This window comes from Bufo bufo, chromosome 4, assembly GCF_905171765.1.
Source record: "Bufo bufo chromosome 4, aBufBuf1.1, whole genome shotgun sequence".
NCBI lineage: Eukaryota > Metazoa > Chordata > Amphibia > Anura > Bufonidae > Bufo > Bufo bufo.
Genome location: NC_053392.1, coordinates 461712791 through 461958910, shown reverse-complemented (window position 1 = coordinate 461958910; position 246120 = coordinate 461712791). Strand labels below are relative to the sequence as shown.

At 44.3% G+C, this 246120-nt stretch overlaps 1 protein-coding gene across 2 annotated transcripts; it reads left to right on the top strand.

Moving 5' to 3' along the window:
- The first annotated feature begins 55451 nt into the window (after positions 1 to 55451).
- Positions 55452 to 207854, top strand: MERTK (MER proto-oncogene, tyrosine kinase). 2 transcript variants are annotated; one of them, XM_040429461.1, is made up of 19 exons: positions 55452 to 56027; positions 73648 to 73996; positions 75177 to 75277; positions 76734 to 76907; positions 96981 to 97067; positions 109196 to 109311; positions 123632 to 123812; positions 130915 to 131063; positions 161420 to 161570; positions 167828 to 167975; positions 190032 to 190117; positions 190298 to 190393; positions 192007 to 192087; positions 193544 to 193636; positions 194664 to 194782; positions 199248 to 199357; positions 201398 to 201557; positions 205887 to 206023; positions 206957 to 207854. In XM_040429461.1, exons 1-19 carry the CDS (start codon positions 55967 to 55969, stop codon positions 207441 to 207443), a joined length of 2886 nt encoding a protein of 961 aa, XP_040285395.1. In that variant the 5' UTR covers positions 55452 to 55966; the 3' UTR covers positions 207444 to 207854. The 2 variants fall into 2 exon arrangements, with proteins under 2 accessions (XP_040285395.1, XP_040285394.1); XM_040429460.1 differs by having other exon boundaries at positions 167822 to 167975.
- Positions 207855 to 246120: the final 38266 nt, after the last annotated feature.

Here is a 246120-nt window from a genome sequence, read left to right as displayed (position 1 = left end):
CTTCTGTATTAGGCGCAGTGACTGTTGGACGCGGCGCGAGAATTCAGCCAAGATGGAGAGAAGTAGGCTGTCAATCTAGAGTAGAGGGGCGGGCTGGAGCGCTCTGGGCGGCAGAAATGGTGAATGGACGGAGCCTCTAGGTGCTGAAAAGACGCCCCCATAGCACCTAGAGGCTCATTCGCATACCAATAAAACTAAGTTTTTTAGGGTAACCGCTGCAGAGAAAGGAATTACAATAGCATGGTTAGGTACAGCAGACACTAGCAGATCGCTAGTGTCTGACAGCTAATTAGGTCAAAATGTGGTGGTAGAAACCCTTTAAGAATGTTCCAAACAGTTGTTTTGGCGATGCCTAATGTTTTTGCTATCTCTTTGTTGGGTTTGTTTTGTTTTTTCAGCCTAATGATGGCTTGCTTTACTGATAGTGACAGCTCTTTGGATCGCATCTTGAGAGTTGACAGCAACAGATTCCAAATGCAAATAGCACACTTGAAATGAACGCTGGACCTTTTATCTGCTCATTGTAATTGGGATAATGAGGGAATAACACACTTTTTTTTTATTTAAAATGAATCCTGAGACAATGAATAATAACTGTATGGAAGATTTTTAGTCTGGGAAATTGCTAACAGGATGTTTTTTAGCTTAAAGATTTTAATGTAAGTAAATTGTTTATGATTAGTTCTTTTTATGTCAAATATAATTGTCCCTTTGTCTTTTGTATCATGTTTGACTTTATCTATTCTCAACAATGAGGATACATACATACTGATAGAGATATATATATTTTTTATATATATATATATATATATATATATATATATATATACATATTGACTTTTGGAAAAATCCAAAGTTTATGTAAATTTGGGAGATTGAATCCAGGCCAGATTTTCACTACAACTCCTGACCCCTATAAAGGAGGGGCATTAACAGAGGGGAGGCTAACCACTGATGAAGGGGTCATTTGTTAAACCCCAAAACGCGTTTGGTACTATCCACTAACATTGGAATCAAGATAAAGCACAGATCGATCACCTGAGGAGGAGTGAAATCCATTATTCAAGGAAACATCAAGTCGTGCATGTAACACTTGCCATATAGAGGAAATCCTCATCCATTGTGGGGCCACGTGTACAAGCAGCGTTGGCGCGAGATTTCCTGACGACTGGTAGCCCTTGAGACCAGAACCTACAACTATAGGTATACCGTGTCGAGGGCAAAACGAATCCACGCAAGTCCTCCCGGTAAGACTCTCACAGTTTATCTAAATAAGCGATCGCATTACTTGGGAGATACAGCGGGACGCCGCTGTTGTATACAAGTGAGCGGGACGCCGCTCTGTTCAGTGTCAGCACTTGATTGCGCTTAAGATTGGAGACTGCCTGGTATAGGGATTTGGATTTTAGAGGACAATTGGCGATTATCTATCGAATCTGATACGATTTTTATTGTGAACATTTATATCACTGCAGGTTTGGTTGACCATAATCCCACCTAGTTTTCTTTGGATTCTTTTGATGGACTATGTATGAGATTTACAATGACCAATATATATTATTATTGTTGTCGTCATAACATTGTATAAGCTACCACTTGTTTTATGTATTATTATTAAATTCTACTGGTTGCAGTACTACAGAGAGTGCCCCACTATATTTTATTTTTAGGGAATAACACACACCTGGCTATGGAACAGCTGAGAAGCCAATTGTCCCATTACTTTTGGTCCCTTAACATGTGGGAGGCACATATGCAAACTGTTGTAATTCCTACACCGTTCACCTGATTTGGATGTAAATACCCTCAAATTAAAGCAGACAGTCTGCAGTTAAAGCACATCTTGTTTGTTTCATTTCAAATCCATTGTGGTGGTGTATAGAGCCAAAAATGTTAGAATTGTGTTGATGTCTCAATATTTATAATCCTGACTGTATAAAAAAAATTCTCAAAGTTTTAATTTATTTTGACACAATTTAGACTTAAAAATTATATATATGTGGTATCTTTGTAATTTTACTGCCATAGGGACAAAACCTGTAAAACGGTGGAGGAATTGCGTTTCTTTTTTTCCAATTTCTCCCCATTTTGAATTTTTTCCCACTTCCCACTACGTGGTATGCCATATTAAATGGTGGCATTAGAAAGTACAACTTGTCCCGCAAAAAATAAGCCCTCATACAGCTATATGAACGGAAAAATAAAAAAAGTTATGGCTCAAGGAAGATAGGGAAAAAAAATGAAAACGCAAAAACGAAAACTCCTCCGGTATCCTAAGGGTTAACATTTATTCATTATTCAGGGTGGGTCATTTATATGGATACACCTTAATAAAATGGGAATGGTTGGTGATATTAACTTCCTGTTTGTGGCACATTAGTATATGTGAGGGGGGGAACTTTTCAAGATGGGTGGTGACCATGGCGGCCATTTTGAATCCAACTTTTTTTTCAATAGGAAGAGGGTCATGTGACATATCAAACTTATTGGGAATTTCACAAGAAATGTTTCGTGTGAAATTCCCAATAAGTTTAATGTGTCACATGACCCTCTTCCTATTGAAAAAATAAAAGTTAGATTCAAAATGGCCAACTTCAAAATGGCCGCCATGGTCACCACCCATCTTGAAAAGTTTCCCCCCTCACATATACTAATGTGCCACAAACAGGAAGTTAATATCACCAACCATTCCCATTTTATTAAGGTGTATCCATATAAATGGCCCACCCTGTAGTTATTTGATCAATTATGCGACGTTTATTTAGGCTAGTTTCACACTAGCGCTTGTAAGATCTCTGGATCCGGAAACAACACGATTGCAGTCCGGCCTCATTAACTATAATGGGGACCGGCAGAGATCCGGCCACAACCCTGCAAATATGCAGAGAATTGGCTGGACTAAAACCGCTGCGGCTTCATGCCAGATCTCACTAACGCTAGTGTGAAACTAGCCTATTTCATTATATAATTATTTGATCAATCATACAATTTCTCATATTTGATTGTTTAATAAATGTAGTAAATTATTATATTTTCATTGCTCATTATTCATTTACATTAATTATTCATTTAATTTGGTAGCCATCACTTTCTCAGGTCTTATTTTCTTTGTCATAAAAAAAGAATCGCAAGAAAAGCCTACACGAAGGCTCGTTACTGGCCCAACGGGGATCCGGGAAAATCCTCGGTGGGCCCCTACCCCTCTCCTGAGAAGCCCCACCCCTCACAGACATTTTTCTCACCAGGAGCAGCTCCAGAGAACTGGACTAAACACTACGTTGTGGTTACAGGACCTTTGGTGATGTCACAGTCATGTGATCAGCCGTGTGTGTGAGGAGTTAGGGGAACACAGGCTGTGCTGTGGAGAATGCAGAGGTACTTCATGTACGTGTATGAAAGGTGTGTATAAACCAGGGCTATGTCAGTGTAACCAGTCTATTGTACAGTTTTCTGTGTGTAATGTGCACACAGTGGTTCTATCTGTGTAATGGACATGTAGCAGAGCTGTGTGTGCAATGTATATATAGTAAACTATCTGTGTAATGGGCATGTGGTAGAGCTGTGTAGGTTATATGTATATAGGGGTCATTTGTTAAACCCCAAAACGCGTTTGGTACTATCCACTAACATTGGAATCAAGATAAAGCACAGATCGATCACCTGAGGAGGAGTGAAATCCATTATTCAAGGAAACATCAAGTCGTGCATGTAACACTTGCCATATAGAGGAAATCCTCATCCATTGTGGGGCCACGTGTACAAGCAGCGTTGGCGCGAGATTTCCTGACGACTGGTAGCCCTTGAGACCAGAACCTACAACTATAGGTATACCGTGTCGAGGGCAAAACAAATCCACGCAAGTCCTCCCGGTAAGACTCTCACAGTTTATCTAAATAAGCGATCGCATTACTTGGGAGATACAGCGGGACGCCGCTGTTGTATACAAGTGAGCGGGACGCCGCTCTGTTCAGTGTCAGCACTTGATTGCGCTTAAGATTGGAGACTGCCTGGTATAGGGATTTGGATTTTAGAGGACAATTGGCGATTATCTATCGAATCTGATACGATTTTTATTGTGAACATTTATATCACTGCAGGTTTGGTTGACCATAATCCCACCTAGTTTTCTTTGGATTCTTTTGATGGACTATGTATGAGATTTACAATCACCAATATATATTATTATTGTTGTCGTCATAACATTGTATAAGCTACCACTTATTTTATGTATTATTATTAAATTCTACTGGTTGCAGTACTACAGAGAGTGCCCCACTATATTTTATTTTTAGGGAATAACACACACCTGGCTATGGAACAGCTGAGAAGCCAATTGTCCCATTACTTTTGGTCCCTTAACATGTGGGAGGCACATATGCAAACTGTTGTAATTCCTACACCGTTCACCTGATTTGGATGTAAATACCCTCAAATTAAAGCAGACAGTCTGCAGTTAAAGCACATCTTGTTTGTTTCATTTCAAATCCATTGTGGTGGTGTATAGAGCCAAAAATGTTAGAATTGTGTTGATGTCTCAATATTTATGGACCTGACTGTATAAAAAAAATTCTCAAAGTTTTAATTTATTTTGACACTATTTAGACTTAAAAATTATATATATGTGGTATCTTTGTAATTTTACTGCCATAGGGACAAAACCTGTAAAACGGTGGAGGAATTGCGTTTCTTTTTTTCCAATTTCTCCCCATTTTGAATTTTTTCCCACTTCCCACTACGTGGTATGCCATATTAAATGGTGGCATTAGAAAGTACAACTTGTCCCACAAAAAATAAGCCCTCATACAGCTATATGAACGGAAAAATAAAAAAAGTTATGGCTCAAGGAAGATAGGGAAAAAAAATGAAAACGCAAAAACGAAAACTCCTCCGGTATCCTAAGGGTTAACATTTATTCATTATTCAGGGTGGGTCATTTATATGGATACACCTTAATAAAATGGGAATGGTTGGTGATATTAACTTCCTGTTTGTGGCACATTAGTATATGTGAGGGGGGAAACTTTTCAAGATGGGTGGTGACCATGGCGGCCATTTTGAATCCAACTTTTTTTTCAATAGGAAGAGGGTCATGTGACATATCAAACTTATTGGGAATTTCACAAGAAATGTTTCGTTAAGTTCGATAAGTTTGATGTGTCACATGACCCTCTTCCTATTGAAAAAATAAAAGTTGGATTCAAAATGGCCAACTTCAAAATGGCCGCCATGGTCACCACCCATCTTGAAAAGTTTCCCCCCTCACATATACTAATGTGCCACAAACAGGAAGTTAATATCACCAACCATTCCCATTTTATTAAGGTGTATCCATATAAATGGCCCACCCTGTAGTTATTTGATCAATTATGTGACGTTTATTTAGGCTAGTTTCACACTAGCGCTTGTAAGATCTCTGGATCCGGAAACAACACGATTGCAGTCCGGCCTCATTAACTATAATGGGGACCGGCAGAGATCCGGCCACAACCCTGCAAATATGCAGAGAATTGGCTGGACTAAAACCGCTGCGGCTTCATGCCAGATCTCACTAACGCTAGTGTGAAACTAGCCTATTTCATTATATAATTATTTGATCAATCATACAATTTCTCATATTTGATTGTTTAATAAATGTAGTAAATTATTATATTTTCATTGCTCATTATTCATTTACATTAATTATTCATTTAATTTGGTAGCCATCACTTTCTCAGGTCTTATTTTCTTTGTCATAAAAAAAGAATCGCAAGAAAAGCCTACACGAAGGCTCGTTACTGGCCCAACGGGGATCCGGGGAAATCCTCGGTGGGCCCCTACCCCTCTCCTGAGAAGCCCCACCCCTCACAGACATTTTTCTCACCAGGAGCAGCTCCAGAGAACTGGACTAAACACTACGTTGTGGTTACAGGACCTTTGGTGATGTCACAGTCATGTGATCAGCCATGTGTGTGTGAGGAGTTAGGGGAACACAGGCTGTGCTGTGGAGAATGCAGAGGTACTTCATGTACGTGTATGAAAGGTGTGTATAAACCAGGGCTATGTCAGTGTAACCAGTCTATTGTACAGTTTTCTGTGTGTAATGTGCACACAGTGGTTCTATCTGTGTAATGGACATGTAGCAGAGCTGTGTGTACAATGTATATATAGTAAACTATCTGTGTAATGGGCATGTGGTAGAGCTGTGTAGGTTATATGTATATAGTAGTGTCAGGCGGGCGCAGTGTATGGCAGCATCAGGCGGTAGACAATCACAGTCTGCTTAAACTAATAATGCACAAAGAATTAAATGTTACCATGTTTTTATTGAACACACCATGTAAACATTCACAGTGCAGGTGGAAAAAGTATGTGAACCCTTGGATTTAATAACTGATTGAACCTCCTTTGGCAGCAATAACTTCAACCAAACGTTTCCTGTAGTTGCAGATCAGACGTGCACAACGGTCAGGAGTAATTCTTGACCATTTCTCTTTACAGAACTGTTTCAGTTCAGCAATATTCTTGGGATGTCTGGTGTGAATCGCTTTCTTGAGGTCATGCCACAGCATCTCAATCGGGTTGAGGTCGGGACTCTGACTGGGCCACTCCAGAAGGCGTATTTTCTTCTGTTTAAGCCATTCTGTTATTGATTTACTTATATGCTTTGGGTTGTTGTCCTGTTGCGACACCCATCTTTTGTTGAGCTTCAACTGGTGGACAGATAGCCTTAAGTTCTCCTGCAAAATGTCTTAATAAACTTGGGAATTAGTGACCATGGCCCTGTCAGGTTCATCATACAAAATTCCCAGAACCCCTCTACGGAGCTGAGACAACTAGCATCGGAAGTCAAGGAAAAAGCCCAATCATAGGGGTACCCCTGTAGTCGGGAGATAACTATGCCTACTCGTTGACTCTCAGAGCCGGATGACAAGGGGCGTAACCTAAAGTAAAGCTTACAGTTCTCTTTGAAAGAAAGAAACTTTTTACGATCACCAGAAAATCGTTCAGGAAGCTTAATCTGGGGCTCCATATGATGACTAGGTGAATGCGGAGTGGAGACACTCTGTCCTGATTCATGTAAACTGAGTTTCTCCCCCAATTCCTGAACCACCTGAGTCAAATTAGAAACATGCTCCGTCAGGGTAACCAAAGGATTCATGATAACAGTGGTAATTTGGGCCTGTTATTCTGTCACTCACACAGGGGGTACGGAAGTAACCACTGAGCTCAACCCGCGCCCCTGTCCCTGCCTGCAAGTCCTAGTGACAAGGGACAACTGGTCGACAAACCCTCAACTAGGATAAGTGCAGGGAAGACGGACAAAACACACAACAGAGCAGTCAAACGAGCCGAGTCAAAACCTGGAGAGCAGCAAGGTACCAGAGGAGCAAGCAGAGGATCGTCAGGAGGAAGCCAAAGTCAGAACCAGGAGGGAACGCCAAGACCAAGGGATGAGACGGACGGAAGTCTAACACGAGCAGGAGAACAGCAAACCAGGTAAGTAATCGCAGGAAGGACCTCAATAACAGGCAATCTGTGGCCAGTAGATTGCCTGTTTAAATAGGGCGCTGGTGGAGTCATGTGACGTGGCCAGCGTCACATGACTACTGAGTTCTAATACAGCCGAGCGCCGAGTGAGCAGCTCGGCGCTCAGCCCCATTGCGGTTACCATGGGAACGGGCAACGCCGGGCGTGCTGATGACACAATGTCACGGCTGTATGTGAGCAACAAGAGCATACACAGTAAATGGAGCTAATGACCGGACCCAAACTAGGGAGGATAAAGGGTGACCCCTGTCAGACCCTCAAAGCTCTCCCTATGCTGCTAAAGCACATGCTCGGATCCAAATGGTGGCACGAGGCATGCCCGCATACCTAAGACTGATGACCACTGTAACCCCTACAATAGTGGAAGGGGCACGGCCACCGGTGCCCTGCTCAGTATTTGGAGGGAACTGTGGTCGCCTCAGATCCAGTCAGAAAATAAACAGATACACTACAATGTCTGCACACTTAGCTGAAGGAGTTGCAGCAGCAGAGAAGACGGATCCAAAGACAGCTGGCAATATCCGGAGTACTTGCTGCAGCAGAACACAGGTCCAGTGAAATGATAGCTTACAAGTGAAGATACTCAAGCAAGAGCTACAACTCGAATGAGAAATATAATCCACACCCTACAAAAGGAGGAGGGGTGATTTAAAGGCAGGGAAATAAAACGCAGGAGGAACAGCTGGGAGGAAGGAAACAGAAAGTAAAAACCTCATCACAGGGGCGTAGAAACAGAGCAGTGAGAACTCCTCCAAGCTCTAGTAGTGACATCATCACAGGGGTGGAGAAACAGAGCTGTGAGAACGTCTCAAAGCTCTGGTAGTGACAGTACCCCCCCCCCCCCTCTACGGGTGGACTCCGGACACCCAGGACCCACCTTCTCAGGATGAGCCCTATGAAATGCCCTGATGAGGCGAGTGGCTTTAATGTCCGACACCGGAACCCACATCCTCTCCTCAGGACCATAACCCTTCCAATGAACGAGGTACTGAAGAGAACCGCGGACAATGCGAGAGTCCACAATTCTGGAAACCTCAAACTCCAGATTGCCATCAACCAAAATCGGAGGAGGAGGCAAAGAGGAGGGTACCGTGGGCTGAACATATGGTTTTAAGAGAGATCTGTGAAATACATTATGTATCTTCCAAACCCGTGGAAGATCAAGACGGAAGGCAACAGGATTGATGACTGACAAGATTTTATAAGGCCCAATAAACTTGGGACCCAATTTCCAGGAGGGAACCTTCAGTTTAATATTTCTTGTAGAAAACCACACCAGATCACCCACATTCAGGTCCGGACCAGGCACACGTCTCTTATCAGCCACACGCTTATACTTCTCACTCATCTTTCTAAGATTACTCTGAATCTTTTGCCAAATGGTAGACAAAGACGAGGAAAATCTCTCCTCCTCAGGTAAACTAGAAAGAGCCCCTCCCGAGAATGTCCCAAACTGCGGATGGAACCCATATGCACCAAAGAGTGGTTACTTATCAGAAGATTCCTGACGACGGTTGTTCAGAGCAAACTCAGCAAGAGGGAGAAATGAACACCAATCCTCCTGGTTCTCTGCCACAAAACAGCGCAAATATGTCTCCAGATTCTGATTGAGGCGCTCAGTCTGAGCATTCGACTGCGGGTGAAAAGCAGAAGAGAAGGACAGCCGAACCCCCAGGCGAGAACAGAAAGCCTTCCAGAACTTGGACACAAACTGCGTGCCTCTATCGGAAACAATATCAGAGGGAATGCCATGCAATTTAACAATATGGTCGACAAAAGCTTGCGCCAACATTTTAGCATTGGGTAAACCAGGGAAAGGTACGAAATGAGCCATCTTGCTAAAACGGTCCACCACCACCAGGATCACCGACTTCCCTGAGGAACGAGGAAGATCCGTGATAAAGTCCATGGACAGGTGTGTCCAAGGACCGGAAGGTATGGGTAACGGGAGAAGGGAACCTGAAGGCCGTGAACGAGGGACCTTAGCGCGAGCGCACGTCTCACAAGCAGCCACAAAACCCTCCACCGACTTACAAAGAGCCGGCCACCAAAATCTCCGAGCAATGAGATCTACCGTGGCTCTACTCCCGGGGTGACCAGCAAGAACAGTATCATGATGCTCCTTGAAGAGTTTGTGACGTAGCTCAGAAGGCACAAACAACTTCCCAGAAGGACAACGGGCAGGTGCCTCAGTCTGGGCAGCCTGGACCTCGGCCTCCAAATCAGAATATAGAGCAGAAACAACTACCCCCTCCGCCAAAATGGGACCCGGGTCCTCGGAGTTTCCTCCTCCCGGAAAACAGCGAGAGAGAGCATCAGCCTTCACATTTTTGATCCCAGGGCGGAATGTAACAACAAAATTGAATCTGGAGAAGAACAGAGACCATCTGGCCTGTCTCGGATTCATACCCCCTGGCCGACTCCAAGTATGCCAGATTCTTATGGTCGGTAAAAACGGTGATAGGGTGCCTGGCCCCCTCCAACCAATGGCGCCATTCCTCGAAAGCCAACTTGATGGCCAACAACTCCCTATCTCCCACATCATAGTTTTTCTCTGCCGGGGAGAGTTTTTTAGAGAAAAAGGCACAGGGTCGCCATTTGGCAGGAGAAGGGCCCTGGGACAAAACCGCACCCACACCCACCTCGGAAGCATCCACCTCAACAATAAAAGGTAAGGAAACATCGGGATGCACCAAGACGGGAGCAGACGCAAAACTCTCTTTAATCTTAGAAAAAGCTGCAAGCGCCTCCTCCGACCAAGAGGAAAAATCCGCCCCCTTTTTTGTCATGTCAGTGTGGGGTTTGACAACAGAGGAATAATTCAAAATGAACTTTCTGTAATAGTTCGCAAAACCCAGAAAGCGCATCAATGCCTTCTGATTCTCAGGAAGCTCCCACTCAAGTACAGCACGGACCTTCTCCGGATCCATGCGAAAACCAGAAGCAGAGAGGAGAAAACCCAGAAATTGAATCTCCGATACCATAAAAAGACATTTCTCCAGCTTGGCGTACAATTTATTTTCCCGCAGAATCTGCAGAACCTGAAAAAGATGATCCTGATGGGTCTGAACATCAGGGGAAAAAATCAAAATATCATCAAGATACACCAATACAAATTTCCCCATTAAATGGTAGAAAATACTATTAACAAATTGCTGAAAGACGGCCGGAGCATTCATCAGGCCGAAAGGCATAACGAGATTCTCGAAATGCCCGTTAGGGGTATTAAAGGCCGTTTTCCATTCATCCCCCTCTCTGACCCTGACCAGGTTGTATGCGCCTCTCAAATCCAATTTGGAAAAAACCTTGGCCCCAACAATTTGGTTGAAGAGGTCCGGGATCAGAGGAAGGGGATAGGGATCGCGAATCGTGATACGGTTCAGCTCCCTAAAATCTAGGCAAGGTCTCAGAGAGCCATCTTTTTTTTTAACAAAAAAAACCCCCGCGGCAACAGGTGATTTTGAGGGACGAATATGCCCCTTATCGAGACTCTCAGAGATATAGGTTCGCATTGCGATTCTTTCCGGTTGTGAGAGATTGTAGAGGCGTGCTTTTGGCAGCTTGGCGCCGGGAATGAGGTTAATGGGACAGTCAAACTCCCGGTGAGGAGGTAGCTCCTGAACACCGCTCTCGGAAAACACGTCTGAGAAATCAGAGAGAAATGATGGCACAGTTTTAGTAGACACCTCTGCAAAAGTCGCTGTGAGACAATTCTCTCTACAAAAGTCACTCCACTCATTTATTTGCCTTCCTTGCCAATCAATAGTGGGGTTATGTCTAGTGAGCCAGGGTAACCCCAAAACTAGAGGAGAAGGCAATCCGTTAAGGACAAAACAAGATATATCCTCCACATGAGTGTCACCTACAGCTAGCCGGATATTGTGAACAATGCCCTTCAGAGATCTCTGTGAGAGTGGAGCAGAGTCAATAGCAAAAACAGGTATATCCTTTTCTAATGTGCAAACCTGAAAACCATGCATGGCTACAAATTGAGTGTCAATAAGATTGACGGCCGCTCCACTATCGACAAAGATCTCACAAGAAATGACTTTGCTCTCTAGCACCACCCTGGCAGACAGGAGAAAACGGGAACTGCAGGTCAGAGGAAAAGCATCAATTCCTACATCAACTTTGCCCAAAGTAGCAGATGAAGCAGAACTTGATGATTTACCTTTTGAGGTTTTTCTCTTATTATCGCTCTTAGTACAGTTCAAGAATCTCCTAGACGGACAAACATTTGCCAAATGACCTATGCCCCCACAACAAAAACACACCATACTCTGAGGACTAAATCCTCTTTTATCAGGGGCAAGTCGACCTAGCTGCATGGGCTCCTCCTCAGAGGGGAGCGAGACAGAATGAGGCCCCTGCACACTGAATGAGTCCGCACCACTGCCCCTAGACTGACAATGGCTGGACAGAGAGGTCTCGTTTCTTTCTCTTAGACGCCTGTCAAGGCCTACCGCCAATGACATGGCAGACTCTAAGGACGTTGGTCTCTCATGGAAAGCAAACGCATCTTTCAATCTCTCTGAGAGACCATGACAGAACTGACTCCGGAGTGCAGCATCATTCCAACCTGAATCAGCTGCCCATCTCCGAAATTCAGAACAATAAAGCTCCGCAGACAGTTTGTTCTGGCATAAAAAACGTAAGTTAGATTCGGCCAGAGCAACACGATCCGGGTCATCATATATCTGCCCCAGGGCCACAAAAAATCTTTCCACGGATCGAAGGGAGGGATCCCCTGATGGCAGCGAAAAAGCCCAAGTCTGAGCATTACCCCTGAGCAGGGAGATGACAATCCTCACCCTCTGCTCCTCATTACCAGAGGAGTGGGGACACAAGCAAAAATGGAGTTTGCATGCCTCTCTGAAGCGAACAAAATTCTCACTGCCCCCGGAGAACGTTTCCGGAAGTGAGACCTTTGGCTCGCAACAGACTCCATGGGCCGGAGCAGAGCCCAATGCTTGAAGCTGAGTCATAGATTGACGGAGATCCGCTACCTCCAAAGAAAGACCCTGCATGCGGTCAACCAGGCCAGAAAGCGGATCCATGTCAAAAAGGACGGTTTTGGTGGATTATAATGTCACGGCTGTATGTGAGCAACAAGAGCATACACAGTAAATGGAGCTACTGACCGGACCCAAACTAGGGAGGATAAAGGGTGACCCCTGTCAGACCCTCAAAGCTCTCCCTATGCTGCTAAAGCACATGCCCGGATCCAAATGGTGGAACGAGGCATGCCCGCGTACCTAAGACTGATGACCACTGTAACCCCTACAATAGTGGAAGGGGCACGGCCACCGGTGCCCTGCTCAGTATATGGAGGGAACCGTGGTCGCCTCAGATCCAGTCAGAAAATAAACAGATACACTACAATGTCTGCACACTTAGCTGAAGGAGTTGCAGCAGCAGAGAAGACGGATCCAAAGACAGCTGGCAATATCCGGAGTACTTGCTGCAGCAGAACACAGGTCCAGTGAAATGATAGCTTACAAGTGAAGATACTCAAGCAAGAGCTACAACTCAAATGAGAAATATAATCCACACCCTACAAAAGGAGGAGGGGTGATATAAAGGCAGGGAAATCAAACGCAGGAGGAACAGCTGGGAGGAAGGAAACAGAAAGTAAAAACCTCGTCACAGGGGCGGAGAAACAGAGCAGTGAGAACTCCTCCAAGCTCTAGTAGTGACATCATCACAGGGGTGGAGAAACAGAGCTGTGAGAACGTCTCAAAGCTCTGGTAGTGACACACACAGAGCGCACCGTGACACTGGGAGCCCACATAGGATAGTGCTTTTTTCTATAGTATACAAGCACGACCACCACTGTAGGGATTGCAGGGTGGTCGTAACATGGAAACAAGAAGTGAATAATGTGATGGAAAGATGAATCCAGCCAGCAAAGGAAGCAATATGGACAATCATAATACATTAGTTAGTGCCTTGTATTAATTTTCTCTACACAATAAATGCCACTTGCTGAAGTGAGACAACCCCTTTAATTCTTTTGTAAGATCTAAAGGGTTAACAAAGTTTGTAAAATCAGATTTGAATAACTTGAGGGGTGTAGTTTCTAAAACGGGTCATTTATGGGTGACTTTATAACTGAATTGGTCCTTTAAAAAGTGAATTTTGGAAATTTTCTTAAAAATGTTAAAAATTGCATCAAAAATTCTAAGCCATCTAACATCCTAAAAAAATTAAATGAGATTTACAAAATGATGTCAACATTAAGTATATGAAAAAACCGCAGCACTCACTTGTCTTCAATTATGCAGGATTTATTCACCAACAAAAATGCGACGTTACGACCGTCATGGTCTTCCTCAAGCAACAAAAAATAAATAAAAAATATTATTTTTTGTTGCTTGAGAAAGACCATGACGGTCGAAACGTCGCATTTTTGTTGGTGAATAAATCCTGCATAATTGAAGACAAGAGAGTGCTGCGGTTTTTTCATATATGACGCATCCAAGGGGGATCTTCAGACTGGCTCCCAACACGGCTGGCACCACCACAAGAAAGGTTTCATTTTTTCGTTGTGCTGCTATTAACATTTTTTCTATGTCAACATAAAGTAGACATATTGTGAATTTTAAGTCATAACTATTTTATGAGGTATCACCATCTGTCTTAAAAGCAGAGAAATTCAGATTTTGAAAAGTGCGACTTTTTCAAAATTGTCCGTAGATTTTGGATTTTAAAAAAAATAAAGGTAAAATATATCAACTCAAAGTTACCAATAACATGAAGTGCAATGTGTCACGAGAAAACATTCTCAGAATGGCTTGGGTAAATAAAAGCGTTCTAAAGTTATAATGATCCATGTGAGATTTGCAAAATTTAGCCCACTTTTTAACCCTTAGGCCTCTTTCACATGGGTGTCGCGTGTGAGGGCCGGATAGGATGCAGGTGGGTCGCGGGAAAATCGTGCGAGTAGGTACGCAATTCCAGACCCGAACACGGACTTCTTCACTGAAGTTCGGGTTTTGGATCGGTGTTCTGTATATTCTATTATTTTCCATTTTCATTATAATGGAAAATAATAGCATTCTTTAATTCAGAATGCTAAGTAAAAGGTGCATTGTGGGGTTAAAAAAATAAATAAATGTAACTCACCTCATCCACTTGATCTTGCAGCCGTGCTGGTCTTCTTTCTTTTTCTTCTTGCAGGACCTGGCTGGAAAAGGACCTTCGGTGATGTCATCGCGCTCCCCACATGATGAGCGCTGTGACGTCAGCGCAGGTCCTGCTGAATGAAGATAGAAATCTTCTATCTTCATTCAGCAGGACCTGCGCTGACGTCACCACGCTCACCACGTGGGTAGCGTGATGACGTCACCGAAGGTCCTTTTCCAGCCAGGTCCTGCAAGAAGAAGAAGAAAGAAGACCAGCACGACTGCACGATCAAGTGGATGAGGTGAGTTACATTTTTATTTATTTTTTTAACCCCACAATGGACCTTTTACTTAGCATTCTGAATTAAAGAATGCTATTATTTTCCATTATAACCATGTTATAATGGAAAATAATAAATTAAATGGGATCCCGGGTAACTCATCCCTTGTCTCCTTAGCAACCATGCGTGAAAATCGCATTGCATCCGCACTTGCTTGCGGATGCTTGCGATTTTCACGTGTCCCCATTCATTTCTATGGGGCCTGCGTTGCGTGAAAAACGCAGAATATAGAGCATGCTGCGATTTTCACGCAACGCACAAGTGATGCGTGAAAATCACCACTCATCTGAACAGCCCCATTGAAGTGAATGGGTTCGGATTCAGTGCGGGTGCAATGCGTTCACCTTACGCATTGCACCCACGTGGAATTCTCGCCCATGTGAAAGGGGCCTTAGAGGACCGGGCGATTTTCCATTTTTGTTTTTCACTCCCCACCTTCCCAGAGTCATAACTTTTTTATTTTTCCGTTCACATAGCCTTACAAGTGCATATTTTTTGCGGGACAAGTTGTACTTTCTAATGGCACCCTTTACAGTTGCATACAATGTAGTGGGAAGTGGGGAAAAAAATTCTAAATGAGGTAGAATTGGAAAAACCCCCACAATTCTGCCACGCTTTTTTAGGTTGTTGGTTTTTTTTACGGCGTTCGCTATGTGGTAAAAGTGACCTGTTATCTTCATTCTCCAGGTCAGTACGATTACAACGATATCACACTTGTATAGTTTTTATTGCATTTTAATACTGAAAGAAAATAAAAAACCTTGAAAAAAAAAAAAAATTCATCACCATATTCTGTGTGAGGGCGATCTGTACTTTGAAGTGTGTGTGACTTTTTTATAAATTTTTTTGGGGGGAGTTGAAGTGACAAAAAATTGCAAATTGGCTCTTTTAATTGTTTTTTTTTCCCATTAAGCCATTTACCCCCCCGCCCCCTCCTTTAGAGAAGGATATGTCAAAAGAGAACCAAAAACCAACACCTAGTGAACAAAAATGTCAATAGCAAATATGTGCTTGTATGTCCTGCATTTCATATTTTCTATAGACTTTCAGATAACATCTTGAGCTGAAGTTCTTACCTTAAAATTCTCAGCAAAAAACACCATGCATAAAAATGACATCAAAAACCTATGTGTAAATGCATCCTAAAACAGCAAAAGTGCACAAAAATGCGATTACGAACCCACTAGTATGCCAGCCTTTTTTTGGCAATAATAAAATGCCATAGAAAGTGCATTTTTTTCCTACCATGTGTGATTTTTATGGCATATTTTTTCCCTATACATAAGGAGGGTATTGGTGTTTTTGCACCATTAAAAAAAACTATGGATTTCTATGTGACAAAAATACTACACAGTTAGGGAAAAAAGCACCAGAGCCAGAGCATTCTCCAATGCCTTTGACACATAAAAAATGCACCTCAAGGGACAAAAAAAATCACCCCAAAAAAAAAACGTCTGTGCTGCATTTAATATTTTCCATAAACTTCCATGTTGCATCTGGAACTGGCATTTTTGGACACGTATTATGTGATGTTTTATGCAAACAGTGTGTTTTCCTGCTATTGTTTTCTTCATGGCATTTTTCCCATATAGTGAAGGTGATTTGAAAACGCCTTGAGCTACAGCATGCTGCGTTTTTCAAAAGAAGCCCAAAATACCATAATTAACCACCTCCGGACCGCCTAACGCAGGATCGCGTTCCAGAGGTGGCAGCCCTGCGCACAGTCACGCATATATGCGTCATCTCGCGATGGCCGAGATTTCCTGTGAACGCGCGCACACAGGCGCGCGCGCTCACAGGAACGGAAGGTAAGAGAGTTGATCTCCAGCCTGCCAGCGGCGATCGTTCGCTGGCAGGCTGGAGATGTGTTTTTTTTAACCCCTAACAGGTATATTAGACGCTGTTTTGATAACAGCGTCTAATATACCTGCTACCTGGTCCTCTGGTGGTCCCATTTGTTTGGATCGACCACCAGAGGACACAGGTAGCTCAGTAAAGTCCCACCAAGCACCACTACACTACACTACACCCCCCCCCCCCCGTCACTTATTAACCCCTTATTAGCCCCTGATCACCCCATATAGACTCCCTGATCACCCCCCTGTCATTGATCACCCCCCTGTCATTGATTACCCCCCTGTAAAGCTCCATTCAGACGTCCGCATGATTTTTACGGATCCACTGATAGATGGATCGGATCCGCAAAACGCATCCGGACGTCTGAATGAAGCCTTACAGGGGCGTGATCAATGACTGTGGTTATCACCCCATATAGACTCCCTGATCACCCCCCCTGTCATTGATTACACCCCTGTCATTGATCAACCCCCTGTAAAGCTCCATTCAGACGTCCGCATGATTTTTACGGATCCACTGATAGATGGATCGGATCCGCAAAACGCATCCGGACGTCTGAATGAAGCCTTACAGGGGCGTGATCAATGACTGTGGTGATCACCCCATATAGACTCCCTGATCACCCCCCTGTAAAGCTCCATTCAGATGTCCGCATGATTTTTACGGATGCACTGATAGATGGATCCGATCCGCAAAACGCATCCGGACGTCTGAATGAAGGCCTTACAGGGGCATGATCAATGACTGTGGTGATCACCCCATATAGACTCCCTGATCACCCCCCTGTAAAGCTCCATTCAGATGTCCACATGATTTTTACGGATGCACTGATAGATGGATCCGATCCGCAAAACGCATCCGGACGTCTGAATGAAGCCTTACAGGGGCATGATCAATGACTGTGGTGATCACCCCATATAGACTCCCTGATCACCCCCCTGTAAAGCTCCATTCAGATGTCCGCATGATTTTTACGGATGCACTGATAGATGGATCCGATCCGCAAAACGCATCCGGACGTCTGAATGAAGCCTTACAGGGGCATGATCAATGACTGTGGTGATCACCCCATATAGACTCCCTGATCACCCCCCTGTAAAGCTCCATTCAGATGTCCGCATGATTTTTACGGATGCACTGATAGATGGATCCGATCCGCAAAACGCATCCGGACGTCTGAATGAAGCCTTACAGGGGCATGATCAATGACTGTGGTGATCACCCCATATAGACTCCCTGATCACCCCCCTGTAAAGCTCCATTCAGATGTCCGCATGATTTTTACGGATGCACTGATAGATGGATCCGATCCGCAAAACGCATCCGGACGTCTGAATGAAGCCTTACAGGGGCATGATCAATGACTGTGGTGATCACCCCATATAGACTCCCTGATCACCCCCCTGTCATTGATTACCCCCCTGTAAAGCTCCATTCAGATGTCCGCATGATTTTTACGGATGCACTGATAGATGGATCGGATCCGCAAAACGCATCCGGACGTCTAAATGAAGCCTTACAGGGGCGTGATCAATGACTGTGGTGATCACCCCATATAGACTCCCTGATCACCCCCCTGTCATTGATTACCCCCCTGTCATTGATTACCCCCCTGTAAAGCTCCATTCAGACATCCGCATGATTTTTACGGATCCACTGATAGATGGATCGGATCCGCAAAACGCATCCGGACGTCTGAATGAAGCCTTACAGGGGCATGATCAATGACTGTGGTGATCACCCCATATAGACTCCCTGATCACCCCCCTGTCATTGATCAACCCCCCTGTCATTGATCAACCCCCCTGTCATTGATCACCCCCCTGTCATTGATCACCCCCCTGTCATTGATCACCCCTCTGTAAGGCTCCATTCAGATATTTTTTTGGCCCAAGTTAGCGGAATTTTTTTTTTTTTTTCTTACAGAGTCTCATATTCCACTAACTTGTGTCAAAAAATTAAATCTCACATGAACTCACCATACCCCTCACGGAATCCAAATGCGTAAAATTTTTTAGACATTTATATTCCAGACTTCTTCTCACGCTTTAGGGCCCCTAGAATGCCAGGGCAGTATAAATACCCCACATGTGACCCCATTTCGGAAAGAAGACACCCCCAGGTATTCCGTGAGGGGCATATTGAGTCCATGAAAGATTGAAATTTTTGTCCCAAGTTAGCGGAACGGGAGACTTTGTGAGAAAAAAATTAAAAATATCAATTTCCGCTAACTTGTGCCAAAAAAAAAAAATTTCTATGAACTCGCCATGCCCCTCATTGAATACCTTGGGGTGTCTTCTTTCCAAAATGGGGTCACATGTGGGGTATTTATACTGCCCTGGCATTCTAGGGGCCCCAAAGCGTGAGAAGAAGTCTGGTATCAAAATGTCTAAAAATGCCCTCCTAAAAGGAATTTGGGCACCTTTGCGCATCTAGGCTGCAAAAAAGTGTCACACATCTGGTATCGCCGTACTCAGGAGAAGTTGGGGAATATGTTTTGGGGTGTCATTTTACATATACCCATGCTGGGTGAGAGAAATATCTTGGTCAAATGCCAACTTTGTATAAAAAAATGGGAAAAGTTGTCTTTTGCCAAGATATTTCTCTCACCCAGCATGGGTATATGTAAAATGACACCCCAAAACACATTCCCCAACTTCTCCTGAATACGGCGATACCACATGTGTGACACTTTTTTGCAGCCTAGGTGGGCAAAGGGGCCCATATTCCAAAGAGCACCTTTAGGATTTCACAGGTCATTTACCTACTTACCACACATTAGGGCCCCTGGAAAATGCCAGGGCAGTATAACTACCCCACAAGTGACCCCATTTTGGAAAGAAGACACCCCAAGGTATTCCGTGAGGGGCATGGCGAGTTCCTAGAATTTTTTATTTTTTGTCACAAGTTAGTGGAAAATGCTTATTTTTTTTTTTATTTTTTTTTTCATACAAAGTCTCATATTCCACTAACTTGTGACAAAAAATAAAAAGTTCCATGAACTCACTATGCCCATCAGCGAATACCTTGGGGTCTCTTCTTTCCAAAATGGGGTCACTTGTGGGGTAGTTATACTGCCCTGGCATTCTAGGGGCCCAAATGTGTGGTAAGGAGTTTGAAATCAAATTCTGTAAAAAATGACCTGTGAAATCCGAAAGGTGCTCTTTTGAATATGGGCCCCTTTGCCCACCTAGGCTGCAAAAAAGTGTCACACATCTGGTATCTCCGTAATCGGGAGAAGTTGGGGAATGTGTTTTGGGGTGTCATTTTACATATACCCATGCTGGGTGAGAGAAATATCTTGGCAAAAGACAACTTTTCCCATTTTTTTATACAAAGTTGGCATTTGACCAAGATATTTATCTCACCCAGCATGGGTATATGTAAAAAGACACCCCAAAACACATTCCTCAACTTCTCCTGAATACAGAGATACCAGATGTGTGACACTTTTTTGCAGCCTAGGTGGGCAAAGGGGCCCACATTCCAAAGAGCACCTTTCGGATTTCACAGGTCATTTACCTACTTACCACACATTTGGGCCCCTAGAATGCCAGGGCAGTATAACTACCCCACAAGTGACCCCATTTTGGAAAGAAGAGAACCCAAGGTATTCGCTGATGGGCATAGTGAGTTCATGGAAGTTTTTATTTTTTGTCACAAGTTTGTGGAATATGAGACTTTGTATGAAAAAAAAAAAAAAAAAAAAATCATCATTTTCCACTAACTTGTGACAAAAAATAAAAAATTCTAGGAACTCGCCATGCCCCTCACGGAATACCTTGGGGTGTCTTCTTTCCAAAATGGGGTCACTTGTGGGGTAGTTATACTGCCCTGGTATTCTAGGGGCCCAAATGTGTGGTAAGGAGTTTGAAATCAAATTCAGGAAAAAATGAGGAGTGAAATCCGAAAGGTGCTCTTTGGAATATGGGCCCCTTTGCCCACCTAGGCTGCAAAAAAGTGTCACACATCTGGTATCCCCGTACTCAGGAGAAGTTGAGGAATGTGTTTTGGGGTGTCTTTTTACATATACCCATGCTGGGTGAGATAAATATCTTGGTCAAATGACAACTTTGTATAAAAAAATGGGAAAAGTTGTCTTTTGCCAAGATATTTCTCTCACCCAGCATGGGTATATATAAAATGACACCCCAAAACACATTCCCCACCTTCTCCTGAGTACGGAGATACCAGATGTGTGACACTTTTTTGCAGCCTAGGTGGGCAAAGGGGCCCATATTCCAAAGAGCACCTTTCGGATTTCACAGGTAATTTTTTACAGAATTTGATTTCAAACTCCTTACCACACATTTGGGCCCCTAGAATGCCAGGGCAGTATAACTACCCCACAAGTGACCCCATTTTGGAAAGAAGAGACCCCAAGGTATTCGCTGATGGGCATAGTGAGTTCATAGAACTTTTTATTTTTTGTCACAAGTTAGTGGAATATGAGACTTTGTAAGAAAAAAAATAAAAATAAATAAATCATAATTTTCCGCTAACTTGTGACAAAAAATAAAAAGTTCTATGAACTCACTATGCCCATCAGCGAATACCTTAGGGTGTGTACTTTCAGAAATGGGGTCATTTGTGGGGTGTTTGTACTGTCTGGGCATTGTAGAACCTCAGGAAACATGACAGGTGCTCAGAAAGTCAGAGCTGCTTCAAAAAGCGGAAATTCACATTTTTGTACCATAGTTTGTAAACGCTATAACTTTTACCCAAACCATTTTTTTTTTACCCAAACATTTTTTTTTTATCAAAGACATGTAGAACTATAAATTTAGAGCAAAATTTCTATATGGATGTCGTTTTTTTTTGCAAAATTTTACAACTGAAAGTGAAAAATGTCATTTTTTTGCAAAAAAATCGTTAAATTTCGATTAATAACAAAAAAAGTAAAAATGTCAGCAGCAATGAAATACCACCAAATGAAAGCTCTATTAGTGAGAAGAAAAGGAGGTAAAATTCATTTGGGTGGTAAGTTGCATGACCGAGCAATAAACGGTGAAAGTAGTGTAGGTCAGAAGTGTAAAAAGTGGCCTGGTCTTTCAGGGTGTTTAAGCACTGGGGGCTGAGGTGGTTAAAGGACATCTGTCAGCACATTTGTACCTATGAAACTGGATGACCTGTGCACTTGGCAGCTGAAGGCATCTGTGTTGGTCCCATGTTCATATGTGTCTTGCAGTGATGTTTTAATATAGGCAAATGAGCGTTTAGGAGCAACGGAGGCATTGCTGTTACACCCAGAGGCTCTGTTCTCTCTGCAACTGACATGCCCTCTGCACTTTGGTTGACAAGGCCATGTGTGATGACGTTTTTACTACCTGGCCCTGTCAATCAAAATAGATATGGTGCAGCAGTTTCAGAGAGAACTGAGCCTCTAGGAGTAACGGCAACACTCCCATTGCTCCTAGAGGCTCATTTGCATATATAAAAACAGGCACATATGAACATGAGATCAACACAGATTTTGTGATGCGGTAATTGCCCACACAGTTTTTACAAGTGAAGCACAGCTATTTCATGTTTCTCCTGTAAAAACTGCATTGGAAATTACCAGATCGCAAAACTGCACAGTTGCTGTAGATGCTCACACACCATGGAGTTTATCAAGCAAGGAAAATGGAGTATGGCATATAACTGTACTCTATAAATGTAAAGTGAATGATCTATATATAAACCAATACCACATTTACTATACAAATAAACATGAAATATAGTAATGAAAATAGAATGGGCACTCATATATCCAGTTCACAAGGTTGGCAAAGCGACTCGAGCAATATAGCAATAATATATCAATTCCCAGGTCTTATGTTTTAATACTAAAGAAAGACTGTTTTCTAGGAACATAACCATCAGTGGGATGCAACAACTTACTCATTATTACTGATTCTCCAGAGACATTTTATATATATTCACCAAATATTTGTACACCTTATATATATTTTTATATATTTAATATATTTATCTTACAGGGATTTCACCATATGCACTATATGTTAATGTTTTATATCATGCACTATCACTACCAATATTGATATTCACCTTTTTTTTCATTCATTGTCTGGAGACATATCCGTTGCTAGCCACTGTTTTAGATAACAGAAATCTATTAGTTCCTCTTATCCAATTTGTCCTACCCATAGATGCTGGACCGGACCTCCGGGTTTCTATTAGCTATAACAGTGGATGAATATATGCTATTTTATTATATTTTATGTGAGTTTTAACCATTTCAAATTGGGGACATAGCTCTGGTTAGGTTTCAATATTCATTGCGTATGGTGGTAATATCATTGCTATCCATCCGCTCTTATACTGTCATAATAAATTAATAAATTGATATATTATTGCTATATTGCTCGAGTCGCTTTGCCTACCTTGTAAACTGGATATATGAGTGCCCATTCTATTTTCATTACTATTGTTTTTCGGTGATTGGGTACAACATCTGTTTGGTATGAAGAAAATAAATTGGTTGGTCCAGCTTGTATTCGTGGTAATCCAAAGGCTTTATTCAATATTCAATAAAATCCAGGTACAGGAATGCAGGTCTACATGTTTCGGGCACAATACAATCTTAGCCCTTAGTCATGAGTAAGGGCTAAGATTGTATTGTGCCCGAAACATGTAGACCTGCATTCCTGTACCTGGATTTTATTGAATATTGAATAAAGCCTTTGGATTACCACGAATACAAGCTGGACCAACCAATTTATTTTCTTCATACTTATATTTCTCCTATTTCGGGTGAAGGAGCCGGTCCGTGCTATACCAGTGGAATCCCTGGCAGGTGAGAGCTGCTCAAACCTCTGATTTTTACAACATCTGTTTGGTGCACCTTGCCATCCTAAATCGGAGGTGAGCCGTCCTTCACCCCTTGTTTCACAAACATGAAATATAGTTTGAGCAAAAATATCTGTGCCTATCCACCACGGCAAGGTGACCTCAGTCTGGGTGGGAACCTAGTCTATTTATTACATTTCACTATATTAAGGAGAGCGGGAGATAAGTAATAAATACAGTAGGTTCCCATCCAGCCTGAGGTCACTTGCTGTGGTAGATGGGCACAGATATTTCTGATCAAATTATATCTCATGTTTATTTGTATAGTAAATGTGGTATATATGGTTTTTGAATTTATAAAGCACTTCAGAATTCTGTTCCCAGGAAGTCACAATACAGGGCTTATTTAGTGGGTGAAGGGGGTGGAAAAGTGCGCATGATTAGCATGTCAAGTTAATTTAAGACAGATTTATCAACTGCGACTTTTTAAAAAGTTGGAGATATTGTTGCAATCTTAGTAATGGGGTAGCATCGAAAGTGGAGTAACAGACAAGTTTTATCCTTTATAGGGGTTGCCCAAGGTCTGACAAAAATGAGGAAGAGCAGGATGGTAGAAGAATAAAAGAAAATTCCACTCATCTGGTTTGGCTCATTCTGCAATATTGCAAGGGTTAACCCTTTCTTTGGTTCTGTGTGCAGCTGCTAGGTTGTTTAATGTGTTAGGGTACTTTCACACTAGCGTCAAGAAACTCTGGCAGGCTGTTCCGGTGGATGAACGTGCATGTCGTAGTTTTAATGCGGCCGCCTCTCGGCATGTTTGCCATGCTGCCGACGGAACTCCGGCCCACCCCCATTATAGTCAATGGGGCCGGAGCGGTAGTCCAGGGGCACACGTGCACTAGCGGCAGCACGGATCGGACAGGCTGTTCACCTGCCGGAACAGCCTGCCGGAGTTCCTTGCCGCTAGTGTGAAACTACCCTTAATCAGCTTCTGCTATATATGTAATGCTCTTTGTCTCATTCTCTGTCTGAGTAATAGGTTCACTAGCCTGCTAGTTTCTGCTAAGGTGTGCTGTATCTGATTGTCTGCTCATGTACCGACTATGGTCAGATTCCTGGATTGTGACCTTGTCCCCTGTGCCTGTCACCATATTGACCCTTTGCTGCCTGCCCTGACCTCGGATCTGTTTCTCAAATTTGCACATACTCTGCCTTGACCTAGGCCTGTTGTCTTTCCCTTCAGTGCTTTGCATCGGTGTCTCCTGACCCCCATGGGTCAAGGAGGTAGTGGTCTGGTGTGTTCCCTGTAGAGAAGACCAAATCCCTATATAGGAGGTTAAATGGTGAAAATCAGGGAGCCCCCTGTAGAGACAATGAGCCCTAATTATACCACCCACATAGAATGATTGACAGCTCTTTGTGTATCAGGATGTGTACACAGCAGGTTGTCAATCACTGTGTGTTGGGAGAGGCTATCAAGACTCTCACTGTCTCTCCTAGGAGCCCTGTCAGGATTTATTCTGCTTTTTACTCAGAATTCATGCTCCAAATTATATACAGTAAATTTATGTATCACAGAGTTTAGCTTCTCTTTATTTACTATATCCCGCTTTTAGATTGGGCAGCAAAAAATACTTGATAAGTTCACTTAAAATATGGAAAACTAAATTTAAATTATCTTCTGGAGAATATCAGGAAGACTTGATTAGATGTATCACAAGGAGCATCATCAGCTAGTGCATCCCTACAATCTTCTTCTGCTAAGTGGACACCTGCCAGCAGAGGGAGCTAGACAGTAATGTCTGCTACAAAATATCTCTATGTTGAATATGATCTGTTAGGGGACTCTAGAACATACATAGATGTATGGACCGTTCACAGGAATGTAAATTGTCTAGTGCTTGCATCCCTGGTGTGGATCTGCCCTGGATTTTGTAGGAGAAGCCATGCAACTAATAGCAGTGTGTGGGATTTTTACAGAGGAAATCCCCAAATATTTTACCCTAGTAAGGGTACTTTCACACTAGCGTTTTTCTTTTCCGGCATAGAGTTCGGTCACAGGGGCTCTTTACTGGAAAATAACTGATCAGGCATATCCCCATGCATTCTGAATGGAGAGTAATCCGTTCAGGATGCATCAGGATGTCTTCAGTTCAGTCGTTTTGACTGATCAGACAAAATATAAAACCGCAGCATGCTATGGTTTTATCTCCGGCGAAAAAAACGGAAGACTTGCCTGAATGCCGGATCTAGCATTTATCCCCATAGGAATGTATTAGTGCCGGATCCGGCATTCAAAATACTGGAGTGCCGGATCCGTCCTTCCGGCCTGCGCACGCGCAGACCGTTAAAAATGTGGAAAAAAAATACAAGACGGATCCGTCTGTCCGCATGACAAGCGGAGAGACGGATCCGTTCTTGCAATGCATTTGTGAGACGGATCCGCATCCGGATCCGTCTCACAAATGCTTTCAGTCACATCCAGATCGGCGGATCCGGCGGGCAGTTCTGACGACGGAACTGCCCGCCAGATCACACTGCCGCAAGTGTGAAAGTAGCCTAACTCCCCTAGCTGATCATACAGGTTAAAGGGGTTGTCCCATTCCAACAACATATCCCCTATCCACAATATAGGGTATGTGTCTGATCGGCAGGGGTCCGACTTCTGGCGTTCCATTCAACTTTGTGGGGCTGCCAGAGATAGCCAAATATAGTCCATTTGGAAAGTATTCAGACCCTTTCACGCTTACACATTTTGTTAAGTTGCGGCCTTGTGCTAAATCCACTTCAATAAAAATTTCTTTAGAAATGTTTGCCAATATATTAAAAAGGAAAAACTAAAATTTCACATGGACATAAGTATTCAGACTAGGGCTGCAGCTATCGATTATTTTAGTAATGAAGTATTCTATCGATTAATCCAATGATTAATCGACTATAATAAGAAAAAAACGAATTAAAAGAACGTTTTCCATTATAAAAACTCATCAGCCCCCCCGTGTCATCATCAGACCCCTTTGCCATTAGTCCTCAGCACCATCAACCCCCTCCATGCCATCAGCTCCCCCCAGTGCTATCAGTTATCCTTAGTGCCATCAGCTCCCCCATGCCATCAGTCCTCTGTGCTATCAGCTCCTCCCCAGTGCCATCAGTCCTCTGTGCCATAAGCTCCCCCATGCCATCAGTTCCCCCCAGTGCATCAGTCCCCCCATGCCATCAGCTCCCCCCAGTGCCATCAGTCCTCTGTGCCATCTGCTTCCCCCAGTGTCATCCGTCCTCTGTGCCATCAGTCCTCTGTGCCCTCAGCATCCCCCAGTGCCACCATCTCCCGCTCCTAGCCATCAGTCCCCAGCGGAGGTAAAATACTTACCTTTCCTGTAGGGGCACCACCAACATTCCTCAGCTCTTCCAGCCTCTTCTTCGTGTGCTGCACTGGGACCTGACATCACACAACATCAGGTCATAGTGCACACTTACGTGCACTGTGTCCTGACGATGTGTCAGGATCCAGTGCGGTGCGGGCTGGCGGGAGTCCACGGAATGTGAGTAATAGCAAGCGCTTGACTATAATGGGGAGCAGTGTAGATCCGGCTGCAGCAGGTCAAATATGCCAAGAGGCGGCCAGACAAAAAACGCTGCTTGCAGCTTATTGGAAATTATTTGGAAAGACACGGCCCTGTCTACATAAGGTCTCACAGCTGCATGCATATCAGAGCAAAAATCAAGCCATGAGGAGGAACCTAGCTGATCAGCTAGTGATGGCCTATCCTGAGGATATACCATCACTACAGTCGTGGCCAAAAGTTTTGAGAATTAGATAAATATTGGAAATTGGAAAAGTTGCTGCTTAAGTTTTTATAATAGCAATTTGCATATACTCCAGAATGTTATGAAGAGTGATCAGATGAATTGCATAGTCCTTCTTTGCCATGAAAATTAACTTAATCCCAAAATAACCTTTCCACTGCATTTCATTGCTGTCATTAAAGGACCTGCTGAGATCATTTCAGTAATCGTCTTGTTAACTCAGGTGAGAATGTTGACGAGCACAAGGCTGGAGATCATTATGTCAGGCTGATTGGGTTAAAATGGCAGACTTGACATGTTAAAAGGAGGGTGATGCTTGAAACAATTGTTCTTCCATTGTTAACCATGGTGACCTGCAAAGAAACACATGCAGCCATCATTGCGTTGCATAAAAATGGCTTCACAAGCAAGGATATTGTGGCTACTAAGATTGCACCTCAATCACCAATTTATAGGATCATGAAGAACTTCAAGGAAGGAGGTTCAATTCTTGTTAAGAAGGCTTCAGGGCGTCCAAGAAAGTCCAGCAAGCGCCAGGATCGTCTCCTAAAGAGGATTCAGCTGCGGGATCGGAGTGCCACCAGTGCAGAGCTTGCTCAGGAATGGCAGCAGGCAGGTGTGAGCGCATCTGCACGCACAGTGAGGCGAAGACTTTTGGAAGATGGCCTGGTGTCAAGAAGGCCAGCAAAGAAGCCACTTCTCTCCAAAAAAAACATCAGGGACAGATTGATCTTCTGCAGAAAGTATGGTGAATGGACTGCTGAGGACTGGGGCAAAGTCATATTCTCCGATTAAGCCTCTTTCCGATTGTTTGGGGCATCTGGAAAAAGGCTTGTCCGGAGAAGAAAAGATGAGCGCTACCATCAGTCCTGTGTCATGCCAACAGTAAAGCATCCTGAGACCATTCATGTGTGGGGTTGCTTCTCATCCAAGGGAGTGGGCTCACTCACAATTTTGCCCAAAAACACAGCCATGAATAAAGAATGGTACCAAAACACCCTCCAACAGCAACTTCTTCCAACAATCCAACAACAGTTTGGTGAAGAATAATGCATTTTCCAGCACGATGGAGCACCGTGCCATAAGGCAAAAGTGATAACTAAGTGGCTCGGGGACCAAAACGTTGACATTTTGGGTCCATGGCCTGGAAACTCCCCAGATCTTAATCCCATTGAGAACTTGTGGTCAATCCTCAAGAGGCGGGTGGACAAACAAAAACCCACTAATTCTGACAAACTCCAAGAAGTGATTATGAAAGAATGGGTTGCTATCAGTCAGGAATTGGCCCAGAAGTTGATTGAGAGCATGCCCAGTCGAATTGCAGAGGTCCTGAAAAAGAAGGGCCAACACTGCAAATACTGACTCTTTGCATAAATGTCATGTAATTGTCGATAAAAGCCTTTGAAACGTATGAAGTGCGTGTAATTATATTTCACTACATCACAGAAACAACTGAAACAAAGATCTAAAAGCAGTTTAGCAGCAAACTTTGTGAAAACTAATATTTGTGTCATTCTCAAAACTTTTGGCCACGACTGTAGTGATGAGCGAAGTTATGAAAAATTAGATTCGGCTGCTTTGCCAAATTTCACAAAGAAATTTGATTCATGCAGGTCCCAGTGCAATGCATTCATTTGTATGTAGCAAATGTATTGACGGGGAAAAGCGATCGCACCGCGCCCCCGTCATTGAACCCCTCAGATAAGGCGTTCATCGCTGATCATGGCATTTTGGATTAAAATTAAGACCTTTCAGGGGTTAATACGGTTTTTAAAAAATTACCTTAGCCATTTGCTCACGTGAGGCCAACCATCTTGATTGAAGACATAATGCGAAATCTCGCCCGGTGACCGTTGGCCGGGCACAGTGAAGTCACCCTCAGGCAGTATCTTCAATCAAGATAGCCGCGACGGCCTCTCCACGAGCAAATTGATGAGGTGAGTGTTTTTTTTCATCCTGCCATTTCAGGAAAAATAGATTTGTTACCACGAAGCGTGAGGAAATTTGGCTTCGCAGCAAATCAAATTTTTCCCTTCCCCCACGACAGCACCACAGAGAGAGAGGATCCGCCCCAAGGGACAGCAAACATGCAGAATAAAAAGGTGGAGCCTCTCTCCCTCCTCAATGGTTTCCTGTCCCTGGAGTGGGAGACCTGCAGTTTCTCTTTTAGGTTCTTACCCATAGCAAGAAAGTCCCAGAGATGCTCTGGAGGGCTATGAGGTACATACCTGCTGGGGTCTATCGCCCATATGTTGGGCTGGCAGGACCATAGGATCTGGTGGTGGTCCGGGGCTTCCACATGGCTCTTGCGGCAGGTGTGTGTGCGCTCCTCAATGGGAGTGAGGCCATGCTGAAACATAAAGGAAATGGAAGCAGCTCCATGTGGGGTGTTGTTTTCCTCCGCATGCGGCCGGAAAACAGCAGAGATTCGGGTCTTCTGGAGCAGCGTTTTCCTATGCATGCGGTCCAGAGAAGTGGAAGTCACTTCTAAAAAAGCATATGTTTTACAGTGAATATTTGTGTTATGTGGCTTCAGGGCCTGTTTGGCTGCCTCAAGGTTTCAGGGCCTGGTTGACTGCCTCGTGGCTTAGGGCCTGGTTGGCTGCCTCGTGGCTTAGGGCCTGGCTGTCTGCTTCAGGGCCTGGTTAGCTGCCTCATGGCTTCAGGGTCTGGTTGGATGCCTCGTGGCTTAGGGCCTGGTTAGCTGCCTCATGGCTTCAGGGCCTGGCTGTCTGCCTCAGGGCCTGGTGTCTGCCCAGGGCTTCAGAGCCTGGCTGTCTTCCTCAGGGCTTCAGAGCCTGACTGTCTTCCTCAGGGCTTCAGAGCCTGACTGTCTTCCTCAGGGCTTCAGAGCCTGGCTGTCTTCCTCAGGGCTTCAGAGCCTGGCTGTCTTCCTCAGGGCTTCAGAGCCTGGCTGTCTTCCTCAGGGCTTCAGAGCCTGGCTGTCTTCCTCAGGGCTTCAGAGCCTGGCTGTCTGCCTCAGGGCTTCAGAGCCTGGCTGTCTGCCTCAGGGCTTCAGAGCCTGGCTGTCTGCCTCAGGGCTTCAGAGCCTGGCTGTCTGCCTCAGGGCTTCAGAGCCTGGCTGTCTGCCTCAGGGCTTCAGAGCCTGGCTGTCTGCCTCAGGGCTTCAGAGCCTGGCTGTCTGCCTCAGGGCTTCAGAGCCTGGCTGTCTGCCTCAGGGCTTCAGAGCCTGGCTGTCTGCCTCAGGGCTTCAGAGCCTGGCTGTCTGCCTCAGGGCTTCAGGGCCTGGGTGTCTGCCTCAGGGCTTCAGGGCCTGGTTGTCTGCCTCTTGGCCTCAGGGCCTTCTTGGCTTCAGGGCCTGGTTGTCTACATCTTGGCCTCAGGGCCTGTTTGTCTGCCTCTTGGCTTTGGGCTTCGGGACTTCCTGGTTGTATGCCTTTGGTGTTATGTTGGTTTGGCTAAATTCTGATGCCAGTATGGTTGAACGCCTTTGCATCTATGCCTGCTTGGTTGAATGTCTTGCTTTATACCTACGATGCCTGGTCAGCTGTACGCCTATTGCCTAATGTCTATGCCTGGCTGGCTGAATGCCTGTAACGTCTATGCCTGGTCGGTTGAACGCCTATTGCGTCTATACCTGGTCGGCTGACCGCCTATAATGTCTATGCCTGGTCAGCTGAACGCATATAGCGTCTATGCTTGGTCGGCTGATCGCCTGTAGCATCTATGCCTGGTCAGCGGAACGACTGTAGTGTCTATGCCTGGTTGGCAGAACGCCTGTAGCGTCTATGCCTGGTCGGTGGAACGTCTGTAGCGTCTCTGCCGCCTGTAGCGTCTATGCCTGGTTGGCTTAACGCCTTTAGTGTCTATGCCTGGTCGACTGAACGCCTGTGCGTCTATGCCGGGTTGGCTGAACGCCTGGGAGTCTGGCTGGCTGCCTTTGAGTCTGTGTCTGTCTGGCTGGCTGCCATTGAGTCTGTGCCTGCCTGTCTGGGTGGCTGCCTTTGAGTCTGTGCCTGCCTGTCTGGCTGCCTTTGAGTTTGTGCCTGCCTGTCTGCTTTGAGTCTGTGCCTGGCTGGCTGCCTTTGAGTCTGTGCCTCTTTGGCTAGCTGCCTTTGAGTCTGTGCTTGTCTGGCTGCCTTTGAGTCTGTGCCTTTCCGGATGGCTGCCTTTGAGTCTGTACCTGTCCGGCTGGCTGCCTTTGAGTCTGTGCCTGTCCGTCTGGCTGCCTTTGAGTCTGTGCCTGGTTGTCTGGCTGCCTTTAAGTCTGTGCCTGGCTGCCTTTAAGTCTGTGCCTGGCTGTCTGGCTGCCTTTGAGTCTGCGCCTGGCTGGCTGGCTGACTTTGAGTCTGTGCCTGGCTGGCTGCCTTGAGTCTGTGCCTGGCTGCCTTTTGAGTTTGTTCCTAGGGGGCTGGCTCTCTTGAGTCTGTGCCTGTCTGGTTTGCTGCCTTTGAGTCTGTGCATGGCTGGGTTCCTTCCTTTGAGTCTGTGCCTGGCGGGCTGGCTGCCTTTTAAGTCTATGTCTGGCGGGCTAGCTGCCTTTTGAGTCTGTGCCTGGTGGACTGGCTGCCTATTGAGTCTGTGCCTGGCTAGCTGCCTTTTGAGTCTGTTCCTGGCGGGCTGGCTGCCTATTGAGTCTGTGCCTGGCGGGCTGGCTGCCTATTGAGTCTGTGCCTGGCTGGCTGCCTTTTGAGTCTGTGCCTGGATGGCTGACTGCCTTTCCTGGCTGACTGCCTTTAGTATATGCCTGAATGGCCTCATGTGCCTACCGAGCGATTGCTTCTGTGTTTATGCTTGCTGGGATGACTGCTCCTGTAGCCTCACATTGTAACTGTCTGTTTTCTGCTGCTGGGCTTATCTAGTACACTTGTGTTTGATCGGCTGGCAGCTTCTACTGCAGTGTCTGCATGACTGACGGCTTCTGCTGCTGGGTCTGCGTGGTTTATAGCTTCTGTGGTCGTGTCTGCATGGTTTACGGCTTCTGCGGCCGTGTCTGCATGGCTGACGGCTTCTGCGGCCGTGTCTGCATGGCTGACGGCTTCTGCGGCCGTGTCTGCATGGCTGAGGGCTTCTGCCGCTGTGTATGCAGGGTTGATGGCTTCTGCGGCATTGTCTACGGGTCTGGTGTCTTATGTTGCCATGTCTCCTGACCAGTCATGCAGCAGGGTCTGGATGACTGTTCTTGGCTCTGAGTGGATGTCTATGTGACCAGCTGTGCCTGAGGTGCCGCCATGCCTCGGTGGCGGTCTACCTTGGGGGCAATGCAGGCCGGGTGAACTAGTTCTGTGACTATGTCTGGTTGTCTATTTGTGGTCAAGGGTCTACAATAAGCATAGCACTCCAACAAAGCCTTATAATGCTCTTGGTTAGGAGTGAGAAGATGGGCTGGACCATATTGCTTGGATGGCCAACACGATGTGGGGCGTACCAATAAAGCTCTATATGGCTCCTGGTTGGGAGTAAGAAGATGGACTGGAACATTTAGTCTGGATGGCATACAGGAGGTATGGCGCACCAGCAAAATCCTATAAATACTTGCCACCCATCTAGAATTTCCCAGGGAGGCCCTGGAAGGTCGGCGGGGTCGTTAGTGCGGTAGTTCCGGAGGGGACTCTAGGGGGTCTGAAGGGTCCAGGGGGCTCTTTGGACCTCTTGCGGCAGATCTGTGAGCTCCTCCAGGGGATGGATGCCATGGTACATCTCCATCATGGATGCCAGATTGGATGCCAGGAAATTTGGACGTCTAAAGTTCTTCTGGCGATGTAACAAAGGGCCTCCAGTGGATCTTGAATCAATGCATCTGTCTCGCAATATATTCTGCACCAAAGGAATCAGTGTTCAACAATCACCTTCAGTTTTGATCATTCTTGTCAAGATAAGTACTTTAAAATGTTTTGTTAAATCTATTATGTTTACTTTGTTAAATACTTGATGAGAAACCCATATGAGATTTCTTTTATAAGTTTATGCTGGGTTTTAAGTATAGTGTCTAGTATTAAAATTTCCTAAGTTTGGGAATTCCCTATGTTTCCATCTGGGTATTCTTAACTTAAGATTACCTTTTCAAGCTCTTTTGATAAGCCCGGGGATCAGAAGGAAAGAGTTTTGCCGCTCCCTGGATGGCAGGAGATGCCTTATACGTTACGTAGGGGTAACCTAGGATTGAAGTACCGGTAAGTCCTCGGCGCTTAAATAAAGGTATAAGTTGGTCTCAAAGAGTTCACTCGCCAGATGGATTAGGACAGTTATTTCCCTGGCTTACATCTCTTCTGGAAGTTCTCCTGAGAGCACATGCTACTCGCGCAGTCTCTACCGCTTGGGCTGAAAGGACTAATTTTTCTATTGAACAAATCTGCAAGGTTGCCGTGTGGTCTTCTCCTTCTACCTTCTACCGTCTCTATTGGCTTCAACTGAATCCTGTCTCTGATCTTCTGTTTGGGAAGAAAGTTCTAGAAGTGGTTACCCATCCTTAAGGAAGGGGGTTTCTCTCTAATCTCTCTCTGTGGTGCTGTCGTGGGGGAAGGGAAAAATGATGATTACACTCACCGGTAATTGGATTTTCCAGACCCCACGACAGCACCCTTCCGTATTCTCTCCCTAGTGTTCACGGTTCTTGGTTAAGTTGCACAGGGTATAGCAAAAAACAAAATAAATATACAGTACAGACCAAAAGTTTGGACACACCTTCTCATTCAAAGAGTTTTCTTTATTTTCATGACTATGAAGGCATCAAAACTATGAATTAACACATGTGGAATTATATACATAACAAACAAGTGTGAAACAACTGAAAATATGTCATATTCTAGGTTCTTCAAAGTAGCCACCTTTTGCTTTGATTACTGCTTTGCACACTCTTGGCATTCTCTTGATGAGCTTCAAGAGGTAGTCCCCTGAAATGGTCTTCCAACAGTCTTGAAGGAGTTCCCAGAGGTGCTTAGCACTTGTTGGCCCTTTTGCCTTCACTCTGCGGTCCAGCTCATCCCAAACCATCTCGATTGGGTTCAGGTCCGGTGACTGTGGAGGCCAGGTCATCTGGCGCAGCACCCCATCACTCTCCTTCATGGTCAAATAGCCCTTACTTTCAAAGTTTTCCCAATTTTTCGGCTGACTGACTGACCTTCATTTCTTAAAGTAATGATGGCCACTAGTTTTTCTTTACTTAGCTGCTTTTTTCTTGCCATAATACAAATTCTAACAGTCTATTCAGTAGGACTATCAGCTGTGTATCCACCTGACTTCTCCTCAACGCAACTGATGGTCCCAACCCAATTTATAAGGCAAGAAATCCCACTTATTAAACCTGACAGGGCACACCTGTGAAGTGAAAACCATTTCAGGGGACTACCTCTTGAAGCTCATCAAGAGAATGCCAAAAGTGTGCAAAGCAGTAATCAAAGCAAAAGGTGGCTACTTTGAAGAACCTAGAATATGACATATTTTCTGTTGTTTCACACTTGTTTGTTATGTATATAATTCCACATGTGTTAATTCATAGTTTTGATGCCTTCAGTGTGAATCTACAATTTTCATAGTCATGAAAATAAAGAAAACTCTTTGAATGAGAAGGTGTGTCCAAACTTTTGGTCTGTACTGTATATATTTATATTATTACATAATTGGATAAACTAACCCAGGTTGGAGTCCCTCTCATGCTTTGTAAACCACTGAGGTGGGAGAGAGGCTCCACCTTTTTATTCTGCAGGTTTTCTGTCCCTTCGGGCGGATCCTCTCTCTCTGCGGTGCTGTCGAGAGGTCTGGAAAATCCAATTACCGGTTAGTGTAATCATAATTTTTCCTCAACATTAACCAGCACTTAATAAAAGCTGGACAACCCCTTTAATGTACTCTTTGCTAGTAAAATAGTTTTTTTTTTCTCCAAATAACAAAGGATATAATTTCATTAGAATTGCTCATCTCAAAAGATTGGACGAGAAACCATAAAAAGGGAATAGGAACCACATGTAGGGCAATGGCAGAGTTAATTTGGAAATCACCTAGTTACTTATATTAGATATTGTCCACTTTCATTTTATATAAATACATTACATTTTATGACAATTTGTGAAAATGAAAATAAGTACATGTACAAAAATTTATAAATCATAGCAAAAACCTAAAAGCAGAACTTCAGCCATTTCTGTTGTAATGTGCCAGGTTTAACCAAAGTGACATGTAGGCTACTTTCTTATACAGTCAGGTCCATAAACATTGGGACATCGACACAATTCGAAAATTTTTGGCCCTATACATCACCACAATAGATTTGAAATGAAACGAACAAGATATATTTTAACTGCAAACTGTCAGTTTTAATTTGAGGGTATTTACATCCAAATCAGGTGAACAGTGTAAGAATTACAACAGTTTGCATATGTGCCTCCCACTTGTTAAGGAACCAAAAGTAATGGGACAGAGTAATAATCATAAATCAAACTTTCACTTTTTAATACTTGGTTGCAAATCCTTTGCAGTCAATTACAGCCTGAAGTCTGGAACGCATAGACATCACCAGACGCTGGGTTTCATCCCTGGTGATGCTCTGCCAGGCCTCTACTGCAACTTTCTTCAGTTCCTGCTTGTTCTTGGGGCATTTTCCCTTCAGTTTTGTCTTCAGCAAGTGAAATGCATGCTCATTCGGTTTCAGGCCAGGTGATTAACTTGGCCATTGCATAACATTACACTTCTTTCCCTTAAAAAACTCTTTGGTTGCTTTTGCAGTATGCTTTGGGTCATTGTCCATCTGCACTGTGAAGCGCCGTCCAATGAGTTCTGAAGCATTTGGCTGAATATCAGCAGATAATATTGCCCGAAACACTTCAGAATTCATCCTGATGTTTTTGTCAGCAGTCACATAATCAATAAATACCAGAGAACCAGTTCCATTGGCAGCCATACATGCCCACGCCATGACACTACCACCACCATGCTTTACTGATGAGGTGGTATGTTTAGGATCATGAGCAGTTCCTTTTCTTCTCCATACTCTTCTCTTCCCATCACTCTGGTACAAGTTGATCTTGGTCTCATCTGTCCATAGGATTTTATTCCAGAACTATGAAGGCTTTTTAAGATGTTGTTTGGCCTTCCTGTTTTTGAGGCTCACCAATGGTTTATATCTTGTGGTAAACCCTCTGTATTCACTCTGGTGAAGTCTTCTCTTTATTGTTGACTTTGACACACATACACCTACCTCCTGGAGAGTGTTCTTGATCTGGCAAACTGTTGTGAAGGGTGTTTTCTTCACCAGGGAAAGAATTCTTCGGTCATCCACCACAGTTGTTTTCCGTGGTCTTCCGGGTCTTTTGGTGTTGCTGAGCTCACCAGTGTGTTCCTTCTTTTTAAGAATGTTCCAAACAGTTGTTTTGTCCACGCCTAATGTTTTTGCTATCTCTCTGATGGGTTTGTTTTGTTTTTTCAGGCTAATGATGGCTTGCTTCACTGATAGTGACAGCTCTTTGGATCTCATCTTGAGAGTTGACAGCAACAGATTCCAAATGCACACTTGAAATTAACTCTGGACCTTTTATCTGCTCATTGTAATTGGCATAATCAGGGAATAACACACACCTGGCCAAGGAACAGCTGAGAAGCCAATTGTCCCATTACTTTTGGTTCCGTAACAAGTGGAAGGCACATGTGCAAATTGTTGTAATTCCTACACCGTTCACCTGATTTGGATTTAAAGAGGACCTTTCACTACTGTACAAACTAAAAACTAACTATAATTAAATAAATAAGATATCGCACTAGAAGAAATAGAAACCAAAAGGTGCTCCTGTAAATTGAGACCACTCACTCAATAGAAAGATTATGAGAAATATATAAGGTACAGGGCACTCAAGAGACTGTGACCATGTGGTTAACAAATATATTTTTATTTAGATTACGTCAAATAAAATAAATGCAATAAAATACACAATAGATAAATGCTTCTATAATAATATCATTATATTCATGCTATTCAAAAGTCCGCTAACATATAGATTGTCATCAAAGCGGACCTCAGTAGTATGACCAGCAAAAAAATGGTATCAAAATATCTAAAAGTTCATCCAATATTATGTGCAGTCTTTAAAAATAGATACCTGAGTATAGTTGATATAGACCAAGAAATCAAATGTCCCGTATTTAGTAGCAGCGGCGTCCCGCCGAAAACAGGTGAATTACTTGCAAGTAAAATAAATTGTAATCGACCAAACCTTGACTTTTGACCACTCTCCGAAATGTGCCTCTGATTTGTGCAGCACTTGTAGAATCAGGAGATTGCAGGCGGCTCTGTAAATCGCTATCCAAGCCTATAGACCTCCACTTTTAAATCGAAATTGCGCAATAGTATAATGACGGGAAATTTTGTCGGTAAAGGTCCACTTCTGCTTCTGTATGTTGGTCAGTCTCCGGTACTTCGGTCTTTCAGTACAAAATTTGGGGGGTGTCGCATCAGACGCGTTTCGGGGTCTAGCTATTTGCCCCTTCCTCAGTGGTATGCTTCACCCCTTCCAAAGACCCTCTTTTATACTCAAACTTGTGTGATTTCATTGGTCTCTGTTTCAACATCAGGTCTGGTTCATTAATTGCTCAGGTGTGCATCGTTAGTATTCAGTCTTTCGCAATGCCTTGCTGGATAAACTCAAACTTAAGCAGATATTTTGTAAAACACAAACATTAACTCAAAGTTCTAAGTTTATATGTGTTGATGTGTACATCTCATAGGAAAAGATCCAATATGTATCTATTGATGTATTATAAATCTATAAATCTCATGGAAAATGAAGGAAAAGAAAAAGAAAAAGAACGCACTCAAGCACTGTGCGTTACTGATGCCTCTTTTTTCAAATATTATACAATTCACATAGACCTAAAAACGATTTCCCACCAATCAAACATTACTATTATGATAAAACATTAGTAGTATCAATTGACATGTTATAAGAAATGTTTAAAATATAAAAATATAAATTTAAAAATATAAAAATAGATAAAAAATGAAAACATATGTACGTCTGTTATCACATGTGCGAATATAATATGTATCATTATTTTGAAATAGGGATTAGACATATAAAATATGCAATATAAATGAATAATATTGTGCCAAAAATGTATACATGGTGAATGATAAGTATTGTGCATCACTTCCATATCTTCGCTTGAGTGCGTTCTTTTTCTTTTTCTTTTCCTTCATTTTCCATGAGATTTATAGATTTATAATACATCAATAGATACATATTGGATCTTTTCCTATGAGATGTACACATCAACACATATAAACTTAGAACTTTGAGTTAATGTTTGTGTTTTACAAAATATCTGCTTAAGTTTGAGTTTATCCAGCAAGGCATTGCGAAAGACTGAATACTAACGATGCACACCTGAGCAATTAATGAACCAGACCTGATGTTGAAACAGAGACCAATGAAATCACACAAGTTTGAGTATAAAAGAGGGGCTTTGGAAGGGGTGAAGCATACCACTGAGGAAGGGGCAAATAGCTAGACCCTGAAACGCGTCTGATGCGACACCCCCCAAATTTTGTACTGAAAGACCGAAGTACCGGAGACTGACCAACATACAGAAGCAGAAGTGGACCTTTACCGACAAAATTTCCCGTCATTATACTATTGCGCAATTTCGATTTAAAAGCGGAGGTCTATAGGCTTGGATAGTGTCACGAGGGTGTCGAGGACCACGCCTGACTCCGTTATACCCGGGGTCAGGAAGTCGCAGCGGTTGGCTGCACGCTCTATTTAAGATAGGGCTGTTTTCCTTATGGTAGCTTTCTGGGTTTGCTTAGCAAACCCTTTTGGGTCACTCAGGGATCCGTAGCTCCTTCTCCTCAGCTGTTCCTTGTCCAGCACTCCCAGACCTCCTTATATTTCTCTCTCACACTTCTCTGGTTGCCAGAGATAGAGCTTCCTGCCTGGACATCTATTCTGACCTTCTGGAGCTGTGTTGCTGCGTTCGCTGGTAGTTGGTCCAGTACGCTACCCTCCAGATCCCTGTTGGACCTTTTTGGTTTATTGTGGTCGCCCACCTGGGTGTATGTGTTTGTATGTTTTGTCTGTCCTCTCCCTGGTGTTTCCCTCTTAGTGATAGTGGTGTGGACTAGCGATCCCACCGGCCTGTTCACTATCCAGGGCTCATATTAGGGCAAGCCAGGGTTTAGGCACGCGATCGCCGCACGGGTGAGGAACCCGTCTAGGGACGTCAGGGCAGTCAGGTGCCAGCCGCAAGGTGAGTTAGGGGTCACCACCTTTCCCTCTCCCTTGGGCAGGGCTTTCCCTGTTTTCCTCCCTGTGCGTGTCGTCGGTCATTACAGATAGCGATTTACAGAGCCGCCTGCAATCTCCTGATTCTACAAGTGCTGCACAAATCAGAGGCACATTTCGGAGAGTGGTCAAAAGTCAAGGTTTGGTCGATTACAATTTATTTTACTTGCAAGTAATTCATCTGTTTTCGGCGGGACGCCGCTGCTACTAAATACGGGACATTTGATTTCTTGGTCTATATCAACTATACTCAGGTATCTATTTTTAAAGACTGCACATAATATTGGATGAACTTTTAGATATTTTTAAACCATTTTTTTGCTGGTCATACTACTGAGGTCCGCTTTGATGACAATCTATATGTTAGCGGACTTTTGAATAGCATGAATATAATGATATTATTATAGAAGCATTTATCTATTGTGTATTTTATTGCATTTATTTTATTTGACTTTATCTAAATAAAAATATATTTGTTAACCCACATGGTCACGGTCTCTTGAGTGCCCTGTACCTTATATATTTCTCATAAAAACTAACTATATCAGTGGGCAGAGCCTGGCTATGAGCTGTGCGCTGCGATTGGCCAGCGCTGCAGCAAGGGACACGCCTCATACAAAAAATCACTCCAGTACAACAGAGGGAGCGCAGACACCGGAACCTATACCGGGCGAACGGAGCGGCGCCCAGACATACTAGTAAGTGCAGGGAGACCCCTGGGCGCCGCTCTGCCCACTGATATAGTTAGTTTTTAGTTTGTAGAGTAGTGAAAGGTCCTCTTTAAATACCCTCAAATAAAGCTGACAGTTAAAGCACATCTTGTTCGTTTCATTTCAAATCCATTGTGGTGGTTATAGAGCCAAAAATGTTAGAATTGTGTCGATGTCCCAATATTTATGGACCTGACTGTAGTTTACTAATATACTAGAGATTCCTGTAAATCATTCACATCGCTAGAAAAAGCTTTGCAGTTGGGTGGAGTTGTAGATTTTGCATTCTATCAGGCCGTGACTTACTGTAATTGTTGGTCCAGTGAATGTTATCTTTGGGGAAAGGAAAAACAAACATTTAGTAGTATTACACTGTTTTTAAAAAAAAGTAACCCGACAGTGAAAGTTGAGATTAAAACAGGGTCAGACTTGCCCACCAGACAATCAGAGGGTCCTCAGGTGGGCCCAAGCTCTGACACAATATTGGACCCCTAATTAAACAGCAACTAAGTTCTAGCAGAAGACTATTTCATTTGGAGCTGCCCTCGGAACCAATAACCACCAGATACCAAATTAAACTTTATTGATGATAAGTCTTGTGCTTGTGCAATGATAACAAAAATACACACAGAGGGTGGGCCCTGAGAATCATTTCCTCTCTTGGCCCCCAAGTAGCTTCAGTCCAATGCTGAACTGAAAGGAGTTATCTGATGTTATATATATATATATATATATATATATATATATATATATACACAGTACAGACCAAAAGTTTGGACACACCTTCTCATTCAAAGAGTTTTCTTTATTTTCATGACTATGAAAATTGGAGATTCACACTGAAGGCATCAAAACTATGAATTAACACATGTGGAATTATATACATAACAAACAAGTGTGAAACAACTGAAAATATGTCATATTCTAGGTTCTTCAAAGTAGCCACCTTTTGCTTTGATTACTGCTTTGCACTCTTGGCATTCTCTTGATGAGCTTCAAGAGGTAGTCCCCTGAAATGGTCTTCCAACAGTCTTGAAGGAGTTCCCAGAGATGCTTAGCACATGTTGGCCCTTTTGCCCTCACTCTGCGGTCCAGCTAACCCCAAACCATCTCGATTGGGTTCAGGTCCGGTGACTGTGGAGGCCAGGTCATCTGGCGCAGCACCCCATTCATGGTCAAATAGCCCTTACTTTCAAAGATTTCCCAATTTTTCGGCTGACTGACTGACCTTCATTTCTTAAAGTAATGATGGCCACTAGTTTTTCTTTACTTAGCTGCTTTTTTCTTGCCATAATACAAATTCTAACAGTCTATTCAGTAGGACTATCAGCTGTGTATCCACCTGACTTCTCCTCAACGCAACTGATGGTCCCAACCCCATTTATAAGGCAAGAAATCCCACTTATTAAACCTGACAGGGCACACCTGTGAAGTGAAAACCATTTCAGGGGACTACCTCTTGAAGCTCATCAAGAGAATGCCAAGAGTGAGAAAAGCAGTAATCAAAGCAAAAGGTGGCTACTTTGAAGAACCTAGAATATGACATATTTTCTGTTGTTTCACACTTGTTTGTTATGTATATAATTCCACATGTGTTAATTCATAGTTTTGATGCCTTCAGTGTGAATCTCCAATTTTCATAGTCATGAAAATAAAGAAAACTCTTTGAATGAGAAGGTGTGTCCAAACTTTTGGTCTGTACTGTGTATATATATATATATATATATATATATATATACACACACATATAGATATATATATGTCAATTTTAGTTAGTACTAGTTTAGATTTTTGAACCCACACACGTGCCTTCTGCGTGCGTGGGTCCTGCACCTGCTGAGCGACAGTCAGTACTGTTAATTACTGACTGCGTCTGCTCAGGTTTAGTGCCTTTTTTTTTTTTGGGGAGCCTTTTTTTCAAAATTTTTCTCTTATTCTTTCACTTATCTTTTTCTCTTTTCTTTCTTTCTCTTTTTTTCTTTATCATAAATTTTATTTTAATTAATTCATTACAAGCCCCCTCACGTGTTAAATCACTAAATACACCCCCTGATGACACTTTTCACTTTACATACACCAATAAAAATAAAAATGTCCAATTCATCCCAGAGAATGTACTCTGCTGAAGAGGCATACGCCAGCCTTGCCTCTGAAACTGAGTCTGCAAGTGAGGGAGAAGAGGATGCTACATTCCTCTACTCCTCTACTCCTTCATCATCATCGTCATCCGGTGATGAGGGACCCTCAAGGAGACGCCCCAGGATAGATGAAGTAGCCCCCCCAGTGATCCCCTATGGACCACACCGCCTGAGGATTATGAGCCCCAAATTCCAGAGTTTGTGGGAAACTCTGGAATTCTGATTGACTGCACGGGAATTTTTTCAAAATCTATGTCTCTGACGATCTCATAAATTTAGCATAGACGAGTCCCATGTACATTTTAAAGGAAGGGTTACAGTTCGCCAGTACCTACCCAGCAAGCAGGGACGGTATGGAATAAAAATGTACAAGCTGTGCGAAAGTACCTCCGGGTACACCTACAGGTTCCGGGATTATGAGGGGAAAGATTCCTGGATACAACACCCTGAATGCCCCCCCATCCTAGGAGTTAATGGCAAGATTGTGTGGGACTTACTGCACCCACTGCTGGATAATGGTTATCACCTCTATGTAGATAACTATTACACCAGCATCCCCCTATTTATGTCCCTAAAAGCCCGAGGTACTGTGGCTTGCGGCACAGTGCGAAAAAATCAGAGAGGGCTCCTTAGATCCCTGGTAGGGCAACTACTCCGAAAAGGTGACAGTAAGGCTCTCCTCCATGAGAACATGCTGGCTGTTAAGTACAAGGACAAGAGGGATGTCCTTGTACTAACCACCATTCACACAAACACCAGCTCTCCTGCCCAAGTGCGAGGTTCTCAATGGGGTTCAGATCAGGTGAACAAGGAGGCCATGTCATTAGATTTTCTTCTTTTATACCCTTTCTTGCCAGCCACGCTGTGGAGTACTTGGACGCGTGTGATGGAGCATTGTCCTGCATGAAAATCATGTTTTTCTTGAAGGATGCAGACTTCTTCCTGTACCACTGCTTGAAGAAGGTGTCTTCCAGAAACTGGCAGTAGGACTGGGAGTTGAGCTTGACTCCATCCTCAACCCGAAAAGGCCCCACAAGCTCATCTTTGATGATACCAGCCCAAACCAGTACTCCACCTCCACCTTGCTGGCATCTGAGTCGGACTGGAGCTCTCTGCCCTTTACCAATCCAGCCACGGGCCCATCCATCTGGCCCATCAAGACTCACTCTCATTTCATCAGTCCATAAAACCTTAGAAAAATCAGTCTTGAGATATTTCTTGGCCCAGTCTTGACGTTTCAGCTTGTGTGTCTTGTTCAGTGGTGGTCGTCTTTCAGCCTTTCTTACCTTGGCCATGTCTCTGTGTATTGCACACTTTGTGCTTTTGGGCACTCCAGTGATGTTGCAGCTCTGAAATATGGCCAAACTGGTGGCAAGTGGCATCTTGGCAGCTGCACGCTTGACTTTTCTCAGTTCATGGGCAGTTATTTTGCGCCTTGGTTTTTCCACACGCTTCTTGCGACCCTGTTGACTATTTTGAATGAAACGCTTGATTGTTCGATGATCACGCTTCAGAAGCTTTGCAATTTTAAGAGTGCTGCATCCCTCTGCAAGATATCTCACTATTTTTGACTTTTCTGAGCCTGTCAAGTCCTTCTTTTGACCCATTTTGCCAAAGGAAAGGAAGTTGCCTAATAATTATGCACACCTAATATAGGGTGTTGATGTCATTAGACCACACCCCTTCTCATTACAGAGATGCACATCACCTAATATGCTTAATTGGTAGTAGGCTTTCGAGCCTATACAGCTTGGAGTAAGACAACATGCATAAAGAGGATGATGTGGTCAAAATACTCATTTGCCTAATAATTCTGCACGCAGTGTACAGATGGCAATGTACAATGCGTACATTTTACATCAAACTGTAGGCCACACAGGAACTTTTCTTCAGTTCCAAGAGGCGGTAATAAAAGCCCTAATTTTCGAAAGTCAGGAAGGGGAGGGCCCGAGTACTTCAGGAGGTCATGGTGCCCGTGTTGTACCAGGACATTTCCCTGGTGAAGTGCCACAAACAGCAAAAGACCCAAAAAAGATGTCGGGTTTGTTACAAAAGGGGAATACGAAAGAACACCATTTATCAGTGCAACACCTGACCTGATAAATCAGGCCTCTGCATAAAAGAATGCTTCCGAACCTACCACTCATCCATGGATTTTTTATTTCATCCTTTATGCACCCTGTAATATTTCCATATCTCTGATTTAGTCCACCTCACTTGCATACCCACTTTCCAACAACCACTACATAATCTTTTCTGGGAGACACCTTTCCACCACTTTAAATGTTCGTACGGGGGTGCTCTTTCCGAAATGGGGTCACTTGTTGGGGTTTTTCATTTCTGGGGACCTCAGGAATTTTTTTTAAATGCGACATGGCAGCTAAAATCCATGTCTGCAAATTCAGGCCTGCAAAAAACATATTTTGCACTTTGCCTGTAGAGGCCTGCTGTGCGCCAATACAGCAGGCTACGAGCACATATGGGGTGTTTGCAAAATGAGGAGAAAATGGGGAACATATACAGGGGTGCATTTTCTCCTTTAACCCCTTGTGAAAGTGAAAAATTGGGGTCTGCTAGTAATTTTTCATTTTTACAAATGTGTGCTTTGAAATCCTCTCTCTAGTATTTCTGTGAGACACCTGCTTGGTAAAAAGTACCCTTTCAACCACTTAAAATGTTCGTATGCTCTTTCCGAAATGGGGTCACTTCTTGGGGTTTTTCGTTTCTGGGGACCTCTGGAAATTTTTTAAATGTGACATGGCAGCTAAAATCCATGTCTGCCAATTCACGTCAGCAAAATCCATATTAAGCTGTTTGTATCTAGAGCTCTGCCATGCGCCCATACATCATTTTATGAGCACATATTTGGTGTTGGCGTAATGGGGAACGAAATGTAGGGTGCATTTTGTCCTGTTACCCCTTGTGAAAGTGAAAAATGTGGGTGTAAAGCAACTTTTTCTGGAAAAAAATTTAATTATTTATTTTTACAGCCAAGCGTTTCCTAATTCTGTGAAATGCCCTATGGGTCTAAGTGCTCACTACACACCTTTAAATATTCCTTCAGGGGTGTAGTTTCCGGAATGGGGTCACTTTTTGGGGATTTCCACTCTAGGGATACCTCAGGGTGTCTTTATATGCGACATAGTTCACAAAAGCCAATCCTGCAAAATCTGTCCTCCAAAAGCCCTATAGCGCTACTTCCCTTTTGGACCCTGCCATGCACCCATACATCATTTAATGTGCACATATTGGGTGTTGGCGTATTCGGGGGGAAATGGGGAACAAAATGTGGGGTGCATTTTGTCCTGTTACCCCTTGTGAAAGTGAAAATGTGGGTGTAAAGCAACTTTTTCTGGAAACAATTGTAATTTTTCATTTTCACGGCCAAGCGTTTCCTAATTCTGTGAAACGCTCGATGGGTCAAAGTGCTCACTACACACCTTGAAATATTCCTTGAGGGGTGTTGTTTCCAGAATGGGGTCACTTTTGGGGGGTTTCTACTCTAGGGTTACCTCAGGGTGTGTTCAATTGCAAGATGGCGCCTGTGAATTATTCCGGTGAAATCTGCCTTCCAGAAGCCATTTGGTGCTCCTTTCCTTCTGACCCCTTGTGAAAGTGGCAGTATACAAGCACATATGGGGTATTGCTGTAATCAGGAGAAAATGGGCAATAAATTAGAGGGTACATTTCTCCAGTTCCCCCTTTTCAAAGTGAAAAATTTGGGCCTAAAGTCAATTTTTCTTGAAAAAAATAAAATTTTTCATTTTCACAGCCAATTCCATGTTTTACCTTTTTAGGATAAAGTTCTCACTACACATCTTGAAATATTCCTTGAGAGGTGTAGTTTACAGAATGGGGTAACTTTTGGGGTTTTCCACCCTAGGGGTACCTCAGGGTGTCTTTATATGCGACATAGCTCCCAAAAGACAATCCTGCAAAATATGTCCTCCAAAAGCCCTATGAGGCTACTTCCCTTTTGGACCCTGACATGCACCCATACATAATTTTTTGAGCACATATGGGGTGTTGTCGTATTCGGGCGGACATGGGGAACAAAATGTGTGGTGCATTTTGTCCTGTTACCCATTGTGAAAGTAAAAAATGTGGGTGTAATGCAACTTTTTGTGGAAAATTTTTCATTTTTCATTTTCACAGCCAAGCGTTTCCTAATTCTGTGAAACGCCCGATGGGTAAAAGTGCTCACTACGCACCTTGAAATATTCCTTGAGGGGTGTAGTTTCCAGAATGGGGTGACTTTTTGGGGGTTTCCACTGTAGGGCCACCTTAGGGTGTCTTCACATGCGACATAGCTCCCAATTACAATTACAGCTAAATCCGCTCTCCAAAAGCCATATGGTGCTCCTTCCACTCTGAAGCCTGCTGTGCACCCATACATCAGTTTTTGGGCACACATGGGGTGTTTCTGTAAACCCAAGATTCAGGGTGATAGATTTTGAGTTTTGTTTGGCTGTTAACCCTTAATGTGGTGAAGAAAAAATAGATTAAAATTTAGAATCTGCAAAAAAAAGTGAAATTTTTTAATTTAATTACCATTTTCCTTTAACCGCCTCCGGACCGCCGAACGCAGCGACGAGTCCTGGAGGCGGTCAATTCATTCCTCCTGGATGCATATACGTGTCCTCTCGCGAGACACGAGATTTCGGTCAGAGCCGGCCCGCGCATGCGTATTTCGTCAGCAACCTGCCAGCCAATGATCGTCGCTGGCAGGTTGCTGATTTAAAAAAATTTTAATCAGAAGCCATCTAACACCTTATATTTATAGGAAAAAGAAAAAAGATGAGCAGCACACAACTCACAGGGGTGCAATTCCTTGGGTAGATCACGGACTTGATCCAATAAGATATATATGTAGAAAAATCCAAGGCAGCACACGAATGACGGTGAAATTTATAAATATAAGGTGTTAAATGGCTTCTCTGCTCCTCTGCTGGTCCTTTTGGTCGGTTGGTTCCAGCAGAGGAGCAGACATCACTGTGAGTACCCACCAACACCACACTTAGCCCCCAGATCACCCTCCATCACCCCCATCACCCCAATTAACCCCTTGATCGCCCCCTGTCAATCACCTAGTGAAAGGGAAAAAAGTGATCAGTGTAAACAGTTTTTGTTTTTTTTCACTAGTATTGACTGTTAGGTTTTAGGATAGTTTAGGTCCCTTGGTTAGGTAGTTAGTGTCAGTTAGTGCCCAGCCCACCGCACCGCAGTCACTTATTCGCTGATTAGCGTATCGCTAATCAGCATTTGTACTTTTATAGTATCTGTAAGTGATCAAAACTGATCACAGTCAGATCTATAATTGTATTAGTGTCACCTTAGCTTGCCCTCCACCCAAAACGCAGTGTTTGCCCGATCAGGCCTGATTTTTTTTTTGATCACTGCACAATCACTTTCCAAGCGCTGCGGCCATAAAAAAAAACTGTTTTGATATTTTTTATCAATCGCAGCGGCTACCGGTACTTCACTAGCATCCCATTTGTAAGACAGGCTTGCTTTTTTTCTTGGGTAGTCTCAGGGAATACCCCTAAATTTAGTAGTCCAAATGTCAAACAGGGAGTATTCTTCTGAAGAGGCCTACAGGATTCTGACCCAGTCGGATGAGGAATGGGAACCCTCATCTGACGAATCTAGCGGGTCAGAATATGAACCTGTAGAAAGCAGTGACAGTCTGACCCAAAGTTCGGACGAGGAGGTTGAGGTCCCTGATAGCACCAGGCGTACCCGGCCCCGTGTCGCTAGACCACAGGTTGTGCAGGATCCGTTTCAAGGGCAGCAGAGTGGGGCTGGCGCTGTCAGATTACGTGGTGAGGCATACACCAACAGCGCAGCCCATCCTGGACCTAGTACCAGCACTGCCGTACAACATGGTGAAGTGGCGAGCACCAGAAGGGCAGTTGAAGCTGGTACAGTGGCACGTGCAATAGTTACCCCGTCGCAGCCACCGCAAAGACAGGCCCGTAGAGCCCCTAGAGTCCCTGAGGTGCTGGCAAACCCTGATTGGCAGTCCCCAACTTCAGCCGCACCTGTAGTTCCCCTTTCACCGCCCAGTCTGGAGTTCGGGTTGAGACAGATCGGTTCGGCACTGGGATTTTTTGAGCTGTTCTTGACTGCGGAGCTCTTGGACTTAGTCGTGGCAGAAACAAATCGGTATGCCACTCAATTTATAGCTGCCAACCCGGGAAGCTTTTATGCCCAGCCTTTGTGGTGGAAACCAGTCCAAGTTTCCGAAATAAAAAAATTTCTGGGCCTTCTCCTGAACATGGGTCTAACCAAAAAGCATGAATTGCGGTCATATTGGTCCACGAACCCAATTCACCACATGCCCATGTTCTCTGCTGCTATGTTCAGGACACGTTTTGAGACCATCCTGCGTTTCCTGCACTTTAGCGACAACAGCACCTCCCGTCCCAGAGGCCACCCAGCTTTTGACCGGCTCCACAAAATTCGGCCCCTCATAGACCACTTCAACCAGAAATTTGTATACCCCTGAGCAAAACATCTGCGTAGACGAGTCCCTTATACATTTTACCGGGCGACTTGGCTTCAAACAATACATCCCAAGCAAGCGCGCCCGGTATGGGGTCAAATTGTATAAGCTCTGTGAAAGGGCCACAGAGTATACCCAAATATTTCGGATCTATAAGGGATAAGATCAGACCCTGGAGCCGGTCGGTTGCCCTGACTACCTGGGGAGCAGTGGGAAGACAGTCTGGGACTTGGTGTCACCCTTATTTGGCAAGGGGTACCATCTATATGTGGACAATTTTTACACAAGTGTGCCCCTCTTCAGGCATTTGTTCCTAGAACAGATTGGCTGCTGTGGCACCGTGCGACCTAGTCGCCGGGCTTCCCCCAATGGCTCGTTACCACCCGTCTTGAAAGGGGGGAGAGGGCTGCCTTGTGTAACGAAGAACTGCTCGCGGTGAAATGGAGAGACAAGCGTGACGTTTACATGCTCTCCTCCATTCACGCAGACACGACAATACAAATTGAACGGGCAACCCGTGTCATTGAAAAGTCCCTCTCAGTCCACGACTATAATGCGCTCATGGGAGGGGTGGACTTCAATGACCAGATGTTGGTTCCCTATTTAGTTTCCCGACGCACCAGACGCTGGTATAAGAAGGTGTCTGTATATTTGATTCAATTGGCTGCATATAATAGTTTTGTTCTCTACAGTAAGGCTGGGAGAACAGGATCCTTCCTCAAATTTCAGGAAGAGATCATCGAGAACCTCCTGTATCCAGGAGGTTCCGTGGCCCCAACCACCAGTGTAGTGAGCCGTCTACACGAGCGACATTTCCCCAATGTCGTTGCTGGTACCTCAACCCAACCGTCACCCCGAAAAAAATGTCGTGTCTGTAGCAGGAGTGGAATAAGGTGTGACATCCGCTATTTCTGTCCTGACTGCCCTGACCACCCTGCTCTATGCTTAGGGGAGTGTTTCCGGAAGTACCACACACAGGTACACTTAGCATAGGGATAGCATCTCACAGGACAGGCACACAGGGCTATTAGGGCCCTTTTACTCACAGCTGCTGCAAACCTCACCTTTCACCTGGGATAAAGTGCATAATGTACTTCGCCACATCTTTGGGCGATTTGCGCTTTGCACATTGTCCCATGGGGAAGGAGAGGTTTGTCCTATAAAGGTAAAAAAAAAAAAAAAAAAAAAACACCGGTAAGCAAAAAAAGTTAACGTTCAGTTCAATAAGGTTTATATGTTCTGTTCAAAAGTTATTATAAAGTTAATAAATTTTCTTTTTTGTTTTGTTTCTTTACCTTCCAGGTGGACCAACCGATGAACCAACTGCAGCACTGATGTGCATTCTGACAGAAGCATTGCGCTGCCGTCAGATTACACAAAAGTCAATGTATGCGGCGCTGCAAGACGAGATTTCTCCTCTGCAGTAAAAGATACGTTTGCCGAGGCATATGAGCTGAGGAGGCGGCGGTGTTCATATACTTTGGCAAACACTTTGTATATAAAAAATAAATAAAAAATCCCGGCAATGATTTATTCATTCACATCGATTGATGTGAATGGAGAAATCTGGTTTGCCAGGGCATACGGGCTAAGTGGGTATGGATGTTGGGCGGAGCTCCTATGTCCTGACAGATGCCTTTCCCCTCCTTTTTTTTTGGCAGAGATTTTTTCATCCACATTGATTCATGCGAATGAAGAAATCTGTGCCGTTCATCTTTTCTTTCAGCCCAGAGGCTGAACGAAAAAAAATAAAATCTCATTACCCGTATGCTCAATATAAGGAGAATAGCAGAAACTCCTAATGCTGGCCATACATGTAATGATTGCGGAGACCCTCAAATGCCAGGGCAGTACAAACACCCCACAAATGACCACATTTTGGAAAGAAGACACCCCAAGGTATTCACTGAGGGGCATATTGAGTCCATGAAAGATTGAAATTTTTGTCCCAAGTTAGCGGAAAGGGAGACTTTGTGAGAAAAAACCCCAAAAAATCAATTTCCGCTAACTTGTGGCAAAAAAAAAAAAAATTCTATGAACTCGCCATGCCCCTCATTGAATACCTTGGGGTGTCTTCTTTCCAAAATGGGGTCACATGTGGGGTATTTTTACTGCCCTGGCATTTTAGGGGCCCTAAGGCGTGCAAAGAAGTCTGGGATCCAAATGTCTAAAAATGCCCTCCTAAAAGGAATGTGGGCCCCTTTGCGCATCTAGGGTGCAAAAAAGTGTCACACATGTGGTATTGCTGTACTCAGGAGAAGTTGGGCAATGTGTTTTGGGGTGTCATTTTACATATACCCATGCTGGGTTAGAGAAATATCTCGGTCAAATGACAACTTTGTATAAAAAAATGGGAAAAGTTGTCTTTTGCCAAGATATTTTTTTCTCACCCAGAATGGGTATATGTAAAATGACACCCCAAAACACATTACCCAACTTCTCCTGAGTACGGCAATACCACGTGTGACACTTTTTTGCAGCCTAGGTGGGCAAAGGGGCCCACATTCCAAAGAGCACCTTTCGGATTTCACTGGCCATTTTTTACAGATTTTAATTTCAAACTACTTTGCACGCATTTGGGCCCCTAAAATGCCAGGGCAGTATAACTACCCCACAAGTGACCCCATTTTGGAAAGAAGACACCCCAAGGTATTTCGTGATGGGCATAGTGAGTTCATGGAAGTTTCTATTTTTTGTCACAAGTTAGTGGAATATGAGACTTTGTAAGGAAAAAAAAAAAAAAACATCATTTTCCGCTAACTTGTGACAAAAAATAAAAAGTTCTATGAACTCACTATGCCCATCAGCGAATACCTTAGGGTGTCTACTTTCCGAAATGGGTCATTTGTGGGGTGTTTGCACTGTCTGGCCATTGTAGAACCTCAGGAAACATGACAGGTGCTCAGAAAGTCAGAGCTGCTTCAAAAAGTGGAAATTCACATTTTTGTACCATAGTTGGTAAACGCTATAACTTTTACCCAAACATTTTTTTTTTATCAAAGACATGTAGAACAAAAAATTTTGAGAAAAATTTATATATGGATGTCGTTTTTTTTGCAAAATTTTACAACTGAAAGTGAAAAATGAAATTTTTTTGCAAAAAAATCGTTAAATTTCGATTAATAACAAAAAAAGTAAAAATGTCAGCAGGAATGAAATACCACCAAATGAAAGCTCTATTAGTGAGAAGAAAAGGAGGTAAAATTCATTTGAGTGGTAAGTTGCATGACCAAGCAATAAACGGTGAAAGTAGTGTAGTGCAGAAGTGTAAAAAGTGGCCTGGTCATTAAGGGTGTTTAAGGTAGGGTAGCTGAGGTGGTTAATTCTTGTGGGGCACCTAAAGGGTTAACAACATTTGTAAAATCAGTTTTGAATACCTTGAGTGGTGTAGTTTTTAAATTGGGGAGATTTATGGGTGGTTTCTAATATGTAAGCCCCAGAAAGTGACTTCATAACTGAACTGGTCCTGAAAAATTTGGGTTTTGGAAATATTGTTTAAAATTTTAAGATTTGCTTCTAAACTTCTAAGCCTTCTAACGTCCCAAAAAAATAAAATTTAATATTCAAAATGATCCAAACATGAAGTAGACATATGGGGAATGTAAAGTAATTATTATTTTTGGAGGTATTACTATCTATTATAAAAGTAGAGAATTTTTGGTAAATTTGTTATTTTTTTTATAAATAAAAAAAAATTTTTTACTCATTTTTACCACTGTCATAAAGTACGATATGTGACGAGAAAACAATCTCAGAATGGCCTGTATAAGTAAAAGCGTTTTAAAGTTATTACCACATAAAGTAACACGTCAGATTTTCAAAAAATGGCCTGGGCAGGAAGGTGAAAACAGGCCCGGGGTTGAAGGGGTTAAATCTGTGTTCTTTGTTTTGTTACTACTTTTGTGTATTTTTTGTACAGTGTTATTATGCATTATGCCAGGGGTGGACTGGGTACTTAAAGTGGCGCTGGAAAAAATACTAAAAGTGGCCCCATTTTGTAGTTGGGTCCATATTGATGGAAGGCAGGGCCAGCAATACCATATTGTGGCACATTATCCCACCCCAACAGAGCCAAGTACCACAGCCCATCACAAAATACTGCCCCAGAAGCACAAAATACATCCCTTTACTTCCAATGGCCCGGCCCCATAGGTATCGGCCCACCAGGAAATTTCCCTTTAAGGTCTATGGCCAATCCGCCCCTGCATTATGCATTCTTCTGGTGACTGGCTCATGTAGATTTATATCTATTCCCTTATTTTGTTAAGATGGCCGAACCATTGTACAAATCAAGCACTTGTTACCTTCTGTGTCACCCCTATCTCCTTATAGATTGTAAGCTCTTGTGAGCAGAGCCCTCACTCCTCTTGTATTAAGTGCTAACTTGTTTGTTGCTATGGAATGTATGATTTTGTTTGTACATAAACCATCTGATTGTAAATTGCAGCGGAATATTATATAATCATATAATTATTATTTTTCTTTATGCAGTGTTATTATTTATTATGTATTCCTTATACAGTGCTATTATGTATTCCTTATACAGTGTTATTATGTATTCCTTATACAGTGCTATTATGTATTCCTTATACAGTGTTATTATGTATTCCTTATACAGTGCTATTATGTATTCCTTATACAGTGTTATTATGTATTCCTTATACAGTGTTATTATGTATTCCTTATACAGTGCTATTATGTATTCCTTATACAGTGTTATTATGTATTCCTTATACAGTGTTATTATGTAGTATGTCTTCTTTATACAGTGTTATTATGTATTCCTTATACAGTGCCCTTATGTAGTATGTCTTCCTTATACAGTGCTATTATGTATTCCTTATACAGTGTTATGTATTTCTTATACAGTGCTCTTATGTATTATGTATTCCTTATACAGTGCTATTATGTATTCCTTATACAGTGTTATTATGTCTTCCTTATACAGTGCTATTATGTATTCCTTATACAGTGCTATTATGTCTTCCTTATACAGTGCTATTATGTATTCCTTATACAGTGTTATTATGTATTCCTTATACAGTGTTATTATGTATTCCTTATACAGTGCTATTATGTATTCCTTATACAGTGTTATTATGTATTCCTTATACAGTGCTATTATGTATTCCTTATACAGTGTTATTATGTATTCCTTATACAGTGTTTTTATGTATTCCTTATACAGTGCTATTATGTATTCCTTATACAGTGTTATTATGTATTATGTATTCCTTATAAAGTGCTATTATGTATTATGTACCATATTCCTTATATAGTGCTATTATGTATTATGTATTACTTATACAGTGTTATGTATTATGTATTACTTATACAGTGTTATGTATTATGTATTCCTTATACAGTGTTATGTATTATGTATTCCTTATACAGTGCTATTATGTATTCATTGACTCATCTCAGGTTAATTTGCATATGTATCAAATCGTTTTTTTGACACAATAAAAGCACACAGAGCTATGGGGACTGGGTATTGCGGATGTGCAAGCGACCATCTAGCAACCCATGTCCTCAGCTCTATACACAAAATCCCAGTGACAGGTTCCCTTTAAGTTGCTTTTTTCTTTAATAATAGCGATGCTGGATTCATCTTTGTTTAGTTTCGTGATTGGAGGCCTTACCTGTGGTTTCCGTGCACGTGGGGGTATAGAACAAGGATAGTAATACAAGGTGAGCTGGACATTGTTACCAATGCCTATTGTCTGAAAAACGGACAAGAATAGGACATGCTCTAAATTTTTGCTTTTTTTGCAGACCCATTGAACTAAATGGGTCTTCATCCAATCCGCAAAAAAAACGGAATGGACATTGAAACAAAATACGTTCGTGTGAATGTAGCCTTATTATGTATTATCTATTCCTTATAAAATGTTATTATTTATTCCTTATACAGTGTTATTAATTATGTATTTCTTATACAGTGTTATAATGTATCTCTTACACAATGTTATTATTTATTATGTAATACTTATACAGTTTTATTATATATTACTTATACTGTGATTTGTTACTTTTATTTTGATCCTATTTGGTACAGTTTCCTACACTTTTCGCTCCTGGTTTGTGAACAGAGAAAGTTTTTCTCTTGCATTCCAGGTCAGCTGGTTTAATGTGGGGAGGAGGGTGAAGAAGGCATAATTACTATGTACATATGGCATGAATTTAAGGCAGTTGAAAATGCAATAATCAATGTAGTGCTGGTAAGACTTAAGTAACACTACTACAAGGAACAGGATACCGTGACTCTGCTTATAAGACAATAGTGACTCCAGCAAAGAAAATGAACGCAAGAAAGTGCCCAGTTTCCCAGTCCAGCCCTCCCCCATCTGCAGACTCCACCTCTGGCTGCTGGAGCTGGTATGCAGCCTCCACAGGCAATAATAATGAGAGGAGGCTGCAGTCTGCACGTGACGTCACAGGCTCTGCTCACTCATTCTGCAGCACAGGCATCTGGATTAGGACTGCAGGAGGGGACCTATGTCATAGTCTGGACCCAAAGACAGACGTCAGGCACTGGGCACTGCCACCAGCAAAACCAACTCTGGTGCACCAGCTGGCAGAGGACTGGGCTGCAACCTGTAAGATTACAACTGTTCTGTACTTGCTGTGGTGACTCTAACTTGGAAAGGAAAGCGTTAAAAGAGCACTCTACTCTGACCACTGGCATGGTCCACATTTTTGAACTCTAGCATTTCCAGAGCACACAGCTTGGTGGGAACAGAAGGCTGTGACTTACCTGTAACCTACCTAGGGACTGTTCTGTGTAAGCTCCAGGTCTCCAGAACTTCTTGCTTTATGGCACTGCTCTGTGTGATGTTTTATCCTGTGGTAGCAGTATTCCATTGGCTGGTACAAGAGTGAACCCAGGATTCTCTACTGGTGTCCCTGGATTTTGTGTCTCTGATCCTGAAGCTATGGCAGCACTGTGGAGGCACCTTCTCATCCTGCTCATGTGCCCGCTGTTATTTGGACCAGGTAAGGGTAATAGCTGCCAATCTTTGGATAGCAAATTGTTGATCTGTAATATTTGTGGAAGGCACTACAAAGCACAGCATCACCTGCTGGCCAAAGATATGAATGTCCTCGACTTCAGGAGAACCACATGTTGCTTTAGACTGCCTGATTCTTTTCCAGATGTGCTATCTGCTAGAAGGTAGGAGCTGTGCTGTAGTACTTAATTCACACCACCGTATTTTTCTTCTGTATGCTATCCGTTTTTAAAAAGTCAATGGCCCATACAAGTCAATGAGGCCATCCACACATCCGTTTTTTTTTTATGGATCTCTGTGCCCAATCTGAGAAACTCATTGCGTGCACTAATATGATCTGTTTTTGTGGATCTGAAAAGCCATTTCTGTTGATGGAAAGAAGAGAAAGGCTACATGCACACGTAGTTTTGCAAATTGCAGATCCGCAAAAAAAAAAAAAACGGATGACATCGTGTGCCACCCTTTTTTCTTTTTTTTTGCGGATCCATTGTAACAATGCCTAAAACGGACAAGAATAGGACATGTTATATTTTTTTGGCGGGGCTACGGAACGGGCATACGGATGTGGACAGCACACGGTGCTCTGTCCGCATTTTTTGCGGACCCATTGAAATGAATGGGTCTGCATCCTCTCCGCAAAAAAAACAACAAAACGGAACGGACACGGAAACAAAATACGTTTGTGTGCATGAGGCCAAAAACGGAGTGCACACAGAAGTTAAACTTTTCTCCTAGATCCATTTTTTGCAGATGGGAAATTGGACACGGTCGTGTGAATAAGATCAAAGACACATGGAAATAGTTATGTCACCTGCATTGGAGAAATCCACTTGTGAGGGGCACAATGCATAGTAAAGTAAGATACACTGAGGCTAGGACTCACCCGTGGGTTATGGTAAAATCACACATGAGAAGAAAAACTGAGTGAAAATTCCAAGTGACTTTTCCCTCCAGAGATATACATAAGGTCAGCTATGAATTGAGGCCATGTTCCTGCGGAGCCTTAGCCTCAGAGGAACTCGCATTACTTGGCAGGTGCCTAGTACACTAGAGTCCCAATATATATAAAGTAATTCTGGTTATAGGAGGACATCTTCATTTATTTATACCACTGAAGTAGTCTTGTAAGTTGGATCTTAAGGCCACCTGCACATGTTGCTGAATACATGCGTTTTTCTGCGTGGATTCCCGTGCGAAAAAAACGCAGAGTGTAACAGTACCAGAAAAGTGTATGAGATTACACAAATTTACACTTTCCTGATTTTTTCTGCGCGGAAAGTGACCTGCAGTGTGGATTTCCAAATCCGAATCAAGTCAATTATGTTTGGGGTTTTAGCTGTGGATTTTACCCTTTTCCAGTGAAGAGTGAGATCTGCAGCAAAACCGTGTCAGATCCGCACACAAAGCCGCCGTTAGACATTGTGGATTGGCGCGGATATGCTGCTGGAACGCACATAGATCCACACAGAAATTTGTGCGGATCTGATGTGTGTTCTTCCGTACTCGTGTCAAATGGCCTAAAGGGGTTGTCTTATCTGAGAAATTGGTGGCAAATCGCTAGGATCTGCCACCTATTTCAGATAGCTGTGGGAACTCGCACTAATCTCCAGAATGGAACCCCTCAAGTGCGCAGTGAGACTTGCTCAGCTATTTTCGGAACTCCCATAGACATCAATGAAGTACATGCTTACTTTTGGGTGTCCGTTCTGGAGATAGCTGCGGGTCCATAGCCAATGTGTCAGACGAGACAACCCCTTTAAGATTTTTTTCCTGAGTGCTTTACATAGAGGTTCAAAGGTCTCCACCAGACCAGTGTTTGCTGATCTGATCTCTTTAGTTATGGCTCCTTTAGGTTGGACTACACACAGACTCTTGTTGTGCGACAGCTTCTGATGCACGTCTCAACTTTAATTGGAACTCCGACACCTGGAAACACCTCAGATCAGCTTTTTGAGAAGGCCTGGTGTTCCTGTGAACAATGTCACTTGAATGGAGCTGTGCCCATGATATGTAGCCAATGGTCAGGGCGACACTTGCCTAGGCTATGCAACGAGAAGGCCATGGGGCCTGATCAGCGGGGGTCCCGGGCGGGTGTCGGCCTCCACCAATCAGATGCTGATGACCTTTCTAGAGGATAGGTCATCAGTTACAAATAGCCGGATAACCTCTTTAACTACCCCTCCTTTTGATGTGAAGGAAGAATGGTCTCGGGGCTGCGGTTAAAGAGTTAAAAAGTGAATTTATTATTATCATTGATACATACAAACTGTAATGTGAAAATGATATCAGCACTTATTTGTACATAAAGTAAAACTGAATCGCTTTTGGAAACACTGTCATGGTACTTCATGGTCTGAACTCCCTTTGTAAACAGAAGAATGGAGGGCTCTGTTTGTGTGAAGGTCTCGGCAGAATACCTTGGGAGCTGGTGCTGCTGCGACACATTCTCTGGACTGTCAGCCCTTTTACTGATTATTCTAGAAAACTATCACTGTTCATTATATTTCCTAGTGAAGCATTATTTCTTCTGTATCTGTGTGTATCCTGAGTCTTGTCGCTTTTAAACAGAATGCCAGAACTGCAGTTAACACTGACACATTGACAGAACGGTGGGACAGAATAAATAGGGAGGGCTTATGCCACTTTGCAAAACTGTACTGTGATATTATTTGACATTTAAGATCTATGGAAACCTAGATGACAGAAGAGTGTAACACATACACGAGTATACTATGAGTATCTCAGAAGCCCATATTTTGAGATAACTTTATGGAGTTTATTTCTGGATACCTTGAAATCTAAATTCCTTAGAAACTGCCTGTCCTGTAATATAATTTTTTTAATAACTGTGTGCATTGGTTATTTTTTTTACATCAGCTAAACCACCCTTTTTCTAGCATATTTCCTTGTATCACCTACATGGGAGTATGATACTTCTATGAAGGTGATACCTCATGTCCTCATTAAAGACATAATTGCAAGTAAGTTTTATTTATCTATTTATACAACCTCTTTGCAAATTCGGAAATATTAAAGGGGTTTTCTGAGAGTTTATAACTGATTCCCCATCCTCTGGATAGGTCATCAGTATCTGATCGGTGGAGGTCCCGGGTGTTCTGTGAGCGCTGCTGCCTTCTTGCAGTTTTGCCGAGGCCATGTGATGTCAAGTTCATCAGTCACGTGGCCTAGGCGCAGCTCAGCCTCATAGAAGTGAATGGGGCTGAGCTGCAATACCAAGCACAGCCACTGTACAATGTACGGCGTTGTGCTTGGTGAGGATGGGGAAGGCCATGGTGCTCACAGGAGCGCCGGTGCTTTCTCAAACAGCTGATCGGCAAGGGTCCCAGGTGCTGGACCCCCACCGATCAGGTACTGATGACCTATCCTGAGAATAGATCATCAATCCTGGAAAACCCTTTTAAATAAGATCAGGTCCAGTTAGGCCTATTGTGCAGGTTTGAAGTGTCCAGAACATACACCAGTCAGCCAAAGCATTAAAGGGGCTATTGATGCCATATCATCAGGATAGGCCACCAGTATTTATTCAGCAGGGGTTCGACACCTCAACAATCAATTTTTTTTAGGACATTTCCGCCTCTAGAATTTAGCACTGGAACTACAGTACACAGCTCCATCCATTGTATAGCCGACAGACCTGGTAACTGAAATGCTGCTCCTACTGAAATGCCAATAGGATTATGAATAAAGCTATAACTGGGTGTTACCAGTAGGAGGTCTTTCTCTGCACAGTCTGACACTGTCTGGCAGCACTGTTTTGGGCAGTATCAGACTGTGCAGGGACACACCGCCAACTGGTAACAACCAGTTGTAGCTTTATTCATAAACTTTTAGCAGAAATAATAAAGGAATGACACAACATAAGAATAGATCTCAGGTACTCAACTAAAGGACTGCAGTCTGAATCCAGACCACTGGTGTCAGCTGTCCAGGCCCCTACATGGGGGCATAACTGTGTGTGGGATAAATAAAGGGGGCATAACTGTGAGGGGGCCATCTAAGGGGGCAAAAACCCTGTGGCAAGCCATCTAGGGGGCATAACTGAGTGGGGGCCATCTAAGGGGGCATAGTCTATGAGGAGGCATTCACTCTGTGTGGGGAGCCACTTAAAGGTTCATCATACTGTGTGGGGGCATTTAAGGGGGCATCATATGAGGTGGAAGGGGAACATTTAAAAAAATATCAGACTGTGTAAAGGAAGTCACTTAGAAGACATCTTTGTTCTGGGGCATTTAAGTGGGTCTAATACTGTATGATGGCACCAAGGGATTACCCTACTGTGAGGGGGGCATCATACTCTGTGGGGGACACTAAAGAAATATATTGTCTGAGGGGCACTATGGGGCATCATTATTGTTAGTTGGCACTAAGATGACATTCTTACTGTGTGGGGAGGCACTATTACTGGGTGGTCATTAGAAAGGGGATTAGGTGGGATTAGAGTTGTTGTTTATAGTAAAAACATGGCTGCAGCACTACACGCCACTGGTGTTGCCCATCTTTACTTTTTTTTTTGCAGCTGAGACCTTCAACTGACGGCAGACCTACAGTAGGTATGTAGACTGTTACAAAAAGTAACTGAGTACCCCTAGAATAGATGCTCCAGGACTGTTATTACGTGTTATTACTGCATGAGAGAGACTGATCTTAAAGGGGTTCCTTGGGATTTACATATTAATCCTCAGGATAGGTCATCAATATGAGGTCCGAGGGGATCTGACTCCTGGCACCCCTACCAATCAGTTGTTTGAGGAGATCGCAGAGCTCCATTAGGGCCGTGGCCTCCTCACAGTTTACTAAGCACAGTGCCGTACATTGTATAGCTCCTATGCTTGGTATTGCACGTTTGGTTGTTTTCGGAAGTCCCATAGACGTGAATGGAGGGTGGCCACACTTCAGCCGTTCACTCTCGTTTACTTTGGGGGCCCCGTTCTAGAGATAGATACAGGTGGGACCCGCACTTATCTGACATTGATGGCATATCCTACCACTTTAACTTTAGCAGCCAGTGCCAGGCAACTGCTGCTCAGGCAAATGAAATCATGGGATACATTAAAAGAAGCAAAGATACTCATGACAAGAGCATAGATTTCCCTCTATACAAACACAAGTCAGGCCACAGATGAATATTGTGTAGAATTGTTACCACCAGTTCACAAGAAGAACATAACTAAACTAGAGCGGATGTAGAGGAGGGTGGCCGAGGTAGTTAAGGGAATGGATAGATTGCAGTCCCAAGACAGATGATCACTTGGGGTTGTTTAATCTGAAAAAGACAGTTTAAGGGAGCTCTCATTATAAGGTTTAAATATATGAATGGACAGTAGATATCTTCCCAATAATCTTTTTATTTATACACAGATCTGTAATCATGATATTGGACCATCCCCTGCATCTACAAGAAAAAGGTTTCACCATCACCATAGATGGAGATTCTTCACTGTAAGAGCAGTGAGACTATGAAACTATGAAAAAAAACACAGTTCTACCAAATTCAATCTTTGTTGTAATGTTTGATTCAATGAAGTACGAGAATGAATGCCTTTCTTGAAAATAATTTCCTAGGTCACTAGATGGAGATGGCACGTTGATTTATGGATTTATTCTATAGATCATATTTGGAGTTGGAAAGAATTTTGCCCCTGATATGGGGTAATTGGCATTCCCCTCATGAGAGTTTTCTAAATGGTTACATGGAAAGATATGCTGGCTCAGAGGACACCCTTTTGGCATTTGTTTGGATAATGAAAGCCTATGGGCACATCAAGGTTGGGAACTGCTCCTGAATAACATGCCAAACACAAAGGCATGGTATGAACAGAGTCATGGAGGAGCTTTCCAGGTTATACATAGGGTGCTCCAAAATGTTTCTCTTGGATATTAGTCATCATACTGCAATGTAGTTTATGGAAAGCTTAGAGCTGGAGGATGGTGCAGCACTGGAGTGTAGACTGGAGTTTTTGAGTGATTCTTCAATATTGTTGCTGCTATAGTTAGAAAAAGAATTATGCAATGGATACCCGGTCTGCATTTTTCCCTGTATTTGCTGTTGGGGAATAATTTGTTGCCCACCATACAAAAAACACTTCTTATAAGGACACTTCCATCAAATTGTTTTATCACATGATAAGAGCCTAAATTCTGAATATTCTATGTAGTTTTTTAAGAAAAAAAAAAACACATTTGTTTGGACTTTTAACATGGCAAACAATGTCAGACCATCACTGCAGCCAGAGAAGGGAGGGGGATGAGTCGCCAAATAAGGGTACGGCTACACGACAATCTTGGTTGTGTGACAGCTGTTGCACCCAAGGATCTCAGTGGGATTGCAGTGTAGCCTCAGGGGTCACACCGCGCCTCACACATTTGCTGTGACTACGACCCCAGAATTCTGCGGTCTAGGTTGCGGCACACAAGCATTTCGCTCTGCAATCCGATTCATTTCTATGCTAGCACCAGTACACTGCGATCCTTGAGCGTGAAAGCTGTTATCGACCAAGATCGCCATGTAGCTGAACCCTTAAAGCGGTTGTCTCATTTCCGTAAATGGCATTTATCATGTAGAGAAACTTTACTGGCTTGATTCATTTTCCATCACATTATACATTGCTCATATCCAAGGGTTATGGCCAGAGCTGTAGCACAAATACAAGATGTCTGGGACGGGCGATGCTGCGCATGTGTGCCTATGTGCACTCCCACGGTCCTGGACACCAGAGAGGTAGGCACTTTTTCCTATATTATACAAGTACGACCACCGCTGCTGTATAGCAGGGTGGTTACAACTCCTGGAAACAAGCAATGTATAATGTGATGGAAAAATGAATTAAAACATCAAAGGAGGCAATATTGTCAACCACAGTACATTAGTAAGTGCCTTGTATTAACTTTCTCTACATGATAAATGCCATTTGCTGAAGTGAGAGAACCAGTTTACGCATCACACGTTACACTAATTCAATGGTCTAACCATTTTTATTTAGACCTATCAAGAGAACAATAGAGCTATCATACTGTTATCCCAATTCTTCACCTACTATTATTATTGGGATTATCTTGCAGATATCACCCTCCTCACACAGCAGCAATAAACTGACAATGTGTTATCTATATAGGAGTTTTATCTCTCAGTGCTGACTGCTACAAAAGGAAGATCGTTTATATAAAATTTTCAAAGGTACTGCATGTATAAGTACTGCCAAAATGAAAAAAAAAAAAACAGCTAAAAATTCTTTAAAAAAGTTTTCTATGAATATTCAGTTAAAAATACTCATTTCTGATGGAAGTGTCCCTTTAAATGCTAGGCTTAGAATGGTTTTGCTAACTTTTGCATTTGATGTGTAGGCAGTTAGGACAGAAGATTCTCGGCATTACAGCGATTAAATCCTTATCTACAAATGAATGGATTCTGTTGTTCTCTTTGACAGTTTATTTCCTATTCAGATGTTAGACTACTGCGCATATTTTATCCATTTTGTGAATGACAATAATGCCACTTTCACGCAGCATGGATAATCAGTATTTTGGGTTGGTTTTTAAAAACTATAGCTATCAGTCGATCAAAAACTGAAAAAATATGATAGAAACATGTATAGTATACTTTTGTTTCCTCATTTAGTCCTTATTTGGGAATCTGTCACCAGCGACCATCCTATCAAACTGTTTGCATAGACACATATCCGTAGTTCACCTGATTAAGGGCTCATTCACGCGACCGTATTTCTGGGTTCGCATCCGTTCCGCAATTTTGCGGAATGGGTGTTGACCCATTCATTTCAAGGGGGCTGCAAAAGATGAGAACGGCACGAGGCCCCACAAAAAAGATAGAGCATGTCCTATTCTTGGTGGACAAGAATAGGCATTTCTATCATAGGGCTGGCCACATGCATTCTGTAAAATACAGAACGCACGCGGCCGGATCCCGTGTTTTGCGGATCAACAATTTGCGGACTGCAAAACACTTACGGTCTTGTGAATGTACCCTAAAGCTCTGTATTTGTTTGATCTGAAGATTTTTCTTACTATGCAAATTAGACCTTTGGTGCATTGAGAGCATCACCATTGCCCTTTTTGCACCCAAGCTACACTCATTTCTGTGGTCAACCCCTCCCTCGCTGCTTTGATTGACAAGGCCATGCAGTGGCAAAGCAGTCATGGAGGGGAATGGGACCTAGCTGCACCTAGGCCATGTGACTGATGAATGTGATGTCACACACAGCCTAGGAAGAGTCCTAAGCACTCACAGACTGCTGCTACCTCTTCATACAGCTGATCAGCTGGGGTGCCGGTAGTCGGACAACTGCCGATCTGAATATTGATGACCTATTCCGAGGATAGGCCATCAATGTAAAAATCCAGGAGAACCCCTTTAAGGGTACATTCATAGAGAGTGTATTTTGCTGCTGAAAATAAGCAACAAATCTATGTGGATTTTGCCGCAGATTTTGCTGTGAATTTGGAATGGTTTCCCCTTCTTTATTGCTAAGGGTGCAGTTCGAAGCAGAAATTCTCATACTGCAGATTTAAAAGAATATAAAGGTGTCATTTTCCATGCAGATTTTTTTTATACTGAATGTGTATAAAATTTAATTAAATCTCATCTACTTTGCTCCTACTGTAAAATGTACCATATTGTCTACATACAAAAAGAAAATGTGTAGGCGGCACTCACCAATCGGTGCAATTTTCTTTTATTTCCTCCAGAGCTGGGTACATCATAGCTGAGTACATCATTGCTGAATACACACGGCTAAGTACATGATGGCTGTATCCATAAAAGCTGATTACATAAGATGGCTGGAGGCGGACTTACATACATGCAGTGCTGACACAGGTGATAAGGCGATGGCCGTTTCGCGCCTCTTCAGGTTTTTGGCCTGAAGAAGCACTTAGGCGCGAAACGCCATACTACATTAGCATCACCCTCCCTAATGGGGCTCACAATCTAAGTCCCCCATCAGTATGTCTTGGAGTGTAGGAGGAAACCCACGCAAACACGGGGAGAACAAAACCTAGGACCTCAGTGCTGCAAGGCACCAGTGCTAACCACTGAGCCACCGCGTTGCCCGTATTATTGATTACCTTTCATTAACTATTTCTTAAATAACAGCAATTATGCCTTTGTTTTAGGTGTTATAAATTTTGTGCCATTCCCAGGGGCCATAAATAACGTCCTACAGGGTTCACCATGCAGGTCAAATAACTTGATTACACTTAAACATTTTGGAGGAGATTTACTAACCTATTTACGGCACTTTTGTGGCGTAAATAGGTTGCACATTTAGTCGCATGCCAATTTTGTAGCAAAATGTGCAACATTTCCCTCTTCACGCTAGTTTTCAGAAGTGGCCAGTTTTCTGGTGTGAAGAAAGACTTCAATCTATTGATTTAAGTGTGTCGCACGGCGCAGCTGGAAGATGCGCCAAATATATGTGTGTCCGTTTGCATAAATTTGGCCCATCCTCTGGCAGCACAGGGGGAATCAAGACAGGCATACAGTGTGCCGGTCTTGATAAGTTTCCCCCATTATATATACATTTATATTTACACATAAATATATAAAAAACACAAATACCATATATTCCTATATATATCAAACACACAAGAACGATATGTATGTACGGTACCTGTGTGCATTATACATACCGTAGATATATATACTGTACCTCTATACGGTGGATTTCCAAGATCAACGGGTTTTGACAAATACACATCTAATGTGTTTGGCCAGCTTTAAGGTGGCCTTACAGACTCATTCGATGTGACAACTATGTCTCCTGACTTGCTCATACACAAATAAGCTTGATTTGAGTGTACATGTGTACTAGCACATTTAGCCAATTGAATATAATGGTTCAGTGTTCTCTCCAGGTGCTAACTGTTCTTCACATGGACAGCTCCCAAATGTGAACATCGCTTGTCTGAACGGGTCCTTAACCGTGTTTAATGTACCTATGTATAGTCAAGACACTGAATCACAAGTCACTGCTCTGTGAATCTAGGCTAGACTTGCACTGTGAAAGAAGCAGATACATTACCTTTGGCCTTCAAGAATCTAGAACGTATTTCTCAACAGAGTCACTGATAAGGAATCATAAATTTTTTTACTGTAAATTCAACATCAGTGGCCTCAGGAAGGGAAGGTCATTAAAGCATAAATCTGTTTTCTTCAGTTCATTATCTTTGGTTGACACTTCAGTCATGCAATGACATGTTGTAATGCAGAAAATATTACATTATTGATTTTGATAAAGGCCTGAAAATGAAAGTTGAGAATATCTGCCTTTAATGGTCAACTTTGAAATGCTATCACAGCAATGTCTGATAATGATCCAAGGTGGTTACCTTCTGACCTGGGATTCATATTTACTTGCATTGTGCTGTACTCTCTGGTGGATTATCAGTGCAGATTAACCCCTTAAGTACTCGGCCCTATTTCACCTTCTGGCCATTTTTTGCAAATCTGACCAGTGTCACTTTAAGTGCTGATAACTTTAAAACGCTTTGACTTATCCAGGCCATTCTGAGATTGTTTTTTCATCACATAGTGTACTTCATGACACTGGTAAAATGAAGTAAAAATTCATTTTTATTTACAAAAAAATAGCAAATTTACCAAAAATTTGTAAAAAAAATAGCAAATTTCCAAGTTTCAATTTCTCTTCTTCTATAATACATAGTAATACCTCCAAAAATAGTTATTACTTTACATTCCCCATATGTCTACTTCATGTTTGGATCATTTTGGGAATGATATTTTATTTTTTGGGGATGTTACAAGGCTTAGAAGCTTAGAAGCAAATCTTGAAAACCCAATTTTTAGGGACCAGTTCAGGTCTGAAGTCACTTTGTGAGGCTTACATAATAGAAACCACCCAAAAATGACCCCATTCTATAAACTACACCCCTCAAGGTATTCAAAACTGATTTTACAAACTTTGTTAACCCTTTAGGTGTTCCACAAGAATTAATGGAAAATAGAGATACAATTTCTAAATTTCACTTTTTTGGCAGATTTTCCATTTTAATAATTTTTTTCCAGTTACAAAGCAAGGGTTAACAGCCAAACCAAACTCAATATTTATGGCCCTGATTCTGTAGTTTACAGAAACACCCCATATGTGGTTGTAAACCGCTGTACGGGCACACAGAAGGGTGCAGAAGGAAAGGAATGCCATACGGTTTTTGGAAGGCAGATTTTGCTGGACTGGTTTTTTTGACACCATGTCCCATTTGAAGCCCCCCTGATGCACCCCTAGTGTAGAAACTCCATAAAAGTGACCCCATCTACTAAACTACACCCCTCAAGGTATTCAAAACTGATTTTACAAATGTCATTAACCCTTTAGGTGTTCCACAAGAATTACTGGAAAATGGAGATACAATTTCAAAATGTCACTTTTTTGGCAGATTTTCCATGTTAATATTTTTTTTACTTTTACAAAGCAAGGGTTAACAGCCAAACAAAACTCAATATTTATGGCCCTGATTCTGTAGTTTACAGAAACACCCTATATGTGGTCGTAAACTACTGTACGGGCACACGGCAGGGCGCAGAAGGAAAGGAATGCCATACGGTTTTTGGAAGGCAGATTTTGCTGGACTGATTTTTTTTGACACCATGTCCCATTTGAAGCCCCCCTGATGCACCCCTAGAGTAGAAACTTCTAAAAAGTGGCCCCATTTTAGAAACTATGGGATAGGGTGGCAGTATTGTTGGTTCTAGTTTAGGGTACATATGATTTTTGGTTGCTCTATATTACACTTTTTGTGAGGCAAGATGACAAGAAATAGCTGTTTTGGCACAGTTTTTATTTTTTGTTATTTACAACATTCATCTGACAGGTTAGATCATGTGATATTTTTATAGACCAGGTTGTCACGGATGCGGCGATACCTAATATGTATACTTTTTTTTATTTATGTAAGTTTTACACAATGATTTCATTTTTGAAGCCAAAAAAATGATGTTTTAGTGTTTCCATAGTCTGAGAGCCATAATTTTTTCAGTTTTTGGGCGATTACCTTGGGTAAGGTATGATTTTTGCGGGATGAGATGACGGTTTTATTGGCACTATTTTGGGGTGCGTGTGACTTTTTGATCGCTTGCTATTACACTTTTTGTGATGTAAGGTGACAAAACATTGTTTATTTAGCACAGTTTTTATTTTAAAAAAATTTACGGTGTTCATCTGAGGGGTTAGGTCAGGTGATATTTTTATAGAGCCGGTCGATATGGACGCGGCGATACCTAATATGTATACTTTTTATTTATTTATGTAAGTTTTACACAATGATTTCATTTTTGAAAGCGGAAAATTCTGTCAAGGTAAGCTGAACAATAGTTGGTATAGACTAAAGTGATGGCTAACCTCCGGCACTCCAGCTGTGATGAAACTACACCTCCCTGCATGCTCCATTAATTTCTGTGGAGTTCTGAGAACAGTCAAGCAAGTGTGCATCTTGGAAGTTGTAGTTTTACCACATCTGCAGTGCCGGAGGTTAGCCATCACAGGATAGAGTAAGAGAAAAGTGTCTAGCCCTGCCCCACATTCATCATCCAGCCTGAGTCCCTGTGATAAATCTGGTGTAGGTCTAGACAGATTGTCTTAGTTTACTTCATGTATAGGCTTAGTAAAGCTGCCCCACCATGTGCAAAGTTATAATTTGTACTGTATATCTAAAAGTGGGGATACATACATAATACGAAAAAAACAAGCATAATAAGCATCAATCTATTAACAGACTGGTACAGAGGGGACGAGGACCCTGCCAGCAAGGGCTTACAATCTACAAGGGAAGGTGGAATGGGACAGTAGATGAGGGTAAAAGCTGTTTATCTGGCTGTGTGGAGGCAGTATACTTATTCCAGGTGGTAGGCTTTCCTGAAGAGGTAGGGTTTCAGGTTGCTTTTAAAGTTTGGATCTTGGGGCAGAGTCTGATGTGCAGGGGTAGTGGCTTCGAGACTATGGGAGTGTGCTCGTGAGAAATCTTGTAGGCGATTATGTGAAGAGGAAGTCTTGTGAAGATTGGAGATTACATGTGAGGATGTATCAGGAAATTAAGACAAATGTAAGGAGGGGACAGGTTGACACAAGGCCTTATATATAGTTATTAATACTTAGTATTCCGAACCGAATTCAGTGGAAATGTGCCAGTGAAGGGATTGACAGAGGGAAAAGGCAGAGGACAAACGAGGGGAGAGGTGGATTAACTGGGCGGCATAGTTGAGGATTAGATTTAGTCAGGACCAGCCGTCCAACCAATGTGTATGGGGGTATCCCAACACCCAGTGGTGGACTGGGAACTTAAAGTGGCCCTGGAAAAACCTAGAAGTGGCCCCATGTTGTAGGTGGGTCCAAATTGACACAAGGCAGGGCCAATATAAGTAGGAGTGTCAGAAATACTGTCCCAGCAGAACCAAATACAGTTGAATGCAGGAGGACACTTTCTTCTGCCACCCAGGTGCATAAGTACCAGATGCTCCTAGCTTTATTTAATGCTGAGAGCAGCAGATAGCTATGTACCTTACTGGTGGACATGAGGAGGGCTTGGATGGCCCCCTGAGCATCTGCCCACTGGGTAATTTCCCTATAGTGTCTATGGCCAGTCCACCCTGCCAACACTTTCCAAACCACATATATTTGGGGGAAGAAGGATCGGGCAGTTGGATTTTAACATGTCCGATACCTTTGTTCTCGTGGGAGCTGCCACCCGAGGTGTCTGTCAGTGGCTTATACCCCTCTCCCTGTGGAGAACACACGCAAGCTGAGGAAGGGTATGCTGGAAGGTATAATTGTTAGCCAATTTATATTTAATGTGCATGGCCAGCCCTAGCCTACTTTTCATATGTTTGTGATATGAGCAAGTTTTGGCAGGAGCACCTCTCCTTTTGTCTTATTGGTCAGTTGTTTTAATTACTAGTCATTTTACCTGCAGAATATATTAATGCAATATAATAGGATTACTTTATCAAGTTTTTCAAACATTGAAAGTCCATACAGCATAACTAGTACAAAATGAAAGATATGGGACAGGTATTGTGCTTGAAAAAAAAAGTAAAGTGCAGCATTTTTCCTTTTTATTGTGAACTATGATCCGGGCTAAAGCTACGTGCGCTCGTACCTTTACCCTTGCAGTTTGCATGACATGTATTTTATTACGTATGGCTATTACTCAGTGCTCTGGACAAACATTACATTACTTTTTATACCTTTATAGAAAATAGTCTATATTTACTGTAGTTGAATCATTTAATTTCATGTAATTATCTCAAATGTATCACTTTAAAAAAAAACAAGTGCTGTTTTGATGTGAAAATATGTTTACTGTGTGTTTAACCCCTTAAGGATCCTACCATTTTTCACCTTAAGGACCAGGCCATTTTTTGCTAATCTGACATGTGTCACATTATGTAGTGATAACTTTAAAACGCTTTTACTTATCCAAGCCATTCTGAGATTGTTTTCTCATCACATATTGTACTTCATCACAGTGGTAAATTTGAGTCAAAATATTTCATTTTTATTTATAAAAAAAATAAAAAATTTCTTTGCTTTTAAAGGGAACCTGTCACCGGGATTTTGTGTATAGAGCTGAGGACATGGGTTGCTAGATGGCCGCTAGCACATCCGCAATATCCAGTCCCCATAGCTCTGTGTGCTTTTATTGTGTAAAAAAACCTGATTTGATACATATGCAAATTAACCTGAGATGAGTGCTGTATGTGAGATGAGTCAGGGACAGGACTCATCTCAGTTTAATTTGCATATGTATCAAATCGTTTTTTTTACACAACAAAAGCACACAGAGCTATGGGGATTGGGGATTGCGGATGTGCTAGTGGCCATCTAGCAACCCATGTCCTCAGCTCTATACACAAAATCCTGGTTACAGGTTCCCTTTAAAACAAATGGTGATACCTCCTAAAATAGTTATTACTTTACATTTAGCATATGTCTTCTTCATGTTTGGACCATTTTGTAAATTACATTTTCTTTTTTTGGGACGTTAGAAGGCTTAAAAGTTTAGAAGCAAATCTTGAAATTGTTAAGAAAATTTCCAAAACCCACTTTTTAAGGACCAGTTCAGGTCTGAAGTCACTTTGTGAGGTTTACATAATAGAAACCACCCATAAATGGCCCCTATTTTATAAACTACACCCCTCAAGGTATTCAAAACTGATTTTACAAAATGAGTGAAACGTTTTCAAGAAATCTACAGTAAGTCCAGTTGCCTTGATTTATTCTTTACAGATATGATTTTACAAACTTTGTTACCCTTTAGGTGTTCCACAAGAATTAAAGGAAAATGAAATTCAGAATTTCACTTTTTTGGCAGATTTTCCATTTTAATACATTTTTTCAATAACAAAGCAAGGGTTAATAGCTAAACAAAACTCAATATTTATTGCCCTGATTCTGTAGTTTACAGAAACACTCCATATGTGGTCATAAATGGCTGTACGGGCACATGGCAGGGCGCAGAAGGAAAGGAACGCCATATGGTTTTTGGAAGGCAGTTTTCACTGGGATAATTTTAAGTTGCCATGTCACATTTGAAGACCCCCTGATGCACCCCTAGAGTAGAAACTCTAAAAAAATTACCCCATTTTGGAAACTATGGGATAAGGTGGCAGTTTTGTTGGTACTATTTTATGGTACATATGATTTTTGGTTGCTCTATATTACACTTTTTGTGTGGCAAGGTAGCAAAAATTTGCTGTTTCGGCACCGTTTTTATTTTTTGTTGTTTACAATGTTCATATGACAGGTTAGATCATGTGGTATTTTTATAGAGCAGGTTATTACGGACGCGACAATACCAAATGCTCAGTTTTACATAATAAAGCATTTTTGAAAATAAAACATATTTTTTGTGTCCCCATATTCTGAAAGCCGTATTTTTTTTTTTTGGGCGACTGTCTTATGTAGGGGCAATTTTTTTTTTGTATGAGATGACGGTTTGATTGCTCCTATTTTAGAGTGCATATGACTTTTTGATCGCTTGGTATTACACTTTTTGTGATGTAAAGTGACAAAAAATTGCTTTTTTTACACACTTTTTATTAGATTTTTTTTACAGTGTTCACCTGAGGGGTTAGGTCATGTAATATTGTTATAGAGCAGGTTGTTACGGATGTGGCAATACCTAATATGTATACTTTTTTAAGTTTTACACAATAATATCATTTTTTAAACAAAAAATTAAGTTTTAGTGTCTCCATAGTCTGAGAGCCATAGTTTTTTTTACTTTTTGGGCGATTGTCTTAGGTGGGGGAATCATTTTTGCGGGATGAGATGATGGTTTGATTGGCACTATTTTGAGGTGCATATGACTTTTTGATCGCTTCCTATTACACTTTTTGTGATGTATGGTGATAACAAACGGCTTTTTTGACACAGTTTTTATTGTATTTCTTTTATGGTGTTCAGGTCATGTGGTATTTTTATTGCAGGTTGTTATGGACACGGTGATACCTAATGTGTCTACTTAAAAAAAAAATTAAAAATTTAACACAATAAAAGCATTTTTGAAACAAAAAAATCATGTTTTATTGTCTCCATAGTCTGCGAGCCATTGTTTTTTATTTTTTGGGCGAATGTCTTAGGTAGGGGCTTATTTTTTGCGGGATGAAGTGACCATTAGATTGGTACTATTTTGGGGGGCATAAGCCTTTTAGATCACTTGATGTTGCACTTTTAGTGATGTAAGGTGACAAAAAAATGTTTTTTAGCAGTTTTTATTTTATTTTTTTGACAGTGTTAACCTGAGAGGTTAGGTCATGTGATATTTTTAGAGAGCCAGTCGATATGGCCGCGGCGATACCTAATATGTCTACTTTTATTTTTTCCCCCTATTTTTCTAATTTTTCATTTTGTTTTTTTTGGGGAAAAGTATGTTTTTGTAAAACTTAATTTTTTCACTTTATTTTTTGTCCCACTCTGGGACTTCAACTTTTGGGGCTCTGATCCCCTTTACAATGCATTACAATACTTCTGTATTCTAATGCATTGGCTGTAAGTGTATTACACACTGTAATACACGTACAGCCTTCCTGCCTGTAAGATCCAGGGGGCTGGATCTCACAGGCTGTCACGGAAGGCATCCATGATGCCTAAGGAAGGTATCGGGCTGGCTTCCCTGCCATCGGGTCCCCGTCACAGCAGCGTGGGGACCCGATGGCCACCTAGCACGTACCCCGATGCCGGCGCATACAGCAGGAGTCCGGCTGTCAGTGACTACCGGACCCCTGTCTCTGATTGGACGGGCGCAGCTCATGCACCTGCCCGATCAGCATGACTTACATGTACATCATGGGTCCTTAAGGGGTTAATGTGTTACACTATCTTCAAGAGCAGGAAACCCTTTTGAAAACCAGGCAGGGTGATGGAGTAAAAAAACTCACCTGTCACCAGCACTCAATTTCCATTGACAAGCCCCTACTCTGTTTTCAGTCCCCACTGGACCCAAATTGGCGTACAAATTTAACTTTGTACGCTTTTTATGCAAATTAGATATACAAACTCCAGTATTCCAGTATTGATCATTACTAATTATGAATATATGTATTATTTTTTTTTCTATAGATAACTACATATTGGGAGAAAGTGAGAGACTGCATTCACCTACTTTAGTGGCAGAAGATGAAAAACACAGCCTTAGTTTAGTAGCAGACATGGGAGGAAGTCCAACTCCAAACACTGAATTAACTCAGCCTTCCCAACATATCAAATTTAACCCTACAGTGCAGAATATTGTTCTGTCTGAGCTCAAAGATGTTAGGTTCAATTGTTCCATTGAAGTTCCTCATCTGGATAATGGAGAACAGATAACTTGGTGGAAGAACGGACAGTTGATCTCCCACTCTGAACACATCTCCGTCCAGTCTTTTGAAATCCCAGATGGTGTGATGACCACAATTCTGTCTTTATGCAGGTGAGGCTCAGATATAGGAATCATTTGAATATACTGCTCTATTAAAATGTGACTTTTCTTTCAAGGGACCTTTTAGAATAAGCTGTTGTGTTTCTGCACCTTGGGACGGTCTGGGAACTTAAACTGGCCCAGGAAAAAAAACTAAAAGTGGCCCCAGGTTGTAGGCAAGTCCAAATTGACAGAAGTCAGGCAACACAACTAGGCAGGGCCAAAACAAGCCATAAGTAGGCAGGGACAACAGAAGTAGCTGAGGCCAGCAAATACTGTAGTGCAGCACAAAATACCGCCACTTGAAAACCAAATACCAAATGTAGTGCAGCATAAAATAATGCCCTATTACCATACTGAGGACAATGATACAGTTGAATTCAGGAGAGCACCTGTGGCTGCTGGCCAGGGGCATAACTATCTGATGCTGCTAGCATTAATTAATGCTGAAAGCATCAGATCGGTTTGTACCTGGCCAGCAGCCATGAAGAGGACTCATGGTGGCACCCTGGGCATTTGTCCACTGAGAAATATCCCTGTGGGGTATTTGGCGAGTCCACCCCTGCTATATATAACTGATAACACTATATATGACTAATTTATGACTTGTATCCAGCATTTTCAGCAGCATTATTCCTCTGCATGCTCTGTCTCAAATAACTCAGCTCCAGAAAGCCATAGACTAGTTGCTGGAATGTCTTCCATACACTGCACACAAAGAGATCCCACTCCCCGTCTCTCACATACACTCAGAAGCAGCAGCATGGCCTTTATACTGCAGCCTGGACAGTGTTGCTGTGGATCCAGCAGTGGGGTGGGGTGGGGTAGTAAAACAGTTACTAGTAACAACAACAGTGTCTGTTTCTGTGCTTCTCTTTCACTCTGCAGATGGTCCCTCCTCTTGCTTTCTCTCCTTCTCCATGTACTTCCATAGAAAGCAGCTATAACCTGATACCTTAGAGAGCTGATAATTCATCTTCATCTCCGCATCTTTGAATAGGATTTTACAAATGAATTAAAAATGAGTGATCCAAGTAAGAGGCTAGGAAGGGAAGAGGAGATTGATAAGTGAAGAAAGAGGCATTTTTTTGTAATAAGATATATTACAAAGGTTGTTTTTTTTTATCACAAATTGTACTATTGATTTATGGTTAATTTTTTGGTTAATGCTGTTTTATTCTTTTGGATAAAGCATTACAGGTGTACAGAGGTCTGATAGTGGTACATATACTTGCAACTTTACACTCAAGAATGAAGAAATTATTTCAGATCCTATCTACATCCAGGTTGAAGGTGAGAATCTTATTGTTTTTAAATCAAACTGTTTTTATTAAGGTTTTTTCAAATTACAACAATTCATAGAAAATACAACCCTAAACTCTCCCTCTCCCCCTCCTCCCCTCCCTCTGTGTGCAGTCATATATTAATATGTAATGACAAGCTAAAGAAAAATTACATCTTTACAATGTAAGAACTTATACCTAGTATATACCGATGTGGCAAGTTAAGTCGAGAAACTTTTAAAGGGGTTGTCAGAGATTTTGATATTGATGTCCTATTCTGAGGATAAGTTACCAATATCAGATCAGCAGGGTCGGACTCCCACTGATCAGCTGTTTGAATAGACCGCAACTCTCCTGAGGATAGGTCATCAATATTAAACACCTGGAGAAACCCATTTAATTGACTTTGTCAGTGGCTCTCAATGGCTTTTGTGATGTGATATCACTCAAGTTCAGAACTGCTCCATATGTGCATGAATAAATATATGGGAAGATTTATCAAACTGTTGTAAATTAGAACTGGCTTAGTTGCCCATAGCAACCAACCAGATTCCACCTTTTATTTTCCAAAGTAGCTGTGAAAAATTAAAGATGGAATCTCATTGGTTGCTATGGGCAACCAAGACAGTTAGACTTTAAACCAGTTTGATAAATCTCCCCCATGGTCCACCATAAATAGGCAATTCTCCATAATCTAAATGTTCAATAAAAAATAACACAAAGTATGTAATTTGACTGGTACTGCACATAGTTTATTTGTGTTCTTATTAAAGAAGGCAATGCCAAACCCAGTTTATTAATGGTGGCCCCACTGTTTCCCACACTTAGCTAAACCCTCCTCTTTAAATACAATCCCTGCTCCAGCAAGATTATAGCGTTAGACATCCTGGTCAGTTCATCCAACACTGGTGGAGTGGATTAAAGCTAGTGTTTGGCTATCAACTTTTGTGTTTAATTAAGCACTTTGGCTATAGCCAATTGTGTCATACTGTCTGTATGTTCTGGTACATCACCCACCAACCTCAGAAATCAAACAAGTGAAGAGAAACGTATGTATACATATAGACATGAAAACTGACATATATATCTCAAACCTTCCCATTTGGACATTGCACCCGTTTTTAAAATGGCATATGAGAGCAAGGTACTATACTATAAAAGTAGCAATAAGCACTAAATCAAGACAAGACTAAAGTAATAGAGAGGATAGAGTTGTACTAAAATAATAGAGAGGATAGAGTTGTACTGAAGTAATAGAGAGGATAGAGGTGTACTCAAGTAATCGAGAGGATAGAGTTGTACTCAAGTAATCAAGAGGATAGAGTTGTACTCAAGTAATCGAGAGGGTAGAGTTGTACTCAAATAATAGAGAGGGTAGAGTTGTACTCAAGTAATAGAGAGGGTAGAGTTGTACTCAAGTAATAGAGAGGGTAGAGTTGTACTCAAGTTATTTGCTTTTCCTTTAGGTCTTCCATACTTTATTCGACAGCCAGAAACCTTAAATGTCACTAGGAACACTCCATTTAATCTCACATGTGAGGCTGTTGGACCCCCTGAACCTGTGGGGATTTACTGGTATCAAAACAGCACACGGATCAACAATGTTGCGGAAGTGTCACCAGCTGTACTTCATGTATCTGGTAAGTCCAATAAAAAGGAGAATGCTGAAAAACCTCAGGAAAGGTCTTCCATAATGTACATTAATGCACCTTGTACAGAAAACACGAGTAACCTATGATACTGATATAAAAAAAGGAAATCTACTAGAAAATGGATGGGGGAACATTTTTGCTGCCAAGGGCCATATGGATATTTGTAAAATCGTTTGCGGGCCATACAGAATTCTCAACTTAAAAATGTGATTGCTGTATTTGGCCTAACATATAATTGACTTAGTAAGTTACATAAATTGCAGTTCAATTAGTATTTTTGTAGGACAAAATGGCACCTGCACTATATATTACAAATAGTACAGGCACCATTTTGACCGCACATAGTCTAATTTTTAAGTTCAGAATGTTATGTATTTAGTTCTTTATTTGGCATTACAGGCAGCCAAGCTAAACCCAGGGGGAGTCCAGAGAGGGGTTTACCCAGCTTTTACTCTCCCTGCCACTGTACCTGCCTCTTCCTTCACAACTAGGGGCGGATTGGGAACTTAAAGTGGCCCTGGAAAAAATACTAAAAGTGCCCTGCAGACCCCCCAGCCTCAGATAAGACCCACATCAGACCCCCAGCCTCAGATCAGACCCTTCCCAACCTTAGATCAGACCCCCATCAGACCCTCCCCAACCTCAGATCAGACCCTCCCCAGCCTCCAATCAGACCTCATGTCAGACATTTAAAAAAAATAATTAAATAAACTTACCTCTCCAGCTCTGGACGGTCTTCTTCCCGCCGCGCTGTACTGTGACCTGACAGTGCACAGGGTCAGATCATAGTTAGCGTCTATATGCACTACGTCCTGACACGTACAGAGTGGGGCCGGAAGAAGACAAGGGAAGGTGATGACAGCCAGTGTAATGCTGTTCTCATCTTCTTGTGCCTCCCGCATGCTAATGACCACTTCCATAATCAAAGTGGTCATTAGCATTTTCATTATGTGTTCTGTCAGGGGGCTGGGAGCCACATGAGATGATCCTGCTGGCCACATGTGGCCTGCGAGCCAGAGGTTCCCCACCCCTGCACTAGAATGAAGGGGTGATGATGCAGAAGCCTGTATTCTACTTGCATCTCCTTCAGGACAACTGTACAAGTAGAGCTCTTCTGTTCTAAGTCATTCACTGCCATAATCCTAGAGTTACAACTTTTTCAATTTTCCACCAGTGTAGTGATAGGAGGGCTTTTTTTTGTAGGAAGAGTTGTAGGGGGTCATTTACTAACCAGAAACACACCTATATTAGGAGTATTTCTGGCGCAGATTGCAGCGCAAAGGTCCGCAATCTGCAACTTTCCCCCACTCGCGCCAGGTCTAAAAAAGTGGGGGAAGGGGACTAGCCGGCAGGCCCATCTCATTTACCATTTTCTCCGCCTGGTTTAGGTGAAGAAAACGGACTAAATGTAAAACAGTAAGGAAGATGTCTTACATTTAGAAGCAGCAGTGGATCTGCAGAAGTTATGTAGAGGCCAGCACCTCTATATAACTCGGGTAGATCGACCGCTAGCTATGGGGGATATGAAGACCGGCGTCAAAAATGTCGGACTTAATAAATGACCCCTGTAGTTTTTATTGATATTGTTTCATGGTACATATAATTTTTAAAATAATTTTATATAATTTTTGTTGGGTGGGAAATGGGGAAAAAAGACAAATCTAGCATTTTTTTTCTTACAGTAGGCAAACAAACAAAAAAAACCCACAACAGAAATGTAGAAAAGGCTAGCTTTAAAAAAATGCAGCAAATCAAATTGGTTAAAATCTCATCCACCTTGCTGGTACTATACAATGCTGCAGATTTGCTGCTTGAAAATCTGCAATGGCAAATCTGCAGCATATCCACTACGTGTAAACACATATCCACTACGTGTAAACACATATCCACTACGTGTAAACACATACTCTAAGAGTGACTTCCTAATGCATATTCAAAAATATATGACTTCTCTCCCTATGGCACTCACCGATCTGCGTGCTCCTTCATTTAAACTTTGTGGTAGCGCTCAGGTCAATACACGATCCAATCCCTCTGACTCTTTGTGCAAAATACGGAACACCCATACACTGCACAGATATTGTATCCCTCTGTCACAAACTGACTGTAATTGGAATGCCCTCTTGAATAAATAAGGGCAAGTTGCGGTTTACTCGTGCTTTTTCTGCATAATACAGTACCAGCAAAGTGAATAAGAACTGGGGCAAAATCTGCATCAACTCTGCACTAAAAACTACAAGTAACAAGTGGATTTGGTGTGGAAATGCACAGAAATCTGCACTAAAAACTGCACAGATTTTCTGTTTTGAAACCTGCACTCTTGTGCATATGTACCCTAAGACGGCTAGATAAAAAAGCTCAGAAGACCCGTGTGCCATATTGTCACGGACGTACCGAGACATACAGACGTTCCCGCCACAGGTGGCAGGAGATCTGTGAGACTGGCAACACGTTTGATCTGAAATGTTTTCCTTTTGGATCAAATTACGTCTGTGTTGTTTCTGGTGCATGCCACACCTTCTTTCCCCAGATGTGGCTATTGTGGTCATTTTACCTTCTCTATTTATTGTTGTTTCTCCCACTATGCTTTGCGGTTTATAGCTTCTGTTGGACTTGTGGTTAGCTTGTGTTTGTTTCTTGGCTGAGTTCCTGGTGCTGCCAAAGCTTCATTGAAGATAAGTGTTTCCTTTACCTTTTGTATTTTGTTTATATATGTGTGTGTTGCCTTTCCCTGTTTTTAGGCCTGAGGGAGACTCCTGTTCGTCCTTCCTTTGGAGGAACAGGTAGACTCAGTCCTGACATTAGTTCCAAGGTTCTATAGGGTGAGATAGGATTCTAGGTATCCTGTGTATGAACTTGCCTACCTTTGGGGCCTGTTCATACTGGTAGTATGTCAGGACTAGAGTTGGGGTTTTCTCTAGGAGGTGTCCATCTTCCTTCCCTAGTTTCCAGGCCTTATTCCGGCATCCCCTTTCCCTCCTATGCTCGGTGTGGTGTTTTCCTCCCACACACGAGCGTAACACATATATGCCAGGCTACAGTTTCCAATTTAGCACCCAAACAAGATGTTATCTGTGAATACCACCCAACTAGGGTAGGCCAGAGCTTTTCTGTTCTGTATGTGCTTATGTGAGTTTCCATTCCTGTAGCTCAAAAATATATAATTAATTTAATTAAGTTCCTATGAAATAGTCCCCACGGTGAATAGGTGTGAATGCTGTAGCTATAGGGGGTACAGAGGTTGCAGTCGCTACCGGGCCCAGGAGTCTGAGGGGGCCCAAAAACCCTTGTGCCACATAAGAAGATACCGTTATTATAGAAAGTGCATGCAGGTCAAGTTACACCTCTGGCGTTAGGTCAAGAATTTGGCATGTGGGGGTTACATTTTTGCCTTAGGTAGCAGGAAGGCTATGTATTTCCCTGCCACTGGACACAAAGCACTGAGGGAAGGGGTGCCCAAGCTGAACTCTTGCACTAGGGCCCATGAGCCTTTGGCCTCTTGCACACGACCGTATGGCTTTTTCAGTATTTTGAGGTCCGCGAATAACGGATCCTCAAAAAACACGGATAACGTCCGTGTGCATTCCGTTTTTTCCAGAACAGAACAGCTGGCCCCTGATAGAACAGTACTATCCTTGTCCGTTATGCGGACAATAATAGGACATGTTCTAGCTTTGAACGGAACAGAAAAACGGAAATACGGAAATGGAAGGCATACGGAGTACCTTCAGTTTTTTTGCGGATCCATTAAAATGAATGGTTCGGTATACGGAATGAAAAAACGGAACGTAAACGAAAAAAAATATCGTTCATGTGCAAGAGGCCTTTAGCTACTCCCCTGGGTGTATAGTCACCACAACCTACAAAGAAGTGCCTTTTTTTTGCTTGCTGCGATATGGCAATCTGCTTAGGGGAAAAACATGCCAGTAATCTCATGCTGTAAACGACTTTAAGGTGACAAATATTGTGCTCCTACAATGTAGCACCCTATGATCTTATCATGAGGGCCAAGCACAGGGTCAGCATCAGCACCAGCAAGCTTCAGAAGATGGCAAGGCCAGCTGGGATTGGGGAGCCCATAGCAATCTAAGTAAACAATCTGTAGACTTGTGAAGTCAAAGGTGGCGCACTGTTGCCAAAAGCTCACATACACCTAGAGCTGGCCATTTCTGAAAATCTCAAGTTAGGAGAAGTGTGCACAGACCTGACCTACGCTCAGTGGAGTAATCCTATTTTTGAGCTGCTCAAAATTGCAATTTATGACTTTATTATAAACTAATAACTCAGTAATATAAACACCAGTTCATAGATAGAGCCTGGTATTCCTGTGCAGAACCTGTTAACGCCTTGAGTTGAGGTACCCTTGGGAATGCTGGTTTGGTCCACAAATTGGTGGATTGCTGTGTGTGTGGTTACATAGTTCACTTTAAAAAAAAAGCCAGGCTGCAGTGTGTGGCAGTATTACTTTTCTTCAGATTTTCAGGCTGTCGTTCTCAGAGTGCCCTCTCATCATGTGACTATGTTTTCCATGTTTATAGCTAATCCTACTCTCTCACGATTTGCTAGGATTTCTGATTTAAGCTTCTTAGGAATGCCTCTGCGTTTACTGCGTATAACAAGAAGGCACATTGACGGAAAACTTATTTTTGGAGTCCCATGCAGCATATTAAAGGGATTCTATTGTCTGGAGACTTGTGCTCTGACTGAAATATCTGAGCAATGTCTAGTGATTTGGCCTTATATACCGAATAGGTGACAACAACATATACGGTATATCAGCATTATCTGCATACAGTGATACCCTGTACATTACACAGAGCAGCATGTTCACTATTGATTCAAGTCTAATGTTGGTGTAGGGCGGGGTCGGCAACCTCCGGCGCTTCAGGTGTTATTAAACTATAACTCCCAGCATGTACACTTGCTCAGCTCTTCTTGGAACTTCCACTGAAATGAATGGAGCATGCTGGGAGTTGTAGTTTCAGAACAGCTGAGATGCCAGAGGTTGCTAATCCTTGGTGTAGTGGCATTAGTCAGTATAAGGGTCCATTCACACGTCCGTAAGTGTTTTGCGGATTCCTCAAATTGCCGATCTGCAAAACACGGACACCAGCAATGTGCATTCCGCAATTTGTGGACCGCACATTGCCGGCACTATAATAGAAAATGCCTAATCTTCTCTGCAATTGCGGACAAGAATAGGACATGTTCTATTTTTTTGCAGAAACGGAAGCACGGATGCGGAAGTGCGGATCCGCAAATGTAAATGCGGATGCGGACAGCACATTCCGACCCCATTGAAAATGAATGGGTCTGCACCCGTTCTGCAAAATTGCGGAACAGATGCGGACCCATTTTGCGGACGTGTGAATGGACCCTTATTCTCCTTCTTAGAATATCAGTCAGGAAAACAGATATGATAAAAAAACATAGTCCCCTTTTTTATTTGCATGTGCATTGCCTATATAGGATGGTGTACAGCTGGGATACTTTCACAATATGCAATGGATATATTCAGTCAAAAAGGAGCTATTTGCATGAATGAGCTTGCAGGGGGTTTACATAGATTGCAATGGCCCTTAAGCGATTTTCCGTTTTTGCGTTTTCATTTTTTACTTACTGCCTTCTTGGAGCCATAGCTTTTTTATTTTTCTATTCACATAGCCATATGAGGACTTGTTTTTTGTTGGACACGTTGTACTTTCTATTGGCACCATTTAATATTGCATAGGGTGCAGTGGGAAAATCCAAATGTGGTGGAAATGGAAAAAAATGCAATTTTGACACAGTTTTATGGGTTTTGTTTTTACACTGTTCACTATGCAGTAAAACTGACTTGTGTTCTTCATTCTCTCGTTCAGTACTTTTACGATGATAACACATTTGTGTGGTTTTTCTTGCGTTTTAATCCCCAAAAGAAAATTTCAATTTTTTTTTTATTTTTCATTGCCATATTTTGACTCTTATAACTTTTTTGTAGTTATGTGTACAGAGCTGTGTGAGGGCTCATTTTCATTTGATCTGCACTATATATTGCTACCATGATAGGGTGTGTATGACTTTTTGATCACTTTTTCTTAAAAATTTTTGTGGTAGGTGAAGTGACCAAAAAAGTTGAATCGGCCATTTTGATTTATTTTTCTGTTTCGCCGTTTGCAGTATGGGAGAAATATTTTGATATCTTAATAGTACGGGCGTTATCGCACACAGCGATGCCTATGATATTTTTATTAACTTTTTTGTTTATCTATTTTTATTTTGAGGAAAGGGGGGTGATTTGAATTTTTATATTTTTTAAATATTTTTTAAAACTTTTTAAAAAATGATTTCCACTTACCCATAAGGAACTTGAATAAGCAATCTTTAGATCATATCATTCAGGACTACAGAGTCTGCCGTAAACACCATTCGGCTTCCCCGATCCTCGCCGGGGGGAGCTGGTTCAGAAGTGCGCACTACTGGGTTTTTGCGCTCCCAGATGCCGTGGTCACATTTAACCACAGCATCTGAGGGGTTAAATGTCTGCAATCTGCATTGCTGCGGGTCATTGACATTAAGCCCGGGTGTCTGCTGAGTGAAATAGCAAGCACCCAGTTGCTATGGCGCCATCTATGAGACCCAACATGTGACTAAATAGTACGTCACATGTCGGGAAAGGACTTGGATAGCAGTGATATAGTAGGTTAGTATAGTTTACAGTGATTAGCTGCAAAGTTATAAAACTGCCCTGATTCACAGAAATTGTCTGCTGTATGCAGAGTCTTCGGTGTATTTGTCACGGCTGTATGTGAGCAACAATAGTATACACAGTAAAAGAGCTACTGACCGGACCCAAACTAGGGAGGATAAAGGGTGACCCCTGTCAGACCCTCAAAGCTCTCCCTATTCTGCTAAAGCACATGCCCGGATCCAAATGGCGGAACGAGGCATGCCCACGTACCTAAGACTGATGACCACTGTAACCCCTACAATAGTGGAAGGGGCACGGCCACCGGTGCCCTACTCAGTATATGGAGGGAACCGTGGCCACCTCAGATCCAGTCAGAAAATAATCAGGTACACAACAATGTCTGTACACTTAGCTGAAGGTGTTGCAGCCGCAGAGAAGACAGATCCAAGGACAGCTGGCAATATCCGGAGTGCTTGCTGCAGCAGAACACAGGTCCAGTGAACTGATAGCTACAAGTGAAGATACTAAAGCAAGAGCTACAACTGAAATGAGAACTATAATCCACGCCCTACAATAGGAGGAGGGGTGATATAAAGAGAGGGAAATCAAACGCATGAGGAACAGCTGGGAGGAAGGAAACCAAAAGTAAACAGAGCAGTGAGAACTCCTCCCAGCTCTAGTAGTGACATCATCACAGGGGTGGAGAAACAGAGCTGTGAGAACGTCCCAAAGCTCTGGTAGTGACAGTACCCCCCCTCTACGGGTGGACTCCGGACACCCAGGACCCACCTTCTCAGGATGAGCCCTATGAAATGCCCTGATGAGGCGAGTGGCTTTAATGTCCGACACCGGAACCCACATCCTCTCCTCAGGACCATAACCCTTCCAATGAACGAGGTACTGAAGAGAACCGCGGACAATGCGAGAGTCCACAATTCTGGAAACCTCAAACTCCAGATTGCCATCAACCAAAATCGGAGGAGGGTACCGTGGGCTGGACATATGGTTTTAAGAGAGATCTGTGAAATACATTATGTATCTTCCAAACCCGTGGAAGATCAAGACGGAAGGCAACAGGATTGATGACTGACAAGATTTTATAAGGCCCAATAAACTTGGGACCCAATTTCCAGGAGGGAACCTTCAGTTTAATATTTCTTGTAGACAACCACACCAGATCACCCACATTCAGGTCCGGACCAGGCACACGTCTCTTATCAGCCACACGCCTATACCTCTCACTCATCTTTTTAAGATTACTCTGAATCTTTTGCCAAATGGTAGACAAAGACGAGGAAAATCTCTCCTCCTCAGGTAAACCAGAAAGAGCCCCTCCCGAGAATGTCCCAAATTGCGGATGGAACCCATATGCACCAAAGAATGGTGACTTATCAGAAGATTCCTGACGACGGTTGTTCAGAGCAAACTCAGCAAGAGGTAGAAATGAACACCAATCCTCCTGGTTCTCTGCCACAAAACAGCGCAAATATGTCTCCAGATTCTGATTGAGGCGCTCAGTCTGACCATTCGACTGCGGGTGAAAAGCAGAAGAGAAGGACAGCCGAACCCCCAGGCGAGAACAGAAAGCCTTCCAGAACCTGGACACAAACTGCGTGCCTCTATCGGAAACAATATCAGAGGGAATGCCGTGCAATTTAACAATATGGTCGACAAAAGCTTGCGCCAACGTTTTAGCATTGGGTAAACCAGGGAAAGGTACGAAATGAGCCATCTTGCTAAAACGGTCCACCACCACCAGGATCACGACTTCCCCGAGGAACGAGGAAGATCCGTGATAAAGTCCATGGACAGGTGTGTCCAAGGACGGGAAGGTATGGGTAACGGGAGAAGGGAACCTGAAGGCCGTGAACGAGGGACCTTAGCGCGAGCGCACGTCTCACAAGCAGCCACAAAACCCTCCACCGACTTACGAAGAGCCGGCCACCAAAATCTCAGAGCAATGAGATCTACCGTGGCTCTACTCCCGGGGTGACCAGCAAGAACCGTATCATGATGCTCCTTAAAGAGTTTGTGACGTAGCTCAGGAGGCACGAACAACTTCCCAGAAGGACAACGGGCAGGTGCCTCAGTCTGGGCAGCCTGGACCTCGGCCTCCAAATCGGAATATAGAGCAGAAACAACTACCCCCTCCGCCAAAATGGGACCCGGGTCCTCAGAGTTTCCTCCTCCCGGAAAACAGCGAGAGAGAGCATCAGCCTTCACATTTTTTATCCCAGGTCGGAATGTAACAACAAAATTGAATCTGGAGAAGAACAGAGACCATCTGGCCTGTCTCGGATTCATACGCCTGGCCGACTCCAAGTATGCCAGATTCTTATGGTCGGTAAAAACGGTGATAGGGTGCCTGGCCCCCTCCAACCAATGGCGCCATTCCTCGAAAGCCAACTTGATGGCCAACAACTCCCTATCTCCCACATCATAGTTTTTCTCTGCCGGGGAGAGTTTTTTAGAGAAAAAGGCACAGGGTCGCCATTTGGCAGGAGAAGGGCCCTGGGACAAAACCGCACCCACACCCACCTCGGAAGCATCCACCTCAACAATAAAAGGTAAGGAAACATCGGGATGCACCAAGACGGGAGCAGACGCAAAACTCTCTTTAATCTTAGAAAAGGCTGCAAGCGCCTCCTCCGACCAAGAGGAAAAATCCGCCCCCTTTTTTGTCATGTCAGTAAGGGGTTTGACAACAGAGGAATAATTCTAAATGAACTTTCTGTAATAGTTCGCAAAACCCAGAAAGCGCATCAATGCCTTCTGATTCTCAGGAAGCTCCCACTCAAGTACAGCACGGACCTTCTCCGGATCCATGCGAAAACCAGAAGCAGAGAGGAGAAAACCCAGAAATTGAATCTCCAATACCATAAAAAGACATTTCTCCAGCTTGGCGTACAATTTATTTTCCCGCAGAATCTGCAGAACCTGAAAAAGATGATCCTGATGGGTCTGAACATCAGTGGAAAAAATCAAAATATCATCAAGATACACCAATACAAATTTCCCCATTAAATGGTAGAAAATACTATTAACAAAATGCTGAAAGACGGCCGGAGCATTCATCAGGCCGAAAGGCATAACGAGATTCTCGAAATGCCCGTTAGGGGTATTAAAGGCCGTTTTCCATTCATCCCCCTCTCTGACCCTGACCAGGTTGTACGCGCCTCTCAAATCCAATTTGGAAAACACCTTGGCCCCAACAATTTGGTTGAAGAGGTCCGGGATCAGAGGAAGGGGATAGGGATCGCGAATCGTGATACGGTTCAGCTCCCTAAAATCTAGGCAAGGTCTCAGAGAGCCATCTTTTTTTTTAACAAAAAAAAACCCCGCGGCCACAGGTGACTTTGAGGGACGAATATGCCCCTTCTCGAGACTCTCGGAGATATAAGTTCACATTGCGATTCTTTCCGGTTGTGAGAGATTGTAGAGGCGTGCTTTTGGCAGCTTGGCGCCGGGAATGAGGTTAATGGGACAGTCAAACTCCCGGTGAGGAGGTAGCTCCTGAACACCGCTCTCGGAAAACACGTCCGAGAAATCAGAGAGAAATGATGGCACAGTTTTAGTAGACACCTCTGCAAAAGTCGCTGTGAGACAATTCTCTCTACAAAAGTCACTCCACTCATTTATTTGCCTTCCTTGCCAATCAATAGTGGGGTTATGTCTAGTGAGCCAGGGTAACCCCAAAACTAGAGGAGAAGGCAAGCTGTTAAGGACAAAACAAGATATATCCTCCACATGAGTGTCACCTACAGCTAGCTGGATATTGTGAACAATGCCCTTCAGAGATCTCTGTGAGAGTGGAGCAGAGTCAATAGCAAAAACAGGTATATCCTTTTCTAATGTGCAAACCTGAAAACCATGCATGGCTACAAATTGAGTGTCAATAAGATTGACGGCCGCTCCACTATCGACAAAAATCTCACAAGAAATGACTTTTCTCTCTAGCGCGACCCTGGCAGACAGGAGAAAACGGGAACTGCAGGTCAGAGGAAAAGCATCAATTCCTACATCAACTTTGCCCAAAGTAGCAGATGAAGCAGAATTTGATGATTTACCTTTTGAGGTTTTTCTCTTATTATCGCTCTTAGTACAGTTCAAAATGACCTATGCCCCCACAACAAAAACACACCATACTCTGAGGACTAAATCCTCTTTTATCAGGGGCAAGTCGACCTAGCTGCATGGGCTCCTCCTCAGAGGGGAGCGAGACAGGATGAGGCCCCTGCACACTGAATGAGTCCACACCACTGCCCCTAGACTGACAATGGCTGGACAGAGAGGTCTCGTTTCTTTCTCTTAGACGCCTGTCAAGGCGTACCGCCAATGACATGGCAGACTCTAAGGACGTTGGTCTCTCATGGAAAGCAAACGCATCTTTCAATCTCTCTGAGAGACCATGACAGAACTGACTCCGGAGTGCAGCATCATTCCAACCCGAATCAGCTGCCCATCTCCGAAATTCAGAACAATAAAGCTCCGCAGACAGTTTGTTCTGGCATAAAACACGTAAGTTAGATTCGGCCAGAGCAACACGATCCGGGTCATCATAAATCTGCCCCAGGGCCACAAAAAATCTTTCCACGGATCGAAGGGAGGGATCCCCTGATGGCAGCGAAAAAGCCCAAGTCTGAGCATTACCCCTGAGCAGGGAGATGACAATCCTCACCCTCTGCTCCTCCTTACCAGAGGAGTGGGGACACAAGCAAAAATGGAGTTTGCATGCCTCTCTGAAGCGAACAAAATTCTCACTGCCCCCGGAGAACGTTTCCGGAAGTGAGACCTTTGGCTCGCAACAGACTCCATGAGCCTGAGCCGGAGCAGAGCCCAATGCTTGAAGCTGAGTCATAGATTGACGGAGATCCGCTACTTCCAAAGAAAGACCCTGCATGCGGTCAACCAGGCCAGAAAGCGGATCCATGTCAAAAAAGGACGGTTTTGGTGAATTATAATGTCACGGCTGTATGGGAGCAACAATAGTATACACAGTAAAAGAGCTACTGACCGGACCCAAACTAGGGAGGATAAAGGGTGACCCCTGTCAGACCCTCAAAGCTCTCCCTATTCTGCTAAAGCACATGCCCGGATCCAAATGGCGGAACGAGGCATGCCCACGTACCTAAGACTGATGACCACTGTAACCCCTACAATAGTGGAAGGGGCACGGCCACCGGTGCCCTACTCAGTATATGGAGGGAACCGTGGCCACCTCAGATCCAGTCAGAAAATAATCAGGTACACAACAATGTCTGTACACTTAGCTGAAGGTGTTGCAGCCGCAGAGAAGACGGATCCAAGGACAGCTGGCAATATCCGGAGTGCTTGCTGCAGCAGAACACAGGTCCAGTGAACTGATAGCTACAAGTGAAGATACTAAAGCAAGAGCTACAACTGAAATGAGAACTATAATCCACACCCTACAATAGGAGGAGGGGTGATATAAAGAGAGGGAAATCAAACGCATGAGGAACAGCTGGGAGGAAGGAAACCAAAAGTAAACAGAGCAGTGAGAACTCCTCCCAGCTCTAGTAGTGACATCATCACAGGGGTGGAGAAACAGAGCTGTGAGAACGTCCCAAAGCTCTGGTAGTGACAGTATTTCTATGAAACGCAGCTTCCTCACTGCTCACCCATGCTTCCTGCTTGGGAAGAACCTATCACAAGCAGGAGTCTGAAGCTGCATCATATAGGAATATGTTCATCCTGAATAGAACCATTAAAATATTGATATTTATTGGTATACACAAAAAAAATCACAGTACTGAACCGTAGTATACTAATTGTTATCAGGCTGTAGTAGGGGCGGGGAGTGTGACATGGGTCTTATATGTATCCTTAGACCCATTCCTGTGGTGCAGCCATATTATTCGTTATATCACACCTCACAGCCACTTCCTACACTGAGAGCTATCCAATAAGTAAATAAATAAAAAAATCCCCCAGCTAGCATGTGCTCCTGGCATTCATGGAGGTTAATCATAGTCAGAGGGGTTTAATGGAAAGTATGCCCCCAGCGTGTGCTGGGTAAGAACAGCCGCGCGTCGGCAACTAACATGCACTCTCCCAAACACAACTCATTGTCCCTGTGCTGTAACGTTTCAGGAGATCCCGCACTGCAATTACCCTACGCGTTTCCACACAACAATCACACTTGTGTTTCATCAGGGTTACCCAGGCACAGAGGCATACTGTACTCGCACCCTCGTCAGGGCATTCAGTATCATATTGGCCGTGTTGCTTCACCCATAACACTAAATGCTCTGACAAGGGTGTGAGCACCCGATGGTGCTTTGTTTAGCATGCCTCTGTGCACCCCTGATGAAACACAAGTGTGATGGTGGTGTGGAAGTGGCTGTGAGGCGTGATATAATGAATATCATGGCTGCACCACAGGAATGGGTCTTATGAGACCCACTTCATGCTCACCGAACCTACTACAGCCTTATAACCACTAGTCCAGTGTGGGTTAGTACTGCAATTTTTTAGTGTATACCAATAAATATCCACATTTTTAACCATTCTACAGATTTCTTATTACTGAACGTTGCACTTTCCTACTTAGCTTTTCTTACAGTTCTAATCACATAGGAATACACAGTGACTCTGTTAGGAGACAGCAGTTCAGTGTCACTAATCTTTATCTAACTGCCTTTACATAGGACTCTGAGCAAGTGCAGTGTGATCATACTCTGTCCTCTCCGACTCTGAAGAGCCAGAGGAATGATGGGGAATGTAGGCTGCAATAGGGGAACCATATCAGAGGGGACAAAAAAGACTGCAGACCTCCATAAATAGCACATCATCCGCAACAGTTATATAAAAGGCATACAGACGAGCAGCTACATATTTTGCCACTATATTGGCAAAATAAATCTTTGCTGGAGTGCTTCTTTAATAATCTTCCAGCAACAGCGGTGTAACAAGCAAAAATCAAATATAAATGTCATTCATCTTCAAAGCAATCAAGAATTAAAACTGTGTTCTACCCTTTTCTGGATTTATCTGCTCCAGACCATGGCTATTATCAGTGCATTCCACTCCCCTTCCTACCCCCTATTTGCTCACTCACCTGCTAATTTTTGGCATATATTATGGAACTGGCCATCTATAGGCACTCTCTGGAGTCAGGTAATAGGGTTCATTTCCAATATTCTAGGGATTCCTATACAGCAGACCCCTTCATTTGCTTAGTCGGTTTACTAGGCTGTGGAAATAACAGAATGTAACCAGCACTCTCATAGCACGTAATACAAAGGTTATATATAAAAACGAATACCCCACTTGATATGATAATGAGGTTCTTAGCAAGTGTATCTTGATCAAAATATATTTGCTAAGACCGTCAGAATTATGATATCAAAATGGGCTATTGGTTTTATACAGTATATAAACGGTGCATTTAGCGCTATGAAAGTGCTGTTTTTTCTTTAGCGGTGGCCATGTACATCAACATATTTACCAAACAGGAAGTTTTTATCCTTTTGTGTATTTTGTCTTTACTAGAAAGTGGACAGCAGTAGTACTACTAATATGTTTTTGCAAAAAACTCATCACACTCCACTGGATTAATGCATGACCACCAAACTTGCTGTCGTATGAAAGGATTATCTATAGAAATCACAAAATTCTTGAAAACCGTGACAGTATTTGGGTCAGCTCCACATTAAGGCCTCATGCACACGGCCGTTCCGTGCATTAGGGACCACAACTTGCGGTCCCCAATGCGAGGGCAACATCCGTGCGGCGGCTGGGACGGATCGAGACCCATTCAACTTGAATGGGTCCGTGATCCGTCCTCACCGTAAAAAAATAGAACATGTTCTATTTTTTTACAGTGCGGAGGCATGGACAGAAACACCACGGATTGCAGACCCATTTGTCCACAACCGTGATGCGGGGTGCACATGGCCGGTGCATGTGTATTGCGGACCCGCTGTATGCGGGGTTCACACGGCCATGGCCAGGCAACGGCTTTGTGCATGAGGCCTAAGGGCTTATGCACACGGCCTTAGTTTCGGTCCGCACCCAACTTGTAATTTTTGTGGTTTGGATGTGGACCCATTCATTTCAAAGTCTGTTCAATGTCTGTTCTGCGGCCCCGCAAAAACATAGAACATGTCCTGTACTTGTTCGTTTTGTGGACAAGGATAGGACTTTTCTACAGAAGTAAAAAAATAGAAAGTGGCATGCACTCGGCCAGGTTCTGTGTTTTGCAGATCCGCAGGTTGCAGAACGGCTGTATGCAGGAGGCCTAAGGCTCCACGGCCTTAGTTTTGGTCCGCACCCAATCTGTAATTTTTGTGGTTTGGATGTGGACTCATTCATTTCAATGTCTGTTCTGCGGCCTCTTTCACACGAGCGAGTATTCCGCGCGGGTGCAATGCGTGATGCGAATGCATTGCGCCCGCAGTGAATCCGGACCCATTCATTTCAATGGGTCTGTGTACATGAACGTTGGTTTTCACGCATCCCTTGTGCGTTGCGTGAATATCGCAGCATGTTCTATATTTTGCGTTTTTCACGCAGCGCTGGCCCCATAGAAGTGAATGGGGCTGTGTGAAAATCGCATCGTATCCGCAAGCAAGTGCGGAGGCGATGCATTTTTCACGGATGGTTGCTGAAAGATGTTGTTTGTAAACCTTCAGCTTTTTAGCACGCACGTGAAAAATGCTCATTGCACCCGTGCGATAAAAACTAAACAACTGAACGTGATCGCATACAAAACTGAATGAACTTGCTTGCGAAATCGCACATTTTTCACTGAACGCATACGGACCTAATCCGCTGACTCTCGTTTGCAAGGGTCCTAACTCTTTTTAAGTTGTGTGTGACTCATGATGCTGGCTGACTAGTTGGAGTATATTGGATTACCTGCAGTATGTTGACTTATAACGGTTTTCTCCTGACTGTGTATGGCTCTCATCTTTATTCACTGTGTAAATGCCACAGACATTCACTAAAAGCACAGCATGTACCGGAGCGGACACTGCTTCATGTCATTACGTTTATTGAAAAGACTTTCTTGATGATAAGTGCACCGTCTCTGTACTCCATCCCCTGTGGATTCGCAAGTCATTTACTAATGTTTCTTCCTATAATATTTACAATGTGACTGCTGGGGAAGGAAGAAGGACACAGCAAAGACATTTGAGCCCATTAGTGTCTTAAAGACGGTCATTCACAGTTTACACACCGTTTTTGACAGTTGAGTTTGCATAATAAAACGCTGGGTGGTCACCTGTAAACTGCCTCCTATTGATTTCAATGGGAGGCCACAGTTCTTGGCCGGAACATGCTAAAAAATGACATTGTCGCAGCAATAAACTTCAGCAGCATGAACTGCACTGTGACCTTCCATTGAACACAGTGGGAAGTGGTTTCTGTCTGATCACCCGGCTGTTTTTGGTATGAAATCTGTCAAAACTCTGTTGAAATGGCCCCTAAAGCCTCATTCGCACGTCAGTATCCGTGCTCAAATCCGTGAGCAGGTGGTCAGTAATGCATCCGTGAAGGATCCGTGTTGGGTCAGTTTTTTGCTGTCCATGTTGCATCCGTGTTTCACTGACACTAAACAGCTGAAAAATAATTTTCAAAGCATCTCTTCTTAAAATCCGTGGTTTTCACAGACCCATAGACTATAATGGACGTGATGGAACAAAATAGAGCATGGATCCGTGCTAAAAACACTGACCCATGGACCGTGCTAAAACACTGATGCCTGAATACACACATTAAATTGAATGGGGACGTGAGCTGTCCGTGGAGAACACGGACAGTACACGTCTGTGAAACACGGACGTGTGAATGAGGCTTAAGGGTGGTTTCACATAAAAAGCCAGAGTCTTTCATTTATATTTTCCATTTAATTTGCATTCACTTCTGGCTTTGGCTCAAAAGAAGCTTTTTACTAAATACTGCAGGGGAGATTTACCAAAATTGGTGCAAAACAAAAACTGGCTTAGTTGCCCAAAACAGCCAGTCAGATTGATCCTTTCATTTTCTAAAGGAGCTCTAAAAAAATTAAAGGTGGAATCTGATTGGTTGCTATGGGGAACTCAGCTAATATTCCTTTGCAACAGTTTTCATAAATCTCCTGTGTGTTAAATCACTCTAAAGGAGCACGATGGGCAAAACTAATACAAAGAGCAATGCCTAATGTACAAGGGGTGGGGCGGTAGTTCCCAAGTCCCCTGTGTGAATTTAGCAGGGCTGTGCATGAGTGGTCGCTGCTCTATTCATTTCTATGGAACTGACGGAGGCAGCCAGGCACTCTACTCGGTAGCCCCATAGAAGTAAATGTAGCTGTGGTCCTGCGGGTGCACCACTGCTAAGGTCACACATGGAACTCAGGTCACATGTCATGATTGCTGATTGGGGGTCCCAGTGGTTGGGTCCCAACAATCATACATTTATCACCTTTCCTGTGGATAGGCCCTTTAAGTTACTATACGAACTAAATGGTATGGATTTTGCCACAAAGCAAACGGTTTCTTCCATATGTTATGACCTGTTGTACAACCTTCCTTTTAACAGTTTAGGCTGCTAGTTTTTCTGATGTTGATACCACCAATGATAAAAATGTTCCAAATTTTAAGTCTAATGTGGTTAGTAATGGGCAACACAGGAGGGTGAACGTGCCTCTATTCTGCCTCCTCATTTGCCTATGTACGGATGATCTTGCCTAAAATGTGTTGACACGGTGATCTTCATATCAATAAATTGTTAGAGCAGCTTTTTCTGTTCTAAACTTACATGTCCAAGCTCCATCGACGCAATTCTCAGCCTCGGTACGGCCGCGTCGGGAGAGATGCACTGCTGAGCCAAGCCCCCTGGTGATGCGACAGCATCCTTAGCAGCAGGATGCAATGCTCTTTTTCTCCCCACAGCAGGCGTGTGCTCCAGGAGACTAGCAGTGGGCCGATTGCTCAGCTGCTCTATTACTGTGTGCTAGTGTTCTGACTAATGGAGCGCCTATCAGGTGCTGATCCAGGGACTCTGCGCTCTATTTAAACCCCTTCCTGGCCATACACCAGTGCCAGTGATAGTCTTGTTTGGGCTCACTAGCTATGTTCCTGGTTCTTGCTCCTGTGTTGATTTGGATTGCTTGTGTTTTTGACCTTGGCTCGTCCTTTGACTATTCTGTCTCTCTTTATTTGTACTGTGCATCCTGTCTGGTTCTGACCTCGGCTCATCTTTTAACCACTCTTTGTCTCTTGTTTTTTGTATTGGTATGTCCTCCTGGTTGTGACCCATTTACGTAAGACTCTGTGTTTGCGTCGTTTGTCTCTAGGTGTTTGTCTGTCTCTGCACCTTAGTAGCATAGGGACTGTCAACCAGTTGCGGTCTTGCTACCTAGGGTTTGCACTGCAAGTAGGTAGGGAAAGCGGGCTGGGTTCTAGGTTAGGGCTCACTGTCCTTGTCTCTCCCTACCTACAGGCAATATATTTCTTCAAGTAACTAAAAGTGTCAACTTCTGGGTCAGTGTATATATATATATATATATAGTAAAACTAAAACGGGAGGCAGCATCGATACAATATAAAGTAGACAGAAGTATCCCAGAAGTTCAGTATTTTTAGCATGATGTTGATGACGTAGATGCAATCTGGAGCATGCGCAATAGGAATCTCAACACGCCAAGGACGCTATTGCCGTCTCATAGGACCGCGCTTGCACCATGTCAGTGAGTTTACATATGAATGGCTGGTTACCCACTCCCAGCGAACAATAATCAACAGCACTTGCACTTTTAACCCATTATCTACTGATGCACATAAGCACTTGCACTTTCACATGGGTATTTTATGATTGTTTTATCTAAACACAGTAAGGCTGCATTCACACGTCCGTGGAACACAGTCCGTGTGATACCGGCCTGGATTTCTTCAGAGTGCAGGAGTGCACAGCGTCATTTGTTGCTATGACGCTGTGCGCTTTCTGCTGCTGCCGCAGTACAGTAATACACTGGTATGATCTATACCAGTGTATCACTGTACAGCGCCGGCAGCAGGAAGCGCACGGCGTCATAGCAACCAATGACGCCGTGCGCTCCTGCACTCTGAAGAAATCCAGGCCGGTATCACACGGACCGTGTTCCACGGACGTGTGAATGCAGCCTAATAGATTAATTGTGCATATATACAGTATATGTTTATGGATATATTGTAATTATTGATTTGTACACGTGTATCTTTTTATCTTTTGTAATTATGACACAACAGATGGTAAAAATTGTATGTATTGTAATGATCATGTGACACTTTGTTAATGATGTGGGTGTATATATTTGATTCACTGAGTCCCTTGTATAGCTTGAGAAAGGCTCAATTGTAGAGCCGAAACGTCGCCACACAATGGGTGAATAAAACATTTGGATTTTGTTTTATCCTGCGTTGGAGTGCTGCTCTTTTTTTGCTATATATATATATATATATATATATATATATATATATATATATTACAGCCAGAGAAAGCAAAAATGCAATCACTATGCAGATCAAAGCAGTTCTGAAGTTAATTGTAAAATCACAAGAATATATAGACCGCTCTTATCAAGATACATCCTACTGCACATACAAAGAGGTATAAAAAAGAAATGGATTAATTGTTAGACACCATGATCTACTTCATTAACACACTCAAACTATGAATTGGACTAAACACCATTACATCTGGCTACCTTGTTAGCACATTCCATAGATAATGATATTGAAGTAGGGAGGACAGCTTTGTTGTCTGCCTAAAAAGCAACATTTAATGAACAAGACAGTCATTCCTAGAAGCTTGCACCTTCAACTTGCCTGGGAACTTGACCTTGGCTAAACAGAAACAACATTTATCTTGTATTAAAGGGGTAGTGCAAGAATGGGGTAGGGGGTTTGCCGCTTGGCTGGACCTGTAAAGGAAAGAAGACTTACCTGCTTCCCGGCACCAGCCCTCCGCTCCTTCTCCTGAAGGCCTGTGATGCTCCTCTGGGCTCCCTCGATATCAACATCTGGTTTGACATTGTTGCAGCCAATCACCTGCCACATGGATCACCGGCTCCCCATACGTCATGGCAAATGGTCACATGACGCAAGCCAGTAATTGGCTGCCTCAATGTCAAACCAGATGTTGACATCGAGGGAGCCCAGTGGAGCATCACAGTCCTAGATGAGAAGGAGCAGGGAGCTGGTGCCGGGAAGCAGGTAAGTAATCTTTCCTTTACAGGTCCGGCCAAGAGGGGGGTTTGCCAACCCCTTTAAGCTTCTAAAATAATTGTAATATACTTTTGTCAAGCACATGTGTAATTGTAGTCAGACAAGATGAAGGACAAATATGGCTTTATAATTTTTTAAAGAATTTTAAGGCTGTTTTTTTATTTCTGTATTATTCTGCAACAGGTTTGGATCAAGCAACAATATACAGTTGTGAAGCTCACAACATGAAAGGACTGACTGCATCCAATAATGTGAATATTAACATTAAAGGTATGCCCAAGAGATAAGTAATGATTCATGTTCTGTGCTCCTTCTCTTAATATTTGCTTACTGAAGAGATCAATTGGATGGAGTAAATGTACTTTGAGGATGTGTAGTAGTAAAATGTATATGCCTGGCCTGCCAATCACTGCCGCATCCTGGCAGAAAGGAGAGAGTGGCAGTGCTAGATTGGAGGGAGCTTTGGAAGGGGGAGTTTAACCTCCCTTCAGTTTGACCAAAGACAAATTGAACTTGAGCAATCACTTTAGGGCACCTGAATTTCACAGTTCATCTCCTCCTCACAATAAAATTATATATATATATATATATATATATATATATATACAGGGAGTGCAGAATTATTAGGCAAGTTGTATTTTTGAAGATTAATTTTATTATTGAACAACAACCATGTTCTCAATGAACCCAAAAAACTCATTAATATCAAAGCTGAATATTTTTGGAAGTAGTTTTTAGTTTGTTTTTAGTTTTAGCTATTTTAGGGGGATATCTGTGTGTGCAGGTGACTATTACTGTGCATAATTATTAGGCAACTTAACAAAAAACAAATATATACCCATTTCAATTATTTATTTTTACCAGTGAAACCAATATAACATCTCAACATTCACAAATATACATTTCTGACATTCAAAAACAAAACAAAAACAAATCAGTGACCAATATAGCCACCTTTCCTTGCAAGGACACTCAAAAGCCTGCCATCCATGGATTCTGTCAGTGTTTTGATCTGTTCACCATCAACATTGCGTGCAGCAGCAACCACAGCCTCCCAGACACTGTTCAGAGAGGTGTACTGTCTTCCCTTCTTGTAAATCTCACATTTGATGATGGACCACAGGTTCTCAATGGGGTTCAGATCAGGTGAACAAGGAGGCCATGTCATTAGATTTTCTTCTTTTATACCCTTTCTTGCCAGCCACGCTGTGGAGTACTTGGACGCGTGTGATGGAGCATTGTCCTGCATGAAAATCATGTTTTTCTTGAAGGATGCAGACTTCTTCCTGTACCACTGCTTGAAGAAGGTGTCTTCCAGAAACTGGCAGTAGGACTGGGAGTTGAGCTTGACTCCATCCTCAACCCGAAAAGGCCCCACAAGCTCATCTTTGATGATACCAGCCCTAACCAGTACTCCACCTCCACCTTGCTGGCGTCTGAGTCGGACTGGAGCTCTCTGCCCTTTACAAATCCAGCCACGGGCCCATCCATCTGGCCCATCAAGACTCACTCTCATTTCATCAGTCCATAAAACCTTAGAAAAATCAGTCTTGAGATATTTCTTGGCCCAGTCTTGACGTTTCAGCTTGTGTGTCTTGTTCAGTGGTGGTCGTCTTTCAGCCTTTCTTACCTTGGCCATGTCTCTGAGTATTGCACACCTTGTGCTTTTGGGCACTCCAGTGATGTTGCAGCTCTGAAATATGGCCAAACTGGTGGCAAGTGGCATCTTGGCAGCTGCACGCTTGACTTTTCTCAGTTCATGGGCAGTTATTTTGCGCCTTGGTTTTTCCACACGCTTCTTGCGACCCTGTTGACTATTTTGAATGAAACGCTTGATTGTTCGATGATCACGCTTCAGAAGCTTTGCAATTTTAAGAGTGCTGCATCCCTCTGCAAGATATCTCACTATTTTTGACTTTTCTGAGCCTGTCAAGTCCTTCTTTTGACCCATTTTGCCAAAGGAAAGGAAGTTGCCTAATAATTATGCACACCTAATATAGGGTGTTGATGTCATTAGACCACACCCCTTCTCATTACAGAGATGCACATCACCTAATATGCTTAATTGGCAGTAGGCTTTCGAGCCTATACAGCTTGGAGTAAGACAACATGCATAAAGAGGATGATGTGGTCAAAATACTCATTTGCCTAATAATTCTGCACGCAGTGTATATATATATATACAGTTGAAACCAGAAGAAGTTTACATACACTATATAGAAAGACACATATGCATGTTTTTCTCATTATCTGACATGAAATCAAAATAAACCTTTCCTTTTTTTGGTCAATTACTATATTTGGTCACGATTACTATAATTATTATTATTTGCCAAATGCCAGAATAATGAGAGAGAGAGGCATTTTTGTTACTTCCTGCAATGTCAAAAGTTTACATACACTAAGATTGATGTCATGTGTTTGGAAGCTTCTGTTAGGTTTGTTGGCAACATCTGAGTTAATTAGAGACACACCTGTGGATGTATTTAAATGCACACCGGAAACACACTGCTTCTTTGTGTAGCATCATGGGAAAGTCTAAAGAAATCAGCCAAGATAACGGGAAGAGAATTGTGGACTTGCACAAGTCTGGCTCAACCTTGGGTGCAATTTCAAGATACCTGAAGGTGCCTCGTTCATCTGTACAATCAATTATACGCAAGTACAAACAAGATGAGAATGTCCAGCCATCATACCGCTCAGGAAGGAGACCGGTTCTGTGTCCCAGAGATGAACGTGCTTTGGTCTGACATGTGCATATCAACCTAAGAACAAAAGCAAAAGACCTTGTGAAGATGATGGCGGAAGCTGGTAAGATTGTGTCAATATCCACAGTGAAGCGAGTACTGTATCAACATGGGCTGAAAGGCCACTCTGCCAGGAAGAAGCTATTACTTCAAAAGAAACATAAAAAAGCCAGATTAATGTTTGCAAATGCACACAGGAACAAAGACCTACATTTGGAGACATGTCCTGTGGTCCAACGAAACTAAAATTGAACTTTTTGGCGATAATGACCATCGTTACATTTGGAGGAAAAGGGGGAGAAGCTTGGAAGCCTAAGAACACCATCCCAACTGTGAAACACGGGGGGGGGGGGGGCAGCATCATGTTATGGGGTTGTTTTGTTGCAGGAGGGACTGGTGGACTTCACAAAATAGTGAAATACTGAAGCAACATCTCAAGACATCAAGACATCAGCCAGGAAGTTAAAGCTTCGGCGGAAATGGGTCTTCCAAATCGACAATGACCCGAAGCATACTGCCAAACTGGTTACAAAGTGGCTTAAGGATAACAAAGTCAAGGTTTTGGAGTGGCCATCACAAAGCCCTGAATCCTATGGAAAATGCATGGGCAAAGATGAAAAGGCAGGTGTGAGCAAGGCGATCAACAACCATGGCCTAGTTACACCAGTTTTGTCAGGAGAAATGAGCCCAAATTCAGACCAACTATTGTGAGAAGCTTGTGGAAGGATATCCCAAATGTTTGACCCAAGTCATACAGTTAAAGGTTAATGGTACCAAATATTAATGAAATGTATGTAAACTTTTGACTTTGCAGAAAGTAATACAAATGCCTTAAAACATTCTCTCTCTCTCTCTCTCTCTCTCTCTCTCTCTCATTATTCTGGCATTTGGCAAATAATAATAATTATGGTAATCCTAATTGACCAAAAACAGAAAAGGTTTATTCTGATTTTATGTCAGATATTGAGAAAAACATGCATATGTGTCTTTTCATATATTGTATGTAAACTTCTGGTTTCAACTGTGTGTGTGTATATATACATATATATATATATATATATATATATATATATATATATAAAAATTTATTTAATTTTTTTCGAGGGGGGAGGAATATGAGTCATAGTGTTTCTGTTTTTAGGATGGAATGAATCATGTTTTCCTTCCTATACTGGCTTCCATATTCAGGAGGAAGTGATACTTGCCATTCTTGTTTTTAGGGCACTTGATCTTTGTGCTGGGTAAACTTTTATTTTTAACATTTTTCACCAGTGTTTATGTGTGTTACCGGGCAGACTGAAATGCCTCCCTCAATGATCGCTATTGCCCCTAACCCATATTGCTCAAGCTCCCCTCTCCCATTTTTTTTAAATCTAATCTACTTTGCTGGTACTGTAAAACACTGTGGATTTGCCACACACAAATCTGCAGCGTATCCATCCTGTATGGATGCAGCCTTTAAATGTAAGATTAAGCAGATATCAGTGCATAATGATGGATCCGATGACCCGTCCTGATGTGACTTTCATGACTAATGCTGCAGATGGCATTTTTTACTTGACTGTCTGCTGGAGCCGTATGATCAGATTGCAGCTCATTCACTGTGAAGCAGCGGGACTTTTTGTGCCTAGCAGTTTATGGACAGTGGTGGTATTGATTAATTTCTAGTTGTCTCTCTGATAAACTCATTAATGTAAGACTTGTTTAGACTTGCTTCTTTTCCCTTGGTATTCCCTGCAGCCTTGGAAGAAGGCCATTTTTAAAAGGATGAGTCCCTCTAAACCGTGCAGTGGAAAAATAAGGTTTACTAGTGTTTATTTAATTCAGCCAGCGCTAAAATAAATCAGATTACACAACTTTTATATGTTTTTACTTGGCAGCAAAGGCATACTGGTTATGGGCCAAGTAAAGTGCGTTTGGTTTCACAAATACATTAAAACTATAGAGGACTTCATAATTGAGTGATATGAACAGAGAGATTTATTAAGTGAATCTGAGAGCTGTTTAATATTTATGGAAAATATACATATAGATCACTATATATATATATATATATATATATATATATATACACACACACACATGCTACTCACAAAAAGTGAGAGATATTTGGCTTGTGGGTGAAATTTCAGGATGAACCTAAAATGCACTCTAACCTTTACAGGTGAACTTAATGTGACCTTCTGTAAACTTTTGAATGCACATGTCCAACTGTTCAATGTTTCAGTACTTTTTGCACAACTTGCTGATCTCTAACAAGGAGCTTAATGGCCAAATTCACAACATGTGTTTGATCCATGAATCGCCCAATAAATTGCCTGGTTCAATTAGAATTGGTATTTAAAAAGTCCTCCTCATCATACCGTTCACATTTTGACATCATGAGACCAAAACGACACCTAACAATTGATCACCAGTACTGCGCCATTGCGAGACTTTAAGCAGGATGTTCTCAGACGGAAGTGGCCACTGAGCTTAAAGTGTCGCAGAGTGTCATCAGCAGGTTGCAACAGAGATACAGAGAGAATGGAAGAGTCACAGAAAGCAATAGAAGTGGACGTCCTTTGCCCACATCCCACACTGATGACCGCTTCATTGTAAACAATGTCCTGCGGAACCAGATGATGAATGTCACACAACTCCAGGCACATTTGAGGGAGGTGAGAGGCACCCAAGTGTCACATCAGACCATTCAAAACCATTTACATCAGCGAGGGACCAGTGGGCCTCAGTGCTGTTCACTGATGAAAGTCGATTCACACTGGGCAGAAATGATGGCCGCCAATGATGTTGTAGACGTCCAGGAGAACACTATGCATCAGCCACTGTTGTCACCAGACGAACCTTTGGTGGTGGTGGTATTACAGTGTGGGCAGGTGTGTTTAGTCAATACAGAACTGCCCTACACTTTGTGAATGGTACATTGACAAGCCCATACTACTTGAATAACATCATTAATCCAGTTATTGTTCCTCTGCATGAACAACACAGGCCTAATTTCATCTTTATAGACGACAATACAACAGCTCATCGAGGTCGCATCATGAGAGAATGGCTGCTGGAGACTGGGGTACCTCAAATTGAGTGGCCTGCACTTTCTCCAGACCTGAATCCCATTGAAAACCTATGGGATCATCTGAGTCACCGTGTAGAGGCTCGTAACTCTGTACCCTAGAACCTCAACGACCTGACAATAAGTCGACTGTCACGGAACCATGAACCAGACGTACAACAAGAGATAAGTGAAAATAAGAAGGCTTTATTGAAAATAAAGCTGTAAGGCAAAAGTCCAAACGAATGGTGAAACCGAAGCAGAGTCTTGAGAGGCCAGAGATCAGGAACCAGAAGGGTAGTCAGACGAAGCCAGGATCAGGAACCAGCAGGGTAGTCAGACGAAGCCAGGATCAGGAACCAGCAGGGTAGTCAGACGAAGCCAGGATCAGGAACCAGAAGCAGCAGCAGTCTTAGAAGCATGTGAACACAGGAGGACCAAGCAAGGAACTGAAGCCACAGACCTCCTATATATATGAGCTAGGCATCCAGCTCCTCCCAGTGGGAAGGAGGAGCCGCAGGGTGGAAGGCTACAAGAAACCCAGAAACCAAGATGGCCGCCAGCACATGTCAAACGAAGGAGAACAGCAAGAAGGTAAGACCATGACAGTACCTCCCCCTCAAGGGCCCCTCCTCCGCGGAGCAAAAAACGGTTTCTGAGGGAAGCGTGCGTGGAAGGCTCGGAGCAAGGCAGGAGCATGGACATCTGCGGAGGGAACCCAGGAACGCTCCTCTGGACCATAACCACGCCAATGGACCAAAAACTGCACCCGACCGCGGACCAGGCGTGAGTCCAGGATATTGCTCACCTCATACTCCTCATGATTGCCCACTCGGACCGGACGAGGCCGAGGAACCGAGGAAGTGAAACGATTACACACCAGTGGCTTCAACAGGGAGACATGAAACACGTTAGAGATCCGCATGCCAGGAGGAAGCGCAAGGGCATAGGCTACCGGGTTTACCCTGCGAAGCACTCGGAAGGGACCAACAAAGCGAGGCGCCAGCTTGGGAGTGGGCACTCGAAGGTTGAGGTTGCGGGTGGACAACCATACACGGTCTCCGACCTGGTAGGAAGGAGCAGGCGCTCGTCTGCGATCAGCCTGGAGTCTCTGGCGCTGCGCAGAGGCCACAAGGGACTTCTGGATCTGTACCCAAGAAGCACGTAGGACGGAAAGGTGATCCTCCACAGCCGGAATATCCTGGGGAGAGAATACCTCCGGTAACACGGCAGGTTGGAACCCATAATTGGCCATGAAGGGAGACGTCCCAGAGTAAGAGTTCACCGCCGTGTTCCTGGCAAACTCAGCCCAAGGCAGAAGGTCAACCCAATTGTCTTGGTGATCGGAGACATAGCAACGAAGGAATTGCTCCAAGGCCTGATTGGATCGTTCTGCGGCCCCATTGGACTGAGGGTGGTAGGCCGAGGAGAAGGAGAGATGAATCCCCAACTGGGAGCAAAAGGCACGCCAGAACCTGGACACAAACTGACTCCCCCGATCCGACACAATCTCCTTGGGCAAACCGTGCAACCGGAAGACCTCCCTGGCAAAAATCGTGGCCAACTCTTGTGCAGAGGGTAACTTCTTGAGAGGAACACAGTGGCACATTTTGGAAAACCGATCCACAATCATGAGAATGACCGTATGGCCTCGGGATGCAGGGAGGTCCACAATGAAATCCATCCCCAGGTGTGACCATGGGCGCTCCCCGGTGGCTATGGGTTGCAGAAGGCCCAACAGAAGGTGCCGAGGGGACTTACTCTGGGCACAAACGGAGCATGCCGCTACATATGCGGCGATGTCGGAACGTAGGGAAGGCCACCAGAACAGACGTGAAACAGCCCAGGACAGCTGATTCTTTCCAGGATGCCCCGCGGTCTTGGAGTTATGGTAGGTTCGCAACAACCGAGTGCGCAACTCCTCAGGCACAAAACATCTGCCGTTGGGTCTCCCAGAGGGAGCACCAGATTGAGCCGCCAAAATCTGCTCACCCGGGGGAGAGGTCAGGCTGGTGCGAATGGCGGCCAGGATCTGATTCGGAGGTATGACCGAAGTCGGAATCGACTCCTCCCTGGACAGCTCGGAGTACTGCCGTGATAGGGCATCCGCCCTGATGTTCTTGGAACTGGGTAGGTAGGAGACCACGTAATTAAAACGTGACAAGAACAGAGCCCATCTGGCCTGACGTGGTGTCAATCTCTTGGCCTCAGAAAGGTAGGTCAGATTCTTATGGTCCGTCAGGATGAGAACCGGAACCACCGAACCCTCGAGCAAGTGCCTCCATTCTTTAAGGGCCTGCACGATGGCCAATAACTCCCTGTCACCAATCTGATAGTTGCACTCCGCGGAAGACAGTTTCCGGGAGTAAAACCCACAAGGAAGCAGAGGACCCTCTGGTGTTCTACGCTGAGACAGAAGGGCGCCTACTCCCGTCTCAGACGCGTCCACCTCGAGGACAAAGGGCAACCCAGGGTTGGGATGCGACAGAATCGGAGCCGACACAAAAGCGGACTTTAGGGCCTCAAAAGCTCGGATGGCCTCGAGCGGCCAGACCTGGGAATTACTGCCCTTCCTGGTCAGATCCGTGAGAGGCTTGGCCAGCATGGAAAAGTCCCTGATGAACTTCCGATAATAATTGGCGAAGCCCAAAAAGCGCTGCAGGGAACGAAGACCACTGGGCTGGGGCCACTGTAAGACAGCCGAAACCTTCTCAGGATCCATGGAGAACCCCTCAGCGGAAATGATGTAACCTAAGAAGGTTACCTGGGATCGGTGAAATTCGCATTTCTCAAGCTTACCGAACAGCTTGTTCTCTCGTAACCGTTGCAACACTCGTCTGACATCCAGAATGTGGGCCTCCATGGATTCAGAATATACCAAGATGTCATCCAAATAGACCACCACACACTGCTGCAACAGGTCACGGAAAACATCGTTGATGAATTCCTGAAAGACTGCGGGCGCATTGCACAACCCAAAGGGCATAACCAAGGATTCATAATGACCGGTCCTGGTGTTAAACGCGGTCTTCCACTCATCGCCCGCCTTGATCCTTACCAGGTTATATGCCGCCCTCAGGTCGAGTTTGGTAAAGACCGTGGCCCCTTTAAGGCGATCGAACAGCTCGGAAATCAAGGGTATCGGGTAAGCGTTCTTGATCGTGATGCGATTGAGACCCCTGTAATCGATGCAAGGCCTCAACTCACCGCCCTTCTTTTTCACAAAGAAAAATCCAGCCCCTGCCGGGGACGAGGATTTGCGAATGTGTCCGCGTGAAAGCGCCTCCCTCACGTACTCCTCCATGGCCTCATTCTCCGCTACCGACAGTGGATAGACTTTGCCACGAGGAGGAACGGCACCAGGTTGTAACTCTATGGCACAATCGTATGGGCGGTGCGGAGGTAGGGCAACCGCGCGCACCTTATCGAATACATCCCGGTACTCCTCGTATTCAGGAGGCAACAGAGAGTCCGAGGAAGTACACAGCAACTTGACAGACCCATGGATGCAACTAGCCCCACACTGCGGTGACCACGAAAGGATCTCGGCCGATCTCCAATCGAAAGTCGGATTATGCTTCTGGAGCCAGGGGTACCCCAAGACCACCGAGTAGTGTGGAGACGAAATAACCTGGAGGCAGACCGACTCTCTGTGAACGGCACCAATGGCTATCCCCACTGGAAGGGTCTCATGAGTCACGTGTGACGACTGAAGGGGTCTGCCGTCTATCGCCTCAAGAGCCAGTGGGGAACCTCGAGCCTGCAGAGGAATGGAATTGGCGGCAGCGAACACACTATCAATGAACAAACCACCAGCACCAGAGTCCACCAACGCCTGGGTCGTCACCGAGCCCCCGACCCAGGAGAGGACAACAGTAATCAGTGGTTTGTCAACACGGGAAACCGGGGACGAGGAGACTCCACCCAAGATCTGCCCCCGACAGGATCTCAGGTACGAGCGTTTCCCGGACGGTTCGGACATGCCAACCGAAAATGCCCACCGAGACCACAGTACATGCATCGACCCTCGCGTCTCCGGAGTACCCTCTCCCCCTCGGACAGGCGAGCAAACCCCAGCTGCATGGGTTCACCCCCAGACAAGTCATCCCCAGGAGGCGTGGGAGGAGAGGGAGGCACGGGTGGGACAGCAAACGTAGGCGCCAATCTGTTAGAAGACCTCCGCAGGCTCTCCTTAAAGGAAGGTCTCTCCCTGAGTCTGGTGTCAATCAAAATCAGGAAAGAAATAAGAGACTCGAGCTCCACTGGTAGGTCCTTAGCTGCAACCTCATCCTTCAAGGCATCCGAGAGACCATGAGAGAAAGCAGCGACCAGAGCCTCATTATTCCAGCCCACCTCTGCTGCCAGGGTACGAAACTCAATGGCGTATTCAGCTACGGATCGTGAACCCTGTCTGATGGACATAAGGAGCTTCGCAGCAGAGGCAGCACGAGCCGGCACATCGAATACCTTCCGAAGAGAAGCAACAAAACCGGAAAACTCGGCAACCACCGGATTGTTGTTCTCCCATAAAGGGCTGGCCCAGGCCAAGGCCTTGTCCGAGAGCAGCGAGATCAAGAAGCCCACCTTTTGATCTCTCAATAGGAAAGGCATGTGGCAGCAACTCGAAATAAATGCCCACCTGGTTAAGGAAACCTCGGCACTGAGTTGGCTCTCCCCCAAAGCGCAGTGGAAGAGGGGCAGAACCGGTCATACCCCGAAACACCGCAGGCGCAACAACAGGTGTCGGGGTAGACTCTGGCGCAACAACCGGAGCGGCAGTAGAAGCGACAACCGACCCATCGGCAACGAAATGAGCGAAATGAGCCGTGCGTTCAAGCAGGGTTTGCAACGCCACAGCGAACCGACCCAACAGGTGATCCTGCTGATCAAGTCTGGCAACCAGCATGGGTAGCGAGGATGGCCCTGTACCGTCAGAACTCATGGCTTGGTCCTAATGTCACGGAACCATGAACCAGACGTACAACAAGAGATAAGTGAAAATAAGAAGGCTTTATTGAAAAATAAAGACGAAGCCAGGATCAGGAACCAGCAGGGTAGTCAGACGAAGCCAGGATCAGGAACCAGAAGCAGCAGCAGTCTTAGAAGCATGTGAACACAGGAGGACCAAGCAAGGAACTGAAGCCACAGACCTCCTATATATATGAGCTAGGCATCCAGCTCCTCCCAGTGGGAAGGAGGAGCCGCAGGGTGGAAGGCTACAAGAAACCCAGAAACCAAGATGGCCGCCAGCACATGTCAAACGAAGGAGAACAGCAAGAAGGTAAGACCATGACATCGACTTGTGAACAGCATGAGACGTCTTTGTCAAGCTGTAATTGATGCTCAAGACCACATGACAAGTTATTGATACATTGACATTTTTTTGTGGGGGTATACCAACCACTGTTTCTGGCTTTTGTTTTAATAAATAGTTTGAGATGAGGAAATCACCATTGCATGCTTCTACTTAAATGCCCGACTTTCATGATACAATATCACTGTAGCGTGAACTTTTTAAGTTTTCCATAAATTTCACCCGAAAGCCAAATATCCATAACTTTTTGTGAGTAGTGTGTGTGTGTGTGTGTATATATATATATATATATATATATATATATATATATATAGCAATTATTCAGCAACTGTGAACGGCACAGCACTATATATCTTATGACACAGTGAGAGGTTTTGTCTGGGAAAACAGGTATTTTCCTCCCAGCATGTGCTGCTGGGCTGGTTTCTAGCCAGGTGAGGTCAAATACCGGACCAGAATTTAAGTGCCGATCCGGGTTTTGGTAGCACCTGGCTGTCCTTAAATAGGCAGCTGAACTCAGAAGCCAGGTCAAACAAAAATTCACCTTGTGGTGTTGGTGGTAATTCTCACCATGCGGCAATTCTGCCTCAAAGAGTCCTTGACCATACCAGCACCAACCTGTTTTCATGCCAAACAGGTAGCAAGATTTCATCCAGACACAAGGCTCCCAGATCCCAACACAAAGACCTGGCTTCTGAGTTCAGCTGCCTATTTAAGGACAGCCAGGTGCTACCTCTTGAAGCTCATCAAGAGAATGCCAAGAGTGTGCAAAGCAGTAATCAAAGCAAAAGGTGGCTACTTTGAAGAACCTAGAATATGAGATATTTTCAGTTGTTTCACACTTGTTCGTTATGTATATAATTCCACATGTGTTAATTCATAGTTTTGATGCCTTCAGTGTGAATCTACAATTTTCATAGTCATGAAAATAAAGAAAACTCTTTGAATGAGAAGGTGTGTCCAAACTTTTGGTCTGTACTGTATATACATACAGACAAATACATACAGTGCTTTCAGAAAGTCTTCAGACCCTTTCACTTTTTTCAGATTTTGTTTATATGCCTTGTGCTAAAAAAGTTTCCCCCATCAATCTGCAGTCAAGACCCCATAATGAGGAGAAGAAAACAGAATTTTTGAAATTTTTGCAAATTTATCAAAAAGGAAACACTTCATTCAGACCCTTTGCAATGACACAATCTATTGTTCATTTGGGTACCACAGTACCATAGTAATGTTACTGTAAGCACTGACAAGAATGTAATTTTTCCCATATGATTTCTTCCAGGAATTCCTTCTCCTCCTTTTAATGTGAAGACGTTGAGCATATCATCAAATCGCATCATGCTTTCTTGGGCTTCTGGTTTTGATGGCTATTCTCCCATCAGCCTTTGCAGCATACAGGTAAATGGTCCCTAAGAGTCAGATGCAAAACTGAAGAGCCAATCAGGAGTGCTATTTCAAGTCATGTGGCACATAAGTTTGTACACTACTTCCCTGGCACAATTTTCAGTGTGAATAGGGGTTGAAGTTTGTGTAGACTTTGGTTGCAGGAAAGGGGTCCTAAGTGAGACAACCTTTTACATTTACGTAGTTAAACATATAGCAAGGAATTATCTGACAGCCCCTTTAATTTCCTGCTGCTTGGTTTACATTTTCAAAATTCTAGATTTTGCTATGGGTACCTTTGGGGACGTTTCTTATTATTGTGTTGCACTTATTTTGTGATAAAAGGCAAATTTGCAATTGGTCTTTATTATATATTATTAAAATTTTCAACCATTTGTCCTTTGCAGCCTTGAGGCTTTTTTTGACTTTGCAGACAGTTTTTTCTGCTTCTTACTGAAATCCACCAGAGGAACTTATATCTGCTTTCCTAACAGCTCTTAAGCACTCATTTAACCCCTTAGTTTTTATTTTTTTCTCGATGTAGCCATAATTGGGGTACACATATATTACATTATTCTCTGCGTCAGTACAATTACAGGGATAGCAAACACATGTAGTTTTTTATGTTTTAGTACTTGTCCACACTAAAAAAAAAAGAAAATGTTTTTGTATCACCACATCCCAAGAACCATAACTTTTGTTTTATGTTTTGCTCTCTGAAGCTGTGCGAGGGCTTGATTTTTGCAGGACTATTTGTAGTTTTTATTGGTATAATTTTTGGGTACATAATTGTCTTGTGTGGGTTGTTACAGACTCAGTGATACAAAATATGTGGAGGAGATTTTATTTTTGTAATTTATTTCCTTTGAAAATGTTTATATTTTTTTTTGCAATATAAAAAAGGTGGATTTTTCAAGGGGGAGTTCACCGTTATTTTTCTATTCTGCTGATCCATCAGAAGAACAGGAAAGAAAAAAGAAAAGAAAAACAAGATCCTGTAAATAAATAAATCCTGTTAATCAGTTATGCACATTTGGTATCCATTTGAGCTGTTTTCGTTGGATCAGAAGAATGGAAAAATAACGAAAAATAACTAATAATGTGAACTCCCCCCTAACTTAGAGATTTCGTTTTTTATTTATTAAAACGTTAACTTTTTAAAAAATCATTATGCCACACCTGTGAGGTGGGCTGGATTATCTCGGCAAAGGAGAAGTGCTCGCTAACACAGATTTAGACAGATTTGTGAACAATATTTGAGAGTATTGGGTCTTTTGTGTATGTAGAAAATGTTTCAGATCTTTTAGTTCAGACCATGCAAAATCGAAAGTGTTGTGTTTATATTTTTGGTCAGTGTAAGTGCCTTGTAATAACTTTATCTACATGATCAATGCCATTTGCTTAACTGAGGCAACCGTGCACGTACAAGCACGGCAACCGCTGCTGGATTGCAGGGTGGTCGTAACCATGTAAGCGAGCAGCATATAATGTGATGGAAAAAATGAATCAAGCTATCAAAGGAACACTACAGGAAAAAGTGCCGGCCTCTCTGGTATCTGGGACTATTGGAGAGCACATAGGCATGCATGCACAGCACTTTGTATCTGCTCTGCAGCAGTGGCTGTAACAAGCAGTGTACAATGTGATGGAAAATGTATCAAGCCAGCAAAGAAGGCAATATGGACAGTCAAAATACATTAGTAAGTGTCTTGTATTAACTTTCTCTACCTGATAAATCCCACCTTTTAACAGGTGGTCTTCTGATCGCTTCTATCATAGAATGCATTGCTTATGCAGTACAGTGTTTTATACTGTCAGTTTTATACTGAAAAGAGCCATCAGTCTATATTAGACAAGTACATAGGGCACACAATGCAGGCAGACATGGGAGCCTTCCTTAGGCCCCAGGCTGACTTGCAAAGACATTGGTACCCTGCGGGGTCCTGATGAGAAAAGGCAAAGGTGACCCCCTTTAAACCACCTAGATGCCGTGATCAGTAAGCAGTAAGGGGTTAAACGGCCCAGATCAGTGCTTCTGTTATACGGGCCATTAGAGCAGGAGCCCGGCTCTCATGTGAAAGCTGTTGAGCCCCCGCTCTCCGCTGCATGGGAGACCCATGCTGCACTTAGACTAAGCTGCTGTAAAAAGACAGTTGCCTAACCTAAGGGCCATTAGTGACCGCCAAAGGCGTATTTGCGGTTTCTAGCGGGTTAAGCTAAATTATGAATTGATAAGTAGCCTAAATGACAATTTATGAGCTGCCAAGAGTAAAGATGTCTACAGAGCAATCAGTCAGTACAAACCTGAAAGCTGTAGGGAACAAATTGTTTTATAAGACCATTGGAGAAAACTTTTAACCCAAAATAAGCAATAATATGATAATTAAAAAAATGTCCCCAAAGGTATCTGTCAAGACTTTTTCTGCTTTCTAGATTTCTCTACCAGTTTTAGGTTTACTGAATACTAGTCATGGGGGAATGACCTGAACGTCAGAACAGGTGCTATAAGGAATGCTAATGTTTTCGAAAAACTTCCTATTAGTCAGAAATGAAAAGAACAAGTGTAGAGGAAATTAGTAACTATTCCATAGTAGTTACAAAGAGACTTTAATGAGCTGAAAATAAAGTGAGTCAGCTATGAAGGTCCTAGACGCTGCCCTGTATATGTGGATGTATCACAATTAAAATGAGCTGTGAGTTCTAATGTAAAACTTAAAAGATTGGATTCGAGTTACGTAATCCTTTTAGATACGCTTTAGGTTACTTTCTCTGTTTCATTCCTAAAGTGAAAATGATGTTTTTCCATAGTTTTCATTCTCTTCATTGTAGTTCAGGAAGTAGGATAAAATAAGTAGTTTCCTGCATGCGCTGCTGGTAACAGGATGGGTGTTCTCTGTTTTGTGGGATTGTAGTGTCACATTATGTATTGTTTGAGCTGTGACACATCATTTATTTATCAGTCATGATGTAAGAGTGACGGTATGGCCACACAGCCAGGTTTCTTGATGTTTTGGAAGCCAAAATCAGGACTGGAACATAAAAGGAAAGAATGTATAAAAGAAGGATACGACTTCTTCTCTTTTTTGAATTCACTCCTGGTTTTGGCTTCACAAACTGCATCAGGAAACCTGTCCATGTGGCCGTACCCTCATATTATGCACAGTTTATTGAACTGGTGTATTGGTAATATTTTCCCAATATAACAAAATAATGGCAAAGACAGGTGCCACTGCGGTATTACTAAACCCTCAAACTGATCTTAAAATTGAGAGATTAGCCAACATGTCCTACGGTGTAGGACATGTCTGAGCCCGAGCACCGCGCCAAGGTTTCTCAAGTAGCTTGGGACCTAACACTCACCTACCTGTGCCATATGGGCAATACCAGGGGCCAGTGGGCAAATTACAGGAGCATGAGGCCGACTCACAAACAACTCACCAGTTGCCTCCAGCATGTAACCATGCTAGCAATGGGAGGAGGGAGGAGTCTGCGAGTCCCACTCAAGACTGGCTGATATGGCCCAGGCCTCACAGGTGCACCTAAATGTAGCCTGTAGATAGAAAGCAGGTACATTTAAATTGGAGTTTATACACCTCCAGGCATCTCTATAAATACAAACTGAAAATAATGGCGTGGTATTAAACAAGCAGGAAGTGCTCAAATCCACATGCAGTTGTGCATATATATAGGGGAGCAAATCCTGCACTTGTGGCCCGTTGCTAATGACGATCCCCAGCAAAAATGCATACAGTGGAGGATGCCCGCCGCAGCGAACCACAAGTACCACAATAGACATCCCACACAAGGTAGCAATTATGTGGATGTGATAATCAATATAACAATATAACAAATAATGGCAAAGACAGGTGCACTCTGCGGTCTTACTAAACCCTCAAACTGATTTTAAAATTGAGAGATTAGCCAACATGTCCTACGGTGTAGGACATGTCTGAGCCTGAGCACCGCGCCAAGGTTTCTCAAGTAGCTCGGGACCCAATACTCACCTACCTGTGCTATGTGGGCAATACCAGGGGCCAGTGGGCAAATTACAGGAGCATGAGGCCGACTCACAAACAACTCACAAGTTACCTCCAGCATGTAACCATGCTTGCAATGGGAGGAGGGAGGAGTCTGCGAGTCCCACTCAAGACAGGCTGGTATGGCCCAGGCCTCACAGGTGCACCTAAATGTAACCTGTAGATGGAAAGCAGGCACATTTAAATTGGAGTTTATACACCTCCAGGCATCTCTATATATACAAACTGTGCCTGCTTTCCATCTACAGGTTACATTTAGGTGCACCTGTGAGGCCTGGGCCATACCAGCCAGTCTTGAGTGGGACTCGCAGACTCCTCCCTCCTTCCATTGCTAGCATGGTTACTTGAGAAACCTTGGCGCGGTGCTCGGTCTCAGACATGTCCTACACCGTAGGACATGTTGGCTAATCTCTCAATTTTAACATCAGTTTGAGGGTTTAGGAAGACCGCAGAGTGCACCTGTCTTTGCCATTATTTTGTTATATTGTTATATTGATTATCACATCCACATAATTGCTATCTTGTGTAGGATGTCTATTGTGGTACTTGTGGTTCGCTGCGGGCATCCTCCACTGTATGCATTTTTGCTGGGGATCGTCATTAGCAACGAGCCACAAGTGCAGGATTTGCTCCCCTGTATATATATGCACAACTGCATGTGGGTTTGAGCACTTCCTGCCTATTGAATACCACGCCATTCTTTTCAGTTTGTAACATTTCCCCCAATAATAACAATAATTGTTGTCTGTTAATGGGTAAAGCAATGCTATTCAATGGAGAGAAAAGTGATCATATTGTAAAATATCCCAGGACACAGACTTACTTTGCTTCCATTAAAATGTGTTAATTTCCCAGAAAAACCATTACCATGGCTAAACTCGCTCCAGAATCACATTTAAATGCATGCATCCTTTCCACGGTTCTACCGCTATTTTTGTTTCCCTTAATAATATATAACAACAAAATGGGTGACCTTGTTAAAGCTTAACTTTTCATCAACACTAGATATAAAATAATAGCCCATAAGTACAATAATAGACAAGAATATGTGCTGCACGAATGTGCCTAAATTACCAGTGCTCAGTAAAAGAGGAACAGTCTTACCACAGTCTTTCAAAGTGGTGCCACCACTGGGGTCTCCATGATTCCAGTGCTGGGGCTCTGACCCTTACCTTACCCTACTTGACCTGGGCTAATACCTGTCAGAGGAGCACCACGATCACCCTATTGAGGGTGACCCCAGTGCATAAATAAAACTCACCTATCTAGGTATCCCTACCAATTTCCCTATGCAGCCTAGAGACTGCCCAGCTTCGTCAATAGAGGTGGGGGGAGACCCCAGTGTTGGACTAGTTCATCCCTACACGTTTCACTGGCCGTCTCCAGATCATCAGGGGACCATCAATCCAGGCTGAGTCTAAGTAGTAAGAGCATCTGACATATAGTGCAGGATTTGGAAGCCGGCACCAGACATAGGTTCCCCTGGTGTCGCTAGCAGCAGTTAGAGGTGCGTATGGCATCCTCAATTGCCGAAACTGGGAAGTCACTAGGCTGCATAGGGGAATTGGTAGGGATACCCAGATAGGTGAGTTTCATTTATCCACTGGGGTCACCCTTAATAGGGTGATCGTGGTGCTCCTCTGACAGGTATAAGCCCAGGTCAAGTAGGGTAAGGTAAGGGTCAGAGACCCAGCACTGGAATCATGGAGACCCCAGTGGTGGCACCACTTTGAAAGACTGTGGTAAGACTGTTCTTCTTTTACTGAGCACTGGTAATTTAGGCACATTCGTGCAGCACATATTCTTGTCTATTATTGCACTTATGGGCTATTATTTTATATCCAGTGTTGATGAAAAGTTAAGCTTTAACAAGGTCACCCATTTTGTTGTTATATATTCTGTTATTCTGAGGGTTGCCCAACATTTATTACTTTTGACCCAGTAAGATAGGGTTTGTTTTTATCATTCCCTTAATAATAACCACAATCACATGCAGTCTGATAACCATTGCAAAGGTTTTGCAGGACTTAAAGGGGTTGTCTGAGTTAAATAAAAACTCAAGCATCACCTGTAAAAGGTCTAAAATAACAAAAGAATCAATACTCACCCCTTTTCTCCCTTGCTTCTTGCCCTGTGCTGCAGTCCTCCCCGCTGCTGTTTGTTTTCCTGGCTGCAGCTGTACTTGGCACAGAGCTCTGCATAAGGCTAGGGCTACACGGTGACATGTATTGCGCAACGTTCTTTATATAGTTAATGGTGTCGCAGTACAACATGCGACATCATACACTATCACTACAATAAATGTTGTGCGACATGAATGGCGCAAGACACTTCGCAATGTAGTTGTAACCTTTTTGTCGCCGTTTAGCCCTAGCCTTAGAAACATCACATGTTGGTAGCAGTTGTAGAAATTGCACTAGATTGCTATGCCTACTGTATTTATATGACTGGCACACAATTATAGTGGTCACTCAAGTAACAATGGCCTCAGTTTACAATACGTTTAACATGCGATCATCTTTCTTGGTTCATTATACCTTGAAGCCACACTCGACATACTGTACTGGTGCGTTGCAGTGCACATTATTGGCTAGAAAATCCAGCCATCCAACATGGAAATTTAATTGGCATATCACCTATATTACTGCACTGCATGCACTGGTTGGCTGTTTTGTGTTTGGCATGTCTCTGTACAGTGCAGTAATATATGATCTGTACTGCCAGAACAAACTGCCTCTTTAGACACCAAGTGGGGGGCATTTTATTTTTCTGGTAGACTGTGTACTGTATAGTACCCTGAAGAAGCTCCTGTCATCAGCTTCTAACAGCTATATCTCACTGTCATATGTCAGATCTTACTTTATTTTTCAGAATGTATCTTTTTTTTCTGGTTTAGGGTTGTTATTTTGGTGGCTTTGGAACGAATTTCTAGTTTTCCATAGAGTTTTGTTCTCAGGTTACAATGTTTTCATATTTACAAGGGTAGTCACATAACCTGCTCTACTTCTTTGATAAGAAATATTATTTGGGTTATACAGTACTACAGGTCAGGACATTTTGTTCTATTTTTAACAATGGAAAGTTAAAAATGCCAAGGAAACAATTAGACTATTAAATCTAAGAGGCATGCTTTCAAGTATTGCTTTTAGGAGCAGTTAGAAGCACCATATTAGTACAATGGACGTTTAATAATAATTAAAAATAAATAAATAAATAAATATATATATATATATATATATATATATACACACAGTTGCAAGAAAAAGTATGTGAACCCTTTGGAATGATATGGATTTCTGCACAAATTGGTCATAAAATGTAATCTGATCTTCATCTAAGTCACAACAATAGACAATCGCAGTCTGCTTAAACTAATAACACACAAAGAATTGAATGTTGCCATGTTTTTATTGAACACACCATGTAAACATTCACAGTGCAGGTGGAAAAAGTATGTGAACCCTTGGATTTAATAACTGGTTGAACCTCCTTTGGCAGCAATAACTTCAACCAAGCGTTTCCTGTAGTTGCAGATCAGACGTGCACAACGGTCAGGAGTAATTCTTGACCATTCCTCTTTACAGAACTGTTTCAGTTCAGCAATATTCTTGGGATGTCTGGTGTGAATCGCTTTCTTGAGGTCATGCTACAGCATCTCAATCGGGTTGAGGTCAGGACTCTGACTGGGCCACTCTAGAAGGCATATTTTCTTCTGTTTAAGCCATTCAGTTGTTGATTTACTTCTATGCTTTGGGTCGATGTCCTGTTGCAACACCCATCTTCTGTTGAGCTTCAGCTGGTGGACAGATGGCCTTAAGTTCTCCTGCAAAAATTCATTTTTCCTTCGATGATAGCATTCTGTCCAGGCCCTGACGCAGCAAAGCAGCCCCAAACCATGATGCCCCCACCACCATACTTCACAGTTGGGATGAGATTTTGATGTTGGTGTGCTGTGCCTCTATTTCTCCACACATAGTGTTGTGTTTTTCTTCCAAACAACTCAACTTTGGTTTCACCTGTCCACAGAATATTTTGCCAGTACTGCTGTGGAACATCCAGGTGCTCTTGTGCAAACTGTAAATGTGCAGCAATGTGCAGCAATGTTTTTTTTGGAGAGCAGTGGCTTCCTCTGTGGTATCCTCCCATGAAATCCATTCTTGTTTAGTGTTTTACGTATCGTAGATTCGCTAACAGGGATGTTAGCATATGCCAGAGATTTTTGTAAGTCTTTAGCTGACACTCTAGGATTCTTCTTCACCTCATTGAGCAGCAGTGCTGAACTTTCTCCATTTATAGACAATTTGTCTTACCGTGGACTGATGAACAGCAAGGCTTTTGGAGATACTTTTATAACCCTTTCCAGGTTTATGCAAGTCAACAATTCTTAATCATAGGTCTTCTGAGAGCTCTTTTGTGCGAGGCATCATTCACATCAGGCAATGCTTCTTGTGAAAAGCAAACACAGAACTGGTGTGTGTTTTTTATAGGGCAGGGCAGCTGTAACCAACACCTCCAATCTCATCTTATTGATTGGACTCCAGTTGGCTGACACCTCACTCCAATTAGCTCTTGGAGATGTCATTAGTCTAGGGGTTCACATACTTTTTCCACCTGTACTGTGAATGTTTACATGGTGTGTTCAATAAAAACATGGTAACATTTAATTATTTGTGTGTTATTAGTTTAAGCAGACTGTGATTGTCTATTGTTGTGACTTAGGGCTCTTTCACACTTGCGTTGTTGTGTTCCGGCATAGAGTTCCGTCGCCGGGGCTCTATGCCGGAAGAATCCTGATCAGGATTATCCCCATGCATTCTGAATGGAGAGAAATCCGTTCAGGATACATCAGGATGTCTTCAGTTCCGGAACGGAACGTTTTTTGGCCGGAGAAAATACCGCAGCATGCTGTGCTTTTCGCTCCGGTCAAAAATCCTGAACACTTGCCGCAAGGCTGGATCCGGAATTAATGCCCATTGAAAGGCATTAATCCGGATCCGGCCTTAAGCTAAACGTCGTTTCGGCGCATTACCGGATCCGACGTTTAGCTTTTTCTGAATGGTTACCATGGCTGCCAGGACGCTAAAGTCCTGGTTGCCATGGTAAAGTGTAGTGGGGAGCGGGGGAGCAGTATACTTACCGTCCGTGCGGCTCCCAGGGCTCTTCAGAGTGACGTCAGGGCGCCCCACGCGCATGGATGACGTGTCGCATGGATCACGTCATCCATGCGCATGGGGCGATCTGACGTCATTCTGGAGCGCCCCGGGAGCCGCACGGACGGTAAGTATACTGCTCCCCCGCTCCCCACTACTACTATGGCAGCCAGGACTTTAATAGCGTCCTGGGTGCCATAGTAACACTGAACGCATTTTGCGGACGGATCCGTCTTCGAATGCTTTCAGTTCACTTGCGGTGTTACGGATCCGGCGGGCACTTCCGGCAAATGGAGTGCACGACGGATCCGGACAACGCAAGTGTGAAAGAGGCCTTAGACGAACATCAGATCACATTTTATGACCAATTTGTGCAGAAATCCATAGAATTCCAAAGGGTTCACATACTTTTTCTTGCAACTGTAGATACACATATATATATATATATATATATATATATATATATATATATATATATATATATATATATATATATACACAAACACACACACACACAGTATATATAGCAGGGTGGCTCAGTGGTTAGCTCTGGTGCCTTGCAGCGCTGGGGTCCTGGGTTTGAATCCGACCAAGGACACCATCTACATGGGGTTTGTATGTGCTCCCCGTGTTTGCGTGGGTTTCCTCCGGGTTCTCTGGTTTCCTCCCACACTCCAAAGACATACTGATAGGAACCTTAGATTGTGAGCCCCACTGGGGACAGTTGGATGCTAATGTCTGTAAAGCGCTGCGGAATATAGTAGCGCTATATAAGTGCATACAATAAATAAATACATTTATATATATATTGTGATAAAGTGCACAGTAGAGGTATGGTGGGGGTGTGTCTTTCACCCGGCGGTTCAGTTTAGCTGGGTGAGATAACTGAAATCCAGAAATAGTGCTGCTTCAGCAAGACTTAGCTTGCTGGAGATTGTTTTGTTTAAAGTTGCATGGGCTAGATTTCTTTGGACTGGAAGACAGGTTGGAAGTGGGAGTCTCTCAGTCCACACCCCTAGTCCACTACAGATATTGCCTTTAGCTGAGGAGATCACAGGTAAGGTCAGCTGGGCTATAATCAAGGAGGGATAAGACAACCCTCTGTGTATGACTGGGGGAAGGAAGTTACCCTACAGAGAGGGTAGGAGCCGGAGACCCTGTGTGTAAACTGCGTTTTTTGAGGTGAGTCAGGGGGAAGACCTCTGTATTAGCTAGAGCCCAGACGGGCAGATGTTTATTTTGGTTTATGTTTATGATGGTGCTGAAGTGCCAGAATTAAGCATCATTTGGACTTGAACCCCGTTGTCAGTGATCCCTTACAATATATATACCTCTGAATATACTGTATTTGCCGCAAATATACATATGGTATTTACTAATATAATATTTACTAAAAATTACCCCTGATTTACTAATGTGTCTGCAGCTAGAATCTGTCTAAAAAGTTGTGCAGATTGGCGCAGTTTGGCACAGCCGGGGTTTCTAAACTTTTTTCCGACTCACTTGAAAAGGGACATACTGTAGCTCAGTGGAAAGGGACATGGCTTTGTGGAAACATTGCATCCCAATTATGATGTAAAGTTCTGTCTCAAACTAAGCCAACCAGTATTTGGTATAAAGTTGGACAAAAGTGTCTGTCCCTGCACCACATTTATGATCCAGCCTCAGGCAATGTGATAAATCTGGTGCAGGTCTAGAGTGCCTATAGACATCCTAAGCATGCTTAAAAATCACAATTGCCCCATGAACAAGCTCATTCATTGGGCATTTGGAGGCAGTATTAGTTCATAGGAACTCTTGTTAGCGATCATCTGAAAATCTGTCTAATGCACCCTTAAGACTAGACCTCTATAGGTTTAGTAAATCTTCCCCAGAGTATCCTTCTAACCTATGTGTTTGTACATTTGATGTTAAAATGAACCCTATTTTCTGGAGCCTCTCAATACGCCCCATGAGCTATATACAGCATGGTATCTTTGGCTCTGGTACAGTTCGTCTCCTACAGAAAACACTACACCATGGTCCCTGAATTACAATGGAATCAATTTTGAACATAAACTTGAAAAGCCAATAAGTGCATCACATTGCTGTTAAACAACTGCAAATGCTCCGTGTGTCACGTGCCGGGGGTCCCAAGGGGAACCTCCAGGACGCCATATGAGCTGGACAAGGCAAAACAGGCCAAGGACCCCGGAACACAAAACCATACAAAGGAACCAAGACATGTGACAATAACAATAATAGAAGACCTCAATGTACTGAACCAGATCCGTGGGTGAGAACCCACTGCGCCACTGACTAGCAATACTCTGGAGGTGCGTAACTAAGCAACATCAGGTCTTCAATAGCGCCTCTGGTGGTGAGGATAGACTTGAGCCACAGTAGTTGCCAGGGGCTACTCCAGAGCATAAACCAAATCTGTGGCAGCAGGAGCCAGTGGCAAGGAGATATCAGACAAGGTACCGATGGTACATGAGCAAGGCATGGCATGGTACAGAACAGGGACAAGACAAAGAGACAGCCAAGTACACCATTGCAGAGAATGGGCATTCCCCATCTGAGGAACATAGGAACCCTCTTCCGAATGCGGACATGGACTGACAAGAACAGAAGCAGACATGAACGGAATACCAGAAGCAGTAAGGACTGCCAGACAGACAATAACAGTAACATGGAACAGACATGAACAGGAACAGACGCAGATCAGCTCTGCTAGGCTATCAGATGCAGTTACGCACTGCTAGGCGAACATGGACAAGACGCGATTACTCACTGCTAGGCGAACAAATACAGAACAGAAACAAGGCATGATACAAGGCATGGTACAAAACATTGACAAGGCATAGCAAGGTACAGGAAAGGACAAGGCATAGCATGGTACAGGACAGAAGACAACAATGCAGAACCAGGCGGCACATACCAAGACGTAGATGGCCGGACCGCTTGGGTCATCAGCAAAGGGCAAAACCTGGCAAGGCAAACATAGACAGACCTGACAGAGCATAAGGGTGAAACACCCACAAGACATGACAAAGACAAACTGACTAAGACTGACCTCAACACTCCATGCTCAAAGGCAGAAATAGCAGCCTAACGAGCGCACCTGAGCGGACACACCCAGGAACCGGCCCGGTGGAGGTTAACCCCATCAGAACCAAACATGGAGGTACCAAAACAGGTCAGGGGTAACCAGAAACCACAGCATACCAAGCTGCGATACAGGACGTTGCCCCTAGCAACCAGCATGCATGGAACACCGCAGCTAGTAAGCAAGAGCGCAACCAACCTGACATACCCAGAGGGAGATGATACAGCCAAAGGGGGTACAGACACATACGGGCAGTTTCACACTAGATACCGCAACCAGCACGCAGCCAAAAGCAACCAGCCTACACGGAATTACCCGCAGCCAATACGCAAAAGGCGTGCAGCCAGCCTGCATGGCAAACTATGTCACAGTGAACCGCACCGTGACACCTTGACTGTCTAGTAGTGCCTGTGTGTAGGTGAGGGCATCTCCATTTTACACTGTGTATTGTACAGAACTGTGAAGAAGCTCCTGTCCCTGAAATAGAAATTTATGCTGCTGCTTTCAGCATCTCTTTTATACTTTAGGACTTTTTGGGGGCCTTTGGAACCAATTACTAGTTTTCCATAGAATTATAGTCTCGAGTTACAATATTTTCATGGTACCATGCTTGTTCCATAACAGGTTCATATTGTAAAGGTTACGGAACAATGTATATTGTGAATGCTGTTGTATATACCCATTATATTGTTAATCTCAGTATCTAGGAGAAGATTGATTAAAGAAATGGCACACATATCTGCAGCTCTCTCTGTAAGAAATTATGGGAACAGCTGAGCAAGGTGATCAGGGGACCCAAATAGATGAGAGCCTCAAGGGTGAGACCACCACTTATCAGACATTTATGACATTCTATGGATACTGTAAGTGTTTGTGTTGGGAAAACCTCTTTGGATGTCACCAATACGGCAATAATAATGGTTGGGTAGACAATGATAAAATGTAATGGATCCTATTGAATCTAATAAGTTGGATTGTAGGAGAAGTCACCGGAGGGTGATTTACAAAGACCGTCTTTTTATGCTTTGTTTCCCGCCTGCGCCTAATTTACGAGGATGTGTGCACCTCATCATAAATTAGGTGCACCTCTAGCAGTCCGCGCACCAATAGTAAAAACGACTCCAGCCCCTGACTGGAGTAGTTTTATGCCAAAATTTACACCTGTTTCCATGCAAGTAAATTTGCCCATTGCCGATGTCCCAGCCCTGGTCTGACCACCCTCCATGCTCTTGTGTCACGTGTGAAGTTGCAGATAGCTGGAACTTATAAATAAACGACCGACTGGCTTGATCCCAAACTAAGGAGCATATAGGTGAACCCTTTGAAACCCTAAGAGCTCTCCCTGACTGCTATGCACATGCAAGGGTCTCAATGGTAGACGATTGCATGCCCACGTACCTAAGACTGTGTGACACCTGAAAACCCTATAATAGTGAAGGGACACGACCAACGGCTCCCTGCACTGAATACGGACGGAGTCAGGATCACCTAGAATCAAGCCAGCAAGGAAACACAATAAAGGAAAAGACTTATCTGAGCAAACAGCAGCAGCAGCCTCCAGCAGTAAACACTTCATCCAGGAAGTAGTATAAACCACAAAGTGAGGCAGTATGGGAGGGAATATAAAGGAAGACGATTAGTCTAAATAAGTCACACCTGGCAGAAGGAAAGGAGCTGACAAAGTGAAACCAAAACAAAGAACGTCATACAAGAGGTAGAGAAGAACGTCTGTCAGACCTTCTCACAGAACTGGCGGTGACACCTTGCCAGTCCCAAGTGGCAAGCACAGCATAAAAATTCCCATGTAAAAATATATTGTTACATAGACATTAAAAAATAGTTGCAAGTCTTGCAACTATTTTTACACCAAAAACTGGTGTAAAATTTTCTTAAATGACCCCCACTAAGTGTAAACCATAACATTTTGAGCGCCACTAAGGTGAAATCAAATGCCTATAGTCATATGATGTTTTATGAATTTTAATTAATGCAACTTGTTGGGTGATAATATAAAGCCATACAATGCAGGGAACCTAATGTAAGACATTGTATCATTACAGGTGAAGGAAGTAACAAAAAATAGCAGCTCTCCAGTGCTGTATAATACATCAGTACCTCCTTACACATACTCAGTCAGTCATCTCAATCCATTCACCCAACACAATATTAGTGTTTCCTGCATGAACGAAGTTGGCTGGTCCTTGCCAAGTCCCTGGATTGTGGCTAAAACAGCAGAAGGAGGTAAGTGGCATTACAATCCAGCTGTTATTTTCTTGTAATGGTAATGAGACAAGGAAATAGTTCACCACCAATTCACAAAAATGCTCCACCAATCCTACAGAAACCATGTCTTGCTTTTCCTATTACTATCCTGGTTAATGCAATATATACAAAGTATAAGAGCAGATTACAGAGACTCTACTGACAGCAAAGCATAGGTTGGTGCTCTCTCCAATATGGCAGTACCAATTGCCAAAATTGGGTATAATATATGAATTAAAGAAAATGGAGGGCACTCAGATGAATGGGTCTATATAAAGAAATCAGTTGAGGTAAATATCCGTTATTTATTATAAAAAGTCGCAACAATCAGCAGATCACTGAATATGACAAGCATGCCATGTAGTCACAATTGTATCAATATATATATCCTCCTATGGCTGGAAGAAAATTCATGCATAAAAATGATATTTCAAATGCAAAACTCAATTGTAGGTCACAATTATGTAGTCACAAGTATATCGGTATATATATCCTCCTATGGCTGGAAGAAAATTCATGCATAAAAATGGTAAGAAAAGACCCACTAATGCAGGTGATCAGTCTGCATGTCGGTCCTATATAGAAGTGCACTAAAAATGGATTAAAAGTTTTTCTGATGTAAGTCCTCTTATGTCCCAAGGAGCGGTCACCTTAAGGAAGGGGAAGGATAGATAGTCTTACCCCGTACGGTCGGCTTCCAGGAGGTGATGTCTTTGTTTAAGCGCTCCGATCCTGTGTGCCGTTGGTGCGCACGTGTTCCTCGGCGTCCTCGGCGTCTTCCTCTATTACCGCTTCCTGGGTCTCCGCGATGCTATCCGAAATACAGGAAGTGACAAGTTCTCAGACTGGATGTGACGGTCTATTCCTCCGATCAGCTGACTAATTTCGTCAGCAAGCTATACGATGAATATTCGCTTATAATTCCTTTTTGTATAGGCGATCTTTGTTGAATCAAAGTACTATTCCTTCTTTGTACCAAACGCGTTTCGGTGCACTCTTGCACCTTCATCAGTGGTGAATAGTACTACTGATCACCTTCCTTTTATAGGGGAGGGATCATTGAAATATTTGGGTTAGATTGAAACCCTGGGATGGATGTACTTTAGACCTACTGGACTCGTCATGATTTATTTTCATAGCAGCTATATGGTTATTAACATACAGTTATAAATACATATTAGCAATAATACAGATGATTTCAGAGCTACTAGATACCACAATTAATTGATAAAAATTTATGGAATAAAACGATAATATATTAGTAAGGGTACGTCGCCATCATAAAGACATCATTATCATAGATATTATAGATACCAGTATAAAAAATAGACTATAAAAATATATAAATACCAGTATAAAAATAGAATATAAAAATATAAATAGTATGATATAATAGAACATAAAATTTTACATAAAATTTCACATAATATTTCACATAGAATTTCATAGAATCATCATCTTCTCATTGGTGTCATCTTGGTATTTTATATGTGTCTTTATATTTATATATTTTTATACTGGTATTTATATATTTTTATAGTCTATTTTTTATACTGGTATCTATAATATCTATGATAATGATGTCTTTATGATGGCGACGTACCCTTACTAATATATTATCGTTTTATTCCATAAATTTTTATCAATTAATTGTGGTATCTAGTAGCTCTGAAATCATCTGTATTATTGCTAATATAGAAACACCAAAAAAATAGTGGCAATTTTGGAGGAGCTGCTCAGCCCCTGACACGGTGGCGTGTCTAGATTGGGGGAGCAGCCCAGCCGCATGTGGACCGCAATTATCGACTATCCCCAGCAAAATATGCATACAATGGAGGACGTCGGCGCGGTCCACATGCACCACAAGGACAAGCTACAGGGAATGTAGCAAAGCATCATATGAGACACCAAGAGAAAATGCACCAAACAAATAAGCTACTGACTATACTGGGAAGTCATAAATGCAGGTATTAAAAAGCTGAGACTTTCGCCAATATGTTCCGGTCAGCTTTGCTACATTCCCTGTAGCTTGTCCTTGTGGTGCATGTGGACCGCGCCGACGTCCTCCATTGTATGCATATTTTGCTGGGGATAGTCGATAATTGCGGTCCACATGCGGCTGGGCTGCTCCCCCAATCTAGACACGCCACCGTGTCAGGGGCTGAGCAGCTCCTCCAAAATTGCCACTATTTTTTTGGTGTTTCTGTTTTGTTTGATTTGTAGTGTGTGTGCCTTTACCTGGCATTCTAACACTCTTTTGCACCTGTTATACCTCCTTCACAGGGTCTGATATGGGTGTGGCTCACAGTATGGTCTTGTTCACATTGCACCAGTATCCTTGCTGGGCAGTTGTGTGGAAGCTTTGCTGTGAGCTGGATTCCATCACCCTCAGACCCTGTTCACACCATAGTCAGAGTAGTGGTAGGAACCCTTTGCCATGCTGAGTGACCGTGACGTGGTGCATGAAGGGCTCCGATATTTTCCTGACCGGAACATATTGGCGAAAGTCTCAGCTTTTTAATACCTGCATTTATGACTTCCCAGTATAGTCAGTAGCTTATTTGTTTGGTGCATTTTCTCTTGGTGTCTCATATGATGCTTTGCTACATTCCCTGTAGCTTGTCCTTGTGGTGCATGTGGACCGCGCCGACGTCCTCCATTGTATGCATATTTTGCTGGGGATAGTCGATAATTGCGGTCCACATGCGGCTGGGCTGCTCCCCCAATCTAGACACGCCACCGTGTCAGGGGCTGAGCAGCTCCTCCAAAATTGCCACTATTTTTTTTGGTGTTTCTGTTTTGTTTGATTTGTAGTGTGTGTGCCTTTACCTGGCATTCTAACACTCTTTTGCACCTGTTATACCTCCTTCACAGGGTCTGATATGGGTGTGGCTCACAGTATGGTCTTGTTCACATTGCACCAGTATCCTTGCTGGGCAGTTGTGTGGAAGATTTGCTGTGAGCTGGATTCCATCACCCTCAGACCCTGTTCACACCATAGTCAGAGTAGTGGTAGGAACCCTTTGCCATGCTGAGTGACCGTGACGTGGTGCATGAAGGGCTCCGATATTTTCCTGACCGGAACATATTGGCGAAAGTCTCAGCTTTTTAATACCTGCATTTATGACTTCCCAGTATAGTCAGTAGCTTATTTGTTTGGTGCATTTTCTCTTGGTGTCTCATATGATGCTTTGCTACATTCCCTGTAGCTTGTCCTTGTGGTGCATGTGGACCGCGCCGACGTCCTCCATTGTATGCATATTTTGCTGGGGATAGTCGATAATTGCGGTCCACATGCGGCTGGGCTGCTCCCCCAATCTAGACACGCCACCGTGTCAGGGGCTGAGCAGCTCCTCCAAAATTGCCACTATTTTTTTGGTGTTTCTGTTTTGTTTGATTTGTAGTGTGTGTGCCTTTACCTGGCATTCTAACACTCTTTTGCACCTGTTATACCTCCTTCACAGGGTCTGATATGGGTGTGGCTCACAGTATGGTCTTGTTCACATTGCACCAGTATCCTTGCTGGGCAGTTGTGTGGAAGCTTTGCTGTGAGCTGGATTCCATCACCCTCAGACCCTGTTCACACCATAGTCAGAGTAGTGGTAGGAACCCTTTGCCATGCTGAGTGACCGTGACGTGGTGCATGAAGGGCTCCGATATTTTCCTGACCGGAACATATTGGCGAAAGTCTCAGCTTTTTAATACCTGCATTTATGACTTCCCAGTATAGTCAGTAGCTTATTTGTTTGGTGCATTTTCTCTTGGTGTCTCATATTATTGCTAATATGTATTTATAACTGTATGTTAATAACCATATAGCTGCTATGAAAATAAATCATGACGAGTCCAGTAGGTCTAAAGTACATCCATCCCAGGGTTTTAATTTAACCCAAATACTTCAATGATCCCTCCCCTATAAAAGGAAGGTGATCAGTAGTACTATTCACCACTGATGAAGGTGCAAGAGTGCACCGAAACGCGTTTGGTACAAAGAAGGAATAGTACTTTGATTCAACAAAGACCGCCTATACAAAAAGGAATTATAAGCGAATATTCATCGTATAGCTTGCTGACGAAATTAGTCAGCTGATCGGAGGAATAGACCGTCACATCCGGTCTGAGAACTTGTCACTTCCTGTATTTCGGATAGCATCGCGGAGACCCAGGAAGCGGTAATAGAGGAAGACGCCGAGGACGCCGAGGAACACGTGCGCACCAACGACACACAGGATCGGAGCGCTTAAACAAAGACATCACCTCCTGGAAGCCGACCGTACGGAGTAAGACTATCTATCCTTCCCCTTCCTTAAGGTGACCGCTCCTTGGGACATAAGAGGACTTACATCAGAAAAACTTTTAATCCATTTTTAGTGCACTTCTATATAGGACCGACATGCAGACTGATCACCTGCATTAGTGGGTCTTTTCTTACCATTTTTATGCATGAATTTTCTTCCAGCCATCGGAGGATATATATACCGATATACTTGTGACTACATAATTGTGACCTACAATTGAGTTTTGCATTTGAAATATCATTTTTATGCATGAATTTTCTTCCAGCCATAGGAGGATATATATATTGATACAATTGTGACTACATGGCATGCTTGACATATTCAGTGATCTGCTGATTGTTGCGACTTTTTATAATAAATAACGGATATTTACCTCAACTGATTTCTTTATATAGACCCATTCATCTGAGTGCCCTCCATTTTCTTTAATTAATATATACAAAGTGCATTGACACTAAAGAGAACTAGTAAATATAAATCCTTTTTTTTTTTTTTTTTTGTTAAGTTCGGTTTTTAGAGGATGCAGTAAAACTCAAATTGAGGACTGACCCTTACACACAGAAGTCCTGAGTGGTGTGAAGTGCATATGAAGTGACGTCCTTAGCTTTGGATGGATCTGTCAGTTTATCTAATGCTTGGGTATTCTGATTTATGTTTTACATTTTCTAGTCCGCTTAACCAGTAGTATCATGCGTACACATGGGTATCCTTTAGCCCTTCATTCTTTCTAGTCATCGATGATATACTCATGAAATAAAGTAATTATACATTTCTACCTACATGAATTGTAAATCTTTATATTCAGCCACCAGAGAGAAAATCCTTTAAAACTGTAATTTTCCATTGTATTACTCATTAGTTCTTTAGGTGAACGTCTCACATCTAAGATATACCTGAAGTATGGGAAATAGTACTTTTGGAAGTGTGTACATGTATTAAAAGGGAATTCCAGCATAAAAGAAGGAAGAAGAGAGGAATTTTTTTTTTAGCCAAAGCTAAGACTAAGACAAAAGGTGCATATGTGATTCCAGCCTAAAACTGAGTACAGAATAAGCAGCCATATTTGTTGTAATCCTAGTCTTTTCTGCTGGGGTGTCACAGTCTCTTCAGTGACAGGGGTCAGAAGATCTAAGAGACTGGCTGCACGTGATCTGATCTGACAACCTCAATGGTTTTACCTTGTGCTGTGTTGTTGCTGGTCATGACCACACCTCTTGTCTCAGGTGTAGATTAAGTGGTCATTCCAACTCTTATTTAGTCTGGCCTCACCCATCATGCTATGCGGTTGATAGCTCCTTTTGGCTGTGGAGGCGCTAGTGTTGGTTCTCCTCTGAGTTCCTGCTCGTCCGCATACTTGGGGGTAAAGTGTCTTTCCTTCCTATTGTTTGTCGTTTCCCCCTACATTTTGTTGTTAGGCCTGAGGGGGTCTCCTGTTCCTTCAGCTGGGAAGGAACAGGCTATCTGTTGTCCTGACACTATCTCCAGGACCCTGTTTGGGTGAGATAGGGCTTAGGTTCCGGGGTATAAACATTCCTACCATCAAGGTCTATTCATACTGCTAGTAGTCAGGGCTCGGATTAGGGACTCACTAGGTGGTGACCATCCCCCTATCCCTAGTTTCCAGGCCTAGTACCTTTCCCCTTCCCTCCTGTTGTCGGTGTGGGGTTCCCTCCCCCATCACTACGTGACCCGGGGGCAAACTGGGGATTTAAAGTGGCCCTGAAAAAAAGCTAAAAGTGGCCCTATGTTGTACATGGGCCCAAATTAAAAGTAGCTGAGGGTCAACATGAGTAGGTAGGGTCAACTCAAGTAGGCGAGGCCTTCAAAACCATAGAGATGAGGTATAGTGTGCTACATTTTGGTGTATGATGCTGCACCACACTGCAGCATGATATATTGTCCTAGCAAAACTTCTTAGGACAGCATCAATTTCCCTGTAGAATCTATGGCCAGTCTGCCCCCTACTGCTCAGTAACCGAAGGTAGCCTGCATTTCTGTCACTATGTTCTATCCATGACAACTTGAGAGTTTTACCATCTGTTTATGGGAAACTTATTCAAAATTGACTTAAAGGGGATGTTCCATCTCACTGCTTCAGAGCTGCTGCTAGTCCTCAGTTCTGATCTTGCCTTTGCTGGGGGGTGGATCCCCTTCTTCAGATTGACAGCATAAGCCAGTCGCGCTTTAATGATGTCATTGTGATGCTGGACTGTGCCTGCACTTTCCCAATACTGCTATTGAGGTATTTCCATTAGCAGCATTGGCGCAGCCTGGACAGAAGCATTTTAGTACAGCTCCAGGGCTACTGCATATACCCTGGAGCTGTACTAAAGAAACCTTACAGCCAGATGTGAGGTGTCCAGACAGGAACTCTCATTATCCCGGCCATCACAGATGTAGGAAGTGTTCCCTGCACTGCACAAGCTCAGTCACTGCTCCTTAAATGCAACGATGGCCATATCCCATGATAACATGCAGAGTAATGGGAAGTAGAAGAATGAAGAAAACCCATAGTAGTAGGTAATCCAGCTTATACTTAGCAGTAAGAAAGTGCCTTATATTTCTGTTGCCTGCATGTTGGGACCTATTTAATGGTATGACCCATTGAATTAATATGGCTTCCCTTTCTTGATGTCAATTTTGCAAGAAATATCTGCTGCAGCAAATAACAGTAGCTGTCTGGAATGCAGGACATGGAATAAAGCATTTTAATAGCTTTTTACTGCTAGAATGTAAAATGTTTATTGTCTGTTCTAGTTAATAATGTACATTTTGTTTTTTAGCTCCATCCATTGCTCCTCAAAACATCACCATAATAAGAAATGGCTCACACTCTTTGAAAGTCACATGGATACAACCCCCTCTAAGTGCTGCAAATGGCGCTCTACTGGGTTACAGAGTAAAGCTCATATGGAACGTCAGTGGAAATAAAGTAAGTCAAATTAGTCTCTAATATATTGATTTATTTCTATAGCTTGCAATTTTTATAAATGTATATAAAAAAGATGTGATTTTGGTGATTTATTACAATAGTAAGTGTATAAAAAAAAATAGTAATTTAATGGAGAGTTCCAAAAGCTGTCCAGGGTATGCGGCTAGTTATATTCTATGGAAACTGAAGTAGAAATTATTTCTTTGTTCCTTGCTGATGTGTCCATTAATCTAATTCCTTGAATTCCCACTTTGTATTTTTTGATAAATAAAGCAATGCATAGTAACTTAACATACGTAGGCTCTAAATTAGGGTGATTGCTATGGTCTATTACTTACGAAAGTGTACAAAATAAACACATGAACTCTAACAAACAGAGGTAGGGTGGGTTCACACTAGAGTTAGGGATTCCATTATGGCTTTACGTTATAATAGGGTTATAACAGGACTTTGTTTTCCGTCTTGCATAACGGGAACCAGACAGATCCGTTATGTTTTCCCATAGACTTCTATTAGGACGGAGCAAAACGGAATGCCTCTTAAAGGCTTCCGTTTTGAATTCCGTCATAATGCAAGTCTATGGGCAGCAAAACGAATCCGCCCTTCCGTCTTATTGATTCCGTTATGTTCCGTTATAACCCTGTTATAACGGAAAGCCATAACGGAATCCCTAACGCTAGAGTGAACCCACCCGTACCCTGTCAAAAAGATAAAATCACATAAAAGCAAGGTGGCAGGGGCGGTAGGTCAAACCCTCTACTATGAAATAAAAAATATACACTCATCTAAATGTATACATCAAATAACCAGATATATTGACTCAATGGGGGGAGAATTATCATCTCACTTGTGCCTGAAAAGTGGCAGTACAAAGTCACAAAGTATGTGTTTTAAAAAAAAAAAAACATTGTTGCATCTCTCGGATTTTATGCCACAACTCACCACCAGAAAGCGTAATTCTTGATAAATCTCCCTCAATTTATTGATAATAATCTGGTTAAAAAGTACTAAAATACAATGGGCAAGAAAACATGCCCACATACAAGTTACCAGCCGATATTCAACCTGTTGTAACACCAGGGCAATAAACTCCACTTATAGTTGGCAACAGTCTAAAATTTGCAGGGACTGTCTCTAATTTTCTAATCTTAAGTAAGCCTCACCCAAAAGTGGGCATCCCTGGATGGGTTTGGGTGTTCCCAGGGCTCTGAATTTACAAACTCTACGTCAGACTCCTGTGTTTTACCGAGCTTCTTCAAGGGGTTCATATCAAAGTTCAAACATGTTTCTGCAGGGACCTTCCGACAGTATGTGTGAACCTAAAGCTGGGCAGTGGACATACAAATGGTTGCTGTAGAGAACATTAAGTTCTACAATACGTTTGCTCTAGTGATCCCTGTTCCTAGTAGCTCTTTTATATATTTTTTTACTTATTGCCAGAGCAGAGGCATCGTAATTTTAGTAGCTTGTGACAGCTCTACTCTGCATATTCATTTCCTTGGAAGTCCCAGAGACAGTACAGCACTCAGCTATCTCTGGGATCCCTATAGAAATGACTGGAGCAGTTGCGCGTATGCCCGACCGGCAACTCTGTTCATTTCAGAGGGCTCCAGGATACTGGGCCCCCGGTCTCATGATCGGTGGGGTTCCCAGCAGTAGGCACCAGCCGATCAAATGGTTCTCCCCTATCCGGTGGATAGTGGATAACTGTGCATAACCAGAATATCCCTTTAACAACCCTCTGTCTAAACATATTGGAGGAAAAGATCAGTGCTTATAGCTCCAGTTTTTGCAAGAGTTCATTGTGATGTTGTAAACCTGACTAGATCATTTAAGTACCCAAGAGCTACTTCTTTTCAGTGACATTTTTGTGGTAAATAGTTTGAAGCGGTTTACTTAATAATAGGGTAAGTTATTCCAGGGTGGATATTTTTATAACAAGTTCTGTTACTTGAAAACTGCGTCCTCAGGCATGCGGAGAAAATGAAATACTATACTATAAAAAAAAAAACGGATAAAAAATAACTTTTAAAAAATTATCAAAATCCAAAAGAAAAAGAGGAGTGAGGGCCTAACTTTCTCCTAATAATTCCCTTTTTCAGGAGTCAGCAATAAAAGCAATTTGACATCTTGAGAGTACGACAATATCGTTGTGACGCGGCCATACAAGCCACAGAGCGTGCCAATTAACTAATTAGGATTGCATTGTTTGTTAGGCCTCATGCACACGGCTGTTTGCCGTCCACAATGCACTGGCAACGTCCGTGCGGCGGCCGGGATGGATCGAGACCCATTCAACATGTTCTATTTTTTTGCGGTGCGGAGGCACGGACAGAAACACCGTGCCTCCGTTCCGCACCGCAGCTCAGGATTCCGGACCCATTCAAGTGAATGGGTCCGCATCCGTGATGCGGGGAGCACACCGCCGGTGCCCGCATATAGCGGACCCGCTGTTTCTGGGCAACGGCTGTGTGCATGAGGCCTTAGTCTGCATTGTTAATGGCTGCGGAGCACTTGCAAAACCGTTCAGGTTTTTTCATGTAGTTTTTGAAGTCAAACAGGGCGGTTCTGACGTGGCCGCCATGCAGCCTGAGACCACATCGGCGCAACTTTGCAGTGAATCAGCTGTTTTGTAATGGTGGAGCAGTTTTGGGGGTGATATAGCGGTGTCACTGCAACCTAAGATTTAAGTAAAAAATGTCATCACTCGTGTGCCACTGTGATTTCCGGCCACATCAGAACCTCCCTGTGTAGCCTTACCCTTAAGCCTCATTCACACGTCCGTGCTCAAATCCGTGAGAAGGTGGTCAGTGATGCATCCGTGAAGGATCCATGTTGGGTCCGTGTGTCCTTTTTTTGCTGTCCGTGTGTCATCCGGGTTTCACTGACCCTGCACAGCTGAAAAATTATTTTAAAAGCATCTCTTCCTAATGATCCGTGAAACACGGATGCAACACGGACCCATAGACTATAATGGGCATGATGGATCCGTGAACACAGACAAAATAGAGCATGGATCCGTGCTAAAGACACAGACCGTGTTAAAACACTGATGTGGAGAAAACGTACAGCAGACGTCCATGAAACACTGACGTGTGAATGAGGCTTTATAGGCTGTGGATATGGGGTAAAGTGTCCTTAATGTATATATCATTAACATGGTTTTTATTGCTAGTAGGGCTGCAGCTAACTATTATTTTAGCAATCGAGTATTCTACCGATTATTTTTACGATTAAGCGAGTACTCTAATAAAAAAAAATTAATAGACCCCCTTGTAGTGTACGGGGACTGTAAGTCCCGTCACTACAAAAGGGTCACTTGTTGTGCTGTCGTGTCCCCTTATTTATGGGGAAGTTGGTATAAGTCATCTTTATAAACTGTAATGCTATGTATTTCCCTGTTACTGTGAAACTTGCATGTACAGGCCTGCTAGGGGTGTCATTCCAGCTCTTAGTCACTAGAGGGAGCTAGGGAGCCCTAGTTTATATAAGGCCCAGTCAGGGAAAGGAAGGTCAGTCTAAAGTGGGAGTCTAGAGTGGTAGTTGGAGTCTAAGGAGTCTGAGGTTCATAGTCTAGTCTAACCAGAGATTAGACAATGTCAGAGTCAAGTCCAGGCCGGAAGCCTGCAGACCAGGAGAGGGTATTGCAGTCCCTGTAACCGGGTTCCAGATTCAAGGAGAAGGTTCCCCTCCTGAGTTCCCATATGCAGTAACAGGAATACCGCAGTTAAAGAGCCTGAGGAAGCTGAGAGAGAGACAGAGGCAAGTCCATAAAAGCAAGAGGTACTCAAGACAACAGAGGAGGTACTTGATAAAGATAAAACCAAGGATATACGCCAGAGCTAGGGTATTGGGCCTTAGAGAAGATTTTCTATGTTCCAGGATCAGTCAGGAATAGAGTGCAAGCTGCCTGTACTGCAAGTCCTGTGTTTAACACTCTGAAGTCACCTTGCTATACATATATTGCCTGCATCAACTGTATTGAAAATCAACTGTCTGCAAAGGAACTGCGTTTCCGTCAATGTCCCTATATGATGACTACTAAAGTTTGAGTTCTGCTTTAACATCACGTGGTTCCTCAGTTATTCCTGCTATCAGCAAACGGCGTGCCACCGTTTAATTGGCACTGGCGTCACAAACATTTCCTATCATCCCCTGCCCTTGCAGAGAGTCAGCCGTCTCAGGTTAGTGTCATGATTGCACTACAACACCCAGGAACACTATTAACCCTAACTTGAGTACGCTGCACCTCTCTTTTGGCGTCACGAACAGGATGCGCACGCTTTCTAGTGCAAGAAGCGTGAACTTTGTGCCTTATACAGTTGCCCTGTGACCAAAGTGACAAATTGCCTGTTTTATTAAAGTGGACTTTGTGGACTGAAAATCCTACCCAAAACCTCCAAAAAGCGCTGTGCAGTGTTGCGCTATCAAGAGGAAGAAAATCGCCACATCGGAGTGTGGTTTTGTGGACTTTTCATCATCCTGCTTGCTGTCAGTGAATAGACAGCGCTTCTACCAAAGATGGCCGCTGAGGCTACTGAAATAGCTGCTGCGTCATCTTCATCCCGAAAAGGCGGGAAAAATTGGCGCCTTTTTGAGGAAATAGCGGGAATGAGTTCAAGGTCAGGCGCCACTGCTTATCTGGACATTTGCATGTCGGCTAGCATGGACTCCGCCTTCCATATGCTGGAATACCTGGGGGGCGGCCTCCCGGTGCAATGGGAGGAGCTGGCTGATCTTATTGGCGCCACCCTATCGCTCTCCAGAGAAGGATCGAGCATGTTGGAGAGTGAGCACCGCTTTGCTGCAACGTCCGCGCCTGAAATACCAAAGATGACTGATATTGGTGTAGAGCCAGAGGAGGCTCCACCGGCCTACTCTCCGGGACCGGAGAAACCCGCCTGCCCGCCACGGGAGAAAGAACCAGAGCCCTGCTATGGCTCCTGGAGAGACTTCTTTCAGCCCTCTTTCAAGTGGTCTTCACTAATGGCAGAGATCCGGGAGGCCGCTATAAAGCGGAATACAAAGACTAAAATCTATTATGAGGAATTGACCAAGACTATCCATGAACGACACACCAACACCCAACCCCGCCTGGAAAGGAGAAAGGGGTTGGTGGTGTCTTTTGACAAAACCCGTGGCTACGGGTTCATCCAAGATTATCTAACTGGCAGAGACTTATATGTTAACAGAAGATCTGTCAAGAGAGACTACCTCCCTTCCTATCAGCACAGCCTCCGCGAGGGAGAGGAAGTGGAGTTCACCCCTGCCGAGAGCCTGAGAGGCCCTTATGCAACTGCCGTGACCCGTCCCAAGCGAGAACCTGAGGACTGGGAGGCAGAAGAAGACTACTCTGGCTGCGAGCGGGAACCTGAACGCTCTCCAGAGCCGGCCCATCACGCCTTCCAAGAGCGGGGCTCCTTCATTGGGCCTAATGTCTTCTGGCAGCCAACCGTGTTGGAAAAATGGGTGAGCCCTTATCCTTCCCCCGAGCTGCCTCGTCGGGAGAAGACCGTACAGGACATGGAGAACTTAAAAGGACTTCGGGTTACCTTGGAGAATATCCGGAAGGGTAGGGGACCCGATGCGCCACCGGAGCCTGACGCGGCCGCGTCCGACGCATCGTTGACTGTACCTGCGCCGGCGGCGCCAGCAGAGGACAGCGATTCCGACACAGAGAGCATTGGTGACCAGATCGTCCGGCTGGAGGAAAAGTTGCGGGAGCTGCGCCAGATTGCCACCGCCAGGATCCGGACGCCGCCTAAGAAGGATGAGGTAAGGGTGCCTATCACCACCCGTAGACCACCTTCTGTCACCCCCGCTCCGTTGCGGCCCCGAAGAGGACCCGCTATTGCTGTGAACTGCTGCACAGAGCCCACCGGACCGCTTGCGGCGGCGGTATCCAACACAGCACCACCCCCAATCATTATGCCGGGACCGGTACGGTCCACCCAAGGGTTTACCCCTAGGCCCATGGGGCCAATACCTATTAGGGGCCCCTTTACCTTGCAGCTGCCCCCTGACACCGTTATGTGGGCACATCCTCCTGTAGAGGACTACTACAGGCCGTATTTGCCAGCAGAGTCAAGTGATTATGACATGCCACTGTGAATCAGCCTGCTAGGCCTTTGATTTATTTCACCAAAGAATGATGTTGTTAACCCTTCCAGGACAGGAGTCCTATGTTTTCTGGTCCTTTGTTGCTGCTGCCAGTTCATCCACGGCTCAGTGGTAGGTGTTAACCACTGAAATCACAAGGTCAACAAAGCCAAGTTTGTTTCCAGGATCTCCTGCCTGCTTTTGCTACGCCACGCCAAGTTGTGCCTGTTCCTTAGTTGCACCTTTTACCCTTAACCCCCTTTTCAGGTTGATCAGGGGTATTACAGCACTTGTTTTATATTGTGCAACTTGATACTAAGGAACCGTGCCCGGAGACAGACTCAAAAGAACCTGAGCCTCTGAGATTCTTACTCTTTTTAAAGGAAATGTGCCCAGAGATGGACTCCACCGCACGAGAGCCTCTGTGATTTAATAGGAAAATAACCTGGGTACGGACTCATGTTTGTTCTTTGAGCCTCCAAGAACTTTTATACTGTTTTATCTATTTTGCTGTTCTATTATGGACTTATTCATTGTCATGGACTATCCTGGTTATAATGTTACGCTGTGCCAGGTCAGCGCCCCAGTTCCATTCACTATCCTGAGAAGAAGAGAACGACGCCCCTTGTCACCACACTTCACTTTTGCCAATTGGACCTGATATGAATGTAAATGCAGATGAATTACATATATGTATGCCTGCATGTGTATTTTCTGTTTCAGGGAGAGATTCCAGTTGGGCGAGCCCTGATGGAGTACGAGGTCGTACTCAGCTTAAAGCAGTGGGGTATGTAGTGTACGGGGACTGTAAGTCCCGTCACTACAAAAGGGTCACTTGTTGTGCTGTCGTGTCCCCTTATTTATGGGGAAGTTGGTATAAGTCATCTTTATAAACTGTAATGCTATGTATTTCCCTGTTACTGTGAAACTTGCATGTACAGGCCTGCTAGGGGTGTCATTCCAGCTCTTAGTCACTAGAGGGAGCTAGGGAGCCCTAGTTTATATAAGGCCCAGTCAGGGAAAGGAAGGTCAGTCTAAAGTGGGAGTCTAGAGTGGTAGTTGGAGTCTAAGGAGTCTGAGGTTCATAGTCTAGTCTAACCAGAGATTAGACAATGTCAGAGTCAAGTCCAGGCCGGAAGCCTGCAGACCAGGAGAGGGTATTGCAGTCCCTGTAACCGGGTTCCAGATTCAAGGAGAAGGTTCCCCTCCTGAGTTCCCATATGCAGTAACAGGAATACCGCAGTTAAAGAGCCTGAGGAAGCTGAGAGAGAGACAGAGGCAAGTCCATAAAAGCAAGAGGTACTCAAGACAACAGAGGAGGTACTTGATAAAGATAAAACCAAGGATATACGCCAGAGCTAGGGTATTGGGCCTTAGAGAAGATTTTCTATGTTCCAGGATCAGTCAGGAATAGAGTGCAAGCTGCCTGTACTGCAAGTCCTGTGTTTAACACTCTGAAGTCACCTTGCTATACATATATTGCCTGCATCAACTGTATTGAAAATCAACTGTCTGCAAAGGAACTGCGTTTCCGTCAATGTCCCTATATGATGACTACTAAAGTTTGAGTTCTGCTTTAACATCACGTGGTTCCTCAGTTATTCCTGCTATCAGCAAACGGCGTGCCACCGTTTAATTGGCACTGGCGTCACGAACATTTCCTATCATCCCCTGCCCTTGCAGAGAGTCAGCCGTCTCAGGTTAGTGTCATGATTGCACTACAACACCCAGGAACACTATTAACCCTAACTTGAGTACGCTGCACCCTGCCATCAGTCCCCAACACCCTTCGTTCCCCCCAGTGCCATCAGCTCCACTATCCCCCAGTGCCATCAGCTTCCCCCAGTGCCATCAGCTCCGTTTCCCCCAGTGCCTTAAGCTCTCCCCCACCCCAATGTCTTCAGCTCCACTCCACCAGTGCCATGAGCTCTCCCCCACCCCAGTGCCTTCAGCTCTCCCCACCCAGTGCCTTCAGCTCTCTCCACCCAGTGCCGTCAGCTCTCTCCACCCAGTGCCATCAGTTCTCCCCCACCCCAGTGCACATCAGCTCTCCCCCACCGCCTTCAGCTCTCCCCCACCCAGTGCCTTCAGCTCTCTCCACCCAGTGCCATCAGTTCTCCCCCACCCCAGTGCCATCAGCTCTCCCCCACCGCCTTCAGCTCTTCCCCACCCAGTGCCAGCAGCTCTCCCCCACCCAGTGCCAGCAGCTTTCCCCCACCCCAGTGCCATCATCTCCACTCCCCCAGTGCCTTCAGCTCTCCCCCACCCAGTGCCTTCAGCTCTCCCCCACCCAGTGCCATCAGCTCCTCTCCCCACCCAGCGCCATCAGCTCTCCCCCACCCGGTGCCTTCAGCTCTCCCCACTCAGTGCCATAAGCTCCACTCCCCCTTGTGCCATCCCCTCTCCTCCCTTGTGCCATCGTCTCTGCTCCCCTTGTGCCATCTCTCCCCTAAGGCCAGGCCACACTTCAGATAAACCATGGACGCACGGTCCGTGAAAGCCCAGCCTGCCCTCCTCCTGACACCCGGAGTGCACAGCGTCATTGGTTGCTATGACGCTGTGCACTCCTGGCGCCCAGCCTTAGTCGCGCCCCCACCCCTCGGTGTCACCAACTTACGTTTCCAGCAGGGGTGCCACCGACACTCCATCGTTCTGCGCTGCTCTGGGCCTGACGTCACACAGCGTGTCGGGTCACTGTGTGCGTACATCAGGAGGTCAGTGCAGCGTGGGACCATGGACGTGCTGTGGAGTGTCAGGGGGCTGAAAAGGTGATTATTCCAAGCGCATTGCTGGCCAGCGGGAGACCACGGAGCGGGAGTAATAGCAAGAGCTTCACTCCTGCTCCGTGGTCACGTGACACAAACAAATCCTTGATGCCAAAAATTTGCATTGAGGATTTTTTTGTGTCGAATTACTTGATTTAATCGAGTACTCTTTGCAGCCCTAATTGCTAGAAGATATGTAAAATACAGTATAATGATTGTGTACATTTTTTTTGTCATATATGTTTTCTTTTTTGGTGTATTGATAGATCTAGCTGATTTGTGGGCTGGGGTTGACCAAACTGTGGCTGCCGTATGCGGCAAAGCCTCACCCACCCGCGGCTGCACAAATTTAAAGATAATACTTCAGTTAAAACCTTTAATTTGTGTGGCAATTGGCTACAGCTGCCGGATGGGGTTCCAGTCACTGCATCACGCCTGATCTGTGGAAACCCGGCGGTACAGCCACACGTGTCAGGTCCACTGTAGCAGCCAAATCCACCAAATCGTGCGGACCTTGAAATGTAAATGCTATTTGCCACAGATTTCACCTTTGTATTGCATTTGGTGAAGTCTGCTGGGGAAATCCACAGTATAAGAGCTCATGCACACGACCATATGTTTTTTGGGGTCCACAAAACATGGATCCGTAAAAAATAATTGATGACATCCATGTGGCATCTATTTTTGTTTGTGGATCCATTGTAACAATGCCTGTCCTTATCCGCCTAACGGACAAGAATAGGACATGTTCTTTTTTTTTGCTGAACAGACATGCGGACATACGGAAATGGAATGCACACTGAGTTATTTTAGTTTTTTTGCGGACCCATTGAAGTGAATGGCTCCACATATGGACCTGTAAAAAAACAGAACAGAAAAAGTAAAAAGTAAAAAAAAAAAGTTTGTGTGCATGAGCCCTGAATTGGCATACTCTGGCATACTGTGGAATGCCTTTTATGACCATCTCTTACTGATTTTTGCAGTTTTTTTTGCTGTTTTTTTAATAGTGTTTTTTTTTCTTTTTGCAATCAAGTATTACAGTGTCCCAATTATAGAGTTTATTTTATCATATGTTCACACAGTGGAAATATACATTGGAAAAATCCATCTTTTATTTCTGTCAGACCTTTCTGCCATAGTTTTGCATACTGCAGATCTGCTGTGAAGTTAGCTCCAATCAATGGTGCTAATCCACTTGCAGAAACCTGCCATGTCCATACTGACCTGATATGTCCCTTCTTGAAGCAAATTTGAAATTTGCACGGAAAAAAATCCATGACTGCATGAACAACGGGTTGGATTCCAATTGGAGACAATGGGATACGTAATCACCAAGGTTTTCCTGCTGGTTTGATTCAGAATATGCAGTAAAATCCACCTGGAAAATCAACGGCGTGAACATGTTCTTAAAGGGGTTGTTCAGGATTTGTCCTTTCCAGCATTGTTGCATCCTGGATAAATTCGCTGCACTTCCAGTCCTTACCTGTCAACTTCCTCATGGGGACATGTCCCCAAGTGGCATGCCACTGCAGGGTTACTTGCCGCTTAGGGACATGTCATCGATGAGGATAGTGATTGGCTGCAGTGGCACATGTGACCCAGTCCATGTAGAAGTTGACAGGCAGGGACTGGAAGTCCAATGAAGACAGCCTGGGAGCAACAAAGCTGGAATGAAGTGGTGGAAATCAGGTAAGTATAGCAAAGGTACTGCTGGAGGAAAGTGAGGGGGGGGGGGGGAGATAAAAAAAAAAAAGGGCTAATTCTTTTACCACGAACCACCCAGAGGGCCTGCAGTGGACATTAAAGTGTTATACATGGAGGGATCTGTTGGTTCTTGCTGTTCTTATATTTTTTGCACTTTATTGCAATTACATGTGTAGTCTGTGTTTGCTTGGAATATCTATCAGCTCAGGAACCATGACACAACTTGTGACCAGAGAAAAAGCTGATGTTTCAGCTGGTGACTAAGTGACTTCATGTTCGCTTCCGTTTAGTTCCTACAATAACTGGCTTAGCATTTTCATCCCACTAAACAACAAAATGTGGTTAACCACCAGTGATGCTGTTACAGTCTTTGTTCTAGTGTTGCAATGAAAGAAAACTTGATGTGCAGGTATGACGCCTTGCTCCTTCTGATCTGATTTGGAGTGGGTTCACACGTAGGTTTTTAATGCCATTTTTGTGCGCTTTTGGATTCTTTGTTCCTGAGGTTTTTGGTGGGTTTGTTGCAGTAAAAATATCAGCTCCAGATGTAAGCTGAAAGTCTTTGGGCCCATAAGCATTTTTTGCTACTGGGACACAAGTATTTTTTGCGGACGCGTTGACCACATTTTGCAGACAAATTTAGGACGGATGTTCTACAGTATCTTTTGCGGAATGGACATACAAATACGTAAACCACACAGAACTCATCCTTCTGCTTTCCGCATCCATATGTCCGTTTTGCAAAAGCTAGAACATGTTTTATACTTTTCTGCAAAATGTGAACCGCAGACTCATTGAAGTCAGTGGATCCACAAATAAAATGCAAACGGCACACAGGCGGCTTCTGTATTTTGCCGATCTGAGGTTTGTGGCCTCAGGCATGGTCACGTACACGAGGTCTTTATCCAGACCCTCCACAGCTTACAATGCAATTCTTACAATAATCCACATTTCATACAAATAAATAGCCAGTATGTATTTCATCTGTTACCGGGTGTCTCCAATAAATTCATGTAAGTACAAAGTAATCATGCAAATTCTATGTAGATATGTTAAGGCCAGATATGATCCAACGCACCATGTGCTACATGGAAGATGTGTTAATATTTGAAACACAATGCTACATGTTTAGATACTGTAAGTCATTCTGGTTAATATAAATATCAATCACTTCAGATCTGGTTATATATTTTCTTGGGCATTATAATTACTTAGAAGCCAACTTTTCCCAATCCTCGTTCCTTCAGTCTATCTCACCTCTATTGCAGGCATTTTATAGGCTTAGCCAATCTCTACAGTATATCAGTAGTCAGGGGCGGATTGGCCATAGACCTTACAGGGAAGCTTCCCGGTGGGCCGATGCCCAGGGGGCTACCTGGGCCCTCTTCACGGCCGGCTAGTGGATTTTTTTGGGGGATGTATTTTGTGATAGACTGTGGTATTTGTCTCTGCTGAGGTAGTATAATGTGCTACAATATGATATTTCTGGCCCTGCCTTCCATCAGTTTGAACCTAACTACAAAATGGGGCCACTTTTAGTATTTTTTCCAGGGCCACTTTAAGTTCCCAGTCCGCTCCTGTCAGTAGTCACCCTACAGGTACATGCACAAGTGACAAAGAAATATTGCTGCTTTTGTTAGGGATCTGCTGCAAACTCTACATGTTTTATGTGCAGATTTTGTCTTGGATTTGCCACGGATTTCACCTATGCATTACAAAGGCTGGAACCCACTGTGAAAATCTGCAGAGAGACATAGAATTCGGATGAAATGGGTGAGGTGGAGGGTAACTTTTTTTAAAATTGCAATATATTTATTTTTAAGTAAAGATTTCCTCCACTTATCCGACCCCTGACATGTCCCCCCATATTCCCGGGCCCCTCACACACAATGTACTTACCTCGCTCCCTGGCACCCGCATCGCTCCTGATCCCCACATGGCCGCCGCTGCATCTTCCTGTCGCGTGGATGAAAACATCCGGTGTCGGGGGGTAAAGGGTGTCGGCCAATGGCACGCAGTGATCGGAACGAGCCTCCTTAACGTCACCCTTGATGCTAGGAGGCTTGTTCCCATCACCACCTGCCATTGGCTGCCCCCCCCCCCCCGCCATTGGCTGAAGCATATACACTACATGTGAACATAGTATAAATGCTTAAAAAAAAGCCAAAGGTTCAAAATATGAGCCCCTGAGACTGTTGTGGAAGTTATGGAAATTTCCAAGGTCAAGTTGGCCACATTCATCATTCCCATCGTATGTACAATGTCACGCTCTAGCTAAGGTCACAAAATATGTGAAGAGGTCAAGAATGCTGCACTCTCATTCTCTATGATGGTATGGTCACTTGAACAACACTAGGTGGGAGCTCTGCTTTGAAATGTTCTCTGCGGCCCTTTTCTCTAATATGTGTTCTGCTGCTTATTCCTCTTCCATACTGCAGTAGAAGTAGTAGTGGTTATGAAGAATATTGCTTGGAGTAGTAGTTTCTGTACTCAAAGTGATACAATCATTATAGCTTCACATCCACCATGAGGTGATGTGATAAAGGTTAATAGGCTGACATTTTTTTTATCTTTTCTGGACTATATGGGAAAAAAAATGGTAATCAATAAAATTAATTGAATTTATTTGGTGTGTGAAGATTTTGTATGTGTACTTTAATATTTAAAAAACAGAATGTTGTGATATTGAACATACAGCAGAATTCACACAGGACCTTATTGTTAGTGTACATATGGGGTCATTTATCAAACACAAATATGCCTAAATTAGGGGTACTTCTGGCATAGATTGCCATGCAAATTAGTTAGACTTCGCCAGGTCTAAAAAAGGGGGTGTGGTGTAGGCAGGGAAGTGGGTAGGCCGGCAGGTCCGTCTCATTTGCCATTTTCGACGCCTCTTTTAGGCGTAGAAAATGGTCTAAATGTAAGCCAGCAAGGAAGCTGGCTTACATTTAGACTGGAGCTGGATACCCTCAAACTAATGTAGATGCTGGTGCCTCTTCATGACTCCAGGGGATCCACCAGCAGGTATAGAGCTTATTACGACCGGCGTTTAAAACGCTGGTCTTAATAAATGACCCCCATAGTTTCTAACAGATTCTGTCATATACTTTGTTTGTCACTTGTGAAAAGCATGTCTATTGTGATTCCCCTACTATCATGTGCCTCAGTTTCCTAATATTGCTTCTAATCAGTTAAATTCCAGTGTAATCAACAGAAATAATGGAGAAGTGTTGTAATGTCAGTCAATTGTTGTAATGCCAGACCATGGCCTGAAAATTGGGGAAATCCGTCTTTGCAGAAAAGGTTTGAATTTCTAGAATTTGGAGAGAATAGAAAATGCTGACAGCTTTGTCCAACTGCTTGGCTGGAAAGGAGAATTGCGAAAGTTTGCATCGGATTAAGTTGTTGAACTTGCTAACGCTTTCAAAGTGACAAATTGCCCTGTAAAACATGCATACATCAGGGTCTTTGATGCACGTAGTTAGACACCTCTGTTCTTCTTATGACCAACCATGGAAGGAAAACTCTGAGAACTGCGAGTTTCTGTTGCAACCTTGCGATTCATTAGAGATGGGGTAGATGACACTGAGGACAATGGTTCCATGTCTGTCTCTGTCCCATGTCAAAAAAAGAGATGCACACCAAATAGAAAATGGAAATATCGGTAGTGCCAAGTTTGCCTGGGATAGATCACTTAGTATAATCTTGTACAGGATAAGGGCGCAGATTTTTTACATGGCTTGTCCGGGCTACAGATATTGATGATCTACGGAGTAGGATTCTATATACTCCTATAAATTTAGAATTAGGGATAACTGTATGAATGAACGGTGCATACTGCAATAATACAGTACTTCATATGAAATCCCGTATTCATTATATAGTGATACTGTTTGTGGGATAACCCCTTTAAGAGGCTTTGTCCTATAAATACATTTGGTGCATCTTCTGGCAGGCTGTGTGCCAAAAAAACGAACTTACACCAACTATCAGCTTCAGTTCCTGGGGTGAATTATAGTAAATATGCTTGGCAAGAGTGGCGCCAAAATGAAAAAAAGTAGCAAATTTTAGTGTAAAATGTCACCTGTATGAAAATGTGAGTCTATTTGCCAGAAAACAAATAAATTCCCATAGTCTGTGCCAGTAGAGTTGACTAAACTTTTGTTTTTTAAATCATAGCCCCTTGTAAGAAGGTATGAACTTACAGCCCTTTAATAACTGTAATTAAAGGGTTAATATAGCTTTGGCAAGTTGTATAAGAAATAGTTATGTATTTTTAATATACTTAATCAATTTCTTTTTTTTTTTTTTTTTTTTTTTTTTTGTCATGGAAAGGAAACCTTCTTCATTGTTCAAGAGGATGGACATCTGTCCTGGTCATGTGAAGGACACACAGGTGAATAGCTTGTTACAGTTCAGTTAGCAGAGTTATGTAATAAGCTGTGCAGCGGTTTGATCGTCACATGATCAGGACATATTTCTATCCATTGGAAGAACCCCATACAATGAAAGAAAGCAGAGATCTTGGAAACAGTATCGAATTGATATGTAAAGCATATTAGAAAAATGTACAAACTTTTCATTATGCATTGAATAAGCTTTATTTCTGAAAGCCGAATACCGGTTAAACTAGTGGCAGGCACACCCCTCATCTGAAATTATTGGATAAACAATGATATGCAAATAATATTTATTTTCACATATGTAACAATATACTAATAATTTATAGTCATTGATTTTAGCTGGGCACCCCCGATCTAGACTCCAAAAAAGGGTTGAGCAGCTGAAATCAATTGCATTGAATATCCGTTTTAGGCTACTTTCACACTAGCGTCAGGGCTCCGCTTGTGAGCTCCGTTTGAAGGGTCTCACAAGTGGCCCCGAACGCATCCGTCCAGCTACCAATGCATTCTGAGTGGATGCGGATCCGCTGAGAATGCATCAGTCTGCCAGCGCTCAGCCTCCGCTCTGCTCAGTGAGCGGACACCTGAACGCTGCTTGCAGCGTTCGGGTGTCCGCCTGGCCGTGCGGAGGCAAACGGATCCGTCCAGACTTACAATGTAAGTCAATGGGGACGGATCCGTTTGAAGTTGACACAATATGGCTCAATTTTCAAACGGATCCGTCCCCCATTGACTTTCAATGTAAAGTCTGGACGGATCCGTCTGAACAACTTTCAGACTTAGAATTTTTTCGAAGCTATAATGCAGACGGATCCGTTCTGAACAGATCCAAACGTCTGCATTATAGGAGAGGATCCGTCTGTGCAGACACCAGACGGATCCTTTCTGAACGCTAGTGTGAAAGTGGCCTTAGTTGAAACCGAGGTGTCTATTGAAAGTTGTAGTCGGTATATATACAAAAAAAAACAAAACAAAAAAACAATAATGCTAAGCAGGATGGGGCTGGCCATGGGGATTGCAGAATTTAGTCCATTAGAACTGTAGTAAAAGGTAAACCAGGTGCAATTCAGTGTAAACGTTTGCCAAGATGTCAGTGAAAATCTGTATAAAAAACAGTGCACAGACACCTACAGAACCTTATTGTTCAGAGCTTGAATTTACAAATGCAGAAATCTATAGTAAAAGGTCTCTGTCATCACAGGGCAGTCCTTTAGGCTGGGTTCACACCGGAGCGTTGTGAAAGGAGCGCTCTGTATGCGCGATTGTACAGGCGTTTACAATCGCGCATACAGAGACAAGCAAACACACATTGTCGCGCGTTCCCAAAAGTCTATGTACGGGAACGCGCGACAAACGCCCGAAAAAACGCTCATGTACTTGTTTGAGCGTCGGGCGTTTTACAGCGCGATCGTACGCGCTGTAAAACACCCAGGTGAGAACCATTCCCATAGGGAAGCATTGGTTTCTCCTTGTTGAGCGTTTTACAGCGCGTAGGAACGCGCTGTAAAACGCTCAGGTCTGAACTGAGCCTTAAAGGGAACCTGCCATCAACTTTATGCTGACCTCACTGAGGATGGCATAAAATAGTGACAGAAATGCTGATTTCAGCGGTGTGTCACTCATGAGCTAAAAGTAAGTGGTTGCTGAGAACCAGCATCATAATCATTGCAGCCCAGGCCTGGAAAAGAGTCAAATCTACCTGAGAAGAGTCATGATTATTCATAATCTCCTGCACTCCTCGTCCATCTGCTGAGGATTGGCAGTTCTCTCCTAGAGAGAAAGGGAGAAAACTAGGTAGAAGACTGTCAGACATCAGCAGGTGGGCAGGAGAGCAGGAATTCATGAATAACCATGACTCTTCTCAGGTGGCCGTGACTCTTTTCCAGGCCCAGTCTACAATGATTGTGATGTTAGTTCTCGGCAACTACTTACTTTTAACTTATAAATGACAGACCGCTGAAATCAACTCACCTGTCTCTACTTTATTCTGCTGTTAGTATGGGCAGCATAAAGTTGATGACAGGTTCCCTTTAAGTCATAGAAAGATGGACGTGATGAAAAGTGAAGAGTCATGGAGGACCAACTTTGAACAAGATGCCATTTGAAAGGAAAAGGTAATGGCTGATTATGTCACTAGGCAGGTACCTAGGGCGGCAAACCTTGCAGAGCAGTATTAGAACAAGTTATTTGTTATTCTTTATTTTCTTATTTTTATCAATACAAATTAGTTAGTTTTTTTTCATGCCGTTTTGGAAATCAAAACCAGGAGTGTATTAAAAAACAGAGGAGAACTCATATCTGTCCTTTGTACTTTCTCTCTCTTTACTCCTGATTTTGGTTTCCAAAACTGCATGCAGAAACCTGACCGTGTAGCCATATCCTAAGTGAGTGTATACCTATCTGCCCAAATTTATGCAAGTATATACAGTACGTATTCTGACTGCATACATGTATGACTGTATGTAGTGAGTACGCATCTTGTGCGTTCAAGTATGTAATGATTGTGTGCATGTAACAATATACTGAATGTGCATCTGTGTATATGTATGTAGTGAGGGGGCCTGTAAAATTAGGCTGAATATTCTGAGACATTTCTCAATTCTGGCTTTAAGAGTTGTGAAATAGGGCTTCTTTGACTTTTGGGGCTTATTTGTACAAACATTTACAACTTTTAGCATTTTTACACCACTCACTCTAGTTTTGGATATAGTTAGCCATGTTAATTAGTCTCACTCCAGATTTATCACTGCAACTTTTTTTAAGGTCTCATGCACACGGGCTGTTGCTGGCCTGTGCTGACGATGTGCCCGCCATATGCAGACGCAGACCCATTCACTTCAATTGGGTCTGCGATCCCCATCCGACAGTCTGCACCACATGCACTACTTTTTTGCAGTGTGGAGGCACGGGCAGAAAACCCACGGAAGCACTCCGTACCAATGTTTTGCACCAAACTTCGGGGTTGTGGACTCATTCAAGTGAATAGGTCAGCTTCCGTGATGAGGTGCACAAACGACAGATGCCCTTATATTGTGGGCCCAATGTTTGCAGGCCGCAATATGATCACCGGCCAACAATGGCCGTGTGCATGAGGCCTTGCCTTGCACATGGGAGAGAGAGGTAACAATAGTCATATTTTTTAAAGAAGTCCCTTTACTTTACAGATAGGATTTTAACAAAAAGGCACCCTATACCACTTTTCTGGTGTAAAAACCAAACATGTTTTCATTTACACCAGTTTCCTGCCGTAAATGAAGACCGAAATCTACGGCTGCTCCGAGCTGCCATAGATATCTGTTTAGGCGAACAGACTGCTGGAGGATGCGCCTAATATATGAGGGGACCTGCTCCTTGTCATAAATGACGAGGTGCATTCTCCAGCATCACAGGGGACATCATAGACCAGAGTAAAACACCAGTGTATGATAATTCTCCGCCATTGTCTCTGCTTTCTGAGAATATTTGACTCAGTATTGGTCTATACACTGCGTGCAGAATTATTAGGCAAATGAGTATTTTGACCACATCATCCTCTTTATGCATGTTGTCTTACTCCAAGCTGTATAGGCTCGAAAGCCTACTACTAATTAAGCATATTAGGTGATGTGCATCTCTGTAATGAGAAGGGGTGTGGTCTAATGACATCAACAACCTATATTAGGTGTGCATAATTATTAGGCAACTTCCTTTCCTTTGGCAAAATGGGTCAAAAGAAGGACTTGACAGGCTCAGAAAAGTCAAAAATAGTGAGATATCTTGCAGAGGGATGCAGCACTCTTAAAATTGCAAAGCTTCTGAAGCGTGATCATCGAACAATCAAGCGTTTCATTCAAAATAGTCAACAGGGTCGCAAGAAGCGTGTGGAAAAACCAAGGCGCAAAATAACTGCCCATGAACTGAGAAAAGTCAAGCGTGCAGCTGCCAAGATGCCACTTGCCACCAGTTTGGCCATATTTCAGAGCTGCAACATTACTGGAGTGCCCAAAGGCACAAGGTGTGCAATACTCAGAGACATGGCCAAGGTAAGAAAGGCTGAAAGACGACCACCACAGAACAAGACACACAAGCTGAAACGTCAAGACTGGGCCAAGAAATATCTCAAGACTGATTTTTCTAAGGTTTTATGGACTGATGAAATGAGAGTGAGTCTTGATGGGCCAGATGGATGGGCCCGTGGCTGGATTGGTAAAGGTCAGAGAGCTCCAGTCCGACTCAGACGCCAGCAAGGTGGAGGTGGAGTACTGGTTTGGGCTGGTATCATCAAAGATGAGCTTGTGGGGCATTTTCGGGTTGAGGATGGAGTCAAGCTCAACTCCCAGTCCTACTGCCAGTTTCTGGAAGACACCTTCTTCAAGCAGTGGTACAGGAAGAAGTCTGCATCCTTCAAGAAAAACATGATTTTCATGCAGGACAATGCTCCATCACAAGCGTCCAAGTACTCCACAGCGTGGCTGGCAAGAAAGGGTATAAAAGAAGAAAATCTAATGACATGGCCTCCTTGTTCACCTGATCTGAACCCCATTGAGAACCTGTGGTCCATCATCAAATGGGAGATTTACAAGGAGGGAAAACAGTACACCTCTCTGAACAGTGTCTGGGAGGCTGTGGTTGCTGCTGCACGCAATGTTGATGGTGAACAGATCAAAACACTGACAGAATCCATGGATGGCAGGCTTTTGAGTGTCCTTGCAAAGAAAGGTGGCTATATTGGTCACTGATTTGTTTTTGTTTTGTTTTTGAATGTCAGAAATGTATATTTGTGAATGTTGAGATGTTATATTGGTTTCACTGGTAAAAATAAATAATTGAAATGGGTATATATTTGTTTTTTGTTAAGTTGCCTAATAATTATGCACAGTAATAGTCACCTGCACACACAGATATCCCCCTAAAATAGCTAAAACTAAAAACAAACTAAAAACTACTTCCAAAAATATTCAGCTTTGATATTAATGAGTTTTTTGGGTTCATTGAGAACATGGTTGTTGTTCAATAATAAAATTAATCCTCAAAAATACAACTTGCCTAATAATTCTGCACTCCCTGTACTGTAGAGAATGCATTGTTCTGACTGTTTTGCCATAAAGCCTTGTTTTCGCTCAGTGGCCTTCCTTCTGAAATGCCAGCAGTCCCAGTATTGTTCCTTTTTAAGTGGATCTTGCCATCCTGTCTGGTGACATTGCTGTGCTGCTGTATTAAATAATCAGATTGCATTTCCCCCCTTGTTCTACACCAGGGGTAGGCAACCTCCGGCACTCCAGCTGTTGTGAAACTACAACTCCCATCATGCATACTTGCTCTGCTCTTCTAAAAACTCACATAGAAATGAATGGAGCATGCTGGGAATTGTAGTTTCACAACAGCTGGAGTGCCGAAGGTTGCTGATCCCTGTTCTACACTGTGGTAAATGTAATCACTCAGTGACCGTGATACTATTTATATGCAGTGCTAACATAGAAAATGAATGCTGTGTTGACATTGAACCCCCATGAATGACATTGAAAGATACCTAGGAAAACAGTAAAGATAATTCTCAGTACAGGTTTTTAATAACCCTTTAATGACTTGGACAATTTGAGCCATATTTAGCAATATGTTAATTGTCAGACTATTCCAGTGCTTTTTCTTTTTGCCAAGATAGAGGGTTTGTTTTCGAACATTGAAGAAAAGATATTTGATATTTGTTAGAGTTAACAGGGATTTTAGTGTGGACAATGGAGGCTCGACCGTTGGGACATGTACACACAACTAGAGTGGAGGTCCTATTCCCCATTTTCCCCTAAGGAAGAGTTCATTGTTGGAGATGAGTTCCTTGGACCCACCAGAGGAACTGATTCTGAGGGCCCACCCTCCAGCTATATAAAACATAAATGTGTCCATATTTAATTTCATCACAATTTTTGTTGCTATTGTACATACTGAAAATTTCAATAATAAAGTCTACTAGGTAATTTGTGAATCAATTTATAATAAATAGACGCTAGTGGGTAGCAAGTCAGCTCCAAGTGGAGTTGTTCTCTGCTGGTCCCTAAAGGGTTGGTCCACAATTCACTTGTTTTTTTCCATCCCCTCTATGCTGGACCTGTGAAGGGAAGCCTATTTAAAGGGGTTCTCGGGGAATTAAGAAAATAAAATTACTGAAATTATGAACATATTCCCAAATACCTTTCATTACTTATAATGTCTCATTTTGTCTAGGGAGCAATCATCAGGTGAAATAAAATGGCCCCCTTACTATCAGTACACACAGAACCTGTCCTAATCACACAGGAGGACAAGTTACTTCACTGAGGTAAAGAGCTGCCTCATCCTCCTCTCCTTCTTGTCAGGGATTATGATCCTGAATACAGCTGATAAAATCTTCAGTTGAATCTCTGTAGGAATGGAGTTCATGAGAAGACATGAAGTACAGAGAGGGGGGTGTGGATAATGAGCAGCAGCACTTGTATACAGTTTTTATTGCCACAGTCTGTCCTGTCCATCCTCTCTGTACTTCATGTCTCCTCATGAACTCCATTCCTACAGAAATTCAGCTAAAGTTCTTATCATCTGTATTCAGGATCATAATCCATGACAAGTAGAGCAGAGAGGAGGATGAGGCAGCTCTTTGGCTCAGAGTTCTGAAGTAATTTGTTCTCTTCTGTGATTAGGACAGGTTTTGTGTGTACTAATAGGAAGGTGGCCATTTTATTTCTCCTAATGATTGCTCCCTAGACAAAATTAGCTATTATAACTAATGAAAGGTATTTGGGAATATATTTATAATAAAGTAATATTTAAGTATTTTCATTTTATTAATTCATTGAGAACCCCTTTAACTGCTCCCTGCCGCTCAGTACTGGCTCAGAGGTTCCCAGGTTGCCTTTACTGCAATTCGGTCCCTGCATGTAAACTTCCTACATGAATGGGGTCATATGCACTAATGGAGCCAATGACTGGCCTCAGCAGTGACTTATGCCCGAGCGGCACATGACCCAGCAGAGTTGTGCCAGTTGTGGACTCATCACTGCTGAGGCCAGTCATTGGCTGCAGCAGTGTACATGACCCCTTCTGTGGGGAACACAGTGCAGTACAGACAGTCGGAGCCAGAAACTTGAGAGGAATTTAAAGGGAATCTGTCACCAATTTTAAGGTGTCCTAACTAAGGGCAACATAAGTGACACATCCCCTTAGCAATATGCTGGGTCACTTTCTTTAATTGTCCCAGCCATTTTGCTAAAATTTTGTATAGAACAACTCCAATGCATAATGATGAGCCCCGAATATTCATGAGCTCCTGGCTTTTCCCACTACCTGCTACTCATTCAATTGGAACAACTGTCAATCAGAAGCAGGTGGGCGGGGAGAGCCATGAGCTCATGAATATGGGGACTTATTGGCATACGCTCGAGCTGTTAGGATTTAAAAGTGAGGGCAGCAGAAAACTGATGACAGATTCTCTTTAACAGTTGCTGCCAGTTTCCTCCAGGTAACCAACAGGTAATCACTGTTGGTAAAAGCAACTGTGAGCTTATTTCAGCTGACAACTCCTTTAAGGATTTATTTAGAACTGGTACGTTCATTTTTAGGTCTCAGATACGCGCTTCCTCTATTCATTTGGCATTTGACTAACATTTCAATAATCAGAGAGGAAAGTACAGTAAATGAAAAATCTCCAAGTTTGTTTTTTTGAGTGTGCCCTACACTTCTTCTTTGTACAGTCACAAGGTTTTGTTTTCTTGTTAGGGGCAGCTGTATTATGCTGTTTTGTCAGTTATTTTTTTATCTTCTATGCATGGGTATACAATGTATATAGTATCTTATAGTGAATTGTATTGTATTGAACTGTATAACAGACTTTTGTGAGAATAACAAAAGTAAAATTGACAATATATAGCCAGTATGTAGTAAATAAGGCTTTGGATGTGATGCTTTGATATAGTATTATTGTGTTTCACAGGCAGTATGGAAAAAAGTAAGTAGTTTCCTATATATTGATAGCTGACAGTATACTTCATTTCTCTGCTGGTATGCCTTTGCAGATTTAATTTTAATGATTTCCTGCACTGGTTAATTGCAGAATTTGTATCAAGAGGACAACCGCTTGTACCCTATAAGTGCACATGTACATCCTTAGAAGTGAGTCCTCTGCTTGGGGCCTCCTCTGTGAGCAGATGTGTCCGTGCAGTACTTGGATGGCCACAAATTTAAAAGACAGGCATGTAATGTTACATTTTACCTGCAGTGGCTGCTGCACGGAAAATATATGGTTGGAATCCAGATCAGTTTAAAAAGAAAACCCCTTCATTACTCTAAGGACTTGTGGAGTATCCCAGTACAGGGGGTATCTGCAAATGATTAGCGATGTTATGTTATTTAATGTTATGTACACTCAGCGTGGTCTGGTATGGTTGGCATAGACAGGATTAATCACCCCTCTTCTGCAGCAAGAAAGAGAGTAGAACTTAGACTCTGCATGGCCAAGCATAGTTAGCAAGGTAACCTGTTACTACAGTTAACCAGACTTTGCTTTCTTGTGAGGGATTACAGTTAAGACACCCATCACACTTAACCAGGTCCTGGCCCGACGTGTCTTTGAACACCTGTATCACGCAGTGGACACTACAGCCTTAATTGGCAGAATATAGGTACCAGCCAAAGAGTCTAGTGAGAGAGAATTTAGCAAGATTGCATAACAAAATTGCCATTCTTTGTCAATCTGCCAGCCTCCATACCTCGCTATCTGGGGAAAGAATTTGCACTGTGTCCAGATTATTTTTGGATGTACTAAGACCCCTATTTTGCACTCAGTAAAGAGAAACATTTATTCTTCTACCTTCAGCCTGGTTTTCTGACTCCCACTACACCATATGTTGGCCATTACACTACATGCTCTGCCTTGCACCCACATGGACAGTTAAGATCACGGGCATACCAACTACCATCAGACAGCAAACTCCAGCATTAGAGTGTGGGAAGAATCAGTATATTCTCCAGTAGTTCCACCTGCCCTAGGGACCAATGGTCTGAGGGAAACTCTGTGACACATCATATCATTGGGGCCACTACCACTCCTATCATCTGCTCCTTCTCTTCATGGGTTTCTGCACTTGTTCACATGTCAGTGAATCATGGATGTGTACTGTCATGTTTAGCATGCACAGATCCATTTTTGTTCATATGTTCATTCAGTCCACCATGTTTTTGTGAAAAAAATGGAGACATACAGTACAGACCAAAAGTTTGGACACACCTTCTCATTCAAAGAGTTTTCTTTATTTTCATGACTATGAAAATTGTAGATTCACACTGAAGGAATCAAAACTATGAATTAACACATGTAGAATTATATACATAACAAACAAGTGTGAAACAACTGAAAATATGTCATATTCTAGGTTCTTCAAAGTAGCCACCTTTTGCTTTGATTACTGCTTTGCACACTCTTGGCATTCTCTTGATGCGCTTCAAGAGGTAGTCCCCTGAAATGGTTTTCACTTCACAGGTGTGCCCTGTCAGGTTTAATAAGTGGGATTTCTTGCCTTATACATGGGGTTGGGACCATCAGTTGCGTTGAGGAGAAGTCAGGTGGATACACAGCTGATAGTTCTACTGAATAGACTGTTAGAATTTGTATTATGGCAAGAAAAAAGCAGCTAAGTAAAGAAAAATGAGTGGCCATCATTACTTTAAGAAATGAAGGTCAGTCAGTCAGCCGAAAAATTGGGAAAACTTTGAAAGTAAGGGCTATTTGACCATGAAGGAGACTGATGGGGTGCTGCGCCAGATGACCTGGCCTCCACAGTCACCGGACCTGAACCCAATCGAGATGGTTTGGGGTGAGCTGGACAACAGAGGGAAGGCAAAAGGGCCAACAAGTGCTAAGCATCTCTGGGAACTCCTTCAAGACTGTTGGAAGACCATTTCAGGGGACTACCTCTTGAATCTCATCAAGAGAATGCCAAGTGCAAAGCAGTAATCAAAGCAAAAGGTGGCTACTTTGAAGAACCTAGAATATGACATATTTTCAGTTGTTTCACACTTGTTTGTTATGTATATAATTCCACATGTGTTAATTCATAGTTTTGATGCCTTCATAGTCATGAAAATAAAGAAAACTCTTTGAATGAGAAGGTGTGTCCAAACTTTTGGTCTGTACTGTATGCTGCCCCAGACCAAAGACGTCCATTCAATTCTATAGGTCTGTGAAAACCATGGACAGAACCCATGTTTATGTGCCTATTAGGCCATACCAAGGCAGAGCCCTATAGGTTTCTTAACAAATTGAGAGGCAATATACACTACAATACAGTAGGATATTAAAATATTTTAATAGTGAGCACAGGTTTAAGTCCCCTAAGGAGGGGGGGGGGGGCTAAAAATAGGTTTAATGCTCCCTGCAATGTCACTGGATTTAAACCAATCCAGTAAACCTTCAGGACTCTTTTTTTTTTTTTTTTTGCAAGTTGTACATTAAACAAAACTTGCTGATCTTACTAATGTGACATAGTATGTAACATGAATTGGAACTTACATTGCACAATAAACCATTAGTAATGAATCTGCAAAGTATTTAACTCAAACTTGCCATACATGATGTGTGTTTCCTAATAGTGCATGTAAAAGAAAAACTAAGAAATATACAGCATCAGCATTTCAAGTAAATATCTGTGCAACTAACATATTGAGTAACACCCAATGCATCGACATAGAACTGTAAGTGCTCAATATGTGAGAAAAGGAATAAGATTCAAACAAAACAAAACAAAATTCTTTGAACATAAAATGTAAAAACAAACAAAAAACATGCATTTATGATATTTAGATTAAATCATACAGTACTATGATTTCAATACAAAACATGATTGGATTGCAAAATCCTAAGACACTTTGGGGGTCATTTATTAAGACCTGCGTTTTAGATGGCGGTCTTAATGAGGCTCTGTGCTGGTGGTGGATCCGGTGAGGTTATATAGAGGCGCTGGCCTCTACATTACTTTGGCGGATCCACTGCCGCTTCTAAATCTACTCCAGCTTCCTTGCTGGCGTAGATTTAGACCATTTTCTACGCCTAAAACAGGCATAGGAAAAAAGGAATGAGAAGGGCCTGCCGGCCTGTCCCCTTTCCCCACCCACTATTTTAGACCTGGCATGACCGGGAAAAGTCACCTATTGTGGTGCAAAGGTTCTTTGAGCCGCAATCTGACCAGAAATATGCCTAATATACACGTAATTTCTGTTAGTAAATAACATCCTTTATTTGTAACTGAAATCTGTCCCTCCATGAACCTAGGTGGTGGTATGCTGCTGCATATATAGCCAGTAACTTAAAGGGACACTTCCATGTAAAACATTTGTGTTTGTTTAACAACCTGTATGCAGTTATTCTATATCATTTTTTTTATTAAAGAAATGGATGGATGGTTCTCTGGATTTAATTTTGTGAAGTCACTCTATGTATTCTTCTTCCTGTCCTAGCTGTTTAACTTCCTCTTTTGTTTGTACTTTTAACATGGCAAATAGTCTTCCTTAACTTTCTCAATCAAGTCATCACTGCTGTCAGAAGGGGGTTAAATCTTAATTAGAGCATCCCACTTCATACTAATTAATGAAATGCTCTTCTGTGTGCATCTTTATCCAGGCCTCAAGTGAACAAAGCTGATAAACAGTTTTTCCAATTCTACATCTACTATCATCATGATGATTACTCTTAAAAAAAAACATATTATGCTCACAGCAGCAGTAAACTAATAATGGATTAGGAAGTTTGATCATTTATATTGACTGATACAGCAAGACAATTGAGGTCATTTATCAAACTGGTGTAAAGTAGAACTGGCTACTTTGCTTATAGCAACCTATCAGATTCCACCTTTCATTTTGTACAGCTCCTATGGGCCACTAAGCCAGCTCTAATTTACATTAGTTTGATAAACTACCTCAAATATCTTGTATTTAATTTTCATTGGCATAGTACTGCCAAAAAGGTAAAGAAAAATAGCTAAACATTCAAAAAAAAAAAAGTCTGGCTCACGATGGCTCGCACCATGTGGTCGTACTCTAAAGGTTCAGATACTTTTGCCACTCACAGACGTGATATTGGATCATTTTCCTCAATTAATAAATGATCAAGTCTAATATTTTCCACTCATTTGTTTGATTTGGTTATCTTTATTTACTTTTAGGGCTTTACCTTCTTTAGGCCAAATGTATGCACAAATCTATAAAATTCTGAAGGGTTCACAAACTTTCAAACACCACTGTATATATTGAGTAAAGGGCCTGAATACTCATGTAATTGCAAGATTTTAGTTTTTCAATTAATTAGCAAAGATTTTAAACATTGCACTTTGTGCAGAAAGATGGGAAAAACGGTTTGTTTGTTTTTTAACATTTTTTAGCACAAGGACGAAACATAACATAATGTGAAAAAATTTAAAGGGTCAGAAGAGTTTCCGAATGCATGGTTACCCATTTGGGTCATCTATGGGCTAGAGCAGTAGTGGAGAACCTATGGCACGGGTGCCAGAGAGGTCACTCAGAGCCCTCTCTGTTTGCACCGGCGGCCAGAATTTTTTTTAAGTCATACCAATATGTCTTAGACTTTTGAAGCCAATTATCAGCGCAGGGCGCTCTATGTATGGCACAGGCAGCACATTGAATCCAGGCAGGCCATTATAGCTAAATGATAAAATACATGGAAGATATAATATATTGTAACATAGTAACATACTTTATAAGGCTGAAAAAGACATTTGTCCATCCAGTTTGGCCTGTTATCCTGCAAGTTAATCCAGAGGAAGGCAAAAAAAAAAACTGTGAGGTACAAGCCAATTTTCCCTACTTTAGGGGAATAAAAATTCCTTCCCGACTCCAATCAGGCAATCAGAATAACTCCCTGGATCAACAACTCCTCTCTAGTAGCTAGAGTTTCATAGTCTCGCTGCTCTTACTGTAAAGAATCTTCTTCTATGTTTGTGTACAAACCTTCTTTCCTCCAGACGCAGAGGTTGTCCCCTTGTCACAGTCCTGGGGATAAATAGATGATGGGAGAGATCTCTGTATAAACATAGTTATTAGATATTGGACTGTAGTATTCAGGTTAAATTAAGGGGTTTTGAGTCCTGGGTACACCACGTACATGGACACTATTCATTTGAATGGCTGAATGTAATACAAATTTCCTTGTAGTGGCTGCTGCAGGTGAAATGAACAGCCAACAGCATATCCTGGGGGTCTCCAAAGCAGAACCCATTGGAGGCAGCGCTCATACTAAAGGGATTTTTGATGAGCCCACCACTTTAAAAAACAATATATATATAAATGAAAAAAAAGAACATTTGGTTTGCGGTGTCACAGAGTGATAAAATCACTATTGTAATGCATGGAGTATAAAATGCTGATGCATCTAGAAACTGCACAGATTACAGCAGCTACTTCTTCATTAAACAAAAGGGCATTGACATGTAATAGCAGTAACTAATGATATTGCAGCATACTCCACAAACTTCGGTGCTAGACATGACACTCTCCTACTGAATAGTTCATATTTTGCCTTTCAAAAAGGCACAGAATCTTACTCGGGAACAATTGTTATATTATTTATTGACCACCTCATGCATACCTCCTAACTTTTGAAAAGCAAAGGAGGGACAATATCAATGGAACACATCATCGCACATTGTTATATACTAAGCTACTCCTCACACACCAACCGATACATATCTATACATATCTACTCCAGCCCAGTACCCTTTCTGCCCCCACAAAGAGTAACTCCCCCATAATTGTCCCGATATACAGTACGAGGCTCCATAAGTGCCTCCCACACAGTATGAGTCCCCCATAATTGTCCCGATACACAGTGACGCCATCTTGGTTTTAATACTCATCCGCATTCCCACTATGAGTGGTGCAGAGCAGGTCTGGTATCTGTTCTGTGCTGTATGGTTTAGCGCAGCAGGCGCAATGATAGCACTAAATCAAACCTAGCAGTGTAATAGTGGAGTAGGGGCGATGGCTTCACCATTGCGTTCAACTGTATGTGCACCCTGAGACCACACATACAACTGAAGGCAGGACATGCGGCAGCTGTACTGAGACATGTGACAGAGGCCAAAATTCAGAACTGTCCCGCTGGATCAGGGATGGTTGGGAGGCATGCCTCATGTGCTAATAATTGTATTAACATTTTTTCCATGTCAACATTTATCCTACACTGTACATCAATGTAACCAATCATGTGAATAGCATTTATTATCTTGTGACAATTGTCTATTGTGGGGATACATCAGACAGCAAGTGACCAGTCAGTTCTTGAAGTTGATGTGTTAGGAGCAGGAAAAATTAGCAAGTGTTAGGCTTCGACAAGGGCCAAACTGTGATGGCCAGATGACTGGGTAAGAGCATCTCCAAAATGGCAGGTCTTGTGAGGTGTTCCTGGTTTGCACTGGTTAGTACCTTCTAAAAAGTGGTCCAAGGAAGGTGAACCGGTGATAGGGTTCTTAGGTTATATATGTATTTTGGTATCAAAAGTTATAGCTTATCATTTCCACTGGCCCTAATAGCTTCCATATATTGTCTATAATATATACCTAAAGAACCAATTACAACTAAAACATAATTTTTGTGCAAAGAAAAGAATCTTAAACTGGACCTGTAACCCTCCTGACATGTCTGTTTACGAAACTGCTTGCATTCCCCATGTATTAAGAATTCTAGAGCATCTATGCTTCTGACTCTGTTGTGCCATTCCTTTATTATTCATCCTAGATATTCTGAATGAATTAATAGCAGTTTGCAGTGAAGATCCAGATGGGTATTACCTATACAGTCTGTCACTATCCAATCAATGCTTCTAGTGTCAGCCTGTGCAGACACTCACAGGGCCATATTTATAGCTGGTGCTGTCCTAGGCACCAAGTCTGAAAACTCCCTATGAGGGCCAGGATGAGGGGAGTGGTAGAAAGAGTAGCAGCTCAAAGTGACAGACCATGGGGCCGACACAAGTAGGTGGAGCTTACACACATACATGGGGTAGAGAGGGTCAGTATTTTGTGTACTTAGGTATTTGGTCCTGAGGACGGCAATACAGTTGAATTCAAGAGGGAGACTTTCAGCCGCACAGTAGAGTGCTGCCCCCCAACTTCATGGTGCCCTAGGCATGTGCCTAGGGTTGCCTAATGGCAAATACGGCCCTGGACACTCCCACCCAACTGAAAACTCCCATCTGGAGTCCCTTTCATTGCAAACTGCTAGCAATTCGTTCATAAGTTCTAAAAGGAATATATGCTCTAGAATGGAAAATGCAAGTACTTACTAAAACAGACAGTGTGTTTCACTAGAATATTTACTATCTGGATCACAAGAGATCCCAGCTAAAAATTCTCATCTGTTTTTACAGAACTTATCCGATCTTGAATTCTCCAACACAACTGCTCTGGTCGTTTCTGTTCGAGCTACCAATGCTACTTGCACAGTGTTTGTCTCCTGCCACACTGTGGGAGGTACTGGACCATACAGCCAAGCGGTCCAAATTGTTATTCCGAGTGATGGTAAGAGCTTCTTTATGTCTTTTCTACAGGGGCGGACTGGTCATAGACTCCACAGGGAAATTTCCCAGTGGGCCGATGACCAGGTGGCCGTCCAAGCCCTCATCACGGCCACGAGCCGGGTACATAATGACCTAAATCTCTCAGCATTAATAAATGCTGTGGGCATCAGGTACTTATGACCAAAGCCTAAGTTGCCATCTTGAACTCAACTGTATCATCATCCACAGGACAGTGATACAGTTGAATATTGCAGAGGACGGCAGTATTTTGTGCTGCACTATGGCTGTCTCAGTCTACTTTTGTTGTCCCTGCCTACTTGTGTTGGGCCTATGTACTTATGTTGGCCCTGTCTATTTGTGTTGACCAGTCTTCTGTCAATTTGGGCCCGCCTATAACAAAAAAGATAATCAAGTGTAGGATGACATATCAGTTTTTAAATGCCTTGTTGTCCCTGTAGGCAGGCTCGGACTGGCCCACCAGGGAGGCGGGGGATTCCTCGGTGGGCCCCCAGTCTCCTGCGCCCGGAGATAAGACGGAGGAGTAATTATTTCTCTTGTTTCTCAGGAGAGATAATTATTGTAGCCTACTGGTGTAAATTGTACAGGAGGCCCCGTAGTATCTTCTAAACTTCCCAGCTGCTGGCAGTGAGGAGGAGAAAACATGACTGTCCATCCTCCTGCCCTCCCTGCTTTCATAAAACTGGCTGCTGGAGAGAAGGACTCCTCTGCGGTGCTGGGCTGATTTTTTAGGTGTGTGACAGTAGTGAGCTGTAGGAGACTGTAAGGGGAAAATAGGGGATTTGTTTATAGCAGACACAGATCTATGAATCTGTGCTGCTCAATGCAGAGATCAGAGTGGCATTGGGGGGACTTTGCCCTAGGTCACCCCAATGCCTCTGCTTTAGGTGCACCCTCATGTGCCCCAGATGCCCCCCAATGCCCCCACTCTAAATGCACCCCTAATATTGCATCTTTTCCAGTTGCCCCCTAATACCTCTGCTCCAGGATCACCACTATTACCCTGCCTCAGGCGACCCTAATGCCCCTGCTTTAGGTGCACCCCCATTAGTGCCACAGCTCCAGATGTCCCCACTCTAAATCCACCGCTAATATCGCCTCTTCTCCAGTTACCCCTGCTCCAGGATCCAGACTACTACCCTGCCTCAGGTGACACTAATGCCTCTGTTTCAGTTATGATGCTCCGTTTGTGCCCTTTGCTCACGCACGTTGCTCCTCTAGCACCTTCTCTTGGGCTTTGTTAAAGGTTATGACCTGCAAATGGGGTTGGACTTATGACTGAAAAATTCTGCACAGTGCGTCACATTCTCCAGTATTGACACGAAGGGTTTACATGGCGGTAGTGGTGATATTCCGTATTTACAGGCATCACTGCTGCCATGTGAAGAGATACTGGTGGTGGTGGATTTAAAGGGGTTGTCTAAGTTTTCAAGTTATCTTCTCCACATATGATTAGTGGGGTCCGATTCTGCGACTCCCACTGATCCCAAGAATGGGTCCTGTTCCCCCTTTTTGACAGTGTGGCAGGCCACACATACGCCCTGCTGCTCCATTTATTCTCTTTGGGACTACTGGAAATAGCCAGCGCTGTACTCTGCCATCTCCAGTGACCCCATAGAGAATGGATAGAGAGGCAGGGCATATGCTCGACCTGCCACTCAATCAAGAAGGGGGATCAGTGAGGACTCCAGCGTTCAGACCCCCACGGATCACTCAGTTATCCCCGATCCTGTGGATAGAGGATAACTAGAAAAGTGAACACAGGCCCTTTAACAGGCAAGCATTTCTATTTTAGTTTGACACATATTTTGGGCCAGATTTTAAATTTTATTTTTTTTTTACACCCAAAGAAAACCTTTAAAGATAGGGAATTCGAAAAGGTCCAACAGCTATGACACGACAGGTGATAAGTGTCTGATTGATGGGGGTCTGACTGCTGGGACCCCCATGATCAAGGGAACGTGGTCTTAAGACTCTTGTGTACATAGATTGGCGGTAATGGCCAACACCTTTACCTATAGTGTGCAAACACGGCCACCGCTGATGGATTACATGGTGGTAATAACCACGGATATGTGCTGTGTATAATGTGATGGAAAGGAGGCAATATGGACAATCACAATATATTGTAGTAAGGGTACTTTCACACTAGCGGCAGGCCGAATCCGACAGGCTGTTCACCCTGTTGGATCCGTCCTGCCGCTATTTCGCCGTCCCGCTGGACCGCCTCTCCGTCCCCATTGACTATAATGGGGACGGGGCGGAGCTCTCGCGCAGCACGGCAGTTCGCGGTGAGAGGCCGCTGGACTAAAAAGTCGGACATGCAGTACTTTTAGTCCGCGGCCTTTCACCGTGCACTGCCGTGCTGCGCCGGAGCTCCGCCCCGTCCCCATTATAGTCAATGGGGACGGAGCGGCGGTCCGGCGAAATAGCGGCAGGGCGGATCCGACAGGGTGAACAGCCTGTCGGATCCGTCCTGCCACTAGTGTGAAAGTAGCCTAAGTGCCTTGTATTAACTTTCTCTACATGATAAATGACAATTGCTGAAGTGAGACAACCCCTTTAAGTGTGCTACACTTAATAGGGTTAGGTATAAATGTCTTAGTGTGTGCATTGCTTGTTTCCTATGTGTGATTGGTGTGTGCTATATATGATCTATGTATCAGTGGTGTATGTGCAGCATGTGACATATGCATCAGTGGCATGTGACCCATGTATAAGTGTCTTTTGTCCAGTGGTGTACCGCCAATAAAGGCAGACCACGCCGTTGCTATGGGGCCTGCAGCACAGGGGGGCCCGGAGTGCACAGAAGGCCCCGTACCCTCAGTCTACTCAGTACATATACAGTTTCTGAGAATTATGCAGGCATGCAGCACTTGTCGGCCCCCCCCTGCTCCCTGTCTTACCTAATTATCCGGGCTGCGGGCGTGCTGTATTTCAGGCAGGCAGCGGGAGCAGCAGCCGCTCAAGTACCTGTTTGTGTGCACCCACGTAGCATCTGTGATCTGCCTCTGACTCTCTGCGCTCACGTCTGCCGACTGCCGCCCTCAAGTCTTCAGCCCGTGGCAGTGGTTGGAAATTATTCTTGAGCCACCAAGCAGTGGGGTTTTGGGGGCTCATAGAGGACTCGGGGAGGGGGGGGGGGGGGCTCATAGAGGCTCGTAGATGACAGTGTGCTTTACTCCTACTCCTCACCCCGCCCCGGGCATTTTGGGGGGCATTTTAGGGGTTGGTTGGATAACCCCTTTAACTCCTTGCTGCTGATGCTGAGTGTGCACATAGCCACCAATCAGATTCCCCCAAACCCCCAGCACATCAGTCACCTTTAGGGGGGGGGGGGGATATGATTGGTGGCTATGTGCACACTCAGCATCAGCAGCAAGGAGTTAAAGGGGTTATCCAACCAACCCCCAAAATGCTCGGGTCGGGCAACTTACTTACCTCATCCCCCGGCATACATATTTTTAGTTACTGCAACAAAGTTGGTTAATTAAAAAAAATAAAAAGATTTATCCCTAACGGTTTCAGTAGGTCATGTATTCATTTCTTTAATGGCAAATGGGGGTGTGGCATAGGAGGAGCCAGGACCGGAGGTGGGATGGGTCAGGGGTGGGTATTGGGCGGGGTTAGGGGGCCCAACTCAGATTCTTTCTATGGGGCCCAGTGATTTCTATGTATGCCCATGCTTGTGTCCCACATCTGTCCAATGAGTGATTGGTGTGCGCTGCATGTGTCTTCTTTCTGACTGACTTAAGTGCAGGATATCCATATATGTGTAAATTCTGCCATGTATGTTTGTGCATTTTGCTGTGAATGTCTGCCATCATTCTTCTTCTTTAATATTTCTGTTATCACTGTAAGTGCTCATGAACACGACGGTTGGATCCCGGGTGTGTGCATTCCACATTATGCGAAACAGAACAGCCGGCCTCTAATAGAACAGCCCTATCCTTGTCTGTAATGTGGACAATGATAGGCCATGCGGACATACAGACACAGAATGCACACAGAGTCTTTTTTTTTTTTTTTCGGGAACGGTACGGACATGGAAAAAAAAAAGTTTGTGTGCAGGAGCCCTAAGGTGGGCCCCCAGAATCAGTTACACTGGTGGGCCCTAAGTACCCCAGTCCGACATTGCCTCTAGGAATGCTACATGGTACTCTAAAATAAAAAGCCAGGCCTCCAAGCCGGAACTACAAAATGAGGGGCAAATTGTTTAAAGAAGAAATGCCCAAAGTAGGGAAAAAGCCCTTAAAAAGGTTTTTCAGGGAGGGATTTTGGATTTTTGCTAAGAAAAAAGGAACAGAAATGGTTAAAGTAAAAGAAATAAGCATTATTTACCTTATTGATCTGATCCTCCACCACTGCCGTTCTGTAGCTGTTTCGGTCCCTGCTGCTCTTTATTGCCTTGTCCCGGTTTGACACACAGGAAATGGCTAAAAATCCTTGCTCAGAAAATCACTGGCTGCAGCGGTCACCCGCCTTAGCCAGTCATTGGCTGCACAGGCATTGGTGCGTCAATCCACGAACAGGAAGTGGAGAGCAGCAGGGAGTGGAGCAGCTTGGAACGGCAGGGATGAATGAGGTTAATAATGCTTTTTATTAAAATATTTTCCTCCCACCAGGAAATCTAGTTCATACCACCTTGGGCAGCTTGAAATATTGACAGGCAACTTGGTTACACACACAGTTGTTTGCCAGGGAACCTGTCAGTATTTCATGCCCCCCTTCATTCGAGCACCATGAATCTTTTGACAAGTTCCATTCCAAGCAAAAAATGCACAACCTTTTCTGGTCAAAGAGCCACTCCATCGTATTGAAACACTCCCTAGGGCCACAATAAAACTTGATGGAGTATTACAGTCTGAGATATGTCTGGAATATCAAAAGAACATGGCATAAATGTCTGATAGGTGCCAGTTCCACATCCAGGACTCCAAACTATTTGCAGAATGGGAATAGGGATCTCCTCCTTCCATGTTTGCATTCCAGAAAGAAAGTGACCGTGCAGGTGGCTCTCTCCATTGTAGTTTGCTGAAACAGATGAGTATCTCACTATTCCCAAAAAACTACAGTGAAGACACATGCATATGTAAAAAAATATATATTACAGTATAATATAAAAATTAAAATCACCTCTAATAATAAAAATAAAAAAACAAACCAAAAAATAGATGATTTTCACCGCCACGTCCCAAAATGCTCATACTATTAAAATGCAAATGTATTTGTCCCATATGGTGAATGGCATAACAGAAAAAAAAATCTACATTTTGTGGGGTCAGAATATGGTGATGCAAAGAAAAAATAAATTTTTCCAAAGTTTTTATTTTTGTCTCTATTAAAATACAAGAAAAACAATACAATTGTGGTGTAATCGTACTGACCCGGAGAAAGAAGCTGACATGTCAGTTTCACTGTAGAGAGAACAACGTAAAAACAAAACCCAAGGGAAGAGATTAAAGGGTTTCTGTCACCAGATTTAACCCTACTAAGCTAGCTGACATTAGCGATGTGCTAATGTCAGCTAAACCTAACTAGCCTATTACTACTTTTATAATATGCTAATTGGCCTCTAGGAGAAGGGGGGGTTGTTACTGCTCCTAGAGGCTCCGTTCTCCCACCTTTGTCGCCTCCCTCCAAGTCCTGATTGACAGGGCCAGGCAGCGCTCGCATCTGTCTGCCAGCCATGTGCTCTGGTGAAATCTCACGCCGTTCAGCATTCGGCGCAGGCGCGGTGAGGGAAAGACACTCGCAGGCTGCCAGCTTCCTCACCGCGCCTGCGCCGAATGCTGAACGGCGTGAGATTTCACCAGAGCACATGGCTGGCAGACAGATGCGAGCGCTGCCTGGCCCTGTCAATCAGGACTTAGAGGGAGGCGACAAAGGTGGGAGAACGGAGACTCTAGGAGCAGTAACAATGCTTCCCCCCCCCCCCCCCCCGCTCCTATGCTAATTAGCATATTATACAAGTTAGATTCCTGGCGTAACGGGGGCATAGATAAAAGTAGGCATAGGCTAGTTAGGTTTAGCTGGCATTAGCACATCGCTTAATAGGGTTAAATCTGGTGACAGAATATCTTTAAAGAGTAGCGTTGGCATGCAGAACAGACATGCAGTAGTTCACAATAATAAATGACCTATAGTTTTGGTGTGGAGAGTTGGAAAATCACAATGCAACCCTCCATTTACAAGCTGTATACATATTGATTGACATATGTATTTCTTTTTGAGGTTCAGTAGCATCTGCAACATCATCAACTCCAGGATCCGGACCAGTCAGCCCCTACATCATATTGCTTGGCTTCATATGTGGCTTAATGATCCTTCTCCTTCTCATTTATGGCACAGTGAAATTCATAAGTAGGAAAAAGGAGATCGAATTTGGGTGAGTCTTGAATGGGATTAATGCTGCATGCTTGTTACATCGGATTAAGTCATAAACTAGATGAATTCCAGTGTTTTATTGTTTATCATGGATAACCCCATATTCCCATTTGTTCAAAATAGTCTCTACTGTATAGTGCAAAAAAATCTTTTTAAAGCAGAAGTTTTATTTTGCATCTGCTTAATAAGGCTATGACTTTGGCAGTTTTACACGTCGCGTGAAGCACTGCCTGCATCGCAACTAATGAAAGTGACTAGGGTCACGTTACTGCGACCATGGCATGACCGTCCCAAGAAATCCAGAGGGTTTGGATTTCTTACAGGTTGCAATGTCACTCCATTCATCGTCATTCGTTGTGATGCAGGCAATGCTACACTGCGACGTGTCACAACCAAAGTCTCTACGAAGCCCTAGACTAAAAGACATTTGGAAATTGCATGAACAGTAATTAACATTGGTACCAAATATAACATTGGTAACAATATAACATTGGTACCAAAAATGTTCCCTCATCTATCACCAGTTAACAAAATGTAGTCTGTCTGTGGCCCCAGTTACTGGCATTCAAAGCCATGTGTATCTGCCAACCCCTCTTCTGAGTGACAGCCCTAGCAGTCTCCTGGTTGGATGTTACAGCTGTCATTTAGAGCAGAGGGGAGGAGCTGTGCACTCCACAGTGAATCTCCGCCTCTAGTGCACTTGCAAGGGCAGAACCTTGTAGAATAAAAGTTCATATTCATACTACTCCTGGTAAAAGCTGCAGAAAAGGTAGGTTTGTCCGTCTCTCGTCAGCCCCTACCAAGCACTGTCAGCAATTTTGCCTGGTGAAAACTGATGACAGATTCCTTTTAATTAGATATATAACTTTTCATTGCATAATGAATATTCACCGGATTTGCAATAAATGTCCAATAGGTGCAGGTCCCACCTCTGGGACCCACTCCTATCTCAAGAATGGGACCCTGTTGTGCACCGCCAGGAATGGAGAAGAGGCCCAGCTATTTTCGAAAGTCCTATTGAAGTGAATGGAGATCGCAAACTCTCCATTGCTAGCGGAGAGCAGCGGGGTCCTACAGCTGACACCTTCAATTCCTTTCCAATGCCTTATGTTTCTGGATATCATGATGAGTTAAGAAATTTGAGTTAAGAGTTTGAATGTTAACTCTGCTACATCTGTATTATTGAGATAGTAGTGCCATTTATGTTGTGTCCAAATGGCACAATAGCCTTATGTATCTCACTTAAAGTATTGCTTACATAAAGCCACAGTATCACCTAAAACAAAACAAAAAATCTCCTACTCTAGAATTCAGACTTTCTACATCCCTACAGATAAAGCAGAATAATGGGCAAGTAATATCCCATAAGCAGGTATTTCTTCAAAATGAAGTGAGGTTCTGATTTTTTTTTTTTAGCTCCATTTGGATGTGATTCCTATTTTAATGATTGGAATTGGATTGGAATGTAAACTCCCATCTGCAAAAAAGCTAAATTTCGCAGTATGATGTTGCAGACAATAGATTCTATTTTATTTCTGTTAAAAGCAATACCCGGAGTTCAAACACATGGAAATGAAGCATGTAGAAAGAATGTCATTCTGATTCCGTCATCCCCTGGAAGTATAGTATAGGTATCAGCAGGTTATGGACCTGCGCATGATGGAGTTAAATGTCACATCCTGCTTGCTGGGTCTCTCCCTGCCTGGTGGAAGTCCTGTCGAGTGATTTTGTAAATAGTTATTTTGTGTAAATGTATTTTTCCCATCAGACTGATGTTTAAAGATTTTAGCTGCACTGCAGTTATGACTCAGTGCTCGTTGTTATTGAAGTGGTGGTTCACAGTGATATAGAAAAAACATTCACCATATACGTAGATATCGGCTGCTTTCACACGAGCGGACTCTGAGAGTGAGTATAAGGCCTCATGCACGCGACCGTTGTTTCATTCCGTGTCCGTTGTTGCGTTTTTCGTGATTTTCTGTGGACCCATTGACTTTCAATGGGTTCGTTGAAAACTCGGCTAATGCACCGTTTGTCGTCCGCGTCCGTGATCCGTCGTTCCAGTCCATCCAAAAAATATAACCTGTCCTATTTTTTTAGCGGAAAACGGTTCGCGGACCCATTCATGTCAATGGGACCGCAAAAAAACACGGAGGCACACAAGATTGTCATCCGCGTCCGTTTTTTTCCTATCATTTGCATGGCAAACCTGTCTTAGATTTTTTTTTACTTTCCTTCATGTCTGGTGATCCTCCAAAAATAAAGGAAGACACACGGAAACAAAAACGGAAACGGATCACGGAACCCCATTTTGTGGAACGGAACACAACAACGGTCGTGTGCATGAGGACTAAGACAGCTCCTGTCCTGAACTCCAAGTACTGACGGGGTCGCATAGCATTATATTGATTTATGATGCTATGTAACCCTTAGAGGTCTGAAATGTATTGTATAACACTGACAGCCTTATATCAATGTTATACAATACATTCCAGACCTTTAAGGGTTACATAGCATCATAAATCAATATAATGCTATGCAATGCTGGTAGTGCTAGGAGTTCAGGATGGGAGCTGCCGCATACTCATGCTCAGAGTCTGGAGTGTACAACTCGCTTGTCTAAAAGAGGCCATTTTTATCCATCCATCCATCTACAGTGTCGTGAAAAAATATTTATACCCTTTGAACTTTTCCACATTTTTTTCTGGTTACTCCCACAGTCTTAAAGGGAACCTGTCACCAGGATTTTGTGTATAGAGCTGAGGACATGGGTTGCTAGATGGCCGCTAGCACATCCGCAATACCCAGTCCCCATAGCTCTGTGTGCTTTTATTGTGTAAAAAAACCTATTTGATCCATATGCAAATTAACCTGAGATGGGGACTGGGTATTGCGGATGTGCTAGCGGCCATCTAGCAACCCATGTCCTCAGCTCTATACACAAAATCCCGGTGACAGGTTCCCTTTAAATGTGTTTTATTAGGATTGTTGATGTTATAGACCAACACAAAGTAGAAAGCATGTGTGACCTGAAAAGAAAATGATACATAGTTTTCAAAATTCTTAATAAATAAAAATCTGGAAAGTGTGGTGTGTATTTGTATTCAGCCCCCCTGAGTCAATACTTTGTAGGACCACCTTTCACTGGAATTGCAGCTGAAAGTCTTTTGGGGGTATGTCTCTACCAGCTTTGCACATCTAGTATCACGGTCGGCGTGGCTATCACATACGTGACACAGAGGGAGGGAACGAGGAAGGCCATGCCCAAGTGAGAGGGAAGATGGTGACCCCTGACTCACCTGGCGGCTGGCACCTGGCTGCCCTGACGTCCCTAGACGGGTTCCTCACCCGTACGCCGATCACGTGCCTAAAGCCCTGGCTTTCCCTGAGCTGAGCCCTAGGTAGTGAACAGGGCGATGGGAACACTAGTCCGCACCACTAACTCTAAGGGAAAACACCAAGGGGAGGACAGACAACACAGACTCAACATATATTCCCAGGTGGGCGACAACAGGAGACAACAATAAGCCCAACAGGGATCCGGAGGGTAGCACTCAGGAACGACAAGCAGGATTCACCACTCCAGTGGGTCAGTATAGATGTCCAGGCAGGAAGCTCTATAACTGGCAACTAGAGAAGTGTGAGGGGAGAATATAAGGAGGTAGGGAGTGGCAGACAAGAAACAGCTGAGGAGGAGAAGCTACGGATCCCTGAGAGAGACAAAAAGGATAGCAAGGCAAACACAGAAAACAATCACTAAAAAACAACGTGATCTTTAGATATAGAGCGCGCAGCCACCCGCTGCGACTTCCTGACCCCGGGTATAACGGAGTCAGACGTGGCTCTTGATACCCTCGTGACAGTACCCCCCCTTTCACGAGGGGCCTCCGGACACTCAGGACCAGGTCTCTCCGGATGAGAGGCATGGAAAGTCTGAATTAACCTGTTGGCGTTTACCTCTGACGCTGGAACCCACATTCTTTCCTCGGGACCGTAACCCCTCCAATGCACCAGATACTGAAGAGAGCGGCGGACCCGACGAGAATCAACAATTCTGGCTATTTGAAACTCCAGATTACCAGCCACAATGACAGGAGGAGGTGGCAGCGGCGATGGTTCTAGAGGTGGAACATACTTCTTGAGTAACGATTTATGGAAGACGTTATGGATCTTAAAAGTCTGAGGTAGCTCCAGGCGAAAAGCCACAGGGTTAATGACGGCTACTATTTTATAGGGACCAATGAACCTAGGACCCAGTTTCCAAGAAGGAACCTTCAACTTAATATTCCTAGTAGACAACCACACATAGTCATTAACTCCTAGGTCCGGACCTGGCGACCGTTTCTTATCGGCCATGCATTTATATTTACCACTCATCTTTTTCAAGTTAACTTGCACCTTCTGCCATACCGATGAAAGAGATGAAGAAAACCTTTCCTCTTCGGGAACCCCAGAAGACCCCCCCTCTTTGAAAGTACAAAATTGGGGATGAAAACCGTATGCACCAAGGAATGGTGACTTGCCAGTGGACTCCTGATAATGATTATTTATGGCAAACTCAGCTAACGGTAAATATGATGACCACAACTCTTGGTTTTCAGACACAAAACACCTTAAATATGTTTCTAGGTTTTGGTTGGTACGCTCAGTCTGTCCATTCGACTGAGGATGGAAAGCTGAGGAAAAGGACAAGTGAACCCCCAAACGGGAACAAAAAGCTTTCCAAAACTTAGAAATAAACTGGGTTCCCCGATCCGAAACCACATCGGAAGGGACCCCGTGAAGCTTCACGATTTCACTGATAAACACCTGAGCGAGAGTTTTAGCATTAGGAAGTGCGGGTAGCGCAATAAAGTGTACCATTTTGCTAAACCTGTCTACTACTACCAAGATAACTGTTTTACCCGCCGACAACGGTAAGTCAGTGATGAAATCCATTGACAGATGTGTCCATGGCCTATTGGGGATGAAAAGTGGCAATAAAGACCCTGCTGGACGTGTATGAGAGACTTTCGCGCGTGCACAAGTAGAACAAGTAGACACGAAATCCATTACATCCTGACGCAACCTTGGCCACCAAAAACGACGAGATAAAAGCTCCAAGGTTGCTTTACTACCCGGGTGTCCAGCAAGTGCCGAATTATGATGTTCTTTTAATCATTCAAGACGCAGGTTTAACGGTACAAACAATTTCTCTGAGGGGCAAGAGGCCGGGGCGTCCCCCTGAGCCTCTAACACCTTTCCCTCAAGAACAGAGTGTACAGCAGAGACAACCACTCCTCTTTGTAAAATAGGTACCGGATCACAAACATTACCCCCTCCAGGGAAACTACGAGATAATGCGTCTGCCTTGGTATTTTTTGCCCCAGGACGATAGGTGATTACAAAGTTAAATCTGGTAAAGAATAGCGACCACCTAGCTTGTCTAGGGGTGAGACGCTTAGCCGATTCTAGGTACAGAAGGTTCTTGTGATCCGTAATCACCGTGACGGGGTGGATTGCTCCCTCTAAGAAGTGACGCCACTCTTCAAGCGCCAGTTTAATCGCCAAAAGTTCCCTATTTCCAATATCATAATTCTTCTCCGCAGAAGATAATTTTTTGGAAAAGAAAGCGCAAGGACGCCATTTGCCAGGAGACGGACCCTGAGACAATACAGCTCCCACTCCCACCTCTGACGCATCTACCTCGACAATAAAAGGCTGGGAGACATCAGGTTGAATTAGAACAGGTGCCGAGGTAAACCTCTCCTTTAGAGAGGAAAATGCATCTTTAGCGGCGACAGACCATTTGGAAAAATCCGTCCCCTTCCTAGTCATGTCGGTAAGGGGTTTAACGATCACTGAATAATTTTTAATGAACTTTCTATAGAAATTAGCGAAACCCAAAAACCGTTGTAGGGCTTTAAGGTTCTCAGGAAGATCCCAATCTAAAATTGCCTGGACCTTCCCAGGATCCATGCGGAAACCTGAAGCAGATAATAGATATCCCAGGAACTGTAATTCCTGAACAGCGAAGACACATTTTTCAATTTTCGCATATAATTTATTCGTCCGTAGGACCTGCAGTACTTGCCTGACATGCACCTCATGTGTTTTCAGATCAGCCGAATAAATTAAGATATCATCTAGGTATATGACTACAAACCTGCCGATGAGATGACTAAAAATATCATTAACGAAATGTTGGAAGACAGCAGGGGCATTGGTGAGACCGAAAGGCATAACTAGATTTTCATAATGCCCCTCAGGGGTGTTAAAAGCTGTCTTCCACTCATCCCCTTCCCTGATACGAATCAGATTGTAGGCCCCCCTAAGATCAAGTTTGGAGAACCACTTAGCACCCGCAATCTGATTAAAAAGGTCAGGAATGAGAGGAAGAGGGTATGGGTCACGGATGGTTATCTGGTTTAACTCACGGAAATCTAAGCAAGGACGCAGGCCCCCATCTTTCTTTTTAACAAAGAAAAACCCTGCAGCCACGGGTGAAGAAGAGGGTCTGATGTGTCCCTTAGCCAGACTCTCGGAGATATAATCTTTCATGGCTTGTCTCTCGGGACCCGAAAGATTATACAACCTGGACTTGGGTAATTTTGCCCCGGGAATCAGGTTAACCGGGCAATCATAAGGACGATGAGGTGGTAGTTTCTGACAACCCTTTTCAGAAAAAACGTCCTCAAAGTCCGAAATAAATGTAGGTAGGGAAGCTATGGAGGCGATTAAGCAATTGTTATTTAAGCAATTCTCTCTGCAATGCTCACTCCACTCCAATATCTCCCTGGCCTGCCAATCCACCACTGGATTGTGCGCTATCAACCAGGGAAGACCCAATACCACCGGAGAGGGAAGGCCCTCCAGAACGTAACATGAAAGACACTCATTATGGTGGTCCCCTACCCGAAGGTGTAAATTACGAACAATGTGGGTGAGGTTTCTCTGAGACAGAGGAGCAGAATCTATAGCGAATACGGGAATAGGTCTCTGCAGCGTACAGAGAGACAAACCCATAGTGCGGGCAAAATGGGCATCAATCAAGTTTACCCCTGCTCCACTGTCTAGAAAAACAGAAATAGACTCCGTCTTAACACCAAAAACAATGACCGCTGGTAACACAAATTGAGATGTTCGTATGGAGGAAACGTATACCCCCCGGCTGACATCCTCCGCACAGCCCGGGGTATGTAGTTTTCCGACGGTCTTTTGTTTTTGAGAAAGGAGGGACAGACATTAATGAAATGACCCCTCCCCCCACAGAAAAAACAAGCCCCCCCCCTACGGCGAACCTCGGGAGGACTGACCTGACGAGAAGTTCTGCCTAGCTGCATAGGCTCATCTAAGTCAGTACAGGCTGACTGTTGCTTGGGAGAGGTAACCAATTGCTCCGGAATTTTCGATCTCTCCCTAAGACGTCTATCTATTCTGATAGAGAGGGACATAACAGCATCAAGGGAAAGGGGGGTCTCATACAGCGCCAGTGCATCCTTAACCCTTTCAGATAACCCAGAGCAGAACTGACTCCTGAGAGCCGGGTCGTTCCACTGAATATCCGTAGCCCACCTACGGAACTCTGAGCAATATTCCTCTGCTGACCGATCTCCCTGTAGGAGTCTCCGTAACTTCGACTCAGCCAGGGCGACTCGGTCAGGGTCATCATATATGAGACCCAAAGCCCCAAAAAATCCCTCCACTGACCGAAGAGCCTGAGAACCAGGGGGTAACGAGAACGCCCAGGATTGCGGATCCCCCTGAAGCAGGGAAATGACAATCCCTACCCGCTGTTCTTCATGACCTGAGGAGTAAGGGCGCAACTTAAAATATAATTTGCAGGCCTCACGGAACGTCGCAAATTTGTCCCTTCCCCCAGAAAATCTGTCGGAAAGAGCAACCTTGGGTTCAGTGACAACCTGGTTACCCATAGCAACCGCTGGGGGTGCGGTCTGCTGCATTTGCTGCTGTTGTTGGAGAACAGACGCCTTCAATCCTGCCACCTCCAAAGACAGGCTTTGAAGCTGTTCTGCCAAGGCATCAATAGGATCCATATTGGATTCTAAGTAGAGAGAGAAAAAAAAAAACAACAAATAAAAAATTATATAAATTTTTTTTTTTTTTCTCAAAAAGTAAGGGCCAGTTATAATATCACGGTCGGCGTGGCTATCACATACGTGACACAGAGGGAGGGAACGAGGAAGGCCCTGCCCAAGTGAGAGGGAAGATGGTGACCCCTGACTCACCTGGCGGCTGGCACCTGGCTGCCCTGACGTCCCTAGACGGGTTCCTCACCTGTACGCCGATCACGTGCCTAAAGCCCTGGCTTTCCCTGAGCTGAGCCCTAGGTAGTGAACAGGGCGATGGAAACACTAGTCCGCACCACTAACTCTAAGGGAAAACACAAAGGGGAGGACAGACAACACAGACTCAACATATATTCCCAGGTGGGCGACAACAGGAGACAACAATAAGCCCAACAGGGATCCGGAGGGTAGCACTCAGGAACGACAAGCAGGATTCACCACTCCAGTGGGTCAGTATAGATGTCCAGGCAGGAAGCTCTATAACTGGCAACTAGAGAAGTGTGAGGGGAGAATATAAGGAGGTAGGGAGTGGCAGACAAGAAACAGCTGAGGAGGAGAAGCTACGGATCCCTGAGAGAGACAAAAAGGATAGCAAGGCAAACACAGAAAACAATCACTAAAAAACAACGTGATCTTTAGATATAGAGCGCGCAGCCACCCGCTGCGACTTCCTGACCCCGGGTATAACGGAGTCAGACGTGGCTCTTGATACCCTCGTGACATCTAGAGGCTGAAATTTTTGCCAAATATTCTTTGCAAAATAGCTCAATCTCAGATTGGATGGAGAACGTCTGTGAACAGCAATTTTCAAGTCTTGCCACAGGTTCTCAATAATATTTAGGTCTTGACTTTGACTGGACCATTCTTACACATGAATATGCTTTGATCATCTATCATCCATTTTCAGATGATGGATTGAACAGTGCACCTTGAGGTGTTCAGAGCTTGGAATTTTTTTTATAACCTAAACCTGCTATACACTTCTCCACAAATTTATCCCTAACCTGTCTGGTGTGTTCCTTGATTTTCATGATGCTGTTTGATCACTAATGTTCTCTAACAAACCTCTGAGATATCACAGAACAGCTGTAGTTATACTGAGAATAACTTACACACTTTATTTAGGGGTTTCAGAGTACAGGTGCTGAATACAAATGCACGCCACACTTACCAGATTTTATTTTATTAAATATTTTGAAAAATATGGATAATTTACTTGCTACTTTGTGTTGGTCTATCACATAAAATCCTAATAAAATCCATTCAATACTGGGTATAAAGTGAAAAAATGTGGAAACGTTCAAGGGGTGTGAATACTTTTTTAAGGCACTGTATCTATCTATCTAGCTATCGTACGTACGTACGTACGTACGTACGTACGTACATACATATTCTGTAAGTTGCATTACAGCTAGCCAGATTAGAGTAGTTGATCCAGAATCCTACTGTCAGCATTTTCCACATGGTTGTAATCATACTTGCCAACTCTCTTGGAATGTCCGGAAGGCTCCCGGATGAGTTGGCAAATGTCCCAGGCACATTTCCCAGAAAGCAGCCCACTATAAATTGGAAACTGTAGGTGGCACTAGGATTCTGCATCATCAGATTCTGCCCTGGCGCATTGAAGGGGTGGGGTGCATCGAGAAGTGGGGTGATGTCTATGATGAAGGAGATCTGACCAAAGACAAGAGGCGGGTGAAAGCTCCCCCCCCCTCCCCCGAAAATCAGCAGTGTGCTTTACAGGCTGCATTCTCTGGCCTCCTACATGGAGACAATAGAAAAGTTGGCAAGTATGGGTATGAGGATGGTGGAGGAAACAAAATGCCCTCCAGCTTAAGACTGGTTCCATTTTTAAAACAGAAGGTATTTGCATGAATCCCCTAAACAAGGACATTCTCGAATTTTTTATTTTTTTTATGATATTTGTTGGAACCTGGCAAATAAGTGCATAAAATAAATAAATAAATTATGACTAACTGTGCATCCAAATCTGCTGGTGTATAGAACAAAAATGCATATGGTATATCTGCTTTGGGCCTCCTGCACACGACCGTTGTGTGGACCCGTGGCCGTTGTGCCGTTTTCCGTTTTTTTTCACGGACCCATTGACTTTCAATGGGTCCGTGTAAAAAACGGAAAATGCACCGTTTTGCAGCCGCATCCGAGATCCGTGTTTCCTGGCCGTGAAAAAAATATGACCTGTCCTATTTTTTTCACGGCCAATGGTTCACGGACCCATTCAAGTCAATGGGTCCGTGAAAGAACACGGATGCACACAAGATTGGCATCCGTGTCCGTGATCCGTGGCCGTAGGTTAGTTATACCGACGGATCCGAAGATCCGTCTGCATAAAAGCTTTTTCAAAGCTGAGTTTTCACTTCGTGAAAACTCAGAACCGACAGTATATTCTAACACAGAAGCGTTCCCATGGTGATGGGGACGCTTCTAGTTAGAATACACTACAAACTGTGTACAAGACTGCCCCCTGCTGCCTGGCAGCACCCGATCTCTTACAGGGGGCCGTGATCAGCACAATTAACCCCTTCAGGTGCGGCACCTGAAGGGGTTAATTGTGCTGATCACGGCCTGTAAGAGATCAGGGCTGCCAGGCAGCAGGGGGCAGACCCTCCCCCCCTCCCCAGTTTGAATATCATTGGTGGCCAGTGCGGCCCCCCCCCCCCCCCTCTATTGTAATAATAGGTTGGTGGCCAGTGCGGCCCCCCCCCTCCCTCTATTGTAATAATTCGTTGGTGGCACAGTGTGCACCCCCCCTCCCTCCCTCTAATGTAATAATTCGTTGGTGGCACAGTGTGCGCCCCCCCCCCCTCCCTCCCTCTATTGTAATAATTCGTTGGTGGCACAGTGTGCACCCCCCCCCCTCCCTCTATTGTAATAATTCGTTGGTGGCACAGTGTGCGCCCCTCCCTCCCTCTATTGTAATAATTCGTTGGTGGCACAGTGTGCGCCCCCCATCGGCCCCCCTCCCTCTATAGCATTAACAACATTGGTGGCCAGTGTGCGGCCTCCCGTCTCCCCCCCCCCCCCATCATTGGTGGCAGCGGAGTTCCGATCGGAGTCCCAGTTTAATCGCTGGGGCTCCGATCGGTAACCATGGCAACCAGGACGCTACTACAGTCCTGGTTGCCATGGTTACTTAGCAATAGTACAATAGTAGAAGATTCATACTTACCTGCTGCTGCGATGTTCGTGTCCGGCCGGGAGCTGCCTCCACCTACTGTTAAGTGACAGGTCTGTGCGGCGCATTGCTAAATGAACCGTCACTTACCAGTAGGAGGAGCTCCCGGCCGGACACGAACATCGCAGCTCCCAGGTAAGTATGAATCTTTTACTATTGTACTATTGCTAGTAACCCGCTGCCACCAATGATCGGGGGGGGGGGGGGGGGGGTAGATGGGAGGCCGCACACTGGCCACCAATGTTGTTAATGCTATAGAGGGAGGGGGGGCCAATGGGGGGCGCACACTGTGCCACCAACGATTTATTACAATAGAGGGAGGAGGGGGGGGGGCCCGCACACTGTGCCACCAACGAATTATTACAATAGAGGGAGGAAGGGGGGGGGGGGGCACACTGTGCCACCAACGAATTATTACAATAGAGGGAGGAAGGGGGGGGGCCGCACTGGCCACCAATGATATTCAAACTGGGGAGGGGGGGGGGGGGGGTCTGCCCCCTGCTGCCTGGCAGCCCTGATCTCTTACAGGGGGATATGATAGTACAATTAACCCCTTCAGGTGCGGCACCTGAGGGGTTAATTGTGCTGATCACGGCCCCCTGTAAGAGATCGGATGCTGCTAGGCAGCAGGGGGCAGTCATGTACACAGTTTGTAGTATATTCTAACTAGAAGCGTCCCCATCACCATGGGAACGCCTCTGTGTTATAATATACTGTCGTAAATGAGGTTTCACGATCTAACTCATATCCGACAGTATATTCTAACATAGAGGCGTTCCCATGGTGATGGGGACGCTTCAAGTTAAAATATACCATCGGATTGGAGAAAACTCTGATCCGATGGTATAAAAGGGACTCCAGACTTTACATTGAAAGTCAATGGGGACGGATCCGTTTGAAATGGCACCATATTGTGTCAACGTCAAACGGATCCGTCCCCATTGACTTGCATTGTAATTCAGGACGGATCCGTTTGGCTCCGCACGGCCAGGCGGACACCAAAACGACTTTTTTTTCATGTCCGTGGATCCTCCAAAAATCAAGGAAGACCCACGGACGAAAAAACGGTCACGGATCACGGGAAAACGGAACCCCGTTTTGCGGACCGCAAAAAAATACGGTCGTGTGCATGAGGCCTAAGTGTAGGAAATCATTAAGTGTGGCAAGCCATTACTTCCAACCTTCAACATCCTTGTGGCACTATTGTATGGCACACTACACTATTTTGTGGTATATAGGTAAAGAAATCCAAATTTCTGGTTTTCAGAAAAAAACACATCTCCATAGGGTGCCAGAGATACTGAAAATTTTAGCAGTATGACCAATGAAATATGCTACTTTATCATCAATATGGGTACACTTGGAGATTATGGGCAGCAACCAGAGGAGAACTGTGCTGTGGCAGAATGAAAGGAACCAAAAAAGCCTGGCACTGACATACTTGGTATAGGAAGCGCAGCATGTTGTGATTTCCAATACAGTTACTAAGAGGTTCTGTTGTATCCCCCAGCCTAATGGAGACCAATGGGACACTTTTCTGGCCTCTGTTGGGTGAATGGGGCCTTGTGTTGGGCTTAGGCTACTTTCACACCTGCGTTAGGTGCGGATCCGTCTGGTATCTGCACAGCCAGATCCGCACCTATAATTCAAACGATTGTATCCGTTCAGAACGGATCCGTTTGCATTATGAAGAACAAAGTCAAAAGGGATCCGTCCTGACTTACATTGAAAGTCAATGGGGGGCGGATCCGTTTTCAAATGCACCATTATTGTGTCTTTGAAAATGGATCCGCCCGCATTGACTTACATTGTAAGTCAGGACTGATCCGTTTGGCTCTGCATCGCCAGGCGGACACCAAAACGCTGCAAGCAGCGTTTTGGTGTCCGCCTCCAGAGCGGAATGGAGGCGGAACAGAGCCAAACTGATGCATTCTGAGCGGATCCTTATCCATTCAGAATGCATTAGGGCTGAACTGATCCGTTTTGAACCGTTTGTGAGATCCCTGAAACGGATCTCACAAATGGAATTCAAAACGCCAGTGTGAAAGTAGCTGTCACGGCGGGGAGTGGGGGAAACCCCCCACCGTGCGGTAAAGAGGCAAAAAGGGGATCAGCCTGGCCAAAAGGAGTGTTAAGAGCAGGTCACCTCCTACCGCGTCCCTAATCATCTCCCTGACTCCCCACCGTATGAGCGGACCCCGATGGTGGGACGGCTCATACACTGGATACCAGTGGCGTCGCCAGAGGGGGCCACGGCCCCCCTACATCATGTTGTGCCTCCCCCCAACTAAAATGCCCCCCCCCCCCCAACTGAGCGACTGCAGCCGGGCACAACAGGGAGATGAGCGCTTCCATTGCGCTCATCTCCATAGTCATCTGCCTGTGCTGCGGCAGGGGAGCGAGAGGCTTGTCCCTTCCCCTTCCTCTGCTAGGCTGCAGGCACTAGGTCGCCAGCCTATCAGAGGCCGGCGCAGGTGGCGCGATGACGTCATCGTGCCGCCTGAGCCATACAGCGCAGGACACAGGCCGGAAGAGGCCTGCATCGCATCACTGACATGGAGGTAAGTATAAGTGTTTTTTTTGTTTTTTTTTTACAATTGTTTTACAGGCACATTAGGGGGGCTCTTTTTACTGGCACATTGGGGGGGCTTATTACGGGCACATGATGGGGGGGCTGCTTACTGGCACATGATGGGGGGCTTATTACTGGCACATGATGGGGGGGCTGTTTACTGGAACATGATAGGGGGCTTATTACAGGCACATTAGGGGGGCTCTTGTTACTGGCACATGATGGGGGCTTATTGCTGGCACATGATGGGGGGGCTTATTGCTGGCACATGATGGGGGGGCTTATTGCTGGCACATGATGGGGGGGCTTATTGCTGGCACATGATGGGGGGGCTTATTGCTGGCACATGATGGGGGGCTCTTGTTGCTGGCACATGATGGGGGGCTCTTGTTGCTGGCACATGATGGGGGGCTCTTGTTGCTGGCACATGATGGGGGGCTCTTGTTGCTGGCACATGATGGGGGGCTCTTGTTGCTGGCACATGATGGGGGGCTCTTGTTGCTGGCACATGATGGGGGGCTCTTGTTACTGGCACATGATGGGGGGCTCTTGTTACTGGCACATGATGGGGGGCTCTTGTTACTGGCACATGATGGGGGGCTCTTGTTACTGGCACATGATGGGGGGCTCTTGTTACTGGCACATGATGGGGGGCTCTTGTTACTGGCACATGATGGGGGGCTCTTGTTACTGGCACATGATGGGGGGCTCTTGTTACTGGCACATGATGGGGGGCTCTTGTTACTGGCACATGATGGGGGGCTCTTGTTACTGGCACATGATGGGGGGCTCTTGTTACTGGCACATGATGGGGGGCTCTTGTTACTGGCACATGATGGGGGGCTCTTGTTACTGGCACATGATGGGGGGCTCTTGTTACTGGCACATGATGGGGGGCTCTTGTTACTGGCACATGATGGGGGGCTCTTGTTACTGGCACATGATGGGGGGCTCTTGTTACTGGCACATGATGGGGGGCTCTTGTTACTGGCACATGATGGGGGGCTCTTGTTACTGGCACATGAGGGGGGGCTCTTGTTACTGGCACATGATGGGGGGCTCTTGTTACTGGCACATGATGGGGGGCTCTTGTTACTGGCACATGATGGGGGGCTCTTGTTACTGGCACATGATGGGGGGCTCTTGTTACTGGCACATGATGGGGGGCTCTTGTTACTGGCACATGATGGGGGGCTCTTGTTACTGGCACATGATGGGGGGCTCTTGTTACTGGCACATGATGGGGGGCTCTTGTTGCTGGCACATGATGGGGGGCTCTTGTTACTGGCACATGATGGGGGGCTCTTGTTACTGGCACATGATGGGGGGCTCTTGTTACTGGCACATGATGGGGGGCTCTTGTTACTGGCACATGATGGGGGGCTCTTGTTACTGGCACATGATGGGGGGCTCTTGTTACTGGCACATGATGGGGGGCTCTTGTTACTGGCACATGATGGGGGGCTCTTGTTACTGGCACATGATGGGGGGCTCTTGTTACTGGCACATGATGGGGGGCTCTTGTTACTGGCACATGATGGGGGGCTCTTGTTACTGGCACATGATGGGGGGCTCTTGTTACTGGCACATGATGGGGGGCTCTTGTTACTGGCACATGATGGGGGGCTCTTGTTACTGGCACATGATGGGGGGCTCTTGTTACTGGCACATGATGGGGGGCTCTTGTTACTGGCACATGATGGGGGGCTCTTGTTGCTGGCACATGATGGGGGGCTCTTGTTACTGGCACATGATGGGGGGCTCTTGTTACTGGCACATGATGGGGGGCTCTTGTTACTGGCACATGATGGGGGGCTCTTGTTACTGGCACATGATGGGGGGCTCTTGTTACTGGCACATGATGGGGGGCTCTTGTTACTGGCACATGATGGGGGGCTCTTGTTACTGGCACATGATGGGGGGCTCTTGTTACTGGCACATGATGGGGGGCTCTTGTTACTGGCACATGATGGGGGGCTCTTGTTACTGGCACATGATGGGGGGCTCTTGTTACTGGCACATGATGGGGGGCTCTTGTTACTGGCACATGATGGGGGGCTCTTGTTACTGGCACATGATGGGGGGCTCTTGTTACTGGCACATGATGGGGGGCTCTTGTTACTGGCACATGATGGGGGGCTCTTGTTACTGGCACATGATGGGGGGCTCTTGTTACTGGCACATGATGGGGGGCTCTTGTTACTGGCACATGATGGGGGGCTCTTGTTACTGGCACATGATGGGGGGCTCTTGTTACTGGCACATGATGGGGGGCTCTTGTTACTGGCACATGATGGGGGGCTCTTGTTACTGGCACATGATGGGGGGGCTTATTGCTGGCACATGATGGGGGGGCTTATTGCTGGCACATGATGGGGGGGCTTATTGCTGGCACATGATGGGGGGGCTTATTGCTGGCACATGATGGGGGGGCTTGTTGCTGGCACATGATGGGGGGCTCTTGTTGCTGGCACATGATGGGGGGCTCTTGTTGCTGGCACATGATGGGGGGCTCTTGTTGCTGGCACATGATGGGGGGCTCTTGTTACTGGCACATGATGGGGGGCTCTTGTTACTGGCACATGATGGGGGGCTCTTGTTACTGGCACATGATGGGGGGCTCTTGTTACTGGCACATGATGGGGGGCTCTTGTTACTGGCACATGATGGGGGGCTCTTGTTACTGGCACATGATGGGGGGCTCTTGTTACTGGCACATGATGGGGGGCTCTTGTTACTGGCACATGATGGGGGGCTCTTGTTACTGGCACATGATGGGGGGCTCTTGTTACTGGCACATGATGGGGGGCTCTTGTTACTGGCACATGATGGGGGGCTCTTGTTACTGGCACATGATGGGGGGCTCTTGTTACTGGCACATGATGGGGGGGCTCTTGTTACTGGCACATGATGGGGGGCTCTTGTTACTGGCACATGATGGGGGGCTCTTGTTACTGGCACATGATGGGGGGCTCTTGTTACTGGCACATGATGGGGGGCTCTTGTTACTGGCACATGATGGGGGGCTCTTGTTACTGGCACATGATGGGGGGCTCTTGTTACTGGCACATGATGGGGGGCTCTTGTTACTGGCACATGATGGGGGGCTCTTGTTACTGGCACATGATGGGGGGCTCTTGTTACTGGCACATGATGGGGGGCTCTTGTTACTGGCACATGATGGGGGGCTCTTGTTACTGGCACATGATGGGGGGCTCTTGTTACTGGCACATGATGGGGGGCTCTTGTTACTGGCACATGATGGGGGGCTCTTGTTACTGGCACATGATGGGGGGCTCTTGTTACTGGCACGTTATTGGGGGCACTATAGGGGCATGTATTGAGGCCACAAAGAAGGGGTATTTTATATGGGGGGCTCTGTACCGTAGCATTTTATACTGGGACACATTATGGTGGGTACTATGGGGAAGGGGCGAGAGGAGTACTATGGAGTCATCTACGGGGGCACTAAGAAGGGGAATTTTATACTTGCAAATTATGGGGGACACTGAGGGCATTTACTGGGGCACGATATATGGGGCATTTTATACTGGTACATTATGGGGGGCACTAGGAGGAAAGGGGGAGAGGAGCACTATGGGGCATTTACTGGGGGCACTATATAGGGGTATTTTTTACTGGCACATTATGAGGACATTAGCTCAACTGGAGGCATTACAAGGGGGGATTTTTTGTATTGTCACATTATAAGGAGAATTATTTCTACTGGGGGGGGGGGCATTATGGTGGGCTTTATTACTCCCCCATGGTAAGACCCCCTAGTAGCAGCACCAGCCTCTCCCTGCTCTGCTATCCCTCTGCCCTTTCTCCAAATCCTTATTATAAAATCTTTCTCATTAGGATAAAACACAACATCAGCTCCACTGAGCCCCCCAGCCAAGTGTGTAAGTGGTGCCCGAGATCCCCAAGGGTCAAGCCAAGTAATTGTATGTTTTCATGTGAAATATGTTTGTTATATACATATAGCATACACTGTGCCACACAATATACCGCTACACTGTGCCCCACAATATACAGTATACCTCTACACTGTGCCCCACAATATACAGTATACCTCTACACTGTGCCACACAATATACAGTATACCTCTACACTGTGCCACACAATATACAGTATACCTCTACACTGTGCCACACAATATACAGTATACCTCTACAATGTGCCCCACAATATACAGCATACCTCTATACTGTGCTCCACAATATACCTCTACATTGTGTAGTCTGTTCTATAAGCACCCTTGTTCTGTGGCGGCGGACAGAAAATAATCTGGAAGTGCCCCTCCCGAGACCAGGCTCTGGATCCACCACTGGACCGCTCACATGAGTGTACATGTCTTCTAAACTGTAATTCGTATCCTCTGACCTGCAGAAATCAGCACTCGCTCTGTAACAACAGGCAGTGCCTGTAGGCTGTAGCCTGGCCCTGTTACCGAAGCTAGTCGAGTGGTGTAAGGTTAAGTAACTAGTAGAGATGAGCGGCCGCTGAATCCTGAGTTAAAGTTACTGCAGGATATGGATCACCGTTTAGAAATGTCAAATGTACACTCCTGTGAGAGGCATGGAGGGGGATCTGTGGATGACACTGTTATAGGGAGGGGGGATCTGTGGATGACACTGTTATAGGGAGGGGGGATCTGTGGATGACACTGTTATAGGGAGGGGGGATCTGTGGATGACACTGTTATAGGGAGGGGGGATCTGTGGATGACACTGTTATAGGGAGGGGGGATCTGTGGATGACACTGTTATAGGGAGGGGGGATCTGTGGATGACACTGTTATAGGGAGGGGGGATCTGTGGATGACACTGTTATAGGGAGGGGGGATCTGTGGATGACACTGTTATAGGGAGGGGGGATCTGTGGATGACACTGTTATAGGGAGGGGGGATCTGTGGATGACACTGTTATAGGGAGGGGGGATCTGTGGATGACACTGTTATAGGGAGGGGGGATCTGTGGATGACACTGTTATAGGGAGGGGGGATCTGTGGATGACACTGTTATAGGGAGGGGGGATCTGTGGATGACACTGTTATAGGGAGGGGGGATCTGTGGATGACACTGTTATAGGGAGGGGGGATCTGTGGATGACACTGTTATAGGGAGGGGGGGGATCTGTGGATGACACTGTTATAGGGAGGGGGGATCTGTGGATGACACTGTTATAGGGAGGGGGGATCTGTGGATGACACTGTTATAGGGAGGGGGGATCTGTGGATGACACTGTTATAGGGAGGGGGGGGATCTGTGGATGACACTGTTATAGGGAGGGGGGATCTGTGGATGACACTGTTATAGGGAGGGGGGGGATCTGTGGATGACACTGTTATAGGGAGGGGGGATCTGTGGATGACACTGTTATAGGGAGGGGGGATCTGTGGATGACACTGTTATAGGGAGGGGGGATCTGTGGATGACACTGTTATAGGGAGGGGGGGGATCTGTGGATGACACTGTTATAGGGAGGGGGGATCTGTGGATGACACTGTTATAGGGAGGGGGGATCTGTGGATGACACTGTTATAGGGAGGGGGGGGGTCTGTGGATGACACTGTTATAGGGAGGGGGGATCTGTGGATGACACTGTTATAGGGAGGGGGGATCTGTGGATGACACTGTTATAGGGAGGGGGGATCTGTGGATGACACTGTTATAGGGAGGGGAGATCTGTGGATGACACTGTTATAGGGAGGGGGATAGGGGGATGACACATATAGCATAAGATGCTATATACGGTATGTGTCATCCACAGATCCCCCCATAGCAGTGTCATCCACAGATCCCCCTCCCTATAAAAGTTTCATCCACAGCAGGCAACTAGGACATGTTGAAATCTGAGTGATTATATATTTTTTTTTAAACCACAGACAGCAGGACTTTTCTTCCCTGTTGTGGTTTTATGTATTGCAGCATTTCTAAGCATATTAGTGTAAATGTATCGTTGTTATAGCTGCCCCCCCCCCCCTACTTTTGTCCTGGCCCCCAGTGTGCCCCCCCAAAATTTGAAAGCTAGAGACGCCACTGCTGGATACCCAATATCCTGAGTCGCCCTGGAAATCCCTTACTTAGGAGCAGGGGAGAGACAACCTGTTCATCCACAACACGGAGGAACAGGAGTTCCTATCTGAGGCCAGGCTGCAAGGAGAGGGGAACACATACAGCTAAGGCCTCATGCACAGGACAGTTGTGTTCCGTTCCGCAAAATGGGGTTCCGTTGTTCCGTGATCCGTTTCTGTTTCCGTGTGTCTTCCTTTATTTTTGGAGGATCACCAGATATGAAGGAAAGTAAAAAAAAATAAAAAATCAAAGTCAAGTTTGCCATGCAAATGATAGGAAAAAAAACTGACGCGGATGACAATCTTGTGTGCCTCCGCGTTTTTTCACGGTCCCATTGACTTGAATGGGTCCGCGAACCGTTTTCCGTGAAAAAAAAAAATAGGACAGGTTATATTTTTTTGACGGACTGGAACCACGGATGACAAACGGTGCATTAGCAGAGTTTTCAATGGACCCATTAAAAGTCAATGGGTCCGCAGAAAATCACGAAAAACTGAACAACGGACACGGAATAAAACAACGGTCGTGTGCATGAGGCCTAAAGGAGATGGCAGGTAAGTGAAACCAATAACACACTTACCTGCCACAGACAAACTGACTGGAACCCGTGCACTAGTGCTGCTGTCCACATCAACATTAAAAGGACACAGCACCCACAACAAACCACACAGGGACCCAGGACACCCAAAGCTGCAATTAATGTGAGACAGGGGAATGTCTTACAAACATGCTGGACATCAAACACCACCAGACATGTTACACCAAAACTAGACATATCAACACCCTGAACATAACCAACTCCATACACATAGGGACAGGGAGGGAAGGAGACACCGGGATGACATAGAACATCTATAACCACAAGGGTGGCCCTCACTGGACAGATGGTAAAGCCAGACAAGGAGCTTAACTCAAGCACACAACAAGGCTGGAGTACAACTGACTCCTGACCTAAAGCCACAGGTATATAAAGCACAAGTGACCACACCCAGCAAGGTAGTTAACCCTTACACACAGAGGGAGGCTACAACTTAAGGGGAATAGCGCACACACGCATACTAAACCACACGTTACCACCGGCAACAGCATGCGTGGCAACCATGTCTCGGCAATCACCCAGAAGGCCGAGACACTGCCACAGCATGCTCTCACAGCAACACGTTGCCGCGGGCAACCACAAGTGTAACAACAGTGTCACAGCGTACACCATAGGCCGTGACAGTAGCCTTAGATACAATGTGCACATTGCTTTATTACTGGACAAACACGCATAAACCCTTAATAATAACTCATGGTGCAGTGGTGTAATAAAATGCATTCTTTATTATATTTTACGTGAAGACTACCTTCCATACCTACTGCAATAGCAGTACAGGGATAAATTATAGTAACTGATCTCTATTACTGCATGCCTAATAATACCTCATAGCAGGGGCGTCGTTAGGTCAAAACATTCGGGCTTCAGTCCAGAATGTTTTGTCCAGTGCCTCGAATGTTATGTTGGCCTGGAAGCACCCCCCTTGTACTTGTCCCGCTGATCCGCTATTTGCAGGCTGCGCGGGCATGAGTTCAGTCACTTTGGTGTTCAATCCCGTCCTGCGGCGCGTGATCCCGCGAGACCCGCCGCGGGAGGTCACGAGTCTCGCGGGATCACGCGCCACAGGACGGGATTGCGCACCGAAGTGACTGAACTCATGCTCGCGCAGCCTGCAAGTAGCGGATCAGCGGCACAAGTACAAGGGGGGCGGGTGGATGATCTGTGGTGGGTTAAAGGGCCCAAGCAAAGATTTCTGCAGTGGTGAGGAAATTAAACATAACAGATATTGGAAAGTTTCCGAATGTTGTATTACATAATGACTGTAGATCTTAATTTGCGTAAATCAGAACACCCCTTTAAGCATGCCTTTAATGTGCAATTTCAACACAGTGGGCTTGTGCCCCGGATGTTTTCAGACCCTAGCAACGCCCCTGCCGCATAGCATACTGCATGTGAAAGAGATCCAAACAATGTATTATATTATAAAGCACTGTGGAGCAGGAGTAGCAAGGGAAGACGTTTACGACAACTCATGTACAGTAGCCAGAAATTAGCGGATTTCAGCATGACTTATCTGTCAATGTTTTATTCCATCTCCTCAGGCATGCATTTGTCAGTTCAGATGATTCAGACATCGTCGTTTACAAGGCGAAGAAGTCCTACAACAGGAAAGGAATTGAAGTGACATGTAAGTTGGCTAATCCTGACTGCACTGGAATGTGCCTTTTTGTGCAGTAGTTGAGTGTGTGACATTTGGAAAACCTGAAGAAGGTTAGACATAGTTGTGAGAAGACTGCCACCTGGTGGCAGAAAGTAACATCTGACAAAGATAGTTTGTCTTAACATGCAGTCTGTTTTGTGCTTTTAGTGAGTACATTGGGGATCAGTGAAGATCTGCACCAGAAGCTGGAAGATGTGATGGTTGAGAGGAACCTGCTGTCCCTTGGGAAAGTGCTTGGCGAGGGTAGGCATTGTAACATGTCATTTAAAGGTTTCAGGAAATATAGCAGTTTCTTATAGCCAAAGATTAGAAAAGCTGAAATCATAGCAGATTTCCCATAGTTTAAAGGGGTTGTTTTATGAAAAATATTCTAAATTTTTCAAACCAGCACCTGGATCTAAATACTTTTGGAAATGCATGTAATTAAAAATGTAGTATAGCCACTGAGTTATTCAATAAAATGTATCTGTATAGCGCCACCTGCTGTTTTTTTTTTTTTCTAAATTCTCTGTCCAGCTCAAGTTCCCGGTGGGCCCATGCCTAGGAGGTCCACCAAAGCCCTCCTCATGGCCGCCAACTGAATTCACAATGATTGGATTCTCTCTTAGGCTTCATTCAGACCTTAGAATGTGTCCACACCCGTTTCGCAATTATCCGGAATAGGTGCGGACCCATTCATTCTCTATGGGGCAGGAATGGATGCGGACAGCACACAGCGTGCTGTCCGCATCCGCATTTCCGGAGCGCGGCCCCGAACTTCTGGTCCGCGGCTCCAGAAAAAAATAGAACATGTCCTATTCTTGTCCGCAATAGCGGACAATAGGCAGTTCTATGGGGGTGCCAGCCGGGTGTATTGCAGATCACACTACGGACGTGTGAATGGACCCTTATCCAGATGGCCAGCAGCCACAGCTGCCCTCCTGAATTCAACTGTATCAACGTTCTCAGGACAGCCATACAGTTGAATATTGTGGTTCAGCAGTTTTTTGTGCTGCACTGTGGTATTTGGTTCATCTGGAGCGGTATATTTCTTTGCACTACGGTATTGCTGGCCCTGCCTACTTATGTTGTCCCTGTCTAGATATGTTGGCCCTGCCTACTTATGTTGCACTGCATTCTGTCAATTTAGACTCACCTGCAACATGGGGCCACCCTTACATTTTTTTCCAGGGCCACCTTTAGTTCCCAGTCTGCCCCTGTATTCCCCATAATATAGCAATTATACAGCATCTACAACTCTGTGTTGTTCTGTTTCTCTGTTATTTCTTCTACTAATTTATATATAAATTGCCAACTCAGTGTTAGTGGGTGGGGTTGTGCCGCTGAACACTGACACTGTTCAATCGGAGCTGTTAGTGTCAGACTGTGCAGGGACACACCCCTTTGGCAAGAAAAATGGTAGCACCCAGTTGGCAGTTTACTGGTAAGTTTCTAGTAGAAATAACAGAAGAACAGCATGATGCAAAGCTATAAAAAAGATGCTTCAGAATTGATATTTCATGGGGGATACAGTCCGTATTTACTAAAAATAGACATGTCTGGAATGGTGACAGATTCTTATTAAACGATAGCATACGCTGGTAACAGATACAATTCACAAAACACTGATGGGGTCATTTATCAAACTGGTGAAAAGTAGAACTGGCTTAGTTGCCCATAGCAACCAATCGGATTCCAGCTTTATTTTTTTGCAGACCCATTGAAACAAATGGGTCGCATCCTATACACAAAAATGCGGATTGGATGTGGACCAAAAATACGGTGTAGGAATAGGGCCTTAGGATATCAGTTTAGGCTGCCCTCAGAGCTGGCAACAGATTCCCTTTTAATATTTTTTTTTTTCTTTGGATGCTTAGGTGAATTTGGATCCGTGATGGAGGGAGAACTGCAATATCCTGATGGCACAGCTCAAAAAGTCGCCGTGAAAACCATGAAGTGTAAGGGAACAACATAGTTTTGCCACTAAGAATGCCAGTGTCTTGTTTTGTACAAACTGGGGCAAAAAGACAGCTGGAGTAAGATGTGACAAATTTATTAAGAGGCACAGTTTATGTGACAGAAATTCAAAGGTATGCCAGCTATGAGCTGGTGTAGAGTAGAAGCATAGTTTACACCAGTTTCTGGCATAAATCATGGCGCAGTTGGAGGGTTGTGGCTGGCCTCGCCCCTCTCACTAAACCATTCCCATTTTTTTCACTAACTTTGGAAAAGTATCAAGAAGCTCAAATATGGCACGCACCATAATTTGAAACTTTTTTACTCCAAAAAAGTGGTGTAAACACTTTAAATAAATCTGCCCCACTGTGCTTCCCAATGTGAATATCAATCATTGGAATCCAAATACCGTAGTTTGTTTAACCATAAAAAATCTAAAATGTAAAAAAAATCTAAAAAAATTAATATCATTGTTTCCACTAAAAGAGTATGTTCACAAATAGTGGGTACACTGTGAATTTTCCATCTAGTGTCGCGGAGAATTCACAGCATGTTTCTGTAGAAGCAACGTTTTAGCAGACCTCATCCAGGGGCTGTGGAAAAACAATCAGTTCAGAAATTGACACATGGTATTCAGGGGCAGACTGGCCATAGACGCAACAGGTACATTTTCTAGTGGGCTGATGCCTCGAGGTCACCCGATCCCGTCTTATGGCCGCTATCCAGGTACATAACAATCTGATACTCTCAGCATTAATTCTAGGAGCATCAGGTACTTATGCCTCTGGCCAATGGCCGCATGCGCTCCTAAATTTACCTGTATCACCGGCTTCAGTATGGTCATAGGCCAGTATTTTATGCTGCTCTGTGGTATCTGGTTTTGCTGCGACTGTATTTTGTGCTGCACTATGGTATTGCTGGCCCCAACTAGTTCTGTTGTCCCTGCCTTTTTGTGACTTGTGTTGCTCCGCCGTCTATCAATTTGGACTTGCCTACAACATGGGACCACTTTTAGGGCCACTTTAAGTTCCTAGTCCGCCCCTGATGGTATGGATTTTAAACCAAACTGCAATGCGTGTATTCCAAGGACCACTTTTCACATATACTTAATTCCTCCTTTATTTCATCATTTAGAGGTAACATTAAGGCAAACCACATTACCATATAAAAAAAGTTAAAAACCTGAGTCCATTCCGTTCTGTCAGTTCATTTCTTCTCCAGGACAGCCACGTTAACATGCATTTCATTCCATATGCACTCAGTCAGCGTCCATATCATGAGCCACAGTTCACACGTGCAGGAGCAGCCTACTGCACTTCGCCATGCAACGTTTCAGAGGACACGCTTATGAAAAGAAGCCTATGAAATGCATCTGTTTTTAAAGACATATCGGTTTATGCTTATTTGATAAATGTAACCTTGTATTGATTTATGAAGTTTTTTGTTTCCTATCTACAGTGGACAACTTTTCACAAAGGGAAATAGAAGAATTTCTAAGTGAGGCAGCCTGTATGAAAGACTTCAACCATCCAAATGTGATTAAATTGCTTGGTAAGGTTTACACATGCATTCTTTTATGATAGGATTTAGTTACCATGCTGCAACCAGCCCAGGAGGAGTGGAGCGGAGGATGGGAGTGGCAGTGGCACTGGCTGTAGCAGTCCTCACACCAATGCTCCCTAGAGCCAGGGCAGTGAAAGAATGGTGCACCCTTTCTTCCCTCGGGGCACACCCTGATGTTGGGGGTCTTGCCTGATGGTACAGTAGTTGGGGTGCCCTTGATGTTGTATGTTTGGTGGGAAGGAGGTAGCGGGTGCAATGGCCAGTACTCATGCAATGCTGGCCGTAATTTTAAACTGAGGGATACAGGGTTTAAGGTCCAGGTCGTGTCTTGGTGTGAAGGGTGTCTTAACTATGTCCCTCTTACAGCAGTAAAGTCTATAGCTTTTATCAGTAAATACCTTAGAGTCCTACTTCAATGCTCAGCCCTGCAGATTCTAGACCTTCTTGGCTCTTGGCTTTATATCTCTGTCTTTCTTGAGCACTGTAGAAGTGGTAAAGTCTTTCTTAATGAAGATAACCCTTTAGAGAAAGTGATTCTTTGATGCAGTCTTGTGAGGAGTGGAGCACATGGAATAGCTTCCTTCTCCAACTCTAGACTTTACTAGACAGAGCTATGGGGGGATCTGAGTAGTTAACCCTGTCTCACCCATGCCAAAGGTTTTCTGGGTACATTACAAGATATAAACACATTAAATAGCATTACAGGACAATACTATTTACAAGTACCTGGTTCTAGGGTACAGCATAGCATCTGCTAGACATACATGCTATAGTATGAGTAGCAATATTATGGCATGGTTCACTCAGTTTTGTACATGGCACAAGGTAGTTCCTCCGAGCTGTCTTGTTGGTCACACTTCTGTGAAGTTCTAGGAAAGCTAAGAAGACTTCTCAGCAGCAAAATATATTTGTAGTTAGATTTTTATACAGTGTAATGAATTTGAGTTGCATATTTGGACCTAAAAAGATTTTCACTTGTAGGCCTCACCATGCAGCATATCTTCTCCTATTTCAGGTGTCTGTCTGGAAGTGGGCCCTAGAAGAACCCCAAAGCCTATGGTCATATTACCATTCATGAAGTATGGGGATCTTCACAGCTTTCTTCTCTCCTCTAGAATTGGATCTGGACCTCAAGTAAGTTAAAGAAATGACGTTATGGTTATTTTTGTTTAAGGAATACGGCTTTATAAATGTGTACATGCCGAAGATAAGTACCGGTGAGTTCATCAGAAAATAAAATGACACTGTAATGTATTTTCCACCTCTTAAGATGCCTACCTGTCACCAGGAATATTGACTATGGGGAACTGTCTTGTAGGTTGACACTAAACAATAGTAATAGGGGGGATTTATCAAACTGGTGTAAAGGAAAACTGGCTTAGATGCCCATAGCAACCAATGAGATTCCACCTTTCATTTTCCAAAGGAGCTCTGAAAAAATAAAGATGGAATGTGATTGGCTGCTATGGACATCTAAGCCAGTTTTCCTTTACACCAGTTTTGTTAAATCTACCCAATAATGTCTTAGGTATCAACTTTTTCTATATAATTGGTCACATTTAAGGAGATTGCCGATAGCCAGTATAAGTTTTAAAACGGTTTACAGGGTTTCCTATTACTATTCAACTGGATCAATATAGCAAGTGCGTACACAGGTGTACTTCCTCTACATATTACTCAACTCAACAAAATGAAGTACCAAAATACCAGTACATATATCAAAATGTATTGTATTATCATTAAAAACACATATACATACACAAAATGTGACAAAACAATAACAAACACAGGTGCACTCTGCAGTCTCACTAAATCCTCAAACTGATTTTAAAATTGAGAGATTAGTCAACATGTCCTACGGTGTAGAACATGTCTAAGCCCGGACACCACGACAAGGTTTCTCAAGTAGCCCGGGACCCTACACTCTCCTACCTGAGCCGTATGGGCGATACCAGGAGCCAGTGGGCAAATTACAGGAGCATAAGGCCGACTCACAAACAACTCACCAGTTACCTCCAGCATGTGGCCATGCTTGCAATGGGAGGAGGGAGGAGTCTGTGAGTCCCACTCAAGACTTGCTGATATGTCCCAGGCCTCACAGGTGCACCTAAATGTGACCTGTAGATGGAAAACAGGCACATTTAAATAGGAGTTTATACACCTCCAGGAATCTATATATACAAACTAAGAAGACAGGTTGGCATTAGCAGGAGGTGCTCAAACCCACATGCAGTTGTGCATATATATAGGGGAGCAAATCCTGCACTTGTTGCCCGTTGCTAATGGCAATCCCCAGCAAAATGCATACAATGGAGGATGCCCGCGGCGAACCACAAGTACCACAATAGACATCCTACACAAGGTAACAAGTGCGGATGTCATAATTAATATAACAATATAACAAAACAATAACAAACACAGGTGCACTCTGCAGTCTCACTAAATCCTCAAACTGATTTTAAAATTGAGAGATTAGTCAACATGTCCTACGGTGTAGAACATGTCTAAGCCCGGACACCACGACAAGGTTTCTCAAGTAGCCTGGGACCCTACACTCTCCTACCTGAGCCGTATGGGCGATACCAGGAGCCAGTGGGCAAATTACAGGAGCATAAGGCCGACTCACAAACAACTCACCAGTTACCTCCAGCATGTGGCCATGCTTGCAATGGGAGGAGGGAGGAGTCTGTGAGTCCCATTTAAGACTTGCTGATATGTCCCAGGCCTCACAGGTGCACCTAAATGTGACCTGTAGATGGAAAACAGGCACATTTAAATAGGAGTTTATACACCTCCAGGAATCTATATATACAAACTAAAAAGACAGGTTGGCATTAGCAGGAGGTGCTCAAACCCACATGCAGTTGTGCATATATATAGCGGAGCAAATCCTGCACTTGTGGCCCGTTGCTAATGGCAATCCCCAGCAAAATGCATACAATGGAGGATGCCCACGGCGAACCACAAGTACCACAATAGACATCCTACACAAGGTAACAAGTGCGGATGTCATAATTAATATAACAATATAACAAAACAATAACAAACACAGGTGCACTCTGCAGTCTCACTAAATCCTCAAACTGATTTTAAAATTGAGAGATTAGTCAACATGTCCTACGGTGTAGAACATGTCTAAGCCCGGACACCACGACAAGGTTTCTCAAGTAGCCCGGGACCCTACACTCTCCTACCTGAGCCGTATGGGCGATACCAGGAGCCAGTGGGCAAATTACAGGAGCATAAGGCCGTGAGTTGTTTGTGAGTTGCATCCCTCTAATGACATCACTATATAATCCCACATGGATATCCGTCTAAAATGCAGCATGGAACAAACATGTATCAGTGTCCTCTTAGACTAACCATGCCGCCATATGTGGTGCATGTCATGTGATCACACACAACCATCGAGGGTGTAGGACTAGATTAATACCGTGCCTCATATCCCATATCAATCTACAAGCAGACCAGTATCATATTAGTCTAGGAAAGATACTTGGAGACACATGTCTAGGGAATATAAAAGTACGGTCCTATATTTTCTTACCTAAAACCCTCTGCTGTGTGTGGAGATCACAATCGCTTGTTGGTTTGCCCCTACACCCTCGATGGTTGTGTGTGATCACATGACATGCACCACATATAGCGGCATGGTTAGTCTAAGAGGACACTGATACATGTTTGTTCCATGCTGCATTTTAGACGGATATCCATGCGGGATTATATAGTAATGTCATTAGTGGGATGCTAGCTATCGCACGTTGGGACTTTATCCTGTTTCCACATTTTGTATATGTATATGTGTTTTTAATGATAATACAATTAATTTTGATATATAACCTCCTGACGAAGCCTTTCTCGGCGAAACGCGCGTCGAGGTTCAGCTCCGGTCACAGACCTTGGGTAATTCATGTTTTGTTTTCGTGCTTGGTTAGTTTGTTACTTTAGTGTTACCGCTTACACATGGCATTCTTGCCTCGCCTGACTTGTAATACATTTGGCTATTTGCATGCCTCAGGTGGCCATTATTGTTACCATTGGGGGGCAAGTCTGCTATGTGTGACCGTATTCACCCTTTATTAGCATGCTGCATACATATGTTATAGGTCACTTTGGGCGAACTTACAGTTTTCCCAAATTTTATGCGGCTCTACACCCAGGGTTTGTGACCCCTCTTCCCTGTTAGTTGGGTATATGTGAGAGTGGTTGTTTATGGTCCCGCCACATGGGGCGTCCCACCCTCCTCTACCTTGTGCTTTTGTGTTATATTTATATTATTTGATTGTGTTTCAATAAATTACATATATATTTTATATGTGTGTTCTCTTATTTCTATGGGGTTATTGGCTCTTTTCGGTGGTTGGCTCAAATTTTGTTATATGTACTGGTATTTTGGTACTTCATTTTGTTGAATTGAGGGTTTTCTATTAGCAGCTACATTGGCTGATTCTGGTTTTAGGCCTCATGCACATGGCCGTTGCCCGACCGTGGCCATATTGCGGCCTGCAATATGCGGGTACCGGCCTGGTGCTCCCCACATTACGGATGCGGACCCATTCACTTGATGCCACAACATACGAATGGTCAGCTAGACTACTGCTTGTCATCTGCCTTTCATTGCTGAACTATCTCCTTATATGATCTGCTTCCAGTTGTTGGAGGTGCTTACACCGTTCACACCCAGCTTCATAAAGGTCATGTATGGGCTGCTTGAAAAGAACCTGTTAAAACTTTGCCTGCACTATTCTGAAATTTGCAGATATTGTGTGGGTCAAAATCCCAAAGGGTCTCACTGTCATAGACCCATAGATTTCATAGAGTGGGACAGCACACAATTAAATTTATGCAGTAAATGTGTCGGTTATTAAAGCTCCAGTGACATCATGCAGCAGAGGGCACTGTTTTGGGGCAAAGGCTCTTTATCAAGCATTGCTCTCTACTGGGTGATGTCACTGGAGCTTCAATAAAATAAAGTAGACAAATTCATGTAGAAAACATAAATGTGTGCTCGCATTTTTGAAAATTGGAAACTGTCATGTTTCCTGACCCATCTGTTTCACTGAGTGCTTGTGTTCTCCATTATCCATCAACTCTGGGGCATCTCTTCTTAGAGCTCTGTGTTGTGCCGCTCTTCTATTATTCCAATTTATGAATAAATTGACAGTTGGGTTTTACCATTTCCCGTGCCAAAGCGATGTGTCCCCAAATAGTCTGGCACCGTAAGTGTCATTGGACCATGGGGACACATCTCCAACTGGTAACTCATGTTGTCAATTTATTCTTACATTTCTCAGAGGAATGACTGGAATTTCACAACACAGAGTCATAAGAAAGGTTTCTCCTGAATTATTTCATAAAGAATACAAGTGTTTCTTTACCTAGACATGTCAGGAGAAGGAACAGGTCCTCTATATAGGGCAGTGCCAAGTTCTGAAGGTGTCCTCTATCCACAGGATAGGGGGTTACCATCTGACTACTGGGGGTCCAAGTGCTGTGGATAAGGGATAACTTGAGTCATGTGATTTCTAAACTTTTTCTTCATGGATTTATATATATTTATGGATTCCATTTTTTATTTGTATTTTTTTTGCATTTTCAGCATGTACCTCTGCAGACTCTTATTAAGTTTATGGTTGACATTGCTACTGGAATGGAGTACCTTAGCAATAAAAACTTCCTGCACCGAGACCTGGCTGCACGGAACTGCATGTAAGTCCAATCCTTCAGTGGATTCTGTCTTTAGAATTACTAGGATACAGGCTAGATCAAGGATCTCATATAAATGAAATGGACTGTCTGCTGTCAGTGGGCGACTAAAAACTGCACGGATCCTCTGTGGGCTCACACATTATTACATGACCTGATCATCTGATGCATTGAATCAATCAATATATAATGTTTGGTAGGCTGATGCTTTGGCTGTGTTTACATCTGCAATTCTGTATTATGGCTTTTGTTTGAAAGGGAATGCATAACATATAGTAATTTGGTAAAAAATTGCAACCATTGGACCCCATTGACTTACTGTATAATGGGGTCAGTTGGTTTTGCTGAGGTGTCAATCATTTTGATGCGAAAATAGTATGTTTCTCACAAAGCATAATGGGTAACATAGGCCCTAAATGGAGTCTCCATTGCAGATGTGAACAGAGCCTTCACACACTACATGCAATTGTATCTGCTTCTCGGCTGTAAATAGGACTAGGTTTATTACAGACGCTGGATAGAAAAAATAATGTTTTCATTGACAACAATCAAGATTTTGGGAAGAATGGTCAGTGTGGTTAAGAATTAAAGGTAACCTGTCTCCATGAAAATGCAAAAAATTCTGCAGGCAGCATGTTATAGAGCAGGAGGAGATGAGCAGATTAATATATAGATTTGTGGGAAAAGATTCAGTAAAACTTGTATTTCAATCATTTAAATTTTTCTAATTCTGAGCTTTGACGTCAAGGAGGCGGTCCTATCAGTGACTGACAGCTATCTCTGTACACACAGTCATATGGGAAAGGCTGTCAATTACTGATAGGGCCGACTCTTTGACTTCAAAGCTCAGAATGAACAGGAATTAAAAGAATAAATAACAAGTGTGAGGGTTAGCTTTCTTTCCGGGGTAACGCTTACAGACTTCTTCTCAGACCACGTATTTTTCATATCAAAACTGTGCTTTATTGCGATACAAGCACCAACAAAAACAATACAAAATAAAAGCCTGCCCGTCTGGGCTCTACCTAAACACATTAACTAAAGCCCTGACTAAACCTCAGGTTACAATTCATACCTGGCATCAGGCCCGACTTTCCCAGAAAAACAGTTCTCCAGCCCCCAGGCTGTACAAATACGAGTCCCTTTGGGGGATTGTGGCCCAGCAGTCCTCCCGACTCTGGCCTTGTGACCCTTGTACCGCAGGCATCACTGCGTCCCCCAAATTACAGGCTGTCACTTAGCCTCGTGGTCCCTCAGCCTACCCGGCTGAGACCACTCCAAACCTCTGCAGGTCTCTGGTTCCGGATAACACACTCTCCCAGACTGACACCCTGGGAGGTGCTTTATCCCAGCCTGATTATCGCAGACCTCACCTGCGATCCTCTCTGGACCAAGGGAACACCCGTCCTGGAAGGGTGTGGATTGGCAGATCCCACTACCAGTCCTATCCACTAATCCAACTAAAATCCAGCCCAGAAAATATCATAAACAACATTGTCTCAGCAACCTACATGCTAGTGAGACTACTGAACTCCGGATTTTAGCCATCCCACCCAGCTGAGGTATCTGAGTGGGATATACACACCTTCTCGTACTGTATACCTTATCACACAAGTTACACTGAATCTTTTCCCATAAAACTATATATCAATCTGTTTAGCTCCTCCTGCTCTATACTATACTGCCTGTAGCTTAAACAACAAGTTCAACACGACAGGTTCTCTTTAAAGAACAATGCAGTAGATCTATCAAAACTAGTTTAAAGGAAAACTGGCTTAGTTGCCCATAGCAACCAGATTCCACCATTCATCTTCCTAAGGAGCTCTGAAAAATAAAAGGTGTAATCTGATGGGTTTCTATGGGAAACTCATCCAGTTTCCTTTACACTAGTTTCGATAAATCTACTCCAATGTGTATTAGAAAGTTCCATAATAGACTGGTACATGATATTGGAAAACACATTTAATGATTTAGCGTTAAACACTAAAATGACGCTGTTTCTAGACTCAAAACTTTTTTTGTTGTTTTTTTAATTTTTCCTAGGTTGAGGGATGACTTGACTGTGTGTGTTGCTGATTTTGGCCTCTCAAAAAAAATATACAGTGGTGATTACTACCGTCAAGGACGTATCGCAAAGATGCCTGTGAAATGGATTGCTGTGGAGAGCCTCGCTGATCGTATCTACACTGTGAAAAGTGATGTGGTAAGATATAGAATAGTATAACCAACGGTGCCTTCACATGTGGCGTAAAAATCTGCCAGAAAATACGCAAGTGCGGATTTGGGTGTGAATTTTGGTGGATTCAAATGCAGATATCTTTGTGGATTTTGAGGCAGATTTCTATGTAGATTACATCCTTCATTGAAATAAACAGAGACATCAGAATGTTAATCCGCAGCAGAACACACGGCAGGGACTGACACATTTCAGCCCCGTACAAGAGAAGCCTTTATTCTTCATGTGTACCCTAGACTGCACACATCATTATGTAGCACATGCAAAATAACGTATTTGTGCTTAATCTCTGAAGGACGCAGCTATTTTGGGCCTTGAGGACATAGTTTCTTTTTTTTCATCCTTTTATGAGAGCAATAACTTTTTTTTTCTGTCGCTGTACTGTAGCTCTATGAGGGCTTGTTTTCTGCAGGTCAACTTTTTTATGGCACAATTTTGGAGAACATACTGTATAATGTGTTAAAAATGCTATTACTTTTTGATGGTGTAATGGAAAAAACTGCAATTCTGCAATTGTTTTTTATGGCGTACAAAGTGTCCACCAAAGTGTTGGTTGGTGCACATCCTTTATGACTTCTTTCTGCCATGGGGTCAATTATATTCAAAAAGATGGGACAGCACTCACTAGTTCTATTTCCTGAACACGATTAGGAGGGCGGCCATCTTGCCTGAGCTGTTCTCATAAAAAAATGGCTTTACTGCAACCACATGGGCCATAGACACAATGGTCAGGGGGGGAACCTCATTGACTTCTATGGGAGAGTTTTCTATGCATGCTAGTCACATTTCTAGTATGCATTCTAGGTGTACAAGAGAAAAAAAAAATAGATAAGCTTTGACAGTCATCTTTTGTGAATGGTGGATCCTGTCTTACCTACACACAGAGGTGATATAATTACCGGCAGGATTAGAATGGCAGCTAAGCAGGTACTGTAACTGCAGTAAAGTGATCTGTACAGACCGAAAAGTCTATTATTAGGCTTACTGGCCAGTGCGAAAACAGCAGGCTATTATGTTTTTTTTTTTAAATATACATATTGACATAACATCATCAAAAATTCTTAAAAAATATGTTAAACATAAAAGCATGATTTAAACAATAGGTTATTTTCTGATGACACAATTCCTTTAAATTTCTCTTGTGATCATTAGCAGCCCCATCGCCTGTAGGTAGAGACAGACACGGACAGTGAGCCCTAACCTAGAACCCAGCCCGCTTTTCCTACCTACTGTACTTGCTGTAATATGCAAAAATAATCATGAAGCCCCAGTTATGGGTCTTCAACACAGTAAAAGCCAGATATCCCTCCAGGGAAGGAAAACCAAGCAATGGGGTGTTTAGAGATCACCATATCCACCATATTAAGTGGCACCTATGTCAAGATCCAGCTCTGTTACAAGCCTTAAGCATGTGACAGTGGAAAAAACCCTAAGCCAGTTATCCACCAACAGACAGCTGTTTTGGATGTTGCCCCCTCATCAGTGTGGAGTTGGATTCTGTCTTGAAGACAGTGTAGCTGGTCTCCCCAAGATCAGCTATTATTTAATTTTACTACTTGCAGTGCAAGCCCCATGTAGCAAGACCACAACTGGTGGACAGTCTCTATGCTACTAAGGTGCAGAGACAGAAAAACACCTAGACACAAATGACACAAAGACAGGGTCATACGTAAATGGGTCAGAACCAGGAGGACAACGCAGTACAGAAACAAGAGACAGAGTGGTCAAAAGACGAGCCAAGATCAGAACCAGACAGGATGCACAGTACAAATCATGAGAGATAGAGTGGTCAAAGGATGAGCTGAGGTAAAAAACGTGAGCAATCCAAATCACCACAGGAAGAAGAACCAGGAACCTAGCTAGTGAGCTCAAATAAGACTATCACTGGCACTGGTGTATGGCCAGGAAGGGGTTTAAATAGAGCACCGAATCCTTGGATCAGCACCTGATAGGTGCTCCATTAGTCAGAACACTAACATACAGGAATAGAGCAGCTGAACAATCAACCCACTACCAATGTCCTCCAGCACATGCCTGCTACAGGGAGAAACAGAACATTGCATCCTGTTGCTAAGGAAAATGGCTCAGCAGCGTGTGTCTCCCGATGCGGCCGCGCCGAGGATCGTGCCGCTGGAGCTCGGACAGGTAAGTTTATGACACAGACCTGGCACTTATCACAAGTTACTCATCAATACTTAGTATGGAACCCCTTTAAATACATAAATAGTAGAAAACAATGTAAGTGTGGATGACTAGGTAAATATTCTTTCAATACTTCTAGAGAACAGAGTGACATCAACCCACGATTAAGGCTTCATTCAGACGTCCGCACTTTTGGTACGGATCCGTTCCGCAATTATGCGGAACGGGTGCGGACCCATTTATTTTCAATGGGGACTAAAAGATGCGGACAGCACACAGTGTGCTGTCCGCATCCTCACTTCTGTTCTGCGGCTCTGCAAAAAAATCGAGCATGTCCTATTCTTGTCCGCACCTGCGGACAAGAATAGGTATTCTCTATATACTGCTGGCGATGTGTGGTGCCCGTGTTTTGCGGACCGCAAAACAATACGGACGTCTGAATGGACCCGAAGGCCTCTTTCAGACGGGCGTCGTGTGTGAGGGCCGGATAGGATGCGGGTGCGTCGCCGGAAAATCGTGCGATTTTTGCCTGCGAGTGGGGTGAGTTTTGTATGCGTTTGTGTTGCGTTATTCAAACTGAAGTTTGGGTTTGAGTTAGGTATTCTGTAGATTTTAATATTTTCCCTTATAACATGGTGATGGACCATGTGATCAGCGCAGTGACGTCACCAAAGGTCCTTTTCTCCCAGTTCCTCAAAGATGAAGAAAGAAGACAAGCCGGGCTGCGCGAACAAGTGGATAAGGTGAGTTTAATATATTTTTTTTTAAACCCCTCCATCCCTAATTTACTTAGCATTCTGTATTAAGAATGCTATTATTTTCCCTTATAACCATGTTATAAAGGAAAATAATAAAGATCGGGTCCCCATCCAGATCGACACACTAGCAACCATGCGTGAAAATTGCACCGCATCCGCACTTGCTTGCGGATGCTTGCGATTTTCACGCAGCCCCATCCACTTATATAGGGCCTGCGTTGCGTGAAAAATGCACAATATAGAGCATGCTGTGATTTTCACGCAACGCACAAGTGATGCCTCTTCATGGGCACCCAGTCAGCCCCTGGCATTGGTATTCTGAGGAGTTTGTGCACAGGACGTCTGAGAAGCCCACAGATACAAACACATTAGACGAGCAAGAAGCAGCAGCCACCAGCCAGGTGTAGCATCCATGTGAGTCCAGGAACATAGAATATGGGAAAGAGCTAAGGGAGCTGAGGCTACAAATATGTCAATGGCGCAGGAGGGCACAGGACAGCTTTAAAGAACGGGTGTGTAGCCAGTGTTGGTATATAGCCAGCTTTCAGGACGTTTTGTACAATGTCTTGATGCCAGGCTTCTAACTGGTCCAGAACCATGGAAAGCTTGCAGGACCCTTGTCAGGGTCTCTTGGAACCTGGTGAGAAAACGCTGATATAAAGGAACTACATAACCAGAAACAACCTCATAAAAAATGTATACCCTGACTTACAGAATGTATCCAATAATAACCTCAACATAGTTAGACTGTGTTTACTCCACATAGTGTATAGATCTGGGAAAACTTCAGACATTTACACTGGAGATGCTCATAGCGTATGGGCCTAAATATGGCTAGTATGTGTCATGTCCTTTTTTTTGTCCTAGTGTACTGAAATGTTGAATACTAAGGTGTAGCAAAAATATATACCATGCATGTATACATTTGTTTTTTACAATTGGAAGTACTGGATGATGTATGCAATGTTATGGCCTATCACTAGCAGATTATTTTTTTTTCCCACCTATGTGTAAATAAAAGTATCATAATATCCACACTCAATTTTTCCTAATTACAAATTCTGGTATTTCACTTTGCCAAAATGAAATTAAATTCTATGCGTATTCACTGTACTGGATGCGCTGATGTTGATGCAATCTTTGTACTATAGACCAATAATGTCAGACTTCATAATGTTATTAAGAGGAGACAGAACTTCTTGTTTGGGGCTATGCATGGACCTCATTGTCCTCTTACATAATCTGCTGTTACAAACCCTTCTTATAACTTGTTGTTCCCATTATCATCTTTCCACTAAACATGAGTGGGATACTGGTATTTAACCTTTCGGTGTGAAAGGATTCATTGATTTTTTTATGGAAACATTGCCCTTATCCTTCTGTTTGTTATTTACAGTGGGCGTTTGGTATCACAATGTGGGAAATTGCAACCAGAGGGATGACGCCATATCCAGGGGTCCAGAACCATGAAATCTATGACTATTTACTTGAGGGCCACAGGCTGAAGCAACCAGCAGACTGTTTGGATGAATTGTGAGTAATGAGATTTATAAATTACAAGAAAACAAGAAGCAATCACTGTATATATATATATATATATATATATATATATATATTACAATCATATACGGTATTTTGTAATAGTTGGTTCTGGTGTTATAATAAAAATCTAACCATGTAAAAATGAATAAAAGGAAAAACATAGTTTTAACCAAAATGATGTCAAACTTCACAGAGTGGCCGACCCATGGTGCCAATCATACTTACCTGGTGCAGTCTCTCTGGCTCCCTAGCTGGTGCGCTGATATTGACATCCTGTTGAAGGTGGGCACATGACCGCTCCACCTCATCAACAGGATGTTGATATTAGTGCACCAGGGAGAAGAAAAGCGGGGGAGTGATAGAGACTGAACCCAGCTGTGGGGACCAGGTAAGTATGATCACCACTGTGGGTTGGCCACTCTGTGAGGTCTGATATAATGTTGGACAACCCCTGTAAAGGGTTTGTCCAGAATCTTTTTTTAACTCCCTTCCCCGTTGCAGTACCTGTGAATAAATCTATGATTGACTGCTCTCTGCCATTCCATAGCTCTCGGCTGTTTTCAGTGGACTTCCGTCCCTGTCTGTCGACTTCAGCATGAATGGTTCATATGCACCGCTGCAGTCAATGACTGGTCTCAGCAATGATCTGTCCCCAAGCAGCATGTGACCCAGCAGTGATGTGGAGTCTGAGGACATTTCACCAAATTTATAAATCACGTGCTTCACTTTTTCTGAATAGAGCAAAGTGGGTGAGGTGGAGCGCATTTTTTTTATTTATTAAATAATTCCTCCACAAATCGTAAATTCATCAGAAATCTCATGGGGAGGGGAATCCTTACTAAGTTTTGCTATGATATCTGTCTATACCCATGGTTGTGTTCATTTGCATTGATGTCTACATGCTTCCTCTTACTTCTCCTCTAGGTATGAATTGATGTATCTCTGCTGGAGAGCTGATCCAGCTGATCGACCAACATTCACAGAACTGAAACTTCAGCTGGAGAAGTTTCTTCAAGATCTGCCTCCCACAGTGAACAAAGAAGATGTTATTTATATTAACACAAGCTTACCTGAGGACAGTGACCTTCTCACACAAGATCCAGAGATAAGTGACATACCCATGGATGTGGAGTCCAAGTATGTACAGATCACTCCCTCCTGGTCTGACACAACTATGGTCACTGTGGAGGTCCATGACAGTAATTGTGATAAAGAGAGGTATATCGTGGAGGGTGCATCTGAAGAATTGGCTGGTGAATCGGAACAAGCCTGTGCTCCACTGCTACATGACAGTATGCCACGTAACAGAGTGCTATGGTGTGAAAGCAATACTCTTCTGGATGGCAAGTCATTGACTGAAGAACTTCTCTATGCTGATGACTCAGCAGAGGACTCTGTAATTGCAGTATAGAGGATCAAACCAATTTCATACATGTTCTTCCAAATTAGACATTATGAAGAAAGTTGCTTTGACATGCAGAACCAGGACTGCCTTTATTTGTAGAACTTGAAAAGCATTATTTGACATTGAATCAGTGTAAATATCATTCAGTATTGTGTACATAAACAGATGAATGTATAGAGTTCTATAGATGCAACATGGTGTAAATATTCAGCATGTAAATGCTTTATAACAGCTCTACTGGGATTCTGAACTGTGCCTTAGTTAGCCCTAGCTGGGATTGTGTTTTAAAAGACACCCACTGAAAAACCTTTCTACCGCCCCATCTTATATTAAACATGTTTTATGAGATTCTGATGGCCTGTTCTAAGGATAAGCCTTGAACATGTGATCTTTCTTGAACATGTTCTGGACCCCAACCTCAGCAAATAGCATTTATCATGTAGACAAAGTTAATACAAGGCACTTACTAATGTATTGTGATTGTCTATATTGTCTCTTTTGCTGGCTGGATTCATATTTCCATCACATTATACACGGCTCGTTTCCAGAGGTTATGGTCACTGCTGCAGTGCAGATACAAGGTGGACGGGATGAGAGCTGCTGTGCACCTGGGCCTATATGCAGCCCCACAGTCCTGGCCACCAGAGGCCAGGGCGTTTTCCTATAGTGTGCAAGCCCTGGATATGAGCAGTGTATAATGGGATGGAAAAATTAATCCAGCCAGCAAAGGAGGCAATATGGACAATAACAATACATTAGTAAGTGTCTTGTATTAACTTTATCTACATGATAAAGGCCAGTTGATGAAGTGAGACAACTCCTTAAGGTGTAGCAGTGCTCAAAGCAGGACTTTCACTGTAGTACTTACTGTACATGCACATCCATGCCGTTTTGTCTTGTTCTGCAGTTTAGTGCGGTTAACTTGAATGAGCTGAAGTGCTGTACCAGAGACGGACTCACGCAGATGGATGGTAATTAGTGTTGAGCGATGCTTCATCCGAAGTCACTTCGTTCAAAACTTTGGAATACTACTGTACGGAGATCCGTCTCTGTACAATATTAGAATGTATGGGCTCTGATGAGCCGAAGTAAGTTATTTGCGAAGTCGCGTGTGATATCGTTGAATAACTTCGGTAGTTGATTTTTAAAGTGAAAAACCGCTTTGAAACTTGAAACCGAACTCGGCTTCGGTTCCGAGGTACTAGTTGGAACCGAAGCAGAGTTTGGTTTCAAGTTTTAAAGTGGTTTATCACTTTACAAATCAACTCCCTAAGTTATTCAACAAAGTAACGCACGAATAACTTCAGCTCATAGGAGCCCATACATTCTAATACTGTACGGAGACGAATCTCCGTACAGTATTATTCTGAAGTCTTGAACGAAGCGACTTCGGATTTAGCATCCGACGCTCGCTTCGCTCAATACTAATGGTAATGTATCAGATCCTGCATTGAAGGGCCGGTCTCCTGCTGACCAAAGGTGATCCTGGAGGTTGATCCTGCACAGATCACACTTTGAGTGTCTATCCTAAGGACAGGTCATTAATATAAAATCTCAGTATGGCCTCATGCACACGACCGTTGTGTGTTTTGCGGTTTGCAAATTGCGGATCTGCAAAACACGGATGGCGTCCGTGTGCGTTCCACAATTTGCGGAACGGCATGGACAGCCATTGATATAACTGCTTATTCTTGTCTGCAAAATGGACAAGAATAGGACAGGTTATATTTTTTTTACGGAGCAACGGATGTGCAGTCCGCATCTTTTGCGGCCCCATTGAAGTGAATGGGTCCGCATCCGAGCCGCAAAAACTGCGGCTTGGATGCGGACCAAAACAACAGTCGTGTGCATGAGGCCGAAGTCTTTTAAATGTAGAGAGAATTATCTCCTGCTTTTGAGGTGTTTCATTTAGGACTTGTAGGCCCCTTTAAATGAAAGTTGTTGTTATGGTAATCGGCTTGATGGAGAATATAAATCACTTTTATACAACACTTAGGTTCTGTTGTGGAAATTTTAATTTTTAGGATGTGTGTGTGTTTTTATAGATTGTCATCTGTCTCCCTGTGTCGGATTTAGCCAAAGAACGCTCTAGCAGAGGGTACTTGGGTTGAATCGGGACAAGTGGTAAAACCGTCAGTATAAAAACCTTCTCACGGGCTTGGAGACGTGTTCTCAGTATGTAGGGGGGCATTTGCCGGTTTGTGAGCACCAAGTGCAATGCACTGGGCTTCTTCCCTTCAAATGTCTATACACATTAGAGAAGTGAAGTCTGCATAATGAGAGATACATATTATACCTCTGCTGCGGCTTCGCTATCCCTTTCTGGATACATATCTGCTTTTAAGACATGCATATCTGCCTTGTCGGTATACTCGTACCGTATACTGACAATAGCCGTAGCAATGTCTCGCAGATAATCTCAAACCTATAAGAACCAGTAGAATGATCTTCATTAGATACTGGTCACTTTTGAGCAGTATTGAATGAGATCCATGCTGACAGTGATGGGGGGTGGGCGGCCACCTGGCTGGTCAGACAATGGACATGACTCATCCTTCCTTATACAGGGATGGGGTGTGTGCATTGTCTGTCCAGCCACATTGATTGCCCCTTCCTGTCCTTTGACATGTCATCACTTCCTGTATGTCATCACTTCCTGTATCCTTGTCTTGGGCCAGCCCCTTTTACACCTTTTGTTAGTAAATAAAAGGAACAGACTGAGCAGGGCGGGAGAGTTGCTCAGCAAGAATTCAATATGGTAACACCTGGGTCTGGCTCTGACTGCGGCTGAGGGAAGAGAGATTTACCTATTTCTTTACACAAAGTTTGATGCGAGCAGATTACAACTATTAATATTTCTACAACAGTTCCTTTCACACGAGTGTAATGGATTAGGTCCGGGTGGGTTCAGTGAAACTGGCACCATTTTGCAAGCAAGCTCAGTTAGTTTTTTCTGCAATTGTGTTCAGTTTTTTCCGCGCGAGTACAATGTGTTTTGATGCGTTTTTCACGCACGTGATTAAAAAAAACTGAAGGTTTACAAACAACATCTCTTAGCAACCATCTATATTCAAAAAACTCTGAATATAGAACAATATAGAGTATGACCTGGGTTGCAATACCAAGCCAGCTGGTATACAACTTATGATGATGTCCTTATTATGTTTAAAGGAGGCTGCAGCGTTCACTGGAGCATCGAGACCTCTTCAAAAAGCTGATTGTAGGGGTGCCAGGTATCGGACCCTTACCAATCAGATATTGATTACCTGTCCTGAGCATAGGCCATCAATTATGAACTTCCGGAAAAACCCGCTGAAAAGAGTTTTACAGTTTAATGTAAATAAAGCCTCTTCACTTTATAATGAAAAAAGTTATCCTGCTTTTTACTTTGTCTTTCAGTTCCTTACACTGTTTGATAAATGATTCAGTCACCGGGGTTTCTTTTGCATGGCTAGAAGCATCCATATACTAGAATATTAAAAGTTAGAACAGCAGCCTTATTTTTTATTATACAATATGTGAGAGAGAATCTGAATCGCACATCCTCATCACTATGCTTTTGACGTAACAACTGTTTTAAATTTCAGCATGATATAACATGGCTATACAGCACTATTGTCAATATATTGCTATGCCCTATTAGGAGGCATTAGTATACAGTTTGATCAAAGAGCATAGGCCCACTTACCACGACAAGGTTGCCTCTTTTAAGTGGGGACCTACTCTAACTTTGGCGCGGCACAGTGCGGCGACCATCGCGCCCCCACACCGCTCCAGCAGGCAATTTATTTTTTATTAGTTTGTTCATTTTTACGAACAGATATTGTCATTGTTTTATTCTGTCATGGCGGCCATTTTTGCAAAAGTGAAGAGAAAAAAGAGAAAATGCAACCAATATTGGTTGTTAGTCACCTTCACATTATCTAATCTTTCATTTGTCATTGGTACATGCCAACAAAAATAACAATTAAATGCAATCAGGTTTTCAGTGATATAAACAATGTTTTGATTTCCTAACAGCATGCAGAGGTCTTAGAAACTTTATAGAATGGAAACATACATTATAAATGTACATCTATTCATTATAAAAGGAATCAGTGTTTTGATATACTGTACAAGTAGAAATTGCCTTTAAAGGGGTTGTTAACCTTTAGTGTGGGGTGGTCAGGCCCCTATGGTGAGTATACTTACCTGATCCCCACCACTGGGTTCTGGCTCCATTGACCCCCGCTTCAGGCACCGGAGGTCCCGAGTCTCCCCATATTAACTTCCTGTGTGACGCAGGTCATGTGAAAGCCGCAGCCAGTGACTGGCTGCAGCAGTAATGTGACACACAGATGGCATTGGCTGCGGCAGTCCTATTACCCACATCAAACAGGATGATGATGCAGGAATACCTGGGACCTGCAGCACCTGAGGGTTCAAATGGCTTAGGCATCTTTAAAACGGGCGAGAATTCCGTGCGGGTGCAATGTGTGAGGTGAACGCATTGCACCCGCACTGAATCCGGACCCATTCACTTCAATGGGGCTGTGCAGATGAGCGGTGATTTTCACGCATCACTTGTGCGTTGCGTGAAAATCGCAGCATGTTCTATATTCTGCATTTTTCACGCAAAGCAGACCCCATAGAAATGAATGGGGATGCATGAAAATCGCGTAGCATCCGCAAGCAAGTGCGGATGCAATGCGATTTTCACGCATGGTTGCTAGGAGATGATGTTAGTAAATTGATAAAAGTCAATTTACTGTATTATTTTCCCTTATAACATGGTTATAAAGGAAAATAATAGCATTCTTAATACAGAATGCTTACTAAAATGTGGCTTCAGGGGTTAAAAAATTAAAATAATTAACTTACCCCATCCACTTGTTCGCGCAGCCGGCATCGTCTTCTTTCTTCATCTTTCAGGACCTGCAAAAAAACCTTTGATGACGTAATCGCGCTCACCACGTGGTGAGCGCGATTATGTCATCAAAGGTCCTTAAAGATGAAGAAAGAAGATGATGCCTGCTGAGCGAACAAGTGGATGGGGTGAGTTAATTTATTTTTATTTTTTTAACCCCTCAAGCAACATTTTAGTAAGCATTCTTTATTAAGAATGCTATTATTTTCCCTTATAGCCATGTTATAAGGGAAATAATAAAATTAATAGAACACCTAACCCAAACTCGAACTTCAGTGAAGAAGTCCGGGTTCGGGTCTGGGTACCACATTCAATTTTCTCTTACGCGTGTGCAAAATAAATTGCACTCGTGAAGAAAAAAAACTTAACGTCGGAACGCAATCGCAGTCAAAACTGACTGCAATTGCATGCCTACTCGCGCGGTTTTCCCGCAATGTACACACGACGCAGCCGGAGAAAATCCAGAAGGCCCATGTGAAAGAGGCCTTATAGGAGTATTGTAGCATGAGAAGGTAGGTGTCCCAGGGGCTGCAAATGCTGTAAAGAAATAACAGAACTTATACTCAACTCACCACCCCACTGCCCTTCTAACAGTGCTGGGGTGCCTGATTCACTCTACTTCATGCTCTTGTTCATGACATAGCAGAAAATGGCTGTGAATTCAGCTCAGCCACCTACTGGCTGCAGTAATGTCCTGCCTCAGCCATTGACTTCCTCGGGTGGAAGATTCTTCGGCTTACCACCCATTGTACCATAATCCCCAAGAAAAACCCACATCATGTAGGCTTGACTTAGTTTAAAAGGTTGTAGCGGCCAAATTTATTAATAATTATTACCATAAACTTGTACACATATCTTATAAACAGTGCTAACATTAAATCCAACTTTTCCCCCAATTCCTGTCCCCAGAATACTCATACATGATGCGAAGGGATCCTAGAAGGCAATCCCAAGTAAATTGTATTTGCCACTCACAAACCTCCACTTATAATCCAACTTTACCCTTGGCCGCACTCTCCAACCTAAGGGCACCATCTCCTCGAAATTATACCCCTGCAGGGAGCCCCAGCTGTACATTCACCACAAACCTCCTAGATGCACGCCAAAAGAGAGCCATGCACCAATTCCAAGTTTTGCCTCCCAGGATCCCCCCCTTTTATCTGCCCGCTACCACGAGAAAAACAAAAAAAACAATTATATTAACAAAAAAACAAGGGTGGGCAGGAAACGGCTAACCCACGTTCCACAGTGAACTCAACAGCCCCTCCCCTCACTTGCCTTAAATATCTGGTGCCAAAATGCTGCTCCACCCCTGCCATACCCCTACCAACTACCAATTAACCCTATCTGCCTGCACCTTCCACCTAAGACAAGCCGCATTTCGCTATGGCTGCGCCCAACTCCATGGCTTTTCTTCCTGCCATGTATTCAAGTGAACAGGCTGTGTTGTAGTTTACTGCACAGAGGGACCTACGAGCATCCACGTACATGAGAAATACTGTGAAGTAACAGAAGCACTTAACAACATTGCTGCTCCTTCTGCTAGAGATATATGGTGGTTGTGGAAGTGATAATACTTCCTAGTGATACGCCAACACCTGCCATTATGGGAACATATGAAATATGCCACTTGATTATTGACCATTCTCTAAAAAAAAAAACAACTCTGAAAGTTCAAGGAAGATTCCCCCCCCCCCCCCCAGTTATAATGCTATGATAAGGAGGCGGATAGGCCATTAAGTCAGTTAAATTTGGCAAAGACTCTGCCTAAGGGCCCTATCAGACATCCTGATATTCAGACAGGACAAGCACAGACTGATTGGCGGCATGAATATACGGGCAATTATTGGGTAATGAGTGTTCCTATGAAGTTTGTTTCTGATAATTGTTACTGAGACGTGTTTCAAGGGGAGTAATGACTGGGAAATATCAATACCAGGGTTCTCTCTATACAGGAAAGACAGAGAAGGCAAGAAGGGGGGAGGGGTGGCCCTGTATGTGAAAGACAGCATAAAATCTAATTTGATACAAGTTAGCGAGAACAATTTAGAGTCAGTTTGGGTTACCTTGCAGCTTGATAATCATAAGGTAACTCGTGTAGGTGTGATATATAGGCCACCTAGCCAAGTCAAAGAATTAGATGATCTACTAATTGAGGAAATAGCTAAAATGACATTGAAGGGGGAAGTTATCATTATGGGAGACTTCAATCTTCCTGATGTAAACTGGAAAACCAAAATAGCTAATTCTGCCAGGAGTACAGATATTCTAAATTCCCTACTGGGATAATCTCTACAGCAAGTAGTTGAGGAGCCAACCCGAAAGGAGGCCATTTTAGATTTAGTATTCGCAAATGGGAATTTGGTATATGATATTACTGTAGGGGAAAGCTTGGGATCTAGTGATCACCAGTCAATGTGGTTTACTATAAGTACAGTGACTGAGTCACACCACACAAAAACTAATATTTTAGATTTTAGAAAAACTGACTTTTCTAAAATTAGATTAGTACATATTGGAACAGTTTCATTGGAGTCCAGGAGAAATGGGACTACTTAAAAGAGGCACTATTGAAGGCAACAGAAAATTGCATTAGGCTTGTCAGTAAAAGCAAAAAAAGGAAAAGACCACTGTGGTACTCAGCAGAAGTGGCCAAAATCATTAAAAACAAAAAGATAGCATTTAGGAATTATAAAAAAAAACAAACGAGGATGACAGGCTAATTTACAAGATTAGGCAGAGAGAGGCCAAACAAGTTATAAGAGCTTCTAAAGCACAGGCAGAAGAGAAATTAGCTCAGTCAGGGAAAAAAGGCGATAAGGCATTCTTCAGATACATAAATGAAAAAAGGAAACTAAAACAAGGAATTACAAAATTAAAAACAAAAGAAGGAAGGTATATGGAAGAAGATAAAGAACTAGCTGACTGCCTCAATGAATACTTCTGTTCAGTCTTTACGAAGGAAAATGAAGGAAAAGGACCTCAGTTAGGAAAGAAGACTAATGAATCTTTTGATGCATGTGTCTTTACAGAGGAAGAGGTTCTAAGTCAGCTGTCTAAAATCAATACAAATAAGTCACAGGGGCCTGATGGGATACACCCAAAGCTATTAAAAGAGCTCAGCGGTGAACTAGCAAAACCATTAACAGATTTTTTTAACCAATCACTGGCAACAGGAGTCGTCCCAGAAAATTGGAAATTAGCAAATGTTGTGCCTATTCACAAGAAAGGTAGTAGGGAGGAATCGGGCAACTATAGGCCAGTAAGCCTGACATCAATAGTGAGGAAATTAATGGAAACCATACTTAAGGAGAGGATTGTGGAACATCTAAAATCCCATGGATTGAAAGATGAAAAACAGCATGGGTTTACTTCAGGGAGATCATGTCAAACTAATCTTATTGATTTTTTTGATTCGATGACTAAAACAATAGATGGCGGAGGTGCAGTAGACATCGCTTATCTAGACTTCAGTAAGGCTTTCGATACTGTCCCACACAGAAGGCTTATCAATAAATTGCAGTCTTTGGGCTTGGACTCCCATATTGTTGAATGGATTAGGCAGTGGCTGAGGGACAGGCAACAGAGGGTTGTAGTCAATGGAGTATATTCAGACCAAGGTCTTGTTACCAGTGGGGTACCTCAGGGATCTGTTCTGGGACCCATATTGTTTAATATCTTTATCAGCGAAATTGCAGAAGGCCTCGATGGTAAGGTGTCACGACCGCTACCCCAGCAGCAGTCGTGTCGCACCAGACGGAGGGGAAGGGGGACCCTATTCTACGGATGGGAAATAGAATGGCCACCCCTGACTAACCCAAAGCTGGCACCTGTCTGCCCTGATACCCTAGACGGGGTGTGAACCCGTGCGGCGAGCAGGATGCCTAAACCCTCAGTCACCCTAAAGCCTAGAGTGGGGAAAGGCCGATGGGAGCACTAGTCACCATCACTCATGTCTAGGAGAACAGCAGGGGAAGACAGCAACAAACAAACTATAACAGAGATAGACTTATCCAGTCACGAGCAGAGAAGGCGATCCCAATCACGACAGTCCACGCCGGACAAGAGCTCCACAGCAACACCATCAAACGATCTCCTTCAAAGGTCAGAATAGAACTGGAAGTAAGGACTATATCTGGCAATGACTGCAAGTGAAAGTGAAACTAATATAGTAGCTGGGAGTGGCAGACAGGACTCACCTGAGAAGGATGCCTACAAACTCCCAGTCAGGACAAAAAGGTTCACAAGGCAAAACCCAGATGACATACCCTGAACCACGGAGCAAACTCACAAGCTATCGCGAGTAGCAAGTCGCTGCGACCTTCTCCTCCCAGACCTGTCTGGATCAGTCACAGTCGTGACAGTACCCCCCTTTCTACGAGGGGCCCCAGGACCCTCAAGACCAGGCCTCTCCGGATGGGAGCTATTAAAAGCCCGAATGAGTCTGTCCGCTTTTATCTCTGATGCTGGAACCCACATTCTCTCTTCGGAACCATAACCTTTCCAGTGCACCAGGTACTGAAGAGAGCGGCGAACATATCGTAAATCAACAATCTTTTCTACCTGAAACTCAAGACTGCCATCAACAACCACCGGTGGAGGTGGTAGTGGCAATGGTTCAGGAGGTTCTACATATCTTTTAAGCAGAGATCTGTGGAAGACATTATTGATCCTTAGAGTCTGAGGTAGCTCCAGACGAAAAGCCACCGGGTTAATGATCTTAATTACCCTATAAGGACCAATAAATCTCGGACCTAATTTCCACGAGGGAACCTTCAACTTGATATTTCTGGTAGACAACCACACCAAGTCATTCACCCCAAGGTCCGGACCAACAGAACGCTTCCTATCAGCCGCACGTTTGTATCTACCACCAATTCTCTTCAAACTTTCTTGCACACTCTGCCACACTGAAGAAAGTGAAGACGCAAATCGTTCCTCCTCGGGAATCGCAGACGGCCCCCCCTCACTAAACGTACAAAACTGAGGATGGAAACCATACGCACCAAAAAATGGTGACTTATCGGTGGATTCTTGACGACGATTATTAATGGCAAACTCGGCTAACGGTAAATAAGATGACCATTCCTCCTGATTTTCGGAAACAAAGCATCTCAAATATGTCTCTAGGTTTTGATTGGTACGTTCAGTCTGACCGTTGGACTGTGGATGGAAAGATGAAGAAAATGACAGATGAACCCCTAAACGAGAACAAAAAGCTTTCCAAAATTTAGAAACGAATTGGGTACCACGATCCAAAACAATATCGGACGGGACCCCGTGAAGCTTCACGATGTGGTCAATAAAAACCTGAGCCAGTGTGTTAGCATTAGGCAATGCAGCAAGAGCAATAAAGTGCACCATTTTACTGAATCTGTCAACAACTACAAGGATAACAGTCTTCCCCGCTGATACTGGTAGATCCGTAATGAAATCCATTGACAGGTGCGTCCAAGGCCTGTTGGGGATGGCCAGAGGTAAAAGACGCCCTGCCGGACGAGTATGATCTACCTTAGAACGAGCACAGGTAGCACATGCAGACACAAAATTCAACACCTCCTGGCACCATTTAGGCCACCAGAACCGACGAGACACTAACTCAGAGGTTGCCCTACTACCTGGGTGTCCTGCCAGTGTGGAGTTATGGTGTTCTTTTAGTATCTCCAGTCGTAAATTTTCTGGCACAAACAGTTTACCCGAGGGGCAGGAGGCCGGGGCGTCCCCCTGAGCTTCCAACACCCTCCCCTCCAAACCTGAGTGTAATGCAGAGACCACCACCCCCTTTTGCAAAATGGGCTCTGGTACCTCAACATCACCCCCTCCAGGAAAACTTTGAGACAATGCATCCGCCTTAGTATTTTTTGCCCCCGGGCGATAGGTTATTACAAAATTAAAGCTAGTAAAAAATAACGACCACCGAGCCTGTCTAGGGGTGAGACGTTTAGCAGACTCCAGATATAATAAGTTTTTGTGATCAGTAATCACCGTGACGGGATGAACCGCCCCCTCCAAAAAATGACGCCACTCCTCAAAAGCCAACTTAATAGCCAAAAGTTCCCTGTTGCCAATATCATAGTTCCTTTCTGCAGTAGACAATTTCTTCGAAAAGAAAGCACACGGACGCCATTCACCAGGGGACGGGCCCTGAGATAGTACCGCTCCCACCCCCACCTCTGATGCGTCAACCTCTACAATAAAAGGAAGCGAGACATCTGGCTGTACGAGAATAGGGGCCGAGGTGAATCTCTCCTTCAGAGATGCAAAGGCAGTTTTGGCTGCATGTGACCATTTGGAAAAATCGGATCCCTTTCGGGTCATGTCCGCCAGTGGTTTGACCACCAAGGAATAGTTTTTTATAAACTTTCTATAAAAATTGGCAAACCCCAGGAAACGTTGCAATGCCTTCAGGTTCTCAGGCAGATCCCAGTCTGTAATCGCCCGGACTTTCTCTGGATCCATGCGGAAACCTGAATCTGACAACACATACCCTAGAAATGGCAGTTCTTTTACGGCGAACACACATTTTTCTAACTTAGCAAACAATTTGTTGGCCCTTAATATCTGCAGCACTTGTCTCACATGGATCTTATGTGTATCCAGATCCGGGGAATAGACCAGGATGTCATCAAGATATATCACAACAAATCTCCCGATAAGGTGACTAAAAATATCGTTGACAAAATGTTGGAATACCGCAGGCGCATTAGTAAGACCAAATGGCATGACCAGATTTTCATAATGCCCTTCCGGAGTATTAAAAGCCGTCTTCCACTCATCCCCCTCTTTGATGCGAACCAGGTTATAGGCTCCTCTGAGATCCATTTTGGAGAACCATTTAGCACCAGCAACCTGATTAAAGAGGTCGGGAATGAGAGGAAGAGGATAGGGATCTCGGATAGTTATCCGGTTTAATTCCCGGAAATCCAGGCAAGGACGTAGGCCCCCATCTTTCTTTTTAACGAAAAAGAACCCTGCAGCCACAGGTGAAGAAGAGGGTCTGATGTGTCCCTTAGCCAAACTCTCCGAAATATAATCTTTCATAGCCTTCCTCTCCGGGCCGGAAAGATTGTATAACCGGGTTTTAGGTAGTTTGGCCCCAGGTAGTAGATTAATCGGGCAATCATATGGACGATGAGGTGGTAACCCCTGACAACCCTTCTCAGAGAACACATCCATAAAATCTGACAGAAAGGCAGGTAAAGATGTTACAGAGAGTGTAGAGCACCTACTACTCAAGCAGTTGTCCTTACAATGTTCACTCCACTCCACAATCTCCCCGGCCTGCCAATCCACCACTGGATTGTGAGTCACCAGCCAGGGAAGCCCCAATACCATAGGAGCCGGAAGACCGTCCAGGACATAACACGAGACCGTCCAGGACATAATGCTCTTTATGGAGGTCCCCGACCTGCAGATGGATATTATGAATGATCTGAGTTAACTCTTTCTGAGTAAGAGGGGAGGAGTCGATGGCAAAAACAGGAATAGTTCTGCGTATTGGTTCTGGAGTAAAACCCAGAGCCTGAGCAAACCGTGAATCCACCAAGTTGACCCCCGCCCCACTGTCCAAAAAGACGGAACAGATCTCAGTCTTATTGCCCGCCTCAACGGTAGCGGACAACAAAAACTGAGACATGCGTATGGAGGAAACGAATACGCCCAGACTGTTATCCTCCGCACAATCTGGGGACTCTAGTTTTCCCGGCGGCTCCTTTGTTTGTGGTCTCTTGGGTTCTGAGGGACAAACCTTTACAAAATGACCCCTCCCCCCACAACGAAAACAAACCTCTGACCTACAGCGGAACTTAGGAGGATTCACCCGTCTAGCGGCGCCCCCTATTTGCATTGGTTCGACTGGATCATAACAAACCGATCCCTGCCCTATAGAGGCCTCCGTAAAATTTAATAGTCTCTCCCTGGGTCGTCTGTCGATTCTTATGGACAGAGACATAGCAGCCTCCAGAGACCCAGGGACCTCGTATACCGCCAGCGCGTCTTTTAATTTTCCAGACAACCCCTGGCAGAACTGACTCCTAAGGGCCGAGTCGTTCCATAACGTATCAGTAGCCCACCTACGGAATTCGGAACAATATAGTTCAGCAGACCGGTTCTCTTGCCGAAGTCTACGTAGCTTAGACTCAGCCAGTGAGACCCTGTCCGGGTCATCATATACGAGACCCAGGGCTTCAAAAAACTCCTCCACTGATCGTAAGGCCAGAGAGTCTGATGGTAGGGAGAAAGCCCAAGCCTGCGGATCTCCTTGCAGGAGAGAAATTACAATACCCACCCGTTGTTCCTCACCGCCGGAGGATCTAGGGCGTAACCTGAAGAACAATTTGCAAGCTTCTCTGAAGGTTACAAATTGGTCTCTCCCTCCTGAGAACCTATCAGGTAAAGCCACTTTTGGCTTAGGAGTACCTTGGTTTCCCGTAGCAACGGTGGAACCCAAGGATGGCTGCTGCTGCTGCAGCACTGTTGCTTTTAATCCTGCCGCTTCAAGGGATAAACCCTGTAATTGTTTCGCCAAAACCGTAACCGGATCCATAGTGGAACAGAAAAATACAAAGCAAAACAGCAAGCAAAAAAAAAAAAGAAATGTCATTTTTTTTTTTTAAAAGGCCAGATATACTGTCACGACCGCTACCCCAGCAGCAGTCGTGTCGCACCAGACAGAGGGGAAGGGGGACCCTTATCTACGGATGGGAATAGTATGGCCACCCCTGATTAACCCTAAGCTGGCATCTGTCTGCCCTGATACCCTAGACGGGGTGTGAACCCGTGCGGCGAGCTGGGTGCCTAAACCCTCCGTCACCCTAAAAAGCCTAGAGTGGGGAACGCCCGATGGGAGCGCTAGTCACCATCACTCATGTCTAGGAGAACAGCAGGAGAAGACAGCAACAAATAAACTATATAAGAGATAGACTTATCCAGTCACGAACAGAGAAGGCGATCCCAATCACGACAGTCCACGCCGGACAAGAGCTCCACAGCAACACCATAAAACGATCTCCTTCAAAGGTCAGAATAGAACTGGAAGTGAAGACTATATCTGGCAATGACTGCAAGTGAAAGTGAAACTAATATAGTAGCTGGGAGTGGCAGACAGGACTCACCTGAGAAGGATGCCTACAAACTCCCAGTCAGGACAAAAAGGTTCACAAGGCAAAACCCAGATTACATACCCTGAACCACGGAGCAAACTCACAAGATATCGCGAGTAGCAAGTCGCTGCGACCTTCTCCTCCCAGACCTGTCTGGATCAGTCACAGTCGTAACAAGGGTCCAACTTGTTTTTACTTGATGTTATTATATGCAGCTTTAGATCCATACAATTTACAGCAGTAGTCTAGGATCCCAGCAGGTATTGGCAATATGTGGCAGGAATTATATATATATTCTGCATCTGGTACATACGCCTTTAAGAATCTGGAAGGTATCTGTCTTCTGCTCTGTCTATGGTCTGCTTGATATGGGCCTGACTAGCTGTGGAGGTACTTATCTTCTCCTTGTTCTGGAATCTGTACTTACAGGACTGCTCGCAGGGAATGATGGTGGCGTCCTGGAGATCTAATAGTTCTGAAGTTGGCTGCTTCCTTGGTCTACCAGCTGAGGTAAGGGACTCAGGCTGGGAAGGTTGATCTTGGGCCTCAGCAGAGGCTTGGATCCCTGGTTGGGGTCCCTGTTTCTGGGAGCTCCTATCAACACAGCCTACCCCAAGAGGGGGTTGCTCACACTGCCTAGAACTTTCTTTCCTCCTTCTGAAGTAGGATGTGGGAACATTCCACTCCACCTCAGATAGGGGGAAGTTAGCCTGGAATGGTTTATTCCAGTCTAGGTCTAACTCTAACCATGGTTTGCCTACATATTGCTGCCACCTGCTGGTGTACATTGAAAATTACAGCAAATATATAAAATACAGACATAGAAATGGCAATGCACAGTTATATTACATCAGATGGAAACACATTAACACTTGACATTATTGTAGCAGGGATACAGAGATTTTAGTGACATACTCTGGGATGTTACATACCCGCTTACTTTAAGATAAGCCGTCCTCGGCGCATGCTTAGGAAGGTGAGAAATCAGCTCTGGGTACCCAATACAATACAAAGTGCTGCATAAATATACATAGAAATGACGTACAAAGACAAAACACATAACGGTTTCCTCGAGGTTCCTGCCCGCTAGCATAAGGTTTCCAACACACAGTTTCCTTATCTTGGTATAACCAGGTAACCGATAACTGTCACGAGGGTGTCAAGAGCCACGTCTGACTCCGTTGTACCCGGGGTTAGGAAGTCGCAGCGGGTGGCTGCGCGCTCTATGTCTAAAGACAGTACTGTTTCTTAATGGTAGCTTTCTGGGTTTGCCTTGCAATCCTTTTTGGCTCACTCAGGGATCCGTAGCTTCTCCTCCTCAGCTGTTTCTTGTCCAGCAATCCCAACCTCCTTATATTCCCATCTCTCACTTCTCTGGTTGCCAGATATAGAGCTTCCTGCCTGGACTTCTATACTGACCCACTGGAGCTGTGTAGCTGTGTTCCCTGGTTGTTGTTCCAGAACGTTACCCTCCGGATCCCTGTTGGGCTTTTGTTGTCTGCTGTGGTCGCCCACCTGGGATTATATGTTTTGTCTGTGTTGTCTGTCCTCTCCTTGGTGTTTTCCTTTTAGTGTCAGTGGTGCGGACTAGTGATCCCACCGCCCCGTTCACTACATAGGGCTCATCTTAGGGAAAGCCAGGGTTTAGGCACGTGATCGGCTTACGGGTAAGGAACCCGTCTAGGGACGTCAGGGCAGTCAGGTGCCAGCCTCAAGGTGAGTCAGGGGTCACCACCTTTCCCTCTCCCTTGGACAGGGCCTTCCCATTTCCCTCCCTTTGCGTGACGCCGGTCATTACATTATATCTGGCCCTTATTTTGTGTAGGTAAAAAACAAAACAAAACAAAAAAATACTTTTTCTTTCTACCTACTTAGAATCCAGTATGGATCCAATTACTGCTTTGTCAAAGCAACTTCAAGGCCTGTCTTTGGAGGTGGCAGGATTGAAGGCGTCGGTCCTCCAGCAACAGCAGCAATTGCTACAGACCTCAAGCCCAGCGGTTACTACAGGTAACCAGGTTGTTGCGGAACCGAAGGTTGCTCTTCCTGACAGATTTTCTGGGGGAAGGGACAAATTTGTGACGTTCCGTGAGGCCTGTAAATTATATTTTAAACTGCGCCCTTACTCCTCTGGTAATGAAGAACAGCGGGTGGGGGTTGTTATTTCCCTGCTTCAGGGGGACCCGCAATCCTGGGCGTTCTTTTTACCCACTGATTCCCAGGCTCTCCGGTCAGTGGATGAATTTTTTGGGGCCTTGGGTCTCATATATGATGACCCTGACCGAGTCGCACTGGCTGAATCAAAATTACGGAGACTCCTACAGGGAGAGCGGCCAGTAGAGGAGTATTGCTCAGAGTTCCGTAGGTGGGCTACGGATAGCCAGTGGAACGACCCGGCTCTCAGGAGTCAGTTCTGCTCTGGGTTATCCAAAAGGATTAAGGATGCGCTTGCGCTGTTTGAGACTCCCTTTTCCCTTGATGCGGTTATGTCCCTTTCTATCAGAATAGATAGACGTCTTAGGGACAGATTGAAAAATCCGGAGCAATTGGTAACCCCTCCCAAGCAGCAGTTAGTCTGTACGGACTTAGATGAGCCTATGCAGCTAGGAGGAACTACTCGTCAGCTCCGTCCTCCTGAGGCTCGCCGTAGGCGTGGGGTTTGTTTTTTCTGTGGGGAGAGGGGTCATTTTATTAATGTCTGTCCTTCCTTTCTCAAAAACAAAAGACCGTTGGAAAACTACTAACCCCAGGCTGTGTGGAGGATGTCAGCCGGGGGGTATACGTTTCCTCCATACGAACATCGCAATTTGTGTTGCCAGCGGTTGTTGTTTTTGGTGTTAAGACGGAGACTATTTCTTTTTTTCTAGACAGTGGAGCAGGAGTAAATTTGATAGATGCCCATTTTGCCCACACTATGGGTTTGTCTCTCTGTACGCTACAGAGACCTATTCCCATATTCACTATTGATTCTGCTCCTCTGTCTCAGAGAAACCTCACTCACATTGTCCATAACTTACACCTTCGGGTAGGGGACCACCATAACGAGTGGCTTTCATGTTATGTTCTGGAGGGGCTTCCCACTCCTGTGGTATTGGGTCTTCCCTGATTGGTAGCGCACAATCCAGTGGTGGATTGGCAGGCCAGGGAGATATTGGAGTGGAGTGAGCATTGCAGAGAATATTGCTTAAATAGCAATTGCTTAGTCGCCTCCATAGCTACCCTACCTACATTTGTTTCGGACTTTGAGGAAGTTTTTTCTGAAAAGGGTTGTCAGAAGTTACCACCTCACCGTCCTTATGATTGCCCGGTTAACCTGATTCCCGGTGCAAAATTACCCAAGACCAGGTTATATAATCTTTCGGGTCCGGAGAGACAAGCCATGAAAGATTATATCTCCGAGAGCTTGGCTAAGGGACACATCAGACCCTCTTCTTCACCCGTGGCTGCAGGGTTTTTCTTTGTTAAAAAGAAAGATGGGGGCCTGCGTCCTTGCCTAGATTTTCGCGAATTAAACAGGATAACCATCCGAGACCCATACCCTCTTCCTCTCATTCCTGACCTGTTTAATCAGATTGCGGGTGCTAGGTGGTTCTCCAAACTTGATCTTAGGGGGGCCTACAATCTGATTCGTATCAAGGAAGGGGATGAGTGGAAGACAGCTTTTCACACCCCTGAGGGGCATTATGAAAATCTAGTCATGCCTTTCGGTCTGACCAATGCTCCTGCTGTCTTCCAACATTTCGTTAATGACATTTTTAGTCATCTTATCGGCAGGTTTGTGGTGATATACCTAGATGATATTTTAATTTATTCGTCTGATCTGAAAACACATGAGGTGCATGTCAGACAGGTACTGCAGGTCCTACGGACGAATAAATTATATGCGAAAATTGAAAAGTGTGTCTTTGCCGTTCAGGAAATACAGTTCCTAGGTTATTTATTATCTGCTTCAGGTTTCCGTATGGATCCTAGGAAGGTCAAGGCAATTTTAGATTAGGATCTTCCTGAGAACCTCAAAGCACTGCAACGGTTCTTGGGCTTCGCAAATTTCTATAGAAAATTCATTAAAAATTATTCGGTGATTGTAAAACCCCTTACTGACATGACTAGGAAGGGGACAGATTTTTCTAAATGGTCTGACGCCGCTAAAATTTCTTTTTCCTCTCTAAAAGAGATGTTTACCTCGGCACCTGTACTAATCCAACCTGATGTCTCCCAGCCTTTTAATGTTGAAGTAGATGCGTCAGAGGTGGGAGTGGGGGCTGTGCTGTCTCAGGGTCCGTCTCAGGGTCCGTCTCCTGGCAAATGGCGTCCTTGTGCTTTCTTTTCTAAAAAACTATCTGCAGCAGAGAAGAACTATGATATTGGCAATAGGGAACTATTAGCTATTAAACTAGCGTTTGAAGAATGGCGTCACTTTTTAGAGGGGGCAATCCACCCCGTCACTGTGATTACGGACCACAAAAACCTTCTGTACCTCGAATCAGCTAAGCGTCTCACCCCTAGACAAGCTAGGTGGTCGCTATTTTTTACCAGGTTTAACTTTGTTATTACCTATCGTCCTGGGCAAAAAATAACAAGGCAGATGCATTATCTCGTTGTTTCCCTGGAGGGGGTAATGTGAGTGATCCGGTACCCATTCTACAAAGAGGAGTGGTTGTCTCTGTGGTACACTCTGTTCTGGAGGGGAAGGTGTTAGAGGCCCAGGGGGACGCCCCGGTCTCTTGCCCCTCAGAGAAATTGTTTGTACCGTTAAACCTGCGTCTCGAGTTATTAAAGGAACATCATAATTCGGCACTTGCTGGGCACCCGGGTAGTAAAGCAACCTTGGAGCTATTGTCTCGTCGTTTTTGGTGGCCAAGGTTGCGTCAGGATGTAATGGATTTTGTGTCTTCTTGTTCTATTTGTGCGCGCGCGAAAGTCTCTCATACACGTCCTGCAAGGTCTTTATTGCCACTTGTCATTCCCAATAGGCCATGGACACATCTGTCAATGGATTTTATCACTGACTTACCTTTGTCTGCGGGTAAAACAGTTATCTTGGTAGTAGTGGACAGGTTTAGCAAAATGGTACACTTCATTGCGTTACCCGCACTACCTAATGCTAAGACTCTTGCTCAGGTATTATTTTATTTCTAAATTTTGGAAAGCTTTTTGTTCCCGTTTGGGGGTACACTTGTCCTTTTTCTCAGCTTTCCATCCTCAGTCGAATAGACAGACTGAGCGTACCAACCAAAACCTTGAGACATATCTAAGATGTTTTGTGTCTGAAAACCAAGAGGTGTGGTCATCATATTTACCGTTAGCCGAGTTTGCCATGAATAATCGCCGTCAGGAATCTACTGGCAAGTCACCATTTCTTGGTGCATATGGTTTTCATCCCCAATTCTGTACTTTCAAAGAGTGGGGGTCTTCTGGGGTTCCCGAAGAGGAACGGTTTTCATCATCTCTTTCATCTGTATGGCAGAAAGTGCAAGCTAATTTGAAAAATATGGGAGGTAAATATAAATGCATATACAAACGGAAAATGCAAATGTGATCGCACACTACATCCAGCACTCTGCCCTACCTCCATGCTGGATGAGACATTGGTGTACATTTTGGCCAAAGCGTAATAAGCCACTCACCGCGTCAAGGTCGTCTCATTTGAGTGGTCCCTAACACTTGTTCCTACCTGTTTATGGGCCATGACAGCCACACAAAGTCCAGGGAATGCAGGTCAGCATGCAAGCCAAGCACACTCTGCTTTTAACCCCGTCCGGTGCCATTACAGCTTTCATCGTATCCAGGGATGCAAGTACCAACATGCATGCTGAGCCCACCATATACTTCTCCTGGAGCCAAATGGCTACTGGAGCCAAATGGCTAAATATAAATGCATGGCTGATAAAAAACGGTCGCCAGGTCCGGACCTAGGAGTGAATGACTATGTGTGGTTATCTACTAGGAATATTAAATTAAAGGTTCCCTCTTGGAAACTGGGTCCTAGGTTTATTGGTCCTTACAAAATAGTAGCCATCATTAACCCTGTGGCTTTTCGCCTGGAGCTACCTCAGACTTTTAAAATTCATAACGTCTTCCATAAGTCGTTACTCAAAAAGTATGTTCCACCTCTAGAACCATCACTGCTGCCACCCCCTCCTGTTATTGTGGATGGTAATCTAGAGTTTCAAATATCCAAAATTGTTGATTCTCGTCGGGGCCGCCGCTCTCTTCAATATCTGGTGCATTGGAGGGGTTACGGTCCCGAGGAAAGAATGTGGGTTCCAGCATCTGAGGTAAACGCCGACAGGTTAGTTCGGGTTTTTCATGCCTCTCATTCTGAGAGACCTAGTCCTGAGTGTCCGGAGGCCCCTCGTGGAAGGGGGGTTACTGTCACGAGGGTGTCAAGAGCCACGTCTGACTCCGTTGTACCCGGGGTCAGGAAGTCGCAGCGGGTGGCTGCGCGCTCTATGTCTAAAGACAGTACTGTTTCTTAATGGTAGCTTTCTGGGTTTGCCTTGCAATCCTTTTTGGCTCACTCAGGGATCCGTAGCTTCTCCTCCTCAGCTATTTCTTGTCCAGCAATCCCAACCTCCTTATATTCCCATCTCTAACTTCTCTGGTTGCCAGATATAGAGCTTCCTGCCTGGACTTCTATACTGACCCACTGGAGCTGTGTAGCTGTGTTCCCTGGTTGTTGTTCCAGAACGTTACCCTCCGGATCCCTATTGGGCTTTTGTTGTCTGCTGTGGTTGCCCACCTGGGATTATATGTTTTGTCTGTGTTGTCTGTCCTCTCCTTGGTGTTTTCCTTTTAGTGTCAGTGGTGCGGACTAGTGATCCCACCGCCCCGTTCACTACATAGGGCTCATCTTAGGGAAAGCCAGGGTTTAGGCACGTGATCGGCGTACGGGTGAGGAACCCGTCTAGGGACGTCAGGGCAGTCAGGTGCCAGCCTCAAGGTGAGTCAGGGGTCACCACCTTTCCCTCTCCCTTGAACAGGGCCTTCCCATTTCCCTCCCTTTGCGTGACGCCGGTCATTACAATAACTGCACAAAGCATACATTACTGACTTCGTATATTGTCCACCAATATCAAAGAGAGTATGGGGGTGTCTTTACTCCGTAATCCCACCATTGTGTAGTGCAAAGCCCGCAAATAGAAGGGTGGCTTTATCCTGTATTCCCTTCCCTGCATCATAGCCTGAAGAAATTTGGCTTATAGCACGATCACTATGATGTCTATGAGGAAGCTAAATATAAGGCTCTAAGGCTTGAGGTACCATACCTTAGGCAAACGCTCAGAAGGGGAGGTATGCGTCGTCTCCGTGTCTTCTGGCAATGTCACAGGAGGAGGGTCTTTAATCCCGTGCGCTCCTGGAATGAGACACCTCCGGATGGGAACAATCCGGAACATTTAACAAGCGGGAAGGAGAAGCCTAGGGCTTCTAACGATTCCCGAAGCAGCAGGGGTACCTGTGAAGTAACTAGACCTGTCAGGACTTACCATTTGGTCCTACCCTGGGTACCTATGGGTATACATCACCGGGTGTAGGCCATTGGTGTACAACGTCCCTCTGATGACAGTCCGTATAAGGGGGGAGAGAACAAGAGCTGTAAAAAGGCACACTTTAGGTAAGTTGCTACAATTTTTGTTAAGTGCAATGGTTAAGTGCAATCATTCTGAACAGTGCATAAATTCACATTGTGGCACCTGGAAGGATAATACACACAATGGGCAGGATACTGCATAACATTTGTAAACTGGTTACAATGACATAAATTATTAAATAGCATGACAATTGAGTGCAAGCTTTTATGTTGCAAACATTTTATAAAATAGTGCAAATTTTATAAGTGCAAATGTCAATGTCAGGTGAGGCTCAACAATAACTTGAGTCCTTTGTCCTGAAAGTGCTTAAAGTTGTAGAAAAGTCCTTTGCAATCCACAGGGCAAAAGTTAATTGTAATCCAAAGGGTTAAAATGTCATTTAAGAATAGCAGCAGGCTATCAGGTAACCTGAGAAAGAGAATAAAACAGTTAACTTGGACATGAGGGGGTTAAGTGCTGATGGGGGGAGTCCTTACTGACATGACCATCTGGATGAGGACAACACTGGCAACCTGGAACATAAACGTTAAAATCACACAAAGGCCAAACAGGTCCTCACCCGTCAGATAGCAGTCCATGGAGTGGCTCCCAAACAATGTCACTGAAGGTTTTTCTATTGTAGGGGACACCTTACAGGTAGGTGTCCAGTTCCTCGTCACTGCTGGAGCTGCTGAACCTCATCAGAGGTTGTTCCTGCCTTTGATGATAGCTCATTGTGGCATTGGTAGTAGTGCGCCACTGGCCTCTACTGGTGGTTGTAGGGACTTGCTGAGCTGACAACCTTGAAAAGGCAGCGGTAACACGCCGCAGCCCGGGATCTCCAGCCGGTATAGGAGGTGGGAGAACTTCTGGCTGCAGGGGTTCAGGAAGGACAGAAGCAGTTGCCTGGGGCTGCTTCCAGGGCAGGCGGTATGGTGGCATGATGCAGAGCTGGATCTTAGGATTGAAGGTCAGGACAGAGTTGTTGATCTGCCCTACCCTCAGGGTTGGCGGTGGTGACAAGTCTGGGATAAGCGGTGCAGGTTCAGGTTGGGGCTTCTCTCTGAACTGCATACGGCCATCGGGGGTTTCTTGAAGACATCTGACCCTGCCCGCAGAGCCTGGATCCTCTTGCCAGGTCTCTGGGGTGATTGCAGGGGAGAGCGGTTTCTGCAGTAGGGTGACTCCAGCTGCAAAGAGTCCTTGCATTGACCGCATGGGTGTGTACTCTACCTGGTCTCCAATATATAGGTTGTGCCTTTCTTGGGGCAGATAATGTCTCTTTACAGACCGGCGGTATCACGGTCGGCGTGGCTATCACATACGTGACACAGAGGGAGGGAACGAGGTAGGCCCTGCCCAAGTGAGAGGGAAGGTGGTGACCCCTGACTCACCTGGCGGCTGGCACCTGGCTGCCCTGACGTCCCTAGACGGGTTCCTCACCCGTACGCCGATCACGTGGCTAAAGCCCTGGCTTTCCCTGAGCTGAGCCCTAGATAGTGAACAGGGCGATGGGAACACTAGTCCGCACCACTAGCTCTAAAGGAAAACACCAAGGGGAGGACAGACAACACAGACTCAACATATAATCCCAGGTGGGCGACAACAGGAGACAACAATAAGCCCAACAGGGATCCGGAGGGTAGCACTCTGGAACGACAACCAGGATTCACAATTCCAGTGGGTCAGTATAGATGTCCAGGCAGGAAGCTCTATAACTGGCAACTAGAGAAGTGAGGGGAGAATATAAGGAGGTTGGGAGTGGCAGACAAGAAACAGCTGAGGGGGAGAAGCTACGGATCCCTGAGTGAGACAAAAAGGATAGCAAGGCAAACACAGAAAACAATCACTAAGAAACAACGTGATCTTTAGATATAGAGCGCGCAGGCACCCGCTGCGACTTCCTGACCCCGGGTATAACGGAGTCAGACGTGGCTCTTGATACCCTCGTGACAGGCGGCCTACAAATACCTCTGTGCCAGAGTGATTATCCTGGAGGAATCCCACTCCTCTTTCTACAGAAAACCATAGAACGGTTCCGGTCCTCCTAGTCAGCTTGGGGTCACCAGATTGGAGGCTGTCAATAACCTGTTTGACCCACTCTTCTACAGCCGACTTGTATTCCCACGCAGTCTGGGTGAATGCTGTGATCTCGTGCGGGACCTCAGGGTTTAGGCTGCTCAACTGACTGTAGTTGGGCGGTGGAGTGGAATCTCCAGCCGCCTCCACCGCACCAGTAGGCGGCTGTGGCTTTGCAGGTCTCAGGTTGATGACCAGCGTTGGGGTCTCTGGACGTGGCGGAGGGACGGACACGGACCGGGCCTGGGCCTCAGGGAGCGGGGTTGCTCCTACCTGCTGTCGCGGCCGGGTGGCCGTTTCCAGTGTCCTCTGCTGGTCCCGATCCTGCAGCTCCTTTTTCATCTGTGCCGCGGACTGATTGTGAGTGAAGTCAGCGGCGGCCCCTGCGGTGGATGACTCGACGTCTACGTCCATCTGTGTGGCTACGTCGCCTTCCGCGGGGGTTCTTGATAGAGCGGAGGGATCCACAGCCTCCGATGTCTCCATTAGGTCAGGAACTTTAGAGACAGGTGCCGGGACTTCATCAGCCGCCTTTTCTTTCATCTCCGGTATGCTACTCAGGGTAGGTACTACGGAGCTCTTGAGCACGGAGGTATCCACAGCCTCCGGCCTACCACCTAAAATTGTAGATCCACGTCCTTGTACTAGTTGGGAGACTCGTATCTCCAGCGGCTGCTCAGGATAGACATCCTCTCCATCGATGGCCATCTGATTCCATTTGGGACGCGGGTACGCCATTCTTGCTGCTCCTCTGCATACACTGATCGCCAGTACTAAAGGAGGGGCGCAGAGGGTGAAGCTTTTATCACCTCGGGCTAGGTCAGTGACAAGTCCATGGAGGGCGTTCTCTATTTTTCCCGCTCCTGAAGGGGCGTATTCGACATCTTCGCGCCTTTTGTGAGGGGGTGTCACTATATTTTCCCGCTTCTGGGGGGCGTAGACAGCATTTTCGCGCTCCTGGGAGGGCGTTTCTTGGCTTCTTTGTTCTTTGGCATGAAGATGCAGCGCCATCTTGAAACGAATATGGCGAATCTCCACAATATTGAATTAACTCCTTGCATGCAGCAGCGCACGTGCAGCGCTTTCTTAGCATAGCAAAACAAGTAAGCAAGTCACTTTTGTTAGCGATCTTGGTACAAGCAGTAGCGCTTGCAATACTGTGAAACATGCGGTTTTTAAGTCCGTTTTTGCGCACAATTAGATGCGGTTCTGTTAGGGATGGACACACAATACAATCCGATCCTGTTCGTGACGCCAATTGATGCAATGAGCAGGACACTGGGTCAGTGGGCATGCTATGCAGTGGGTCAATATATGTGTATATAAGTTTGTGACGCCAGTTGCAGCTTGCGCAGGTACTGTAGAAGGGCCCTTTAACCACCTCCGGACCACCTAACGCAGGATCGTGTTCCGGAGGTGGCAGCCCTGCACAGAGTCACGCATATATGCGTCATCTCGCGAGACGCGAGATTTCCTGTGAACGCGCGCACACAGGCGCGCGCGTTCACAGGATCGGAAGGTAAGCGAGTGGATCTCCAGCCTGCCAGCAGCGATCGTTCGCTGGCAGGCTGGAGATGTGATTTTTTTAACCCCTAACAGGTATATTAGACGCTGTTTTGATAACAGCGTCTAATATACCTGCTACCTGGTCCTCTGGTGGTCCCTTTTGTTTGGATCGACCACCAGAGGACACAGGTAGCTCAGTAATAAGTAGCACCAAGCACCACACTACACTACACCCCCCCATCACTTATTAACCCCTTATTCACCCCTGATCACACCCCATATAGACTCCCTGATCACCCCCCAGTCATTGATCACCCCCCTGTCATTGATCACCCCCCTGCAAGGCTCCATTCAGACGTCCGTATGAATTGTACGGATCCACTGATACATGGATCGGATCCGCAAAACACATACGGACGTCTGAATGGAGCCTTACAGGGGGGTGATCAATGACGGGGGTGATCACCCCATATAGACTCCCTGATCACCCCCCTGTCATTGATCACCCCCCTGTCTTTGATCACCCCCCTGTAAGGCTGCATTCAGATGTCCGTATGTTTTTTACGGATACATGGATCGGATCCGCAAAACACATACAGACGTCTGAATGGAGCCTTACAGGGGGGTGATCACCCCATATAGACTCCCTGATCACCCCCCTGTCATTGATCACCCCCTTGTAAGGCTCCATTCAGACGTCCGTATGATTTTTACGGATCCACTAAGACATGGATCGGATCCGCAAAACACATACGGACGTCTGAATGGAGCCTTACAGGGGGGTGATCAATGACAGGGGGTGATCACCCCATATAGACTCCCTGATCACCCCCCTGTCATTGATCACCCCCCTGTAAGGCTGCATTCAGATGTCTGTATGTTTTTTACGGATCCACGGATACATGGATCGGATCAGCAAAACACATACGGACATCTGAATGGAGCCTGACAGGGGGGTGATCAATGACAGGGGGGTGATCACCCCATATAGACTCCCTGATCACCCCCCTGTCATTGATCACCCCCTTGTAAGGCTCCATTCAGACGTCCGTATGATTTTTACGGATCCACTGATACGTGGATCGGATCCGCAAAACACATACGGACGTCTGAATGGAGCCTTACAGGGGGGTGATCAATGACAGGGGGGTGATCACCCCATATAGACTCCCTGATCACCCCCCTGTCATTGATCACCCCCCTGTCATTGATCACCCCCCTGTAAGGCTGCATTCAGATGGTCCGTATGTTTTTTACGGATCCACGGATACATGGATCGGATCCGCAAAACACATACGGACATCTGAATGGAGCCTGACAGGGGGGTGATCAATGACAGGGGGGTGATCACCCCATATAGAATCCCTGATCACCCCCCTGTCATTGATCACCCCCCTGTAAGGCTGCATTCAGATATCCGTATGTTTTTTACGGATCCACGGATACATGAATCGGATCCGCAAAACACATACGGACATCTGAATGGAGCCTTATAGGGGGGTGATCAATGACAGGGGGTGATCACCCCATATAGACTCCCTGATCACCCCCCTGTCATTGATCACCCCCCCGTCATTGATCACCCCCCTGTCATTGATCACCCCCCTGTAAGGCTCCATTCAGAATTTTTTTTGGCCCAAGTTAGCGGAAGTTTATTTATTTTTCTTACAAAGTCTCATATTCCACTAAATTGTGTCAAAAAATAAAATCTCACATGAACTCACCATACCCCTCACGGAATCCAAATGCGTAAAAATTTTTAGACATTTATATTCCAGACTTCTTCTCACACTTTAAGGCCCCTAGAATGCCAGGGCAGTATAAATACCCCACATGTGACCCCATTTCGGAAAGAAGACACCCCAAGGTATTCGCTGAAAGGCATATTGAGTCCATGAAAGATTTAAATTTTTGTCCCAAGTTAGCGGAAAGGGAGACTTTGTGAGAAAAAAAAATAAATCAATTTCCGCTAACTTGTGCCAAAAAAAAAAAAATTCTATGAACTCGCCATGCCCCTCATTGAATACCTTGGGGTGTCTTCTTTCCAAAATGGGGTCACATGTGGGGTATTTATACTGCCCTGGCATTTTAGGGGCCCTAAAGCGTGAGAAGAAGTCTGGGATCCAAATGTCTAAAAATGCCTTCATAAAAGGAATGTGGGCCCCGTTGCGCATCTAGGCTGCAAAAAAGTGTCACACATCTGGTATCGCCGTACTCAGGAGAAGTTGGGCAATGTGTTTTGGGGTGTCTTTTTACATATACCCATGCTGGGTGAGAGAAATATCTTGGCAAAAGACAACTTTTCCCATTTTTTTATACAAAGTTGGCATTTGACCGAGATATTTATCTCACCCAGCATGGGTATATGTAAAATGACACCCCAAAACACATTGCCCAACTTCTCCTGAGTACGGCAATACCAGATGTGTGACACTTTTTTGCAGCCTAGGTGGGCAAAGGGGCCCACATTCCAAAGAGCACCTTTCGGATTTCACCAGGCATTTTTTGCAGATTTTAATTTCAAACTACTTTGCACGCATTTGGGCTCCTAAAATGCCAGGGCAGTATAACTACCCCACAAGTGACCCCATTTTGGAAAGAAGACACCCCAAGGTATTTCGTGATGGGCATAGTGAGTTCATGGAAGTTTTTATTTTTTGTCACAAGTTAGTGGAATATGAGACTTTGTAAGAAAAGAAAAAAATATATAAAATCATCATTTTCCGCTAACTTGTGACAAAAAATAAAAAATTCTAGGAACTCGCCATGCACCTCACGGAATACCTTGGGGTGTCTTCTTTCCAAAATGTGGTCACTTGTGGGGTAGTTATACTGCCCTGGCATTCTAGGGGCCCTAATGTGTGGTAAGTAGTTTGAAATCAAAATCTGTAAAAAATGGCTGGTGAAATCCGAAAGGTGCTCTTTGGAATGTGGACCCCTTTGCCCACCTAGGCTGGGGAATTGTGTTGACCAGGAACAACTTGCGTTCCAGCTTGGAACGCACCAGCTCTGTAATACAACTTCCGCCCCTGCGCGCAGGCTGCCGAGCCGCTCCGGCGTGCGGCGCTACACCCAAAGTTGATGGGCATGCGCTCGGAGCCGAGATGCGTTCCAGGCTGGCACACATAGCCACAGGGATGCACAGATGCGCCCATCCTTCCGTTCATGCGCATCCCGCAACCTGGCACTTCGCTTCCGGATGCCCTTTAACCTACTGTCAAAACATCCAACATAGCCTTCTTGTGGCAATGCTCAGGTCCAAAAAAAATAAAAATAAAAATATTTTGTTATATATGCACCATCATAAACCACTAAGGTGGCCATCCTGTGCAGTAGTCGCCCTGCTTCGTTCACACTTTCTTGCACCTGGTCACGCCCAGGCTTGTCTTATCTTCCTGGTACGCCCAGGCCACTGTTGTCGTCATGTCATAGCCACTTAGTTTTTGTCAACAGGGCACAGTCGGTGGTCTTGTCTTGTCACAGTGTCTCCCCTGGTTCGCCCAGGGGACGGTACATCCCTGGTACGCCCAGGTCTTCATATTTCCTTCTCTTATACATGGGTCTTGACGCACCTTTCCGCTGGCTCATCCGGGTTGTTTCTAAGGGGCCATTCTCCGGCTGCTCCCCTGGTCGTTCTTCGCTATTTTTCCCTGACTCTAAGGTTTACCATGTCAGTCTGATGCCCTTCGCGGGCCACTGCTACGCGCAGCCTCTATCTCATGGCAACGCGCCATCACTTCTGTCACCCGCCTGGTACGCTCAGGGGGCCTTCTCCGGTCAAGTAACCGGTCAGATACGCTCAGATTGTTTACTTGACCTAGGGGTGCGCCCCATCCTGGCCAGTTCGCCTGGTTCTAACAGGTATGGGGTCATCTGTTATTCGGCACTTTCAAATTTCGCCTGTTACTTTTATTTTCAGGGTTGTCCCTATTTCCTGTTCCTATCGGACCTATACAGGTAAGTTTGCACTGACTCCGTCAGTGTACCCGTCGGGTCTATGTTCACGTTTTAATTGGTCTCTTCGTCTGTCTGGCTAGGTCAGGTTCTGCTAGTCCGTGTTACGGGTTCCTATTCCGGTACGTGTTTTTCCATCTGGCACCTTTTCAATCCCGTTCCTTCATCACCTTCTCGTTTTTTTTTTGTTTTTTTTTCTCTTTATCTGTCACACCTTTTTGTTTCAACAGCTCTACTATGTCTCGAGCTTCGGATATGGATGACAGCCTATCTGTCTCCGGGTCAGTCATGTCAGGCCAGGCGGGTCTATCATCCCTTATGAGTTGGACCATACCGAAATTGTTAGCAGAGCTGAACCTGAGTGGCATCCCGCACCCGGCCACCGCCAGGAAGGCAGAGCTGTACAAACTGCTCATGACAAACTCCAGCGCTTCGGCTGTGCAGCCGGAGACGTCTTCGATACAGTTATCACTGGGGCAGCTGCAGTCTATCTTAAACTCGTTGGTCGACTCAGTAGCTGATGTCCGGGCGAGGGTATCAGAGCTGGAATCCCGGCCACCCATGGCGCCCCCGGCACCTGTCCCGCTGATCGCACAATCCACATCAGGCTGGCTGGCACCAGGTACGCCCAGGCCCATTCCCCAGGTGTCCCCCTCACACTTCATTCCTGACAACCTCAAGAGGGACATTCTGGCAGGGAAGGACGTTAATCTGGCGTCGATCCTCATTGCCGCTCAAGATGTGCCTGAGAACAGGGTTATCAATTGTGAGGGATGTGTCTGTGGTCCTCAGGGCCAAGGACTCCGGCTTAATCGCAAACTGACTATTCCCGAGTTCGTCTTGGCGTTTAGCCTTTTCCGAGACATTATCTGCACCGCACAGCCGGAAAGGAGGGAAGAGCTGGATAGCTACTTGTACCTGGTCACTGACCTAGGTCACAAGTATGGTGGTTCAGCCTTCTACGACTACCATCGTTCCTTCTCGGCTAAGGCGGCTGCAGCTTTAGCACAATTCCAATATGTCACCAGCTGGTCCTTAATTGACACAGAGCTGTTCTGTCGTCACTTCGCTGGCCTCAGGGCACCCAACTGTGCAACGTGCCAGTCTATTTTCCACTCATCTGAATGGTGCCCAAATAGCGCTCACCCGTCTCAGGACAGGGCCCTCCCGGGAACCTCCGGGTCTCTGCCGTCCAACCCCTCCACTGACAAGCTGGGCAGACCCATTGTCTACTTAGGAAGAAGTCAGGTCTGTAATAATTTTAACTCAGGAGGCTGCTCCTATGCCAGCTGCAGATCCCTCCATGTGTGCTCCCTGTGCTTCAGAGCCCATCCGCGGTCCGCCTATCCCAAAAAAGCAGCTAAGGGATCCTGACTAGCCGACATCAACGTGGACCTCTTGGCGGCTCTCCTTCAGGATCACCATGATCAGGACTTTGTGGCGTTTCTGTTGGCAGGCTTCCGGCAGGGGTTCCACACAGGGCTCATTACACTGCCACAGGTTCCCTGGGAAGGCAGGAATCTGCTGTCAGCCACCCTGGACCCTCCAGCGACTAGCAAGTTTCTCCAATCTGAGGTAGAGAAAGGTTTTCAAAAAGAACAATAATAAAAAAAGGTTGATTTATGACCTGTCCGCCCCTCACGTTTCTGCAATTCCCAGCCTCAATTCCCTGATTCCATCGGAGGAATTTGCTATGCGGTATTCCTCCATTGACAACGCAATTCAAGCCATCCTGTTGCATGGCAGGGGCGCTTGGTTGGCAAAGGTTGACATCGCCGATGCATTCAAGCTCCTTCCCATCCAACCTCAGTTGTGGCAGTTCTATGGCATCGAGTGGGCCGGCCAGTATTATTTTGCCAACAGACTTACATTCGGATCCAAAAGTAGCCCCTGGTTATTCGACCAGCTCGCCAAGGCGCTACATTAGATCTTGGTCCGTCACGGTGGCCTCCAGTCAGTCATCCACTACCTGGATGACTTTCTGGTCGTGGAGGACCCGCAGGGCGGGTCTGGCATTCTCACCGTCCTCCTGGAGATGTTCGCCAGTCTGGTGTCACGAGTTGGAGGTGCCAGGAGAGACCACCGCGTCATCATGCAATAAACAAACAGAAATCAGGTACAGACACACAAGAGTTTATTGCACAATTAAAAACCAGGGAAGGCAGCACAGACAAAACATGATCTCTATGTACCGTCAGCACAGTGGGAGAAAACCCCCACTGCGCCACTGTCTAGTAATACTCCAGAGGGGCGTGACTAAGCAACTCCTGGTATTCACTAGGGCCCCAGATGGTAGGGTTAGACTTTGCAGCACGAAGTTGCCAGGGTCCACTCTGGAGCGTGAACTAGACAGTGACAGCAGGAACGAATGGACAACAGGTACCAGAAGGTACCGACGGCACATAGGCAAACATAACAGATAGGCAAATACAAACAGGGCAACTAATGACACAAGCAGGAGTACATAGCAAGGAAACAGGAGTGACAATGAGCAGAGAAGGACTTGCTCCACCAGTAGTAAACTGCATGGCCTTACTCATGGCACTCTGCTGCAAAGAAAGGTGCAGCAAGGGCTTGCTGAACAGAGACATGAATACACACAAGGTAACTAAAACATAACTGGCAGAACAGATAACAAAAACACAGGAAAGAGGACATCAAAGAACAAGTAGGAAACCCACAGAGGACAGACAGACAGACACGGATCCCATGGGTCAGCAGCATGGGAGAGTGAGTACAAACAGGAGCAGGACAAGACAACACACACCAAAAGAGCTGACCCAGAACTGAGGAAACCTCAGCCTTATATACAGGTTCCATGGGTGCAGCAGCATGGGAGAGTGAGTACAAACAGGAGCAGGACAAGACAACACACACCAGGAGAGCTGACACAGAACTGAGGAAACCTCAGCCTTAGGCCTCATACACACGACCGTTGTGTGCATCCGTGGCCGTTGTGCCGTTTTCCTTTTTGTTTTGCGGACCCATTGACTTTCAATGGGTCCGTGGAAAAATCGGTAAAATGCACCGTTTTGCAGCCGCATCCGTGATCCGTGTTTCCGGTCCGTCAAATAAATATGACCTGTCCTATTTTTTTGATGGACAACGGTTCACGGACCCATTCAAGTCAATGGGTCCGTGAAAGAACACGGATGCACACAAGATTGGCATCCGTGATCCGTGGCCGTAGGTTACTTTCATACAGACGGATCCGAAGATCCATCTGCATAAAAGCTTTTTCAGAGATGAGTTTTCACTTCGTGAAAACTCATATCCAACAGTATATTCTAACACAGAGGCGTTCCCATAGTGATGGGGATGCTTCTAGTTAGAATATATTACGAACTGTGTACATGACTGCTGCCTGGCAGCACCCGATCTCTTACAGGGGGCTGTGATCCGCACAATTAACCCCTCAGGTGCTGCACCTGAGGGGTTAATTGTGCATATCATAGCCCCCTATAAGAGATCAGGGGCTGCCAGGCAGCATGGGGCAGACCCCCCTCCCTCCCCAGTTTGAATATCATTGGTGGCCAGTGTGCGCCCCCCCCTCCCTCCCTCTATTGTAATATCATTGGTGGCCAGTGTGCGGCCTCCCCCGGCCCCCCCCTCCCTCCCTCTATTGTAATATCATTGGTGGCCAGCGTGCGCCCCCCCCTCCCTCTATTGTAATATCATTGGTGGCCAGTGTGCGGCCCCCCCGGCCCCCCCTCTATTGTATTAATATCATTGGTGGCCAGTGTGCGGCCTCCCCTCTCCCCCCCCCCCCGATCATTGGTGGCAGCGGAGAGTTCCGATCGGAGTCCCAGTTTATCGCTGGGGCTCCGATTGGTAACCATGGCAACCAGGACGCTACTGCAGGCCTGGTTGCCATGGTTACTTAGAAATATTACAATATTAGAAGTATCATACTTACCTGCTGCGCTGTCTGTGACCGACCGGGAGCTCCTCCTACTGGTAAGTGACAGATCATTAAGCAATGCGCCGCACAGACCTGTCACTTACCAGTAGGAGAAACTCCCGGCCGGTTACAGACAGCGCAGCAGGTAAGTATGATGCTTCTAATATTGTAATATTGCTAAGTAACCATGGCAACCAGGCCTGCAGTAGCGTCCTGGTTGCCATGGTTACCGATCGGAGCCCCAGCGATTAAACTGGGACTCCGATCGGATCTCTCCGCTGCCACCAATGATCGGGGGTGGGGGGGGGAGAGGGGAGGCCGCACACTGGCCACCAATGATATTAATACATGGTGATGGGGACGCTTCAAGTTAAAATATACCATCGGATTGGAGAAAACTCCGATCCTATGGTATATTAACTCCTGACTTTACATTGAAAGTCAATGGGGGACGGATCAGTTTGAAATTGCACCATATTGTGTCAACGTCAAACGGATCCGTCCCCATTGACTTGCATTGTAATTCAGGACGGATCCGTTTGGCTCCGCACGGCCAGGCGGACACCAAAACGACTTTTTTTTCATGTCCGTGGATCCTCCAAAAATCAAGGAAGACCCACGGACGAAAAAACGGTCACGGATCACGGACCAACGGAACCCCGTTTTGCGGACCGTGAAAAAATACGGTCGTGTGCATGAGGCCTTATATACAGGTTCCATGGGTGCAGCAGAGAGGCCACACCCATGGAGCAGACAGAGGATTAACTCCTAATAGGCACACAGGGGAGTTAACCCATAAAGAACCACAAATGACACACAGGAACAGAACTTCAGCGAGGAGCGCCGAACGAGCAAGGACGGAAGGTCACAGCCAAAGATAGTGGCTGTGACATCTGGCTGTTCCGGTCGCGGAGTCCAAGACGGAGGGTCCCGCCACGAGGGTCTCGTTCCTGGGCATCATCCTGGATTCTGTCAAGCTGCAGGCCAGCCTCCCGGAAGAGAAACTCGCTCAGTGTCGAGAGATCATTTCCCAGGCGGCTTCCTCTGGATACCTCACTAGAGTCGAGTTACAATCTCTTCTGGGCCGGCTCAATTTCGCATCTAGGATCATGCCCCAGGGAAGGACATTCGTGTCGAGGCTGCTCCAGCTTCTTCCCTCGGCACCCGAGCAGGACAGCGTCATCCATTTGGACGGCCAGGCAATGGCAGACCTGGCCATGTGGGAGTTGTTCCTGTCCCGGTGGAACGGCGTCTCCTTCTTCGTCTCTCCTTGGTCACCCTCCTGCCCGACTATCTTTTCAGATGCCGTCGCATCCTGCGGTTACACGGCCATTTGGGGTCCCCGTTGGCTGGTTGACCGTTGGCCCATGTCTGTCCTAGAGGATGCCGAGTCCATCTGCACCTCCTCCCTGTTGGAGTTGTACCCCATTGTCGCAGCTGTTCAGGCTTGGGGTCATCTCTGGGCTAACTTGCCAGTGATGTTCGTCACGCACAATCAGGCCCTAGTCGACATCCTAGCCAAGGGCAGGGCCAAGTCCCCCAAAATCATGGCCCTGTTGCGCCAGCTGGTATGGCTGGCCCTGTCACACAACTTCCGTGTGTATTGTAGCCACATTCCGGGTCAGCAAAACGTGGCGGCTGACGCGCTATCCCGGTTTAATTTCACCCTCTTTTTTCAGGTCATGCCGGAGGCCGATCCACTCAGATGTCCCACCCCGGCTTTCAGTTCCCTGACAATGGGCTAAGTATGCTCGTCTCTTCGGCAAGAGACCTGGCGCAGCAGTCCCTCGCCCCCAATACGGCCAGGAACTATCTTTCAGGCATAAGAACCTTCCAGGGGTTTTCGAATCTGCACCCACAGGGTGACCTGGCGGACATTCCATACATCATGGCATTCATTGCCCACTGTCATCACCATTTGCATCTCTCATACAACACCATTAAGTTATACCTGGCGGGTGTCCAACACCACGCCATGCTCCGCAACCCAGGGGGGGGGCTCCATTTTTTCTGCGCACGCGATCAGGGCCACCTTGCGAGGCGTCCAGAAGGGTAGGGCCAATCCCCCGTCCCGTAGACGGCGTCACTGGGGAGGTTGTCTTCAGCCCTGGATGGTGCTCCTTTTGGGCCCTTCTCCAGCTTGGTCTTTAAAGCTGCTATGTATTTGGGCTTCTACGGGTTCCTTAGGCCAGGCGAATTCACTTGCAGTGCGGCAGGGACCTTGCCCTAGGCACATTAAACATCTGCAACATCCAGGGCACCTCACCCACCATCAGGCCTGTCCCTATATACAGAGAGTGCCCCAGAGGTCTCCTGTGCCAGCCTCTCCATCACTGCTGTACGCCTGCCCAGGGTCTCCCTACAAACTGTGAGTAACCCTCGTTTGCCTATTGACCGTGACCTCACATCGCAATACCCTGCAGGTCTGCGTACTGCACTTGGTCGCTGCATCATAAATTTTGGTGATGCTATGACTGCTGTGTGTTTAATCCATAAAGTCGAGTTCCTATAGAAGCACAGAAAAGCACAGTAAATATGTGGTTGGAAACCAACTGTTTCAGATTGATAGACAAAACCTGCCGTGCTGGGTAAAATATCTGCCCATTAACGGCATATCCATATATAAAATGTCACATCCGAAAAGAGCGGAGCTCGCCTACTTGGCTATTTTCTTAAGCCCCACTAAAGTGAAAGGAGAGAGCAGCACAACGTCGGCCACTTTCCCCTTTCCTGGCCATGTGTGACAGGGTCCCGTTTTTGAGACAGCAGCAGGTGTCAGAGGTAGGAACCTAGACACTGTAACCTGGGAATGTGCCATAAATTTCCAGATAGAACAAGCCTGCACCCTCTAAGCAGATCCTGGAATGTCACCTTCATTATGTTGTAGGGCTGGTAGGACATACGCACGTACACTACCAGTTCTGGCTGCTATGGCATGGCCACATGGGGAAGATTGCCCAACATGGAAATTTTACTGCAGATTTTGCTGACATTCCACAGTGGATTTCGGTGCGGATTTACCAAAGATCTAACTCTACGCATTGCAAACGGTGAAATATACAGTGGAAATCTGTAGCATAAATTAAACCAATCAGATTCCATCTTTTATTTTGGACAGCTCCTTTGGAAAATGAAATGAGGAATCTGGTTGGTTGCTATGGGCAACTAAGCCAGTTCTACTTTACACCAGTTTGATAAATGAACCCCTTAATTCTTCTCTGTACCAATCATGATTCCTATTCGTTTTGAATGTGTACTCTTTGTGGAAGCTTTCATGCTTATTTTTTTTAGATGAGGTATTGGTCATTTCAAAGACAATGTATAAGAAACTGGTTATACTAAAATCTTGATAATGTGAAGTTTTGTAGATCGCTACTTATTGGCACCAAAAGAAAAGTCTACTGGAATCTGTGTAAATTCAGATGTAGCAAATGGACTTGAGGGCATGGATGTGCATATTACACCTCAAATCTGTCATTACACTCCCTAACTTACTATTGTTAGGGCAGCTTTTAAATGCCATAGTGATTAGGGGCCTTTCTAGTGACAAGTACATTGTAGAGTCTCCAGTCAGTCAAGAAAGGGTTAATACTTGGGACCACTGTGGCTGACTTCATAGTTAAAGTGCATGAGGTAGGTATCAATAATAAGCCCCTGTAGTAACTATGGCAATTGTGCTGCTGATGTCATAGATGCATAAGTCTATGACATAAAGTACCCACAGATGAAGGTTCCATAACAAAAGGACAAACGGCCATTTGCAGAGCCATGCTTGATGTGTCTGGAGACCTGGAGCTTCACCATCTGTAGAGGGAGGAAGGGGACGCCCGCCTAGCCAGCCAGATCAGCCCTATCCGCCTAGCCAGCCAGATCATGCAAATTAGCCCTCGCCATCAATGGGTCGACAGATGCTGCAGCCAGATCTCCCTCACATCCAGCGCCAGCTGCTGAAAATTTACGTGTAAGGCCAGGAGTGGTCGAATTTGGCAATCTCCATAAGAGGCTGGCACAGAGTGTTTAATATTGTGTAACTGCTTACTAATCTGTTTCTTTAACTCTTTAACATGTATGACTATTTGATGTCCTTTCTGTCATATCTTTAATGAATTTCTATCATGTCTCATTGAAAATGTACACCTTCTGATAAAATATCTTGTTCCATTTTGGCATTAACCACTTGCCATCTGGGCCATTTGCCCCCTTCCTGACCAGGCCAAATTTAGCAAAACTGACATATCTCACTTTATGTGGTAATAACTTTGGAACGCCTTTATTTATCCAAGTCATTCAGAGATTGTTTTCTCGTGACACATTGTACTTCATGATAATTATAAATTTGAGTCAAAATATTTCACCTTTATTTATGAAAAAATCCCAAATTTACCCAAAAATGTAAAAAATTCGCAATTTTCTAAATTTCAATTTCTCTGCTTTTAAAACAGAAAGTGATACCTCATAAAATATTTATTATTTAACATTCCCCATATGTCTACTTTATGTTGGCATCATTTTGGAAATGTCATTTTATTTTTTTAGGACGTTAGAAGGCTTAGAAGTTTAGAAGCAATTCTTCAAATTTATAAGAAAATTGCCAAAACCCACTTTATAAGGACCAGTTCAGGTCTGAAGTCACTTTGTGGGGCCTACATAGTGGATACCCCCATAAATGACCCCATTGTAGAAACTACACTCCTCAAGGTATTCAAAACCGATTTTACAAACTTTGTTAACCCTTTAGGCGTTCCACAAGAATTAAAGGAAAATGGAGATCAAATTTTAAAATTTCACTTTTTTGGCAGATTTTCCATTTTAATCAATTTTTTTCTTTAACACATCGATGGTTAACAGCCAAACAAAACTCAATATTTATTACCCAGATTCTGCGGTTTACAGAAACACCCCACATGTGGTCATAAACTGCTGTATGGGCACACGGCAGGGCGCAGAAGAAAAGGAACTCCACATGGTTTTTAGATGCCATGTCCCATTTGAAGCCCCCTGATGCACCCTTACAGTAGAAACTCCCAAGAAGGGACCCCATTTTGGAAACTAGGGGATAAGGTGCCAGTTTTATTAGTACTATTTTTGGGTACATATGATTTTTATAACACTTTATGGGGCAAGGTGACCAAAAAATTGGTTGTTTTAGCACAGTTTCTATTTATTTATTTTTACAGCGTTCACCTGAGGGGTTCAGTCAAGTGACATTTTTATAGAGCAGATCGTTACAGACGTGGCGATACCTAATATGTATACTTTTTCTCATTTATTAAAGTTTTACACAATAATAGCATTTTTTAAACAAAAAAATTATGTTTTAATGTGTCCATGTTCTGAGAGCTATAGTTTTTTTATTTTTTGAGAGATTTTCTTATGTAGGGGCTAATTTTTTGCGGGATGAGGTGACGGTTTTATTGGTACTATTTTGTGGGACATACGCGTTTTTGATCACTTGGTGTTGCACCTTTTGTGATGCAAGGTGACAAAAATTGCTTGTTTTGACACAGTTTTTTTTTTACGGTGTTCACCCGAGGGGTTAGGTCATGTGATATTTTTATAGAGCTGGTTTTTACGGACGCGGCAATACCTAATATGTATACTTTTTTTATTTTTTCTATTTTTAACTTTTTTTTTTCATTCCTTACTTGGGGACTTTTTTTTTTTT

Coding starts and splice junctions, on each gene's coding strand:
- MERTK (XM_040429460.1), top strand. CDS start 55,967: ATGGCAGCACTGTGGAGGCACCTTCTCATCCTGCTCATGTGCCCGCTG. Junction 97,068..109,195: donor TGTGAATATTAACATTAAAG/GTATGCCCAAGA, acceptor GATTTCTTCCAG/GAATTCCTTCTCCTCCTTTT. Junction 109,312..123,631: donor TCAGCCTTTGCAGCATACAG/GTAAATGGTCCC, acceptor GTATCATTACAG/GTGAAGGAAGTAACAAAAAA.